This window comes from Natrix helvetica (genome assembly GCF_964273705.1).
Source record: "Natrix helvetica genome assembly, chromosome: 4".
Classification (NCBI taxonomy): Eukaryota; Metazoa; Chordata; class Lepidosauria; order Squamata; family Natricidae; genus Natrix; species Natrix helvetica.
Window position 1 is genome coordinate 117,852,586 of NC_138550.1, and position 288,358 is coordinate 118,140,943.

At 37.6% G+C, this 288,358-nt stretch overlaps 3 protein-coding genes across 4 annotated transcripts in view; 1 reads left to right on the forward strand and 2 right to left on the reverse strand.

Annotated features, from left to right (window-relative positions):
• LRRC30 (leucine rich repeat containing 30) overlaps positions 1–2,843 on the reverse strand; it is a 4,362-nt gene extending 1,519 nt beyond the window's left edge. The window contains exon 1 of the mRNA XM_081951614.1: positions 2,709–2,843. The gene's annotated coding sequence lies outside the window, so the exon portion shown is untranslated. The remainder of the gene's footprint in view (positions 1–2,708) is intronic.
• A 15,624-nt stretch (positions 2,844–18,467) lies between these two features.
• Positions 18,468–127,168, forward strand: LAMA1 (laminin subunit alpha 1). 2 transcript variants are annotated; one of them, XM_081950277.1, is made up of 63 exons: positions 18,468–18,695; positions 33,727–33,897; positions 34,448–34,560; positions 40,490–40,732; positions 44,288–44,467; positions 46,290–46,379; positions 47,752–47,869; positions 49,194–49,372; positions 49,977–50,082; positions 50,245–50,405; positions 51,954–52,094; positions 55,019–55,192; positions 55,932–56,033; positions 57,303–57,514; positions 58,255–58,366; positions 59,747–59,857; positions 60,584–60,711; positions 61,372–61,458; positions 64,068–64,279; positions 65,276–65,382; positions 66,761–66,941; positions 67,675–67,811; positions 69,731–69,961; positions 70,848–70,991; positions 71,920–72,099; positions 73,784–73,969; positions 75,918–76,045; positions 76,854–76,974; positions 77,086–77,223; positions 78,944–79,065; positions 80,514–80,600; positions 83,197–83,390; positions 84,264–84,406; positions 85,662–85,760; positions 87,710–87,821; positions 88,429–88,591; positions 89,870–90,080; positions 90,278–90,394; positions 90,477–90,640; positions 91,427–91,565; positions 92,737–92,830; positions 93,288–93,404; positions 94,644–94,826; positions 95,172–95,323; positions 98,126–98,269; positions 99,961–100,094; positions 101,430–101,580; positions 103,059–103,183; positions 104,297–104,447; positions 105,157–105,301; positions 106,484–106,625; positions 108,370–108,484; positions 108,678–108,848; positions 112,474–112,625; positions 113,493–113,678; positions 115,056–115,218; positions 116,568–116,680; positions 119,456–119,645; positions 119,909–120,067; positions 122,060–122,207; positions 124,568–124,701; positions 125,855–126,077; positions 126,806–127,168. In XM_081950277.1, exons 1-63 carry the CDS (start codon positions 18,617–18,619, stop codon positions 126,958–126,960), a joined length of 9,270 nt encoding a protein of 3,089 aa, XP_081806403.1. In that variant the 5' UTR covers positions 18,468–18,616; the 3' UTR covers positions 126,961–127,168. The 2 variants fall into 2 exon arrangements, with proteins under 2 accessions (XP_081806403.1, XP_081806402.1); XM_081950276.1 differs by having other exon boundaries at positions 95,169–95,323; positions 126,806–127,167.
• A 7,150-nt stretch (positions 127,169–134,318) lies between these two features.
• ARHGAP28 (Rho GTPase activating protein 28) lies at positions 134,319–209,229 on the reverse strand. The gene is made up of 15 exons (XM_081952540.1): positions 208,932–209,229; positions 164,134–164,336; positions 160,471–160,688; positions 159,099–159,186; positions 157,286–157,443; positions 155,627–155,792; positions 155,434–155,525; positions 154,374–154,451; positions 150,243–150,405; positions 143,512–143,594; positions 142,578–142,775; positions 141,731–141,874; positions 138,695–138,819; positions 137,256–137,320; positions 134,319–135,773 (listed from the first exon to the last, which is right to left on the reverse strand). Exons 1-15 carry the CDS (start codon positions 209,054–209,056, stop codon positions 135,673–135,675), a joined length of 2,007 nt encoding a protein of 668 aa, XP_081808666.1. The 5' UTR covers positions 209,057–209,229; the 3' UTR covers positions 134,319–135,672.
• Positions 209,230–288,358: the final 79,129 nt, after the last annotated feature.

The following is a 288,358-nucleotide window of genomic DNA, read 5'->3' on the forward strand; positions in this document are numbered from 1 at the left end:
GCAGCTGTCACTGTCATTTTGTCTAGGGCTTTATTGGATAGATAAGCATCCTCATTGCAAAGAGATCACTTCAACGCTGTATATAACTTTACCATGTCAGCTTTCTTGAATATTTGGTGTATGAGGTAGCAGCAAGACAATTAGGAAGAGTAACTATTTTTAAAAAACCATGGATAGGGGATAATCTCTGTTCCCACTCTTACCCCATCCCCCCCATCCCCAAATAATGTTTATTCAGCTGAGGAACAACTTTCCTAGTAACTTTGATGTGGAGTTAAAAATTGTAATGGCTTTGAATTCTTTCATGGTGTTCTTATTTTGGGGTTCCAAGGGAACACATACCTGCCACTCAGAATCTACTGAAGTTGAGCAGCCAATAAATGTAATTAAATAAGTAATAATAGTAATGTCCTTGGGGGAAACTTGATAGGTGAATAAAAATGGCAAGTCCAGTCTAAACATTATATTGACTATGTAACAAACTAATGCATGGACACACATACACAAAAGAATACATATTTTGCAATGTTTTTTTTAAATGCAGAGTTTACAATGAATCATTCTATTTTATACATCTAAAAATAGATCTGATTTAGGATTTGTTTCCTCACCTACAAAAGTGAGGAACAACATGTAGTAGCACTGTTGTTGTTACTATTGCTTTAAAGACATGCTTCTTTCTAGCTTATCTTATTTTTAACGTGGAATTGGTTAAAAAAAGAATTAAATCACCAAGAATGGGCCCAGTCTGTCTGAAAGGAAAAGAACTCTGATTCTTTGTCATTGCCTCCATTATACTGATATGTTGTGGAATGGCAGCCCAGACCGAATGGATGATGGAGAAGAGGTATTGTGCCTGATGGGCTCCTGCTGTTTACAGTCTATGCAAGCAGTTTAATAAGTTAAAGAAAATAGGTGCCTTGGGGGAATGATACCTGGTGGGTGAAAGATTTAATAATGAGAAGGCAGCTAAAGAGAGGGAAAAGAAAACAATAATTTTTCTCCAGTTCAAATTTTAAAAACTTGGCCTCCTCTGAGTTAAGTTTTTTTAAACCCTTAAGTCCTCTTTTCAGCCTGAGCTTGAAGAATTTTCTCACAGTAAAACTAAAACTCAGTTGGATGGCACAAGTAGAAATATTGGAAGAATCCCTAGAGATACCTAGGAAGCATAGGTATGGTACATGTAAATAAATGAAACTTCCTTGACTTCCAACTATTTATAACTTTCAATCTTGACAATAAATTATATGTAAAAATCAAGTTTTTATATGTAAAAATCAGCTAATGAAGATTTATCCATAAATATTAGTGATTATCTTCATCTCCTTCCACCTGTTCTCTTTAGAAGTTTACCTTCTAAGCTGGAAAAGTCAAGTCACATTGATCACAACAGGCACCATCAGACTGCTTTTGTCTTAATTGGGATTCCTAAGCACGGGTACCCAGATGTTATTCCATGGGGTTCAAGTCCTCTCCTAGGAATTGAATTCACAGCCCTTCTCATTTTAGTTGACTAGATAAAGTACAACAGCTCTTTGAGGGAGCTATATTTGCATAATATATATCTTATATGGTATTTCCAGTTACACCAGGAGTCATTGCATGACCAAATTTGCCCCTATTGGGACTCCTCAAACATTGATAGATGTAACTCTATATCACAGGTGTCAAAGTTGATTGTGTACAATATGATGTATCGTGACATATCATGATGTATCGTGATGGTTTTTGCCTTTGTGGAGCCGTGGTGGATGTGGCATGCATGTGATGGATCCCGCCCATGGGCCACCAATTTGACGCCCCTGCTCTAATCATGCCTAATTTCTTAGTGTCATGCCCAGAATTACATACAATATGCAAGGTAAAAACTAAGCCACTCAGAATATAATCTCTAACAACTATGTCCCGTGGTAGATTTCTGTTGATTGTATAATGGCAAAAAAGAATTGGGGGGAAGGAGTGCTCTTTTGTATGTTGGAATAAATATGGAAAATAGATTGAGTTCATGTGTTCCGATGACATGACCAACAGATGGAGTTAGTTTAAGTTTGTTTGGGTTTAATAGGTTAAAGTCTTTGGGTTAATGGGGGGGGGAGGTGTAGTTAACTAACGTGACTCCTTTTTGAGTCACATTAGATATACTAACAACATAATAGCTTCCTTATTGATCCAGTTAAGTATGATGGGAAAGTCCTGTGTTTCTTAAAATTGAGGCTTCTGCTGTTGAATGCAACTTTATCACAGCTAAACTAACTTGCACAGTTAGTGCCAGAGTGATTCTAGAAAAAACAGCTGAAAATTAGTCTAGTTAAACAGAAAAAGAAAAAAAGAAAATCAGCAGCAGCAGCAGCAGCAGCAGCAGCAGAAGGTATAGTGATATTTAGAGATATTTTCTAGACTATTCTATCAAATAAGATGTTGGATTAAAAATATATATGGTATAATTCTGCAAAACTTTACCTGTATGTTTATTCAAAATGAGCCATGCTTTAAATTTTGGTGAATCATATTTTACTCCTGATTCTAATAGTCAGATTTGATACTATCAAATATCTACTGTTAAGTAACTGTAGATCATATTTCTTTACTTCCCGATTGCTATTACATTCTTACAACAAAACAGAAACCATTGTAAGCTAAAGATCGCTATAATTTAAAGAGACAACAATGAAGGAAAATTCCATAGTCAGTAGTTTACCAAAGCCTACCTTTAATATATGGGGAAAACCATATACATTTCAGAAGAGAACTTTGGAAGCAGGTTCCACTGACTGGCAGATTCAAAAGCTTTGGCCTTGCCTGATCAGCTAGTGCACTTGGAACTGGCATGTAACAGGCTTGTGTGCCAACTACATGCCTTCTTGCTGAATAAGAACTTGATTTATACTCCTTGACCTCTTGACAGCTGCAGAATAAAAGGTGCACAAAGATTACATGGACTATTAATGTTAGTCTTTCACACAAAATGATAGACACATAACTCTATCACCGGAATCTATTTGTGCTGTTGTGTTTATAAATACCCCTTTCCAAGTACACAGAAACACCCAGAACTTGCTTTTGCTTGTATCATCCTTAGCTTAACTGGACGTAGAGTATTATAACTTGATCTATGTGTTCTGAATTACTTGAAATGTAAATAAAGTACTGATCTTCTTTTGTTAAACAGCAGCAAAGCAGTTTTCTATTTTTATTATTTTTACTCAACAGTCTGAAACGCCTTCGGCATTGCATGCTTTTTACCTTGAAAATGCCCAGGATGGTTTTTTGGGGGGATTTCACTGAATTATGGGAAGGAAAAGAATAGCAGACTACTCCGAGAATGATGGCATATGAAAGACAGGTCTCATGAATACTTTTATGAGCTCACAACTAGAATAAGTTCAAGAATTTGGCATCCCATCATGAGAATTGTCAAAAAAGGCAGAATAATGTTCTAGCAGAGTGCCGTAATATACTGTATTTCTAAACCAATTTATATTATCTTCATGCCCTCTAGATGTTTTGAGAATATAATTCAGAATTCTGAGCTAACGTAGTTATTTTGGTTTGGCAACCTGTAATCTGAGGATTAGTCTGGAAATGGAATGTTTTTTCCCCCTGCATTGAATTAAACCTGTAAGTAATGCATCAGTCTGATTTTCTGGGGTATTTCTATAATTGCTCAAATTATACTCACACCGTATTATCTGTATGTGAATGTATGTATGTATGTATAGTTCCATCCATCTCACAAAGCAACAAAACAAAATTGTGATATGCCATCAGCTTGATAATTGTGTTTTTCTGACTGGAAGGGAATGTACACATACAATTCATTCCAGTTATAGATCAATGTTTAATTTATAATTGCTTAAGAGAAAAATAGTACAAGATACAAACTTACAAGAGCTAGGATAAAAGCTCTTCACTTGGTCTGTTTTGGACACTTGCCTTACCAGATGGTTATCATGTCATACTGCAAATTGTGTTTGAAATGTATATTAGTTTGAAAGGCAATTTGCAATATGGCACGAAGACAACTATTTTTTTTAAAAAAAACATACATAGTTCCTCTTATTCGTGGAACTTAAAGTTGTTGGTTTTTTTATCAAAGTATAAATTATAGCCTTAAGACCCTCTGCTTGTTTATACAGGTGGTACTCACTTTACAACAACTTGCTTAGTGACTGTTCAAAGTCACAACGGCACTGAGAAAAGTGAGTTATGATTGTTTTTTACACTTGTGACCTTTGCAGCATCCCTATGGTCATATGATCAAAATTCAGATGAATTTTGCATGGCAACTAACCCACTTGCTGCATCTCAGGGTCATGTTATTACCTTTTGTCACCTTCTGACAATTAAAGCCAATAGGAAATCCAGATTCACTTAACAACCACATTACTAACTTAATAACTGCAGTGATTCCCTTAACTGTGGCAAGAAAGGTCATAAAATGGAACAAGACTCACTTCAGAAATGTCTTGCTTAACAATACAAATGTGAGGCTCAATTGTGGTCATAGGTTGAAAACTACCTGTATTACACTATTCATTTTTACTTTGATTTTGGGAGTGGAATTTTTTTTTTAAATATTGCCAATATCAGGTTAGGAAAATTGCTTACATTTTGCCTTTAAGAAGATTATCAGAATTAATTTCAGTTATAAGGAAGTCTGAGAAAAAAATACAAAACAAGAGCAGTCAGAACACAGTACAATATTTAATGAGATGTTGTTCATCAAGCTTCTTTATAAGTCAAAAACAGTTGCCAATCACTGAATCAGGGATGATACTTGGCAGCATCAGTTTTGCATCTCACTGTAATTTATATCTGGTAAAGATTAATATATCTTATATGACATGTAACTTACAAGGCCTTCCTTATCCTAGTGACCAGGGGTGGGCTCCTGGAGGTTTGCAGGGGTTCAGGAGAATCTCTAGCTAAGATTCTGTGCAGTTGGAGAACCCACAAATCCCACTCCTGGCTGGCCCCTCCCCTCCCACTCCGCCCCTCCCAGAAGTCCCCCGCGGCCCGTTTTGGATGCAGATAAGTGCAGGGCGTGCATAGAGGCTCAAGGAGGACAAAAATGGGCATATCGGAAGTTCGAGAAGGCCGGGAACAACTCTAGAGGGCCCCCAGAGCCTGGGAAGGCCGTTTTTGGCTACCCAGAGGCTAAAAAAAAGCCTACGGAGCCCGGGGAGGGCAAAAACACCTTCCCCCCACTGTGGTGCAGGATGTCACTAGGCCATGCCCACCGTGGCCAACCCACTCAGCAGACAGAGAACCCCTTGCTAAAAACTTTGAAGCCCACCCCTGTCCTAGTCCCTTCTAGATATGTTGACTCACATCTTCCAACTACCTAGCAATGTTGGCAGGTTTGATATAAGATGCATAAAAAATATTCAGGGGGCAATGGTTTAGCTAAAGCTGACCTAAAGAAATCGTGTTCCTGACATTCATTTTCTTTGTCTTCTGTTTTTCCACTAAGAATGTAGCTTTCTTTCTCCCTTCCCACCTCTTTTTCGATCACCAGCTAGATGGCACTCTCATTTCCCATTTTATCGATGCAAGAAAATCTTGTCAAATATTTGGATTCATAATGGGAAATAATGATTGGCTTGAAGTCAGTGCATTTCTACAGTATGGCTCAAATAGATTTGAAGAAGAAGAAAACACCAGGTGTATGGATGATGATAACAAGACCTGGCTGCCATCTAGTGACTATCTAAAGTTTTTCAGCCTTGATCTGGTATTTATCTTAAACCAACAGTGGGATCACTATTTCACACTGATTATTTTTTTTACTAACAATAACATATCTTCGTCTGAAATATCTCTATGGTTTATCTTTTAACAATACACTATATGAAGAGACAGATATTTCAATATTTGGAGATCGGGTTACAGTTCAGCAGCAACAATGATGTTTTTCAGTTCCAATGAAAGCAATTTTATGCAAAAGTGCAAGTCAATGCAATTAACAGACAGAAACATCTCAACCCACAAAAGGAGAAGCCTCCTCTTTATCAAAAATACATTAGCACAGGGGTGTCAATCATGTAGCATATTGCAACTCCCCCCCCCTTGCTAAACCGGGGGTGGGGGTGTCCAGCGCATGCTGCATCCGGCCTGCACGTTTGACACACCTGCACTAGCAGGTCTTCCAGTTTGAACAAACCATGGCATAGAAACTCACAAAGTCCATGCAAAGCATCCTAAGTGAATTCAAAGACCCAGTATCAAAGCAGTCATCTATTAAATAAAATGTAAATACCACTACATAGAACAGCTCTGTCAAACTGGCGGCATACTGGCCGGATACGCCATGCCTAACCCAGCTCCACAAAGGCAAAAAATGTTATGAAACATCATGATCCATGACATGATCAAGTTTGATACCTATGACATAGAATATAAGTTTTTTTAAAAAAACCTAGCAGAATGTAATCATCAACTAATGGTCAAAAGACGTAGCATAATTTCCAGAGAAATTATTTTCAAGATAACCTTCAGCATGATTTCAGCAGGGAAATTGGAAATAATAGAACAAACTAGATTGAAAAATGCAAGAGAATTCTTAGAGGTAAAGTACTCTAATCAAGTAATGCTCAGACATATCACTAACATATAGACTCCAACTCTCTCTATGGACCTATCAAAAGACATAAGCAAAGACTATCAGCTCATTGCAGAACTTTCTGTGACACAATAATCAACATTTATTTATCAACCTATTTTTTTTAAGTAGTTCACAATTACAAGAAAATAACATCCTCATGATAAGCCATACCATCACACTGGTATCAACACCATGAACCATACAGCAATTAACAGAAGATGATACTTAACCACCACCTTGTCAGGCAAATAAATAATCTATCAACAAGGCATCACTTACTTCAGTGGTGGGTTCCAGATCGTACTGTACAGGTTGCAACAGGGCCCGGCATCCTCCACATGAACGCGCGCGCATGCATCTTACCTGCCAGTGACACCTCTGCAAGACTCCACGATGCTCCAGCTGCTAGGTGGAGCATTGCCCAGGCGCTGTACACGCCATGCACATGCGCAGAAGCACCCAAGGCTTTAAACAACGGGTAAGGAGCGAGGGTGGGAGGGTTGGCCCTCCGGAGCACCGTACCGGAACGGTACCCCGTGCTCCGGGCAGGCTCTGGTACGCCCATACCGGGTCATACCACCTGCAACCCACCACTGACTTACTTGCAAACAAACATCTGCAATGGCATCCAAAAATATTAAAAAGATGACCATAGAGAATGTTACATAACTTTTGCCAGCAAACAAATTGCGCTGCTCCAAACCTCTGCAATGATGATGTTATCTAACAGAATTAAAAACTAAACACAAAAGCCAAGCTCGGAGAACTAGAATGAAACAGTCTGCAATTAGATTCAAGAACATCTTTCTATTGGCTTTTTAAAAACAAACTTACATAGAGTGTGGGTAATGTTTTGTGAAGATTAAGCTGTTCTTTTAAAGCCCTGACTTTTTTCACCAATCACCTGATCACTGCATTTTATGCCATCCCAATTGCTGAAATGAAAATTGAGTATGGAGATTTTGAGATAGATGTATCTCAGCCTTTCAGTGGATCATTTATAAGCACTACTGTTCGGCACTTGCTAGACTTTTTTCTCCTTTTGAATAGTAGCAGTGATTATGAATTATATTTGTTACTTGACCCGTTTTGTGGTATTATCAACCACTGCCATCTAGTGGGTATCAAAACAAGTTCAGGGGAAAAAAAAGATTTTGAAATTGTATCCACCTGTAATCAAGAGACAATAGAGGAAAGAATAAGCAAATCTTGTTTTTAAATGTTCCTGAGATACAATAAGCCACAAGTATTGATAATTACAGAAATAAGCTAATGAGTAGATTCATATAAAAGCAATGCCATAACGTCTCAGTTGACTAATTAAAAATATTTTCTATTAATGCTGGAGAATTGGGGTGTACTATTGGAGGCAATACTATTCAGTGAGGTCCATCACCTGCTGGAGGCAAGGTGTAGGGAAGGGCTTGCTGAGACACTTTGCTTGATTATTTGCTGGTGGTTTCTGTGCATATGATGAAACCCTTGTTGCAATCAAACAGAGCCTGAGCCTATGCTGTAAAGATAGCCCTTCCAAAATCTACTTAGCCCTATTGCTAACACTGATTTATGCAGCACACTAACAGTACATATTGCATGGGAATAAAATTATTCTAACCCTAACCTGCAGAGGTGGTATTTCAGTCGGTTCGGACCGTTTCTGACGAACTGGTAGCAGAAATTTTGAGTAGTTCGGAGAACTGGCAAATACCACCTCTGGCTGGCCCCACCCTCCCGCCCCCACCATTTCCTGTCTTATATTCTCTTGTTTCTTTAGCTCAGCTGATTCGTGCAGCAGAGCGTATTGCCGCGCCTCAGGTGAGCTAAACAACAGCTCAGCTCACCAGCACTGACACCGAGGGCAGCCTTTGAATACTTTTGCATGCGCAAAGCGTGAGAAAACAGGTGGGAAAAGTTTTGGAATCCCACCACTGCTAACCTGGTTTAGCTGAATTTTGAATAGACATACATGGAAGTATATACTAGCTTTCTATGATAAACTCATTAAAATCCCTGTCAAAAGGTTTTCTTGAGTACTAAAAGGAAAGCTTAAGTAAACATTCTCCTGCATATCTTTGCTTTTTTAAACTAGCCATCCTCCTGTCTATTTCCCTTATTTGTTTTTTTTTCTGTCCTTCTGAATAATGCTAAAAAATCTTTACTTGAAAAGCTGATTTCATTCATTCTGACTAGCTCTTCTGTAATTATGCATACATGCTGATTCTCTGCATGATTATTTGAAATTAAGCCTTAGATTCCATAAGACATGATCACCCACCAAAGTCATCAAAATAAATCTAGGGATGTGAGAATAAGATAACAAATCATCCTACTAATGTGTGACTATTTGCACAAGAAGAACTAGATGGGAATTCTCAAATTCCTAGACTGCATTTATTTATTTATACAACAAAGAGTGAAAAAAATATTTTTTGAAGCCCTGAAGACATTCTTAGCTGAATACTTTCCTTGAGAGTGTCATGGAACTGGTTTGATTGTACTAGGTGATTTATTTATTAAAGCAATGACTCTATCACCTTGTGATGAAAATGATTTACACTACAAGAATACCATACTTATATGAATACAATTCCTATCCAGAAAATTACAAAAAAATGAACACTTACAAAATGTCACCAATGAAGTAATTTAAAGTAACAGCAAGAAATTAACAACTTTTGCAAAATTCGTATTTTAGCTGAGGTAGGTGGTTAAGGTTCACATTTGACTTTTGGAGGAATGACTGGTATGAAAATTATACAGGTAGTTCTCAAGTTCCTAGTCACATTTTCGGCCTGGGCGGGCTCCTGCAGCACTCTGCTGGCCGAAATGGGATACAGAGGGGCTACACATGGCCATCAGGGTGCTGCAGGAGGTGGCCGTCTCATCTTCCCCCACCCGGAGAACTACAATGGTGATCCAGTCCTTGAAGAAATCCAGTTTGACACCCCTGCCTTATCCCATGTGACTGTGAGTAGGGCTAACAGGGAGGCTGGGTTTTGTGAAACTCTGTGTTCATCTATGATGGTTAGAAGGATTCTGTGGGCCACAAAAGGTTCAGCTAGGGTAACAGGTTTTCTACTAGTTTTAGCCGACAAAAAAGGACAAGTGAGCAATGTTTCCTCAGCTAAGTGTTATATGAAGCAGAAGGAGGTATTAACATTAATTTTAGAAATTAACTATATATTGGGCATTGTTGGGCTCCAGTGACTATGGATATTTCTCTGGAAACTGGCTGGCATCTTTCTTCAGAGGCAAAGTGACCCCTTGAACCACAGCCCAGCCTAACAGAGATTGGCTGTGAAAGCCAACACCAGTATATTAACTGTACTTTAATGAAAGCTGGAGCAAGATGTTGAATGGAGAACGAAGGGATCCTTGACATTCCCAGGAGATTAAAAGGTTAAAACCAGCATCTTGACCTGAGCCTGGGAACAAATTCCAGTGTTCATGTAATAAATAGTTGCAATACATTCTGAACACCTAGTTAGAATCAGCACCCTGGCAGTATTTTTATCTTTTAAATAGTTTCCAAAGTTACTTTAAAAAGAAAAAGAAAAGTGGCTCTCAATAGAATGCTTTAGATACTTAGAGATAGTCATGGAATGTCTGAAGCTCTTTGCAAATATATCTCCATTTAAAAGAAGTGCCGGGTCAGAGAGCAAACCTCAAATATGAAACTACTCAATGTTTTATGAGTAGCACATGCAATTTTATTCCAGCCAGCCCTAAACCATATGGTCCATTACTGTATTTACACATTTTCTAGATTGCGCATCTGTTACATGTTATTCTTTATAAATAATAATTTAACTAGATCTTTTTCATGTCTCCCAGCTCTTAATAACCTTTTTTTTCATTGAGCTTTCAGGGGGTTAAATACTAATAGAGATTTTAAATATAAATTATAGTTTTGGGATTTTATACAACTGGCTTAAATTGTTTTAATACATCACATTAATTTATGCTGTTGGACAAATAGACCTCTCACTGCTAATTATGCAGCATACATATTAACTAAAGTTCATTTTAAAGCATAAATGGTAAAACTGTAAAAAAATATATAAAATATTGTGAACTAAAAATAATGTTATAAAACTAATGTCCTTAAAAATAAAAGAGTAATACCATAAGGCACTCGCCTTAAATTACTTTCTAACTATACACTGACTATTACACAGTATATAGTCAGGATGCTGACTATATAGAAGAAGACCATGGATATCAACTAGCAGTCCATGAACACTAACTAACAGAAAACATGATGAAAACGCCTTAGTTTCAGAACATATGGACAGACATAACCATAGTTTTAACCAGTGGTGGGACTTGAATAACTTAAGAACTGGTTCTCTGGCTGGGTAGGCATGGCCAGTTGGTCCTGTGACTGGCTAGGTGGGTCACTCATCACACTCAGCCCCACCTCCTGGCCCCTTGCCTCAAAGGCAAAGGTAGGATTCTGCTGGTTGGAGTTAATCCCACCACTGGTTGGCCCCACCCCACCTGTTTTTTGGCCTTTTGGGAGACCATTTTCAGGCTGTTTTCAGACTTTTTCAGGCCAAAAACAACCTGAAAATGGCCTTGAAAATGGCCCCCAAACAGGCCGAAAAATGAGCAGGGGCAGTGTTAGATCGGGTAAAGGAAGACACAAAAGGCTAGCGATAACAGCTCTTTATTTAAGTACGTGCAAACATCCACTGAGGAGATAGTCGACCAGCTCCCCTTTTTAAATGGGAGCTGTCCAGCCTCTCAGCCAATCAGGTGCTCCTCTGTTCCCGCTGGCAACAGAGGACCTGAGTGGAGACTTCCATTGTTTAGCAGCAACAGAGGGGGAAGTATCTAACAGGCAGGGTCAACCAGTGGTGGAATTTGCCACTTCACCGAACTGTGCATAATCTTAACTACTGGTCCACCCGAACCAGTGCAAACCGGCAGCAACTCACCTCTGGTTTTAACTGGAAAACTGTGAGCATCCTGGACCAAACCAAGTCCAAAAATGCTAGAGAAGTCCCGGAAACTTGGCACTCAGACAAATTGGCCATCAATGGGCTGCTAGACATAGACAACATCTACATACTACTCAAAAGAGACAACAACAACAAAAACAAAAAGAGAACAAAAAGACCAAAACACCTCCTCATCAGCAATCAACACTCAGATGAGCAGAGATTAACACCAAGATTAACATATCACAATCAAAAAGCAAACAACGCCCCAATCAGGAAACTTCCAAACATGTTAACAGTAAACAGCCTAATCAAAGAACCGTCCAGGCCATTCCCACCAACACTGACAAGTCAAACCACTAGAATATAAAATGAGAGCAGAATTCCATTCCCTACTAACATTGATGATGTTACCTAGTTTGGTGATGAAATGTCTGCAAGTAAAACACCTAATAAAGGAAAATGTCCCAAAAGATGCTTTTAAAAGAGACAACTGGACTTTGTTTTTCTTTGAAGACATTTTACTTCTCATTCAAAAAGCTTCTTCCAATTTGACTGGATGTTGGGGAATGGAAGGATTTATATTCCTTGCATGCAGCTGGTCATTTGCATTCTTTTAGAGAGTTGCTGAGGTCCTTTGGATGTTTGTCTGTGATTTCAGTGCAAATGGGTGTGGAGCCTTCTTGGAATTGCTGAAAGGACTGTGTTGTGGAGCTGTGCTTTCTGCAGGATGTTTTCTGCCCTGTGTCCCTTCGCTGTTGAACACAGATGCAGGCTGTTGGGGGTGAATCCATGTTGTCTGCATCTCAAACTGAAGCACAAATGGCTCCTGTATTCTGCAATTTTTCTGGGAACCCATTTAAAGTCCTGGACAATTTGAAAGGTGTTTATCCTAAAATGCATAGCTAAATGTTTATGGAAATTTTCTGTCATCCTGGTCATAGTTATCCCAAAAGTGCTTTTTCAAGAGGACTTTCTTGTTCTTTATTTTTTACTTTTAACTCCCCCTCCCCCACTTTTTATCAGCTCTGAAGAAGTCCTTTCAGCAGTTCCAAGACAGCTCAATAACCATTTGCACTACTCAGGTGATCCTGAGATCACAGACAAACATCCAAGTGGCAAAACAACAACAAAAACAACACACACACACACACACACACACACACACACACACACACGAATAGCATTTTAATTGAAAGTTGATTTTCATTACTTCAATTCCCAGCAGAAGAATCCATTAATTCAGAAGGCTTTATCAGAGGAGCGGAGCAGCTATCCAGAAGATCAAGGATGGAAGAGTATTTTCCTGGTTACTGAACAACTAAAGTTGAGTCAGCAACAGCAACACAAATGAGCCTGAAAAGTTCTTCTCTTGTCTAAACACAGTCTTTGATGATAAAGGCTAGATAGAAAGCTTATCTCTTGAGATACCTAATTAGGTTATGATTCCACACATTTCTCATTCTCAGCATCATGCCTCTAATCAACAGCTCTTGTTTACACAGAAACACAATCTTCATAAATTAGTAAATGCCTCTTATCCAAATATCAGTTTATGCTGAAAACGTTTGCAAGTCTTTCCTTTTAATCAACACAGCAACATGCCAGGTTGCCAAATATTATCATAAGCTTCATAACTCAATTCATTTGGGGCTGGTCTCTTTATTGCCCTGCGCTGCATGATTTTCTCAGCGCAGGTCTATTTATAAACCTTATGAAGTGATTGCCAAAAATGATAGTCTTAAATTATATTCCTTTCCTTTCTCTAAAACATTTATCGTGGTTTGTTCTTTGTTCTAGTTCCTTAGTTTGTGTCATCTAATTATTTGAGTGGTGACAATGGAATATAGAGGAGTACAATGAAATGTCACAAGTAGGAGGGTTTTTTTCCATGTCTTTTTCTAGCATGACACGTTTTCTTGTCTTTTTCACTACAACAAATATTTATCTGAGAAAACTCAAAAAAGAAACCTGTTCATTGTAAAAAGAAAAGGCATTGTAGTTTGGATAAGTGACATACAGTATTTATAATTCCCATTAAGTAGCCCAAAGACATTGCTTCAGGCCATGCCATGTTAAAAGGATGGCGGAATATTCAGAACAGATAAGAGGTAACCATGAAGTTATCCTTGAGATGATGCTTTGATCTCCTTAATTTGGCAGCCACTGAAATGGAATTAAAATGTGTAAGGGGGCTTTGCAATTTTCTTAAATAAACTCTAGCTTGTTTGCATTAATATGGCTTTCAAAATTTCTTCAGGGATAACCCTTAAGTAAAGCATGTGGCAATGATCTAAGTAGAAAGTTATGAAAGTCATTGGTGACACAGTCCCCCCCTTCCTCAAATTCCACCATTAGCAATGAAAGACTTTCAACACTTATGCCCTGAATGTCAGGAAGCAGCAAAGTGGCTTCAAAACACAATGCAGCCCAATTGTAGCCCAGCTTGTTCAAGGAAACCATGCACACCAATATTTATGCCTAGTATGGATTAATATGCAGGTTTTAATCAACCACTAATGTTAGCTTTGTGTGTGCTGTGTCTTGTTCCTAAAATAATGCATGTAATTGCTTTGATCCTTTGGAATGCAAAATATAATCCTCCTGGGATAATTGTTGACATTATTATCACTTTTGACCTTAAGAGATGGAATCTAAAGACTTTGAAGAGTCTCTTACTTCTCTTCTCCATGGATGTCAGTGACTATCTTCACTATTTCCTCACCGTGACATTGCTCAATTTTTAGCGAAGGTTCAGTACAGTTGCTGCAAATGACATTATGGCATAACACCATGGTTGGCTCTAACTTGAGAGCTTCAGTGTCTGGTTGCTGATGGTGTCAAGGTTAAGACACTCCAGAAGAAAATATCTCCCTTCCTTATTTTTACATTATGGAATGGCCTTTAGTAATGTGGTAGTAAAAGAAGACAGGGAAAGCATGCAAAATGTATCATGCAAAACTCTTTCAAATCCCTTAATAACTACTCCACTATGAGTCACATGACCTGGAATTTACAGTTTTAGAGTGTAGAAGTAGCAACATTCTCAAACGCTAGAAATGCCCTGAAGCTGTATTGCTCAGCCTTAATGACTTTAAGATATGTGGACTTCAACTGCAGAATTCAGCAGGCCAGCTGGAGAATTCTGGGAGTTCAGGTCCACTCATCTTAAAGTTGCTAAGCTTGAGAAATGCTGCTTTAAATTGCTGCTTTACAAAATTTAACAATTTTCTGGAAATGTGTTTTCTCTGCTGACCCAGCCTGATCCAGTTAATTTTTAAACTCAATCTTTCTTTTGCCAACTTATCCCTTTTCATCAAAAGTGACCTCTCTTTACATGTTTTCATTCCCACGTTACTTTTGGTTGGATAAAAAGCAAAATAGAGAAAGCATGCAGAAAATGGCTTTTTCAATCCCTTTGCCAGCACTGGCCATAGGACATAACTTTTTTTTTTTGAGTAATAAAGTAACAGATTGCATCTCTTCCTTCTTGTACAATAGTTTCTCTGTGTATGTTCAAGCAATAAGGGAGGCAGAAGGAGATAATGGGCAGAGGAAGCTTATAAATGAACAAACAGCAAAATTTGAGCCACTGTTTTCCACCTGCCTTTCCCAGTGGGATCCATTTGGATCCATTTTTCTGTAATATTTTTCTCTCTGCTGCCCCTGCCCTAATCCAGCCCATTTTGTAACATGATCTTATTTATTTGCCTAATTCTTATTTATTTGCCTAAACCTGCACATCAAGTTTGGTTTGTTTCTGTTCTGTTTTCGGAAATAGTGGCTATCCTGCTTATGGGAAGTCAGACAGATAGAGATGGGCAGAGTAAGGAGACTCTTTTAATAATTTCTTTCCAACCTTTTATTGGCTTGGAAACAGTCAAAAAGCGAAAAATGCCCTTGACTTGAACTTGACTCCTGGGGTGTGCACATTCATATTCATGTCATTTTCTTGGCAACAGCATGGAAGCGCTTTGCATGGGTGTTTTCGGGGATGTTTCTTCTCCATCGAGCCTACACCCCAGGAATTTCCTGGAGGTTCTGCCCCATCTAGTTCCTAATCCCTTTATCTGTCTGAGTCCAAAGGGTTCATCAAGTCCTAACTATCTGCTACAGTAATGTAGCATTTAGAAAGAAATGCTTAAGATCGATGTGTGATTTAAAAAAAATAATTAAGTGTAAGATTTGACTGTGTTCCAAAGATACACAAATGGTCATATTTTCTATTCTAACTTTTTCGCCTTTTGTTCTTTGCTCCCCATCTGGCTTTGTGTCACTGCAGAGAAGATTCTTCCCACTGACATGCTGTTTCTGGAAATATGTTGACTTTTTCTGCTGCGGATGTTTTGCTTTCTTCTTTCGTGCCAGAACTGAAACATAAGCTGCTGGAATGAGCAGAGGAGCAGTTTCTGACATGCACTAACTCCAAATAATATACTTAATTAAATAGAATATTCTTATATTTCTTATACTGATTACTGACTACCTTGTCTATATCTTGTTAGACGTATTTTATATTTTGTGGAATGTACTTGTTCAAAAGTTATTAGTGATTCGTGGCTTTGGGGTGGGATATCATCTGTACGCTGATGATACTCAGCTGTACATTTCCACCCCGAACCACCCCAACGAGGCCGTCGAAATGATGTCCCGGTGTTTGGAAGCCGTACGGGTCTGGATGGGTGACAACCGACTCAAACTCAACCCCTCCAAGACGGAGTGGCTGTGGCTTCCGGCCCCCCGGTTCAACCAGTTGCTTCCATCTCTGGCCATTGGGGGCGAGCAACTGGCCCCCATGGAGCGGGCGCGCAATTTGGGCATCCTCCTGGATGCCCGGCTGTCCATGGATGACCATGTAACAGCCGTGGCAAGGGGGGCGTTCCACCAGGTCCGCCTGGTGCGCCAATTGCGCCCCTTATTGGACCGGGATGCCTTACGCACAGTCACCCATGCACTGGTGACGTCTCGCCTAGACTACTGCAATGCTCTCTACATGGGGCTTCCCTTGAGATGCACTCGGAGACTACAGTTGGTCCAGAATGCGGCTGCGCGGGTGATTATGGGGAGTACTAGGTACTCCCATGTAACACCTCTCCTGCGCGAGCTGCACTGGCTTCCTGTGGTCTATCGGGTGCGTTTCAAGGTTTTGATTACGATCTTCAAAGCGCTCCATGGCACAGGACCTAGTTACCTGCGGGATCGCATCCTGCCCCATACATCCCTACGACCAATTCGCTCGCACAGAAAGGGACTTCTCCGGGTGCCGTCCACTAAACAGTGTCGGGGGGCGACACCCAGGAGCAGGGCCTTCTCTGTGATGGGCCCAGCCCTTTGGAATGACCTCCCCCTTGACATCAGGATCATTTCCGATCTCCGCTCCTTCCGTGTAAAGCTCAAGATCCACCTTTTTCAATTATCTGGCCTGGCTCAACCGTAGTTTCATCCTATTCCTCCTGACAGTCTTTTTTAAATTTGTAATTTTTAATTTGGGGTATTTTAATTGTTAATTTTATTACTATTCCTCCTCCGTGTATGTGTATGCGTGTATGTGTATGTTTATATGTATATATGTATGTGCTCTTGTTGTATGCCACCCCAAGTCCCTTGTGGAGATGGAGCGGCTAACAAATTAAATTTATTATTATTATTATTATTATTATTATTATTATTATTATTATTATTATTATTATTATTATTTATTAAGTCGCCTTTTATGTAGCATAGGTTTCCTTCTATTGATTTATATGTATGTATTAGGAAATGTATAACCTTTCTTTAGTATGAGTATTTCCAAGACTGTATCCAAAAAACAATGACAACAACAATAGAAAAAATAGGTTAAAAATCTGCCTGTTATTACTAGGAACACAATAGTTAGGGCTTTAATATGAAGCACAGTACAATTTTCCAGTTGATTTACCAATTGTTTGCAGAATCCACTTTTCTAAATTCACCTAACACTCTCAATACACTTTTGCAGCACCACATGCTAAAATACTATAGGCTTATTTGTTATGGACAAAATTGTGATTTATAGCTGCATTTTCACAGTATTTTCCTTTTTAACAAATTATAATCACATGTCTGCTTCCCCAATGACAAAAAGCTATTTTTTTTCCTAAAAGAAAGTGAGCAAAAAGTTTCAAAAGAAAACGATTCATTGTAGATAATGAGATAATCCATCTTTTGAAACTCCAATGCATCCCTATATTTACAATAAATTATGTCCTTGGGCAATAAAAAAGATCACCTGAACAAGTTGTCATTGGTACCCATTTCATGTATGCAAAATCATGTTTACACTTATATATGTTATCTAATACATGCTTGACGAAATAAACAAACAAACAAAAAGTTAACACCGGACACTCCTCTGTATCACTGGATATCCCAAGCTGGGACGTTTTATATAGAAAGAAAGTCACGTTCTTCCTTTCTAAAGATGCACACTACGACCTTTGAAGCTGAGCGAAGTGCTTGCCTCGAAGCTGAATCAGCTGCCTTTACTCTAGAAACCCGTCCCCGTTTTCCGGGGAAGCGGCTTAAAATCGTTCTGAACGCCTCAGGAATGTTTCCCTCCCGCATCAGGGAACCCCCCTTCCCTCCCTCCTTTCATCCCCATTTCAGGGTCTTTCACTACCACAGCTACTGCCGGAACGAACCACCGGCAAGGGTGGCGATGTGACGCTTGGGAAATAGCATCGTCCCTGGGCGGGGGCCTCAGGTAGCCAACAGATTGTCCCCGACATCTCTGAATGCAGACAGAAATATTTCCACTTTGGGGGTTCCCGGGGGACCCCGGGATTACACCCCGGAGCACCCAAGCCCCAGGGAAGGACCCCATCCTTGTGGGAATGGTTTCCGCCGGACCTGCGGCTTGCCAAGGGCTGGAAGGCTCACGTACTGCAGAGGGCGGCAGAGATAAGGGCGGGTGACAAGAAGGGGCGGGCGCGGCGGAGCCGGACTGCTGCTTCGCGGCAGAGTAGAAAGCGGCAACAAAAGGCATCTCCGGAGCCTGAGACTTCCCGCCCTTCCACCTGTGGAGCCGCTCCAGCCGTATCGCAGGGAAATGGGCGGCCGCGCCTGCGGGTGGCAGCTGCTGCTCCCGGCTCTGCTGCTCCTCGGCGGCGCCCAGGGTCAGCTTCGAGGTGAGCGCTCCATTCCGACGAGGCTGCGGGGAATCCCGAAGGGTTGAACCCCGGGCCTCTGCCCAACCGCCGTGGCCCTTTGCCCGGGTCACCTAATCCGTGTCGGAAGCACGTGAGGATGGGTCCGCGTCTTGAGGGCTGCAGTCCTCGATCCCCCCATCCCGGCCCTTAAGTCGGAGACCCGCATGCCTGGTTCGTCCGGACGCCCAAGGCGAGGGCGCGGGGAGGTCAGCGCGCCCGAGTCAGCGGGGCGCGATGCTGCGGCGGCGGAGAAACACCTTCGATTTCTTCGCGTGGTTTTTTTTCCCCCCAGCTCAGGCGGGAGGGTGGAAAAGCTCCCCGGAGTTCGTGCTCCGCCGGTAGCACGTGCTAAAAGTTAAGTTTTCGGTCTCCACCGAAGGGGAGAAGAAACACAAAGGCCATCGTTAAGATGCCCAAAGAGGTTGGAGGCTTCATTGATTTATCACGCGATCCGGGAAAGATCCTTCTTCTGGCCTCGAGAGCAGCCCTGCTACCCCTCGCCTCGATTCGCTTTTCCCCACCGGCTTGGCGCTTCCAGTATCCCATCCGCCCCTCTGTTCTTGCCGGCCATCCTGTTTGCAATTTACAACTCCCTTCCACCCTACTCTTCTCCGCTGTTTCATCTTCTTGCGGGAAGGGGGTTTCGCCTTTTGCCGGTTGGGTTGAAGCCCCCCGCCCGTTTGCTTTAAAGAGTAGGGCTTTTGTATTCTTCGTTTTGTTTTCAATGGGGTAAAACAAGAAAAAGTATTACATTAAATATACTTCTTTAAAAGTTTAAATGTTTGTCTTCTTGCGGGCTCGGTGGAATTGCCCTCAAGGCTGGCATCTTAACCCACAACAAAAAAATATAGCCAGACTGAAAGTATTCCCCTGCCAGCCTACAGATGCTTTTTTCTTTGAACAGTGGCTTAGTCAGACATGAGAACTATTAAGGGTTCTAGAGCCACTGAAACTTTGAAGGCTGCTGGTTCTTCCCCTTCCCCCTTTTTTCCCATTCCCCCTGGGAGTTTGCCAAACTCCATTCCTAGCAAAATGGAATTTGGGATTTCATAGGCTATGAAGGGGAACTTGCGTCCTGGGGTAGCCAGATCCATGAACCACGCCAGGGGAGTGCTGGATTTCATGAAGTTGCTTTTGTGGGACTGAAAAAAGTGTGTAATCGGCTATTCAGAACAGATAACAGTGATAGCATACAATACTGTGGGTTCTGATGAATGGGAGAAACGAAGCTTTGGAATATACCTTGTACCTTGAGGACTAGAAATTAAAAAAAATCTTGCAGAGCTGCTGTAGGTGGAAAAATATATTCTAAGCACATTATAAATTGTCTGCAAAGATTACAGCTGGATCTCTATTCTGAATGGGGGGAAGGATGAGGAAGAGAATAAAACTATTAAGATTGAAAACACATGTTGTTTTATAAAGATACAATTATTAATGCCAAAAGTTGTTTTTAAAAATTCTTTGGTAGGAGAAATCATGTCTTAATTCTCTCTCTTTCTGTGTGTGTGGCAAACAACAGCATAATCATATACATTTCAATTTAAAAGTCAATCAACATAATTTTATAATCAGGAATTATTTTAAGATTCAGGGAGACTGAAACAGGTTAAGTGAACAGTAATAAAAGATGATCAAAGAATTAGAAACTAAGCCAGTGATTCCTAAACCGTTTCACCCCTTCCCTGATCTCAATGTCATTGCCCCTCCTCCCCAAATATTTTGTAGCTTTACATCATGGCAGTATGTCAGCCTCTTTTTACTTCATATTTTATTTGTTTTTCAACATATAACATACAAACAAAAATAATGGGAAAGTAGGGGAGAAAATAGAGAAAAGGAAAAAGTGAAGGGGAAAGAAGAAGAAAAGTATTGACTTCCAACTCTTGACGACAGTAGAATAAGATAACATACAACCTCAACTTTTTACTTTTACGTAGTAATATATACTAGCCATTTCTATAACAATAAGCCTACCTAATAAGTTTCTTTTTTTCCCAACTCAAACACAAAAATACAGAAGCAGTTTCCAAGTAAAAAGAAAGTTAATTATATTCTCTTTAATTGAAGCAGTCAATTTGGCCATCTATGCTTATTCCATCAGCTTTTTCAGCAAGTTATCTTTTGTGGGAATTAAAGTATCTTTCAGTTTTTGTGCATCAAGTATTCTTGCTGCTGTCAGCATACATTTGAAGTTCTTCTAGGCAGTGGAAGTCTGAAACTGGATCCTCAAGTCACAAACTCCATTACATCCAGGAGATGCCCAAATTAGTGCACCTCCCAATCCTGGTAATTAACCCAGGTTTTAAGAACACTGAATTAAGCTTTACGAAGAGACATGGAAGAACTGGATGAGTCTTAACAGTACATATAGTCCTTGACTAGCAACAGTTCGTTTGGTGGCCGTTCAAAGTTACATCACTGAAAAAAGTGACTTATGACCCTTTTTCACACTTATTACTGTTTCAGCATCCCCATGGTTATGTGATTTATATTTGGATGCTTTATAACTGGTTCATATTTATGACGGTTGCAGTGTCCCAGGATCATGTGACCATGTTTGCAACCTTCTTGCAGGCAAAATCAATGGGGAAGCCAGATTCACTTAATAACCATATAACTAATTTAATAACTTCAGTGATTCACTTGACAAAGGTCGCAAGAAAAGTTGTAAAATGGGGCAAAACTCAAACAAATTTCTTGCTTAACGTAGGTTTTGGGCTTTATTGTGGATGTAAGTTGAGGACTTCCTGTATTAGCAACTGTTAAATCAGGTGATTGACTCATTTCTGTGGATATGTTCAAATAGAGGGACAGCCACCTCTATGGATTGCTTTTATTTGGATTCCTAAATGATGAAAAAGATTAGACATGATGGCCTAAAGTTCTGCCTTCTGTTCGCATGATTCTGTGTCCCTTGATAATACTAAGGTTTCTCAACCTTAGCGACTTTTAAGATGTGTGGACTTCAATTCCCAGAATTACTTGGTTTCTGGGGAATTCTGGAAGTTGAAGTTTACACATCATGAAGTTGCTAAGATTGAGAAACTCTTGACAAAGACAATTATTTCCTTAAACGAGAATCACCATTTCCTGCAGATCACTGTGGATTTTTTTTTTGTTATGAGTAAACCATTTCTGTTATCTATTAAGTATGCAATAATGTTTTCTGAAGTAATCTATGGACCATTTTTGTCAAATGGTCCCAGATTATCCCAGGAGTAGGATAAAGTTTTGCTTGAATTTTAGATAATTGGACTGATTGCCACATATTGTTAGTTTATTGCAAAGGAAAGACTAGAAGGCTTCCTGATGCTTTCTAGATGTGCTAGATTACAATTCCTAGATTACAATTCCTAGCCACAGTGTTATAGAATGATAATTATAATCTGGTACAATTGGAGGGGTTGGAAAAGATTGGTACAGCCGAAGCATGAAATCCCAAGAATTCTTTAGTAGTTGTTTGTCTTGGACCAGAACACTGGTGTATAGATACAATCTTTTTCTCTCTAATCTCTCTTTTCTGGAAGTGCTGGAATTCCACATACCAGAATTTTTTATTTGAGAATTGTGTAACTTTTACTCATACCACATCTGGAGAGATCAGCTTATGGATATGTGTATGTGAAGTGTATCAGATAAATTGTACATTTTTTTTTGTTTTCTGCCTAAATCTCATTATGATTATATGCATGATCATTCAGATTTCACTACATATTTGCTGTTACAGAAACTTTCTACGTATTCCAAGAAATGCACTATTTGACAAAAACTCACTGCTAGAACTAGGTAAATTGATGTGATAAATTCAATTGTGAGGAATCAACATATTGATATTTCATGGTAGAAAAATAATTTTAAATATAATTTTGATGTAGCTGTAATAGTTGCTTACCTAATAGATAGTATCTAGATTCTACTTTATTACATTTAATACTGGATTTCTTATAACATGCAATGATGAAAAAAGCAAACTGTTAAAAAAGAACATGAGTTGCTTGGTGTGTTTTATTTATCTACGTCATTCCTTTCTCTCTGCTAGATGCTGCAAAACAAGACTTTTCTTTACTTGCAAATTTGTGACCTGCTTTTCATTACTCTGTTGGAAATGCTGTGCCCCATTCACCAATTTTTACAATATTTCCTTTCATTTTTAAGTGCTCTTTAATTTCCACTCGATTTTCTGTAATTCCTTTGTATAGAAAATGTGCAAAAAATGGAATAACTCTACAGTATCTTTTAGTTAATACTGTTTGAATTACTTGCTCAGCAGATTGCAAACAATTTATTTCTCTCCTGAACTCATTAAAAAAATGACTTGTTAATAGCTCAGTGGTATTATAAGCATTTTACAGTTGTATAAGGGTAACTCCATATCATTTAGTTCTGAGATAATAAGATTTTGGACAAAAGACTATGAAGCAGGGATTGTAGTATTATATAGACTTTTAAATTATCTTAAAGGGCAAAGTATTCATTTCTGCCAGTTTGGTATGAGCAGTTGGAATTGTCCTTGTATTAAAAATATATGTATCATCGTCTTCTATGACGAGAGATTTTTGTATTGCCATATAGACCAGGGGTGTCAAACTGGTGGCCCATGGGCCGGATGTGTCATGCGCAAGGACACACCCACCACGAAGGGAAAAAATGTCACAATACGTCATGTGATGGCAACGTGACACCTGTGATGGCAACGTGACACCTGTGATCTAGAGAGTACCAAGAAATAAAAAAGGGACATAAGTCATGTTTTAAGCTATGGTTTACTGAAAATCCATAATACCTAATACACACTAATAATACATGTAGAATGGTATTTACATACTAAACAAATCACATTATGGTAAGATAGGCTTTATAAGTTATTGTCAATATTTAAAGCACTTTGCAGTTACATTTTTTTCGTGCTATAGGCAGACCTGCTGGATGGGATACTCCAGGTGCCGTCCACCAGGCAGTGCCGGGGGGCGGCGCCTAGGAGTAGAGCCTTCTCTGTGGCGGGCCCAGCCCTGTGGAATGACCTCCCCCCGGATATTAGGAATACCTCTGACCTCCGCTCCTTTCGTGTAAAGCTCAAGACCCACCTATTTCAAGTAGCTGGCCTGGCTCAACTTTGATCCAACTATATCGCTCCTGACGGGTTTTTTATTTGGGGTATTTTGATTGTATTAAATTATTTAGGGGTTTTTAAACATTGTGTTTTTAATTGTTTTTTATTCATCAGCTCACCTCCTCCTTGTATATGTATATGTCTTGGTATATGTTTTTGTTATATGTATGTTTGTTTATATATTTATTTCCTATGTTTTATTGTACGCCGCCCCGAGTCCTTCGGGAGAGGGTGCGGCTAAGAAATAAATATTTTATTATTATTATTATTATTATTATTATTATTATTATTATTATTATTATTATTATTATTATTATTATTATTATTATTATTATTATTTCCTTTCATTCTAAGCAATAAATATTTTCAGTGGGCTTAATCAGTCAGTCTCTATTGTTGTTAGGACCAGAATTACAGTTTAAAAACTTTAAACTAAAAAAAAAATAAAGTAAAATTAAATATCACTGAATACTTTCAAAAAGGGACTGCACAACCATTTGTCTGAAATGGTATAAGGTTTTCTGCTCGAGCAGGGGATTGGACTAGAAGATCTCCAAGGTTCCTTCCAACTCTATGATTCTATATTCTACTCTTTAATCAATATGATTGGTTACAGTAGATTTTGCAACTAACTATATTGATTATTTAGTGATTGTTTACTGCTAAATTGTTTAGTGATAAATTATTTATGGTTACATTGTTTAGTGATAAAAGTCTTTGAAAGTTTTAATGTCTTTTTTTAAAAAGTGGAATTACACTTATAATAGTTATAAGTTATAAAGTTATAACTTTAGTTAGTTATAGTTATAAAGGATTGACTGTGCTCATGAACATATTTTTTTTTGCAGAAATGTCATGATCATTATGTAATTACATATCTGTCCATTTTCTTTGCCACAAATCTCTTGACTATTACGTGAATGTATTGGCAAGCATCTGATAGAAATGTGAATGAATGAATGAAAACTGCCCCCTGCAAAACCAGTTTCTAATGGTTTTGTATCTCACCTCTTTTCTACTGTACAACATAACATGGCATACAGGTAGTCCTCAACTTACTCTCACAATTGGGATTGAAATTTGCGAGTAGCTTTTTAAAAGCGTCATTAACTTTGAACACTTAAACAACCAGTCATAAATCAAGGATTAGCTATACATAGCATGTTGTGAGAAGCAGAGCCTCTATAAAGATAATGAACATATAACTAAATAGCTATTACTCCATGCCCTCAAAACATACCTTTGCCCCATTGTTTTATGAAGAGCTTTATAAAAATTTGCTGAGTCCTGGCAGTGCAGTGGTTAGAATGCAGTATCGTAGGCAAACTCTTCCCACAGCCTGGAATTCGATACTAACAGGCTCAAGGTTTACTCAGCCTTGCATTTTTCTAAGGTTGGTAAAATGAGGACTCAGATTGTTGGGGGTAATATGTTAACGTTGTAAACTGCCCAATGTCAGCATCTTATGCCCAACAATGGGACACTATGGGATGGTATATAAGTCTAAGTGCTTTTTCTCTTCCTATTATGTTGAATTCTTCAACTCCTTGATTTTTTTAAAAAAAATCTTTTGAGAATGCAGCTGTTAACATTTTGAAAAGAAATACATAATTCTCTTGTATTAATTTGAATATAATAAAAATAATGATTTATTGATGTAAAATGATCTAGGAATAACGTGCCTTCTGCCTTATCTAATCCGAATGATAAATTTCTTCAAAACTATTTTGATAGTAGTTTAACCAAAATTCTTCAGTAATGAGTATGGTACATAAAAACTGAAGATTCTTTTGTGTGCGAAAGAGTAGGATACACGAGAGAGAAATCTGATGCCAAGAGGAACATCTTTATATGCATATGCTAAAAGAAGTAGTAGTCTTGCACAGTTAACTGTGGCTTGGCTTACTGCTGATGTACTATACATGAGGAACCTAATTAGGCTGTGAAAGATTTACAATTACTCCTCTGCAGGATGTACCTATGGGTATTCAGTGACTTTAGGAACAAATTCATACAAAAACAGTTCAGCCTAATGTGTATAAGGTGTAGAGATGATTTGAAAGTTTCCTCACTATATTCAGATTCATCCTTCTTCAATATGATACATTTCAAGTTTATTTGGTAACAACTCTGTTAATTCCATCCAGAAGTTTATTCTGAGTTATAAATTAATAATGAAACCACCAGAATGTAATTTAGTTATGATTCCAGGATTAATCCAATACTTTTGGTGTTTTGCTAAAAGTTAAGATTTTCTTAATTATTTTTTTGCAATTTTTATACAGTAGATCTATACAATGGCAAATCTGATATGGGGGCCTAATTTGGGCTGACCCAGAGCTCTAGAAATGGACTAGTCTGATCTAGATCATACTGATTATGGCCCAGTCCCACTGATGCCTGGACCTGAAGCAAATAATGAAATTCTGTTCTTTCGGAGTCTTGAGTTTGAAAATCAAATTTTATTTTTCATCAGAGTATGATAAAATTATTTGAAAAGATGATTACTTTTCCTGAGTGCAGTGAAGATGACTGATGAGTCAGAACTATAATGAAGAATTTAATTGACTTTTCTACAAATAAATACATCACTAGGTCAGATCAGCAATAGCTGATAAAACAACATCACACAGCTGCCCAGGATAAAAGGCACAGGAAATCCTTCTCAGCCCCCAATTTTTATTAACGCTTCCTCCCCAACCCAAATATTGTGATTGGCATCTCCAAGGCAAACAAGAATTTCTTTTGAGAAAGGAACTGACCCAAATCCTCACCTTTCTCTCATCCTTCCATTTCCTCTTTGTGCTATTACTATGGCTTGCCATTCCCAGAATGGAATAGGTAAAGACCCCAAATTCAAACGTTTTGACTTGTATATTTTGCCCCAAATAGATGAAAAGCAGTTATGAATAATCGTACTTCTTTTTCTAATTAATTGCACATTAATCTGATGGTCACGCATTGTATGCAGAATAAGTCAGGTGTTACAGGTACAGTAGAACTTCGGGTCACGAATGTTTCGGACCACGACCAAATTGAGTGCCCACCAAAAATTTCACAAATTTTTTATATCTGGTCACGAACAAATACTTGGGTGGCAATCAAACACAGCCACGGCAAATTTTCCTTGCCATGGCAATTTCCCCTTCTGCACCATTTGTTTTGTTTGTGCGTGCACAGTCAGTCTTGCCTCCGGTTATGACCAAATCGGGTTGCGCTCGAAGTCCTGGAACGGATTGCGATCGTGACCGGAGGTCTCACTGTAATCCTCTACTTACAACAGTTCATTTAGTGACTGTTCAGAGTTACAATGGCACTGAAAAAAGTGACTTATGGCCGTTTTTCACATGACCGTTACTGCATCTCCACAGTCACGTGATCAAAATTCAGATGCTTGGCAACTGACTCTTATTTATGATGGTTCCAGTCTTTCAAGTTTGCGTGATCATCTTTTGCGACCTTTTGACAAAGTCAATGACGAAAACAGATTCCCTTAACAACCATACAACTATGGCAAGAAAGGTTGTAAAATGGGGAAAAAGGTCATTCAACAACTTTCTCACTTAGCAACAGAAATTTTGGGCTCAATTGTGGTTTTAAGTTGAGGACTACCTATATTTACAACTCCAGCTAGAATAATGTAGCATTTATTCTGCCCACAAAGTGATGACACATACACATCTTGTGAAGCTGTTCTGAATAGGATAAAGATTAAGTTTAGTTAAAAAATACTTTTGCCTATCTCAGAAAATGTTGTCCTTTGTGTACAAAAAAATTATCAGCATGTACTGATTAGTTGCAGGTATTTACAGGATGGAGGGATTCTTCTGAAAGTTCCCTTTTCTTTGTTCTTTGGTAAGGATTCAACAGCTGCTGTCCTTGGGATATTCCTTGCTGTTATCATTCTGACAGGATAACGAAATACTTGAAATACTATGTAAGTTAGAAAAACATGATATATTAAGAGGTTACTTAATTATGTTTTACAAATAAAATATCAAAAATTCTTAAAAATATTTAATGGTTATACTACAACCTCATAGTGCTTCTTGAAACAGCAGTTTGTTGTTAGTGACAATTATTTTGTAGATTAAATTTGTCCACGTTCTGTTTCTTTTTTTGGTTAGGGGGGGGGGTGTCGGAGGCAGAAGAATACAAAAAAAATCCAAGAAATTTTTGAGACCAAACTTTATTATGAAGAGTTTTTCTTTTATTTAATGTAGGTAGAACCAATTCATTTGAGCTTTTGTTGGTATTCTGTTTTAATAATTTAGTAGTAAAAATTTCTGATTACTATTTGCTACTAAATGACAGCTGTGTCTCTATACATAAGCTTAGTTTCTGAAGGTGAATTATTTTGATAGTTGTACTTTGCACTTTGTGAATCTCACAAAGGGGGACTCAGTAGATATTACCCTGTTATAAAAATCTTGTTTTTCTCCAATATATTTATCATATACTGTAGCTGCCCCAATCTTTTTAGGATTTCTATGTATACCTCACTTTTTATCTTCTGGAAGGAAGCTTTCTATTTCTATGTATACCTCACTTTTTATCTTCTGGAAGGAAGCTTTCTTTTTTCCTGTCAACAGGGTATGGTAGTGCCAAACTGATAAGAAATATTATCTGTGAAGTTTGTGTAGGCAATAACTTGAAGGAGTTTACAGGATTGTGAGCTTTAATGAGATCACGTACATTCTGAAATATTCAAGCAGCAAAGCAGATGGTTTTATTACTTCCTCTTGGAATTAATGGCTTCAAAATGTCCAAAGTATTGCAAAATGCTTTGCAAGACAAGGATGCAATCTTTGTTTGCATAGAGAACAAAAATAATGTAATTATGTCTCTTTAGTTGAAACATCTTAAAATTAATTTATTATCTACATACATACATACACACACACACACACACACAAATAAAGTTTTCCTAGAATATGTGACAGAAAAATCATCACATTGTCCTAGTGCTATATTTAAAAATGTAATTGACTAAAATAGAATATTGAAATTACAGTATAGTTTAATAAATTTAAAAACTATATATATATATATATATATATATATATATATATATATATATATATATATATATATGTATGTATGTATGTATGTATGTATGTATGTATGTATATATATATATATATGATCTCATGCAGCTATTATGCAATGACTATTGAATTTATTTATTTGGTATATAACTTCTTTGGGGGACTATTTTTTGTGCAAGTTATAATAAATATATGTTTTGACAGTTTTCCCAAAAACTATTAATCTGTATTCATTAAGTATATATCCTTTTTCAAAATTTAAAGCAGAAAAGTATATTTGTTGTCTCCTTGATGTAAAAAAAACTCTAAGGATTTAATTATTCAGAAGACATCTGTACTGAATATGTAGATGATATATTTGATACTAAGGAGGAAAGTATATTTATAATTTTTGAATAAGCTATACTTTAATTGGTTATAATTTTACCCCCTAGAGAAGTATTGTACGCAAAGTTGTAGCCTTAAATAAAGTAGAACAGCTATTCTGTTGCGGGACAATGTGTCATTTTAGTTTTTTTTATTACTAGCTTCAGGAGAATGAAAAAGTTTGCAGAAGTAGAACTCAACTCATTTGGAAGTGGGGCAGGTAACAAATGCTCAATTAACACACTCCCTCAAAGAAGGTCCAATAGAGTGATAAAATTGAAAGCATTTATTTATTTAGGGTATGACATTAACTAGGAGACTACAGTGTTAGTATAGAGTAATTATTTGGCTGTCACGCTCGTGCACTATCCATGGTCCCTCATAGAACGAACTAGCGCCACATTCAGAAGGGTTAACAGCAGAGGTGGGTTGCTGCCGGCTTGGGCCGGCTTGGGCAACCTGGTGGTGGTGGCGGCAGGAGGCTCCACCCACCCACCCAGACAATTCTGCGCAGAAGTGGCATGTGAGCGCACATGAGCAAAACCGTAGAAAAAAAAATGGAAACCCACTACTGATTAACAGCATTCTGCAGTGTCATCTGGAGCTTTTCCCTCCACAGATATTGCCTCGTGTTTTGGTATTTGGGCTGATCCGGCACCGTTTGGGATCGTGCTTCCTCATGAAGCGCTGTTATTTCTCTCACTGAAGTGATATCTATTTATCTGTATGTAGTTTATGTGTAACATGGTTTTGAACTGTAGCTTGGCAGAAGTTGAAGCAAGTGATTGGGATTAGTATATCACATGTTGGTAGGACTTTAATCCCCAGAACACAGACCTTCCCCAGAATTTATAAGACAATTCTTAAATGAGTAGACCGGATACAACAGCTTGCCATTTTTAAATAAGAGGACAGGGAAAGACTGTTAAATAATAAATTTTCCCACTGAAAAATTCATTACATTTTATTCAAATGTCATTCATACTTGGGAAATATTCAGCCTCTCTAACCTCCTAACTCATTGAAATGTCTGTATTAAGGTTGTTAGGATCTATTGTTAAATAAAAGATATCTAGAATATTAGTTCTGAAATAAAATATACACATACCGGTGTACTCTTGTGTTTGAATACCATGGTATTCAAAATCTATACTTCTTTCTCCCAGTTCAAGTAGGTAGACTTTTAAAAATTCAGTACTGTAACTATAAATATCATATGAACTTTCCCAGGTATAAAGGAGAAGTTTGCAAAATGAAATTTAGAAATGAAAAATGTATCTATGATTGCAGTCAGTTTTCTAACCAACAATCTATAAATTTAATTATTCCTCAATCATATTTAATATGGTCTATTCAAGCACAGTATATTATACACCAACTTCAGTGAGATTTGTTTTCATGCTATATTTAGAAGGGATTTTTATGTTCAAGGTGCAACTTTGTTCCAAAGTGAAATAATTTTGTATATCCTTCTATCATTTTTAAAAAAAAAACTGAGACAACATATCTGGCTCTTAAAAGAAAGAATGCACAATTGGGTAAAAAAGCACAAAATGAATGCCACATTGTTATGGTAGGTAAAAGTTTTGAAAGAACTCCAATTATTTAGAGTTTGTTTGTTTAAATTAGTACTGCCTCATTTGTTTATTTTCCTAAGCACAGATTAGCATTCTTATCCCATTAATGCTTTTTCAACTAACAAGATTTAAAGAAAAAAAGAACGCCAGGAAATTGGTAGTTCCAGTCATAAATATATTTGCAGTTTCCTGGAGAACAACTTTATTAATCTGTTGCAATAAAAATAACATACAGGTAGTACTCAATTTATTGCTGAAACTAAGCCTAAAATATACATTGCTGAGCAAGACAGTGGTTAAGTCTGTTTTTCTCCCATTTTATGACCCTTCTTATTAAGTGAATCACTGCAATTGTTAAGTTAGTAACACAACTGTTAAGTGAAGTTGGCTTTCCCATTGAGTTTGCTTTGGCTTCCCCATTTGAGTTTGATCTCGGGGTACTGCAATCCCTATATATATATGTACCAGTTGCAAGCATCTGAATTTTGGTCATGTGACCATGGGGATGCTGCAGTGTACATAAATATGAAAAATGGTTATAAATAACTTTTTCCAGTGCTATTGTAACTTTAGTCACTAAACAAATGGTTGTAAGTTGAGGATTAACTGTACTGTATTTTGCCAAATAATCACACTTATTGTGCTTTATGAGGAAGATTTTAGGGAGCAAAATGGAAGTGCATTTATGATTAAAGATACCCATTACACTTCTACAGCACTTTCCACACTCATAATTGGGCCATAGAAGTTGTATTTTTGAGATGCAAACTTCAGCATGCCATGCAAAGCTTTATACTGTCCTTGAGTTAGTAAGGTATTGTGTTAGTTGACTATTCTTTGTTAAACTTGTTTGGAAGATTTTTACTTTTTGTTTTGTTTTAAAGTATCCTCTAAGTAAGCTTAGAGGTTAAGGGTCCTTAAGTGTTACTGCTTCATTGAATAAATCTGGTACAAGTTTATATTTACCTATCCTGAATAGTGTGTTAAGAACTAATGTTTTGTAATGCATAACAATTTCTTTTTGCCATGTATTATTAAATTAGTTGTTGGCAGAAATATTCATTAAATTGGTCTATGATGGAGCGAAAACATCCTTTCTTGAATTTCAGGGAACTTTTCTTCATATAGTAATACAATACAATACAATACAATAGCAGAGTTAGAAGGGACTTTGGAGGGCTTCTAGTCCAACCCCCTGCCTAGGCAGGAAACCCTATACCGTTCCAGACAAATGGCTATCCAACATCTTCTTAAAGACTTCCAGTGTTGGGGCATTCACAACTTCTGGAGGCAAGCTGTTCCACTGCTTAATTGTTCTAACTGTCAGGAAATTTCTCTTCAGTTCTAAGTTGCTTCTCTCCTTGATTAGTTTCCACTCATTGCTTCTTGTTCTACCCTCAGGTGCCTTGAAGAATAGTTTGACTCCCTCTTCTTTGTGGCAACCCCTGAGATATTGGAACACTGCTATCATGTCTCCCCTAGTCCTTCTTTTCATTAAACTAGACATACCTAGTTCCTGCAACCGTTCTTCATATGTTTTAGTCTCCAGTTCCCTATTCATCTTTGTTGCTCTTCTCTGCACTCTTTCTAGAGTCTCCACATCTTTTCTACATCGTGGCGACCAAAACTGAATGCAGTATTCCAAGTGTGGCCTTACCAAGGCATTATAAAGTGGTATTAATACTTCACTTGATCTTGATTCTATCTCTCTGTTTGTGTAGCCTAGAACTGTGTTGGCTTTTTTGGCAGCTGCTGCACACTGCTGGCTCATATTTAAATGGTTGTCCACTAGGACTCCAAGATCCCTCTCACAGTTACTACTATTGAGGAAGATACCACTTATACCAGTGATGGCGAACCTATGGCATGTGTGCCACAGGTGGCACGCAGAGCCATTTGTCAGGGCACGTGAGGCGCTGCCCTGTCAGCTAGCCAGCGCACGTGCGTGCTGGCCAGCTGAGTTCACCCTTTTTAAAAGCCATTTTTCGCCCTCCCCAGGCTCCAGAGGCTTTATAGGAGCCTGGGGAGGGCGAAAAGAGCCTCCCCTGCACCCCCCTCCGGAGGCCCTTCAGAGGCTTCCTGAGCTTCCCTGAAGCCTCCGGAGTGCAAAAAACGGGCCCTACGGGCAAACCGGAAGTACACGAACAGACTTCCTGTTTGCTCGGAGGGTCGTTTTGACTGCTCCGGAGGCTTCAGTGAAGCCTCTTGAAGGTCCCTGAAGCCTTCGGAGCGTTTAAAACAACCCTCCGAGCAAACCGGAAGTGACTTTCGTTTTGCTAGGAGGGTCATTTTGAGCGCTCCAAACCCTCCAGGCAAACCGGAAGTGAGGGCGGAGCTCTTCCGGTTTGCTCAGAGGGTTGTTTTAAGTGCTCTGAAGGCTTCAGGGACCTTCAAGAGGCTTCCCTGAAGCCTCCGGAGCAGTCAAAACGACCCTCCGAGCAAACAGGAAGTCTCTTGACGGTCCCTGAAGCCTTGGAGCGCTTAAAACGACCCTCTGAGCAAACCGGAAGTGCTCAGAGGGTCGTTTTGACTGCTTCGGAGGCTTCATGGAAGCCTCCTGAAGGTCCCTGAAGCCTCCAGAGGGCTTCCGGGGGGGCAGGGGAGGCTGCGCACTGGGGTGTGTGTGTCACACATTGCATTATGGGTGCGGCACTCCTGCACACGATTCCCCTGCGCTCCCCCCACTTATGGCACGCGAGCCAAAAAAGGTTCGCCATCACTGACCTATACTGTACCTGTGCATTTCATTTTATTTAGTGATTCTCTCTGTGATATATTATAGTAAACCAATTATTTGTTAATGTAGTAAATTTATAGCATGTTGCTACTGACACATAAGACATTACTTGAGTATTTGATAAAGACTGCCATAAAATGTTAATAAAGATTCATTTCTAATCTTTCAGGTTTATTTCCTGCCATTCTAAACCTAGCTAGTAACGCTCATATCAGCACTAATGCTACTTGTGGTGAAAAAGGCCCCGAAATGTTTTGTAAACTTGTGGAACACGTTCCAGGACGACCCCTACGCAATGCACAGTGTCGAATTTGTGATTACAATAGTGCAAATTCCAAAGGCAAGTTTATTACATCATACCTTTTCTAGACATTTTGTGAATCATTGTCTACCAAGTAGATCAGATCAGGAAGGCAACTCTACAAGAAGGCTAAAATGACTTTTATTGAGATTGGCTATAATAATAGAATTTTGCAACTCTGATTATATTGAATGCTACATAGTATATTGTTCTTGTATTTGACTGAATTAAAGGTATTAATTAAGGTGCTTCTGAATGTTATCTCATTGTTCTGAATTTTCGGCTAAGTAACTACCTGCATATTTCCATCAAGGTCCTTATTCTTATTCACTAAACCCACAACTATTTGAGTAGAGCATACAGTAAAGTCCTGTCATGTGAAGGCTCCAATTTAGATTAAAACAGAATTCTGAGTTGTATTTAATATTAGATTTGTGAGCTGGTCTTTATGTAGCATAGTCTAGATTGATTGAATTGATTTATCTTCTTTTATAACATGTATACATTAATATATGTGAGTGGTTGTAGCATGGCAATAATACATTACAAGAAACTGGGAAAATTTGATTGTAATTTGTGTTTATTTTAGAACAACATCCTATCTCAAATGCTATAGATGGTACTAATCACTGGTGGCAAAGTCCTAGCATTCAGAATGGAAGAGAATACCATTGGGTAACAATAACTCTAGACCTAAGACAGGTAAGTAGAGGCAGTTTGTTTTCATTCCTAAAGGACTATTTGATTTCTTTTATTATTGCTATATAATGTACAGTGATGGCAATTGGAAAATTATCTCATGTTTATTAGAAAAAATAACCTATATTGAAGGTCACCCATATCGTTATCTCCATAACATTTCTGTGAAGTAGATTGGATTGAGATAAATAAATGCCCATAGCAACTCAATGCATGCAATGTCCAGTTGATTCTTACATTTTAATTTTTTTCTGTTCATGGTATATATCGACACACTGTACTAGCAAATTTCAGAATTGCTCTAAACGATTGCAGTGTAATTTAGCTGACACTCAGTTGATTGGCCGTATATATCAACAACATATATGACACATCACTTAAATTTTCATCCTTTTTGTAAGCCTTTGATTACTAGAATTCAGCAAGAAGTGCTGAGCTTTTTCTAGATTGAGTGCAATATTTGACCTTGAATAGTGTGCTAAGAAACATTCAAAAAGGCAATTCTGGGGTGAGAACAAAGATGAAACAAAAGTAATTTCATTTGTATTTAGCAACTTACAGAAAACATAGTAGTTGTTTTTGTTTACTGTTATATTAAAAATGCAGTTTGGTTAGTGCAGCTTAGCTATATATTCTGTACTAAATGAAGGAACTTAAAATAAGTGAGCAAAATTCATAGACACTCATATTTACATTCTTAATCTGTGCTAAAATTGAATGATTAATGATTTGAAAAAGGATTGAAGGATTATTTTGAAATTATATATCAAAACTCCATCATGAGATAAGAAAACTATTTCTTTGGACAGCTTTAAAGATGAAAGAATACTCAGAAGAGCAATTTATGTCTCAATACTAAGCCATTATTTGTAAAAAAGATCACTTTTCTATGAAAAGTTAAGTGATAACTTAAATATGTAACATCTGTTGACCTAGCTAGTTATATAAATATGGAAGTAGCTCTGATTGAGTAATTTGCAGTTGATATATATTTTATCAGCTTTGAACTAGCCTTTCATTATATGGCATTTGATTTAAAATTAAATTTGTAAGAGACAAAATTAACATTGGCCCATCTGCAGTTCACTGCTAAACGTATTATTCAGACTTTAATTAACTTTTTAAAAAGAAGCATTGTATCATTTATATATATATATATATAATGTCTTTCTAAATCGGCATTGCATCTTTCTTCTTGAGGCATTCCAACATTCATTAAATTGATTTTATACCTTTCACCATCAAGTGTCCCTTTTTCCTTATTTCTTTCTGCTTTACAGCATTTTATTTTTTTAAAAAAACATTTCATGTCAAAATACATTTGTTTTCAGTAAGAAAGCATTTGGCTTAATAAAGATTGCTTGGGATCTGTGAATGATTACTTCTCAGTTACTAATTTTAACATGGAGAAATTGATGAATGTGTTCCAAGTTCTTCAGCTGTTTGAATTACCTCAAGGGGAATACATATATATTCATTTCTAAAACTAATCTTGAATTATTAACCATTTTCCAAGTAGATATAAATTAAAACATACATTAATAGTATATTAGTTTTAGAGGGTTAATTTATAAACAGTAAGTGAAACATACTGTAGTTTGCTAGTAAATCTAATCTGCCCATTGTAAAACACAAGGTGATGAAAATCAGTCCACTTTTGTGGAAGATAATAAACTGCCAAGAGTGGGCAGAAAAGAGGAAGAGATGTGGAGTTATTTATACATTATCTTTTGAAACAAAATGACACATCAAAATTCTTTTGTTATGGCTTCTTTTTTTGCCCTGATAAAAGTGTACTTGGCAGAAGTTCTTGAATTTTTGTGATCTTACCTATTAATAGTAGTTCTGCCTGTTGGGTAAAGTCTGAAATTTATGAAATGATTTGTTAGGGTGATCCTTGGATTAGTATTATATTCTCACTGCAGTATCTTCTGGGACAAGTATCAAAGTAGGCAAGATGGTAGTCACAGATTGCAGTAGCCCTGGTTGATATCACACAAAATGTACAAAGGGTTGGAATTTGAATCACTATGACATGATTTTCAGTTAATTATGGTTAAGATAAACCATAGTCCTTAATCAATTGTGTGCAAACTGTTTGTTGTACCTGGTTATGAAACCAGGTTGATAGCTCTAAGACCAGGACAAAGAAAAGATTGCAGGTAAAATCTCTTTTGAGTCAGTCTTTATCTTTCATAACTTTATGTACTTGTTGTTTTCTGTTCTACTGTAATGGAATGATTTCTAATTGCCTTATTTGGGTATTTACCTTTTTATTTAGTTTCGAGTTCAGTCTACAACTCTGATATTTTCTGGTGGACTTTATTAAGAGTTTTTCTTTTCTTTTCTTTAGCTACACATAATGGCTTTAATAGCTATATCACACCTCCAAGAATTTCCATCATCCCCTTCCCATTTCATATTGCCAAGTAACATACATGAGAAAACAGAACAAATAAAAGAATAACAAAGTGAAAAGCGGAAAGACCTGGAGGGTAGCAAGAGCATATTAATGGATTTTTTGTGCCTTGGTAGTTGTGCAGTTGTTCACGTGGCTGTGAAGGGAGTATAATAGAGCAACTGTTGATGGGAAATGCAACAAAAGGTTTCTTTGCATTTGCTGCCTCCATTTATTTCCTACAGCCGAACTAGTCATGCATTATTTATCATTAGAACATTATGGTTTGAGGCAAATGCAATCTTTAGTAAGGGAATTGTTAGCTAACTTTATACAAATGACTGTAATGTTTCCCTAAAGGGGAAAACCCTTTTTTGTTGTTTTAATTACAATTAATTGATTCAAGGAGAATTAGGTGCTGAACAGAAGTTTCTTTATAGTAAGGAATAATCTGTCTAGAAAAGTGTTCGACCTGTACTTACTAGAGGTTTTCAAACAGGGGCTAACCTGTTGAATATGGTTTTGTGAATTCCTGTATCCAGCAGGAAATTGAATCAGATGATCTATTGGATCATTTCCATCTCATCTAACTTAGAAAGCCTGCAACAATTTCTATGCATGATGTAAGGGTATAGGACAATTCAGGCATAGATTTAAATCCAAAGCATTTGTGCTAGGTCTGTGTGTGGACTTGGAACGTGAGCATTCTGGAAAAGATCTTCTGGAGTTGGGGAGAGAGGGCTGACAAAAGGAAGGCTCATAGCATGTGAACATGGAGAAGTAGAATGAATGTGACAGGTGGGTGCTAAGCAATGAGAACAGGAAAGGAAGGTGTGCATTGGAGATGAAAAATAGGTGGTGTTGAATGAAAGCAGGAGGTGGGTGGAAAAGAAGCTTTGTGTTGCTAGAGAGGTAAGTTGCCTGGAGCCAGTGAATGCAACAGTAGGAATGAAGTGGCAGTGGGAAAGGAAAGAATGCAGTGGTAGAGAAAGGGCTCAGATGAGTATGGGATGACACTAGTGGCACAGGGAAGTTCAGGTAGGGATGGATAGATCCAGTGTATGGCACACTTAAGTTCCCTTCTGATGATGTTCAGAAAATTGCTGAAAATGTGCTTGTTTTCCATGTGTTTGAGTCAAAGTATTGGTTGAGCCATCATAGGATGTTTTGTTGTTATATGGAGTTTCTCTTTTGAAAGTTTATGATCTTTTTAATTTCCTTTTCTTTTTAATTGTTCTTAGCTTTTAATGTCTGTCACCCTGGGATATCTGCAGTTGAGTGATCTCTTAGCTGTACATGAATGAATGAATGAATGAATGAATGAATGAATGAATGAACGAACGAATGAACAAATAAACAAACATGGCAGTGATTAAGGAGAGTTAAAATAATGGTCTACCCAGAGTGGTCCTGCTGAACTTCTGCTCCAAAATATGTTTGTTCCATTCATTTTTCACTTCATGCGTATCATTAATACATTCTCTGATTCTATGAAGAATAGAGAAAAAAAAGTATGCCTATACTCTTGCTTGGAAACAGACCAACTGCACCTGTGAATTTTTTTGTGAGACAAAAGTTACTCAGAAACACTGTAAATTACAAACATGGGAATGGGAAAGAAAGATGCTATAACGTGAATTCATAACATGTTCTGATCCAGTGATGCACTTCACTTCCAACTGTTTCCTGATGATTGGCAAATAATTAAAATCAATAACTGTTTCAGCAAATTTATACACAGGCAACAGATGAGTTCAGAGTTACTGTACAAAAACCCAGTCCTGAAATATGTGGTGATTGCAGAGAACAAATAAAGGAGAATATTTGTAGCTGAGGGTTGAAATGAGGGCGGGGTCCTTGGTGCTTCCTGAGTTTGGTTGTTTTCTTGCAAACATTTCATTACCCAAATTAGCTAATATCATCAGTTGCTAGTGATAATGTTACCTACTCTGTGTAATGAATCGTCTGCAAGAAAACAACCAAGCTCAAAGAACTCCTGATTGCATAAAAATATTACTGCTTGAACTTCATGGAGCTTACATTCTTGCCTGTATCAAATATATTAAGATTAGGAATTTTTATTTTGAAGCAAACACTCAAATACAAGCTCCCCCCCCCCCATTCCATGCAATAATTACATTATGACAGGTTGTGATACCCAAGGGATCTCAGTTTCCTACAAATAATAGGAAGACATTAGATGTAAAATTTATTTTTAAATGCTACAGCTGCATTATGCACGTTTTTAAACTCAGATACTGCACCTGAGTAATGTAAGAATATTGTTGCTAGAAACTTTATGTATATTAACCGACGTATATATAAAATTAAAGTAGTACTTTTATGATATTGTATTATTTGCAATTTGTAAATTTGTCGGAGTATAAGACGGAACTTCCCCCCCAAAAGTGGGTGAAAATCTAGGTGCCTCTTATACACTGAATACAGCATTTTTGGCCTACCGAAATCCCTTCCCCTTTACTAAAATGGACGTGCAGAGGGTTTGGGAGGCTTGCAAAGTGCTCCTGGGGGCTGGGGAGGGCAAAAATGAGCATAAAATGGCCATCTTTGTTTGTTTTTGCCCCCACCTCACCCCCAGGAGCACTCTACAAGCCTCCCAAAGCCTCTGTATGCACCTTTTTTGTGGCAAAAAATGGTTCATTTTTGTGAAAAACGAGCCATTTCTTGCTCATTTTTGCTCCCCCAGCCGCCAGGAGCATTCTACAAGCCTCCCAAAGCTGTGCGTGCCCTTTTTTTTTTTTTTTTTGCAAAAAATGAGGCGTGTAGACAGTTTGGGAGGCCTGCAGAGTGCAAGCACTTTTTTCAAAAAAAAAATCTCTTCAAAATCATAATATATCTTATATTCCAGTGCATCTTATAGTCCGAAAAATACGGTATATTGTAGTACTTAAAAGAGAAAATTGTATGATTTAAGTATCAGTGCATGTAAATGTTGTGTTTTATTTTTGTATTGACTTATTTTACATTGTATTTTGATGGAGTCACTGAGAATTATTTTTTATTGTGGCAGTATACAAGTATATTTAATAAATAATTAAAATAAATCTTATAAATTAAATTACATTGTTAGGAATGTCAAGATTTATCTTTGTATATATTCAATCTGAACGAGACCCTTTAGCATGGATCTATAGGCTAGTACAAACCAGCAGTATTAAAATATTTTTTACATTCTAATTAAAAAGAAAATCAGCTTTACTTAGTATATACTAGTTTTATATTTATGATGCTACATTTTAATTCTGTCATCCCTCGATGCTTGATTTTAAAGGGTTTCTTATGTGTTGGGAAAAATATGTAACTTTTGAGTCTGAAAATTAGATCAAAATTAAATTGAACTCTGTACAAAGAACACTTGTGGAAGTATAATCAGCAATTGAAATGAATCCAAAGTATTGCTATAATAAGCTATATAATCAAAAGAAGTAACCTTGCATGTTGTTGAAGCCTGTAAACCTGACTTTGGGCATGTTTCTGGTAAAATATTGGTCCTTTCTGTTGCATTATTTTTAGATCTTTCAAGTTGCTTACATCATCATAAAAGCTGCTAATGCTCCAAGGCCTGGAAACTGGATTTTGGAACGTTCTATGAATGGTATTGAATTCAGCCCCTGGCAATACTATGCAATTAGTGATACCGAGTGTCTAACTAGATACAACGTGACACCAAGACTTGGTCCTCCTACATACAAGAAAGACAATGAAGTAATATGCACTTCCTATTATTCTAAACTTGTTCCACTTGAGCATGGAGAGGTACGTTTTCTTTTAGTTCATGTGCCTATTATTTGTGGTCATGGAGGGAATAAAATGATATAGTGATAGCAAAAATCTCTCCGCTGAAAAGTTAATCCTGTTTTTCTTCCATCCATCTTTTATCTGTCATTAGTAGCAACTGACGCAGGTTTAATTTCTGAGGATCAGAAGCTTTCCAATTTATGAATCACTTATGGCGGAGAGGGAGGGTACAACACTTTTAGTCTCCTTTCAGGTAGAATCAGAGGTGGAGTTCTGCTGGTTCTGACCAGTTCGCCCGAACTGGTAGCAGAAATTGCATGTGGCCCCGCTTACCTGCCCCAGCTCTACAGCATCCCGTTTAGGCCCCCTTTTTTAGGTAAAGCACATGCGCGGAAGAAAGAGTGCATGCACAGATGCGTGCACTCACATTTGTGAACCAGTAGGGAGGGTACATTAATATCACTCATGGGTAGAATCCCACAGGTCTGATAGTATCTGAACAAGGCAAGTATTCTTTGTTTTGATACTAAACTAGGGCAACACATTGTAAGTAGAACTCTATTTGAAAAGCGTTTAGAAGTTGAAATTAGTGCAAAGTACTACATTAGGCTGCTAACCCAGGAAAGGAAAGGCACAGGGATCACATATCTTTATAGAAAAATATAAAATGGGTGCTTGTTGCTTTCTAGGTGTAATTTAAGGTGTTTATGAGAGGTTAGAATACCCCTTCTTCTGTGAACCTGTTCAATATTTTAGAGAGACCTTTTGAAGATGTTGACCAGATGCCAGTATCTATTTCTAATAAATGGGAAGAAGGGCCTCATTCTGGTTGCCATTCTTTTGTATTTTGCTCCTATAAAAATAAGACAGTTGATAAGCTTCATAAATAATTAAATAGCACAATAGATAAAATGTGTATTCCCCTTTAGCTGTATCTCAATTGTTTTGTAGAGAAAGTTTCTAATAAAATTGTTTAATTGCCTTAGGAAAAAAATAACACACTGGAATAAAAATCTGAATGACTGAATGCAACTTGAATAATTGTTGGCATCATTTCAAGGAGAGCTTGATCAAAAGAGCTGGAATTGGCAGGTCAACAGTTGATTGTTATTCCTTTTAAGCAGCTCTATTCATACATGCTGCCTGGAATAGATCAGAGAAGCAACCCATGTTATAAGGAAATTGTGCATTGAAAACTAACCTACAATGAATGCCTTTCCTTATATACCAGCAGATAGAACTGTGACCTCAATACCAAGTTACTAGGAAACAAATCTAAAATTTCTTTTAAAAGAGTATGTGTTTGGAACTAAAACCACTATTTACATTAATTTAGTAAATGTTAAATTACTGCTTTAGACCCAGTTACAAGTATGGTCCAACATTAAATTGAGATATCAGATTGCTGGATATTTCTGATGTTTCCTGAGCTGAAACATTTGTTCTAACTCTCATAATTGAAAGAAATTTAGAATAAAACATATTAGGAAATTTTAGCGGACTTTAACTGAGTTTAATGCTTTCCTGACTTTGAACATTTTATAGTTAAATGGAATTAGCGTCTATACATTCCAGACAGATTTTAGATCATGGAGAATTCTTTGAAATAAAGTCAACATCTGGAGAGCGTCCAAGTAGGAGAAGGCAGGTTTAAGTTCTCAAATTATATAAACAAAAATCCAGCTGTCAACTTCACTGTCTTCATCCTGCTGTTGCTAGCCAAGGATTCAGGCAATGGATGAGGGGGCAGCTCTAAGATGTGAACACCAAGCCCTGCAGGGCAGTAGAATCTCATCTGTCAAAGGTAGACCGCTATGCCCAACAAGGGAGTGAGGGAGTTTGACAGGATGGTGAGGCATATGGCGCACTTTGTTGCAGGCAAGGCTGTAGTTTTTCCCTGGGTGAAAGTAGAGGCTCTGAAGAAGGCACTGTTCAGAGTGGTGGAAGAACTGGAGGAAGCAGAGGGACGAAGGCTTCTTGGAGGGCCAGCGCATGTTCTGCACCTCACATTGGAAGCGGTTCAGCAGGCTTCAATGAGGGGTGGAGGTTAGCCCCTAACAGCAGAGTCTACCTTCAGGCCCTTTACTTGCTCTTGGCCAGTCTTCATCCTACAAAGTTTTGCAGGGCCTGCAATTTCAGTGTGTTGAAATCCTCAGATTGGTTGTCCAGGGTGCTTCACATACACGCTCTGCAGTTCACAGCAGGTTGAGGGCATTGAATTGCTCCTGTGGTTGTAAGGGCAGGCGAGCTGTCAAGTCCCCAAATTCTGATCAGATGAACACAAGGGCACTGCAATAGACAGAACTTCGAAGATTAACAGTAACATTCATTCAATGTTGTTTTAACTCTCAATAGTTGCTGAATGAATTGTTGTTAAGTATAATTCTCCCTGAACTTCCCAGGGCACAAATACCGATGTAACAGAAACACACATGGAAACATATGCACAGATGGAATACATTCCATTATTTTGTTACAAAGAAGAAAATATAGATTATTCCAATGTCCAATTTTGTCTCATATATATCATTCATTTTCAAGTTTGCATTAGACTTTTTTTTAGCTGTTGGCTTCTATTGCCATTCCTCATATTTTTTTTTCCTCTTTGAAATTTTTATAGTTCTGCTTTTAGTACCTACTTTTCAGGAATTGCTACCTACCTTAAGCTCCTTTTCCCATTATATCCTTTTGTTGTGGGATCCTGCAATCCTGCAGATTGTTCTTGAGTTCCTTTTAATCTATATTTTTCAAGTTCAAAATGCCTCTTTAAGCACATTTGGTGTCCTGTAAAAATCCATACGTTCAGCATGATTGCATTTCCACACTGTTTATTTCTTTGATTTTCCTCTGTTAGTTAGTAACAGGTCAAGGACTGCTGATCTTCCTGTGCTTTTTTCAAACTTCTAAAGCAGAAATTTGTCAGGATTGTGAGTTAGAAATTTCCGGGGACGTCCACACTTGGCAGAGTTTATCTCCCCATAGAAAAAAAGAGTTTGTATGAGATGCAGACAGCTGATTCAACATCTTTAAGAAGGAATGTAAGGTCTGTGTGTGTGGTGTGGGGTGTTTGTGTGTGTAGAGGTATTTCGTGAACATAATAGAATTTGAATTTGGTAAATCTTGTGCAGATCAGTCCAGTTCTGTTATTGTATTCTTGAGTTGCTTTAAAAAAAAAGTTGACTCAGACAATACACTGCTTATTAAGCACTCATATATGTTAAAGAAAAATGTATAAATAAAAATAAAAAAACTTTGAAAAAGTAGTTTTAGATAAGTAAATATAGACACAAGAAGGAATTTTATGTATAACAAGCTGCAAATAAGAAAATAAAACACTGTTTGTCCTGAGTTTCACAAAATTTTGCTTGTTTGCCATTTTTCTTTTGACCTGTTTTGCTAGCATACAAAAGCTTGTTTTCTTTTCTTTTGTTTTTGTACTATAAGTTTCTGTACTCATTGGCTCCTGTAAATTATTCTAAATTCTCACAGAAGCCTATGAATGAGGAAACACCACAGTTATTTTTGCACACATGTGGACAATGTGTTTATAATCAAATTAGTCTTATTGTTTAGATACACACATCACTGATCAATGGGAGACCTAGTGCTGATGACCCCTCACCAACATTACTGGAGTTTACCTCTGCAAGATACATCCGTCTCCGATTGCAGCGGATAAGAACTCTTAATGCTGATCTCATGACACTTAGTCACCATGATCCTAAAGATGTTGATCCTATTGTTACAAGAAGGGTAAGCAGGTGTTGTTCATTTATCAGTGTGTTGGAAACCTGTTATCTCTGGTTGATAGAATTTTTCCTAAAATAGGCTAAGATCCATTTTAATTTTTCCTAAAATGGGCGAAGAAAAATGTTAATTTTTCAACATGGAAAAATTAAGGCACTTGCTTATCATTGTCTCATGGAGTGCTCTTAAAATAATATTCCTGGAAATTAGGAGAATGGAGAGTTACTAATATGCTAAAATAGTGTATCTGGTGATTTGATGAGAGATGGTCTGTTGTTCTGACCCAGCTGCCCAAACACGACAAACCCTCTGTAGTTAAATCAATGATTCCTCTATTAGGAGCACAGCAGCCCCAACAAAAAGTTTCTTTCTTACCGCAGGCTAGCAAGTCTGTCCGGCAGAGAGATGAATAGTTGTCTGCCACATCTATTCATCTCCACCCCCTGACTTTTATCCCCAGAGCTAGGGTGGGTGGCTCTTCCGTCCCAAGGATCGGCCCACAGATTTCCACTGCTCTCCTTTCCTCTGCCTTCTGCAATCCTTGCGTCAAGCACTGGACCCAGCTGTTCCTCCTCTTCCTTATCAGCCACCTCCAGACCTGGGCGCTGTTGACTCTCCATCTGAGGGCTGACAGATGGCCCAGGGTCCACCTCAATCTCACTCTTTGACAGCTCCATTCCCTCTTCCCCCTTGGAGCTCTCAGGGTTGCCTTGATGCTGACCCTGACTCCCACCTCTTCCTCATCTGATTCGGCTGCTGGAGGGTTAGGGTGGCTGAGAGCCTACAACAGCTACCTTTCACATTAGCCAGCTATCTGTTTGGTAACTATGCCAAGAAATTTAAGTATGGATTTAGAGCTCTTTCAGGGTCAATTTGTTTACCACCTAGTTAATTAAATGTTAGTAAACAAGAATTGCTCTTCAAATATAGAATTGATTGCTGAAGCCAACATGTGAGTCAAGGAGCATGATACCATGTTAGAAATGCACTACTTTAACACTGACTTCTAGCACATAAATCTTGTTCTGTAAAAATCAAGATTACATACTCAATTTATGCACCAAGTATACTTTTATATAAAATACGGGTAGTATCTTGATGTCGTGATATATTGTGAACAGTACTTTGTTGTAGAGCAGCAACAATAGTGCTGAAGTAGTATTATCTGAAGCAGGGGTGTCAAACCTGCGGAGTCACGTTGTCGTCACATGATGTATCATGACTTTTCCTTTTTGCTAAAACGAGAGTGGATATGGCCAGCATGTGACTCATGCGGCCCGCAGGCTGGACGTTTGGCAACCCTGATCTGAAGGCTCTAATACTATTCTACATTTAGCTTAACCTGACAGGTGCCATAACCATGCTAAAACTATTCTTGTTTCATTTCTGTGGGAAGGAAGACATATAATTAATTTTTAAACTTTCTTTAAAAACAAACTTATGAAACATATTTCTGTACATAAAAAGTAATTTTCATTTTGAACACAAGTAAATCTGAGCTCATAGAAATATAATGTGTTGTATTGTGTGTTGCATATGTATGTCCTTGAACAGTTTTATGTTATTTGTAGGGATCTTTACGTCCAGGATAAGAATGACTGATCAATGTAATTTGTGTGTGTGCGTGCGTGCGTGTGTATGAAGACTTTCTCATGTAAACCTCATATGTAAATTCTAACTGAAGTCAATTGCTATTTTAAAAAGGGTTTTTTTTTAAAAAAATGATAGTTAAATATTTATGCATCATTATTTTCTAATGAATATTGGATATTGTGTTTTCTAATATTAAATGCATTAAACTTAATGAATAAAACTTTGCTTTATTTAGTATTACTATTCAATAAAAGACATCTCTGTTGGAGGCATGTGCATTTGCTATGGCCATGCTCGAAGTTGTCCTTTGGATAAAGACACAAAGGTAGTATTTTTTAAAAAAATTTCCTACAAAGAAATATACATTTTTGCCTTTTTTGAAAAGCAAGATTATTTAGAAAGATAATATGATTGCCCGCTATTTATTGATATGATAGTATTTCTCACATTTGTCTTCACTTTCTATCACATTAACTTTAAATGAACTTGAGGACCTTTTAAATCATTGAACAAATACGTACAAATCACAAAAATCTTACAGGAATAGGAACAGACGTCCAGTGGATTGCTTTTAACATTAAGTAGGAATTAAGAAAATATGGTACATAAGAATGTATAGACCCAGTTCAAATGCATTATGTTTCCTTTTCTGGACATCTTTCCTTACCAAATAAAACTACTTTGTATACACAGTTACACATTCATATATAGATAACATCTGCATGCAAACAAACAGCTGTGCAGACAAGACAAGTGTTAGCAATGCCTAAGCGTTGCACAAGCACACTGCCTTGTGAAAACTTGTTTAAGACCTGAATCATTAAACGTCTTAGATTTTTTAAAAGTCTCTTCACATTTTTCTGTAATTATTTTCATAGCTAAGTGCTTGAAGCATCTGAGAAATTATTTTGTAAATGAAATATATACTACCGCTTATCTTTCTATATTATGCTTTAATGTATTATTATCTTTTAGCCTTCTAGCAAATTTACCTCTGGTAATTTGTTTATTTTGCAATATTTGCAATATTTGAATGTTTTGGTTTTTTGTTACGTGGAAAACAAATGGTAGAAAACAAACATTGTGTGGAATTTTGTTTTCAGCTCTAATGAACCAGATAAGCAAAAGACTGAAGCAGCAGTAAAGAACTTTTCAAATGACTACATTGGCATATCATCTTCTACTGGACTTTTCCCCCAGCTTTCAAGCGCTGGATGCCCATATAGTCTGTCTTTTAAATACTAACTTGGCTAACCTTTTCTCCACTTTTTTTAGAACAGCCTATATTGGTAGAAACAACTAACTTTCTCCAATTCTTTATTAAGTCATTCAGTTTCTCATATCTACATTTAAATAACATCCACATTTGCACCTGTAGAATCTGTCTGCGTCATCATTGTATCTGGATTTTAAAAGAAGCTTTTTCCTTTCCTATCTCTTTTGTTTTCTTTTGTTCATACTATTGAACTAATTGTATTTATCAGTTCCTTTAGCTATTGTTGTTTCTTTATTGGATTACTACAAGGCTTACAGATGAGATTTTGCACCATAGTTTTGTACAGACTTGTAGTATACACAAGAATCTATCCAGTCCTAAATATTTAGAGGATATTTCAGGTATTTCTTAAATCTGAGATAAATAGTTTTGTTTTAGGGTGATTGGTAATAGAAATGTATTATAATTTATTTTCATGTAGAAACTACAGTGCCAATGTGAACACAATACTTGTGGTGAAAGTTGTAATGAGTGTTGTCCTGGCTACCATCAGACACCATGGAGACCTGGAACTATTTCTGCTGGCAACAAATGTGAAAGTATGTGGTACTAAATGATAGTTCCTTTAAAGTTTACCACTTCACTGATTAGATAAGTAATCCATCCACCACTAAAGTCATGAGTTTGACAAAGGGAATTCTCTTTAATGATGCATAAATATTTCTAACACTCCAAAATTTACAAGTTGCAAAATTTAAACCAAGCTTGTAAAACCTATAAACTTTTCATTATTTATTTGGATCATAAATTATTAGTCTGTCACCCTATTTCATGCAAAATTTGGCTATTCCTAATTTTAATTTTCATTCTAATCTTTACATAAAAGATATAATCCAGTATCTATATGTTTTGAGGAGCAGAATGCATTTTTTAAACTGAATATTTCATGTTAGGTATAAATGTATTCTAGAAAATTAGATGTGAATTCATAAATAATCTTATTAGAATAAAATTGGGAATACTAAATAAACACTAGCAGCATAATACTCTTTTTTTCACTGTAAGGCAGAGATAGCTAACCTTTTTGCCATCCCATACCAAAAGCATGGGAAGCACACGGGGGGGGGTGTTTCTGCGTGGGCTTGCCCATATCCATAATTCTATGCGCATAACCCCTGCGTATGCATGCAAGTGTGACAACCCCCCTGCACATACGATCCCCATCCTCCCCCCGCTTTTGGTACGCGATGGACCCCTTTTTTGCCCCCCCCCAGGCTGCAGAGACTTTCTAGGAGCCTGGAGAGGGCAAAAACAGCCTCCCCCGCTCCTCCAGAGGCCCTCTGGAGACTTCAGGAAGCTTCCCTGAAGTCTCCGGAGGGCGAAAATGGTCCTAAGTGCAACTCAGAAGTCCATTCCCAAACTTCCGGTTTGTATATCGGGTTGTTTTTCGCCCTCCGGACACTTCGAGGAAGCCTCTGGAGGGCAAAAAATGGCGGCAAATGAACGTCAAAGTCATCTGGCCAGTGCGTGCATGTGCGCTGGAGCTGACAGGGCAATGCCTCGCGTGCCTTAACAAATGTTGCATGTGGGTGGCACAAGGGCCATAGGTTCGCCATCACAGCTATAAGATGTATGAATATAGCTATTTCGATTAGTGAATGATGGGAGACAATTTTTTTAAAAAATTGTTTGTTTGTTTGTTTGTGCTGCCCATCTCCCTGATAAGGCAACTCTGTGTGGCTATTAATGATTATGTATTTTAATAAAAGATTAAAATCTTCACCAGTGTTTAATATTGAGTGTTATGTAAAAGGATTATTTTGTGTGTAGAATGTAATGTGTTCTATTTAACTGATTGAATAACTTATTTTTACACACACACACACACACACACACACACACTAAAAGAGTATTTTTTTTTAGGATGCAACTGTCACAACAAAACAGAAGATTGTTATTATGACCAGAGTGTAGCAGATGAAAAAAAAAGTATAAACATATTTGGTCAATTCAAAGGAGGTGGAGTATGTATAAATTGTACACAACACACCACTGGAATAAACTGTGATATGTGTAGTGATGGCTATTACAGACCACAAAAAGTAAGAGGATTCTGAAATATTGTACATCATTACTTGTAAACAATGCTAAAAGTTGACATCTATTTTTTTGAGCCTTACTTCTTGTTCATTTAATATGATTAAAACCATGTGAATTCATACTGAAAGGAAAATGGAAAGGATTCTGTCTTTGAGAAAAGTCTAGGAAGTCTGTCCAGCCATGAGGTTATTTACAAATACATATTAGATCAAAAGAAAGGAATTTCTTTATAGAAGAAACAACCCCAACCCCATGAAAACTTTGGCTGTGTTATAGCCTCATCTATGCCAGTTTCCCTATATGGCGTCTTTTTCCCACAGAGTCATACTCAAGCATAGGACCAGGGTTGTACAGATGCTCATATTTTTAGAAATAAATCTGTGTTCATTTTTGTAACATACAGAGTGTTTCCCGGTGCCATAATGGCTGGTTTCAACATTACCTCATTTATGCTTGCATTTATCTAGTTTTTGCCTTACACTCATCCCATGAAATAATTAATCATCCTTGCCAGTTAAGATGTATGTCTTCATATATACTCCTAAACAGGAGCAAGAATTCATTTTCAGTAGCATCAAACAATTAATAAAAATTAAAATATTCCAGGTGTCTCCTTATGACAACCATCCTTGCCGTCCATGTGAATGTGATTTATTTGGGTCCTTTGGCTTTGACTGTGTTAAGGATAATAATCATGCTGACCCCCAAAGAGGTAAGAGACAATATTTACAAAATCAGACAATATTTACAAAATCAGGTTTTGGATGTTTAAGAAACAACCAAACATACAATTAAATTAAATTTCTTTGGATCTTATTAGTATTTATATGAACAATAAGCAACTTTCTTGTATTTGTTTTATTTTTTTTTCAAGGTATTCAGCCTGGTCAATGTCATTGCAAGGAAGGGTATGCTGGAAAAAAATGTGACTATTGTGCCTTTGGCTACAGAGGTTATCCAAATTGCATACGCTGTAATTGTAGCCTCATTGGCAGCATCAATGATGATCCATGTACTGAACCTTGCCTTTGCAAAGTAAGTACAGCTTTGATTTTTTATTTTGACTTGGATACAGTGATACTGTTGTAGCCCAGCAGGATCCGTTTGAGCTGCTGATGGACTCAGATAGCGAGGGATCATTTCAGTCTTCCCTGGATGATGTGGAAGACCCTGTGCAGGTTGCAGATTCAGAGCAGGGATCAGAGGGGCTGGTTGGCCACCAGGAGGCGCCTGAGGCATGGAGCACTGGGGAGGATCAAAGGCAGTCAGTCCCTGATGCTAGAGTGAGAAGGGCTGAGAAACGAAAGCAGCAGCTTCGTAGGCAGGCTCACAGACGATAATTAGCACAGGTGGTTGTAGATTGGCCCCTCCCAAGAGAGCTTATAGGTGAGGTGTTGGGAGGGGACATTTGCAGGAAACAACGGTTCAAAATTAGCAGTGAAGAAAGTCAATGTCTTAGAGCCGTGTTTGAATATCTGGTTTGTTTTTGTTGCATTTTGAATTATCTGGGCCTTCGGCCAAAGGGTTTGTTATCTTGCAATTAAACAGTGGCAAACAGCCAAGCCTGTGTTCTGGCTTATTCACAGGTGTGGAGAGAGGGGTCAGAACAGGTGCCTTGATACTCAACTGCTTTGAAACACATCAAATTTGGTACTAAATGTATTTTATGTGAAAAATTTGTCCTTGCACTCATTGTTTGTTTGGTACTCAATATATAAGCTTTGAACTTGTGGATATTGTATGGTAGTCATCATTTTTTGTACTCATCTGCCTCCTGGAACTAATTAATGATGGATACCAAGGTATCACTGTACTAAAATTTTAATAATAATACACTTTAAAGTGGAAACTTGTCCGTTTATTTATTTTGGGAAATTTCTCTCTTAATAGCAATCCTGTATCTAACAAGTGGAATTTAAGCAAAAATCTCTTAGATGGGGATTTAAACTAAGATTCATGATGCAGGTATATCATACATTTTACATTGGTAAAATTATGTATCAGAGACTGAGTAAATCTTGGTTTGGAAAGAGCAATTCCAAATTCAGATATTGGAGGGGGTATTTTTGTGAATACATTAGTTGATTTTTTTTAAACCACTCACATTTACCCACACATTATTTACTGACGAGCAAAAGTCTACTATGTATAATGAAGTTGATGTTCTAATATGATTTTATAAGCTTCAAAAAACTTCATTTACCTAGTATAGGCTCAATATTTAGCTTTTAAGTGCCAAAATAAAAACGGATTTAATGAAATTCAAACAAACAAACAAACAAAAACAATAATGGCAAAATTTGAAGGTTTTGCGACCATGAAGTAGACTGAATTTTTTGAACCAGACATTAATCAGTTATGTGGAGCCTGTGGCCTCAGTATTCATAGCCAGCATGATAATTGGTATCTTTGCTTGTCATGTGACATTCTTAGTATAAAATACAAGAACTTATTGACACATAATATATAAGCAGTGAAACTTTTCTGTTCAATACTTTATTTCAGAAGAAAAGTCCTAGAAAATGTTAAGGTAAAATTGCTAAGTATGTTTTTATCGTATGCTGGTTCCGATTATGTTTATAGGAAAATGTAGAAGGAGAAAATTGTGACCGTTGCAAATCTGGATTCTATAATCTCCAAGAAAGAAACCCACAGGGTTGCACGGAATGCTTCTGTTTTGGTGTTTCTGATGTGTGTGAAAGTCTTCCTTGGTCCGCTACTAAGGTATAATATGACTAATATTCTACAATTAGTATCTCATTTATTTTCCATAAACACCCTTCTTGTGTTAATTTTGCTTGGTAGGCATTCCTTCTCACATTAATTTCCATAAATGCTTTTACTCTGTTAACTGTTTCACTTAGATGTAAGAGGCTGCAATTTAGGGTCAAACTAAAAAGCCAAAGAATGTCTAAGAAATGGAATATGATAAACATAAAAGATTGGATCTCAAATGAGAAAAACATAATTCATACTTCTATTTTATATGTGTTTAAATTATAGAAAGCAGCAAATTATCTAAAGATATATTATAATATGTGAAAATACTGATCAGTTACAGGTTTGCAAGCAATTTCCCTATTGAAAACCAAGCACTAATAGTTAAAGTAAAAGAGATGCTAGAATTTTAAGTATTAGTAATTTAAGATGTTTAGTTTTGCAAGTGAGAATTGCAATAATGATGATCTCTGGAGGGCCAGAGATAGAGGTTGTTCCTCTATCCTGGTCCTATTAGACCTCTCAGCGGCTTTTGATACCATCGACCATGGTATCCTATTGCGCCGGCTGGAGGGGATGGGAGTCGGAGGCACCGTTTTACAGTGGTTCGGCTCCTACCTCTCCGACCGGTCGCAATGTGTGTTGACAGGGGGGCAGAGGTCGACCCTGAGGTCACTCACTTGTGGGGTGCCACAGGGGTCGGTCCTCTCGCCCCTCCTGTTCAACACATATGTGAAGCCGCTGGGGGAGATCATCCGTGGTTTTGGGGTTGAATACCATCTGTACGCTGATGATACTCAGCTGTACGTTTCAACCCCAAATCACCCCAGCGAGGCTGTCGAAGTGATGTCCCGGTGTTTGGAAGCCGTCGGGGTCTGGATGGGGAACAACAGACTCAAACTCAACCCCTCCAAGACTGAGTGGCTGTGGCTACCGGCACCTCGGTTCAGTCAGCTGACTCCAACGCTGGCCATAGGGGGCGAACAACTGCCCCCTGTGGAACGGGCGCGCAATTTGGGCATCCTCCTAGATGCCCGGCTGTCAATGGACGACCATGTGGCAGCCGTGGCAGGGGGGGCGTTCCACCAGGTTCGCCTGGTGCGCTAATTGCGCCCCCTTCTGGACCAGGATGCCCTACGCACGGTCACTCATGCACTGGTGACGTCTCGCCTGGACTACTGCAATGCTCTCTACATGGGGCTTCCCTTGGGACGCGCCCGAAGACTGCAGCTAGTCCAGAACGCAGCCGCGCGGGCTGTCCTGGGGAGTACTAGGTACTCCCACGTAACACCACTCCTGCGCGAGCTGCACTGCCTGCCTGTGGTTTTTCGGGTGTGTTTCAAGGTTTTGATCACCATCTTTAAAGTGCTCCATGGCACAGGACCTAGCTACCTGCGGGATCGCATCTCTCCACACACATCCCTGCGGCCAATTCACTCTCACAGGGAGGGACTTCTCCTAGTGCCGTCCACCAGGCAATGCCAACGGGCGGCGCCAAGGAGTAGGGCTTCTCTGTGATGGGCCCAACCCTTTGGAATGACCTCCCCCCCGACATTAGAACCACCACCGACTTCCGCTCCTTCCGCCAAAAATTGAAGACACACCTGTTCCGATTGGCTGGCCTGGCATAATCATAACTGCTACCTACTGGCAAACATATTTCTTAACTGGCATTTTAAGGGAATTGTTTTTTAAATTTAATTTTATGGGATATTTGTAGGGGTTTTAAACTATTTACTCAGCTGTACAGTTCTGTTAAACCTTTTTATCCTCCTTCGTATCTATTTCTATTTAATAATTTTAATTGCTTAATTTTATAGTTATTTATATGATGTATTTCTGATATGGACTGTACACCGCCCCGAGTCCCTTTCGGGAGAGGGGGCGGTCTATAAGCGCTCAGTAAATAAATAAAAATAAATAAATAAATAAATAAATAAATAAATAAATAATATTGTTCATGCTGCTATTCTAGTAAGATCTGTAAATTGTTCATTTTGTACAGGTATAATTGGTAACTTATATTTGCTAGGTAACACACACACACACACACACATATATATATATATATATATATATATATACATATATACACACACACACACACACACACACACACACACACATACATACATACAGTATATATTGGTAACTTATATATTTTGTACGAGTATAATTCCTAACTTACATATATGTTGCTACTTTCAAATATTACTATGAATTGATTGAAATGTATAAACCTGTAAAAGTATGAGGCATCTTCGGAAGATGTGTCCAAACCTTCCTAGGTTATCTCTAGTACAGGGGTGTCAAACTGGCAGCCCAGATGCCAGATGCATTACACGCAGGCCATGCTCACCCAGCTCTGCAAATGGGAAAAACGTTATGAAACATCACACAATGGCAATCTGATGGACAGCTTCTTCAAACCTTTAACCTTACACTGTCTGCTGTTGACCTCACCCCATTCCTAAGAGGTCTTTAAGGGGCATGCATAAGCGTCCCTGTCTTTGTATCCCTTGTATTTGTATTCATTTCATGTATTCATACTCATGTTTATACTTATATCTGTTAACTAATTCATGCTTGATGAAATAAAATAATTTTTTTTAAAAAAATAAGAAAAAATCTATGCATGGCATACTACACATGGCCTGGGAAAAGCCACACAGAGTATATTGTACCACCCTCATAAACAGCTATTCTGAAATCACATTCCTATCTAAAGCATTTTAATGCTTTCATTGGGAAAAACTATATCCTGTGGTTTCTATTTTGCTTGGATTACTCTGCCATAACACAATATCATATGGTGGACCAAATAAAAATAGAGCTTTGCTAAAGTAACACACACACACACACACAATCACACACTTTCTCTCTGTTTCTTGATTACTTAAATGCTTGATCATGTTTCCTGTTTTATTAAGGTGTCTTCTATGACTGGGTGGGAGATGACAATTCTACATTCTTCACAAACTATGCAACCTCAAGAAGATCAGTTTGATAAATCTCATCAAATAAGTATTAACGACACTGAGGTTGCAAAAGTACTAAACCCTCCTTATTACTGGTCTGCACCTAAATCATACCTTGGAAATAAGGTAAATAGTTTGGAGGAAATGTGTTTTTTAAAGTGTTCTGTGTATGTATAAAGTTTTCTGTGTTGCATATTCACTTTAATATGTATATAATGTAATGTTTAAAAATGCATATGGTATCTTTTCCTGGGAATTCTACCATATTAGAATCATTAAAGTTATATCTGGGATATGTCACCTCTGCCTCCCTCCCAGAAATATTGGTGTTGGAATTAAGATGCAAACATCTTAATGCAAAAAGGAATGTGCATTTAAATATAGTAGCTGTTTTTCCATGTCTATATTTATGATTTACTCATTGTACAGGAAAGATTTGATTTAAGAAATAATTAGAGAACTGTTGCAAGACACAATTTAGATGTTAAACAATCATTATATATATTATATATATAGGCACCGCAGTTGTTTCAAAAACTAAGAATCGGTTTTGAAAGTTTATGATTTTGTGTAATAGAAAGATAGTGAAACTAAAAAGAAGTTCAGAATTTTTTAAAAAAACATCAGTAAATGTAGAACTGTCAAGTTAGACATAGATGTTAGAATGTAAGGTTAATATGGAAAATAAGATTTTTCTTAGGATTTATTTCTTTTGTGTCTAATCTAGCATTTTAACAGATAATTTAATAAGAAATCTTAAAAAGGTGAAAACTGTCATTGGATGCAAAATTTATATTTCATCTTCATATTGATAAATGAAAAAGAAGATTAAAAAATAACACTTTCTTGCATTTTATGCTTTCAGCTCACTGCCTTTGGTGGCTATTTAAAGTATACCGTGTCATACGATATTCCCATGGACAGTACAGATAGTGACTTGGTATCTAGTGTCGATGTTATTATCCAGGTAATCGTATTAAATGGGCAAGGATACAAAGTATGAATGCATAAAGTATTCTGAATGCTTTTGAGGGAGAAAGTTCCTGACTTGGTACAGGTACTCCTTGACTTATGACCATAATTGAGCCCAAAATTTCTGTTGTTAAGTGAGACATCGGTTGTGAGTTTTGCATCATTTTACAACTTTGCTTGCCTAAGTGAAGCACTGCAGTAGATAAGTTAGTAACTCGGTTGTTAAGTGAATCTATTTCCCCACTGACTTTGCTTGTCAGAAGGTCAGGAAAAAGTGATCACATGACCTTAGGACACAGCAACGATCATAAATATGGACCGGTTTCCAAATATCCTTTGAATTTTGATCACATGATCATGATGGTGCTACAAAAGTCGTAAGCATGAAAAAAGTCATCAGTCACTTTTTTCGATGCTGTTATAACTTTGAACGGTCACTAAATGAACTGTTGTAAGTCAAGGACTACCTGTAGCTCCTTTTTCTGGTAGCAGTTCTTGTTCCTTTGGAAGTGCTTCCTAGAAAGTCTTCTGAATTTCTGCAGATGGTCCTTTAGTGGAGAGTTGAGAAAAGATACCCTTGTAACAATGAACTTGGAAACCTCCTCTAACATGCAGACTTTTGACTTTTGGTTTTTAAATTTTTCTTTAAAATTAAAAATATATATAAATGTGGTGATATTTATGTACTCTGTCAGTGCATCTGATTTAAAGTCAAGAATGTCTTCTCCATCATGGGGTCTTCCAGTTGTATTGAGACTTGGTTTGGATAGGGAAGTAAAGATGTTAAGTGGGTTTATTTCCATGAAAATGTGTTTAAATTTATGATCTGCGCATTTCTTAATATTACTTTACACCTGGAAAATAGTATAAGACGGTTTGAAAGAAATTAATGGCATGCAAAAGGTTTTGGATTTGGATTGTCCAGAATACTTTATTTTAAATCCCAAACACCCCATTTGAGCAGAGTTTAGAAAGTGGAAGGTTTTGCACTCGAAAAATAACTTTTTTCAAATCTGGATGTACTTCCAATATAATTGACTTATAGATAAATATGACATATGAAACTGATGTTTTCCATTAAATACAGTTCAGATTCAAAACATATTACACACTCTTAAAAGAAATGTAAAGTTTGGAAAAGATAGAGTGGGTTTTGGGAAAAGAGGAATCCTGGGAACCTTGTATGGTTTCCATTAAGTGTAATTTTAAACAATTTCCAATTTTACTTTAGAAATGTATAAAATAACAATATCTGTCATTTCAGGGCAATGGACATATTCTGTCTACAAGATCTGAAGGGCTGTCTTTACAACCATATGAGGAATATTCCAGTACAGTGCATCTGATCTCTGAAAACTTTGTTGATTTTAATACGAAGAAGTCAATAGATCGTGACACCCTGATGACTGTTTTAGTTAATGTGACCCGTATTCTACTTAGGGCCAGTTACAACACTGCAGAAAAATCTGTATATAGGTAATGTAAAGATCTGTTTAAATATATATATATACTTAAGCCATAACAAAAGAATAACAAAAGAATCTCAAGTGGATTTAATGTGCTCTTTTATTAAAATATTCAAAAGTTTGGGCAAAGACCTAATTTTCCATAGGATAATATCAGGTTCCAATTTTTTTGTAGTTAAATAGGATTAAGTGATAGGGAATTTAAAAGAATAACAGACAAATAATTTGACTTGAAATTGCAGTTTCCTGTATTGTCCATTACCTATATTTGCCAGGATCCTGGCTGTATTACAAATGTTGTAAAGCTCTTACCGATTACAATTGGATTTTATTTAGAACTACTGAATGTATAATAGATTGCGAAATGTATCTTATGTGGAAATATGCATTCAGAACAAGAAAGAATGCAAAGTTTTACCTGTACATTTGTTTATTTTGTGGATATGCATTATTTTACACAATGAAAAAAACCCAATATATTGTTTACACCAGGGATAGTCAACTTTTTTATACCTACCGCTCACTTTTGTATCTCTGTTAGTAGTAAAATTTTCTAACCGCCACCGGTTCCACAGTAATGGTGATTTATAAAGTAGGGAAGTAACTTTACTTTATAAAATTTATAAAGCAGAGTTACAGCAAACCCCTACCGCCCACCATGAAAGCTGGAACGCCCACTAGTGGGCGGTAGGGACCAGGTTGACTACCACTGGTTTACACCATTGATTTCCAGTTTTTATGTTATTACAGGTTGGACTCTGTGACTTTGGATACAGCAAATGCTAATCTCATAGATCTGTCTTCAGCTGTACATGTAGAATATTGTGAATGTCCACAGGGTTACTCCGGAATATCTTGTGAAGTAATTGCAATATTTTATTTATTTATTTGTTATGTAATAATATTGCCTCATTTTAAAAATGGGTTTTCCGAAGGGGTCGCATGATCAATATCAGTGAACCCATATATAGAAATACAACTGAAAAATATCAGCATGTAATCAAGTGGTAAGAAGTAAAATCATCAAGCCCAGTCACTGAGCAGCAAAACCAAAACAAACCCCCTCCCCAACAAATGTGTTTAAAGGCCATATTCAATAAATATGATCAGAATTAAATAGATTATAGAATAAAATGTTACTTGCCAGCATTGCCAAAATTGTACAATGATGTGCAGTCATTACTTCTTTCAGGAAATTCCAAAATTGTAGGGCATTTATCATAAAGAGGTCCTTTTTCTCAGCGAATAAGATTTCCAAAAATTGATTGATTGATTTACCCCCTTTATTATTTTTATATATGACTCAAAGCAGCAATGCTACTTCTTCCTATTTTCCTCAAAACAATAATCCTGTGAAGTGGGTTGGGCTGAGAAGAAATGGCTAACCCAAAGTCACCCACTCAGCTTTCATGCCTAAATTAGGATTAGAACTCACAGTTTTCTAGTTTCCAGGACACCACCTTAACTACTGCGCCAAACTGGCTTTTAAGATAATTCTAATAACTGACTCTAACATAGCCACTTAGCATGCATATTAGGGCAGTACAGTATGATCCAAAGGGAAAAATATGACTTTCAAAGCATTTCATGGGCACCAAAGTGCATACTGTCACCTTTTTTCCTTCAAATTTGGTTTTGTATCACATCCCTAATCTACATAAATTTATTAGAAGTTTATAACAATTAGTCCTCATACAAACTGCCTTTTGACCTGTAGTTTTGAAAAATGCAGTGCCAAAATACCATTTCCTATTCTGTCTGTCTAAAACAACTTCACATATTTTTCACTTTGTGAATAACATAACCTCTCTCTTACATTTTTAAGGAACCTGGTAAGAGTTTATTTTTATTTTTCCCATAGCTAGATCTAAAATTAAAATCACATAATTGTTATTATTTCTATTGTAAAAACTGTTATTATTAATTTATTATTTATTAATGAAACTCATAAGGATATTAATATCTTTAGAAAATATTTTCTTTTATATCCTATAAGAAAGAATTCAGAGAGTTTAGCTCACTTTTGAAATTGTTGTCAGACGTAGAGAGAGATCTGCAATCTGGCTTTTGTTAAATTTCCTGACAAAGCCCTATAGATCCCAAATTGTAAAGTCTTATTTGTAGGCAACATCATTTGATTTGGTTTAATGGCTTTTCAAAATATCACACTACTGAATCCATAAGGTCAGATTTATGATAATTAACATGCTTGTTGCAATTTCTTTTTTTATACTATTTTTAGTCCTGTGTTCCTGGGTACTATCGAGTGGATGCAATACTTTTTGGAGGGATTTGCCTGCCGTGTGATTGCAATGGTCATGCAACGGAGTGTGATAGTCACGGTGTTTGTATTGTAAGTTTGTGTCCTGTTTCTACCATTCCTGGTATATAAACTGTTGAATTTTTAAATATGCATCAAACAAGGAGGGATACACATTTTCCTAACCATTTCTGTTACCTTTAAAGCCTACTCTTTGTGCACATTAAAGTACCTTCGAGGTCTGTCTTTAGTTATAACTAATGTAAAACATATTTTATAAAGAAATCCATGCAAGCTACAGCTTTTTTCCATTCAAGTCAATGGCCAAATTCCTATAGGTCTGGATGGAAAAATACTGGAGTATTTTATTTTACTACATTATTTTATTTTTATGACCGACCATCTCATCAAAGTGGCTCTTCTGGATGGCTTCTAACTGGTAATTAAGTTAGTATTAAAAAAACACAACATTGTGCACATTATTTCCAGATAATATTTTGTTATGCATTATTTCTTTAAGGATGGAGTAAAAACATCTGCATGAATTGTATGATTCATGGGCAATACATTTAATTTGCTTTCATTCCCCATCAAAGTGACATGGCTAATTTATGAAATCAAATGTGCATATCAGTTCTGGTAAAGGGTGCATGCATAAGTCATTACTGTGAGTTTACAAAAGCTTTTTGCCACTGGCATCCCTGTTTCTTTGTGTTTGTTCTTTGATTACTAAATCCGCATGCTTTTTCATACTGAGCTCCCTCTGGGAATAAAATTCCATCCAAATTAAGTATCAAAAGGGTTCTTGTGTGTTTATAGGCTTGTGAGCATAATACCACAGGGCAATCTTGTGAGCAGTGTTTGCCAGGATTCTACGGAATGCCTTCCAGGGGAACCACAGAAGATTGCCAGCCATGTGCCTGTCCACTGAGAAGTGCTACTAACAAGTAAACCGCTTACTGGAAATGATATATGAAAACTCCAGCAATTTCAGACAAGCGGGGCCACTAAGGGACAAGGGAGTGGAGGAAGGAGAATCAGAATGGGGAGAAGAAAAGTCAAGGGAAAAATTCCACTTCATTCTTCTGAAATGATCGCTCTTGTTGGCCCTTATGGGGAAGTTTTGTTTTTCTCAGCTTTTTTTAAGTTAAAATTCAGTAGTGTTGTGTGCTGCTGCTCATATTTTTTAAAAAAACTGCTAGCATTTTGCTATTTATATAAAATAATAGTAATTTAAACTGAGTCTTGCCAACTGTTTGGTAGCAGTCCAGTAAATTGTTTCAGGCATTCTGGAGGAGTTTATCCTTTAAGGGATAGGATTTTAAAGGTTTTTCCTCTTAAGTACTGAAACTTTCAGATACTATAAAATTGTTTTAAGCAGATAGACATGCATATAGCTAAGAATGAAATTGTGTATATACTTACATAGGTATAACACAATTTGAAACAGTAATGAGTGTGGCTTGATTTTGAATAGGCACATACAGGATTGCACACTGCTTGTATTTTTCTGTGTCCACTAATTACTACATTGTGCAGTCATGAACTATGCATGTATTTGATGTATTAACTCTATATAATCTATATCATAAGTTGTTTATTTTTAGTTTCAGTCCTACTTGTCATTTGGATACCAGAGGTGAAGTTGTCTGTGATAAATGCGCTCCAGGTTATTCAGGAGCCAGATGTGAAAGGTATGGAGTAGCAGAAATTGTTTTTTAGTTAAATATAATTAAACATAACTACAACTTTATTTCTATCCTATTTTAAAAATCATTTTTGAAATGTGTTTTAATTGTAATAGCGATAGAGGTTCCATGACAGAAATGCATTTGGAATATGACAATATTTATCTTTATTATGGTCATATTAGTTCTTGTGAACTCTTCACTATTCATATTCAATACTTTTGGGAGTCCTGTTATCAAGTACATGTTGTCCTCAACTTACAATAGTTCATTTAGTGACTGTTTAGTGAAGTTACAATAGCCTGAAAAAATGACTTATGCACTCCGGAGGCCCCATTTTGGGCCTGGATGACTCCAGAGGCCCCGTTTTGGGCTGGGACAGCCTCCTGGAGCACTCCAGAGTCCAAAAGCTGTTATGGGGGGGTGCATGCACACCGCCCTCACTCCTTTTTTGCTAGAATAATAATAATAATAATAAATATTTATTTCTTAGCCGCACCCTCTCCCGAAGGACTGGGGGCGGCGTACAATGAAACATATGAAATAAATATGGACAAAACAAACATAACAGAGACATATACCGAGACATATACAAGACATACACAAGGAGACATACATAAGGAGGAGGTCGGCTGATAAATAAAACAATTAAAATACAGTATTTAAAAACCCCTAGATAATTGAATATAATTAAAATACCCAGTAAAAACCCGTCAGGAGCGATATGGTTAGATCAAAGTTGAGCCAGGCCAGCTGCTTGGAATAGGTGGGTCTTAAGCTTAATACGAAAGGAGTGGAGGTCAGAGGTATTCCTAATATCCGGAGGGAGGTCATTCCACAGGGCTGGGCCCGCCACAGAGAAGGCTTTACTCCTAGGCGCCGCCCCTCGACACTGTCTTGTGGACGGCACCTGGAGGAGGCCCTCTCTGTGCGAGCAGATTGGTCGCAGGGATGTATGGGGCAGAATACGATCCCGCAAGTAACTAGGTCCTGAGCCATGGAGCGCTTTAAAGATTATTATCAAAACCTTGAAACGCACCCGATAGACCACAGGAAGCCAGTGCAGCTCGCGCAGGAACGGTGTCACATGGGAGTACCTAGTACTCCCCATAATTACCCGCGCGGCTGCGTTCTGGACCAACTGTAGCCTCCGGGTGCATTTCAAGGGAAGCCCCATGTAGAGAGCGTTACAGTAGTCCAAGCGAGACGTCACCAGCGCATGAGTGACTGTGCGTAAGGCGTCCCGGTCCAGTAGGGGGCGCAATTGACGCACCAGGCGAACCTGGTGGAACGCCCCCCCTTGCCACGGCTGTCACATGGTCATCCATGGACAGCCGGGCATCCAGGAGGACGCCCAAATTGCGCGCCCGCTCCACGGGGGCAAGTTGAATGCCCCCAATGGCCAATGATGGAATTAATTGGCTGAACCGGGGAGCTGGTACCCACAGCCACTCCGTTTGGAGGGGTTGAGCTTGAGTCGGTTGTCATCCATCCAGATCCGTACGGCTTCCACACACTGGGACATCACTTCGATGGCCTCGTTGGGGTGGTTCGGGGTGGAAAAGTACAGCTGAGTATCATCAGCGTACAGATGGTATCCCACCCCGAAACCACGGATGATCTCACCCAGCGGCTTCATATATGTGTTGAAGAGGAGTGGCGAGAGGACCGACCCCTGTGGCACCCCACAAGTAAGGGGGCGTAGGGTCGACCTCTCTTCTCCTGCCAACACACGCTGCGTCTGGTCAGAAAGGTAGGAGCCGAACCACCGCAAAACGGTGCCCCGGACCCCCAACCCCTCCAGCCGGCGCAGCAGGATACCATGGTCGATGGTATCAAAAGCCGCCGAGTGGTCTAATAGGACCAGGATAGAGGAACAACCTCTGTCTCTGGCCCTCCAGAGATCATCCACCAACGCGACCAAGGCCGTCTCCGTGCTGTGACCGGGGCGGAAGCCGGACTGGCGCGGGTCTAGATAATCATTTTCCTCCAGATGTCGTGGAAGCTGGTAGGCCACCACACTCTCTACAACCTTCGCCAAAGAGGGAAGGTTGGAGACAGGACGATAATTGGCCAGCTCCAAAGGGTCCAGGGAAGGCTTCTTGAGCAAGGGTCTCACCACCGCCTCTTTCAAGGTGGCCGGGAGAGACCCCTCGCTCAGCGAAGCATTCACTAGGCCCAGGAGCCAGTCTCGTGTAACCTCCCAGGATGCCAGTACAAGCCAGGAGGGGCACGGGTCCAATAAACATGTGGTGGGTCGCAGTCGTCCATGCAATCTGTCCAAATCCTCGATGGCAACCAAGTCAAACTCCTCCCAGATCGATACCTCAAGACTCGCCATGGACGTCTCCATTGGATCACTGACAGGAACCCAATCTCTCCGGATTTGAGCGATTTTATCCTGCAGATATAGAAGACGCACAGTGGGCTAGTCCTTTGCCATTTCCAGACCGGCCCTATGGGCCAGATCTAAGCAGTAAGCACTCAACTAAGCCTTGAGTTCGGCACCCCTGATCTAAAAAGATTCACTGTAGCAGTAAGATGGATGGCATTATAAACCAACCAACCAACCAAGAAACTTCTCTTCTGATGCAATTGTCCTATCTTATGTGCAGATGTACAAATGGATATTATGGCAATCCTTTAGTGCCAGGAAAACCTTGTATTCCTTGTGACTGCAATGGCAATGTAAACCCATTGGAAGATGGCCACTGTCATTCAGTTACAGGGGAGTGTTTGAAATGCATTGGAAATACTGTGGGACGTCACTGTGAAAGGTGTGCTGACGGCTATTATGGGGATGCAGTGACCAACAAACATTGTTATGGTGAGTTCCTCGTGATCAATTTAATATAAAGTATTTTTTAGTTGAATACAGCCATGTTGACCAGATTGACCCCCTGATACTAAACACTTTCACTGGGGGTTTCATGCCTTGTTTTGAACTGATGAACTTTTCATAGACTTTGCCAAAGCATTTTGTTTTACAACAAGGAAATTGCTTACAATTGTTGAATTTAAGATTAGAGTAAAGAATATGTATTTCTAATTTTAAAATGTGTGGTGATTTTCAGTACAATACTTAGTTTCAGTTTCTTATCAATAATGACCAATCAACAATGTATGTCCTTTTTCTGCATTTGAGCTCTCCCCACCTCAAGATTGTGAAGCTATCATAAACACATTTTACCGTATTTTTGGGAGTATAAGATGCACCAAGATTTTGAAGAGACAAATTTAAAAAAAAGTTTTTGCACTCTGCAGAAGTCCCAAAAAAGCCCATTTTTCACAAAAATAGGCCCGTTTTTTGTCAAAAAAAGGGCATGCATAGCCTTTAGGAGGCTTATAGAGTGCTCCTGGGGGCTGGGGGGGGGAAGAGAAAAATATGGCCCGTTTCTCACTCATTTTTGCCCTCCCCAGTCCCCAGGAGCACTCTTGAAGCCTACTAAAGGTTATGCAGAGCCATTTTTGCAAAGGGGGCGGGGTTTCGGGAGGCCAAAAATGCTGTATTCAGCGTATAAGACGCACCCAGATTTTCATCCTCTTTTTTGAGGGAAAAAGGTTCGCCTTGTACTCCGAAAAATACGGTACCCATTAATAAAATCAGGGAACTCTCCTTCGAGTAGAAATACAGTTGGAGTTCCTTGGATTGCAACATTAATTTCTTTTTCTAAAGATATAAATTTAAAATAATCATGGCCAGACTATAGAAAAGTAAGAAATTGAATTCTGCATTTTATTTGGGGGAGGAAAGTATATTCTAGTTACTATTATGTATTTTGTCACAATAATAATCGTCTTTTCTCCTTGTTTGTTTTCTAAGCTTGTGAATGTGACATAAATGGCTCGGTGTCCAACATCTGTCATCATGAAACTGGCATCTGCCAATGCAAAGCCAATGTAGTCGGAAAGAGATGTGATAAATGCTTGGTAAAAAAAAAAGCCCAGCAATTACGTTACTAACACGTTATGTTTTTACAAATTGTTTGTACACAAGATCTAACAATGTACATATATACACATATATTCAAACTTCAGCGTAATGGTAAAAACAATCTAGATGTAATTCATAGTAACTGAAAGGTAAAAATCAAATTAAGATGATACACCAAAAAGGGATTTTATTCTTTTTTGCTTGAAGTCATACTGCTCACCGAGAGATCATAACAGACTGGCCTAATTTTAGTTCCAGATATCTTGGGGAATAGAGACTTCTCATCACCCTACATCAGGGGTGTCCAAACTTGGGAACTTTAAGACTTGTGGACTTCAACTCCCAGAATTCCCCAGCCAGCCATGCTGGCTGGGGAATTCTGAGAGTTGAAGTCCACAAGTCTTAAAGTTCCCAAGTTTGGACACCCCTGCCCTACATAATTTACATCCGTCTTCCTTTTCTTTATTCCAAATACAGCTGGCATCTGCAAGTCAGGAATGCTGGGAAGTGACAAAAACATATTTCCCAGCCTCCAAGGAATTCTGAGACCAGTTTTATAAATAAAATTGATTGGAAAAAAAAGTAACATTTAAAATGATAGTTATATTGTCTGTGTGAATGCAACAAAACTGTTACCTAGCGATAAAGCTTCATATAATCGAAATATCGCTTTATCTTTAAACTTTAGGGGTTTTTTGCATATTAATTTACAATTAGGAAATGAAAAAGAGCAAAATAGAAACAGATGTCCTTCTCAGCTCCAGAAAGGCTTACTTGAATTGGTGTAATCAAACACTTTATTATCATAGTGTCCTATCCTCTTGTCACATTTTAGAATTGACCATGCATTAAAAATATAAAGGCTAAAATTATACAGCCAGAGGATCTGGCATTAATTAGGAATTAAATACGTTTTTTATCTCACCAATGTTAAATACACCTTTGAAAGTAGTTTAATGTTTTCAACACTTCTAATTATCAAAATATTAAACACCTAACATGTTTAGGAGCTGTTTATATGCTAATAAAAGATTGTACTTTTTCCCTTGAAATATTAAATTTATGACATTAGTATTTAATTGATTTTGTCTAATCAACCTGATCTTAATGTATTTCTACACTTTGATATATATATTAGTAGATGGTTGACTGTTAAAATGTTTCATTATTCTTTTTTTAGAAGAATCCCAGAGCATTACTTTTAGAAGTATCCAAATGCTTTTTATTTTACATTTTTCTGTGCTGTAAAAAGTAGAGAGGGAAAAAACTCCTTTCTAATGTGCTTCCAAGCAAGAGTCTATAGAAAATGTGGTATTAGAAGAGGAGGAGGAGGATTTAAAATGTACCCAAATACTTTTCTTTTCTTTTTTACAGTTTGGTTATTATGGCCTCAGTACTATAGCTAGTTGCCTTCCCTGCCATTGCAGTAAAATTGGCTCAGCTGAAGAAGATTGTAATGAAGGAGGACAGTGTCACTGTGCACTAGGAGTGGCTGGAGACAAGTGTGATAATTGTGCTCCAGGGTTTTATGCATTTCAGGAGGGTGGCTGCAAACGTAAGTTTTAGTTCATTAGCAGAGCTTGCAATAACTGAAATTGTTCTAAAAGTGAAAATAGTTCATTGCCCAGGAGCTTCAAACAAGGATATCAAAGTAATATAAAATGCCTCTTTGAAGATATGCATGTTGTCACTTTAACATGAAGAATTGTGCTATCTAACCTGTTTTTAGATAGCTACAATATAGTTATTTTATATTTATTTATTAGATTTTTATCCTTCCTTTATTACTCTTCAAGTAACTCAAAGCAGTGAACATACTTAACACTCTTTCCTCCTCGTAGTTTCGCCATGACAATGACTTTGTGAGGTGGTTTGGCCTTAGAGAGAGTGACTGGCCCAAAGCCACCTAGCTGGTTTTCATGTCTTAAGGCGAGACTAGAACTCATAGTCTCCTGGTTTCTAGGCCAGCACCAAATTATACCAAACTGAGTTTCTCTACCTCTCTCTTTTTCTCTTTCATATGAGGAAGCCGGTCCATTTTAATGGTGAATACAGATGGAAAAGATTAGATAATAAAGAAAAAAAACACACATCACATTTACTTGCAAAACATTTATTTGATACAGGCACAATAGTGGATGGGAGAAATGTATTTTTAATAAAAATTGAAAAATAAATGTTAGGATTTCACAAGGCACTGATTTTCAGAATTCTTAAATCCTAGATTTTTTTAAAAAAGAACTAATAATTCTTCTAATTTACTTGTTTCTGTCCTGCCCTAATTGCAGCTTGTGATTGTGCTCATACTCACAATACATGTGATAAAGATTCGGGACAATGCATTTGTGCTCCTCATACAACTGGAGAAAAATGTGAACTCTGTGAAGAAAATTTCTGGGGTCATGATACAGAAAAGGGATGCAAGGTAATGTGCTTGTTGTAATATGTTAAAAAAGGAAATTAAGAATTTTTGAAAAGTTGAATGAAATTTAATAAATTATTTTATATAAAAATATACATATTGCGTTTCTTTCCACCATGTGTTATTTCAGAGAAGTTTCCTCTTTTTTCAAATGCATCTAAATGGATAGTTAGATGATAGATGGATGGAGGGATGGATTGATAACCAGGTTAAACTAAGATAAAATATATCATACATGCCACAAAATACTTGGGTATAAGTGAAATAATGCAGCACAAAGGCTACACCTTAAGAACTAATTCTTAAGGTTTAGAAAAAATATTAAAACTATAAATGAATTCTAAAAATATAAAATAAATCTACAGTGCATTAAGTTCAGGATACAGAAAAAATTGTTTTACAAAATCTTATCTAAAATAATACGTTGTAGGTGATCGTTTATACATGATGAAAGATTGTTGGAGCAAATACAAAGATATGACTCTTGTAGATCAATTGGGCACATTCATATCTGCTATACAAAATGTTGCTACATTATGTGTAATAAGGTTTTTCTTGCCTGATGAAAGAAAATTAATGTAAGATTTTTTCAGAAGGATTGGACCAGAGAATCCCTCTTCTACTGTAGTACAAATGGTCAATACACAATTTTATTTTTGCTAATCCAACTTTTATACAATGCAAATGTAAATATCTCAATTACTGAAGTTCTAAATTATTCTCTAATATGCTAGCTGAACTGTAAAAAATCTTGCTATCACAATCTTTTGCACTACATGTAAAAAAAGATTGTATAGAAAAAAATTGATTTCTAGTTCATTTTTTCACATTGTATTGTATATTATCTTTTTGTAATACACTATAGCTTCTCATTTAAAACCAGCATTGAAAATATTGTATAAACAAGCAATTTATCTAGCAATTTTAACCATATTACAATTACAATCATTTAATAGAGAATGTAGAGCAACAACAATGCTTTGATGTTTCCTGAAACTTTCTGAATTTGCCCAATTCCATCCTAGATTCACAATTTTAAAACCTAGGGAATTTTTCTAAATGGATCACCTCAAGAAACTGTATTTTTCCTCTTCCTATTTCAATTGACTGATTTCATTACAGTCAACTGTATTGCACCATAAAATCACTACTACAAAAGTATATTTGTAAATTAATTTGAACCAACTTTTAAAATGAGTTCTATATTTTTTAGAGCAGCGATGGCGAACCTTTTTTGGCTTGTGTGCCATAAGTGGTGGGAGCGCAGGGGGGTAGTGTGCAGATTTTCGGCACCTATAATGCAATGCGCGACCCCCCCAGTGCACATGCGCGCACTACAGGTGCGACCCCCCCCATTTTTGCATGCTTTTTTCGCCCTCCCCAGGCTCAAGAGGCTGGGGTTTCTGGTTTGCTCGGAGGGTCATTTTAAGCGCTCCAAAGGCTTCAGGGACCTTCAAGAGGCTTCCCTGAAGCCTTCGGAGCGCTCAAAACGAGCCTCCGAGCAAACCGGAAGTCCGTTCCCGAACTTCAGGTTTGCCCATAGGTTTTTTGCGCTCCAGACGCTTCAGGGAAGCTCATGAAGCTTCCGGAGGGCCTCCGGGGGTGGGCGGGGGAGGCTCTTTTCACCCTCCTCAGGCTCCTATAAAGCCTCTGGAGCCTGGGGAAAGCGAAAAATGGCTTTAAAAAAGGGTGAACTCAGCTGACAGGGCAGCGCCTCACATGCCCTGACAAATGGCTCCGTGTGCCACCTGTGGCACGCGTGCCATAGGTTCACCATCACTGTTTTAGAGAATGTTTCTCTTATAGCAAAACAAAGGGTCTTGTCAAAGAAAACAATACTGATGACTTTTTAATGACTGTCAAAAGTAATTTGTAAACATGGCTTTTTCAAATTACAGGATTCTATTCTTTTTTTTTTTCAGGCTTGCAATTGTAGTCATTTAGGTTCCCTCAGTTTCCAGTGTGACCAGTTGACTTCTCAGTGCCAATGTAAGCAAGGATACGGAGGGGACAGGTGTTCCCTGTGTGCTTTGGGTTACAGGGACTATCCTGATTGTATTCCTTGTGACTGTGATATGCGTGGGAGTAAAGCAGAGATGTGCAATCAAGGAATCTGCAGCTGTGAAGAGGAAACGGGTGTGTGTGTTTGCAAGGTATAGCATAATAAGATAAAGTATTGGCCTATTAGGTTTTTAGTAATAGCAATAGGAACTTAGACTTATGTACCGCTTTACAGCCCTCTCTAAGCTGTTTACAGAGTCAGCCTCTTGCCCCCACAATCTGGGTCCTCATATACCGACCTCGGAAAGATGGAAGGCTGAGTCAACCTTGAGCTGGTGAGAATTGAACTGCCGAACAGTAGGCAGTCAGCAGTCAGCAGACATAGCCTGCAGTCACTGCACCATCATGGGTCTTAATGTTTTTAATCATGGTTGTATACCGTACAAAAGAGAGAAAGATAAAGTCTAAAGAAACTTTCGGTAATCTTTTGAAGCAGGAGGAATTGGGAAGCATTGTAAAGGTACTTCTGCAAAAAAACCAAAATTCCCTATTCACTTTGCCATTACATGAAAAAGGGAATTAAAAAAATGAAAAACTTACCCCAAACAACCTCATGCCACAATTCTGGTGAAAGAGAAGAGGAAACCAATGGAACCGTTGTCAGTTTCACCCTAAAGTATTTCTCTTAAGAGACCTGCTAAAGAATTAAGAGAATATAAAATTGAAGACATGGACATTCTAAATTTCTTTCAAGCCTCAGCTTTGCAGGTTAAAAAGTTTTTTTCCAGTTTAGAGACACCTAAACTGAGCCATAAATATATTTAATATGATCACAGAAGTTTGGCATTCTTTTAAAGTGGGGCAGAGTCCTCATGGAAAAGTGAGTTGGCTAGAACTAATATATAGGGAATAATTGCAAGCTCCTATCAGTATCTTATAGAATTATACGTACTATATATCTATTGTCCACATACTATTAAGGCTACAAAAAATACTAAAAGTCATTATTGTCTGATGCTGATCATGATCTTGTTTCAGGAAAATGTGTTTGGATTGCACTGCAATGAATGCAAAAGCGGGACGTTTGCTCTACATGCTGTAAATCCTTTGGGATGCACCCCTTGCTTCTGTTCTGGGATGACAGAACTCTGTGCAGAAGTAGAAGGTTATGTGCGAGTTCCGGTTAGTAAAGTGTACTAGTTGTCCTTTCTTTCTATTCTAATTTCTTCCTCACATGATCTTCTTGTAAACCATTTGCATTGCAGCTAGGGTGGGAATACACCAGTCAGAGGTGGAATTTAGCAGGTTCTGACCAGTTCTGGAGAACCGGTAGTGGAAATTTTGATTAGTTTGGAGAAACAGTAAATACCACCTCTGACTGGCCCCGCACCCATCTGTTCTCTGCCTCCCGAGTTCCAGCTGATTGGGAGGGAATGGAGATTTTACAGTATCCTTTCCCTGCCATGCCCACAGAACCGGTAGATTTTGAATCCCACCACCCCAGAATGTTTGGAAGAGTCTTAATGTTTCTTAGTATTATGTTTAGAATTTTGCCGCCATCAAGAATTTAATTATTTTATTTTATTTCAGAATTTGATTTAGACATATCCAACTCCAAATTAGTTTACTTTGCTACTTTTAAGTTTCTTAACATTTGTTGCAAGCTGTTCTGGTTGATTGAAAGTTCAATACAAATCTTAAATAACTGCACTTATTTATATGCATTTCATTTTCAGGCAAGTTTACAGTGTTTTGAATTGTCTTTACTGTAGGATTCTCTATGCATCTTTAAACCCAACCAGTGCTTTTTGTGTAAGGAATGCAGTTTATCTAAGTTTTGTTTCTTTTTGCTTTCTTTTCCTGCATCCTTAGCTTCAGCTGGTTTATATAACTATAGCTAGAAGGAGAAAAATATAAAAGAAAATTGTGCCTTGAACAGAGAAGCAGCTTTATTCTAATACAAAATGTAAGATGCATTAATAAAATTGCTCCCAAATTTCAAAGGATGGGTGATTTGTTAGTTGTTTTCAGGAAGCATGTGAAACCTTTCTTAGTCTGACCCCATATGTAGTTCATTTTAAATGGATAACCGGTTGGCTTGGTATTGCAGGTAACACTGACTCCAGAACAGGAACTATTACACGTGGTTTCTCTTAGTAACTTTACTGGAACAAGTGAAGGTGTATTTTTTCAATTTCCGGACATAGTAATGGATGCGGCAACAGTCCGCCAACACTTGAATGCAGAACCCTTTTACTGGAAATTACCAGATCAGTTCCAGGGAAACCAGGTAAATATTTATTTTTCTGTCCCTCCTATGGATAAGTCCGCAACTGAATATCTAAAAATTCTGAAGAGAATTCACTGTGCATTTCTGACTACTTACATTCATTCATATATGTTCACTGTACGTTCACAGCAAAACTATTAAAATTTTATATGTCTTTGTTTTTTTGAAATCACATAATATATGTAAGACTGCTTGCAGAATTTTGAAAACTACTAGACTCAATAGAATCTGAAATCAGAGTGAAAATTCAGAGACAGAGACTATGACATATTTCTGGGGTTGTAGCTAGTACTATCGTTGAAGGCTTAACAAAATGCTTACGTTTTCTGAATTGATGCTGACCTAGCTGACCTGTCTGATGTGTTGGTAGTTGTTTAACATAATTGCTACTTGGATTTTAAAGCATGGTTTTAAAAAGTCCATGCTTTTTAAAGCATTTTAAAGCATGGATATGGTAGCTAAGACACTGATCTTGTCGATCAGAAGGTCAGAAAGTTCAGCGGTTCGAATCCCTAGTGCTGTGTAACGGAGTGAGATACCTTTACTTGTCCCAGCTTCTGCCAACCTAGCAGTTCGAAAGCATGTAAAAATGCAAGTAGAAAAAGAAGGACCACTTTTGGTGGGAAGGTAACAGCGTTCCGTGCGCCCTCAGTATTTAGTCATGTCAGACACATGACCACGGAGACATCTTCAGACAGTGCTGGCTCTTCGGCTTTGAAACGTAGATGAGCACTGCCCCCTAGAGTTGGGAACGACTAGCACATATGTGCAGGAGGAACCTTTGTATTTATTTTTTTATTTTTCTGCAAGGAAGATGAATATGGTGTGTTTTGGGGAAAAGGTTTCTCATAATGTGAGCTGTACTTCCCCTGGGGAATCTTTTAGTTGTACATTTTTACAATAATCTACATTTCCTAAGTTTCATTGTATTATTTGTTGTGTTTATTCTTGTATTTGGATTTTTAGAGAAGGTGTGTATATTAAGGTTACACTAAAGGGAGGTGTGATAGAAAATCTTTAAGGTCTTCTATTTGCTAAGAATACGGTAATAGAAAAGTTGTTCTTGAAAGCAATCAAATAATGAAAGGAAGTGATTAAAAGGTGACTAAAACTAAGAGGTAGAGAAAAAATGAAATGATCCAGGAAGTCGGGAAGCAAGGATATAAATTAGTAATTGGGTTCTGTTGAATTACATATCTTATTGTAACAGATGTTAAAAGATTTTAACCTGTGTTTACCAAATTACAGTATATTGCAACATAGTTCTTCACCTCATTTTTCCCCATATTCTCAGGTGGAAAAGCTTTTAAAGTCTTACTTTTACTTTTCTAGAAGGACATGCAATTGTTAACTTTAGATTGTTTTAAACATATTTGTTTGAAATCTTAGATTCCTGGAACTGGCTTTTTAAAACTGAATGTAGGTTAAGTTGATTATAGTTCTTGATGAAATGGAAAGCAAAAAACAAAACCCAATTATATTGACTCTATTGGAAAATAAGAAATTATTGCTTGATTTGTAAATGAAGTCAATACATGATAAGTATTAGGAAAAAAGAGATGATTCTGGAGATCAGATTTTGGAGCAGACCATGAGGAAAAAGATGATCTGCTACCAATCTAGATTTTAGTGAAAATACTTCAAAAATGTCTCAAATTAACAATATAATTATTTATCAAAACAGCTCATGGCATATGGTGGGAAACTGAAATATTCGGTAGCTTTTTATGCTCTGGATGGTCTTGGAACTGCAAATCTTGAACCACAACTTCTGATTAAGGGAGGTCACCCTAGGAAACAGGTCATCTACGTGGATGTTCCTGCTCCGGAAAATGGATTAAGGCAAAATGAAGAGATACTAATGATGGAGGTGAGACTAAATTTTTTTATTATATACCGTATATACTTGAGTATAAGCCGAATTTTTCAGCCCACTTTTTGGGCTGAAAAATCCACTTCGGCTTATACTCCAGTGAACAAAAAATCCATGCGACCACCGGCTGCCCCACTCCTCGGCTCCCCCGAACCGTCTCACTAAAGCTTCGCAAAACGAACCGGAAACCGACGGACGCACATGACCCCCCTAGAGTGAAACGCCGCCCACGCTTTCCCTTCCTAGCGTTTTCCCCCTCTCCCGTAGCTCTCGCAATCCGTGACGGAACTGATCGCCGAAACCAGGTTTTGCAAGCAGAGGAGGAGGAGGAGTGCCTCGGGAGCGGGTGTCCTGGTCAGCGGGGGAGGATCCGAGGGTGCTGGTAGGGGGTTTACAGCAAAGAAGCGGGATGGAGTGTCAGGGGAGCCGAGTCGGCAGAGGGGAGGGTGGCGCTGGAAGCGCGTTGTATATCGCGGTGATCGCGGTAAATATATATATAGATAGATGTATGTAAAAAAAGTACCGGTTTTCTATTCGTGTTTATGTGTATACAGTCCCATCGCACTCCTCTTTTCCACATGCCTCAATTAAAGCAATTTTATTGTTATCTAGCTGCTGCATTTCCCAGCCTCGGCTTATACTCGAGTCAATAACTTTTTCCAGTTTTTTGGGGTAAAATTAGGGGTCTCGGCTTATACTCGAGTCGGCTTATACTCAAGTATATACGGTATGTAGAAATGTATCTAGAGTTTTTGCTCACAGTTGAAAAGAGGCATTGTTTGCTCTTCACTTTTTTGTGTGAAAATCAAAAAATCACCAACCATGTTTCTTCAGGTTATTTATCTTTTATAATATAAGTTGTATGACATCATCATGTGACATACTAAAATATCATGTCCAAGAAAAATGTCCTTATTCTCTTTCAAATATTGATTGGCAACATATAAAACTGTGAATGAATCCCACTTTGAAGAGCTAATATTCTATCCAAGATTGTAAACTATATCACTCTAGAATTATTTTAATAATAAATGTGTATTCGAAGTTATATATATATACTGTACATACATGCATTCATAATGCATACATACATTCATACATAAACTGTCACAGAACCATAAGCGGGAATACAATGTCATAGTTGGTTTGCAAATTCTTGCACAACCATTACTGAAAGACTTGTTGCTGAGCAACATCGGAATAAAAAGTATAAGGTTTTCAGTGTGTAAATTTTATGACTTGAAGAGTGCAAAAATATTATCATAGTCATTGCATCAGCAATAGTATTGCTTTGAGTTTGAATCTATCAAATAATATTCTTCTGCTAGGTACTATCCACCGCTCTTGGAGGTATCTCTATACTTTGAGCTGAAGTGATTTTCTTGCATCAGCCTTGCTCCTTAGAGCCTTGTCAGGATGCATCTGTCTCTGAAAATAACTTTCAACATCTTTCAAATGTAGCATAGTAATTTAGAATATGCTTAATTGACTGTATGTTTGTTAACTCTAGGTTATTAATTTTACTCCACTGGGCTCATAAAGCCAGTGAAGACTTAATTAGGGAAGTGTCATGACTAGTTCTTATGATCAGCTTTATTAAATGCAAAAGCACTTTACATTTCACATACAATTAATTTTGCAGCTAAGGTGTTGAGGGCAATATTGATAATACTCATTCAGTGACCATTTACAATTACCACAGCGATAAAAACAGTAGTTTATAACCAATGCTTTTATTTATGACCTTTGCAGATTTGTAAAGCAAAGGAAAGCCGAAGTAAAATCATAAAGACAATCGCAGTGCTGACAAAGTTGCCGGTCCCAATTGTGGTCACTAAATGGGGAATACTGATACACAAAAAACTAAAAGCAATTTCATTAAACTAGTACATATTATTAACAGTTTGTAATTAATTTATGTTTATTTTTTTCTTGTCTTTAACAGAATACTTGGAAATACTTTAATGCTGTTTCAGATGAATCTGTCTCACATTTTGACTTTATGTCAGTGCTGAGCCATATTGAATATATTCTTATCAAGGCTTCATATGGTCAAGGATTGCAACAAAGCAGGTAAAGTGCTAAAATGTTTGTTTTTATTTATTTTATTTTGTTATCAAATTCATATAGTCATCCATGTCACTAAACAAGTGACTAGGTGGCACATAACAAAGTTAATAAACACGAGTTCACAAATAACTGTTATTATTAAAAACATTTTAAAAATGCAGCTTAAAAAATAATGGGTAATAATAATGGAGCAATCTTATTAATTTACTGCATATTACTGCTCAGTATACATAAATATAAATATGGTATCAATTATTTTGTGCTGTTTTTGATGGTTATGCTTCTAAAAATGTTTCTGAAAATCAACACATTTTTTTCTTAAGAAAATCGAATGCAGCATGATTAAAGTTTATAGTGCAGATTCGGACAGTCCCAAGTGAATCAATTCACCGTTTAGCAATTCTTCGTAACTTACATGAAAAATTATTAGTGCATATTCAGAGAAACTTTAATGGGCATACCTAAGGACTATCATATTCAGGAAAATTATTATCACAAGGTTTGCTATGCAGACCAGCCTTGCTCTTCTGGTCCTTCTAAATATTTTGGGATGAAAACCTCCAGAAATGTCTAACCAAGAGGCCTATTTCTTTAAGCCTTTATTAATTTTTATTACCTGCTAGTACCTCAGAATTTCAAATCTTGCGTTTTGGCGTTTATTTCTACCTTTTAGTTTTGTAACCTATAACTCTGACTAAAATATTTGCAGAAGCCATTTCAATTGGTAGGAAATAATAAGAAATTTTTAATCTCTTGTCTGATAAATGAAGAATGTCTCATTTTTACTTTGTTTTTATGGAACACTTTTTAGAATCTCAAACGTCTCAATGGAAATTGCAGTGAAAGCTGATCTCATGCCCTTAGCCAAGGAACCAGCTCATCACATTGAAAAATGCCTGTGCCCTGGAGGTTATGCAGGACTATCCTGTCAGGTATGGTATGACTTAGTGAAAAAAATATGTTAGGGTAACATCTTATCATAACGTTAAATAATGTTATTTAAAAAGAAGTCTGCCATGTTAATAAAGCTCTTTTCTGTATAGGACTGTGCAGCAGGATACTATAGGGAGAGGCATGAAAACACACACCTAAAAGTGTTGCCCTCGATAGTTTCACTATGTGTACCCTGCCAGTGCAACAATCACAGCAGTGCTTGTGATCCAGAAACAGGGAAATGTTCGGTATGTAAACTCCTACTAATAATTTTTTTTTGTATCAATATTTGGGAGCTGGCCAATTTGCTTTAAGAAGGGCAGTTATATAAATGTTTAAAATAAATGCAATAATTCAAGATAAAAAAGATCTGGAAAATGAGATGATCAAAACTAGAAATGCAAACCCTTACAATACAATACAATACAATACAATACAATACAATACAATACAATACAATACAATACAATACAATACAATACAATACAATAGTAGAGTTGGAAGGGACCTTGGAGGCCTTCTAGTCCAACCCCCTGCCTAGGCAGGAAACCCTATACCGCTTCAGACAGATGGCTATCCAACATCTTCTTAAAGACTTCCAGTGTTGGGGCATTCACAACTTCTGGAGGCAAGCTGTTCCACTGATTAATTGTTCTAACTGTCAGGAAATTTCTCCTCAGTTCTAAGTTACTTCTCTCCTTGATTAGTTTCCACTCATTGCTTCTTGTTCTACCCTCGGGTGCCTTGGAGAATAGTTTGACTCCTTCTTCTTTGTGGCAACCCCTGAGATATTGGAACACTGCTATCATGTCTCCCCTAGTCCTTCTTTTCATTAAACTAGACATACCCAGTTCCTGCAACCGTTCTTCATATGTTTTAGTCTCCAGTCCCCTAATCATCTTTGTTGCTTCAAGAACAACTTTTATACTCAGATAGTAAAAACGGTATATATCTAATAATATTCATGCTGCAAACTTTGCAATATTATCATGGACTAGAGATAATTCTCAACTTACAACAGTTTGTTTAGTGACCATTCGAAGTTACAATGGCACTGAAAAAAGTGAACTAAAACCGTTTTCACACGTATGATCACTGCAGTTATTTCCATGATCACACAATCAAAATTCGGATTCTTGGCAACTGCTTCATATTTATGATGCTTGCAGTGTCCCAGGGTCATGTGATCAACTTTTGCAGCCTTCTGACAAACAAAATGGGGAAGCCAGAATCAGTTAATAACTTTGTCACTAACTTAACAACTTCAGTGATTCACAACTGTGGCAGGAAAGATCACAAAATTCACATAACAAATGTCTCACTTAGCAACAGAAATTTTGAGTTCAATTGTAGATCGTAAGTCAAGGACTACCTGTAATTTTTTTTGCAAGATTACTTTTAGTCATCTTACCTTATTCACAAAAGTATTTAAAAAGCTAATACAAACAAACAATGCAGACTATGTCTAGGAGGTTATTCTCTGGAAGAAACCAGTACAAGGAGCAAGAGATTGAAAGAATAAATTAAACCGAGGCACACAATGGTTCAAGATGCTCTGAATTCAAAATAACTGTTTCTATGGCGTGTGCTGCAGTAGTTTAGGTTAGCATAATGGCCTTAACCCCTTAAATTTTACAATTTTAATTGAAACATCATCAAAAATGAATCACTGATGGAGATGACTCAGATGGCTTGAAGAAATTAGGGCAATATTAAAATAAGAAATAGAACTAATTACTTTCACTCCAAGGATTACCCATATTGAAATGGCAAGAATTTTCTACAGTTTTACTCCTTTGGTTTTCTACAAATATCAATCTATTTTTATAATTAAAGGAATAAATATATCATCTGTCATGTCTATCTCTTGATATTTTAGGTAGTTAGTAAGTGCACTGTATTTATGAAGTGGAAAGCTTTTTATTGTAATTATTTTAATTTTAAAATTCATGAATTATTGTTTCCTAGGACTGCAAAGATAATACAGTTGGTGATCATTGCAATATTTGTGCCCCTGGTTATTACGGCAAAGTTAAAGGATCCATCAATGATTGTTCACTATGTGCATGTCCAAGAATGAGTCCTGAAAGGTAGCTAAGTATTAACCTGGCTGTCTTAATAATTATTATACTTAATATAGTATTAGATCAACAATAGCTGGTGTTGGCAGCTATATTTCTAAGTGATTCTATTTTCTTTTAAAATCCTTGATTAAAATGGGATTTGTAATTCATCTTAGACAGATAATTCAATAAACTTTATCATAGTCTACTGGTTGATCTTGTGGTTACATCATATCAGCCACAATCACAATGACTAAACATAACAGTTCAACACTTTTGGAAAAGTATTATGCTACACTAAAACTTCAACAAGGAACAGAATTGTATTTATGTATTAATATAGCTAATTAATAGTCTTATTTACTTAGGAAAAAACCTTATTGAAATCAGTGAGACTTTTCTGAATCCATATGCATAATGTTGAATACTTAGTAGAATTGAATGGTACTGGAACTGTAGGTTTTTTTTAGGCATCAAAAGAAACATGACTTAATGTTCCTACATACCTAATTATGGCTGTACAAGATGTTGGGGTGATAATGGGGAGAGTCAGGTTCCAGTTCACTCACATCTGTTGGAGCTCATTGGGTTATTTTGGGTCAACCATTCACTGACAGCCCAATTTATTTCACAGGGTTGTGATCGGAAAAAAATGGGGAGAGCAAGGGCTGTTTATTTCCTTAAACCCTTGAATGAAACAACGTTGTTAATTGCGAAGTTGTGTCTGTCTCATCGCGATCCCATGGACAACATTCCCCCAGGCCTTTCTGTCCTCTACCATCCCCTGGAGTCTATTTAAGCTCACGCTGACTGCTTCAGTGACTCCATCCAGTCATCTCATTCTCTGTCGTCTCCTCCTTCTTTTGCCCTCAATTGTTCCAGGCATTAGGCTCTTCTCCAGTGAGTCCTTCCTTCTCATTAGGTGGTCAAAGTATTTGAGTTTCATCTTCAGGATCTGGCCTTCTAAAGAGCAGCCAGGGTTGATCTCCTCTAGTACTGACCGGTTTGATTGCCTTTCAGTCCAAGGGACTCACAGGAGTCTTCTCCAGCACTTCTCAAGGGCCCTCAGTTCTTCGGCGGTCAGCCTTTCTTATGGTGAATGAAACAATACAAATCTAATAAATAAAATTATATACCAGCTTGGATAAATATGTTTTCCTAAAAATTATTATTATTATTATTATTATTATTATTATTATTATTATTATTATTATTGTTGTTGTTGTTGTTGTTGTTGTTGTTGTTGTTGTTATTATGTTAATCTTTGGTGAGATTCACAGCCTTTGGGGCTGGTTGGTAGCCTAACAGCTCAAGTCCTAACCAAGGACCTAGGAACTGTTAAGGTAATGTCGGAGGATATAAGTTGTTCCAAGTAGGGTGTTGTTGTTCTTGTTGTTGTTGTTGTTGTTGTTGTTGTTGTTATCATCATCGTCACCATCACCATCATCATCATCATTATTATTTTGTTCTTCAAGCTTTAGTCCAACATGTGTTGCAAAAGATATAAAGGATTTCCATTGCAATGCTTGTGTCACTGGATATGAAGGGCAGTATTGTGAAAGGTAAGGTATTCAGCTCATTACAACTTTTGTAACAAATGTACCTACATTAAGAGTGCAGACAAGAGCAACAAAGATGATTAGGGGACTGGAGGCTAAAACATATGAAGAACGGTTGCAGGAACTGGGTATGTCTAGTTTAATGAGAAGAAGGGGTAGGGGAGACATGATAGCAGTGTTCCAATATCTCAGGGGTTGCCACAAAGAAGAGGGAGTCAAACTATTCTCCGAGGCACCTGAGTGTAGAACAAGAAGCAATGGGTGGAAACTAATTAAGGAGAGAAACAATCTAGAACTGAGGAGAAATTTCCTGACAGTTAGAACAATTAATCAATGGAACAGCTTGCCTCCAGCAGTTGTGAATGCCCTAACACTGGAAGTCTTTAAGAAGATGTTGGATAGCCATTTGTCTGAAATGGTATAGGGTTTCCTGCCTAGGCAGGGGGTTGGACTAGAAGACATCCAAGGTCCCTTCCAACTCTGCTATTGTATTATTGTAAGAAGAGTTGACATAGCTTAATTTTAGTTGATTCAGACAGCACTAGCAAAAGGAATGCAAAAACCCATGTGTTACCTTATTAGAAATATAGTACTGTAGATAAAAAGTTGCCGTTATTATTTCATGAATATTATTTCATTGTAGAATTAAAGTATTAACATAAACACCTAGTGACTATTAAACCTGATTTATTGGCTAGTCTACGTGTTGTAATGTGCCATCATTCAGTCCAAAAGTATGCCGTTACTTTTTTATGTTACACTGATCCAATCCTAGTATTACTGTGATGCTATTAAAAAAAATGAAGTATTACATGTGCAATTTCTCAGAATTCATTTGCAGGGTCTATAGAATGTAGTCTACCTTATCAAAAGCCTTACTGAAGTCCAAGTAAACTATATCAACGGCATTCCTCTGGTCCACTAATTTTGTCACATTATCAAAGAATGTAATAAGATTAGTCTGGCATGATCTGTTTTGACAAATCCATGTTGACTTTTGGCTATTACTTTGTTTGCTTCTAGGTGTTCGCAAATTCATTGCTTGATTATTTTTTCCAGAATCCTTCCAATACCAGGAAAGATTCTGGAAAAAATAATCAAGCAATGAATTTGCGAACACCTAGAAGCAAACAAAGTAATAGCCAAAAGTCAACATGGATTTGTCAAAAACAGATCATGCCAGACTAATCTTATTACATTCTTTGATAATGTGACAAAATTAGTGGACCAGAGGAATGCTGTTGATATAGTTTACTTGGACTTCAGTAAGGCTTTTGATAAGGTAGACCATAACCTACTACTAGATAAGTAGAAGAATGTGGGTTAGACAGCATCACCACCAGATGGATTCGTAACTGGCTGACCAACCGCACTCAACGTGTAGTCCTCAATGGAACTGCATCTACATGGAGGGAAGTATGCAATGGAATACCCCAAGGCTCTGTTTTAGGCCCAGTACTCTTCAACATCTTCATCAATGATTTGGATGAGGGAATAAATGGGGAACTCATCAAATTTGCAGATGACACCAAGCTGGCAGGAATAGCCAATACTCCAGAAGATAGGCTTAAGATACAGAAGGATCTTGACAAACTTTAACATTGGGCACTATCTAATAAAATGAAATTCAATGGTGAAAAGAGTAAGGTTCTACATTTAGGCAAGAAAAACGGAATGCACAGGTACAGTATAGGTGGTACCGTGCTCAATAGTAGTAACTGTGAGAGGGATCTTGGAGTTCTAGTGGACAACCATTTAAATATGAGCCAGCAGTGTGCAGCAGCTGCCAAAAAAGCCAACACAGTTCTAGGCTGCATCAACAGAGGGATAGAATCAAGATCACGTGAAGTGTTAATACCACTTTATAATGCCTTGTTAAGGCCACACTTGGAATACTGCATTCAGTTCTGGTCGCCACGATGTAAAAAAGATGTGGAGACTCTAGAAAGAGTGCAGAGAAGAGCAACAAAGATGATTAGGGGACTGGAGACCAAAACACATGAAGAACGGTTGCAGGAACTGGGTATGCCTAGCTTAAGAGAAAGAAGGACTAGGGGAGACATGATAGCAGTGTTCCAATATCTCAGGGGTTTCCACAAAGAAGAGGGAGTCAAACTATTCTCCAAGGCACCTGAGGGTAGAACAAGAAGCAATGGGTGGAAACTAATCAAGGAGAGAAGCAACTTAGAACTGAGGAGAAATTTCCTGACAGTTAGAACAATTAATCAGTGGAAAAGCTTGCCTCCAGAAGTTGTGAATGCCCCAACACTGGAAGTCTTTAAGAAGATGTTGGATAGCCATCTGTCTGAAACGGTATAGGGTTTCCTGCCTAGGCAGGGGGTTGGACTAGAAGACCTCCAAGGTCCCTTCCAACTCTACTATTGTATTATTGTATTGTATTATTATCAGGAATCTAGAATGCCCTTCAACATGGAAAATATTTTGTATGTTTAAGTCTCAGACTATTGTGAGATTTGTAGCGTGCGTTAATAAAAGACTGGAAATCACAAAGGGAAAAGAGACAATATAGTGGTTTTATGATAAAGTATTTTTTTTATTAGACATTTAAGAAAGGCTAACTTGTCTTGATTCTTTCTAGATGTTCTCCAGGTTACTATGGAGATCCTACAGTACCAGGTGGAAAATGTCATCAATGTCAGTGCAACCCAAATGGTTCCCTCCATCACCACTGTGATCACACTTCTGGGCAGTGTGTTTGTAAGCAAGGTGTAACAGGACAGTTGTGTGATCAGTGTGATTCAAGGCACATTCTTGTGGAGAATGAATGTGTTTGTAAGTGCTTTATTTTTATTTTTCCCTTTTGCTTTTTAAGTTGAAGTGTGCCTGGAACGGGAACTGATAAATGCAGCTTAATATTATTCAAACTGCAAGATACTGCAGCATGAAACATACTTGTTCAAAAAATATCATTCTTAAAAAATGCTGTCTATATTTTAGATAGGGCCAACTAAATAGATGAAGCGGTTGAATGTCAGTGTATGTATTCCTGTAGATAGTACAAAGGGAAATAGCTGCAGAAATAAATGCACATATAAAGAAGAGTAAAATGGCATACATTTAAACGTATCCATTCAATATATTTATTTGGATTTTGACAAAAGTTGTCCACCTAAAATAATTGGGAGATAAGAACTCTGTTTTCTGATCAATAAAGAAATATTGAGGGATAAAAAACAGAGTGGAAGAATTAATTTAAATTTGATCAGTGAATTGGTGACTTTCAACATATGCATAATTACATGGAGTTATTATTCAGTATAATTAGAAGAAAAGTGGCAATGAAGAACTCCAAAAATATATCCAAAACGAAAGGAATAAGTGCCTATGGTAAATTTTATATAGTGTACATAAATAAAAAGTATTGCAGAGAAAACATTGTAACCATGTATATGATGATAATATAACCATGAAAGAGTTTCTGAAGTTGTCAGGGTTTTTTCCCTTATTTTTTGGAGCCCAAACATTAGACTCTAAAGAGATATCACAGAGGTTGTCATTTGTGTGTTAATTTAAGGGGTACAAATGTGAGGGCTCTCCTTTTTTTGTTTTTAGATTTTTAGTTCATGAGTATACAAACCTTAATGTAAGCATCAATACAAATATGTGTATTAAACTGAAAATAATATCTAGAAATTCTTTCTTCAGCTTGTGATGATGACTGTACAGGGCGGTTGTTGAATGATCTGGATAATTTTGGCAAAGCTATGCTTTTGGTAAACTTTACTGGTGCTATCTTGGCACCTTATGGAGCACTTTCAGACTTGGAAAACGCCACCAAACATTTAAAGGTATGTAAGCTATTGCTTATCTTTTACATTGCAGTTTATATTATTTTGTAGGTAGCTGAAGATTAATATGTTTATTACCACTGGCCTACTTTAAGTATGGTTTGATTGATTCTTATGCCTTCTATGATAAAACACTTATTTCTAATTAGACATAATTCTATGGAATCAACTCTTCTGAACTTGCCATCCACTAAGCCATGGTTGGGAGCTGGGCTGATTCTGTCAGGTGTTATGGTTAAGGAACAGCTTTCTGTCTTACTGTAAATCCTATATTAAGTGCATCAAAATAAATCTATGTGTTATCTCCTGGAAACAGACCTATCACTTTGCATGTTAAATTCCTAATGTTCAGTGATGATGATACTACTACTAATTAATAACAATGTTCCATTTAGTTGTCATTTATATAATTACTTACATAATTGCTTTTATAAAATATCTTCAAATATTTTATAACAAAAGTGGGAGAAGGCAGTTTTGTAGTTAGATGTGAAGCTGTGCAATAGCAATAGCACTGAGATTTATATACCACTACATAGTTGTATATATATAGCCATAGAGACCTCTCTGAGTGGTTTACAGATGTCAGCATATTGCCTTCAACAATCTGGTCCTCATTTTACCGATTGTGGAAGAATGGAAGGCTGAATCAATCTTGAGCTGGTCAGGATCGAACTCCTGGCAGTGGGCAAAATTAGCCTGCAATATTGTATTCTAACCATTGTGCCACTACATATGCTTCCATTCACATGTTACACACTGCAATGTATGAATGGGAGCATACGTGGTATGCTCCCAGTGGCCTTTCCTTCATCAGTGATTCTTAAGAAATACTGATTTGTTTTAAGATCTTTAGAGTATGTGCTTATGCGAGTTCTGAATCACATTATGCCCTTCAAATCTGTACAGCACTGTAAACTTATATTGAAATGTTATTACAGATTCAGGTTTTCCAAGATTCATCAATTGAATCTGTAACTTAATATTTTTTTAGACTGTCTCACTAACATCTTGACTGAATTAAAATCTCACATGTTGATCAGTTTCAGTTACATACCAATTTAATATAGTTTTTTTATTTCATTTTCTATTATATTCCAACAAATTGCTTAGTTGTTTTGAAGTTTTTTAGGAACATTATTTGATAAAAAGGACTTTTAAAGCATCTAAGTGGGAATAATTGCATGCTAAAAGGTCTAAATTTAAATCCTTGTGTCCAGTCCTGAAGCTGTTTGCATATACATTTTATTTCCAGGAATCTTTGGGGATTGAAGAAAGTCCAAATTCTTTAATGAAAATTATGAATGGCAATCTTGATACAATATCAAATGTTTCAGATCAGTACTACAAAGAGGTAGGGATTTTGTGTCTTTATTTCAAGTTTAAGTTTACCTATTAGAAAAATAGGTAAAGTAAAAATTGGTAAAAGTAGACCCGCAAGTAGAAGATTTATCACAACATTGAATGGATCCAGGTAATTATAAATGTTTAACTGGGAAACCAGTATATTTACTGGTTGAAAATCTGTTTCATACTTAATAAAGCAGAAATTTTCCATATTTACTGTAAAGCTTAATAGAATAGAATAGAATAAAATAGAATAGAATAGAATAGAATAGAATAGAATAGAATAGAATAGAATAGAATAGAATTCTTTATTGGCCAAGTGTGATTGGACACATAAGGAATTTGACTTTGGTGCATAAGCTCTCAGTACATAAAGCTATAAGTAATAAATCATGATCAGTCATCATAAAAATATATGCATCATAAATCGTAAGATACAACACTTAGTGATAGTCATATGATACTAAATAAGCAATTAATATGAATCACACTACGAAACTAAATAAAATAATATAAATCGTAAAGATACATGCAACAAAGCTATAGCCATAAGTAGAAAAGGAGATGGGTAAAAGAAGGATGAGAAGAATAATAGTAATACAGTCTTAATGAATAGTTTGACAGAGTTGTGGGAATTAGTTGTTTAGCAGAGTGATGGCATGGGGGGAAAACTGTCCTTGTGTCTAGTTGTTCTGGTGTGCAGTGCCCTTTAGCGTAGTTTTGAGGATAGAAGTTGAAACAATTTATGCCCAGGATGTGAGGGTCTATAGATATTTTCACAGCCCTCTTTTTCACTCATGCAGTATACAGGTCCTCGATGGAAGGTATGTTGGTAGCAATTGTTTTTTCTGCAGTTCTAATTATCCATGATTATTATGTGCCCTCACAGGTATTTTATTTTATTTTATTTTATTTTAATTAATTTAATTTAATTTTAGCCACCTTGGGGATTTAACTCAGCTGAAACCTATCCATGATATTTTTGTGCCCTAGCAGTGTTCCTGTATGTAAGTGTGAGATATGTGGAACATTTGTGTCTGTGTGTAGACTGCACTCCAAAACAAGGAAAATAAAGAGAAAATAAATAAGCTGATATTAATACATTGATTAAAATTAATTGCTTGTAAAAAAAGACTTACAGAATTAATTATTTTCTCATATCTCTCAATTCACGTATAATATAATCACATTCACCCCCTGCAACAACAATTACAATTAGATTGAAATAGGCATGGGAAAGAACAAAAGAAAAAGAAAAGAAGTCTGAAAACCATGAGAAAGGGTTGAACTTAGGCCTAATCTAACCTTTTACTTTGTAGTAAATTGCAGAGAGTTTAGTAGTTCTTATTCCCAAATTGCTGCTTAGTCCAGTCTACTTAGCAGCTTGAAGAAATTTGGGAGTACTATCAAGAGAGTCTTATTTTTCTTGCTCTAAAAAGAATGAGGCTCAATTAGGCTGTAGAGATAATATTAAATTAATAAAATAACAAAAAGGACATCCTGGCATGCTTACTCTAGAATAAATGCTATTGAATTCAATGCCTTTGTCTACATTCATGGAATCCTGATCTCTACCTTACTTATGTGACTTACACATGTCCTGGAGCATGGTAGTTTCTCTCTCCTCCAGTCATTTCTTTTCATTATTTGCAGCCTCTACCTTTCACTGGCTCTGTTAAGCTTTTCTTAGGGAATGTAATATTATCTCCTCTATGCAAGTATTTTCCACTTAAACTTTTTTTTAGCATAGATGTTACGTATCTGAAACATTTTACTCTTTCTGCAGCATTTATTTGGTAAGAATAATATAAAATGCTATTTTACAAAATAAAAAGGGTTGCTTTGCATATAACTGAGTGACAATTGTAGATAAGTTCCTCATTCTTTGTTATAGTAATTAAGAACCACAATTTCAATAGCGTATTTCATAAAAATATATATTTGTTTTTGTACTAGTTAACAACAATACTAGAAAGAGGAGAACATCTCAACAATGCTACAGAAGGTACCTTGAAAAAGAGTAAAGAATTGGCTAAATTTATCAACAAATTTCAGGCAACTATTAAAGGTAATGTGGTGATTGGCTTAGGGCTGTTATAGTTTTGGAGTAGGAATATTACGCAGTAGGAATAAGATATTTATAAATACATAGAATAGAATTCTTTATTGGCCAAGTGTGATTGAACACACAAGGAATTTGTCTTTGGTACATATGCTCTCAGTGTACATAAAAAGAAAAGATACATTTGTCAAGAATCATAAGGTACAACGCTTAATGATAGTCATAGGGTACAAATAAGCAATCAGGAAACAATATCAACATAAATCGTAAGGATACAAGGAACAAAGTTACAGTCATGCAGTCATAAGTGGAAGGAGATTGGTGATAGGAACAATGAGAAGACTAATAGTAATAGTAATGCAGCCTTAGTGAATGGTTTGACAGTGGTGAGGGAATTATTTGTTTAGCAGAGTGATGGCGTTCGGGGAAAAACTGTACTTGTATCTAGTTGTCTTGGTGTATAATGTTCTATAGCGTTGTTTTGAGGGTAGGAGTTGAAACAATTTATGTCCAGGATGCGAGGGCTAAATAAAATCTATTGTTTCTACATTTGTATAAAATGATTTTTAAAATCTTCTTTTCATCCCAATTATTTTTTTCTTTCTCCACCAAGTGCTTGTGGAAATGGCAGCTATTCTTAACACGACAGGCACTAGTGATTTCCCACAATCAAATAAAACACTTCAGAAATTGCAAGATGATATTCCCAGGATGTTGGACATAATGCGTGGAAGATATTTCCAGCAACTGCATCAAGATAGTATACGTGAATTAAAGTAAGTGTTTTTGTGGCTTGCTGCAATTTTCATAATTAATATTTAAGACAAGTAAAGAAAAATGTATCTGACCTTTATAATAAGAATGAATTGCTAAATGTAATTTCTAAAATGCTTAATGTATTAAATCAAATTAAAAGCTTAATGTCATAAAACAACAGGGGATTTTCACTAAGATTAGACTACTTAATTTTTTAAAGGTGTAGAATGATTCATTGATTTTCATATATGCTTTAAATTTAGCACTAATTTCCAGTTCCAGGAATTATATGGTCTATTGTACATAACTCATACCTCATGCAAATAAATTGTTTCAAGCTGTCTTTAGGGTAAATTGATTTATAATTTAGATTTAGAATCTGTTAGAAGTAGAGGGTAAAATTTCTCTTATTGGGATATATATCAAAGATATTTAACTGAGAACCACAGCCAACATTTTGCTTGTAATAAAATCCAAAACTGTGTTGTAATGTAATTTTGTGTGGGTTTAGACAAAATGTCAAAATGAGAATTTGTAAAAAAAAAAAAAAACAGTCAGAAAATAATGAAATGTGATTTAATGTATAAAATTAATGTTTTAAATATAAATAAAAGAAGTCAGAAATATTCTTTAAGTTATAGTCAAGAAGATGCCATCCAATAAAAAGTGTCTTGATTTCTATCAAGAGTTCTGATATTTTCCCACTGATTTTTCTGCTCTTGAGACCATAGCAAGAATAAATGTTAAGTGCATTCACCGCTTTATGCCAAACAGATAAGTTAAATATTTGGGATATGAATGCACAGAATGTCTTATGAAGATTTCCAGTCATCCAGGTCATGGTTTCCCTAAAGGTGCTTCTTCATAAGTGAAGAAGCCTCTTGGGTAAGAAGCAAAACATCTTCAAGGAACAAACAAAGTCCAGCTACCTTTTGAAAAAGCACTTTTAGAATGCACAGAATGTTAGTGTTCATGGCCTCGTTACTAAATGGGAGATTGTTTCTTTATCTCCTTTCCTTTAAATATTTTGAGAATAACATCTTGTGATATTCAAACACAGGTCATACTTTAGTCCATCCAAACAAGCCAAGAGTAAATGCAACTTTGCACTTTATATCATAAGCACTTGCCTATAATCCTAGGACAATGGTTTTATGGTAGGTGGCTACAAACAATGTAAGTAAACAACAAAGCCAAATTTCTCATTAGCTATATGAGACAGATCTTAACTTCATCCAGAATGGCTTTTACTTTCAAAAGGATCACATAACTTTGTGTATGTCTTCTATATATATTAGAGGTGCAGAAAAATTGCTGACACAAATCCGGAGAGAATATTGGAGACCACAGCAAAAAATTAAGGACTTTCAAAAAACAGCAAAACTTGCCTTATCTGACCATAGCATCAAACATCAAGAAGCCCAAGATGTTGTGAATATAGCAAACAGTAACACTGAAGAGGCCAGACATCTGCTTGTTCCTATTAATAACAACCTCAATGAGTTCAATGTAAGAACATTTCATGTGATTTTATAGTAGATTTGTCTGAGTGTGTAAAATAGAAAAATAGGTTTCATATTCGCATTAGGCAAAGTATATTACACTTAACATTTGCATCCCTTTAAGCATAAAGGGATTTTATGTAAGATATACGTACTCCGTAATAGCTAATATAAAGTGTTAATTATATCCAATATTGTATTCAGAATAAAAAGCTGAATGTTAAAGAAGATGAGGAGCTCTCTGTTACACTGATAAAAGAAGGAAAAATCCAAACAACTGCTGCTGCCACCTTTGCGAGGGATATATTTAATTCCACGTCTGTAAGTCATTGAATACTCATAATCCTAATTTATACATAGTTAATTAGCCATAATATTATATTAACTGATTTTGAATGTTTAGGACCTAGAAATTCACCAGGATGAATTTATGATGTGGAGTAGTAAATTAAGACAACATGTGGATGACCTGGTTATGCAGATGTCTACTCGAGGCGCTCTTGAACTTGTCTATAAAACAGAAGATCATGCTGCTGAGTTAGAAAAAAATGTTCATGAATTAGACAGGTAAGAGTGTCATCATTAAATTATGCTTTACTTAAATAGATTGCAGACGGTCTGTAGAGCATAAAATGTCTATTAGAAATGGCTTTGTGCCTCAAAGATTATTATACCCAAAACTTTACATAGGCAATATAAAACTTCCAGTCTAGAGTGTGGAATTCAACCCTTACATTCAAACCAGAAATTGATTATTAATTCTGCACACATAGAATTTCAAGGACATAGATTCTATATGCATATGATTCATGAAATTATGACAAGTGCTTCAAACCGATGGTCAGAATTTCCTTCTTCAGCAATTGCAACCAATACTGTTGTACTGATACTACAGCTCTTCTGAGTTTATATGTTTCTTTTATACATATAAGCTCACATACACGATTGCTACATATAGATAGGCAAAGTATTACTGGAACTGAAATACATAAGATGTTTCATTTAGAATGTAATATAATTATTCAGGAAAATAAACTTTCAACTCTGACAGGACACTGGAATTAATGACTGCATTAGGAATGAAAGGCAATGTATTGTTCAATATGCAACTTATATTCTATGTTTTTAAAAGAATACAATGCTATTTTTTTCAACTGCATGTTGTTATAAACCACTGAGTCATTTAGGCTAGATGGCTATTGTAGCAATTTAATCAATAAAATAAATAAATAAACTGTTCCAAATGTGTAGGTTCTAGTAAAATCTGATTATTTTACTTTGATGATCGTATTTTAATAGGTTTAATAGGTTTAAATTCTATGCAAAAGATATAACTTTCACCTTCTATTGCAGTGGCCTTTTGAATGTTAGAAATGTGACTGTGAACGTGACAAATTCTGTTCATGTGTACTCTACTATCAGAAATCTAGTTGAAAGTGCAGAGAACCTGGCAAGTGATGTCACTAAGATTATCTATGAACCAATACATGTGGTGAGTGCATAATAAGTCTGAGTAAGATCAATACATGTATACATTCTTCAATATGGGTATTCATCATTCAAAACTTATATGGTAGACGTCTGGGAACATCTGGGAACATCTGGGAATGAAACCCTTCATCTCTTTAAAAGAGCTACATTTTTCTAGGTAAATCTGGAAAAAAATATATGGAGTTGCCTCATTAAAATATCTGTGTCACTAATGTGACTCTTTAAAACAGTTGTGTCTTGAGTATGTATAGCTTGTACCCCACAATATCAGATTTTTAAAAATCCTACACATGAATTTGTTTCCTTTCTCAAATAAATGAAAGACTTTGGAATGTTTTAATGGCTAACCACAATGGCCAGATTTTTGTTCTAATTATGAAATTATGTAAGCATAATTACAAAAAATAAGCACCACTACATACAATGAAAGTGGCTTCTGACTTGTTCAAAAGCTTGTTCATCAATCATATTTTTTATTTGTTGAAAGCTCTGTTCTGGAGTCTATAAAAACTGATCTTCTGAAAACATAATGAAAGCAAGGAATGATAAGTATCTCCTTATTTATACAAGGTTTTCCTTTTAAGAAATTCAACCTATTGAAAAGAATTGGAAAGCTTAATTGTTTTCAGTTTTAGGTAGACCTAATCTTTGTGATGTGACACCTGGAAAACCTTAGCATAATATTTTTTTCTTACTGTGCAAATGGGTAAAGGACGAGACCCTTTTTCTTCAGGTCAAAGTTCTCAGAAATCCAAATAATTATGCACAATGTAAGCATTTAGTGCAACCCCAGGATCTCTTTGAACAAGTCCAAGCCACAGCAGCAGCTATGGAATGTGTTGATGAAAGTCAACTACATCTGTACAAGGCCATTTTAGCAAAATATTTTTGTAAGTATTCATGAGCTCCACAACACCCTATTTCTAATGTAGTTGTGTATGTGAAGATATGTTTTTATGGTTTTCTGTTTCATATTAATAAATCTGATGTATTTAATCATAGGAGTGAGATTGGAAGCTTAAGCTAAAATGATATAAAATTATAGAAATGAGTTTTTTAATATCCACATAACATATAATAGGGTTTTTCAAAATTATCTTATGCTTGAATCATGTAATATTAATATTGCTTTTCCCCATAAATAATGTTTTCTTTTGTGTGATTATTTTAAGCAAAGAGGGCCCTTTAACACTACTGGGAAAAATGTTCTTCAGCTTAGCTCCACAATCTTAATGGATGCAAAACATCTTCACAAGAAGTATGATGGTAGGTTTAATTACATCTAGGTTGAGATATTAATTTTTGCTCAGTAATGAAGCTTACTGGGGGATGTTAAATCTTTTATCATCACAAGACACTTGTGCTAATAAAATTAAGATGTTTATTCCACCTGAGATCTTTGCTGGATGTAAATATTGGTTGCTGTATATTAGCAGGAGAAATTTTGTAACAAAGAACCTATAACCTTGGGTCACTTACAAATCATCTTCCTGGAAGCAATAAAACAGTAACCTATTTGGCACAGGCTGCAATTATGTTTTAGTGCATTTTTTTATGTCTGAACATTTGCCTTTGCTCATTAGTTAACCTCTATACAGCCCTCTGCTGAATAGGCATCTTTTTAGCATATAGAGTACAGATTATATAAGGCACAATTCATTGCTTTTAGTTCCTTACAAAAAGTAATCTACTGCTTTGGATTTACAACTATTTTTCTCTGTAGGACTCAGGTCAGGCTTAAATGAAATTAACATAAAAGTGGAAAGGCTTAAAGCGAAAGCCAGTGGAATTGCTAAAATGTTTAATGATTCCCTACTTCAGCTGACTGCATTGCCCAGAGGTAAGGGAAGTTCATCTTGATAACATTGTCTTCATTCCAGAAAGCAAATCTATTTAACTTTATCACCACAGGAAAATCTGATCTTTTTATGTCAGATTGATTGATTGATTGATTTTGAAGGCATGTGTGTAAGAGGACAATATATGATTCTGTTTTCAGCATGTTCTCATTCATTTAAAACGAAAAAGAAAAAAAGAAAAAGAAAATGAATAGAAATAATTTGACTTACATTCCTGTCCATTGTGCTAAGCAAAGATTCATTGCCTGGATTTCTGACAATTAAAGCTCTGAAACCTAGCCGTGCTGAAATAGGATTGTAGATTTGAATGGTATTTTATTGGTCTTTTCCATGACCAATAAACTATAATTTAACACTGCATGTATAAGTAATAGCCAATTGTATTAAGCTTTATAGTAGCAGCTTTTTGCATTAGCAATCAGATGAAATGTTATTCATTTCTTTTTCCAAGAAGGTACTACTTCTACTTCTTCACTGTAATAGACATCACCTAGTTAACATACCGGAGCTAAAAGAAAACCATAATGGGAAAAATCATATAATTTTTATATGAATAACATTTATATGTATAACTTTAGTTTTCACATTAACTCTGGTTTTGGTGGTCAATTCTTTAAGATTAAAAACAAAAACCAAACGAATTTAGGACACTATGAAATATGGATTAAAAAGAACCCTAAATTTAATTGTTAATTTGACAGGTATCACATTAGAATGGTTGCTGAGATAATTAGAATCATTTTGTACAAAAGCAAAAGAACTGCTTACAGATTCACAAATTTCCTAATTCCAGAACTTGATAGTTATATAGCAGGGTCAGATTATTCTTGTGTTCATTTAATTGTAAGCCAATAGGGAACAATCATGTGGAAAGCCTTAATTTCAATTTATATGAATTTTAATAGTCTCTCCATACAATAGGGAATCAGTGACTAAAGGAAGTGGGCAGGCATATGCTTAGATATTGTAATTCTGTACCCAGAGGGTTTTTAATGCTGTGATTACTTGTTCAGTTACAGACATAAGGTAGTACTGCATTTATCAGAGTAGAGTACACTTTAAGTTTAGGGAATTAAAATAAATATGAGATTCTGATCACAGATTCTACTGGGTTCATTTTGTTACTGAGGGAGATGGCAACCAAGTTTCAAAGATTGAGTCTTCTATTCTTTGCAAGTAGGATGATAGATAATAAAATGTATGTCGATCATTTGTTTCAGATACTAATGAAAATATTTTGGCAATAAAAAGACTAGCTCTTTCTGCTAATCTGACTGCCCTTGATGGTATGCGCCATACTGACAGTTTTAGTGAGAAGCTGTGGAATTCTTCATCTGCATTATCTAAAGTTAATGATACGTTGCAGAAAACAAATGAACTTATAATTGACTCAACAAATGCTGGTAGGTTTGCTGCTTGATTGCTTACTAGAAATGTTACTGCATGCAAGACAGGGATTAATTTTTAATCCAAAGAATTCTTTATCCTATTGATATTGAAAGCAGTTTGTACTAGTATACTTTGATATGGTGAGAACTTGTGATGAGATTTTCTATCTTTTTTGATTGAAAGTTGGCATTTCAGACTAGCCAGGCTGAATGAAAAATCAATAAAAAATTAAATGTAGTTACATAATTTTTTTGTATGTGTATTCATTATTCATTTGCAGTTTAAAACAGGAATGAATAGTTAGCAGAATTGCCACAAAACTCTTTTTCAGGATATCTTCACTTCTGTTTTGGCAGCAGCATCAGCTGAAAAAAAAGTGAATGAAGTTGAAATCCAGGCTGGTCTGTTATATGGAAGATTGAAACCTCTGAAAATACTGGAGGAGAATTTAAGCAGAAACATCTCTGAAATTAAAGAGCTCATAAGCCAGGCTCGCAAACAGGCGGCTTCTGTAAGCATCTAACCTTTTTGTGTATTCCAGAAAAGAAACTGCTATTTTGCAACTATCCTAAATAGTTACATCATTGTAATAAACTATAACTGACAAAGTACATATGTTCTTCAATGTAAAGTACATGTCCTAAATAGATGTATCTACTATTACTATGGTATATAGTGAGGGAGGAAAGGACTTGTATTTTTCTTTAAATAAAATTAAACTTCCATGGTACTTCCATGGATCTTTTATTTTCAAAAATGCAGATTCAAAGAGAACAGGTGCATGCAATATATGAGACTACTAACTAGTACAAACTACTGATTCTATTGTCAAAGCTCTCCATGGCCTTCCTGCATGTCATCCCAGGACATTCTTCGTTTCTTTCTAATAAAGCAGAATATTTATTATACAATACAATAGCAGAGTTGGAAGGGACCTTGGAGGTCTTCTAGTCCATCCCACTGCCTAGGCAGGAAACCCTATACCATTTCAGACAAATGGCTATCCAACATCTTCTTAAAGACTTCCAGTGTTGGGGCATTCACAACTTCTGGAGGCAAGCTGTTCCACTGATTAATTGTTCTAACTGTCAGGAAGTTTCTCCTCAGTTCTAAGTTGCTTCTTTCCTTGATTAGTTTCCACCCATTGCTTCTTGTTCTACACTCAGGTGCCTTGGAGAATAGTTTGACTCCCTCTTCTTTGTGGCAACCCCTGAGATATTGGAACACTGCTATCATGTCTCCCCTAGTCCTTCTTTTCATTAAACTAGACATACCTAGTTCCTTTATAGCGCAGGTTTGAAATGAGAGGTCCTTGGAACTCTCTAAATTTGTAGTTTTTTGCAGACATTTCATTGTCAGAACTAGGTAACATTGTCCATGCTAAATGATAACTAACAGTGATGATGTTTCCTAGTTTGGGTAATGAAACCTCTGCAAGAAAGCAACCAAATTCAGAAAGCACCAAGGATCCCTCATCACTCCATTCTGCATAGTGCTGTCTTCAACTATTCAAAAATCCCAGTTCCCTCCTAAAACTATCACCTTAGGCATTCCCTAATCCATCTGTTCCAGTCTTTTTTCAGAAGCCATACTTTGCATTTGGCTTTTGCTTCAATCATCTAATTTCCACATTTTAGGGAACATAAGTCCTAATCAAGTACAACTAACCAAGGTCCTGAAAAAATATGCACTGTTTTCCACGATCTACTATTTCCTCAATATGTTTTGCATTGTAGGATGTACAGAGCAGCCCCCACCAGCAACATATAGAAATACCATTCATGGTTTTGGTGAAATATAAAGACATCGAGAAAGATGCTCCCTCCCATTACCGTATTTATCAGCGTATAACACGCACAGGCGTATAACACGCACCTTCATTTTAAGAGGGAAATTTCAGGAAAAAAATTTAAATTTCAAATAAAGAACTTTGAAGCATCTTTTCCCTGAAGACTCGTGTTTAGTACATTCAGATGCTTTCTTTCCTCTTTCCCTCTTACTTGTCTATCCTTCCTTCCACCCTCCCTTCCTCCTTCCCTTCCTTCCTGCCTCCCTTCCAGTTCCCTCCTTCCTCTTTCCTCCTGCCTGCCTGCCTTCTTTCCCTCCTGCTTATCTATGCTTCCTTCCTTCCTTGCACCTCCCTCCCTTCTGCCTGCCTGCCTTCTTTCCTCTTTCCCTATCCTCCTATCCTTCCTTTCTCCCTCCCTCCTTCCCTGCCTCCCTTCCAGTTCCATCCTTCCCTCCTTCCTTCTGCCTCCTTCCTGCCTGCTTGCCTTCTTTCCTCTTTCCCTCTTGCTTGTCTATCCTTACTCCCTCCTCCCTTCCTTCCCTTCCTTCCTGCCTCCCTTCCAGTTCCATCCTTCCCTTCCTTCTGCCTTCCTGCCTTCTTTCTTCTCTCTCCTGCTTGTCTGCTTTTCCTGTGTGTGTGCACGCGCGCGAAAAGGAGGTGGGGGGAGAGAAAATTGAAAGGTCTTCTGCTTTTGGAAATCGGAAATACCCCCCCCACACACACACTCCCCTTTCCTCCAGCGAGCACGGAGCTTGAAGGAGGAAAAGGGAAAGGAAAAGCACAAAAAGGAGGTGGGGGGAGAGAAATTTGAAAGGTCTTCTGCTTTTGGAACTCGGAAATACCCCCCCCCCCACTCCCCTTTTCCTCCAGCGAGCACGGAGCTTGAAGGAGGAAAAGGGAAAGGAAAAGCACAAAAAGGAGGTGGGGGAGAGAGAAATTTGAAAGGTCTTCTGCTTTTGGAACTCGGAAATACCCCCCCACTCCCCTTTTCCTCCAGCGAGCACGGAGCTTGAAGGAGGAAAAGGGAAAGGAAAAGCGTGAAAAGGAGGTGGGGGGAGAGAAATTTGAAAGGTCTTCTGCTTGCCATGGGCGGGCCGCATTTACGTAGAGCAGGGAGGGCTGTTAAAGGGCCGTATTAAACTGTAAAAACATGGCTTCTTAACATTATATCGGCGTATAAAACGCATACATCATTTGCCCCCTATTTTTCGGGGGGGAAAGTGCGTGTTATACGCCGATAAATACGGTAGTTTATTTCATTTTTCGTTTAATAAATTTATATGCTGTCCATCTCACTGACTCCTACATCTGATTCGCAATAGCAACAACACTAAGACTTAAATACTGCTTCACAATGCTTTAGAAGCCCTCTCTAAGCAGTTTACAGAGTCAGCATATTGATTACGTCAAGTATTTTATTCATTAATGTAAATAATATTTCTATGATATCCACTGTGTCTCCCTACATGTATGGGTGTAAATTGTACATGCATTATATAAGTTTTTTGTTTTTCCTTTTGTCAGATTAAAGTTGCAGTATCTGTGGAAAAAGACTGTATTCGGGCCTACCAACCCCAGATATTATCTACTAACTACAATACATTAACATTAAATGTTAAAACAATGGAACCTGACAATCTTTTGTTCTATCTGGGTAGCAATGGTAAAGTAAGTACAGGACTTTATATCTCGATTCTTCTATAGGCTGGGTACTTTACCAGCTATTAGTCCTGAGTTACATTGGGTTTACTACTGAATTATATTATCTGACATCCATACAACAAAGAAGTTGCATTTCAGTGGTGAATTTTAGTGATTATAAAAAGGGGGGGTTGGTACATGTTTATGAGTATAGTGGCAACTTTAATATTTATTAGTATATGACAGTGATGGTGAACTTATGGCACACGTGCCACAGGTGGCACGCGGAGCCATTTGTCAGGGCACGCGAGGTTTGCTCGGAGGGTGGTTTTAAGCATTCCAAAGGCTTCAGGGAAGCCTCCGGACAGTCCCTGAAGCCTCCGGAGGGCCTCCGGGGGGCGGGGGAGGCTCTTTTCGCCCTCCCCAGGCTCCTATAAAGCATGTAAAAATGGGGGGGAGTGTGTTGTGCGCGCATGCGCATTTGGGGGGTCGTGCATTGCATTATGGGTGCGGCACGCCCGCACACGACCCCCTCTGCGCTCCTCCCACTTGTGGCACGCAAGGCAAAAAAGGCTCACCATCGCTGGTATATGAGATAATGAAATAATGTTGCATACTATTTGGGGTTATTATGAAATGCAGAGGTGAAATATCTTGCATATTTCAAGTATTTCAGACTTCAGTGGGTCAGTAATAAATATTCTCTTAAATTTAGTATCCTGAATATTCAAACATTAATGATCATTCTTAATGATACAATTCTTAAAACTGGATATTAAATATGGACTAATTCTCATGGGGCAGAAGCATGGCCAAATGACAAGATTTTATACAAACCGTAATTCGATACATCTAAATATTCATTGTTCATTGTTGCGTTTACATGAAGTAAACTATGATGGTCAGTAGAAACTATAAATAAGGTAATGAAACCTTATTTCCTTTAACCTTTATAGTTGACAGTAGGTAGCTGCCCAATTGGATAAAAGAAGTTCAATAGTAAATTACTTGGATTTCAAAAAACAATGCTACCTTTTCTTTTTGTATTTTTTACCATTACAATTCCTTCCAATCAGTTAATTGCAATCAATTGTATCTAAATTGGTACAGTTAATTTGGATTGATTTTTATAGTAGTTTATACTTCTGTAATACTAATTTGTTCTTTAAAAACATGGCTTGTACTTTATATAGAGTTAGAGGTACAGTATGTTCATTTAAAAGATTTTTGTGGTTAATTAAGCCTATATAATTTTATGTGGCCTTTATATTTTCAAAATGTTTTTTTTCTTGAATTCTTGATTTACAAGCAAAATGTCTTAACAGTCCCTCACTTTATTTTAAGTTCTTAAAATTGAGTTGGAAAAGTTTAGTACACCTTGTGTATACTAATGGCTTTTCAAATATGAGTGTAATCAGCATTAATATTACCTTATATTATTTTTCCCTGGGCTTTCCAATGTTTTTTTTTTTTGTGGTTGGCTAGTTTCAACTGTATAGTATATCTCATATTTAAGATGCTGTATTTGAGATGGCCCACTTCAGAGCAGTATGTCAAATAATAAATTTCCTTCACAGGATCAGAAAGGAAAGTAAAAATTAAAATGGTTGTGATTATAATTTCTCTTATGGAACCATAACAATTAAGGTTGTTTTAAAAGATTTGTAAATTTTTTAGAACACTTGAATGTTCTTTTATGTTCACAAACTTTTTCTTAGACTGATTTCATGGCAGTGGAGATGAGACGTGGCAAGGTGGCCTTCCTGTGGGATTTGGGGTCTGGATCAACAAGACTGGAATATCCTGATTTATCTATTAACAACAATAAGTGGCATAGAATACACGCTACAAGGTAAAATACTATGGATGTGATACTATTTATGTAGAACATCAGATATCTAGAAATGGTAAGCTGTGTTGGGAATAAACAGCTTTTAGCATTTTTAGAATAATAGTTTAATTTATCTGATAAAGCTATTTATCATAAGACGATGTAAGAGATAAACAGATACAAACAGGAGATACATAGATACTATTGGTTTTATAATTCCAACAGCTAGTTAATACCAAATTTTGCAGCACATTCAACAATTTTAAATGTTGAAAGTGGTGCCTTAAGCCTTTGTAAAATATAAAGTAATTGTTCTGCCTTTTAAAACCCATCTTTATTCTCCTAAATGTTAAAGGATATTGACTTGAGGTGCATGAAAGAATGCTGACAAGTCACACATAATCACAGAACCCGACACAGACATAGATATTTTGAGGGCTTTGTGGCACAATAGTTAAGGTGTTGGACCAGGAGACGGGGGAAACCAAGATTCTTTCCCACCCTCAGCCCAGGAGCCTTCATTAAAGAGTTACACTAGAAGCAGGGGGACTGACATTGTAATCCACCCTCAACCACAAAAAGTCACTCAAATGGCCTTTGAAACCTATGTAGCTTAATGCAAGTTGATTCCCAGGGACTTTATTAGCTGAAAAATATCACTATTATGTCAAGCTGTGTCAGTTCCATGCGATATACCAGACTAAGAAGCATTCATTGTGCAGCTTATATTAGAACTGCTGTATTAAAATGACTTGTATTAGAATAGCTACAGTATCCTCTTGGAATTAAGAGGCAGAGGGGGTGCTGTTTGAGGTGTTTTTGTAAATCATCTTCAAATCATTTTCTTGGCTAAAGCTGAAGCCTCATTTATACCAACAAATTTTCTTTCTGTCCTTCTCAACCATCCTGTAAATTCACTATAGCCTATTCACAGGTATACATATAACTCAAGCAAACTGTATAACCTGAAGTAGAAGCCTTGGTACAGTATCTGTAATTTTTTAGGAAAAGGGGAAGTCTGCGTAAATAAACTGAATTTAATGAATACACTAAATTTTATAGTGGGTTTAGAAGCTGTTGGACTAGTCCCACAATGCTGTCAGCCACAGAACAACCTTGGACCAGTTGCTCGCTGTCTCTCAGTCCAGTCTATTAACAGAGTTGTTGTAAGGAAGTAGGTACATTGCCTGGAGCTCCATTGTATAGGATGGGATATAAATAAAATAAATAAATAACAACTTCTAAATGCTAAGGCATTCAGAACAGTTGCCATCAACTATATAAATATTTGCATCTATGTGTAACACCAGTTAGCAGATTTAACTATTTTAGTTCCTTCATTATTCTTCTATTTAGGTTTGCGAAAACTGGCACTCTGAGTGTAGAGGAGACTAGTTCTCCTCAGAAGCCCATGAGAAGAAGTGCCACGTCCCCTGGAACAGCCACTGTGCTAGATGTAAATCCGTCAACTCTAATGTTCATTGGTGGACTTGGAGGACAAATCAAGGTGAAAGGTTTACTGTAATATATTGTGATAGTTCGGTTGCCGAATAAAGATGATTTCCTCTTCACTGTGATGAACCTGGAAGAGCTGTCAAGTATTCTGAAATGAAAAGGAAGACATCTATATGATTGGTTGCTTGTTCTTGTAAACCTGAGTGCTTTAAATAATTGCCAATGACTATAATTTTAATGGGACGCGGTGGCTCAGTGGCTAAGATGCTGAACATGTCGATCAGAAGGTCAGTAGTTCAGCGGTTTGAATCCCTAGCACCGCATAATGGGGTGAGCTCCCGTTATTTGCCCCAGATTCTGTCAACCTAGCAGTTCAAAAGCACATAAAAAAATGCAAGTAGAAAAATAGGGACCACTTTAGTGGCAAGGTAACAGCTCTGCATGCGCCCTTGGCATTTAGTCATGTCGGCCACATGATCACAGAGACGTCTTTAGACAGCGCTGGCTCTTTGGCTTAGAAACGGAGATGAGCACCGCCCCCCTGGAGTCGGGAACAGCTAGTACATACATGCGAGGGGAACCTTTACCTATAATTTTAAGGTGAGAAACTTCGCCATCTTTGTGGAACGGCGTGAGGTGGGGGACAAATTCATGAAATTAATTTCAAGACTCGAGTTGATCTCTTTTGGACATATGTCGTGTTGTTGCATTCACACACAAAGGAACAGAATTTGCAATGTTGTGCTGCAATATTGACAAAAGCAGCAAGCCCCTGAGAATACCACCAGAGATAGGTGAAATTTATTACATATATGGGGATTAATGATGTTAGCCAATATATATATATATATATGTATGTATGTATGTATGTATGTATGTATGTATGTATGTATGTATGTATGTTGTATGTGTGTGTGTGTGTGTGTGTGTTACAACCCCTGGTATGCCCAAATATGGGAGGGAGCTCACTATTCCCCCTTTCTGTCCTTCGGCTCATTACAGAAGACCATCCAGGCAGAAAACCATATTTTTATTTTTAATGTTGCCTTTGCTATGTTTGTGTTGTATTTGTGCTGATAAATAAATAAAGGGAGACTAGTATAGATCTATTTCAAGCTATTTAGCTCTCATCAGCTAGCCATACCCTTACTGGGATTCGAACCTGGGCTGTATTACATATAGATATATATATGTAATACAGATATATAGATATATATATGTAATACATATCGATATATAGATATAGATATAGATTAGATAGATGATAGATAGATAGATAGATAGATAGATAGATAGATGATAGATAGATAGATAGATAGATAGATAAATAGATAGATAAATAGATAGATAGATAGATAGATAGATAGATAGATAGATAGATAGATAGATGATAGATAGATGAGAGAGAGAGAGAGAGAGAGTGCAGGGAATAATAAATCAAATTATTTTTTCACTTATCTTTCTAACTGTGTACCTGAAGGAATTTCAAAGCTTATTTTATTTACGGTAATCTTGTTCTGTATTCTATAGAAATCACCATCAATTAAAGTAACACATTTCAAAGGGTGCATTGGTGAGACATTCCTGAATGGCAGACCAGTGGGACTTTGGAATTTTATGGAAAGAGAAGGCAAGTGCACAGGATGCTTTGGAAGGTGAGAACTGAAAAGTAACTGCTGATATCCATTTAATTTATTTATTTTGTGTATCATCATTTCAGTCAATAGATAAAGGAATTTAATTTGGGGGCTACAAGTATCTAGGGTTTGAAAAGTATGTCTATATATGAATTGCTTGCGGCTTTTGTAAATCTAATTAGGGTTTCCATGATCACTATGAAGCAAAAGTAAGTGATCTTTAAAATTGTTTGGATCATCTACCACAATCCGTAAGTGAAGACTGCCATTTGATGGGGAATTCACCTGTTCAGAAGACAAGCAAATTTGTAGATAGGTTGTAAAAGCATTGTACATTCAATTTTTTGGTGATTTTTTTTTTTACAAATACCTCTGTACCATGTTCCATTTTGGGTGCTCCTGGAATTTAGTATTGTTTTTATGTTTTTAAATTGTTGTAATGATATATGTTGAAAATTACCTTCTGGATTTTCTCCGATCTAAGAGATGATTCAGAGATAATTCTGTAAATGATCATTTTTATATCAAAATCAGTTTAAAAAATGCTCCTAGCTGTATAAGTATGTTTTAACCAGCAGAGGGAGATAGATGACTATTTTATAAATCTGTTTTGAAGAATCCTAACAGACATACTCCAAACAAATGGAGTAGTCTTTAAATTGCTGAAGACACTATAGAAGGATTTATTATGTTGCTTTTAAAATGTGACTATTTTATTGATGTGGTTGAAATATTTCAAATTCATATATTGCCTTCTTTCCTGAAAAAGGAAAGTAACATATTAGAAAGTTTCATGAATATCTTTAAACCAGTATTCAAAAAATAAATCATTTCTACTGGTATATACTTTTAAACTGCCTTTAATTTAATACAGCTTTACTAAAATTTAGATCTACATTAAATTACATCAAATTAATTTTGTACTGTTCCTTTGCACTATTTTTATTTCTAGGCTAAAAGAGCAGTTCAGCAATTTTATACATAGACTCAGTTGATGTCTATTTTAACTGTTGCTAAATAGGATTTTCATTGCAGAGCGTAGTAGGTAGAGTTCTGTGAGCAGAATGCATCTTGTTAAGAACTTAGTTATATCCTGCCAGTCTCAATCTTCCCTTTCTTTGTTCTCCCTAGCTCACAGTATGAAGATCCTTCATTTAATTTTGATGGCAGTGGATATTCAGTGGTGGAGAAAGCACTTCGCTCCACTGTGACCCAAATAATTGTATTTTTCAATACTTTTTCAACTAACGGACTCTTAGTATACCTGGCTTCCAATGGCACAGTAAGGACATCATCTCAATTTATCAAAAAAGATACAATCAGTTCCATAATCGACATTGGGTGTATTTTTTGATAGATAACTAAATAAAAATGAATATATTCATCACTATGCCTAACAATCAGCTATTTATTTATTTATTTATTAGATTTTTATCTTGCCTTTATTTCTTTATAAGATATTCAAGGCAATGAACTTACTCCTTCGTCCTCCCCTTTATTTTTTCTATAATAACCCTGTGAGTTGAGAGAGTCTAAGAGAGAGTGACTGGCCCAAAGTTACCCTAACTCTAACATTGCGTAATGCCTTCTTATAAGAATGAACTATCTGTGCAATGTGTTACATGCATAGCATTCTCATAAAAATGAGTGGGATTTGATTGTCCAATGATTTGGATGTTGTGACCCAATGTGGACATCAGTGAAGACTCAAGAATAAATTACATAAATTGCATTGTATGATAGATTTGATAAACCATTGTTGAATCTGTCATGACTTATAATAGAGTTAGTAGCTTTCACTAAGTCTCAGCTCCTCATTTTCAGAATAGAATTAATAATACAGAATTTGCATCAAGATAATGTATGTGACGCATTCTGAGTTTTCAAATAAAATACAACTGTTAGAAGTTTCCAAGGTTATTTTACTTGTTGTATAGTTGAATAGTTATAGCATTAAGTGTGGTGTATCTCCCTAACTTTTTTTTCTGCAGAAGGATTTTTTGTCTCTGGAGCTTGTCGATGGCAAAATTAAAGTAACCGTTGATCTTGGTTCAGGTCCACTTACACTTAAAACAGAAAACCGCTACAATAATGGAACATGGTATAAACTTTCATTCAGCCGAAACAAAAAGCAAGGTAAAATATGTAAGCTCAATCCAGATGTAGCTGAGTGTGTTTGTCCTTGACATTTATTTTAATTGTAAAATTTAAACCATAGGGCTATGAAAATTAGACACAATCCTTTTATTATTTTGAAGAATCAGGTACCACGTGGTCACTGAAATGGAAGAATTAGAAGTGGCACATTTTGCCTTACAAAGCACATAGCAGGATTGACTTGCTTCATCTAATTTTTCACTTCAAACAATGGTTTCTGCATATACAAGAAAGTTTTGAAAATTAAAATGAACAGGGTTTTTTTTGGTTGCTTTTTGGTAAAAGTTTGATTTGAGTGGTTTATTCAAATACCATAATAGCAGTATCTGATTACAAGTCTGATGCACACTAAAAAAAAAATCAACTGAAAATTCACAGAAGGTGAATTAGGATGATGCTCTTTAATGGATTCTGTATGAGCCTCTAGTATTTGGGAATTATCTTAATTGGATGAAAAAAACATCTTTATATCAGTTTAATAATGAATGAGATATGGCTGAAAAAAGCAAGGCCTTTATAAAGTAAAATTATTCTACTCTCAAGAGTTGGTTGGTTATCTTGAGGCAAAAAAAAAGATTGAAGTTGACACTGGGTTTGGGTTTTAATTGGGGATGTTTTTTAGGGTTTTAGAATATATTTATTTCTTGTACAGCCTATCTCCTCCATCCAAATGTATTTAATTGTTTTATGATTGTATTTTTTATCTGCATTGACTGTACACCGCCCCGAGTCCCTTTTCGGGAGAGGGGGCGGTCTAGAAATCCAATAAATAAATAAATAAATAAATAAATAAGATCCTAGGTAGGTATTAAATAATGTGCTTTTTTAGATCATATTACATTGCGTTAGCTGAAAACCATTTTCCCTAAAATAAACCTTCTTTGTACATATTTATAATACTTTCAATTGTCGAATAGCAAAGGGTAGATTGTTTTCTTGCTATTTTGTTTAAAGTGAAATTATGTGTTGAAAAAGTACTGTCTGAAATAACATGTATATTATGTGCTTCATATTTCTATTATATGAGAGTGGGGTTTAATCACTAACAAGACAATGTATTGGTACTGTTACATTTTCTGCAATGTTTGTTTAAATAGAAATTCCTGAATTCCTACAAACTATTCTTATTTGCTTACCTTAGATATTCCTTTTATCTTTCAGGGATTTTGGCAGTCATGGATGCTTATAGCCTCAATTCTAAAGAAATCAAGCAAGGAGAATCCCCTGGTGTAGCCTCTGACCTGAATCGTTCTGATAAAGATCCAATTTACATTGGAGGGTTACCACGATCAAGGACACTAAGGTACAATTAACCAAGCTCAAGGGAAATCCTTAAGAGTAGGTTTTCAACCATTCTGTGCATGGAAAAACTAACTTCTCGAACCCAAAGGTGCTTTTTCAAGAGGCAACTGGACTTTGACATTTCGGTTCTCATCCAAGAAGCTTCTTCAGCTCTTCTCATCCAAAAAGTGAAGAAGCTTCTTGGATGAGAAGCAATATGTCAAGTCCAGTTGCCTCTTGAAAAAGCATCTTTGGGACAGCTATGACCTGGATAACTGAGAAGCTCCATAACATCTAATTTCTCAAAAGAAATACAAGGACCAATTTCCACTGTTTGATACATGGGTGGGCAGTGTACAAGAAAAAAAATCCAAGATAACAGATAGAAAAGTTTTTGCCTTGAATCCAAGGACAGCATACCCAAACAGTCTTCCCTACTCCCTGCCAAACTTCTTTCAACTTTTCTCTTTTGTGTATGAAAGCAATTAAATCTCTGGCAGCACTAAATGGAGGTAGGGAAAGGAAGTCTCTAAAAAAGACTGATAGGTCATGCTGAGGAGGAGAATAGAAAGACCAAAGTATACTAGTCTTGCAACATTCATCCACAAAATTCCTCTAGGTTGTCATTTAACAAAAATCTGGAATTCTGAGCCAATCCAAATCTGTTAGGCATAATTCCAAGATAAATATTTCAGGTACATATTTTCAGTTTTGAGTGTACACATATTGAAATTGCATATGGCCCTAAATATAGTGGATGTGCTGCTGATAAAAACTGGTTACTCTCTTGCCCATTTCAGCAAGATATATAAAGTATATAAAGCCCATTATACTGTTCGGGTCCAAATGACTGTCTTTTTTCATAAAATCAATCTTAAGAGTTTTGGATATTTAGTAAGGCATTTCTTGCCTATCATAAATATGCTTAACGTTAACCATTATCTGTGGTTTTCTTCCATAGTGGTCTATAGAACAATTTTCTTTGGAGTCGTGGAGGGTACCTTTTTTCAGATTTTCTTGGAAATACGTACTTTCAAAGACAGGATTTAAGTGATGGCTCTGAACAAAGAGTACCCATCATAATGTGAGGGATTTTTTAAAAAATGCTTACAATCCTTCACTTTCATGTTTAATATGAAGCATACACTCACTGTTTTTCTTTTGATCAGAAATTTATTAAGGCATGAGGAAAAAGAATGTATAGAACAGAAATGAGATATCCATGCCATTTCATTTCTGTCTCTTTGTATTAAATTGAAAAGAGAGACTATAACGACGGTAATTGACTGAGCACCTGCCACCCTGATTACATAGATCAAGGTTCCTCATTGGTTGAAATACTAACTTTATTCAGCCACTCTCACTTCAGACCTTCCCTATAAACATGAGAAAATTGGAGATGGAGGAGGAGAGAAAGGGCCATACTTTGTGGTTCATTGCTTCCCTTCCCTGATACCTAAAGAGACTTCTCTTAGATTCCAATAACAACAAAAATTGCAAACACTTAATGACAATTTAAGTCATCAAATTTATCATAGGAATTTAGAACACAAGGATTGCCAATATCAAATGGAAAGAAAAGCTGTTTTCTTTCAAAGCCTATTGTGTTTTGTATTTTTTTGAATTATTGTTATATTTTGTAATTGATGTATTGTTGGAAAAGTGTTGATTTGTCAGAAGCTAATTATGCAGTGACTCCATCCTGACTTTTATGAAGAATTTAGTAATTTGTTCAATTTTAACAACTCAGTATTTTCCTTTATTAGGAAAGGGGTTCAAAGCAGAACTTTCGTGGGATGCATGAAGAACGTGGAAATATCCCGATCTACTTTTGACTTGCTTCAAAATTCATATGGTGTGAGAAAAGGCTGCATCCTAGAGGTAAGACATATTAAACATACTAACAGTTATGTTCACTAGATTTAAGCTGTTTGCTACTGAGAAATGAATTAATAATACATGATGACTTTATAATGACTAGCATGTTGAGTGTTAAATAATCAAAAGCTCTGCTTTTATTTTTTGGATTTAGAGCGATATATTTACTGGTTATTCCTTTCCTTTTGCAATCTAGCCTATACGCAGCTCTAATATCTTACATAATGGTTACATTGAGTTGCCACCCAAACCCCTTTTGGTGGAATCTGAACTTATGGCTACTTTTGCTACAAAGAACTCCAGTGGAATCATTCTTATTGGGCTTAGTAAAGGTGAAGCAAAACGAAGGCGCAGGCAAGTCCATCTTGTGAGTACCCAGTCACCTTTAAATTTATGCTTTTAGTTATTTCTGGAATGGATCTTGACTAATCTCCAAAAGCGAAGCAGGGGTAATATTTGGGCTGGAGACCACCAAAAATGCCAGGGCTGCTGTCTAGATTGGAAAAAAATCACAGACTATCTGGGAAGAAGGCAGTGGCAAGCCCATTTTTCATTATTGCCAAGAAATTACAAGCCTGTGAAGTCACTAGACCTTGAGTTCATTTCAGAGGAAATACAGATGTTTATTATCAGATGTTAAAGATTAAAGGTTAGGCTGGCATAATAGAAATAAGGATGCTCTCATACGTGAGTGTTTCTGTTTGAATTCTTCAAATAAAATGGGGTTGGTCAGCACAATAAACATAAAAAGTTTGAGAACATTTTCAGACAATGAAGAGAACTTTCCATTTTCTTGTTAAAAATGGATTGAGTAGAAGAGTGCACATCACTACTTCTAGCAGGTAGTCCTTGACTTACAGCCATTTGTTCAGTGACCTTTTGAAGTTAGAACTATCTCTACTGACTGGTTGCAACACCTTGCAATCATGTTACTGCCATTTGCAACCTTCCCTGCAAACTTCAAAAAAGTCCAATGGGGAAGCTAGTACGGAATGTTACAAATTGCTGGTTTAAGTCTTCCCCACCCATGCTTTCTCGCCAAGTCCCTCTGTGTCATACTGCACCACTCATTTGTGCACCCCTACACATCAATCCTATTCCCCACCATATCTTTGTACACCCTCCTTGTGCCTCCTGCATACCCTCCCTGACCTTGTACACCCTCTCTGACCTATGCCCGAGTGGTGCTGGTTTTGGGGTTCGTTGGCTCAGGGAGAATTGCCACCTCTGGTCTTGGATGGGGTGGCACTGCCCCAAACAGAACCTGTGCATAGTCCAGGGTTCTCCTGCACTCACAGCTCCTTTTCAAAGAGCAGGTGGCGTTTGTGGCGAGGAGGGTCTTTGTGCAACTGAAGTTGCACACCAGTTATGCCCTTTCCTGGACAAACAATCCCTATTCACAGTCACTCATGCCCTAGTCGCTTCCCATCTTGACTATTGCAACGTACTCTACATGAGGCTGCCCTTGACGACTATCTGGAAGTTCCAGTTGGTACAAAATGCAGCGGTCCGCATGGTTTTGTGCAGACCTGTTGTGCAAATGTATCACAACTCCTGTGGGAGCTGCATTGGCTGCTGATTTGCTTCTGGGCACAATTCAAGGTGGTAGTTGTCACCTTTAAAGCCCTTCATGGCTTGGGACTAGATTATCTGAGGGACCGTCTCTTGCCAATCACATCTACCCAACCCATCAGAATGTGGAGGCAGGGAATGTTGCCGGTCCCATCCCCTAGGGCAGTGGTCGGCAAGCCGCGGCTCGCGAGCCAAATGCGGCTCTTTGCACATTTTAATGCGGCTCTTCTGTGCGCCGGGTGCCCGCTTCCCTCCCTCCTCTCGGGCTTTGGAGGGAAGCTTCTGCAAAAGCCCGGGCATGACAAGTCTCCCAGGCTGTAATTTGCCGAGCTGTACGTGCACGCCTGTTTTCCATGGTGTGGAGCAGCGGCGAGATTCTGGGCGGCGAGCGATGATTCCGGGGGGCATCAGTGGGGGGTCAGGGTCCCCCTCGCATTCCTCATCTTCCCGGATGGCCCCTGGAATCATCGCTCGCCGCGCAGAATCTCGCCGCTGCTCCACGCCGTGGAAAACAGGCGCGTGCGCACAGCTCGGCAAATTAAAGCCTGGGAGACTTGTTGCCACTCGCCTTTGCAGAAGCTTCCCTCCGAAGCGTTCCGAGGGAGGGCTGTAAACTTCCCTCCGAAGTCTTGGGAAGTTCTGAGGAGCCCCCCAAGGCAAAACGCCGCTGCCAGGTAGCTAAAAGTACGTCTCTGATTCGTCTCTGTCAGTCTCTCTCTGATTCCCTCTCTCACTCCCTCTCTCTGTTCCTCTCTCTGTCTGTCTGTCTCACTCACACACACACACACTGTGGTGATCACAGTGTGTGTGTGTGTGAGTGAGACAGACAGACAGAGAGAGGAACAGAGAGAGGGAGTGAGGGAGGGAATCAGAGAGAGACTGACAGACACACACACACACATACACACACACACACACACAGAGACAGAGGGGGAGGGAGGGAGAGAAAGATAGACAGACAGAGAGAGAGAGACACACACAGAGTGAGTGATTAAGTGAATGAGTGAGAGACAGACACACCCACATACACAGAGTGACAGAGAGAGAGGAAGGGAGGGGAGAGAGACAGAGGGAGACACACACACACACACACACACAGAGTGAGTGAGAGACAGACAGACACACACACACACAGAGAGTGACAGAGATGGGGGAAGGAGGAGAGAGAGACAGAGATACACAGAGAGAGACAGATAGATAGACACCCAGAGAAAATGACAGAGGGAGACAGAGAGGGAGGGAGGGAGGGAGAGAGAGACAAAGAGCCAGAGAGAGAGAGAGAAAGAAAAAGAAAAAAAGAAAGTGGGAGAGAGAGATGAAAGAAAGAAAGAAAAACAACATATGACCACAATTGAGCCCAAAATTTTGGTTGCTAAGCAAGAGCGGCTCTCCAAATAAATTTCAATCGTGGTTTTGGCGAGATTTGGCTCAGTTGAAAAAAAAGGTTGCCCACCACTGCCCTAGGGAGATATACTTGGTGGGATCCAGAAGAAGGGCCTTCTCCGTGGTGGCTGCCTCTCTCTGGAACATCATCCCTTCAGAGATTAGAATGGCCCTCACTCCAGTACTCTTCCGTAAAACGCTGAATACCTGGTTCTGCCAGCGGGCCTGGGGAAGCCAGAGTGGGACGGAGCCCATTAAATGGCTCATGTGATGTTCTGTCACTGGGTGGGCTGTGATTTTATTATATTAATTTATTATATGATTCTTATTCATTTTATTATTTTTATATAAGGTTTTATATTCTGTAAGCTGCCTTGAGTTGCCATGTGCGAATAGGCAGCAATATAAATTCCCTAAATAAATTTTAAAAAATCCTCCCTGACCTACAACCTTATATAACCTCCCTGACCCTTGCCACATTTTCCTGACCCTTACTGTGTTGCATCCTCTACTTTGGTTGTGGGAAATGGGCAGGAAGTTTCATTTCCGAATGACAATGGAATTTGAAATAATAAAATAAAATTCCAAGGGACACAGAGGAAGAAAGAGAGACGCCCTTTCCCTCTCCCTGCCCACATTTTAATATGCCTAGCAATATTGGAGTAAGGGATGCAGTGGCTCAGTGGCTAAGACGCTGAGCTTGTCGATCAGAAAGGTTAACAGTTCAGTGGTTCGAATTCCTAGCGCCGCATAAGGGCTTCTGCTACTTGTCCCAGCTTCTGCCAACCTAGCAGTTCGAAAGCATGTAAAAATGCAAGTAGAAAAATAGGAACCACCTTTGGTGGGAAGGTAACAGCATTTCATGTGCCTTTGGTGTTTAGTCATGCCAGCAACATGACCATGGAGCGCTGGCTCTTCGGCTTTGAAACGATGAGCACCGCCCCCTAGAGTCAGGAACAACTAGCACATATATGCAAGGGGAACCTTTAGCTTTACCTAGCAATAATGGAACTTGTTTTTTTCCCTATTCCTTGTAGCCCTTTTTCTCCATCATGCTAGTGAATGGTCACTTGGCTGTGCAGGTCCTTGCTGGTGACCGAGCAAGTGCAAAAAGGGTCCTGGTCAAGTCTACCAATGGAACTTACAGTGATGGAAAAGAACATTCTGTTATCCTCACTCGGAATAAGAGGTACAAGCTGAAGTACTAATTTAATTACTACTTATGCTACCTACTATGTTGTCTAAGGGACCAACATTATTTCAGAAAAATAATCACAGTTAAGTTTTCCTGTTGTTCAGTTTCCTGTGTTAATTATATTTTGTGTCCAGCTACTGATTAAAATGTGTGTGATTACTCCCTTTATAATTTGTAGATGCTTTGACTTCCAAATGGAATGTTACCAAATATTTGTAGAACATAGAAATACATAATTAACTTTAAGATGTCTACACTAAGAAGCCTTCAGGTCTTATGTATTTTTTTAAAAGCCTACAAGAGAAATTAATTAGAAAGTCATTAGAAAGTCTGATTTCTCCCAGTAGCAAGCCTCCAACACATGTTGGGGAACAAAAATTATGCTCTAGTTATTCAGGGTGGATTATAAAATTTACTGTCAGAGTGTTGCAGAACTTCAAATCCAGAAGCACAGATAACTGATGCAGTAGGATTCATTAACTTCTTTATATACATAAGAATATATGAATAAATGTACAATACCAACAGGTGGCTCTTCCAAATAAACTCAAGGCAAGAGAGTTACAGGCAAACACAAGCAGTTAGTTTCATATTAGCAGACAAGCCCAGACAGACTGCTAGTTTACTTCTCAGAGCAGCAGACTGCCCAAGTTTCTGTTTCAATTCTTTGCACAGACTCAGATCTGTTTAAGTTCCCATTGGCTGGCTTAGTTGCTATGTCTATTCATTGGCTGATCTTGTTCCCATGTCTTTCCTAGTTATGAATATTTTAACATTTACTTGATTTCTCTTCCTTGAAATTATTCTCTTGAAAAAAAAAATGTTACTCTCTGTTTTCTCCCTGCTTCTTTTGCTGCCCAGAATAATAAGTGTACAAGTGGATGACAGTAAACCTGAAGAAATTAGACTTGGACTAATGGCAGAAAGCAGACCAATTAATATATCAAAGCTCTTCATTGGTGGAATTCCTGCTGGAGAAAGCATTTCTGGATTAATGATCATGGATTCTTTCTCTGGTTGTATAGCTAATGTGATATTTAACACAGAGTAAGTTAAAATTAGTTTCCATGCATGGGAAATTTCTTATTTAACCTTATACTGTATTATATATGTCTATGGAGATTCACAGTCATTTTGGTTTTCCCAAAGGTGCTTTTTCCAAAAGGCAATTGAATTTTCATGGCTTTTTTTTCTGTGAAAACTCTTCGCTTCTCATCCTAGAAGCTTCTTTAGTTCTAAAGAAGATATATTTAATATAAGTCATTTAATTAACTAATGGACAAAAAGTTACATTATTATTTTTTTAAAAAAAATAACCTTTACGTCAGTTTTACTATACAATTTTCATGATGGAGAAGGATTCCTTTATCGGAGGGCATCATTTATTGTTCTTACCATGATATGATAGTTCTGCATTTTTAAAATTGGAATGTCTCCTCTGCCAAATGTCAGAGAAGCTTAAACTAAAAACACTTCATAGACATGGAAGAATCCAGAAACTCTGATGCAATGTTTTATGTAGAAAAGCCAAGAACCCATTATTAAAGAATTCAAAACATTGCTGAGTATCAAGTGCCAGTCTATTTATAGTGAAAGAGTGTTCAAATTCTTGTTTGTTTTTTTCCTGTCTAAAATGCAATTGGCTGGCTGGCCCCTTCTTTTAGGCAGGAGGTCTGATTTCCATGTCTTTTGCTTTATTAATGGACAGATTTGGTTTTAAATTGTTCTCTTTTGTCCATATAAAAAACTGATTTTCCAAATATATATGATTTTATTAGTTGTTCAGTGGGATAGGAAAGAATGTCATGCTTAGCTGGATAATTTTTGGTCTACAGATATTGAGACTATTCTGTAACTATTGACTACAATAGGAGATTCACTTATATGGAACATAATAGCAAGTAGAATAGAATATATCTTTATTACGATCATAGACCAGAAATAGACATCACTTTTTACAATATATTAAAAAAGGTAGTACTGATATGAATAGTGGATAATAATATCTCTATTAAAATACATGTTCTCAAACTGTTAGGGTCACTGCCTAGTTTACGTGGGTGAAAAGCTGATAAGTATGTGAGCAAATATAATGTTCCAAAAATTGTTAGAGATATTTCCAAACAATTGGTGCAAGTTGACAGCTATAATTCTGTAACCAATTTTTCTCTTGTGGACATTGCAGCACCACCATGATAGCAAGTATTATCCATAGATATATAACATGGAAATCATGGAATTGCACAGTGTTGGTGTAAACATGATAATTCTTTAGAATTTCACATCAAAGATATGTGAGAAAAGTAGTTGGCACTTGATAAATATTTTTGCGTTCTTAGTTTTCAGCTTATGCCTGAAAAATAATTCATGTTTCTTGCGGTTTGTTTCTTCTTTCCTTCCTTTCCTTTAAAAAAAAAAATACAGATTTCTGGATTTCACCACTGCAGTAAGGTATGAAGGTGTTGATATGGAGAGCTGCTTTCTTTCAGAGAAATCTAAGCCTGCTATTCAACCAGTAGACTTTGAAATCCGATCTGAAATGCAGATGCTGCCAAGTTCTCTAAAGTCTTTTTCACAGACTAAGGAAGTATGTTATGATGGTTCTATCTGTGCTTATGATCACAATTAAGCAAAATTAAGCTGGGAAGGATTTTGTTTTTCTATTTTCCAATTTCAATTTCATAATTCACCTCTTCGCCATAGGTAAATCATACAGCCACCACTTTGTAATGGGTTCTTTTAACTATGCCCCAATTTGGTAAGCTTCAAGACACAAAAGAGTTAACAACAACTCAAGTGCCTAGACACACACGAGCACACATAGTACTCACATACTATTTCTCACTATTCTCCATTATTCATTCTTCTCCACTATTGCTCATGTACCTTGTGCTAGGAAAAAAAATAGGTTTCTCACTGCTTTCTGCTACATTAGGCTACTTTACTTCAAAGAAACAACGCAGGTACATCTCCCCCCACCCCTCATTGTTTCACAATAAACCTTTTATAGTAAGCTTTTACTGTACTGCTACTGGTGAGAGAGCTTAAAGAAAAGGAAAGAAAACAGCAGAGGTGCTGGCAATTTTCTGGGCAGCCTGCTCTCTCACAGGGCCATTTATTAAATACATGGGAAAGTAATCCTATTAACCATATTGAATTAACTCATTTACTTTTCATTAAATATACACATAAATAAAATCAATTTTACTTTATTTTTTATTTGGTGTTTAGTCATGTCTGATTTCTGGATATTAGTGTGTGTTTTTGCAATTGTAGTACTAGATCAATAAGTGTATAAATTTAGATATGTATAATTTCAATTATGTGTCATTGTAATGAAAGATGTAAAAATGATAGAAGCTGTATTCAGTTCTGCTGCAGATTGTCTTGAATGTAGTTCTGGTTTTACTTTTAAACTTGAGGCTATTTCACAAAATTAAGTTATTTTGATCATCAAAATGAGGAAGTACCACTGTGCTGCTCTCTAACCTAGTATCCTACAAAAACATTGGAGCATAATTTCCTGATTTCCAATTAGCATGGCTTATTACTGGAATTGAAGGAAGCAAGAGAACTATTTTGGTGTAGTGGTTAAGGCACCATGCTATATACTAGGAGACTGTGAGTTCTAGTCCCGCTTTAGGTATGAAAGCTGACTGGGCGATGTAGGGACAGTCCTTCTGTCTGTCTGTGAGTTCAACCCTCCTCACAGGAAAGACTATGAAAATGGCTCTTTTTTTCTTTTCTTAAAAGAATAAAAAATAAAACTACCACAGTTGCCTGAGCAGATGAGAATTAGGCTTTTGTTGTCTTGGATTCTGATAATTTGAACATGAAATTTGTATGTAGTTTGGGGTGACGTCAATATTTTAAAAAACAAGAGAATGAGTATTGGATGGAGAATTAGTTCATTTACCTCATTTATTCTGTTTACAGAAACTGTGTGCAAAAAGTGGAGAGCTGAAGTACATTTCCAATGCCCATCAGTTTGGCGTTACCAGAAACAGTCATTTAATGCTACTTTTCAATCAGTCTACAGTAAGAAAAAAGTAGGTATCTCTTAAATTATTGTACAGAATTGCTATATGTGAGATAGGATATTATTCCAATGTGCAGCTAGAAAACATGAAGTTAAGGGATAACAATTTAGAGAATTACTTAGATAATATGTGGCACTGTTAAATTCCCTTCGTTCCTGTATGGTTATCTATAGCCACATAACAAGTATCTATTTTTCATTCATTTATTAAAATTGGTTTTCCTACTCTTACATCTATATACACTAGTTTTCTGAATATTAAAGATTGGGGCTTGTCCAGACCCTGAAAATAACCGCAGTTGTTCCTTGTCAGTCATATGTAAAATAGATGTTATATAAACTAGGTAAAACTAGCATTAAATGCTTCATTTAAAAACAGCCAAAGAAGTTCATTGATCTTTCTCAGAGCTTTTTAAAAAATAATTTCCCATTTCAATAGACACATTTTTAAAGTGCAAATTGGAATATTGTGCAGTTTATTGTAACTCCTTTTCCTTACTTTCTGCCTATACTGTATTCTTTCCAATGGATTTCTTCATGGGTAATAGCTTCCTAGAATTTCTGTATTATTCTACAATAATTATTCGCGTACTATACTATTCTGTAACCCTCAGAAAATGAAAGCATGTTTCATTTATGACTACTCTAGTTAATGTTAGGGGAATTTCCCATTAGAGGGAACCAGTGGAGAGTTGCCAGTATTATCTGTGATGCCACTCCAGAGGATCTGCCAAGCTTCCAGAATAGCATGGGTGATATTATTTAGAGTCGGAGGAAGAAGGATCACAGAATATTTGAACCAAAGATCCTTGTAGGATCTACTTTCATTAAGATGGTGAAAGTGGTCTTCAATCATTATTCCATAAACTCTGCCCTCTTCATATTTGTTTGTAGTATAATAGGCCACACAATAAAATGAAGGGCAACAACACAGCACAGCTTTCATCAATTGGTTTATCTTGCTTCCCTGTGAATGCCTCTCTTTGAACATAGCAATAGCACTTAGATTTATATACCACTTTATAGTGCTTTAAAGCCCTCTCTAAGCAGTTTACAGAGTCAATCTGGGATCTCATTTTACCGACCTGGGAAGAATTGATGGAAGGCTGAGTCAACCTTGAGCTGGTGAGGATCGAACTGCTGGCAGTGAGATGAATTAGCCTGCAATACTGCATTCTAACCGCTGCACCACCACGGCTACTCAACATGCTTGAATGACAACAATTTATTGAACTTGCGTGCCACCTGACTCTCAACAACTCTGGGTAGTTCAGTACAGTTCAGCCTAGAATATTTATTGAACTTAACATTATTTTCCGTTTTAAAAAGAAAACTGAGCTCTTTCTTCTTTGTTAGAGAGTTTTTACTGGATCCACCATGCCAACTGCTGTCAGGACAGGATCTACAGGATTTCCACTTTTATCATTGCCTCTACAGGCCCTTAGGGGCCTCTGGCAGAAAGAAATCAGTTGGGGAATGCAGAGCCCTGCTTTCCTTCGGCTGTCTCGCCATGATATCAAACTTGGACTTCAGTAAGGCTTTTGATAAGGTAGACCATAACCTACTACTAGATAAAGTAGAAGAATGTGGGTTAGACAGCATCACCACCAGATGGATTCGTAACTGGCTGACCAACTGCACTCAACGTGTAGTTCTCAATGGAACTGCATCTACATGGAGGGAAGTATGCAGTGGAGTACCCCAAGGCTGTGTTTTAGGCCCAGTACTCTTCAACATCTTCATCAATGATTTGGATGAGGGAATAAATGGGGAACTCATCAAATTTGCAGATGACACCAAGCTGGCAGGAATAGCCAACACTCCAGAAGATAGGCTTAAGATTCAGAAGGATCTTGACAAACTTGAACATTGGGCACTATCTAATAAAATGAAATTCAATGGTGAAAAGAGTAAGGTTCTACATTTAGGCAACAAAAATGGAATGCACAGGTACAGTATAGGTGATACCTTGCTCAGTAGTAGTAACTGTGAAAGGGATCTTGGAGTCCTAGTGGACAACCATTTAAATATGAGCCAGCAGTGTGCAGCAGCTGCCAAAAAAGCCAACACAGTCCTAGGCTGCATCAACAGAGGTATAGAATCAAGATCACATAAGTGTTAATACCACTTTATAATGCCTTGGTAATAATGCCACACTTGGAATACTGCATTCAGTTCTGGTCGCCACGATGTAAAAAAGATGTAGAGACTCTAAAAGAGTGCAGAGAAGAGCAACAAAGATGATTAGGGGACTGGAGACTAAAACATATGAAGAACGGTTGCAGGAACTGGGTATGTTTAGCTTAAGAGAAAGAAGGACTAGGGGAGACATGATAGCATTGTTCCAATATCTCAGGGGTTGCCACAAAGAAGAGGGAGTCAAACTATTCTCCAAAGCACCTGAGGGTAGAACAAGAAGCAATGGGTGGAAACTAATCAAGGAGAAAAGCAACTTAGAACTGAGGAGAAACTTCCTGACAGTTAGAACAATTAATCAGTGGAACAGCTTGCCTCCAGAAGTTGTGAATGCCCCAACACTGGAAGTCTTTAAGAAGATGTTGGATAGCTATTTGTCTGAAATGGTACAGGGTTTTCTGCCTAGGCAGGGGGTTGGACTAGAAGACCTCCAAGGTCCCTTCCAACTCTACTATTGTATTGTATTGTATTGTATTGTATTGTATTGTATTGTATATTATTGTATGGAAGAAAGACAGTATTTTCAATGGTCTTCACAGGATGTATTGAAATGTCCAAACTTTGATAAGTTCCACATCTTATTTTTTAGGTTTTCTGTCCAATTAAGAATCAGGACCCTTGCTTCTAGTGGTCTAATATACTACACAGCTCATCAGAAGCAAGTTGATTATGCAGCCCTTCAACTACAAGAAGGAAAGCTTCGTTTTTCATTTGATCTTGGAAAGGGACAGTCAATAGTTTCTCATGGAGCAATAATCAGCGATGGAAAATGGCATACGGTACATTTCTTAAGTTCTCATATTCAACTGCCCAGAGACTTAAATGTTTTGGTACATTTAACGCCTAAGGGAGAAATTTTGTATTAGGTACACAATAGTTTTTGCGTTGGGCATATTTCGTTGATGTATTTATAACCCTAAACAATTGTGAAACAAGAATAAAAATGTCTGCTGGTCCCAGATAAATGCATGGAATACTATTCTTAGTTGCATGTTTTTTAACTATGAATAACTGCTCACAAATAATGTATCTTACCTTACAGGTAAAAACAGATTATGCTAAGAGGAAAGGTGTAATCATAGTTGATGGGCAGGCAACTGAAGCTGTCAATGTTTCAGGTGACGGAAGCACCTTGGATGTGGATGGGAAATTGTATTTGGGAGGTCTACCCTTAGGTTACCTCACAAAGAACGTTAGAAATGTAAGCACTTTACTTTCTTATTCATCATTTTGTGTGCCAGGTATGCAAACATATCATACTACATTCCATATCAATGTTCTGCTGATTTGAAGAAGTGCTGTGACTCCACCAGGATGTGAAGTTTTTTTAGGATGGTGTATTTTGTATATAGAACAGCTCACATCAGCTCTTGTGAAGATATAATTTTGCATCTCCTCTGGTGGGCAACTGGTTATTTCCATTGATAGGACTTGTGCCATATTTAGGCCCCTTTTCTTTCCCTCCTTAATGTTGTCTTGCTCAATCCAAGGGATTTCCCTATATACACTTTTTTGCAAACACAGCAAGTCACTGATGAGAAGGGGCAGTAGATTGCTATCCTCCAGATTCATTGCCCTCTGCCATTAGCCAAGTTGAGAGGATAGGAGTGAGTTCTGAACTATTCAGATGAGCCTCAATAGCTAAAATAGAGGGGCAATTGTGCCAGTTCAAAATTAATTGGAAGAGTTGTGAAGTGTAAATAGTGGTGGTGGTTAGTTGTGTAGAAGTTTCATAGGAAGGATAGGAACTGTTGTTTACCATGAGCTCTCAGGTGATAACATACAGAGTGATTTAAGAAATGAATTCCCTCTGTAATATATTTGAATTGACTCAGGATAATGCTGATAATAGGTTCATTTTCTTACATGCTATTTTGGTATTTTATACTTGCTTATCCACATGTGATTTGAAATATTCCAGTTCCTCTGTTTGCATTTTACATCAAATAACAAGACTGGTTTTTGGTTTTTTTTACTAAATTTGTTAAAAGATATCAAACATGTCTGTATCTGAAACAGCATGTTCAGCTCCTCCAGTAACCGTAATAAGCAGGCTCATGGTCATAGACATAACAATAGCAGTATTAAATTGCACTCTGCGGAAAGAAACTATTTTAAGCTGGAAAACAGATGGATTTCCCAACATTTTTTCAAAATAAAACAACTCTTGTAAGTCCGATTTTGATCTCTACAGCGGTAGTGGAAAAGAACAGAATCAACCTTTTGCTGCACTGTTTTTCTGTCCTAAATCCTCTCCTCCTTCAAAGTAGCTACTCAGATTTACGACAGAAAAAAGCATTGTTGTTTGGACAGCATATGTTTTCCTCACAAGGCGTTCCAGATAGATGACAGCAAGACTGACAGGGCAATAGAAAAATGGCTGGGTGGATGACCCCTGGTCATAGATTTTCTGTATCGTATCTTATTTCCATCATAAAATGCAAAGGTGTATCTGCTGTATTTGTTATAGTTCAGCTCTCTGCCCCATCCCCATCTAAGATTTCCCATTCTGCTTTTTTTTTAAATAAAATAGTCCTCTGAAGTTATTTTTAATCTATAGCAGCATAAACATAAGCAAAAAAGAATATAAGAGAATATCCAGTCTGCCTTGGATCTTTGTATAAGGGATAGACTTTAATCCTGTGCTTGTTACCTCAGGGGTCCTGTCTCTGGACTGTGGCCCACTACCAGCCCATGGCCTATTCAGAATTGGGCCACACGAGTGGCTGACTGGGATACGTACACATATGCAGCTCAATGTGCGTAAGCAGTGGGCTGGCAGGCAATCAATCAATTTGAGCTGCACTGGCCTGCCACTTGCACAGCCCAGTTCCCCTCTCCCCTCCCCCCAGCCAGGCCATGAAGCTGCAATGGGGACCTATGTGAAAACAAAATGCTATATAAAATGATATGTAAATTTACCGCAAAGTTTGAGTGACTTCCTCTAATAGATATCTGAATTTCTCAATGATTAATAATTATAAAGTAGCAAGGCTCTGAATGATATACCTCTGTGGGTAATAACAGATGTCTGTAGTATACAGATTTTCTATAGCAATGGTTTTTAATCTTGGAAACTTTTAAGACACACATGCTGGCTGGGGAATTCTAGGAGTTGAAGTACAGAAGTCTGGAGGTTGCTAAGATTCAGAAACACTGTTCTACAGGAGTAACTACCAAATTGTCTTTGCAGATTACTCACAGCATTCCTGCATGTATTAGTGAAGTAACCATTAATAGCAAGCAATTAGATAGTCTGGTTTCAATTTTTGCTGTGAATAAATGCTATGCTGCAATCCAGAAAGGAACTTACTTTGATGGAAGTGGTTTTGCTGTTCTTGGTAAGTAAAGTATTATTCTTTCCTCCACCCCCAATATAAGTATAAAATGAAATATAGAAAATATCCAATAACATTAAATGTTTTACTCTTGTTCTTTTATTTCCAATTCTGAGTTATTGTAGCTGCTGGTAGTGGGTAAGAATCATATAATTTCCCTTACTCGGAAATAGAATGGCTTCATTGAAGAACAAGGAAATCTCTGTATTGCAGACTTCTGTTTCCAATAAAGCCAACCCACTTGTCTAATTCAAGGAGACACTTAAAGTGAGCACACATTCCCACCTAGATAGCTGTGTTTTTTACAGTAACTTTCATGTATAAAAGATAAGTAGGAAATTCTTTAAAATGGAGGCCTATCACTTTCTGTAAATTGCTGGGATGTCATTTAGACAGAGCTTTAGTTTTGAAGTTGGTAGTGATGACTAGTGTAAGAGGTTCTTATTTTTAGTGGTTTTGCTAATTTTATTTTTTGTTATATTTATCTTTTATGTCTTTATTGTTGTTTTGGTCAAATGATCATTTGATTGGGTGCTTCCTGGTCTGCTCACTTGGTCAAGATTTAGAATTACTTTGTCATTGTACGTATATACACAGTTTATCCATACAACAAAATTCACATGACGCCCAGAGACCAGGCCCAACACATGACAGTCTCTAATTTTTTTTCCGTGTGTGCGTAAAAGTATAGTATTTGAGCGGCACATTTTCATGCCCGAGCACCTGATTTTTTTTTTAGCCATAATTGCCATCAGAGCAGATGTTGGGGAGGGGGGCAAGGAGGAAAAGGATCCCCTCCCTCTCCCTCAGACCCCTAGGAAGGAAGGAAGGGAAGGGAGGGGGAGGGAAAGGAAATGGGAAAGAAGAAAAGGAAGGGAAAAAGGAAAGAAAATGGAAAAGAAGGAAAGGAAAAAGGATAGGAAATGGGAAAAAAGGAAAGGATGAAGAAGGGAGGGAAAGAGAAAGGAAAGGGAAAGGAAAAGAAGGAAATGAAATGGAAAAGAAGGAAAGGAAAAAGGAAATGAAATGGGAAAAAAGAAAGGAAAGGATGAAGAAGGGAGGGAAAGGGAAGGGAAAAGGAAATAAGGAAAGGAAAAGAGAAAGGAAAGGAAATGGCAAAGAAGGAAAAGGAAAAGAGAAAGGAAAGGAAAAAGGAAAGGAAATGGGAAAGAAGAAAGGAAAAAAGGAAAGGAAAGGATAAAGGAAAGGAAATGGAAAAGAGAAAGGAAAGGAAATGGAAAAGAAGTAAAGGAAAAGGAAAGGAAATGGAAAATATGGAAAGGAAAGGAAAGGAGAAAGGAAGGAAATGGAAAAGAAGCAAAGGAAAAAGGAAAGGAGAAATGAAAGGAAAAGAGAAAGGAAAGGAAAAGGAAAGGAAGATAGAAGAAGGACAGAAAGGGAAAGGAAAGAGTGGAAAGGATTGGTACTGCTCAAAAATCAAGTCTCAAGATCTCGTGGACCCCTTTGGCTCAGACAGTCCAATTCCATGCTGGTTCCCTCTCGCCCCAAAGCGAAGGGATCACAGAAAGACTGCCCAGTCCAGAACGGGGCTTCAGACGACTCAATGCCTGAGAAACCCCGGATGTGCAGAGAAAAGCAGGCTACAACCAGCGAATCATGTTTTCCCAGGAACAAACGAAGCCCCATAGGACCAATTGGAATTCTCCCTTCTGCAGCGTCATCTGTCTCCAGGCAGAGTCTTTCTTGATTTCACCAATCACAGATGGAAGAGAGAGTTCGGTGCAGAGAGAGAGAGAGAGAAGGGAGGGAAGGGGGATATTTTCAGTCATATTTTAAGACATTAAAAAACACTGCGCTGCAGTTTGAAACTTCTGCGCGGTATTTTCTTGTTATGTGCGCGGCCACGCAGGCGCACAGCTTAGAGGGAACATTGACGACAATCCGCAAACACCCCCACCCACCAAAAATTGCCCGCCCTTAAACAACCCAAATATCCACATACAGACCAAGTAATGCTGTCCAACAGCTCACTGATGGTAGCCCTTCAGTTCATTGTTGAATGCAATTATAGCTCTGGAATAAAAACTATTCTGAAGACATGTGGTCCTTGTTTTAATTGTTCTGTATCTTCTGCCAGAAGGCAACAGACCAAAAAGATTGTAAGCAGGATGGGAAGAGTCTCTGAGAGTGTTGTGCGACTTCCTCAAACAGCGAGATGCAAAGATGTTGTCCAGGGCTGGTATCTAGGATCTGATCATATTCTGAGCAGTTGTAATGATTCTCTGTAGATAAATCTGTAGATCTTTTTCCAGCAGAGCTATTTGTGATATATCTACTGATAATGTCAGCTATAGACGACAATTCTCTAACTCTTAACAATTATTTCATTCTCTCTTTTGTAGTTAGGGAAGGCTATAAAGTCAGATCTGAAGTTAACATTACATTTGAATTCCGTACGAATGTTGTGAATGGAGTTCTTTTTGGAATCAGTAGTGCTAAAATAGATGCCATTGGGCTGGAAATTGTAAATGGAAAGGTAGGTTCTGAAATTGATATGCTGCAATACATTTATCCTAATAAATCTTAAGTGTTACCTAAACTGATGGATCTGAAAATATATATAAGAAAGTCACATATGCAATTTTTGAAAGAAAAAAGCTGTGGTAATTATTAATATATAATAATGATTATAGAAATTAATATGTTTTCATGATCTCTGTGGAACATATCTGATTATATTACATCAATAGATTTTTTTATTCTGAAAACTATCTTTAGATTATTAAGACAATTACAATTTGCTACTTATACATTTATCATACATAGGAAAACAGAAATGTTATACTAGTAGAAACAGTTCGATTGGTGATGTGAGAGAGCTCTGAAATAAAATTATGAAATGATTAAAAAAAACAATTTGAAGACAAATGTCTAGGGTTTTACAAATATATTTATGATCTTGGCTTGAATGAAAAGTTCAGTGGTTAAAAGGAAAGAAATCAGAGGGGGGAAAAATACCAAAGTGCTCCCAGACCAACATTAGTAATAGTTGTTTGAAAAAGAATTTGATGTTTATTTTTGCGTGGACCATACTTCAAAAATAATCATCCCTACGTACATCAAGACATCACTGTTCCCTACAGTATCAAAGAGAGTATACACATCCCCCCCCCCTTTCAGAATCCCTTAATTATAAAAGTTGGTCCAAACTACCCTGTTTTCCACAAAATAAGACCTCCCCAGATAATAAGCCCAATCGGGCTTTTGAGTGCATGTGCTAAAAATATTGAAAATATTGCAACAGAGCAGCAGCCATGAAGTGACCATGCTTGCCACCTCCTGCACCTCAAAAACAATAAGATGCCCCTGAAAATAAGGCCAGGTGCTTATTTCAGGGGTCAAAAGAAAATAAGTCCCTTTCTTATTTTCGGGGAAACACGGTATAATTAACCATTTTAATCAATTGCTGGACAGTAGAATCTAACATTAAAGTTTTCAGGGAAGATACCTAGTCAGTATATGTCTCTTAAACCTTGTCTGTACTTTATCAAGGGGTAGTGGAGGATGAGAAATGACTAATATAAAACAAATCTTTCAGTATTAAAATAGAAATAGGGTGCATTGAATTAGTTGTTCTTCAACCTTCACTCCATTTGGCTGTTCAGTTGTGATTTATTTTGTTTTTGTAGATTTTATTCAATGTCAACAATGGAGCTGGCAGAATAACGGCTTCCTATGAACCAAAAGGAATGTCTAATCTGTGTGATGGACAGTGGCATAAAGTGGAGGCTAAGAAAAATAAGCATCATATTGCTCTAACAGTCGATGGAAATGTGGTTCAGACTGATAATCCATATGTTCATTCAACCTCTGCAGATACAAATAACCCCATTTATGTTGGAGGGTATCCTGGTATGTAATTTTACTCACATTCAAAGCAAAGCAGGAAAAAATCTTGACTTAATCTTGACTTCTTGTATATTTTTCCAAGTAACTAATGTAAAAATAGTAAGCCACATAAAGTTAACATTCTGAAACATGAGGACTAGTAAAACACCAGTGTCCATTTACCTAAGTGTTCTGGTTGCGGTTTTGTTCCTTTTCATACAGCTTTATACCTCAGCCCCCCCGAGAATCTGTCTGAACACAATCCTGGGCTCAGACATCCATGTAGCCCAGTGGTTCTCAACCTTTCCAATGCCGCGACCCTTTAATACAGTTCTTCATGTGGTGACCCCCAACCATAAAATTGGTGTCTTGGTTCCTAACACCATCGAAAAAATGTGTTTTCCGGTGGTCTTAGGTGACTCCTGTGAAAGGGTCGTTCGACCCCCAAAGGGGTTCCGACTCACAGGTTGAGAACCACTGATCTAGCCCTTAAGAACTATTTATTCATTGATTTAATAATAATAATATAATAATTACTATTACGGTTACAGATTAGCATTTTCACTCATTGATTTTATGATCAACAGGGTTCCCATTATTGTATGAAACTACCATATGCAAATTAGATTGATTGAAGGAATTATTGCATGCTCTAACCTGACAATTTATCTTCAATTATTGCTTTCAAGATATACATTCAGTCTTATCCATGCAGTAAACATGTCTCCTGTGTTCTTTCATTTGTTTTCCAGCTGACATAAAACAAAATTGCTTGACCACTAAGAATTCTTTCCAAGGGTGTTTGAGAAACTTTATGCTGATTAAAGCCCAGCAAGCAGATTTCTTAGACTTCAGTGAAGCCTTTGACCTGCATGGAGTTTTTCCACATTCCTGCCCTGCAGCCTGACTACTAAATGGGATGAATAATGTTCCATTTTAAGAGGCTTTGTCTATCAACTCTTAATGAAAAAGAAATGCTTTTAATGATAATACTGATTTAAGTGATTTCCCTCTTACTTTCCAGCTCAAGAAAAATATGTTTTTAGCTAGAACATCTACACATTTTAAAAAAATAAAAAAATAATTAACTATATTTGCTGAATCTGTTTTTTATGGTTGGTGAAAGCTTTTTAAAATAAGTATTTACAATAAATATTTTGTTAATTATTTAACCTTTATTACTTGGGCATATATGGGTCCATTTCTAGTAAATATGTAATATAAGGCCCTCCTCACAAACATATTCTTTCATGTCATGGGTGGATTTTAAATATGAAAAGTAATTCAGCATACATTTAGAGATGAATTAGTAGAAATCTCATTTTCAACAAATTTTGCTCATAACTTTTTAAATCCCAAATTACTGCTAAAATTGCTGCAATTAAAATAGAAGCTGAAGGCTAAATCTCAGACACATTTTCTCTAACACATTTAGCAAAACACAGGTAACTACTGACAAAATCTTTATTGATGGTGTCACTGATATTTAGCATTGGGGAAGAAATTAATGAGGTATAAATTGTAACAGTTATGTAAAACTGTTGGCAAGTTTTCCTAATTTGGTTATCAATCCAGAATTACAAAAATGTAACAAAATTGTATACATAATAAACTACATATTTAATATATTAATGATTTTTCTAGGTACAGTATAGGTGGTACCTTGCTCAATAGTAGCAACTGTGAGAGGGATCTTGGAGTCCTAGTGGACAACCATTTAAATATGAGCCAGCAGTGTGCAGCAGCTGCCAAAAAAGCCAACACAGTTCTAGGCTGCATAAACAGAGGGATAGAATCAATATCACGTGAAGTGTTAATACCATTTTATAATTCCTTGGTAAGGCCACACTTGGAATTCTGCATCCAGTTTTGGTCGCCACGATTTTAAAAAGATGTGGAGACTCTAGAAAGAATGCAGAAAAGAGCAACAAAGATGATTAGGGGACTGGAGGCTAAAACATATGAAGAACGGTTGCAGGAACTGGGTATGTCTAGTTTAACAAAAAGAAGGACTAGGGGAGACATGATAGCAGTGTTCCAATATCTCAGGGGTTGCCACAAAGAAGAGGGAGTCAAACTATTATCCAAGGCACCTGAGGCAATGGGTGGAAACTAATCAAGGAGAGAAGCAACTTAGAACTGAGGAGAAATTTCCTGACAAAACAACTAATCAGTGGAACAGCTTGCCTCCAGAAGTTGTGAATGCTCCAACACTGGATGTTTTTAAGAAGATGTTGGATAACCATTTGTCTGAAATTGTATAGGGTTTCCTGTCTAGGGTTTCCTGGACTAGAAGACCTTCAAGGTCCCTTCCAATTCTGATATTCTATTCTATGACTGTTAAAAACCTGCAAAGAGATGCAGTCATTGAATAGAATTAACTAGGTTTAACAGGGAAAAACCTGAACCAAATCAAACATACCAGATTCATTTTTTAAGTCTTAATTTGCATACAAAATGATTCAGAAATTTGAAAGTTTAAAGACTGGATGCAGAACATATGTTTTGTGGGCTATTAAAGCTTATTTTCTAGGAAGATTGCAAAATGTTTCAAAATTGGGGATAAAAAGCTTGAGTTTTGTTCTCATTTGGGGGCCAGATGCAGACATTTTGTTTCATGTTCTTTTTTAATGCTTGGGCCTTAATGTTGTTTCTCCAGAGTTGTAGAATTGGAGAAGGCTTTAAGCAAAAAGGGATTCATATTTTTAGAACTGTTGTAGAACAAGAAAGGGAATGTTGACTGCACAATCAATCTATTTATTATGGTTTTAATTGTTTGCATACTTAACTCTGGTCTCGGACACTAAGGAACACCAGGCCTGGCTAATGTTTCAACCGGAGACCACCAGGATCCCAAGGCCATAAACTAGATTAAAAACATATCCAAGGCAAGAGAGACAGGCTATTTTGATATTGTTGCTAAGGAAACTGTATGTATGTGATTTAACTTTTGAGAACGTTTCTGTCTTGCATGTAGTATGCATGACCATGTATGTTCTCTGCACTGTGCCTTCCTTTTTTTAGACAGATGGCTACATGCAAAAGTGTGCTTGGGTTGTTTGTAAACTGCTGTTTTGCTTGCAGGCAGGATGATAAAAGCAAAATATGTGCGCTCCACATGTGCATTTGGAAAAAGCCTCAAGGTCATGTACAGAGGACTGCTTTTTTGCACTTAATTTATTTGTGGTCCGGGTTAATTTTTTAAAATCTTCTTTAAATCATCCTATTATACTCCCCAAAGATTGTCTTAATAGGCACACAGAACAAATTCTAACTGCACCTAATTTTGTGGTGGCTCATTGTTTAAATCCGCTGTTCTCTAATATACACAAAATGCTGAAGTTTTGTTTCGTTGGAACATACAATCCTTGAATCGTGCTAGTAACTGTTCTTTGACCAGATCTAACATGTTCCAAGTACAAAACATTTGTTTACTGTTTGTGTGACTGCTCTCTATATTTGTATGGTACACTGGGGTTCCACTATTTCTCTATTCTTCTAGATAAGATTTTGCAGATCACTTTGAAATACTTAATCTCATAAAATGGCCTGACCTACTGTATGGATAAGTGTGGGGCACAGCAGAAGTGGGTTGCTCCTGGTTTGCCCAGGATCAGGCGAACCAGTAGTAGCGGTGGTGGGAGGCTCCGCCCACCTACCTGGATGCTTCTGTGCATGCACAGAAGTGTTATGCTTGAGCGCACCTAAACTGGTAGTAAAAAAAATTAGCAACCACCCTGGGCACAGTAGATGTTTGAATGTTGCTCTGCAGTCATCTAAACAAAAAGGTATCACATAAGGGAGAAGACTAAACAATAATTACTCTTTTTCTATGCATGAGCAACTTATCAAATCAGAGTAGTCCACTGGTGGGTTCCTACAGTTCGGACTGGTTCGGCTGAATCGGTAATGATTTGGTGGTCTGGTTCATTGGAACCAGCAGCGACCCAGGCCTGTCACGCACCTGAACTGGTTTTCCTGGCGGCGCCTAGAACAATTTGATTGCACTACACATGCACACAGTATGCCCACGAGCAAACCGGCAGTAGTGCCTGCCAGAACCCTCCCCTCCAGTAGTCCTATTTCTGGCACAAATATAAGGAACAAATAGCATTACCTAAATGATTGACCCAGTTGCTTGAGAATAAGTGGGATTTATAAAAGTTTACTGAATGTTATGCAAAAATATATGTATATATCACTTTATTTTAATAGATTAATGGAGTGTATCATTAATAAATTCACTTTTAGAGTATATTTTAATGCAGGATGTAATCAAATATATTATTGGTTCAATTAATAGTGGTTCGTATTTAACAGGGATTAAATACATATAGATAATTATTTCTAAAACATTTGCATTTAGTGACAATGTCTGCATTTAAACTATGAAAAATAAGCAATGGAAAGAAGCATTAAATTACTTGACTCAGCAGAGTACTGTTACTAGAGAAGTATTTTAAAGAGTTTTCAAAGGGGATACATTTTTTAAACTGAACACATGTGTTTTTTTCACATAGTACATTTAGATTTTATTCCGCATATTCAACATAGGCTAACTTCCAGATTTAGCCTTGAAAAGGCACAAGAACCGAGGGTAGTTTCAGCAATTTAGAAGGCTGTCCTGGAAAAGAGCAAACATCCAGAACATTAAGGACAATATTGATTTGAGTGAAACTTTTGAAAGCAACTAGAAAATTTGGCCTATGTAATTCCTTCGGACTGGCATTCACTGTATGCCTGTTGTTGTTACTGCATTTTGTAGTCAAGCCAATGGCCAAGGATGACAATTTTCCATATGCTTCTCTTTGTACTGAGAACCAAAAGGCTATTGAATGAACATTTTCCTCAGGAATATTTTATCTGTAGGATATAAAAGATGGAGGCAGAATAGAGGAAAAAAGAAATAACTCTCTTTGTATAGAACCATGGTGGCACGCGTGCCAGAGGTGGCACACAGAGCCCTCTCTGCTCACATGCGCGCCATCACCCCAGGTCAGATCTCCGTGGTGTTTCTTTCATGAGCTTCTGTTTTCCCGCAAACGATGAAACAGAAACTCACGAAAAAAAGAACTTACCTCTTGCCGTGCTGCCAGTGTTGGGATGCCCAACTCCTGCCAGCCTGCTGGTCTTCGGGTCTCTGCTGTGCATGTGCACATTTGTGCATATCTGCAGATGCACGTTTGCACATGTCCATGCATGCCCGGGTTCGCGTACGTGCACCTTTCTGTTTGGGCATGCACACATGCAGTTCGGGTACGTGGTGTCTCAGAGTTTCACCATCACTGGCATATAATGTCTCCCTTATGTATTTGATAAAACATGGAATGCTGAAGCTGATTAGGAAATGATATTTTGTAGATGTATGTCTTTCAAAGAACAACGCAATAAAAAAATTTAAATTTCCAGATCATTTTTTAAAAAACATGTAGTCCTTGACATGACCATTTGTTCAGTTACCATTCAAAGTTACGACAGCACTGTTGGTAGTTAGTACTAGTCTTCAGACTTCTGGCCATCCCTGTGGTCACATCATTGCTAACTGGGTGCTAAGCAACCTGTTCATACAATTGGTTGCCAAACATCCTAAGATCATCTAATTGCCATTTGCAAGCTTCCATGCTAGCTTCTACAGAAAGTCAAAGTGGAAGCCAGCAGAGATGGTTGCAGGTTGGTGGGTAAGTCTCCCCACCCTCCCCTAGTCTTTACTCATGCCATGCTAACCACTTGTGTACCCTCATTCTCCCTGCCTGTGCTGCACCTCTTGCACAACTCCTGTACTCTCCCCCACCCATAGCTCTCATGCACCAACCTCCCAACTTGCATGGTGCCTTTCAAGCATCACCCACAACCTCATGCCTCATCTCCTGCCTGCATGGCACATCTGCGTTCCCCTTCCAACTTGTGCTATGCTTTTCCAATTCAGGCCTGGGACTTACAATTTCCTGTCTCTTTCCCACTGATTTTTGTTATGGGAAGCCAGCAGGAAGACTGAACCATCATGGGTTCAGTCAACAAGAACTGCAGGGACTGAGGTTGCTAAGTGATGTGGCCAGACTACAACCACATTACTTAGTGATGGAAATTCTGGTCCCAGCTGCCATTATAAGCAACTTGAGGGCTTCCTGTATTTCTCTATACACTACTCATATGAATATAACTACACATCTTTAAATAACATAAGATATTAATTGTGTAGTGTACAACCTAGAATATGCTATATTTGAATGATCTTACAGACCTACTGTAGCTCAAATATGTATCATTTCAAAGGAATTTATCTTCTTTTATAGCTCATAGACTCCTTTTAAAGATTCACAAAGTTCACTGAGCCACCCATGTAAATATTTTACATTATTTAGATATGCTTAGATAGTTTATGAGAATTATAACCACACAGTGTTATTAAAATATAACAAAAATATCAAAGTAAACCCATGCAATAGACTGTACCCCTTGAACTACATCAGCAATTTCTCCCTTTTACAGTGTATTTTTATTTGTTCAAGATTAGTTTCAGTTCACTGAGAAACGCAACATTATCCACTAAATATTAAGAAACTTTCATACAGTTTGCAAACATGCTTAATTCGATCATAGGAGTGGATAAAGCATAGGATGTAAACTCTAAGCTGGAGTCACTCGATTGACCCAATTAACCAAGAAATATTAAATCTGATCTGGTCTTGTTTGGGGTTAAACTAATTTTCCTGATCTATCAACTTCCACAACATTATGCGAACTACTTGCCAGAGGGTAAACTGTCTTACCATTGTCCTTCTTTGGGATGAAATCTTCCAGATGCCACAAAACAGGGTTCTTCGTATTTTAGCCGTGATCATTTTGCTATTCACAGTCAGAAGTAATTAAAACAGAAAAGAAATGGGTAGGATGATGCATAATTGCACCAGTCCTAAAGGTACCACCATGGAATGAAAGCTTGGAAAGTGAGATGCCGGTCTGTCTTGCCCTGATCAAGAATCATGGCTACTGAATGATTGACAAGATCATCTGAGTTCACATGATGCCACAAAGTGTGTCAATTGACTGGGAGGGGAGATGCGTGAGTCATACTGTGTCATGCAGACAAGTTTTTTAAGTTCCATTTGTTTTAAGGCAAACATGTTTTAAGCACCTTCTCAATTTTCAGTTGAAACCATTGGGCTTAAAAGCACTAAACATTTAATAGGAACATGCAAATGATATACAATTCCTTTGGTAAGAGTTGATATAATAAAGGAACAATGCAAGAATACATAATCTAGACCAGCGATGGCGAACCTTTTTCGCATGCCACAAGTGGGGGGAGCGCAAGGGGGTCGTGTGTGGATGTGCCGCACCCATAATGCAATGTGCTCCCCCCCCAGTGCGCATGCACACACTACAGGCGTTCCCCCCATTTTTACATGCTTTGTTCGCCCTCCCTAGGCTCCAGAGGCTTTATGGAGCCTGGGGAGGGCGAAAAGAGCCTCCCCTGCCCCGCCCGAGCCCCCCCGGAGGCTTCAGGGACCATCTGGAGGCTTCCCTAATGCCTTTGGAGCACTCAAAACGACCCTCCGAGCAAACAGGAAGTCACTTCCGGTTTGCTCGGAGGGTCGTTTTGAGCGCTCTGAAGGCGTCAGGGAAGCCTCCGGACGGTCCCTGAAGCCTTTGGAGCGCTCAAAACGATCCTCCGAGCAAACAGGAAGTCACTTCTGGTTTGTTCGGAGGGTCGTTTTAAGCATTCCGAAGGTTTCAGGGAAGCCTCTGGATGGTCCCTGAAGCCTCCGGAGGGCCTCCGGGGGGCCGGGGAGGCTCTTTTCGCCCTCCCCAGGCTCCTATAAAGCCTTTGGAGCCTGGGGAGGGCGAAAAATGGCTTTAAAAAAGGGTGAACTCAGCTGACAGGGCAGCGCCTCTCGTGCCCTGACAAATGGCTCCGCGTGCCACCTGGCCATAGGTTCGCCATCACTGATCTAGACCATAACGCCATTGACCTGTGCCTCATTTTGAAATAATTCAGATTTAATGGACAAAATAGACTAGCTCCACGTTTTATCTGAATTTCAAGCAGCAATGATCTTTGCCTAAAACAATGAAGTGAATCTGTTGTTTGGCAAAAAGGTTTCCTGCTTCCCTTCAAAAGGGGTATTTACAATTTTATCAGTAAAATGTTTTTACTGATAATTATTTTATTTTTATTTATTTATTCCTTTTCTTGCCACTCACCTTTCTGTCATGCTACTTTCATATGTTTTCTCATACGTGAACATGTACAACATTTAAAGGACACTCAGCTTTAATAGGCATTGATTTAATCAAGAGTTATATTTTATGTAAACTTCAAAAAGAAATCATTTTCCATAATATATTTCAAACATCAAGCAAAAGAAATAATAAGAAAATATATTTTGGACAAGGAAGACAAATAACTCTCTGAACTGGTACTTGCAAAACCGCTACAAGTAGTCTTCAGCTTACAGCCACAATTGAGGTCAAAATTTCTGTTTCCAAGTGAGATAGATGTTACGTAAATTTTGTCCCATTTCTGACTGTTCTTGTCACAGTTAAGTGACTCACTAAAGTTGTTAAATTAGTAACACAGTTGTTAAGTGAATCTGGCTTCCGCATTGACTTGCTTGTCAGGAGGTCGCAAAATGTAATCACATGACTCCCCCAAGACATTGCAGCTGTCATAAACATAAGTCAGTTGCCAAGAGTTCTGAATTTTGATCATGTGATCATGGGGATGGAGCAATGGTTGTAAGTGTGAAAAACGGACGTACGTCATTTTTTTCAGTGCCATTGTAACTTAAAATGGTCACTAAATGAACTTGCAACTCGAGGACATCCTGGATGAACATGGTGTGGATATTAAATTTTAAAAGAACACTTTGTGAAGTATCTAACTACATTTACATTTTTTTCTTTATATAAAAGGGGAGAGGAGTTTCAACGTATGTAGGTTTGTTATTGGTATACCATTCAAAATATTGATACTGTATATTAAAATTGTGTTAGCTTTACAATAATGGGCGAAGCCAGAAAAAATGATAATTTTCTTGCAATTCTATGTACTATTTATATTCATATACAATACACTAAATATACTTTACACAGTAGTTTTCCTTCTCAGTGGTAGCTAGCAATAGGAACTGAATCACAGATGTAATAATATTTCACAATTAAAAAATTGTTTTTGAACAGGAAAAAGTTATCATAGCATTCTGGCCATCTGCTCTTAATTTTTGCTTTAAAAAATTCTATCCCCTTTATATTGAGAACTTTACTATTAAAATGTGATTCTTGCGTCTTGGGATGCCACTCTACAGCTTCCTCCTCAGGGGCATTGGGGGACAAAAAAACAAGTTTCTTTTCTGTTAATGTACGTTTCAAATTGTATTCTTTAACCGTATCAACTGTACCAATAAAACCAGTAAAAATGTATTCACTAAAAATAAATTATTATTATAACAAACTATTAACCTGAATTTCTCTCAGGTTCTATAATACTTGAGGATAAAGGGCTTGTTTATGTTTAAAAGATACAGAGTACACCTTCTTTGGCTTTATTATGGCTCCTGATTGGAAGACTTTTGCGCTGTTCTTTTCAGATTAACCCAAACACGCTGCCAATATGTCTTTAAAATACGGAACTTCTTTTTTCTTTAATTACCCACTCTGCTTGAGGATTGGCACGGTACACATCCAGCATATACGCATCTGGATCCAAACAATGCTCCCCTGAAAGAAATATCAACTATTAAAAAAAAGTAACCTTTGAAAAAATTCCTTACATTTAGGATTAAGCAAAGCATTTAGGACCAGTGAAGTATCCCTTCTTGAAGTATTAAAGCAGCCACCACTTTTAGAATAGAATAACACAGTTGGAAGGGACCTTGGATGTCTTCTAGTCCAACCCTCTCCTCAGGCAGGAAACCCGACACCACTTCAGACAAATGGTTATCATTCACAACTTCTGGAGGCAAGTTGTTTCACTGATTACCTGTCAGGAAATTTCTCCTTAGTTCTAAGTTGTTTCACTCCTTGATTAGTTTCCACCCATTGCTTCTTGTCCTACCCTCAGGTGCCTTGGAGAATAATTTGACTCCCTCTTCTTTATGGCAACCCCTGAGATATTGGAACACTGCTATCATGTCTCCCCTAGTCCTTCTTTTCATTAAACAAGACATACCCAGTTCCTGCAACCGTTCTTCATATGTTTTAGCCTCCAGTCCCTAATCATCTTTGTTCTTCTCTGCACTCTTTCTAGAGTCTCAACATCTTTTGGAGAACTCATGTGATGCTTAACCTTGGTGTTCAATGTAGGATGTCTTGAGAATCTTAGGCTTTGAGAAATATATATATATTACAATTCTATACACTGACTGTGTAAAAGTTAGTGTGTAAACAGAAAATAATGCAGTTGCCAACAGAGAGGACAGATCTTAAGACTCAGCAGGTAGCTGGCACACTGCCTTTGATCTTGAAGAATAGTTTAATTATAAACTAAAAAAAGCAATTATGGTGAGTGTTTTTTTCAGATTACATCATGTCCTAAAATCACTTAGTAAGTCCATTTACGTCCTCCAAGATGCTCTAATTTACAGTATTGAAATAAGCACTTGGTACAGGGCACTTATGCAGGAAGCAATTAAGACTTTCAGAACATCTACCTTAGTGGGATCCCATATTCATATCTTGTTTTATAAAGATAAATAGATTAGGTACTAAAAGGACTTTGAGCAATAATACTGTGTAGCCCTATCATACTTGCTACACATTTTATTTAGCTGGACCTACAAAGGTAGCATCAAGGACATCATTGCTAGTAAAAGGTAAAAGGTAAAGGTTCCCCTCGCACATACATGCTAGTCGTTCCCAACTCTAGGGGGTGATGCTCATCTCCGTTTTAAAGCCGAAGAGCCAACATTGTACGAAGAAGTCTCTGTGGTCATGTGGCTGGCATGACTAAATGCCAAAGGTGCATGGAACGCTGTTACCTTCTCAGTGGGAATTACCGCCTCTATTTCTCTACTTGCATTTTTATGTGCTTTTGAACTGCTATGTTGGGAGAACCTGGGACAAGTAACGGGACCTCACTCCGTTATGCAGCGCTAGGGATTCAAACTGCCAAACTGCTGATCTTTTGAGCTCAGCATCTTAGCCACAGAGCCACCGCGTCCCATCCAAGTTGCTATTATTGAGATTTAAGTAAGGACTTACCTATATTTCCTCCAATTTCATATAAACTTTGGATTGGCATTTTCAATTCTTCTGATGATCCAGATCTAAGAATTGAAAAAGAAAGCATTGTAGTAGCAAAGAGATAGGTTTCTGATTAACTCTGGAATTAAACCTCTCACTATGTTGTCTGGGATCCTAAAAGCGCCTGGAAAGAATTACATCTGTTATTTTTGTACAGAACCATTTAATCAAATTAACTATTTTGCAATTGTAGTGCTTCTATATAAAATGGAATTGCTGCTACAAATTTAACTTGAAGTCTTCTGTGAAGAATCAACAGTATACTGTACCTAGCTTCATCCTATTTATTTCATAATCTGATTGATTTATAGACCTCCCAACTCCAACATGATTCTGGATAGCTACATTTTACAATTAGAATGAAATTCTGTGCTAATTTCTGTCAAGTGTTTCTGGTAAAGTGAATGTAACATTATGCAAATTCTAGCTGTACATTTTTCTTCAAGATTCACTACATTATATTAGATTCTTAGAAAAAAAAATTCAATTGTTTGGCATACGTATTGGAAACATGCATCTTTCTCTTTAATTACAAATTACAAAGAACCGTAGTACATACTTTAAGCCTTTCTACACTGGTAGAGAAGATACCCACCTTCATAGACTTTGCATCAAAAGAAAGCTCAACTTTCAGCACTCTTCTGCCTATGGAACACTAGTGGGTGTAGTGATCTATGGACCCAAATCCCTGCTAATATAGGCTTGAATGGAGGGAAATTATGCTAGCTTTGGAACTTGTAAACTTATCCAGCTCTCATGAAGGGTGGGAAGCAATGAACAGTGGGGAAAAAAACAATGAAGTTGTAAAGCCATAAAAAAGCCATATGAAAATTGTCTACCTGCTGTCTTGTCTATGAACATCTAATTGGACCTTGCAAGTGGCATTTAAGAACCATAGGTTTTCTCTTAATTGCTCTGCCTGTTGAGAGGAAATGCTGTTCAGAGGGCCAGCACAAAGCTAGTTTTCTTAGCTGAGCCAGAGAAACTATAATTAAAACCAGCTTGTTGTAATTTTTAGATTCATTCATTTTAATACTAGCAGTTTGTGGGGGGGGGGGAAACACTGGTGAATGGGTCTCATTTGTGTAACACTTGGCTTCAGCTGTACTAGAGCAATTCCCTTTTTGTTTCCCTTTTGTTTCTTGGCTAGGAGCTCAGTTCCTAAAGTTAGTAAACTTGGAAATTATGACATGAACAAGTGAATGAAGCTGTAGATTAATGCTCTGGCAGAGCAATCACATGGATGCTTTCCATTAATAATGACCCATCTTAGGCTCGCATATTAACTAGAGTCAAATACAAGTTCAAGCTTTCTTTACTTCTTAAACAAGATAAAGTCTACTTGAACAATGAAACTTGAATCTGGGTTAGTTGCCCATTGTTCTGCTTCTACTTGCCTGTTTTCACAATAAAATCGTGCCACAATATCTTTTGCTTTTGTTTGATTATTTGGTTGAATTGCCATAGAAACTTTTGAATGCAATGGAGCATGGACTCTTATCACACCTTCAGGTATATCAGACTACAAAAAAAAAAGAGAAACAAACAATTTATCAAAACCACTATGGTATTTAACATATATTATAGTATGATTATAAACCACTATGCTATATACTGAATTTTCATGCCTCCTTTTACTTATGGCAACTTTTTCTCCAGTACAAAGCCAATCCTGGTTTGAATACTTTCAGAAAAGACCAACTCAGAGAAAAATGCTGCAAAGCAAGAGGTAATACAGCAAAGGCAGAGCATTTTCACTTCAGAGCATTTTCGCACAGCATTTCACACTTCCAGGGTTTTACGGGAACAGCTACTATACATCTTAAAAACCTATATAAGATTTTATTGGGATGCAGAGGAGACAAGTCAGTAAAAAAAAAAATCCCGTCTGTCTCTGCCACTATTGCTAAATTTATTACCATTCAAAGATTACCTACAAGAATGGTTGACATACAAATTAAAACATAGTTTTTTTAAAAAAAGTCACAAAAAATGTAAAAATGCACTCTCAATAAACCCTAACCTGAAATCAACTTTACCAAATAATTATGTATCAGTCTTCAAAACCTTCCCCTCCCCCACCACTGCAGAGGTGGGTTCCTACAAGTTTGGACCGGTTGAGCCGAACCGGTCCGAACTGGTAGTGGTTTGCTGGCTTGGGTTGCCAGAACCGGCAGTGACCCAGGCCTCCCATGCCTCCGAACCATTTCCCGGTTGGCACGGCATGTTTTTTTTTATTTGTTAATATTCTGCGCATGTGCAGACCTATTTATGGGCAACTGCGCACGTACGCAAGCTTCGCTCATGCATGCGCGCAAAATTGCATGCGCACCAAACCAGCAGTAATGCTGGCAGCAACCCAGCCCTGCCCCACTGGCTGTATTTTTGTATGTCACATAAAAAAGGAAGATTAAAAGATTCTGAAACTAAGCTAAACAAAGGATTGAAATTAAATGTAAATGGAGGAAAGTGGTCCAAGTAGGAGGGGGATCTAAGACAACTCAGCACAGCCAGCTGGGACAGCCTGCTCACCATGGCCAAGGCCCATCTGCCAACTCACCGACACGAGGTCATTGCAGGACAACTCAACATGGGCAATTCGCTGTGGAGACAACTTGCTGCTGGTGCTCAGATGGAGAGCCAGAGGAGTGGCCAGGCTGGCAAGTGAGTAAGCAGGTGGACAGAATGAACAGCTGTGGCAGCAATGAGGGAGGGTGGGAACCTTCACTTCCAAAGAATTGTCCCCCCATGTCGAGTTGTCTTACAATGAACTGGTGGCAGAGAGTTTGCAGAGGGGACTTGGCAGTGGTAAGGAGACTGTCCCCAGCTGACCGAACTGAGTTGTCCCATTTTGCCTCAGAGGGCCATAGTAAGTTTACTTTTTGCTTGCATGTGGGCTTTTGAATAATCCTTTTGTGTTTGCAGCTGTAGGAAAAATCAAGATACCTAATCAAGAAAATTTCAGGATGTGTAGTACAGCTATTATATTACAGCATTATTGCAATCTCTTATACTGAAGCAAGGACATAACAACACAATAAATTACAATAAATGCAAGGGATAATTGGTTTATATAAGGTTTATATCATTCAGAGTTTAGGGACATTCTTTGAAATGCAACAGCTTTACATACAAGATGTCCAAGACTCTGCTATATATGTACAAACTTTAATTGAGGATCTCAATAGATGTGCATCTCAATAGATGCTTGAACTATCTTTGACCAACTATCTTTGTCATTATATATGTAACTTTGAGATTGTTTCTCTTGCTCATCTGGATGTAAGAGACTAGTGACCACAAGTTAACAATTAACTTTAGAAAATAATTGCTGGATCTTTTCCAATGGTATATTGACCAAATGGTATATTGACCATTTACACAGTGTGCTAAAACCATATGTAAACAGCACAGCACAGATCCACTGTGAACAGTTTGAGCATTCCTGAATAAGCTCGGAAGTCCCCTGTCCCCCGAAGCATTATCACTCTACTCACATAATGTGATGGCATATAAAATAAATTATCCACTTAATGAGAATTTCAATTGTAATTTGATGGCACAAAAAGGCAGTAATATTATTACTGAAGTTAATACTAAAGTAAATTGCTGGCTGAAAGGTAGTTGCAAATACAATTTGGCCTTACATTAGGTGCCTACAGATGTCCAATTCTTTTTTGAAAAGTATCAAATTAAAATAATTCAATTTGTAATGCTTGCTTCCAGTCCTTAACACAATTAGTGCCACTGAAAGAAAAGGACAACTACTTAACAGTTTATTTTCTCTTTCTGGGGATGCACAATTTAGAATTTCTGAAAACTAACATTTATGCTAAATTCACAAACGTTTAGCTTACTGAGCACTATCAGTTTCATCTATGATGGATGGAAGTATCTTCTGTCAATCAGCACAGGTTTATAGCCTTGCTGTAAATTTGGTCATAAATTCTAGATTTATCGTTTATGAAATGTTCATTCATAAACAGGAAAAATCCATCCACTGGAGGTGTCTAAATAGTGCATGGCAAACAGCTATTTCACTTATAGCAGAATATCATACCTGCCTCCGAAAAAGAAACTCCAATAACAAATGTAATTCTAAAGTACAGAGGCATTGCTTAAAAAAGGAAAAGGCAAACTTCTAAAAAGGTAACCACTAGACTAACTGCTCTTCATGGAGCTGTCTTTAGTTAAGTTTTATTCTTTAAGTAAAACTAATGTAGATAGTATTAGCACTTGTAAATAAATAACTATGTGCAAATATAAAACTTTGGCACTTAGGCAATTGTAATCCATAGCACTTAGATTCATTCTATAATGACTAGTTAATCTCCTCTGGATCCCATTATATTATTTCATTTATTTTATTGCAAATTATTTGGAATCTATGCTGGTTTGTTTAAGAAAAAATATTTTCTTAATAAAATAACAACCTCTGTTCTTTCTGGTCTCTCCCGGTCCATAGTTTTCCTTCTCAATAGTTTTCTTACACCCTTGTCAAACATGAGCTGCTTTTTCATATTGTTCATTTCAGCCTCATTCATCTTTCTCACTTGAGTAATCAGAAATGTTGGGACCTACATAAAAAATAAAATAAAAGGAAGATAAGTTTACATGACAAATAGTTTTCTGAGTGTCATCAGAATAATAAAGGCAAAGAGTTACCCTGAGGTAAGATGTACAGCCAATGAATGAATGAATGAATGAATGAATAGCAATAGGACCAGTCGCTTTCTTTCAGCCCTAGAAAGGAGACCCTTCTGAAAAATCTTGTTAAGAAAACTGCAAGGAGTTGTCCAGGCAGTCTCTAAGAATTGGACACAAGTGAACGAGGTTAAAAATAATTCTATAGCTCCAGAACCACCATTTTACAAGTACTTTCACAAGATGAAAACATATGTGGTTTTTCATCTTGGTGCCTGCTATTTTCATGGCTACACATATCAGATTTTATTTGCATCTATACCATTCACAAGTACTGCCATGGGCAGAAAAGTATGAAAATAACAATACAGGAATCTGTGATTTATAAATGTGGTATTATTGAATCAGGACTCCTTATAAATTCTCATAACTTCTAAATACATGGAAAAAGCTTATTACTATTGCGTGGGAAGGCATGACTTTATTGAATAAACACCTAATTTAAACATAACTATCAACTTTATCCTGCAAGGCAGCTACCTTTATATGGGTATAATTTCTAGATATTTTAAGGGAAAGTATGTGCAAGAAAAAATGGCAATACTATTTAATGGTAAAATTGAAATCATTGCTTACCATCCATAGGATATCTTGGTATTTAATCAAAAGCCTTACAACATGAGCAGTGGTGGCTGCTGCTAGCATCTCTTCTTGATTGGCATGTTTGCCTTTGTAGATGAAGAGGTTTGGGGCAACAATCATGGAGACATTCCATAAAGTCATTTTATTTTTATTTTCATTAGCAACTACCTTCTTCAAAAACTGTAGAAGGGCCTAAATAAAAATCAACAAAACCACTGATATTTATTGATAAACACTGCTGTTAATTGAATTATGTAAAAAAAAAAAATCTTCCATGGAATTAAATAATGCTGGACTATATTTCCCAAGAAACTGCTAATGACTGTATATAATAGTATAACACTATATATTTAAAATATTTTAATTCTGCCAATTTGAAATCAAATTGAAGAAATTATAAGGCAGATGTTTCTTTATCCATCAATGTGTCACTCATCTCATAAGATGATCGAAGCTATCATTACAATTGTACAAATTGAAGGTTTGTTGTACAAATTATTCCATTTGGTGTATATATGCCAGTACCAAGGGTTACCTACCAAGCAACCAAGTGTGAATCACCCAAATATCCTATATGATTGTCAATTCAATTTAATAAGTCCATTTGATTTGAAAAACTGAAGTTTCACTCAGTCTCATTAAGTACATTTATAAAGCATTTTTCCTGAGAATTCAGAGAAAAGGTTTGGTGCTCCATAAATCATAGATACAACTCTGCTAGTCTTTTCACTTCAAACAGAGCTTTATGCAGAAATGAGCTGGGAGTTGTGGAATCTGGCAGTTCCAGGCTGAGGAAATTGCCTAAGGACAAGAAAGTGGCAGATTTGTTGAGGGCTTTGGGGGATTTTATTTATTGCATTCATTATTGAATCATGGGAACATGATCCAATTTAGATTAATGTCAAACCCTATTGAAAAATATGCCTACCTTGGCTGCATCGCGACTAGTTTCGGGAAGAAGCATGATCAGCAAATGCAAAGCCTGAAGCTGCAGTTTGGTGTTGGAAATTTCTAAGAATAAAAGATCAGAAAGTCTGTAAAACAACTGAAGTGGGCTACCTGGTAGGAATCTAGCATATAAAGCTATGGTTTTCAATGAATGTCATAGGTAAGGATTAAAGGTACTTGTCCAATAGGAAGATAAATCAAATAAGAAGTAAACTTCAAGGAATAGGACATTAAGGGAAAAAGCTTTCCCTTTCTGTATGGTTTTAAGCTGTGGCAGAGATGTACGTCCAATAATATGTAGTTTTTCATTTTGTTAAAATCTTAGCTGACAAGCTGTTACCAAAATTATCCTCAGTGAATGGGTTTAGTTCTTTTTAGGCATGTTGACTGTAAAGATTCTATGAATTCATAATACACTGATAAGTTCCCAAATGTTTGAAATAGTATAAGGTCTCGTCCTTGAGCAGCAGATTGAACTAAAAGACCTCCAAGACTCCTTCCAAATCTGTTATTCTGTACATCAAAATCTTCACGGTTCATAATTTGCATCTAAAACCAAATCTGTACAATAATGTTTATATCAAGGACAACTCTACAGAAAAAAGTACCTATAGAAAGACATTGTTTGTGAAAATTGATTTCAAAAGGAAATAAATAATGGAGACAATCTATATAAATAAAAATATAATGTTTGTTCAAAATCTCAAATCTCTTCACTGTTTGCTTTGAAATTTTAACACAACGTTGCATTCGACTACGTGCATGTTTTTATATATGTATATTATATAGATGTCACAGCTGTGACAGGTAAAAACATGCTTTTTTGCAAAAACATGCTTTTTTGAAAACCAGCACCATCTGCTGGACGTAAAAGCAACACCCGCTATACCATAGCGTTCATTTCTTGAGTATAGTATATTCGGAACAGTTCGGCCTCTCTCCAGCTTCGTTCCAACGGTCCCTTTATATGTGTGGCTGGGCTGCGGCTGCACCCTTTCCCCTTTCCGCCCCTCCTCCGATGAGCTTCGCCATTTCCACCAAGGGGAGCCGAAGCCTTTCGGCCTCCCCTCCCCCTCTCTCTCCTTCCCTCCCGCCAGGTCTTTGTTGTCTGCGGCGGGGCAGCGCCTGCCCGATCCCTTGGCCGCCTCCTCCCACCCTTAAGCCAGCCTCCCCCCGCCCAGCCCAGTGGAGCTCCAGAGGTGGAGGCGGAGCATCTCCTCAGCCCGGCCAGCTGCGCACACTCTTCACCCCCATCACAGGGAGCCAGCTACGGACATGCCAAGGCGGCTCCAATGGACCGGCGGCAGTGTCAGCCTGAGAAGCAGTGGGGCTGGGGCGGCCGCTGGGTGCCCCGTGAGGCGCCGACTGCAGCAGTTACGGCGTCTCTGGGTGGGGCCGTGGCCAGCGGGGGCTGCCTCGTGTCCACATCACCAGGAGTGGCTCCTTCCTTCTCCTCCTCCTCCTGCTCCCCAGGGGATGCCGGCCGCCTCCTCTCGCCACCACCGCTGAGAGAAGCCGGGTCTGGGGCAGCAGCCACCTCCTCCTCCTCTCCTCCTCAGCTTGGCCAGGCCGGGGCCTGTGTGAGCATCTTCTGTGGCGGCTCTTGCAGGGGCCACCGTGGCTCACTTCCATGCGGGGGCCGCCTCTGCCGGGGGACTTGCACTTTCTCTTTTCTTTCTTTTCCATTTAACCAGACTGGGCCACAGCAACGCGTGGCCGGGTACAGCTAGTAAGTAATAAATATATTTATCATGGTGGAATAACAATATGTACAATGGCACAAGATTAGTTTACATTTGGGAGAATAAGAGCCTGAACAATCTGTCAGATTTGTTCTATTCCTGCGTTTTAAAGTCATGAGACCTACCATCTGAAGTGACATCTGATCATTCTTGTGTCTCTTCTTTAATGTTTGAGTCCCTAATCCATTTAACTTTTAAATGTTTAGGTTCAGATTATGTTAAATATAATTTTGTAATCAGTTAAGGGAAAATTTTGATAGTGCAAAGTGAAGTATCAGATATCAATAATTTATCAAATAAATCCCAGGAATGCCCTAAGGGCATGTGTAAAATTTTCTTAACAAATAAAATGGTGAAGATAGTTGAAAACAAAAAAGCCTCAGTAACATGGACGTGGCAAAGAGTAACCTAGGTGGTTAGAAAAAGTATTATGGAGCAATCTCATTACTTTACTTTTTCAGACATTGTGCCCATCGAAAAATATGGCATATGTAGGATGATTATTTTCTATGGGCATCCAATTAGATTCATTCTACATCCAAGTTTGCCTACTGGCTTCCTGCAGGAAATCTACAGCTCTTACAATTTGTTGGATCTACTGTGCAATCTCCCTTTAAAAATTGGCAATACACTGCATGCTTTTTAATGCCCCACTAAGAGAACTATTTTTAGTCTTAGCTAAACTCTGTTCTATTATTAACAATGTTAGAATTGAATGTGTTAATAGCTGTAGCTTGTCCACACGCTGGCACAAGTCTTAATTATTTTGCAGTCTTGCCTGGGAGGAAAATAAATAAAGAAAAACAGACAGGATTGTTTTGATGGCATCAGATGAATAGTCTATTCAGATTGGGACATTCTTCTGGGGCCAAAAAAAAAAAAATATATCAACATGATTGCATTTTGATATCTTTTAATCCTTCTGTCAGAATGGTCTAATATAAATTTCACTTTCTTGATGTGTTTACTAACCTCTGGATTATTGTAATGATAATAAAAATGTGACAACCCATAACAAAAGTATTTGATAAAGCAATAATTAAAAAAAATATTATTTTGTAGTTCCTCATATGCTGCAGATTCATATTCAAGACGAGAGGATTTTTTTCACACCTGAGACTGAATATGAATGTACTTAATTTCTATGCACTATTGGTAATCCCCCCCCCCCATTTATTTATTTAGTCAGTCTCAAGTGTGCAGCATTATATAGTGTGGAAAATGTCTGCTTGGGCTATTAAAATACTATATCCTTTACAAGGAAGCCTTGTCTTTTGAGATTCATTCTCTGCATAGCTGATATTATCCGGGTCACAAACAGGCCATTTTTCATTATTGCTTGCCAATCAGTTCTTTGATGTCTGAAAAACCATAATTTTTAGTTCAAAGGACCTCTGTATAACATAATACATCTCTGTCTTGATATCTGAAAATAGTTCATTTCAGTACTTTATCTTTCTAAAAGCGGAGTGGCTCTGCCATTTCTTATAGCAGATTTAAATCTTGTCTGAATAACTTCAAGCAGTTCTATTCATTAGCTATGCTTAGAAGTTATTCTTGAACAACATATGAAACAAAACTGGTTATCCAATTCTGTTACTGACCATGGAAAATATTGCCCTGACACTAAACTATTGCTATTGTTACTGAAGGCCTTGGAATACGCAGTAGGGTTGAATGTTATCAATTATTTTAATTTAATTAATGATTGGATTATTAAATGTACAGCGGTCCAGTCTGTAATTTTTTAATAACTCTATCATAAATACCAGTTCCATCTAGATATTATTTATATTTTGTTTGTTTGTTTTATTTACCGTTATTCTCTATTTTGAAGCTAGGGCAGTTTAAGTGGCTATTAAAAGCAACAAAAACAATAACCTTTTTAATGAATCCTGAGGTGCTTTACACTGAGGAGTGGTACATATATGCTCTCCTTATAGTCTCTTAAGAATAAAAGACCATGAATAATGCTTGCAGAGCTATTTCCAAGATCTCAAAATTAGATTAGGCACAAAGTACTCATGTAAAACACCACTACAATCTGGAAATGATTTTGGAGAATAGAGTAAAAACTCCAATTTTCACTGATGGGAAAACCATATTTCCTAGAGGGAAATGATAATCTAACCTGAACACAGTTTTGCAGTTGGTTGAAAAAATCTTAAGTGAAGCATTGTAAAATTCCTTTTGCTAAAATCCAGACAGAACCACAAAAATCTGTCTCTGTTAAATCTGGCTCCTTGCCCATTGAATGAATCTAAAGCAAGACATCTTTCATTCGGTGTCAATACATTTGATTTCTATGTCCTAAGACAATGCCTTTGCATCTGTCTCTATTAAAATTAATTGTGTTATTTACAGCCCATTTATTTAACCTGTCAAATTCATTTTGAATTCTACTTAATATTAATAAATCCTTGAGGAACCATTGTTAAAATGCTGTTTAAGAAGTATTTGTTGAAGCCTTTAATTGTTGTGACACCCATGGTATAACCTCCTTATGCCATGTATCATAAGTTACTTCATCATATGCTTTACTATAAATCACTCTGAGGTACTTGCATTGACTACCTTAGGAGGCAGAGATAACAATAATTGCGAAGCTTTCTAGTCCTGAAGCACTTCGAAGTCTATGAAGACTTTGAACCCTCCCAATTCAATCTGCTAGTTGGAAGCAGAATCCATGTCCCTTCATTGAATCTGTCTCAATGACTGATTTAATCAAAATGTCATCAGTTTGAAAAATAACAGGGATAATTTATCATTCGCCATCAGTTTATATGAAAGTACTGAATTATACTAGCAGAGGATTTGTAAATGGCATAGAAACAACATTGTCTTTCTAACCCAAAGTAAAGGGTATAAGGGAATTGGTTGGTATCAATTCCTGGCAGTTTATTTTAATCCTGTGATACAGACTATCCTGACTCAACCAATTATCTCACTGAAATCACTGGCAGTTTTGGCTTTGGCAGGGAATTTATATCCTGCATGGATGAAAGTATAAAAAGTAGATAAGGGACAATACAATACAATAATAAACAACATGGAACTGTCTCCCAGATGCTCTTATTTCAACAGTCCAAAAAGTGTGCTTTTTATTAAAGGAGACAAATGCCACATAAATGAAATAGCGTAACATTTTTGTCTGTAACAGATTCGCACCAGCAGAACTGGAGTCATGAAAAATTAACTGTTTTTAGATGATCAGTAAAAACGTTTTAAAAATTCAAAGAAATATCTTTAAACAAAGCTGGACTTTAGGTAATCAGATCTGTAATTCTCCCTAAAAACCACCTATTTGTGCCATACTGACAGTCTAAAAAAATTATAGACTAAGACTGTGCACATTTTAAAAGTACGATTTCTTTGAATAGTTTTAATTAAAAATAATTTGAGCTTACAACATTCTTCTGAGTTCAAAATGAGTTGCTCCCACTATATCAGAAGTGTTTTAAGGCTGAAGCAGCTCTGCTTTTATTATGAAACAGGGATTTTGAGCTGAAAATGTGGTTATTACAAGCTTGAAATGTTCTGAGGGTGATAGAGCCTGATATAAATGCAAAGTAATATTTCAAACAAAATAAAGGTTTTTTAAAAAAAATAATTTTTGTTTGGGCAAAATTCATTGACTTCCGTTAGCATTACACAATTTTTATTTCTTCATACCATACAAATTAAATTGTAACTGTAATTAAAGTAAAATTATATTTCATTAAAACAAAAAGGGGGGGAAAACCACATAGACTTTCATAGAATTATATCACAATTAGCTAAATATATGAATGGAAATAATTAGTATTTTTATTTAAAAAATAATTCAGACTGATTGAAATACAGCAGTTCAGTATGGCTTTTCCCATTCGCTTAGCTATGGTATTATTGAAGTGAAATGTATCATTTCAGCTCTGCTCATCATTAGCCCTTGGAATGTCATATAACTTACAATAGCACTGGAAATCACTGAATTATACAATGACAACTGTAAATAAAATAATCTATTATTAATGAGCAGGATGGAAAACAAAATATTGATAAAAGGGTGCATTTTTGTGTACTGATATTAGCATACTGAAGTTTTAATTTTGAAAGGTATTCTTTGTGAAGTACCATGCTCTCTTGCTTCTAAAGAATAAACTGGCACATTATTTCTCTGCAGGTTGCTCCAATAGCTTCTTCCAGTGCTTTCTATAGGGTGTTGGAAAATGCTGCCAGAGACTTCTACTCATGTGTGCTGCAGGTCTAGAAACCGGAGTGGTGTTGGAATGATGTAAAACACGCCAGTGAGATGAGTTCTTTCACTTTTGTCTTTTGACAACTGAAGAGCATTGCTTCACATCATTGTATCACTATTGTCATGTTGCTAGATCTAGCAGCATTGGGCCACTAAACTGCAAATCCGGCTCAAATTATGCCTTGGTTATACACTGAGGCAAGTCATTTTGTGGGTTGTTTACTTTTGGCTTATCATGATAAGAAAGAACTGCAGTCCTTTGCCCGTGACTGTGGAATAATGAGATGTTCGTAACTTAAATTATATAGATTATTTTACAATACTGTAGATTTGTCACTTTCTATTAATAAACTACTTATACATTTTTCAAGTTCTAAATATTATGAACATGGTCTACATTTTGAAAGAGTAACAATTAGACCTGAAAGATGGTACTTATAGATACAGCTAAAAAAATTCACTTTTCCCTCTCTTCATTTTTCCTTCTTATTATATGGCGTGCATGGCATATTCTATCCAACTATCCAGGCTTGTTACCTGAGCTGGAGGAGGCAATCACACAGATTTAATAAAAGTAAATCAGAAATGCCCCTAGGCAAAACAACAGGAGTTACGTATATTGACATAGATTTGCAGCTGACATGGAGTGAGGTAGACGTGGTTGCTGAAATTTAAAAAAATCTTTTAAATAAAAACAACTGATTTGTGAAACATTGAGTCCTCCCTACTTACTTTCTACTAATGTGATAAAAGCAGGCAAATATTCCACAGGGAAGAGAGGACTTGGTAGTTCTCGTACAAACATCTTCAGCAGTCCTGCGGCATCATTATTGCGTACTTGATCCCAGTCAAAAGTATCTTCATCAAATTTTGCTTCAATTTCTTGACGAAGAATCTACAGGATAAACAAATGTGACTAATGTTAAGCATGACCCCTGATAAAAGAAATTGTATTATATTTTATTGTTTCTAAACAACTCGATTAGATAGTATTTATCAATGAAGTTATTATTAAATTAATCTAATTACTTAATATAAAATTAATCAATTAAACTTATCAACTATCATACAATTTATAAAGTATATATAGTTTGCTCCTGGATTACATACAACACTTTAAAAACCATCTTATATAGTTTGAATATCAATATCAAACATATTTAAGTTTTTACAAATAATACTCAATTCAATTAGACTAAGTTGTACTTAAATTATATGTAGACTCAAGACTTTGCAATTTAACATTGAGCAGTGCAGCAGAATAATGAAATAGCCTCTTTTCTCACAGTATTTTCTAATGCTGAAGTAGTTATCACCGTAAATTACAAGTTAAGCAGAGCAATCCCACTGAGAAAGGAGAAGATGATATATAGCACAGAGAAAAATAAAACCAAAATCTGCCCTATGTCTGCATTATGGTGGATACCTCCCATGACAAATCCTTGTTGTTCTGGTAATGTTCATGAAGCAAGTAATATAAAAGATAATAAAGACATTTGAACTAATGGTACACTCTAAAATATATTATTTATCTTCTTAAGTTTGTGACCCCACACAATATCTAGATCAGTGATGGCGAACCTATGGCACGCGTGCCACAGGTGGCACGCAGAGCCATTTGTCAGGGCACGCGAGGCGCTGCCCTGCCAGCTGGCCAGCACGCATGTGCGCGCTGCCCTGCCAGCTAGCCAGCACGCATGTGCGCGCTGGCCAGCTGAGTTCACCATTTTTAAAAGCCATTTTTCGCCCTCCCCAGGCTCTAGAGGCTTTATAGGAACCTGGGGAGGGCGAAAAGAGCTTCCTCCGCTCCCCCGGAGGCTTCAGGGACCATCTGGAGGCTTCCCTGAAGCCTTCGGAACGCTTAAAACGACCCTCTGAGCAAACCGGAAATGAGGGCGAAAAAAGCATGTAAAAATGGGGGGCAAAGCGCCTTTTGTTTGCGCATGTGCACTGGGGGGTGTTGCGCATTGCATTATGGGTGCGGCACGCACACACACGACCCCACTGAACTCCCCCCACTTGTGGCACGCGAGCCAAAAAAGGTTTGCCATCGCTGATCTAGATAGTTTTGCACAGCTATTGCCTGTACTGAAACATGGCCCAGCTGGCACCAACCTTTTAGAGATACAAGTAGAAATTAAAGAACACAGAAGACTCTTTGAGTCTTTATTCAGCTGCTACATTCAAAGAACAATTTTAAACCAGAACCACATGTATTTCTTTAAGAAATGGGAATGCTTTAAGAAATGGAAATGTCAACATAATAAACAATGGCTTTGAATGGTTAAATCTGGATCAGCTTTAAAAATGTCCTTTTCTGTTTCCACTTTTTGGCTAACATTAAATGATTCAATAACTGAAATTAAAAGCATTACATTTTCATTTTTCCTTGTCATTTTTGGCTTTTCTTCTAATAGAGGGAAGTTTCACCTAATAAAAACATATCACGGTGGCTCAGAAGACAAATAAAGAAAACAAATAAGGCATCTTATAAACTGTACGAAATCTAATGCTGATAGTATTGTTCTTGATGCAACATATAATAGTTGGAACAGATAAAACATTGAATGTTTATGAAATGACAAGCTGGAAAAAAAAATCCAAGCTAAAGATACAGGATACTTCAGATTAATATGGAAAAGTGCTTGTAATGGATTTATTTTTTAGTTGTAGTCAAATTTCTTAGATCTGTATCCAGCCTCTCTTCAATGCAGAATGCGTAGCATTCACCTCACCTCTTTCTCGTCACAACAGCCCTGCGAGAGAGGCAAGAGTGACCAATCCAAAGTCACCCATTGAGTTTCCATGGCTAGAGGCCAATTTGAATTTGGTTTTCCTTCTCCTAGCTGAACACCACATTGCTTCTTACTGGTAATCTCAGCAAAATTAGCTCTTTATCCATAGGAAATCTGATACATGCATCAAAGAACAGGTAAGATAGAATTATGTATCTGAGACTATGGTAATGTAATAGGGCTATTAACTCTTGGGTTTTACGGATGCTTCTAAAAGAAAAAAATAGATAAGGTGACTTCCTTACACGTAGCATCAACTTATATTTTATTTTGAATAACCTCTCCCATAGTAATGGAATTTTGTGTTCTTTGAATTATACATTTGTTCTCTTGCATAAATTGAATATAATTGGCAAGGTTGACAGAAGTGCTTCCAAACTAAAGGCCTTGGTAAGATCTCTTTGGGGGACATTTTGTTTAGGTGGAAGAACTGTTCTGCCTAGTCTCTTTCTGCCTCTGTCTTTGCCTCTCTCTTCCTCTCCTTCACACCTACTCTTTTGCTGTATCACTTCAGCATGTTTATTTAATATTTAAAAGAGATGATATCACCCATCTTCAGGAAAGCTTGATGGGAGGGATAATGCATTATGCAGCAAAACAGTACACCAGATCTAGGTCAAAAATGCAAACATACATACTTAATCTTAAGTATTTTAAACAGTGAGCTTAAAGCAAGCAGATAACTGCCAGAGTGAATGATCATTGATAACACTATAGCAGCAAATACTGTAATGATTTAAGATAATTATTCACTTTATAAAAGATATTGAAATGCTATAATGTCTCTCTATCTACAAACTTCATAATCATGCAAGCCACTGTATTATCTGTGACAATCGATGGAAATAAAATTTGAATTTGGAAAAGTAGGATAGGAAGATTATTGACATTGGAACTTTGATATGGGGAAAGTTTTCTGAGAATGCCATGAACAGTCAAGAAAAAACAAATAAAAAATTTAGATCCAGAATTCTCATTAGAGATACAAATGAACAAGCTCAAGTTGTTCTCCTTTGGATACCTTATACAAAGACCCAGTTCTCTGGGGAAAAACATAATTCTGGGAAAGCAGAAGGAAAGAGAAAAGGGAATGACCAACAGCGAGGTGAATGGACTCAGTTATAGTGACAATAGAATTGAAAGATCTGAAAGACCAGGTTAGGGACATATCATCATGATAAAAGTTATGTGGTTACTAAGAGTCAATAATTACTTGATCTGCAGAAACAGGATGCTGGATAGAATATACCTATTTGCTATACTTCATTAACTTTCCTGTTGTTTTTACTCCATATTTAATACTCAATATGTTGTTTATAATCCATATTTAATACTCAATATGGATATGGGATGAGAGCCAATTTGATATAGTGGCTAAAACATAAGGCTAGAAACCAGAAGGCCTTCTTGGGCACAGAGTCAGAGATGTGAACTTGGTCCAATTACTTTCTCTCAGCCATAGGAAGGAGGCAATTGAAAAACCATTTCTCAAAAACCTTGCCAAGAAAACTGCAGGGACTTGTCTAGACAGTCTCTGAGAATTGAACATTACTGAAGAAAAGAAAAGAAAAGAAAAGAAAAGAAAAAGAAGGGGGCGGGGCTCTAAGGAATTGTTTTGAATCAATGCGGAAAGGTTACTTTGAGATGTACAAAGGCAGTTGCATGAGACAACCACAGAACCAGTTTACCACTGCTTTATAAAATTACAGTTGCAAATGAATTTTGTCTTGCATGCTTTGATGCATCTCTTTGAAACTGAATCCAAAGCTCTGCATTGATCTAGCATTCAACATTGTTTTTTTCCAACAATGTTTTGTTCACCAAACTGTGACATTTTGAGAACACTATTTATATATATATGGGTGGTATTCACTTACTTTCACTACCGGTTCGCAAATGTCAGTGCGCATGCACAGAGCGTCAAAAACGGGATGTGATGACATCTGGGCAGATGGGTGGAGCCTCCTGTATATGTATATGTATGTTCACAGAGAACTTGCACATAAATTATTTTCTCCCTACATCAATATCAAAGGTCTTTAATTCTGAAAGAAAAACAACTGATTACCTTCACCCTGCAAGCAGATCCAGGCACTCGAAGAATACCTTCTGTTTCCAGGCCAGTTTCCTCAAGTTTGAGCAATAGCTATGTCATAATAAACAAAGTAGTTTAATGCAATTTTTTAGTGCAGATATTTTTTTTAAAAATATAGAAAGAGACATTTTTACAACAATTGGTTCCTGTGAACATAAAACATTATGCCTAACCAAAATAATCTGTGTGATTAAGTAAACAGAACTAGTCCAAATCCCAAAGTGGTTTTTTAATTAGTTTTTAAATTCTGTCCACGGAGTGAGAAGCTTAAAGATAACAGATACCCTGAACTTTTGCCAGAACAAAAGTTTTACAAGAAATTAAAACTTTGTTGAAGGCTCTTTAGGCCTTCGTTAGGGCTCTTTAGGAAATAAAATAGTATTATATTCTTCTTGATAATAATAACAATAATCACACATCATTAAATTCTAATGTTATTCTTAGTAAGAAAATACAAGCAAAATAAAATCAAGAGGTAAAACTATTTTATTTGATTTTTATTTGATTTTTTCCTATTTTTATCATTTAATGAAGAGTCAGAAATATGAACTTTTGTACTCAGTGGTGACTATGTTATCTTTTCTAGAGCAGGGCCTCCCATTGGAATCTTCTAGAAGAGGGCTGTCAAGCTCCGGGCCCATGGGCTGGATGCCTCACATGCTGGCCACGCCCACACCTGGTTTAGCGAAGAAGGAAAGAAATCCCGATATGTCATGTGACACTGCCGTGACAATATGAGTTGACACCACTGATTTAAAAGACCTAGGATGTAGGTCCCAGAATTCCTAGCTATTCTGTGACCAAACTATGGGAATGCTTGGGATTATGATCCAAAATACATCGGTGGCTTCAGGATGAGGAAGCACAATATACACAGTGAACTATGACAGGTAATGATTTTACCTGAAGTTACAGCTTTCTGACTCGAAACATAAACAGAAATAAGCTTATCAACTGCCCTAAAACTATAAGATTAATGACTATTATTCTCTATGTATGCAGTGGTGATTAAGCTCTTTAAAATAGTACTCACTTTTTGAAAAATAAGGGGGACTTTAATTCCAGGAAACTTCTTTTGATCATTTTCCAAGAGTACTGCTAGTGGAACACCAAAAAGGCCATTTTCTTAAAGAAAAATTATTTAAAATATGAGATTTTAGCTAAGTAATGTTTTTCTGGTTACGAAAAACTTAAATATCTAATGTCATAACATTGTTTGTAACTACCTCGCCTTTTCATCCTTTCTGTCCGGTTCCTTTTCAATTCTATTCCTAAAGCGTCATAGACAGCAGTTAATTCAATCAGAGAGAGATAACGAATTTTCTTCATGTCCTCAGGAGACAAATCTCCAACTTCAGTTAATCCAAGACGACTTTTCCTAATTGTATATTTCTGTAATAGATTTTAAATAATTATTTAACATTGAAAACATTATTAAGTTTGCATGCATGCATATAGTATTTCATTCTTAAGTATATTTTTACAAAAATGCAAGTGAATCAAGTTATAAATCATTCTCTTAAGAAGAGTACAGATTACAATCCTCAGTCTATAGATGGCATAGTAAGTTTCCCCTAATGTTCTAGGAATTTAGGGGTGGGAGCAATATTAAACAAACTGTATCTGAATCCTTGCCTTGTTAAATGCATATGTATAGAAGACTTACAAGTAGCAAGGAACCCTTTCACTCTCCAAATTCCAAATTCCCAAATTCATTTAGAATTACTTTTTATTTATGAATAATTACTGTATGTAATTATTGTTATAAGATTAAATTTATTTTAGGTTTAGGGAAATTATTATATATTTAACTGCATCACTATAGCAATTATCAGCAAATCTTCCTGTGAAGGATAAGCCTAATAGAGAAGGGCAAATAAATTATAAACAGTGTTTTCAAACAAAGATCATGTATCTGTACAAATTCAAGCATTTATAGACAGTACACCTATACAGCAGGCCAATGCTGTATAGGTCTAATATAAAAATATTATTTCAGAATTATTCGTACAATAGAAGAAGGGAGACCAATGTCACCCTTCTTCTATTGTACGGGTAATTCTGAAATAATATTTTTATCCAACATGAAATATTAAGAGTCAATATTTATTGTTTTTTAATATTTATGAATTTATTCAAAACATCTTGATAATATAGCTCTCAACACTTTCTGTGGTAAATTATGTAATTATAGAGGGGGAAAAAACCTGATATAATTATTTTATTTATTCACTTATACAAAATGCAGTTTTATAATAATTAGTTTTTTTAACACTGAGATTTTTCCCTTTCTATATTTTTGCTAATTATTATATTGTTATGGAACTCTTGAAGCAGCACTTCTTCAATTTCTGGCAGGGGGAGAACCCTCTAAACCTTGGGATCTTAAAACCTTGTGTGTTCTTCTGAACTTTCCCAACAGATTCTGGAACTCGTGAAAAATTTGCTTGAGTTCAGGAGGAGAGTTAAAGAAATTTTATTGAGTTCTGTGCTCCTTTTAAAACTTTTGATGGACAGAACAAATAGGCTTTGTATACCAAATTTGTAGCACTTTTGACTAATTTGAATATAGCATGTGGCTGTTTATTGGGCATTTTTAATAAAATTTTGTTATGGCAGTGAAATTTCTCTTGACTTTCATTACGATTAAAGCCTGTCAAAGACTTTTTCTTTCAATATGGGTATTCTGTGAATAATTTCAGCAAGATACCTTATTTCTTAGTTATTCATTTCAGAGTAATAGCACTTGTTTAGAAAACAAACTAGTTTTCCTCCCCCACACCCAAATCTCCAACGTCAAGGTAACATATTTTAAGATAGCCATTATACTTGAAAGAAATGCAGGCATGATATAAAGTACATAAATTTGAGGACCTTAAACTTACAGGTAATGCAGAATCGTCCTTTTTTAACCTTTGACTTTTTTGACATTCTCTGTGTTTTGGAGGCACCGTGATTGATTCTGAGAAGGAAATTTCAAGGGAAAGCTCCTCTTTCTCCAACTGGCTGCCTTTATTCAGTTCATATTCCATACAGTCACTAGCTGAAATCAAGGGACAATTTTCACGAATGCTGTATTGTCCATGGAAAAATAACATACTCAAAGGCTGGAGAAACTAATTCCAGAGCATTAACCATATATTTCTGTTTGTTTATAGTAATAACTACATGGCAATTCATGAAAGAATTATGAAGATATTTGTTATCCATTTATTCCACCTCAGTTCCTGAACTGAGGTTCAGGGCTCAGAAATGAGGAACCTAAAGTAGATTTGTATATGGAATGAATATATATATAATGTTTTTTTCCCCTTCCCATTTTGATCTAAAGGGGGTTTAATCAGGTGCAGACAATATGATGCTCAAGCCCTGGTTTAGTTTCTGCCAAAAAGGGTTTAAAAATTGAAACAATATATGAAATTCTTTTAATATACATTATGACAGTTTTTATACAGATTAATGAGTAAACAGAAGCATTCCCCACAGATTTCATCCATGCAAAAAACCTTTGATTTTGATTTTGCTGATTAGATAGGTTTGTAGCTATAGAAATGGCTAGTACCGTATATACTGTGGTGTAAATCTAAAAAATTCAGGTTGCAATGTTATTATCTTCTATTGTGCTAAATAAAGTTGAGAGTCAATGCCTTTTTTCTCCCCTCCTCCAGTTTTCTATTACACAGCGCGGGCTGTGATGGGGAGTACGAGGTACTCCCACGTAACACCTCTCCTGCGCGAGCTGCACTGGCTGCCTGTGGTTTTCCGGGTGCGTTTCAAGGTGCTGATTACCATCTTTAAAGCGCTCCATGGCACGGGACCTAGTTACTTGCGGGATCGCATCCTCCCACATACATCCCTGCGGCCAATACGCTCACACAGGGAGGGACTTCTCCTGGTGCCGTCCACTAGGCAATGCCAGCGGGCAACACCGAGGAGTAGGGCCTTCTCTGTGATGGGCCCAACCCTCTGGAATGACCTCCCCCCCCGGCATTAGAACCACTTCTGACCTCCGCTCCTTCCGGCAAAAACTGAAGACCCACCTGTTCCGATTAGCAGGCCTGGCATAATTCAACTGTCCCTCCTGGCAAATGTATTATATCTGGTTATTTTAGGGGCTTTTTAATTTACTGTATTTGTTTTTAGGGGTTTGAATTTATTTTATATCTGCTTTGTACAGTTCTTTTAACTACATTTTAACCTCCTCCATGTCAATTGTCAACTGTACATATTTAATTTAATTTTATTGTATCCTGTTATATTTTGTATGAACTGTACACCGCCCCGAGTCCCTTGCGGGAGAGGGGGCGGTCTAGAAGCATTAAATATTATTATTATTATTATTATTATTATTATTATTATTATTATTATTATTATTTTAAATGTCTCTTTGTATTTTATATGTTGATAAACTAATAAAAATGTATTATAAAAAAATTCTGGGGTCAGAAAGAATAGCATACAATTAAGTAGACTAGTAAATCTAGGACAAAATCAGATACATAATTAGTCATAAGTCCTATGGGGATAAAAGAGATTTATTCTGAAGTAATAATAGGAGTTCTGCATTAAAATTACAATACAATACAATACAATAGTTTAATACAAATTAAACAGGGTATTGCCATCAACGATCAAATTATTTCCCAGATTTTAAAAAAGCCCCCCCCCCCCAAATGTTATCTATTAGTAGATACTCACAGCTAACCATTTTCCAATCTGGATTCTGCACAGAAAAATCAATACCATTGGTTGTGACAGGTAACACTGATATAGTCTCAAATGTAGGCTGGAAAACAAGAAAACATTAGAATAATTTATCTCTGATACAAATCTGTAATTTCAAAGATACAATTTATTGACTTTAATTAGCATTACTCAATTATTATTTCTTCATAGTGTACAAATTAAATTGTAATTAAAATAAAATTATAGTTCATTTAAAACAAAAAGGGGAAAAGAAAACCACATAGAATTCCACAGAATTATACCACAATTACCTAAAAGTATGAATAGAAATAATTAGTTTTTTTATTATATTTTTATTAAATTTTAATTTAATATTAAAATAAAACATCTTATTAAATTATGAAATTAATTTGTATTTTTATTAAAAAAATAATTCACACTGATTGAAATAAAGTAGTTCAGTATGTCTCCTCCCATTTGCTTGGCTACAGTATTATCAAGGTGAAATGTATGATTTCAAGCTGCGCGTATCATATAACTAAAATTATACAATGACAATTGGAAATAAAATGATCTATTAATGAACAGGATAGAAAACAAAATATTGATAACAGGGTGAGTTCCTGTGTACTGATATCACTGATGGTAAAACTGCCTTAAATATCACAAGTTTTTAACTGACAGAGCTGTGGGCAAAGGAAGTTTTGATATTGTATTTCATAGAAAGGCATTTTATTTTCAATAATAACACATTTTCAAATGTGATTTTTTTTCAAACAATCATTAAGTTCTATACATAAAATACTTCAGTGAAGATATATTGAAAGAATAAGTACACTTCTATTGCAAAACATCTACCTTATATATAAACAAATGTTATAGTCATAATATTTTTTGGGTAACACTAACCAATAATTTTAGGGAAAAAAAATGAGGTGGCCAAAGTAATTTTATACACATTTGTACTTGAAAATACTGTATTCCTTTTTACAAACTTTAAATGAGGTTTAATGTCACATAATTTCTGCATGGAAACACATAAAAGTTAATTAGATAAATCATAGAATTTTTTAATCCTTATTTTGCAAGTTTGGAGCTCTTATAGGAACAAAAATTGACTTGAACTTATGAACAATATCTGGTGGAAGTTTTAAAGAAGAGCACAGTTCCTATGTATCATGATCCCATTCAAGAGCAGAATGTATAAAACAAAAAGGCAAGCAGAAACTACTTTTTGATAGGCCTACCTAAACATTTTCTCAGCATTTGGGTACAGAGTATTATAGCAATTTACAGTGAAACTCCAGAGAGTAATCAACCAGTAACCAAAATAATAAAAAAATACATTTCAAAAATGTCTAAAGCATTAAAATAGTTCACTTACAGAGGAACTATGAATACCAAAGATATCACGCACATCTCTGATTGTGTGTTTATTTTTCTTTCTCATGGTCTGAGAATATGTGGTATATCTCTTTTGCACTGCAGCTGCTTGAGTTCGGGTCAATGTTGATAGCAATGCTTCTCCATTGCCTTCTTCAGATTCTGATATTAATGTAGACAGGCCAACATCTTGCAACCATTCAGCTTCTAGTTCACCTTCTATAGAGGAGCAGATATTATAGAAAGCAAGCTGGATTAGTCAATGGTAGCAAAATATAACGGAATGCGGTCACACCGTTTTTGACTAACAAATTTTGTTAAAAGGCATATTTTTTAATTAATTGATAAAATACTTCTAATCTGTTTTACGTGTAAACTGTATCTGCACGACCAACTTGTTTATACTCCTTACCCCTCATATCACCGTAGTTTAAATCTTCTATCAGTCTAGCGATTCTAAGAATTTGATGAAGTGAAGTCCGGCTTCACTGGACCTCACTTCATCATATCTTTTAATCTATTAGTCCAAAAAGATAAGTCCAGAGTCAGATTAGCATTAGGAATATGATGAAAGGACAAGAAGATTGTCACCACAAAATTCCTTCCTCGTCTGATCATCTGATTCTAAAATGTTGATAGGGAGATAACCAGCAAGATCTACAACAAAATACTGTGATGTAAACCGATGTTATTCAAGTCCAACAAATATGACCCTTTCAACACTATTTTAGTATTTTTTTTCATTCTTCTTTCCTCACCTGATCTAATTGCTAAGCAGTGTGACATAACCACCAATCATGCTCACCTCTGTAGGGCTAGGTTCTATGTGATTACAATTTCTTTTAATAAGGATCTTTGTTAAAATATACTTCTGAAAACAGCTTTGTATGAGCAGGCAGACACAGAATCTGTAGAACAATGCAATTTTAGTAGAAATATTTTGGAAAACTTGAAAGAACAAATTTGGAAAAGAGAGTGGGGAAGGGAGGACATATTTTTGAGATGTCTAAATACAAAATGCTTTGCTATTGGGAATAAATCAGGGAAACCTTTCTGCGCAATCATACTGACCTAAGCAAAATATATCTGTCTATATCCTTGAAACAGGCTTATATGTCATCTTGCAGACAAGTTATTTCATCTTTTAAAAATAATTGGCTGAAAATACTGGTATTTGACATTTTAGGGTCAAGAGTTGCACAGTGATCTAATTTTGAAGAGGAAAATATGATTTGGAGTATGAAGGGGCACACACACAGCTTCTGTTTGTAACTCCTTAAACCAAAGTGTCTGAGGCCCCAACTTCTTGATCTTTGGAAGGCTGTCAACGCCTGGTCCCCAAGTGTTAGGAGTAAGATGTTAGGAGACTACAATATATGTGACTCTATCTTGTGAATTTGTTTCTTTTTATTATTTTTAACTATGTTTGGTTGTAGAGCTCTTTTTACATATTGGATTATTGCAATGTGCTTTACATGAGGCTGCTCTTTAAGAGACCATCCAAAAGTCTAGAATGTAGTGGCATTTGCACTTGGCATGCTAATGTTACACCATTATTGAATGAGCTGAAATGGCATCAACTTTCATGAGCTGAAAATCACTCCATCAAATGAAATGAAATTTAATATTTTATGGATAATTTTATATCTTCTGAGACAGGGTTTCCAGAAAGAGAATGAGTATGTAGGTAATAGAGAAATTGTATTAGTGAAGAGCTACTGTACTGGCGCAATGCCACAATTACAGCTTCCAGGTAGATGCCAAGGCAGCCCACATAGAGCATGCTGTAGTTATTACTACAAAAAATGACAAGGGCTGAGTTGGGAGTATATGTTGTATTCAGGTGGGGAAGAAAACAAAACAATGAGCGATCCAAGGCATGGACATTTATTTTATTTATGCATTGAATTTATTTGATGCCTATCTTGTAGTGAAGGACTTTGGGTAGCTTCCAGCCTTAAAATCCTAACAAATAAGTATCTTTAAAAGAATAAAAGTAGAAATAATGGGAACGTAAGGAAAACTTCAGAAATTATTTTGATGTTTAGATCCAATCTTGAGGAAAAAAGAGGCAGAAATTTGATGCTGCAGTATAAATATGGTTTTACTTTCGATTAGCTCTGGAAGAATGCTGCCTCATGATTTTATCAACACAATTTTAATAAAGCTGCATAACTGATTCATTACCTTTGTCCCCCAAGACTCAAGAAACTTTATGCTTGGAAGACACAACTGGGGCTATAATTCATTTCCACGATTCCATGGCAATATTTAACCTCTAGGTCTTCATACAGATCTTTTCTCTCCCCCACACTTTCCCCACTTATTAAATAAATGAAGAAGCTCTGGGGTTTTTTCTTTAATAAATGCTAGATGCAATCCATTCAGAGCAAAGGGCTTCATAGCTGTGGCGTTATCCTACTTGTCAAGAAATAAGCATTTTGAGAACTGTTTAGAGACTGCAGGGAAAAAAAATCTTTGTAGAAGAATTAAAAACGTGCTCGTCTTCAGAGTATTTCTCCTATTTAAAATCAATGAGACCTAGAGTGTTAACTAAATTATGAATAAAATTTTGAATATATAAGCCTTTAGCACAAAGGAAAAATAATGGATCTCTGTTTATTTGCTGTTTTTATCACTCCAGCTGAGCCCCAGCTACTTGAAATGTGCACAACAGGGCACATTTTTGAAAGTATTTATCTTGTGTGGCTATAGGGAAGACATTTCGGTGCTCACCGAAATGCCCTTCATGGAAACAAACTTTATATCAATCTCTTGCTATGAAAAAGCAAATATCTTTGAATAATATTGTCCTAAATAGGGGGTGTAATGGGTCAGCGGTTAAAGATACTAAGTTTGTCAAAGATGACAATCCAGGTTTAAGACCCAAGCACTGCACAACAGTTGGCTGTCCCATATTAATTCTGATTATTCTATGATGTACTCACACATTCAAACCTAAATCCCCAACCTTTTGGGCACCTGGGACCGATTCTGTGGAGAGAGATTTTTCTTTGGACCAGACGGGGCGTGGTTTCGTGTGCTGCCTGCATCCCACGGATGGAGCTTCACTTGTTTGCACAGCCCAGTTTCTGGTATGCTGTGGACTGGTGCCAGTCCACGGACCCGAGGTTGGGGACCCCTGACTTAAATGAATTAATTAAATCAGGGACCAATGTTTCACACTGATCCACTGTATGGTGAATGATTATTTAATGCAATAAAATGAAAAAAGGAACAAACTTTGAGTAGATGTTTATCCAAACTTTCCATATATTCAAAAGGAGACAAATACCATTTCCAAAAATTGTGGCTGGTAAAAATCATACCACGAACTTCTGAATTTGACTCTCTTTTTGTATAATTTTACAGGGAACTATTAGTCAATTAATCATGGAATTCATCCTGCAGTTATACTTATTTTTATCCTTTAATGTTATCCAGGAATTCATTTTCCCCCTCAGTTTTCTGATACACTTCAATGTTTTTCATGCAAAACTTCATTCTAAAATTAATAGAATTTAAAACCTTGGAAATATTATTATCCAATATAGCTATGCAGTGTTTCTGATTCAGTTCTCAAACATAAATGAGCATTTATTACCCCAGCACCTTTTTGGAATAAAAAGAAGGATCAAGGAAGATCAGAAATGTTTATTCATACCATCAGGAGGTTTGACCTCTAACAGATTTTGCTCATCTTGCCTGTCTTCTGTGCTCTCCTTGATGTTTTCTACCTCACACCAGAAATCTTCCATGGAAGTGCTATCAACAGACGCTTGTGAATTGGAACGGCTGTACACAGGAGAGCGCAATGATTCATTGGAGAGCATTCTGCTAATTCGTTGGCAACGAGGGAGAGATTTCCTGAAACAAAACAAAAATAAAGATCAGGAGAATAATGAAGAAATGATCTTATACTATTCACCTAAGGGGAAGATTTTTGAATATTTACACTCAATTAGCCAAGCTGTTAATTTTTGTTCTCTGCACATGTAAAAGTGAGTTTTCAATAAAACTCAGGATCTCTATCATTCATTCAAACTTCCCCACTGTTTGTGCTCACTGAACTGTTTGTGGTCATATCCTTCTGACTCTTTAAAGCAAAGAAAACCTGAAGTAAAATCGTAAACAAAGTTATGCGGTTTTCAGTTAGCAACTGCTTCACTTAATGACCGACTTATAGGAATCAAATGTGATTGCCACATGAGGACTACCTGAACTGTGTTTTATGTCAAGTCAAAATATAGTAGAAAATCATGTTTATGTTATATGATAATGTGCCATAAGTTTTGACAGCACGATCTGGGAAATATTAATGGTTGCAAAAATGGAACTCATGATTAAGTTTGTAGTAGTTTGTCCCCCAGTGCTTTAAATAATGATATTCCCGATAATAAAGAAAAGAAGACAGTAAAGCACATGTTCTGTTTACACACACACACACACACACACACACGGAGGAGAGAGGGAGGAGGGGAGAGAGAAAGTCATATTTTTCCAGTACTACATTATAAAGAGTTATAATTATTTTAATAATCAAGAGAAAAACTGTCTCCATATTGCAAGTATGATTTTGTTAACAATGCATTACAATAAATTGTCTTTTTTCCAAGTAACTTGTGTCCAACAATGCTTTATTGTCAAGATTGAAAGTTTAAGGATATAGAGAGAAATCAAATTGTATGAAAGGAAAAATCAAAATGGCAAGTTTTTGTAAGAGAAAGTTTTATACAAGGCAGTGGAAAAGAATGTTCCACATAACTCTGTGATGTGCAAATAAACAATAGTGAAATGATTCTAACCAAATGTACCTTTTAAGCATCTGTCAATGATAAGATATAATTCAGAATTTTAAAGCATATGGTATAGTTTGCAAAAGACAGTAACATTTTTTGGTTTTATGGAGTAATATTTTTATAGACGAAAAAATAGTAGTTGTAGGCAAATGCAAATATTTCATATACATTAGGACAGTTACTGCTTTGAAATAGATAAGATATAAAACAAATATGATTAAGAATATTTAAATGACTTGCCATTCTAAGGGCAAGTCATTTAAATGACTTGAAATTAAATGGGTTCCATCTTTGGTTATTGGTTTGGTTATTGGTACTGCATGAAAAGCAAGGGACTAAAGTAATTATAAAGTCTGTACTATGATTTTTAAAAGAGACTAAATCTATGTACATTTATCTCTAGAGTTGTCATTCCTGTCCTACTACATGAACAGATGCAGTCTACTTTTTAAAAACATCACATAAGACTTAATTTCAGAAAGTACACATAATTGCTGCTGTATAAAGTTGGACGGCTGTTGCATGAAATCTGCATATTTGAATGCTATTAGACTGAAGTAAGCATTGGTCTTAATCACAAAGCAACCATGATTATATCAATTAAGTGCTTTATTTCATGATGGCACTGCTTGCCTACTAAGATGAAGAAGCAATGCAATTTGTCCTAATTTATTTAATTTATTTTTTATATCCTATCACAATCCCAAAGAATTACAAAATTCCACGTAGGACTCTTCAGATTTTAGTTACACCTTGGGTACAATTGCCTGCAAGTGGGAGAATAAGCAAAATCTTTACATAAACCATATAAAGAAATTAAGAAGTTAAAGCTGAATAATAGCATAAACCTGGAAAGTAGGAAGTAGTAACAGGGCCAAGTCAGTGCCATGGCCCTGTAGAAATAGGAAGCCTAATGCCATGGTAAGTGCCACAGTAGAAATTAGAAATGGGAAGCAGTAGGAGAGGACTTAGAATGACAAATTATTTTGAGGCACATGCATCTCCAACCTACACTTTGCTTACATGCAAGAGTAAGCAAAATATAGGTAAATTATCCTACCACAGCTTCTAGCTTCTATTTGTATATACGGTATATATTTGTTGACTTACAAAACCTTGCAGTCATTAAAATGTAAAATTATTTTTTTGCATGCATTATTGGGGATATGAGGAAACAAGCGGATACCATGATATTGTCTTCTTCTGCCAACAAGTCAAAAACTTTATAGAAAATTTAGAAATAATTATTAACTACTAGTTATAAAAAATAGCTACGTGTTAGTTAACGAATTTCCCTACATAATTTCTTACGGAGACTAAAAAACTATAAAATATAAATCTAAAATAGTGTTGTGTGAACAATTTCTTCTGTACATATGAAGCACTTCAGAAAGGATTGGATAATAACAATGACAGAGACAACATAGCTGTTCGTTTCATATTATCTTAAGTACAAACATTTTTAGATTTTTAAGTTTGGGCAAGATGTATTTATTACATGTAACAGTTAAGAAAATAAAGTCATTATAAATTATGAAAAGTTGCACAAGACAGCAGCTTTCCAAGCTGTATTATTTTTGGAGCACTCTTTCATGTAATCGGTTTCATGTTGTAGAGGCATCTGAGGACTGAAGAGAAGATAGAGGAACAAAATGGTTTGCTTGGATTAGATGGACTGTTCATCACTGTCAGGAAATTAAAACATTCCTGTCTCTCAGAGAAAGGGCCACTAACCATGATCTTTGCCCTCATCTAGTCCCATTACTTTGTTAGCATAACCACCATATAAGGAAAAAAAGAGTTTGTGATTTCAACAGCAGGCTTTTCGTTTTATTATGATACCATGTAAGAAACAAATACAAAACCGATTGTGTCACACTTATAGCATTTAACTCATTTGTGTTGTTTAAAAGGACATTCACAGCTGTTCAGACCAAATAAGCAAGAAACATCTAAGACATGAATGGAGTATATGTAGTGTTTAATTTTGTGATTATATTGCTTTCTAGTATTTGCATCTTATAGGAACATAAATGTATGAAACACACTGAGGTCTTCAAGACTTCCTTGTACAAAATGCATATTTAGTATGCATCAGAAGTGGGCTGCAAATCCAGGCGCTACCGATTCGCATATGCATATGTGGAACGCTTCTGCGCATGCACAGAAGCATCCGGGTAGCTGGGTGGAGCCTCCCACCACCGCCACTATTGGTTTGCTGGATCTGGGCCAAACCAGGAGTAACCCACCTCTGTTGTGCATGTTATATTGCAGTATGGACTGAAGTTTATATTATATTCATGGGGAAATAACCTACTAGCCAACTTGGAAATTGGTATTCTGTGATTGGTTGCACCCATTGCGACAATCATTATGTGAAAATGTTTGGGTTGTCTTTTTGTCTATGCATTCCCAGGGTCCATGCAGCAGAAGCAATATGCAGATAAATTCCAATCAATCAATCAATCAAAATCAAAAAATCATGAGCTTTAAGTGGCATTCCATTTCAATTAGTGACGGAATACTGGAGACAGCAAAGAAAACAAACAAATGGTTCATCAAACAATCCAGATTTCTCACTCAAGGCACAAATGGCAGGTCCATCCTACTTCCAACACATTATACAAAGCCCTAGCAGAATAATTCAATTACAGTGGCAATGATTGTTGGAAGACCTGAAAGGCCAGGTTAAGGACAGAAAATCTATGTGGTTCCTAAGAGTCAACAATGACTTGATGGTACATAACATTTCAAATTAGCTGGATGAGAAAATATTGCATGCAATACAGTACACAATTTAAAAAGCAGTGTTATCCATCAGTGTTATCCTGTGTGCTCAGTTGAAAGGTTTTATTAGTCAATTCTTCTTTCCGAAAGGGCTCACATATTGAATTTTGAAATATTAAGCATTCTGGATGCAATTTGCTATTACCCAGAGGAGCATTTTTTTTCCGGCTTTAACAAGAATCATGAAATAGAAACATATTCTAAATGTAATTCTTCCAAATTCTAATGCTTTTGTATAGCTCTATTAGCATATAGACCATGTAATATCAAAGTATCAGGAAGGAAAGGTGACCCAAGGAGGTATTTTCAAGTATGAAGAATACATTTTCTTGTGGTGTCATGATTGGTTTTCTGTCTCTTTTTTGATAGGTCTTTAGTTTGCTAGGATACATTTACAGATAGGGAACTACTTGGGATTGTTCATTTAGCAAACATTCAACAGTAGGACAAGCCCTGAACAAAGAGATTCAACAATTCATACCCAAAATTCCAACTATTGCAGGCCTCCCACAGTTGTGATCAAAATTCAAGCACTAGGCAACCCTGCCATACTTGGGAGCATTTCAACTCCACTTAGCTCCCCATCTATGCCTTTTGGCTCCTTACTGTCCTGCACTCTGCCACCCTAGATGACCTTCACCGTCTTCTTGCTCCCGCCAGGCATGCCTAGCAACATTGATGGGCTGGCCTGGGGCTGGATTTTGCTGCAGTGCAGGAGCTGCTTTTGTAGCCCTAGAGGCACAGTGCATCAAAATAACCCTTTGCTCCTCACTTCTGGTCCAGGCTTGGGCTATCTTCATGTTGCGGGAAAAAACCCCAAAACATCCCTTTGCAAGGAGCTCCTGGCAGGATGAGGTTTTGGTTCCATAAAGGGTAGGCGGGGCAAAGCACTCCCATATCTGAGAGTTATATGGCTTTTTGATGCACTGTATGGTCGCAACCTTTTTCGAAAGGGCATTTTGGTGCATTACAGCTCTGAGTTGCTTTTGGCTTTTGTTTACACAGCTAAAGCTCTGTTCCTTTTATCCGCACCGCTATTTTGAAAGAAACAGCCTATCTGTTCTAATGTTCTATGACAACAATGCTAACATAATAGTTACCTAGTATGTTATACGGCCACAATTTCTGGTTTGCAAAAATTCAAACAAATAGTAGATGGCGGTGAAGACTTACATCTTGTAGTCAGCCCAGATATAGCAGTCTTCATAAAATCTTCATTGGTTGACTAATTTTTATCTGATCAAAACAATCTGAACAAAAATACATTCTGTTCTTGTTATGATATATACACACATTAAAAAAACATTTTAAAAACACATTTGGTTTTGAAAAGGATGCCTTGAATGCATTGGAAAATTCTTATCATACACACAGCTATCAAGCTATTTCATTTTGCAATAAGCACTGTTAGGCAATTCACAGAAAAAAGAAAAAACTAGAAAGCCAAACAAAATTAAAAGCAGGAAAAAATAAAAATGAAATGAAAGTTTGTTCACACCCAAACAATTTGTCAGATTACTCCATAATTTCCTGTCATAGTAATCAAGTGTTGTTCCATCACATCAATGCACCATTTCATATATTCCCTTTTGTTCTTTAAACTTCTCAACTTCCTCCTTTTGAGGCTCTCATCAACTCCATTAACCACAACTTTCCATTCTTCTTAACCCTATTCAGTCTTCATTCAGGAATTTATTTCAATTGTTACTGAATCACCTTATATCATCAGACTATCTTAACATCCATCCATCCATCATCCATTTATTCTGCTTAAAACATTTATATAGCTGCCCATCTTTTATCCAACTTTCTTGGGCTCCCAATCAAAGATTAAAAAACATAAAATCATTTTTTTAAAAAACTATAAAATGCAATCAGTTAAAACATAAAACATTCAAAACAACAAAAACCTGGCGCTAATGCATGCTAAAATACCGTTATCTAATCTTCTAATGCTTGGGGAGAAAGTCAGGTCTTTAAGGCCTTACAGAAGGCTAAAAAGGTAGAGGTCTGCTGAACTTCAGAGGGCAAAGATGATTCCATAGGGCAGTTGCTGCCACGGAAAAGGCATGGTTCCTAGTTCCTATTAGATGATACCAGTGGTGGGATTCAAAATTTTTACTACTGGTTCTGTAGCAGTGACGTGCGGTCATTGGAGGCAGGGGAGGCAGAGCCTCACCTCTCTTCATGGAATAATAGTATATAATATTATAATATATATATATATATATATATATATATATATATATATATATATATATATATATATATATATATATATATATATATATATATATATATATAATATTATAATATATATATATATATATATATATATATATATATATATATATATATATATATATATATATATATATATATATATATATATATATATATATATATATATATATATAATATTATATACATCCGTCCGGCCGTGCCCGGGAGCTGCGGAGGCAGAAATGTTGTCGGCGCTTCCGGATGACGAACCCACTCGCTTGCTTTCATCATCGGGAGGCCGACAACATTTCTGCCTCCGCAGCTCCTGGGCGCGGCCGGACGGAGGTAGCCAGAATGGCGCCGAGGCAGTCCGGTGGACGAGTGACCAAAGATCTCGCTGCCTCGCTCGCTCGCTCGTTCGCCCGCCGGACTGCTTCGGCGCCATTCTGGTTACCTCCGTCCATCCGCGCCCGGGAGCTGTGGAGGCAGAAATGTTGTCGGCGCCTCCAGATGACGAACCAGTCGCTTGCTTTCGTCATCGGGAGGCCGATAACATTTCTGCCTCCGCAGCTCCCGGGCGCGGATGGACGAGGGAGCCAGAATGGCGCCGAAGCAGTCCGGCGAGCGAGCGACGCAGCCTGATCTCCGGTCGCTTCCAGAGCCGGAGCGGGATGGAGCAGCCACCGCCTTGGAAGTGAGTCGCATGGACGGAGCTTTGGGGCTGAGGAGAGAGGCAGGGACGAAGGGAGTGGGGGGAGAGGAGCCGCCCCCCTCACCCCCCAGGCAATGGGGAAAGCTTTCCCGAAATGGGGGGGGTGTCACGGGAAATAAAAAGGGCACGCGCTGGGGGGGACGAAGGAGGCTTTGGCGCGCTTTAGAGGCGGGTGTGAAAGCAACGAAAGGGAGGGCGGGTGGGAAAGCAACGAAAGAGGCAGCGAGAGCGGGTGGGAAAGCAACGAAAGAGGCAGCGAGAGCGGGCACGGGAAAGCAACGAAAGGCAGCGAGGGTGGGTGGGAAAGCAACGAAAGAGGCAGCGAGAGGCAGCGAGAGCGGGCACGGGAAAGCAACGAAAGGCAGCGAGGGTGGGTGGGAAAGCAACAAAAGAGGCAGCGAGAGCGGGTGGGAAAGCAACGAAAGAGGCAGCGAGAGCGGGCACGGGAAAGCAACGAAAGGCAGCGAGGGTGGGTGGGAAAGCAACGAAAGAGGCAGCGAGAGGCAGCGAGAGCGGGCACGGGAAAGCAACGAAAGGCAGCGAGAGCAGGTGGGAAAGCAACGAAAGAGGCAGCGAGAGCGGGCGCGGGAAAGCAGGCAGCAAGGCTTGAGCGGGGTGAAAGCGCAGCCGCTTTCGTTGCTTTCCCATTCACCCCGCTCAAGACTTGCCCAAGAGAGCTGGGGATCGGGCTTTGGGTTGGTAGGAGACCTTGAAGGAGGGGGGGAGGGACTGGGGCCGGTGGAGGAAGCAATGCTACAGTGCACTCCGCGGTCCCCTTAATGTTCACTCAGGAAGGCGGGGAATGGGACCACGTGAGCAGGAGGCTGAGGCTCCGCCTTCCTGATGACGTCACCAGCCTCACCAGCCATAACCCTCACCGCACGTCACTGTTCTGTAGGTGGCTTGGTGGACATGGTGTGGCTTGATGGGCATGGCTTGGTTGGTCCTTTCCCACCACCATCCAGGGGAAGGATACTGTAAAATCTCCATTCCCTACTCACTCCAGGGGAAGGTTACTGCAAAATCCCCATGTCCTCCTGATCAGCTGGGACTTGGGAGGCAGAGAATAGATGGAGGCAGGGGCAGTCAGAGGTGGTAACTATCGATTCTCTGAACTACTCAAAATTTCCGCTACCGGTTCTCCAGAACTTGTCAGAACCTGCTGAATATCCCCTTTGGATGATACAGATATTCTTCTTTCATTTATTGTTGTACTGAGTTTGTATTTATTCAGGCTTTTCATTCTTGGTTTTATATTTTATTATTTTGACATAAATAGTTCTTAAGTACTCAATTCCTATAACATTGAACTTTCTATTATTATTCTCCCTGAGTGCCCATCAACTCCTATATACCTAACTGAGCAAAAGACACAGACATTTGAGCTTTTTTTTTTTTAGTAAGCATGAATTTCTCAAAACAAACTACATATGACCGATAACCATTCTACTCATATTGTATGTCTCAAAATTTCTGCATTTGTCAATATCCCATGTTAAACAAATTCATTTACATGTTCTACGTTTTTTAGAAAATCATTTATGGTGAATTGTTGTGTTCTCTCAAATTTCCTTGTCAAACACAAGTACTGTGGTCTTTCATGTATTAATTTTCAGATCCATGCTGTATTCCTGATTGCATCATACAATCTATTTTATATCTACTAAAAATTATCTTTCAGTCAACAATAAATTTCATGTGCAAATATAAATACACATATATTCACATCCTTAAACAGGATACTTCTGCTGCTACCATGAATATTCATATATATTAAACAATCAATGTGATATCCTACATTCTTGTATTATTCTCTTAGTGTAGAGTAATTATCTACGACATTTACTTTCACTAGAGTTTACTTCCACCATATCCTACCATCTCACCTAAGTAATTATGAGGGTGGGTGTTAGATTGGGTAATGGATAGGCACACACAGGCTTAATGGTAACAACAGCTCTTTATTAACAATGAGAACAATCCAGCGAAGGTTGAGTCTGACAGCAGTGCTTTTATAGGAAGCTGTCAGACCCTTCGACCAATAGGATTAAACCTCTGTTCCCGCCGGAACAGAGGACCTTGATGGAAACCACTGTAGTTGGTATAAATATCTAACACCCCTCCCCTCTTAGATAGAACAATCCTACTGGTAACGTAGTCATGCAGGTAGGTGGGCCTTTGGGTAGCTCTGCCTGACCTGCGCAGTTCAGTAGGAGGGCTTTCTTGGACAGGTCGGACAGACCTGTTTGCTCCACAGCTTCTGGAGCCAGTTCGCTCGGAGCTCGCTGCAGGCCTGCAACAAAACCAGGTATGTTTCCCGGTACTCTCAGGCTTGAGCTGACTGTGGAAGGAGTGAACGTTTGTTCCGTTTGGGTAGGGCTTTGGCTAACTCGTGCAGGAGTTACCTCTGATTGTCTAAGACTGGAGTTGGAGAGGTGACCACAGAATTGGTCAATATGCCTTCTCCAATTCCTACTGTCCTCGAGCTCTAGGAGGTAAGAGCAAGGGCCGGTGATGCCTATTACTGTGGCAGGAATCCACAGAGTTCCCCTAGCGTAGTTGTGGACGTATACCAAATCCCCTATGCTAAGAGTCTGAATCTTGCTTGTGGAGTCTGGGGTCAATGTGGCAGAATAATTGGGGTGTAGCCGGTCTGAGTGGGACCTTAGCTGGCGACCCATGAGAAGCTCGGAGGGGCTTCTTCCAGTAGTGGCACTGGGCGTGATGTTCTGAATTAGTAAGTAATGGTCAACCCATGTTTGCCAATCTCCCGGGCCCATCCTAGAGATTATTATTATTATTATTATTATTATTATTATTATTATTATTATTATTATTATTATTATTATTATTATTATTATTATTGGATCAAATAAAAATGTAATGTCTCCTTGAACAGAAACTTACAGACTTCATCTTTTTAAAGAAAATGAATAATAAGATTCTAAATAATTATGTTGGGAAAGCTTGGAGAAATTAAAAGAAAAGGTAGTAGTAGAGATGATGGGATCACATTGATTGTTAAATAACAAGTTATTATTAAAGAAAGGTAAAGATTTTTCTGCACAATCACCTCTTGACTAGATTAAATAGCACCTGAAAATCAATCAAAAAGCGCAAATTAACAGCTAGTGCAGAATATGAGAAGTTATTTAAGATGATGTAATTTACTAAGAGTTTCATTTTATATTAAAACTTTAATTTTGGGAACATCTCTAATTAAAATCATCACAATCCTCAATCAGTTGATTTGAAGAGAACTTCAAATTATATGCAAGGAGAGATAATATATATTGCTATAGCTGTTATTTTCCCATATAAATCATTACATGTCCTAAATTTAAGTTAATTATAAGTATATTGATATCTTCTGAATATGAGCATGAATTGGCAATCCTAATTCAACCTATTTGTCTTCCACAAATAGGAATCATAAATACATCTGCAAGCTACTATCTGCATCGCTAACAGATAAGTGTGTGAATAGACTGAAGAATTCAATATATTTAAGACATTGACGTAAAATAAATCAAAGAGGATAAAACCCTACTGAGAGAATTTTCATGCAGTCTTCATAAAATTTTTGGCAAATTAGCATCACACCATGTTTTGCCTATAAGTTTATTAAATAGAATGATATTCAAGTCTTGAATAGCATAGAATCAGCTTCTACCATGTTGTACTTATATCTCCCATTTTTGAAATAATGACTTACTAATGATTAAAAATCATAACATTTGCTGCAATTATACATACACGAATATCATATTCTTTAAACTGGAAATTAAATTATCAAAATATTTCTATTATTAAAGTTTTGGTTCTATATTTACTGATAATAATGAACACTCATAAAATAATACAGATAAATAGTACTATGACATTATAGTTTCAACCTTATGAACATTTAGTTAGAAATAAATCCGCAACATACATTTACTATAATTTTCCTCAAACTTTATTCCTGTAAAAATTTGTCAAACAATTTTGTTAATATCTATCTTTTTGAAATTTTAAAAGCATATTTATACAGTATATCTACACAATAGATAATGTGCATAGACAGTTTGGATTGCAAATGTTAGTTAATCTTACTAGCATATAGAAAGTTTGGGTCCGATTCACAATACTATCAAATCTTTAAAAAATGCATATGATCTCACTTTTTAGTATCTATCCTTTTTTTAAAGCTATATGTTGCTCAGTATTGTAGTCATATAGATTGTAACTGCATGCTCATTTTTTCCCCTGCAACCTCATATTTTTTTTAAAATGAGAGGAAAATATTGATGAGCTATGTCTATAGAACAACTTACCTTAGTGAGTTAGAATTTTATTGAGAATATAGAGCAAAAATAATCCCTTTTGTCATAAATCCCTGGTAACTGATCCTTTTCTAAGAAACATACATATTCTGAAACTCTTCTGCCTCTGATAAAATTGATTAAAGCTTTTTGTTTCTGGAAGAAGAAGAAAAGGCTCGCTTTTTGCAGAAAAAAAAAGGAGGGAGAGAGACTGTTGGTCTTTGAAAGAAATAGAACCTCTCTTCACAGTAACTAATTAAATGCTTGATGCCTTCAGGACAAATGCTTGGACTACATTTTTCTGACTGTATCAGGACTTAAACCTTTCATTCACTTGCCTAGTAAAGAAATTGAAGCTCAATTGGCTGTGAGTAATCCTGATGATTCATAAGACCTCCAGTTGTAAGAATGGGGGAAACAAACCAAAAATTATTTATTTTTCACTACAAGACTATAATGTCTCTTTTAGTTTAGAAACTAGAATCTACTGCCATCATCCTGCCCAGAATTTATAATGTACAATAAAATACACTGAAAATATAAGCTCATAAACATGTAAAGAATCTTTATTAAAAATAGACTTTTGGGATCATTCTTTGGAAAAGTTTATTGCAAAGTGGTCCTTTTAAAAGTTGCAAAACAATGAGAGTTACATTTCTGCTGTAAAAATTACTTCAAAGAGCCCTTTCTTAGCTATCCCAATTGGGACCAGCAAAACTCTATCACTAAGTCCCTTAGTTGCTAAGTGGAAAATTATGTGACAACATACTTATTTCCCATTTGTCCATTAAGAAAGTCACTGTGGTCATTAAGCAAAACACTACATGACTGTGACTTATGATTTTATTTCTACATTTTCCACTAATACTGTTTGTTGCAAGCTGATTTGGAAGCATGCAAATAGCAACCACGTAACTTTGGCTGTTTCAATGTTCAAAAAATGTGAGGATTGGTTCCAAATTGTTTTTTTATATACTGTTGTAACCTTAAATGATTGATAAACAGAAGTGGTCATTAAGCAAGGATTACCTGTAAAATATATATGCAACGAAATGATCAGACAATCTATCAACAATATCAAAAATATTAGGGAATCAAATTTAGGGAATCAAATTCAACCCCAATACAGAAATCATAAAATATTAGGGGATCAAATTTAGGGATTCATATTTAACTCCAATACAGATATCATAATAAATGGTAGGTGGCCATTAAACTTCATTGAAAGGAGCCCTTCTCTTCTCTGAACAGTTATTCCATTTCTACATTATGACTGTGAGCATACACCAGGGGAGGGTTCCTGCCAGTTCTAACCTCTTCTATAGAAGAGATTCCACAAATCTACAGTGCCGTTTAGAACCGGTTCCAGCTCCCTTCCCCCCGCCAATCCACACATCATCAAGATGAAGAGCGAGAAGAGGAATTCTGGGAGTTGAAGTCCACAAGTCTTAAAGCAGTCGAGTTTAAACACCCCTGAGGTTTTTTTTCTTAAGGGTTAGGGGTGCAAGGGTCTTGTAACTTGACAGCTTTAAGACTTGCATGCTTCAAATGCCAGTGTTTGTGAGCCACCATTTTGGTTGCTAAGCAAGAGTGTTGCAAAGTGAATTTCACCACATTTTACAAGTTGGCCATGCCCACCCAGTCACATGGCTGGCAAGCTACTCCCACTGTCACATGGCTGGCAAGCCACTCCCACCTGGTCACATGGCCAACAAGTCACTCCCACAAAGCAGGCCACACCTACAGAAGAGGTTCTAAAAAAATTTGAAACCCACCACTGGCACACACTCACTATTTTCAAGGCAAACATCAGGGATCACTTGGATGTCCTGAACCTAATTGATAAGAATCTGAGGAATTCAAGTAAAGCCAGATGCCAAGTGCCAGAACTTGGTTGTAAGTACCATTTGAGCAGGTCTGCTGTAACTTTGACCAGTCAGTGTTGTTAAGCGAGGACTACCTGTACATGGGAAAATTTCAATTTTAGGAACATTCCAGTTTGAAAGTAAACATATTTTCTTATTTGAAATAGATTTTAAAAGATTTTCAGAACATAGTGATCAAGAGAAGACGTCATGTTATAGTAACTCCAAGAGTAAACATGTACAAAGGAATATTTTTTTGGAACAAAAAGTTTATGTTCAGAGATACTGTAATAACTGGAAATAATATTTCTCTCTCATACAGCAAAATATCTCATCCATTATTTCATACTGTGAGAATGTGGTACAAAGTCTGTAGAATACAGAAAAACGATAAATCATGAATATCACTAGTATCAAGACTTGTTGGAAAAGTATACCGTATTGTTCCAGTTATTTAAGCGCTATCAGGAAACAAGATTGGTCAAGGTTTTAAGAATGTATGATCTTTATCCTGAGGCTGGAAAATTTGTTCAGAAGAGATGACCTAGCTGTCTTGAGGGGGGGGAAATCAGTAAAATTGCAGCAAGAAACAGATGATGATTTCAAGGCATAATTTATAATCAGGATTCTCAAAATCCTGAAAGGATATCCACTGAAAATATTTTTGAATTCACTCTCAGACTATAGGTGTATTAAAGAATCATGAATCATTCATAGTCTCAAAATATTTTTCAACTTGCACATTCTGTAGTCTTTCTTAGCAACTTCATCTGTACTGAAATCAGCAATTATGTCTGCCTACAGACAAATCAAGCAGAAGCTGATTACAGAGACATTTGCTTCACCCTGTTGAGCTTATCCAGTCTGGGCCATTGCTGTTCATAAAGTTAGAAAGTGAAGTGTAATGGCATAAGATATAAATGGTGTAAATGTAATAACAACTATATACAAATACCATAGTATATGGTTCTAGACCCTTATTAAGAAAATAATATAACTACAGACAAAAAGACAAGGAGGCCTTTATTTATTTATTTATTTATTTATTTATTTATTTATTTATTATTTATTTATTTATTTTTTGATTTGATTTGATTTGATTTCTAGACCGCACCCTCTCCCCGAAGGGACTCTGGGCGGTGTACAGGTACCAAATTAAAAACCTTACAAATAATCATAAATATAAATATAGTTAAAATCAAATTAAACTTTAAACCCCTGTACAAATTTATAAAAATTAAAAACTTAGCCTAAGACCAAAATTTAAAAATACAGTCTAGTTTGAGATGACAAGCAATGCTATCAACATGACTTTTCATCACATATAAGCATTCTTGTTTATATATTCAATCCATTAAAAGGGATCAATTTTCTTCTTAGGTGTCCCAAAAGTGCTTTTTCAAGAGGCAACTGAGCTTTCTGTTTTTTCTTCGAAGATGTTTCACTTCTCATCCAAGAAGTTTCCTCCTTGAGTGATTTGAATTTAAGCGGCGACATCAGTAAATGCAGATAGCATTTTATTTCAGAGAGCAACTAAAAAGTACCTATCTATCATTTATGAGGACACATTTAAAGATTGATTACTAATTATTCTTACATATCTTTAAAAGAATTTACTTCAGAACAGAGTTTATCTGGGTATTATGGACTTTTTACTGTACTCTAATATAGGTCTCCAATCCCGGGGCCACAGACCACTACCATGATCCCAGGGCCACGGACCAGGAATTGAGCTGCTGAATCAGCAGCAAGTGCACAAAACCTAAATTGCATATGTGTGGGACATGCATAGGTTGTGCACATGAAACCATTCTCCCCTTCTGCTGCCAACACTACCAAAGCCACAGCTACTGGTGCTGGTCCATGGATCCAAAAAAGTTGGACATCCCAGCTCTAATAGAAATGAGGACAAGTGATGTTTATTTTCAGGGGCACAATGGCCAGAACAAAATGGAAAGTGTTAATGATCCACAATTTGCTTCAGAGGAGATTAAATGTTTTACACTTCACAATAGTTTTTGAGACATTGCTTTTGCCTCATAGCAATCGGTTGTTAATTATGTGCCATCGGTCACGGTCAACTCTTAGCACCATATAGATCAGTGGTTCTCAACCTGTGGGTGGGGAGTCCTTTGGGGTCGAACAACCCTTTCACGGGGGTCGCCTAAGACCATCGGAAAACACATATTTTCGATGGTCTTAGGAACCGAAACACCAATTTTATGGTTGGGGGTCACCACAACATAAGGAACTCTATTAAGGGGTCGTGGCACTGGGAAGGTTGAGAACCACTGACATAGATAGTCTTAAAGAATGGTTGACATTTTGTAAACACTGTTAAAGTAAGTTACTGGTATGTTTCTTATGGCATGTTACAACAATGCACACAGTGTATCTTGCAGCTTTAAGTATAACCAGAAAATTATGATCAATATCAAGGCATCTTATTGTTGTGAATAACCAAGCATAATCTTTATCATAAACAATCCAGGTATCTACTTTATAATTTGATGCTGTATATTAATCAAGTGCAGTATTCGGAGACATCAAAATAGGCAGGCAAAACAATACATTCAAAATCCAGGTGGTACTCTGCCATATTAGAATACTATCTAAAGTACTAGAGTACTTCCTCTAGTACTTGAAGCCAAAGTCAATATAAAAAGGGCCAGAGAGGATTATCCAGAACAAAAATACATGCTACTTGAAAAAAAATATGATTTATAATTATTTAATCCTATGAACTCTATTTTATAAAGATACTTTATATAATTCTATTGTCAGTACAGTCAATCTCACATTAATGGAGGATAATTATTATATTTGATTCTGTGGAAATGGGTAAACGTATCAGTGATTTTTTTTATTTTTTGGATTATAAGACACACCTTTTTCCCCTCAAAAAAGAGGGTGAAAATCTGGGTGTGTTTTATACACTGAATGCAGCATTTCTGGCCTCCCGAAGCCCTGCCCCCTTTGCAAAAATGGCCGTGCAGAGCCTTTAGGAGGTTTCCAGAGTGCTCCTGGGGGCCGGGGAGGGAAATGAGCGAAAAGCAGGTCATTTTGGGGAGATCTTTTTTAAAATTTGCCTCTTCAAAATCTTGGTGCGTTTTATACTCCTGTGTGTCTTATACTCCGAAAAATACAGTAATTTTGAATCTACTATATTGTTGAATTTACTATTTTGTAGTATGTATATTTTTGATTGTTGTATAATGAAAATGTTTATCTATAAATCCAGTCTTACATGGGCAGGTATGGGTATATTTGTGTATTTATTTCTGAATGTATGTGTTTGTGTGTGGGGTTGTTGTATGCAGCAACAGTTGTTTCAATGAATATTTTCAAATCTCTTTTATTAACTCTAGCTATGTTGATCCAGCCCAGCTGTTTAACTCTCCCCAGAAATATATTGGTGAACATTTTAAATTCTTCTAGGATATATTAAGAGTTTATACTACTATCTTAGTTGAATGACATCATTTTGAACAACTGCAGAGAAATAGTGATATAGTGAATATAACTTTAAAGAACGTTTTAGAATTCTTTATTTATCTAAATGTCTGTTATTCCACTTAACACAACACTATTTTAATTAATAATATATTTTGTAATGAATAATGAAGTTGTAGGAAGTTAAAATCCACCCCTCTACTAGGAAGTGAAATATTTTAGAAAATATTAAAAGGGCAGAATATTTCCCACTAAAAGGGAGGTAGGAACTAATCTCCCCCAACTTTGTCAATGGGCCATTAAGCCTGAGTCAGTCTATTCTACATAACAAAGGTAGCATTAACCCTCTGCCCATTTCACCACATAGCACCTGGGAAGAAGCAACTTGGACTCAAAACACAGCCTATGCTGTTGCCCCTGCATGGCCCCATGGGAGTCTGACAATCAATCGGAATACAAGCTCAAGTTCAAAGCCCAGAGAGGGCATAAAACTCAGGCATTTACAACATCTCGGGCTTTTTTTCTTCTTCTTCACCCAACATCTTGAAGCATGTGATCCACCTTTTCTGTTCAGGAGCTCCAAGCCATATGATCCTGTCCACCATTAAACCATCTTTCCAAGCAACCTCCATGTTTCCAGTGTCTTTTGCCACACTTGGAACTGAACATCCAGAAGGACATTTCTTCCAACAATGCTATTTGTCTTCTTTCTAAAATCTCATCTAGAAACTGATCAACAAACCAATCAAAACTGCATTAATGTTTCCATGTAGTGATAAATTTATTCATGTAAATGTAATAGCATATATTACAAATGTATATGTAGACAGCAATTAACAAAACCAATTATGCAAAGAAAGCATTTTAAAAAATATGTAAAAATCAACAATCCTCCATAACATGTGCTAGTGTAAACTTTAAAAATATAAAAAGATACTGATTTTGAAAAATTTCTCAATTTATCTTTGACAGTGTTGTTGTGTACTGCCTACAAAGCTGTCCTAGGTAAAACAGTTATGAGAAAAAGAAGTCTCAGAAGTGCAACTCCAACTTTGATTCTAAGATACCATTTAAAGAGCTGTTTAAACGGGAAACACTGCATGTGATAAGAAACAAAGATATAATGCAGATTAAGTTGCCCAGAACAACTATCCTTTATTCCAATGCTTTAAATTTAAAACACTGATTGACCCCCAAACTTTCCAGCATGCCAGTTTTGATCTCTTGCCATTCTCAGCCATATCGATGAACTGACGAAACAAATAAAGCAAAAAACAATGAAAAATGAATCTATTTTACTATTGCTTACCGTATTTCCCATTATAACAGTGAAGACTGAAAACTGTCCTTGGTCCTATATATTTTAGCTTGATTGTGTGTCAATGATGCATCTTGTATGAATTGTCAGTTGGAGCAGAGGTGCTATAATATTCACTATGTAACTAGGCAACAGGATTATGCTCTGCTTTTATCTCCCCCACACACACACATCAAAAACAAAACAACAACAACAACAAAAACCCTGTCATGTCTGCTGAGGCAATTCTCTTGCTATTTGCCTGCCAGAAAGATATAGGTCTGTGAAAACCAGCTTTGATTTGGCTTGATGAAGCTCTTCATCAGACACATTGCTATTCCATTGACTGCAGTGAAGAGGCAATCTGATTTGCCTCAATGAGACACTTTGCATGTCCTAAAAGCCTTGACTTGAAGCTCCATTAGTCAAAAGTGACATTCAGCAGCTGATGAGAAGCAGCAGCAGCAGCTTCTGCATATATACAGAATCTGCAAGAGCTTCTTTTGACTATTAGAATTACAGCAGGAAGCTAAAGGAAATAAGGTCACTTTTTAGAATCTCTAAGCAAAGTGACAAGGAGGCAAAGAACGGTGACAGAGCCACGTTTTCATTAGACCAAAGCATCCTCCTCAAAGATTTGCATGGTTCTTATCACTTTATAGTAATACAACTTTACATGCACAGATTATATGTCTTCACTGAATAACAGTATTCCCCTGAAATGGAATATTCCTTCAAGCAATGCAGATCATTTTGAGCAAACAGACAGTTACACACCCACACGCAACACCCACAAGCCCTGACAGGACTCCACTGGGAAAGTACCTTTAAAATATAAGATTATTTTCTAACTATGAATTTTTACATGATAACATATAAGCAAAATTAAGGCTGTGCTGGGCTTGCTATGAGCGATGGGAGATGCTGCAATTATTTCCATTGCAAACCTACATATAGTACCTTTCTCTTTTAAGAAAATAGTAATTTGATTTCAAAATGATTACAAGAATTATGAATTATTAGATGGGGTTTATTATGATCACAGAGTACAACTGAAAATAAAGCATGTTAGAAATAAAAATAAGAAAACCACAAAATTAGACAAGACAATGTTACAAGTGGTGTGTTTATTCAAGGTGTGTCTGGTTTTAGCAGTATAACAAGACTCTGCTATGCTTAAGGAAATTAAATCATATAGTTATTTAATATTAAATTGTTAGCAACTATATAAATTAATTATAATGCTGGAAAAATATTTTTAAAATGATTAGCAATTAAAAAATGAATTAAATTCTCATAATTATAGGACAATGAGCTTTCTATTAGGAACAAATTATTTCTGTATATTTTTAAGTAATATTTTTGTTTAGATGTGTCAGGGGAAGATATTTCACCCTGAACTAGATGAGGTCTTAGATCGCGGCTTTTCCAAACAGCATTATCTTTAAGGTGCGAAAAAAGAAATAAAAATCCCGGAAAACATATTCTAATTAAAAAACAAGCTTTAATACAAAAATAAGAAATAAAGAAATAAAACAAATCTATCTAATTGTTACATTTTGACAGAAGCAATTCTGTCTCCCAGTTTTCCTGGCAGACGGACAAAGATCAAAAGGAAAGAGAAGTCTCTGGAATGTGTGATGAGCAGGCGCAGTACATCATTGTCAGATAAGACCTTATGACCTGCGCAGTAACTCTTTCAGTAATTATTCAGTTCAGGCTAGCAAACATTTAACGCAGTGACAAGATGCACATTAAAAATATTATCTAAACAACATAATTCTGCACTATCTCTATACTTGCGTACCCAAGATTCCATTAGACGTTCCAGTTACCAGCCTCTTTTCAAAGCTCAGAAATTTTATTATAAGAATTATAATTCTTATAATAAATTCTTATTATTCTTCCTGAATTGTCAAGTATTTTTAGAAGTTACTGTATATTTGATAATGAAACTCTCTCTTAGACATTATGCAAGTACAGGTGGTACCAGACTACATATTTTTTTCCCTTAGAGATATGTGAGTAGCGTCATCAAAACTATCTTTCAATCAGGAAACTCAAATTAATCCTGTTTGCCCAAGAGCGAATATGTCTGTTATTAGGATAATTAACTTCTTTTTCAATTTCTGTACCATTGACTGATAAACTGGTAAATTGTATTACATATTTAATACATAATATTTGAACTATATTATTATTTTATATTAAAACTTAATTTAGATTTAAACATAAGTATTTTATTTGTCATGTTTAAATATTTTGTATTAATTTCCATATTTCATATTTTAATTTTTTTAGTGCAATCAACTCTGGTGGCATACATGAAGAGCTCATGACCAAGCAAACCCATTATAAACCAAAATGAAGAAGAGACCTAGATTCAACTGTAACAAGCTTTGGAAGACTACCGTGTCGGGGACATCCAGCAATGGAAGATTTAATTCTAATTTTTGCTATTTTCATAGAAAGACGATACAAGTATAAATTCACATTTTATTTCAGTTCAAGGGGAAGAGTTCAAAAGAAAATTAAGAGACATGCAAAAAGGTTCAAAGCTAGGATCAATGACTGTGGCTGCCATATTTACAGATATACAGTAGCTATATAAGATCAACTGGGTCTCGGGAGGCAGAGAATAGATGAGGGCGGGGTCAGTCAGAGGTGGTATTTACCAGTTCTCCAAATTACTCAAAATTTCCACTACCAGTTCTCCAGAAGAACCTGCTAAATACCACCTCTGATCTCATCCTTGATCAATAGACAAATTGGTTGCTTGTCCTTTCTGTAGTTGACAAATCTACTTATGCACAGCTGTCTTAAATACTTATTTCAGAATTTTTCATACTTGAGAAAAAAAGCCCTCATCTGGTCTTTCTCTCTCTTATTATATCTTAAGGATTGAAAACTACTTGATCCTCCATCGTCCTCCGATATTCCCATCTGTTCGCAACTACTTCCTACACATTTTCATTGTTTAATTTACTGTTACTAAGAAGCTGAATTTACTAACTTAACTGATAATCTTTCAAACTTTCTTCACTGATAATTTCAACAATCTGTAAACAGAATTTCTTCAAGAAGCCCTATAGCACAGACTGGAGAAACTGTACAAATTTGAATGAAAGAAAAAATGAGAATTAACAAATGATTATGAATTATTTAACATATTTTCTTTACTCACACTGTTCACATTTCATCTTGTGGGAATTCTACAGTTTATTATGATATCTGAAATATGGCTGCTTATGGAATTGGATAGTAAATCACCTTTCCTATATACAAAGATTCCTTCACAATTTTCATCTTTGAAATCTTTCAATGTCATTATTAATTCATATTTATTCTTGTACAAATATTGTTTCTGTATAAAAATATTTTTTGTTTGTTATACTTTATTTCAAGGCATCTTAATTGCTAATAATCCGGAAATCTATTTATGATGCCTGATACCAAGATGCTAAGATACATTTTTTCCCCAATTTACTCAGATTTAACATATTCTGTTCTATAACCTTTAGGTAATTATCCAGTTAAAAGTTAATTACATTTTCATGTTATAATATCAACAATTTTAAGCTCTAGTCACATAATTAAGTTTCTTACATTTCTGGCATAATACTGTGATACAAGTGGACTCTCTCTCTCTCTCTCTCTCTCTCTCTCTCTCTCTCTCTCTCTCTCTCTCTCTCTGTATGTATGTCTCTGTGTGTGTGTGTGTGTATGCGTGTGTATGTATATATAAAGTATGTGTGCGTGTGCATGTGTGTGTGTGCAGTTCTTGCCGTATTCGGATCTTTTCCCGTGTAAGATTGAGAGTATCTTGGCGACGTTTCGATGAGGTCCCATTCGCCATCTTCAGGCTGGTGTCTTCGGCTTCGTGCTTGTGCGAGCAAAGCATGATTGGAGCTGCTGTCTTTCTATAAATATTGATGTGTGTGTGTGTGTGTGGAGTGCTGGCTTTGTTGCTGTAAGCGGGTTGGTTGGCTGTGTTGTTACATTTTGATTAGTTGATGGAGTTGATGTATGCAGATTAGTCGGCTGTTTCGTAACTTCCTGTGTGACTGAGGTACTAGCTGTGTGCCCATTAGTCTTTTGTGTTGTAACGACCTGGGTAATGGGCTTTGTGATGACATCCTGAGCTCTAGTGTAGTGGTATCCTGAGTCCTGTGCTGCAACATCCTAGGAGGTTGGCTACATTGTAACATCCTGAGCCTTTGCGTTGTAACCTCCTGAGTTCTGTGATGTAATGTCCTAAGCAGATGGCTGTGATGTAACATCCTGGGCTTTGATTTGGCTCCCAGTTTGCGGTCTGGCCATGTGTTCATGGCGTGTGTCAGTTTGCTTTGTGTGGGGGTCGGAGGGGGGTGCAGCAGTTGGTGATGCCAGTTTGGCTTCTGGATCGTGGTTGCATTTTCCTCTATGGGATGGGTTTGGGTTTGAGTCTGGTGAGGGGTGGCGTCCTGTGTTTTGGATCCAGTGTCGGGTTTCGTGGGGACTCATTTGTTGATTAGGGCTAGTTTCCAGATGTCCGGTAGGTGGGAGGTATCGTCACATTTATTCATTTTGTGGGGGTGTTTCTCTAATTCGATGGCTTCCATAATTATTCTCTTGTTGAAGTGTTCAGTTTTGGAGATTAATTTGGTTCCTTCGAAATCAATTTCATGTCCTGTTGCTTTTAAGTGCTGGAAAAGGGAGGAAGTTTTTTCTTTTTTTCTGACTGCGTTCTTGTGTTCTGCAATGCAAGCACTCATTCTCCTATTAGTTTGGCCAATGTATGTGGCTGGGCAGATTTTGCATGGTATTTCATAGACTCCTTGGTTTTCTAGCTGGATCTTGTCTTTGGGGTTTCTTAAGATGTTGGCTATTTTTGGTCAGTGTCAAGGCTGTCTTGATATTGTGTTTGTGTTTGTGGAGAATTTTGCTGATTTTATCTGTGGTGCCTTTGATGTAAGGGAGGAGAGTGATGCCGTTGTCCTGTTCTGTGTTTCGGTTCTTGGGGGGTGTCTCCTTTTGGATTAGGTTAGTGATTGTGTTTCTTTGGAATCCGTTGAAAATTAATACGTTTGTGAGAGTGTGTAATTCAGTTTTCAGGTGGTCTTTGTCAGCTAGGTGTTTGGTTCTGGAGATGAGGGTCTTGGCTATAGAGTTGATCTGTGCAGGGTGGTGATGGGGTTGTGTGTTTAAGTAGCGGTTGGTGTGTTTTTTTTCCAGTAGATGGTGTGTCCTAGGGACCCATTGGGGTTTTTGTAGATTAGGACGTCCAGAAAGGGAAGTTGGTTGTTAGCTTCTATTTCCATAGTGAATTGTATTTTGGGGTAGGCTGTTGAGATGTGTGAGGAAGTTGTCCAGTTTTCCCTTCCCGTGTGGCCAAATTACGAAAGTGTCATCTACATATCTAAGCCAGAGTTTGGGTTTGTGGTCAGATTTATCTAAGGAGTTGGTTTCAAAATGTTCTATGTATAGGTTTGCGATGACAGGTGAGAGGGCTGATCCTATAGGTGCTCCTTCTATCTGTTTGTATCTTTGTCCATTGTGGATGAAGTATGTGTTGGTTAGGCAGTGATTGGTCAGATCTAGGATGTGCTTAGGGAGGTTGTATTTGTTTTGGATAGCTGTCAAGGCTTCTTTAATAGGCACTTGGGTGAAGAAGGATATGACATCGAAGCTCACGAGTAGGTTGCTGGGTTGTAGGTTCTATTTCTTTATTGTTTCTATGAAGTGGAGTGAGTTTGGCTTGGTAGTCAGATGTGTTCATCACCACAGTGGCGTTACCTTTGTCCGCTGGGAGAATAATTATGTTGTCTTTCCTCAAGTTGGTGAGTGGTTTTTGTTCTTCTATATGTAAGTTGCTTCTGGGTGGATTGCTGGAGCAGAAGACATTGGTGACTTCATGTCTGATTTTATTGGCTTCATCTGGGCTGATTTTGGTTAGGGTAGCTTCAACTCCGCATATGATGTTTTCAGTGAGGATGCGTTTGGGGGCGACTGCAAAGGTGAATCCTTTGGAAAGGATATTGGTTTCTGCTATGGTGAGGGTCATGACTGATATGTTATGTACTGTTTGTTTCATGAGTTACTGTGGAAGGGGGTTGGGCTTCCGGTGTTTTTCTAGTCTGTGGATGTTACAACGCAGCCAACTTCCCAGGATGTTGCAGCACAGGACTCAGGATATCACTACACTAGAGCTCAGGATGTCATCACACAGCCCATTACCCAGGCTGTTACAACACAAAGGACTAATGGGCACACAGCTAGTACCTCAGCCACACAGGATGTTACGAAACAGCCAACTAATCTGCATACATCAACTCCATCAACTAATCAAAATGTAACAACACAGCCAACCAACCTGCTTACAGCAACAAAGCCAGCACTCCACACACACACACCAATATTTATAGAAAGACGGCAGCTCCGATCACGCTTTGCTCGCACAAGCACGAAGCCGAAGACACTAGCCTGAAGATGGCGAGTGGGACCTCATTGAAACATCGCCAAGATACTCTCAATCTTACATGGGAAAAGACCCGAGTACGCCAAGACCTGCATACCTGTATGCGTGAAAATCTACGAAAACATATATATATATATATATATATATATATATATATATATATATATGTATGTATGTATGTATGTATGTATGTATGTATGTATGTACGTACCTACCTACCTACCTACCTACCTACCTACCTACCTACCTACATACATACATACATACATACATACATATATATATATATATATATTGAATTACCTTTCCATAATTTTAGCATGCAGTTAGTTGTTTATATGCCCAGTTGTCACTGATTTAAATATAAGCACTGAACATTGCTAATCCAGACAACAGTGTTATCATTTTCCACCATCTGGTTACATTTTTCTAATTTCCAATCAAAGTAGATGGCCAAGTTGGTTTAAATTCACATTGTCACTTATCAAATAAAAAATGGAGTTAAAAGTAATGTAGAACCGATCAATGTATTTGCCACGAAACAGTTAAGAGTTCCTTTTCTTTGATACTTCTCTTTCAAAACTGTATTATAATGTAAGCTTTCTGAAATGTGTAGTTAGGCCTTTCAAGAATACAAAACCTACTATTTCAGCTCAGTCTAGCCGAGACCATTTCAATATCTGCTTTAAAATAACCAATGATTACTGGGAATAACTTTTACAGATTCAGCTAATTATCTGAAAGTGCATTCCTTTCTCCAACTTGTTGAAACAATTTTTTTAAAACATCACAATACTTTTGTTTGCTCATTTAAAATTTAAAACAATTTTAAATGAGGTAAGCATTTTATCTATACGTAGGAAAGTTAGAAAATGATAACTCAAATGCTTTTGTCAGCTTCTGCAAGAAAAAGTTGCTGACCAGAGTTTGGAAAGAGGAGGATCAAAAAAGAAAACTTTTCAAAGTGATAAGCTATCATGGTTCAAGTGGAGCTGCCAGCAACTCATTTTTTCTAATTGCAGTGATCACATTTAATCAAACTACGTAATTATACACTTTCCAAAAATTCTTCAGCACTGGTTGCCAAAATGTGAAACATGCCTTGCTAAAGACTTGTTGCTTGAGAGGGAAAGGCTCAATTTCCAAACCATTAATATGGACTTTCCTTTCCATTACAGCTTAGCAGGAGGAAAAGATAAAAAACAGACGGGGAGCCATATAAATTTAAGCAATAGATAAATTTGCTAAATAAAATACTGCAATAGTTTTGATTCTCAAAACTAGCCTTTTGAGGTTGTATCAGAGGTGGTGTTCAGCGGGCTCTGACCAGTTCTGGAGAACTAGTAGTAGAAATTTTGAGTAGTTCGGAGAACCGGTAAATACCACCTCTGACTGGTCTCACCCTCATTTATTCTCTGCCTCCCGAGTCCCAGCTGATCAGGAGGAAATGGAGATTTTGCACGGAGTGCGGGAAGGTATGGCGATTTTACAATATCCTTCCCCTGCCACGCCCAGCAAGCCACGCCCACAAAGCCATGCCATGCCCACCAAGTGCACAGAACCGGTAGTAAAAACAATTGAATTCCACCGCTGGGTTGTATCTATTGGTTTCCTGCTTCTATAGGAGACAGGTGCAATTGCTATATATTGAGAGATCTTTGGGTTGAAGAACTGGGAGTTTAGGCATCATACTGTTGGTTTCTGTAGAGTATCTGGCTTTTTTCTAGGGAGTTCGAGAACATAAAATATGGTTTTAGTCTATTCTAAACTAGTAAATGCCATTCATGAGGGTTCAGCTGACACTGGTCCCCATACATTTTAGAACTGGAAATATAAATGATGCTTCAGGTCGCTTGAAATTATTTAGTTTTCCTGCCTTCTGTTATGGCTGAACCAGACATAGTACCTGACAGTCTAGAAATATAAATCAATACAATTGTGAAAATGTTGCAGCAGAGTTAGCTATTTGTGTTTGGATAATTATTTACAATTATAAAATTAATAATAATTACACATAATTCCTAGTGTAATATACTTTGTATATCATTTAAAGATATAAAAGGATTATTGAAATCTATTTAAAATGTGACTTTGGTTAATTTTGTTTTGCTTTTTGGGATTTTTGATTCTACAAACATTTGATACAAAATACTATTTTCCAGAAAATTTATAACAATATAAATCTATTATACTGTTTCCTCCAATATATTCTACACTCCCACAATTGTATCTGTTTCTCTTAAATGTCTTACAGTCATAACATGAATTACTGTTCTTCTCATAAATGTCATCCAAGCAAGGATAGTTCATGGGATACAGCAAAAATGATCTCCTTCCCATTTCAAATATAGACTTGAAATCAGTGGGTAATAATGCATGCAAAATGAAGAATAATAATATATGCTTAAAGGTTAAAAAAAACTGTACAAACATACTCACAATGTAGCTTAACCGATTCATTCCAAATGTTCAGGCATTGGTATATTTGAAGCAGAAGCATTGTTCATATCCACAAGAAACAGGACTTCTGAACCTGCTTATATCTCAGGTTCAGTGACCATAATAGTTGTATTTCCACAAAGCCAGCTTGTCAAGAAACTGCACCTGTATTTTTCCTTCTTTAAAAAGTAGTACAGTAATAATGAGGCTATTTATATGCTATTATCACTGCATTGTATTTAACTTCATTAAGTTTAATTCATGTAATGAAACCCACAGATGCAGACCAATTCAGATGCTAAAGCATTAAGAGAAATGCAAGCTAAAGAGGTTTTCCCCCTTCAATCCCTTTCTTAGCTACTGATTCCAGTGATGCAATCAGGAAAAGGAAGGAAGACCTGTGTTGCTACATTGTTTTATTTTGAGTTTTATGTCCAAGGTTAACATGTGATAAAATTTCCATTTGTAACATAAGGAAACAGTTTTGTGCTACTTCCAAAACAAAGGGTGAACATTTTGTTATGTAAATAAAAGATGAATAGGAGTTCTAATACATTCTCCTAAGCAGCACCATGCTCTCAGATTATTTTAGTAGTTAGAATTTATAATTTATAATTAAAATGCAACAACTTGTCTCTGCTGATTGTAATTTATACTAATAATGAACATATTACACACTTTCTGGGGTGGATGGAGAAGGTGTCTATTAAGACGGTTGCAGGAACTAGGTATTAGAACTAGCTATTAGAATGGTTGCAGGAACTAGGTATGTCTAGCTTAAGAGAAAGAAGGACTAGGGGAGACATGATAGCAGTGTTCCAATATCTCAGGGGTTGCCACAAAGAAGAGGGAGTCAAGCTATTCTCCAAGGCACCTGAGGACAGAACAGGAAGCAATGGGTGGAAACTAATCAAGGAGAGAAGCAACTTAGAACTGAGTAGAAACTTCCTGACAGTTAGAACAATTAATCAGTGGAACAGCTTGCCTCCAGAAGTTGTGAATGCCCCAACACTGGAAGTCTTTAAGAAGATGTTGGATAGCCACTTGTCTGGAATGGCATAGGGTTTCCTGCCTAGGCAGGGGGTTGGACTAGAAGACCTCCAAGGTCCCTTCCAACTCTACTATTGTATTGCATTGTATTGTAAGACACTTCAGCTGGCTTGGCAACATTTTTGGAAGTGGCTGGCCACTGCCATCTTCCCTGGGCTGGGACAATTAGTGGCCTGAAGCCATCCAACTAACTTCTTTACCTAAAACATAGTTAGAATGCATGATCTCCCAGTTCTAGTCAGTGTTTACAATTACTACACCAAATTGGCTCTCGTTTCTACTTTAATACATTTAACTTATTTGAACCGGATTAATAATACGCTAAAACATTTTATGGGAAGGACACACCAGTAGACCTTTTCTATCTAAACTGCAGTTATGAAGAGACTTTTGATTTTCTCTTTCTTCAGTTTTATAATGGGGTATATATTCATCACCGAAGAAGAGCCTAATGCTGGGAAAGATTGAGGGTAAAAGAAGGGGACAACAGAAAATGAGGTGGCTGGATGGAGACACCGAAGCAGTAGGCATGAGTTTAAATGGACTTCGGGGGATGGTAGAGGACAGGAAGGCCTGAAGGAGTGTTGTCCATGGGGTTGTGATGGGTCGGACATGACTTCGCAACTAACCTCAACAACAGCAGCAGCAGCAGCAACATATTTCTCAGTAACCCAAAGGTGCCTTTTCAAAAGGCAACTGTTTCACTTCTCATCCACGATCTGACTGAATGGACATCAGGACAAGATTCAGAAGTCCATCTGCATTTTAAAAACAAAAGTCATTCTTTTGAAGACAACCAAATCCACACTCTGGACAGAAAGAACTACTGGTTTGAAAGAGGAGTCAAAGAGGCCATCTACAGGAAGACTAAACAGCCCTCTCCCACAGAGGGGAAGGGATATGACACCATCTATCTCTTGTTTACAACACAGTCCTTTCAGCAGTTCCAAGAAGATTCCACACCCATTCCACACCCATTCAGGTGATCCCCAGGGCACAGATAAACCTCCAAGTGGCTTCAACAACTCTCAGAATGAATGTTAGTGGCCAGATGATTGCAATGAAAATAAATCCTTCCATTGTCCACCATTTAGTCAGAACTGAAAAAGCTTCTTGGATCAGAAAAAATAAAGAAAAAGTCCAGTTGTCTCTTGAAAAAGCATCTTTGGGAAAACCATGACTTGGATGACTGAGAATCTCCATAGACATTTTTCAGTGACCTACTAAAAATCAGTTATCTTGTCAGTATATCATTTGTGGATCATAAAATTATACTGCATTTCTCAATTGTAACCAGTAATCTGCTTTCAGTCAACATGCTGACAAAATCCTTCCCAGGAACAGTCAAACCAATCTCGTCTTTGCATTTTGTTAGTTTTCTCTAAATAACAGCATACTTCATCAAGTGCACGCAAAAGCCACAGACACCCCATTAGTAAAATATATTTATAATTTATCAATTTTTTGCAATTATACTTGCAGTTTTGTAATTGCTTAATATTCTTATTGCATTTATATCTTAATTTTCATTTTGGTATATTACTATTTTTCTCATAGACATCTCTAAAATACTCTTTCCAGCATTCCCTCTCTCATTACTTAACTTTTTTCTTGTTTTTCACATGTTGAAAGAAGCTTTTTTTTATTTTTGATTTTTGTCACAAGGTTTAATTCATTTTGAGTCTTAGCTTTTCTGATTTTATCTTTATACGTTCTGGCTATTTGCTGATATTCTTCCTTAGTTATGTGCCCCACTTCCCACTTTTTATACTTGTTCTTTTTGTTTTCAGTTTATCAGAGAATTCTTTGTGCAGACATGCTGGTTTACTTTTAGAACTCTGATTTTTCTTCTTCATTGGAATTGTGCTAGACTAGGCTTTTATAATCTTGCTTTTCAAAGCTTCCCAAGTTTTTGGGTTGTTTTCCCCTTGAGGATTCTCATCTATGGAATCTTTCTCAAGCTATAAATGTATTGAAATCAGGTCTCTGGAAGTCAAACAATAATTTATTTTCAATTTATTTCAATTTATTTTTCATTTAGGATACCTATTTTCTTGTCCTGCTCTTATTTTATTTTTACTCTTGTTTTACTTCAATCCTTCTCTTCTACATTAATTTCTCTTTAAATCCACTTTTGAAACAGTCAAATTATGCTTTAGGTGTATAGTCAATTTTTGATTTTATCTTTCATATATTCAATTTAAAAACTCCCTTTTTACAACTGTAATCTCTTAATTCTGGGTAGAGTCAGGGCAACTGGAGTTGAGCATTTACTAGCTGGATACCCTTCCTGATGCCTATGTGGAGTTTGTAGCAGATATGTTCTTTGCACCCTAGGAGAGAAACATCTGCAGCTACCTAGGATTGAACTTTCAAGTGGGAGGCATGGTTCACCACTAGGCAACCATACCACTCATCTTTCATATATTCAAGATGACTATGTTATGCTTCCTATAATTATATGAAACAGACCATTTAAATTTCTTCTTGCTCTCCAAATGGCCCAAACATTTTTCAGTTTTTTTTTGTTCTCCCTTATTTCATGTCACCTAGCAGAATAATTTTTATCCCTACAAAATAAATGTAGGGATAAAATGTGCACAAATTTCCCGTATGGTTCTTCTATTATCAACATTCATTAGAACAGAATAAGTAATTATCAATTAACTTATGAATTCTGTCTTTATACGTGCTTACAACAGCTTAGATGACACTGATTTATATTTTCTTAGCCTTTTCATTCATAATTATATCTACATCTTCACTGCCTTACATGTATTCATCAATTCCTTTTCACAAAAATAAGCCATCTTCATTCAACTCTATTAATCCTTCTCCCTTCTTTTTTCACAGAAAAACAAAATCCTTCCTTCTTTCCTTCCTTCTCCTCATTCAGCCATACTCTTTACTACTTACTCTTTTATTCCTTATAATAATATTTTATACACTACAGGCATCATCAGTTGGGTTCTTAAATATATAGATCTAGGCCTCTGCCACCCATTATGGCTCTGGTCTGTTTAAGCTTTCTTATAATAACATAGAGAAGATGTAGACCAGGTAAACAGCCTTACCAGTGCCACATCAGCATTTTCTGCTAGTAGTAAGAAATAATATCAGTCAAATTAAGGAAATTTTGGCCAATGTATTACAGGTGGAACCAAAGTCCAATTTGATCCCAAGCATATTCATGCTATTTATAAAAGTAAGAGATCTAATCTAGAGACTACATGTCAAAACCACACGGTTTTCCTTTCATAGACCAACCAGTAATCTATATAGATCACTGAGACACGCATAGAATGTAGATGTGAAAGAGAACATTCAGAGATTCTTACAGTCTTTTCAGTCCTAAAGCAGTCTTTTGAAATTTAGACAGAATATAAGCTCAATAAATAAAAAATAAATGCACACTTTAAGATAGAATAAAATATTAAAATCTATCCTGATTTTTTATGTTTGTTTGTTTATTGGATTTTTTAAAAAAAATCATCTAAAACAACCACCAAGAATGCAATGCAGTCTAACTCTCTATATTCTGATACAGCCAGGAATGTACTTTGTCAGCCTACACAGGCTTAGTTGCAGTTGGCAGGCTTAGTCTAAAAGGAAGCTGTTATTAGCAACACAAAATTCCTGGAATAATTTAAGTGGGCATTGCCCACGCCAACCAATAACTACCTAATGACTTTTCATTTGAATTTACAATAAATACTATAAAATTTCTATTTTTTCATAATAGTGTATTTTTCAGTGTTTATGCAAAAATAGAGAATTAGAACAATGTATTACTGTTTTTAATGTATACAAACTTTAACATCTCAAGAAGAGATCCATTTTGAAGTAGTAGCATGAGGCTAGTAGGAAAGTAAATTGTGAATTTGTAATAAATCAGTTGTTTAATTATGTACTCCAGTTTGCAGTCAATTCATTGTTGCATATCCTGTTAAATGTAACCTTTCCTTAACTTTTTCATTTTATAGTAATTTCTACAATACAAATTGTATATGGAAATTGTCCAGTCATTGTTAAGGCCAATGCAGAACATCTCAACATAATTTCAATATTTCTCATGCTTAAACTGCTATCACATTTTGTAATATTTCTTCAGCAAAAATATATTTATAAGCTTTGACTTTACATTTCTGATATGACTGATGAATCCTGACACTCACACTAAGTAATAGAAAATATAATTTACTGAAAGCTTACAAAACAGAGAAACAATTGAGCAACTACATGTACATATATAAAGTGGAGTTCAAAACACATTTTCTCTATGGCTAATGACTGATGATGGACCAAATATATGTATGCATATACATATGAAATTGGCACATGTGAAAACTAGACATACATAGAAACAAGTATGAGTAAAAGTTTTGCATCTCCTCCCATGTCTTGATTGTAGAAGACTGTTAAGCATGACTTCTCAATGGCTATCATTGTTACCATGCTTTTAGGTAACACATATCTCTAACATATGCTGTATTTTAACACATTTTTATTTCATGGAGTAAATTCTACAGGAAGTATTTTAACTTCAAAGTTAAAATAAATATAATACCTTCTAGCTCTGTTGTAGTTGGAAAGGCAATTGCCTATCCAATACAACACGCACAATAACTAGAATAAATAAATTAAGGAATATATCAGATAGTAAGACTAATAATACTTAAATAAGAGAGAATGGAGACAAGTCTCTGGGATTAAACAAGAACTAAAGAAAGTGTACGTGTCGTCTGTATGCAGAATCTACTTTGCTTGTCTACGGTAATATGTCTTAGCAATTCTTCTAGATCACTTAAAAACAAGAGCTATCTTAGTTTCACTGTAAAACACCTGTAAAAGTGCCATATATTCCTAGAAACTAGTATGTAAATGAGCTCTTGAGTGAGTATTCTGGAATGGTTCAGTTATATTCTGAAAGTCATGTTCTAATGAAAGCAATGACTAGTTAGAATTGCCTTGAGTGCCAGGTTAAGGCACTAGGCTAGAAAGTGGAGGATAGTGAGTTCAAATGCTGCCTTATGCCATGAAAGCCAGCTGGGTGACCTGTACTAGTCTCTCTCAACCCAGGTTGGAGACAAATTATTCTGGAGAAGATCCATTTATGTAGTTACAATTAATCCACATTGATTTGATGGCACACAATCAGTAAGTTGGTGTTCATACAGTATGTTTCCCTTATTAAATGTATCCTAAATGCCATGTTAAATTATAGAAGGTTTAAAACAGGCTAAAAGGCAAAACTAGGTATTCTTTAACTTGTCAAAAAAGTTATATCTTATTAAATATTTTTAAATTATTAAAATCTCATTCCCTAGCAAAAAAAATGAAGCTTCTTGTCTAAGAAATTTATAATATTTTTTTCAGAACAAATGTATGAAATTATTAAATTTAAGAAAACCATGATTTACAAATGTTGGTGGTAGGATTCACACATAAGCTTCATGGGTATAGCACCATATAACCCAGGGCTGTCAAACTCCCAGCCCACTGGCCAGATGCATCATGCGCTGGCCCAACCGATGTCTGGTTTGGCAAAGGGGAGAGAAAGTTCCAATATGTCATGTGATGCAGCCGTGACGACATGAGCTTATAACTCTTTGAACAATGAGTGGCTTTTACAAGGCTCTGAATGAGTTTCCATTCAATCTATCTACTAAGAAAAGAAACAAGAAGATGGCTTAATGGAGCAGAGCTGTTTATAACTAACGTATTTTTCAGAGTATATGACGCACTTTTTTTCCTCAAAAAAGAGGCTGAAATCTGGGTCTTATACATCGAATACAGCATTTTTTGCTCCCGAAACCCCGCCCCTTCACCAAAATGGCCATGCATAGCCTTATGAAGGCTTTCAGAGAGCTCCTAGGGGCTGGGGAGGGCAGAAATGAGCAAAAAATTGGCTGTTTCCCCCCCCCCCAGAGCACTCTGCAAGCCCCCCAAGGCTATTCATGTCTTTTATTTGAAAAAAAAATGGGCTGTTTTTCGGAGGTTTGCAGAGTGCAAAAACTTTTTTTTCCTTTTGGAAAGCTCTTTAACTGATGAGAATTACATTGATCAAGTGCTGTGCCAGCAGAAACAAAGTCTTAAGGTTTGTCAGCGATTTCCTTCTCCAGCACATGGATAAATACACCCAGAAACATCTACCTACTTACCTACTCTCTCTCTCTCCCTACCCACCTACTGTATTACTCTCTCTTTCTCTCTATCCCTCTACCTACCTACCTACCTACCTACCTACCTACCTACCTACCTACCTACCTACCTACCTACTCTATCTCTCTCCCCACCTATCTACTGTATTTCTCTCTCTATCATTTTACCTACCTACCTACCTACCTATTCTCTCTCTACCTATCTATTGTATTTCTGTTTCTCTCTCTATCCCTCTACCTACCTACCTACCTACACACACTCTCTCCCTACGTACCTACTGTATTTCTCTCTCTCTCTCTCTCTCTCTCTCTCATCTATCTATCTATCATCTATCTATCTATCTATCTATCTATCTATCTATCTATCTATCTATCTATCTATCTATCTATCTCCCTTTATCTACCTACCTACCTACTGTATTTCTCTTTCTTTCTCTCCCTCTCTTTCCCTCTACCTACCTACTTTTTTTAATTTTGCCTCTTCAAAACCTTGGTGCGGCTTATACTCCGAAAAATACGATATTTCCAAAGTTCTGATGGACACACAGTCTAGTAATTGCTTTTTGGAAACTGGCTTGCATTTACGGCCATTAGTAGCATTTCTCAGTCACCTAAATCTGATTTTCAACATATTTTATGGGTTTTCAGGGTTTATTTCTGGTTTTCAGGGGGGGAAATGCCTTTGGAGAAAACAGACTTCTTTAATTAATATGGTATTTATTTAATGATTATGTAAAAAATGTCATAAAATCAGACACAGTCACATGGTGATCCACTTAAAAACCACTGCATCTTAGTGCCACAACTCTGATATGTTTTTACAGCTTTTTAATTCTTTTAAATTTGTAAATTTAATTTTTTTATAACTTTTTGCAATACATAGCAAAGGAGTGACTTAAGATTTGTTTTCAAAGAGTTTAATTGCTAAAGCTTTGTGGGAATGACTTCAAGACTTTGAACTAATCAGAAAACTCATCTTGTGAGGAAAAAAAATCTGCTTTGTTTTATTGTAGGATTAAGGATGGCTGGGAGGAGGAAGAAGAAAAAAAATACAATTGGCTTGACTGTGAATTGCTACCTTTAGTAATATGTAATAGTTATCTAGATTGGATAGTTTCTCTTCTGGAAATGTTCAATGTTGTAATGGATTAGTTTCTAATATTTACATCATTATATTTGGATACTTAAATAAGGGGTAGTATTTGTGGTCATGTTTAATAGCTCTGCACGCATGCACACACATACACACACAAATGTATGTATGTACGTATGTATGTATGTATGTATGTATGTATGTATGTATGTATGTATGTATTACCTTTGTTGTTTTTTATGTTTAATAGCATTCTTAATAAAATTATTGGAATATAATGATATACACACTTGAATCCATTTTTGGAAATAAACTTTTTCTTCTTTCTGCAAGTAATTCAAGCACATTTAATCAATGTATAGAACTGACATTGTTAAAATAAATGGAAGGCAGCTGCTCAAATGTTTAACCAAACAAGCTGATCAAAAAGACATTGCCAGATGTTTCCCATAAGTTCTGCATATGAAGGCACCAGGGAAATCAGCAGGGCACTAATGCTAAAGAAGCCAGAGAAGTTCAATAATAACATGAAATTCTATCAAGACTATAAATACTGCATTTACTTAGTCAGTGTCTCCAAGAATGTAGACTGTATAGGAAAAATTGAATCTACCATTGTCTGGTTTAATTAGAAGTGTTAGTTCCTATATAATTTAACAATAGTTTGCAGTTGAAATAAACTAATGGCTTGCAAAATTCTAGTTAAAAAGTGACTTTTACATCCCATTCTTTTTTTAAAAAAAGCCATTTACTATTTCCCCAAGCCAACGGAAATACAGACATTTCATATTTCTCAACTTCTGTTTTATTTCATCTATTTTTCCAAATTACATAGCTTTTTAAACCAATGCATAATTAAGAAAACCACATGTTTATATTTAGCTTTGATACGCTTTTAAAAAGTGACACTTGAAATAATTCCAGTTTATGGTATATAATGAACTCAACATCAAGATAGTCTAAGACTGTTTGCAGGGCACCTCAACAGAAGGGTCTTAACATCATTTGTATAACAATGGGAACTGTAGAACTAAGCTGCTGAAAATCAGCCAAAGAACCTTTCATTTTCTTGGTGGATTTTCTCCATATCAATGTTTGTCAAAGAAATATATAGGAATGGTTATTCATGAAACAATATACCATGAACTGTTTGCAGGATAAAGTAGCCTTGCAATGTGCTTACAACCACAATTGGGCCCAGAATTTCCACTGCTAAGCAAGGCAGTTGTTAAGGAGACATGCCTTAGTTTACTATGTTTTTTGCCATGGTTGTTCAGTGAATCACTGCAGTTAAATGAATCATGTGGTCATTACACCAATGCAGTTTCTCCCACTGACTGCTTGTCAGAAGCCATCTGGGAAGGTCACAAAAAATGATCATATGACTTTGGGATGCTACCATCATTGCTAAGTGCCTGAATTCTGATCACATGACCTCTGGAATGCTGCAATTATCGTGCCAGTGCCAGTTTCAGTGCCATTGTGACTTTGAGTAATTGCTAATGAATGGCTGTAAGTCAAGGACCACATTTGGCCATTACTATTCCTTAACTGGGTGGTTCATTTCTTCGCAGGTTTCGGTGAGTTATTGCAGATGAGAATAAACAACAACAACAACAACAACACCTTCCTGAATTCTTATATACACCAAAGGTTTCCTATGACACTCAAATCAGGAAGCTGCAATTTAAGCACTGCTTAATTTATCATCTTGGTTTATGACAATACCTGGACCACACTTTTAGAAAAGTTGCAGTTTAAACTAACAAATTTCTTCTGCAGCTTGTCAATCAAATGGTAGATGGAAGATAATTTGAAGAATGTTTTGTGTTATAGGTATGTTTAGGTGTGTTTGTGTGCATACACACACATACAAATCCTCCAAATAATTCACTTTTGGAATGAGCAACATTATACAGACTGCAGAAGGAAGCATGAAATAGTAACCCAAAATAAAGGCTTGAGGTAAGAAAAATAAAACGTCTAAAACTAGTTTACGTCAACAATATTCTTCTCAATGGCCTTTCATTCCTCAAAGTGACCCTTGTTCCACCTCTTCCATACACTGTTTCATATATTACCTTTTAGTCTTTAAATTCCTTGCCCCTCTCTTCATTTAAGGCTTTTTCATTTTATAAAACATTTTATAAATCAGCTAACACACATTAAACTGACCTTCTTACTGACTTCCATATATACACACATACATTTCTCCATGATCCAATTATAAAGAGTGAGCATTAAATGTCATTTCTTATTTTCATCCAATGTACTGATACTGTAACCCCATGACTGTTCTCTCTCAACTGGGACATTATGAGCTAATTTTTATCACTGTGTAAGAGTTTATGAAATATGTAAAGAAAGGCCAGGAACACATATTTCATGATATAAAGCACTGTGTATAATTAATGATTAATATTGGTAGATATATTGATTTTATTTCTGTAAAGAGCTACCTGATAAAGCTAAATATGTATTTGGAAATAACCACCTTCAAGAAACACAGATGAATCATTTTAAGGTAGATTAATATCCTCAATTACAGTAACAAAAGAAGTTTGCCAAAATCTTGTGTTTATGAAAAACAATTTAAAATAAAGAAGACGACAATGAATTATGAAGTCAGTTCTGTTTATAATTTATGGAACCATTACATTGTGAATTCAAGAACATATTTCAATAAGAATTACTGTTTTCAAATTCATATTGATTTTTCTGTATTTCTAATATTTAAGAACTTCTTTCCATTGAAATTTTCAGCTTTGTGAATTGTTCATCACTTAATTTTATTTCCACAAAGGTACTGATGTATTAGCAATTCATAATTCCTACTTGACTTATGAGTTTTTCCAGACCATTATGCACTTACGATTTACTACTTATGAATGCATGCTTTATTTCCATATAATTAAAAACCAAATACATACAAGCACAAATGAAATAGAAGGTAATATTTCCTTCTTCCAGATAACCTACCGTATAATATGGCAACATAATTACACTTCAGGATTTTTTTCTATCCTCATTTTTCATGATAGTATTCCTGTACTTGTCATGTGATGACTATGATTCTATAACTTTATGTGTTTTATTTAGTCACATTTTATGTTGCATTTTCACTGTTGCTTAACACTTAAAAAAGATTTGCATGGCAAGCTATATATGTATGAAAATAAATGCATTGATTCTGAAAGCAGAGGGAAAAAGCTGTATTATTCCCAAAGCCATATAGCACTAGTTCTCAACAGTATTCTTCACCATGGAGCCTCTTTAAATACCTTTTGTGGTCATGAACCATGGCCATGAACCACCAAGACTTAACTCAAAATTTAAATCATAACATTTCTTCAATCTTTTGTGGACCTCCTGTGACATCACATCTCCTCATTGGACCTCTGGTTGAGAATCACTCCTGTAGAGGTAAAAAGGTTAGACTTCTGTTTTAGCCACATCAAGTTAATATATTATTTTAGGATCATTATTGCTACTTTTCCTCTGAAACCTGCTAGCTTCACAGTTTATTCATGGAGCTAAAATAGTGTCCAGGACTGCCAAATTCTAAAACAAAAGTATTTTCAAAGAATGTGTAAAGCAATATAAATAGTAATATAAAGCAGTATAAATATCCTATATTTATTTACAACCAATTTTATGAAGCATATTTTCTACTATTCTATTATTATAAATGTAACACAAAGAACATGAAATCTAACACTGTCTATATTAAGATCTGCTTAGGTTCTACGATTTAGAATAGAATAGAATAGAATAGAATAATAGAATTGGAAGGGACCTTGGCGGTCTTCAAATCAACCCTGTTTAGGCAGGAAACCCTACACCATTTGTTGGAGCAGAGAGTTTTTCAGTTTTTATTAGAACTGTTATTAATACATTATGTGGAATGCAAGAAACAGCCTTATTCCTGATGGCTACCAATTCACAAAATCTCTTCCCAGATGGGTCAATATTGGCTGGACCAAATATTGGTTTAATCTCATCACAAATGAACACAGCTCATTCTTAATCTACCCCTAATTTATACTCGTTTGCAGTTTATTCTTTATCATCATTCGTGTTCTGCTTTTCCCATCTACTAAAAGTTTGTGGACTGTACTTTCAAAATGATTTGGAGGAAGTGTTTAGGACCTCACACATCCGATTTCATCCCAGCCTGTAAAAAGAAACACCTGCTTGAAGAGGATGTGCTGCTTGTATGAAAGCCTGGGGGGAGGGGTGTATACTTAATGAATAGCAGATAGGTGTTGTATCTCTGTGAGCTCAAGTAAACTTCTTTACGAACAATTTTCAAAGATTGTATAGACATATTACTTACATCTTGTCTTAAATAAGATAGATTATTAATATTTTCAGACTTATGAACATAAATATACTGTATATTATAAATATTGGAATAAGGAATTTTATACTGATTGTGTTAATTGTAAAGACACTGGATATTCTAGCTACAGCTATGAAATTGGTTTCTCTTACTATAGTGAAGACAGAAGGATCTGTGCAGAAGTCTTTGCATTTGTTAACTAAAGCATAGCTGATGTCATGTGTGCTTACTCTTCAAAAACCATGGTTTTGACACTTTCTTGTTTCAATGAGTCATTGTTAAAATTAAGAGTTAATACTAAATTTCGGCAGCTGAAATCTGGAAAGCTGTCTTCTTTACAGCTTTCAAGATGATGGAATAGAAAAAAACACATGGTGCAATTTCAAAGAAGTATTTTGCTTCAACAGCATTTTTGAGTTTCGTGTTTCAAAACATTCTGATAAAGTGCCTCCTGCCTCTAAAAGACAGAACAGCATTGTTATTTTGTTAAAATAAATGGAGAGATTACTGCAATTTCTAGAAATCAGCCAGTTGAGACAGTTAAGGTCCTTCCTCTACTTCTGGTCAGGGCAAATCACTCCCAAGGTGCAAATCTCCTTGGTACAACACAGTGTGATGCTTTAGCTGTAGAAAACAGTCTATTTCACACAGGCTATTCTTTATGACATATCATCGGTTCATCATTAATTTCAGGCATAGCTATTCTGTTGAAATGAAACTTTGGCTGTACAGGTAAAAGTCATCTCAATTCTGGAAAACCTATTGTCTGAATTTAAAAAGCTTTGTTTCTGTATGTAACGTTGTACACTAACACAATGTGACACATACTTAATTCAGTAATTTTGGACATTGATGTAAAAATTTTCCAATAATTCCACATTAAAGTTTTTACATATGTAGCAAACACAAGCAAAAGGACTCCAAGATTCTGTTCTCAGATGATTATTTTAAGCACAACAATATAAAATCACAGATGCCAGTAATTTAACTGGTCTTCATATGCATCAAGTTTTTTCCACAAACTAAGATGTTATAATGTATCCGCGTAATATATGTATGGATCCCACCAGTGTGGCATTTTGTAACTAACAGATGAAAACGTTGTCAATACGCAGATTTTCTAAGTTCTGTCCAAGATAGTTTCATTTGGTACAAAGAGTGCCAATAACCACTGGGATCACCCATACCAGTTTATGCCACAATCTTTTAACTTCAAATTTCAAATCTGATATTTTCGGATGTTCTCTAATGCTTTGTTAGATAATTATTAATACTACTATAGAAAATGTGATCCAAATTACTGTCTGCAAATGAACCAATAGGAACCGTAAATAAGGAAGAGAGTAAGAGAATATGACAGTGTTTATTAAAAAAAAGATTTGAAAAACATTCATGCATCTAGTCTTTTGAAGTCTGACACCACCAGTTCATTTGTTTCATGCATTCTGCATTCCGCCAATGCTGAGGTAATATAACCTTGCACAGCATGTTTTGGAAACACAGATGGAGTTTCTGACTGCCCATATGGCAATAACTAGCTATTGCAACCAGACAGCTGCAGGAAGTGGGCAACCTCACTAGGACAGCCATTCCAAAGCCCTGTTGGTGTTCTGAATTTTTCAGGAACTCATGAAACGTGTTACTCGTATTATCTCACATAGAGCCCCCTGTTATAACATTTCACTTACACATATATTTGTTACAGATTGTATATCATATTGTAACTCTTTGGGCATATTTCAGAAAGTTTACAATTCTAGCCAATTTTGAATCTGTTTTGGAAAGCATGTAAACTGATTCTCCTTAACTGGTACTTTAGGAACAAAATCATACTTTTAAATTGGATCCAGATTGTTCTTTACATAAATAGGAAGGGGTCTCTTTTAGTAGGGTAGGGGGAAATCATAGAGAGAACTTTCAGATTTAATTTCCTTTCCCTCTTTTGCCTGGCTAATAATAATAAGAAGTTTCAACAAGAAGTGAATGAATATGTTTTGATCATTTGGAAGGTGAATCAAATAACAATAAGCACCATGAGTGAAAATCAGAATGCAAAACAATAAATGTGGCACAGTACATTTAAATTGAAACAAAAGGCTGAGTGAATGTCTTAAAACCGGCACGAAAATCTCATAAGGCTCTGTGCCAATCATAACTGAACAAAGAGGAAATTCCACAACTGGAGTGCTTTTACTGAGAATACCCTCTCTAGGGTTGCCTGAGGAATGAGATCATTGGATCTTAATTGATTGGCAGGATAAAAAGAAAGTGTTCTAATGGAGTTTTAAAAGTTATAGTCCCAAATAGTGCGGACACAAGTTTGGAGAAGCTTTGTATATAGCTTCTTTTTGTATAGTGTTTCTGTTCCTAAACAGAATCAACAATAGTAACAAAAGATGCATAGGAATACTAGCAGTCCTCATTTAAAAGACACAGTTGGGAATCAATAACTCCATTAATAAGTGAAGTAGCTGCTAAATAGTAACTCCTAACAATTCCCCCAGCCTTTGGAATGTTCACCCTGAGGGTGAGGGTGGGATAGTTGTTAGGAAGCAAAAAAAAAAAGTGTAAAACTGATTAGTCTTGTCAGTTTCAAACTGGAAAGCACAGTCACAATCACATGAATTCCCACTTACTGACTTATGGATAATTAACATTAGTGAACTGAAGTTTGTTTTACAAAAGAATAAGCTGGCATATAATGGGGCATATGCATCAATACTAGTGAGCTGGCACCTGCAGCCATAAGTACATTCTATAAATAGCCTGGTGTAGTACCCATTGTATGCCTGCTTACTCTTTTGTACTCCCTTTCTCTACAATCTCTTCGCTTTGTGGAGGGGAGAGTAACAAGATCAGGCACAGGAAATATTGCCTATAGATTTTTTTTCCCTACCACCTCCATAGACCACAGGTATTGGAGAGGAAGGGATTACAAGAGAGTAAGCAGACACACAATGGGGAATACAACAGGCTGTTTACATAGTGTGTTGGAGCTGTCACTGGCAGCACATTGCTTTTGATGGGCATTCCCAATTGCACCTCCTTCTCATCCCTTGTTTTTCATTTTTGCCATTCTGCATTGGGGGACAACGTCAATAAGTTAAGCACAGGCCATGTATTAATAAACTGTTATGGCAATCATGTGACTGAGGGATACTATAAAGGTTGTAAATGCAGTCATAAATTATAAAGCTATTTTTTTTTCAGCACCATGATAACTTTGAACAGTTGCTGAAAAAGGCAGTCAGTAAGTGAGGACTATCTATACTACCTTCTATCAGTTCTAGGTAACACTTATTTTTCTCTCTCTTGAGATCCAATCTTGAACTGGACCAGGAAGATACAATTTGAAGCCATTATTTAATCAGAAAATTCTCTAGCCTGACTTTTAGCTAGTCCTTTTCTCTTCCTCCAGCCTATCTCACAGGAACAGAATGAAGATAAATGAGAGGCTGACCTTACATTACATCATCTTGTGCTCCTCAAAGAACAGGCAGAGATATACAAAACAAACAGTAATAGTTAAAATAGTTTACCTTTGGTCTGAGGTGGTGCATTCCTTATATGTAAGTGCACTACAAGAATTATGTCAATTTATAATTCCAGATATTCAATACTTCCCTTCCCAATTTTTTACACACATACATGCGTGACACACACACACACACTCCTCCATGGTCCAGGATGGTACTGTAAGATAAACAACAGCTATCTATTTTATTAACAAACTCTCTTTTGTTTGGCCAAAATTAGGGTCTTAGATGCTTAAATGCATTAAAGTTCTCCTTCTTATGCCAAAAATGAAGAGAAAAAACGAAACCTCAGCAATACAACATACTAGCATATGAAAACACCTGGAAGATCCAGGTTATTGTACCTGGAATATACTATTTCTTTCCTCTGCAACCAATTCTAGATTATACAAGCAGCTAACAGATATTATACAAATACACATACATAATACAGCTATTATAATAATGCCAATTCTTAGACTGAAACTTCTATTGCAGGCAGTGTTTTTAACTATAAAGTAAACAAATATAGAATTATGGTATAGTATAAAAGTGTCTTTTTATGAACATCATTAAAGTATAAAGGATAGAAAAATCAGAACGAGAGAGAGAGAAGCTTTAAAAAGCTATTTAAAAAGTTCAATTGGAAACTACCCCATGCAAATGTTGAACCTATTTGATAGGTTAGTTTGGCCATGGCATGCTTATACTGGTCATTGTTAAAGTGCTGAGTAAGCAGCATGAGTGAATAAATTGCATCCAGTTAATAAACTAATTTATCGCTAATACCGGTACTTGATCTGGAACATTGGAATATTGTGATTCTGTTACCTTTGATTCTTGAAGCAACCAATATTCACACTTCAAGGACAAAGTGCAATAACTTTAATCTTACCATCTCTGCTTTATAATTGTTTCAATTTGCAGAGGGGAAATTGCAGAGGGGAATCTTGCAAACTCAAGATTCCCAAGGGGGAAAAAAGGTGAGCTTCACTGAGTGTTAAAGGTGTTGCTGGTGAAGATATTATCCAAACTATTTCCTTTATCAGCAATTTTATCTGGGACAAATGCTAGGAATGTCCCCAAGTTACACACAAATATTGTGAAATTCTTTTACCTTGCAGGGGAAAGAAGAAACGTGTGTGTGTGTGTGTGTGTGTGTGTGTGTGTGTGTGTGTGTGTGAGAGAGAGAGAGAGAGAGAGAGAGAGAGAGAGAGAGAGAGAGAGAGAGAGAGAGAGAGAGAGAGAGAGAGAGAAATCCTGTATCCCGTTTTAAGTCAATTGAGGAACTGGTTACCTCCCGTCGGAATGAGCACAACTGAGCATTATAAATTAGATCCAGACAGATGCATTTATAAAATCAGCAGGTGCGCAAATAATAAGACCCAGGCCACTACTCTCATTAGCCTAGTTCTGAAATGATGGGGAAAGAGAATCGCTGGGGTTGTTTGAAGGCGTCTGCCAGCCGTTTCCCTAACTCGGAACGGAGCTTCTTCTTAATAAGTGACCATTTCCGCGTCCCTTCCGCTCTCTGTCCCCTGTTGCTTTTTGTAAGGTTATCTCGAGGCTAATCTCGGCTAGCAAACAAACTTGATCTGCAAGATCTGTCCGGTGCCTTGAAACGGAGCCGGTGGGTCATTTGCGACGTACGCACGCACGCACACACACCGCTTCCCCTCGCCAGGGGCACCACCAGAAGAACCGCGCATTTTTTCAGCTGGACGGGCTCTCTCGGGTTAGAGCGGAAGGGCGATAAAAGCCGACGCAACAAACTGCAGCTCCTGACATAAAGACAGGTGGGGGTGTGTGGGGGGGGTGCGGATTCCTCCCGAAGGGCGACTCCACACTCCCCCGCAATGGCAGCGTCCGCCAGGCAGCCGGCGGAGGGAAGAGGCGACCGCCAAAGCAAAAAAAAAAAAAAACCACGCCTGGCCGGACCAAGCGCTTCCCCCCCTTCCGCTTTACCTGAGAGAAGAGCGGCTTGGGGGACTCTCTGCAACGAAGCTCTGCTCCACCCTGCTCGGCAGCCGGGATGGAGTGTAAGAATGGTAGGCTGTCAGCACCACGCTGCCCGAATCCTTTATCTCCATTATGGGACGCGCATGTCTTCCTCAACGCCTGGCGACCGACAAGTTGTCTGTCTCCTACGGGAAGCCTTTGGCTTCTTTGGATCAAAGGACTCTTGTCAAGCCAGCCAAGGCATGGCCTTGCCCTTTAAGAGCCCGTTCCCTTGTTACGGATTGCCGGGCAGGCGAGACGAGGCTCTTCCTCCTGCCAGAACATATGAATTAATGTAGATTTCCAAAACGCCGCCCCCTCCCCCGCCTCCCTCGAAGAAAACCCCGAGTTTCTAAGTAACTAGAAACCAGAAGGAGCCCTGCCCTGCGTGGCACTGAGGTCCAGAAGCCCATACTCATCCGTCTACTCCCACCTCCTCCCCCCCCCGCCCGCATTTTGCTGTACTTTTCTAAAGTTTTCCAAGAAAATGCAAACTCAGGGTTCTTCCTCTTTTTACACGAGTACCGTTTGTTATGGCTTGAGAAAGGATAAAAAGGAAATGAAAGGGGGAAAAAAACCCCATACATTATATTTATTTTTCGAAAGGTCGGGTTTCTAAAGCAAGTGTGAATCACATGGAACAATGTTAATCAGTTCCTTTCATTGCAAAGATGAAGAGACGGCTCATATATTAATCCCAGTCTAAAATCCAGAGTGGCACTGCTTTTCCACTGTAAAACTACTGTTTTTTGTTACAACTCATTGTGCTAATTCCATAGTTTTTTCTGTACAGAAAATCCCAAACATAGTCTATTTGATCGAAAAATCACACACACTTAAAAAACCTACATTACGCTTTCCAAAACCAAAGTATTATAAACACATTAGGAAACAGAACAGCAGTCATGCTACCTAATATCATAAATGTAGATCAGTGGTGAAATGCAATTTTTTTACTACTACTTCTTTGGGCGTGGCTTGGTGGGCCTGGCAGGGGAAGGATACTGCAAAATCTCCATTCCCATGCCACTCTGGGGCCAGCCAGAGTGGTATTTGCCAGTTCTCCGAACTACCCAAAATTTCCGCTACCGGTTCTCCAGAACCTATCAGAACTTGCTGTATTTCACCCCTTGTGTAGATGTGTCTTACATCAATTTACACCTCCAATGAAATCACTGTTTCAGTGAAAAACTGTTAATTTCATTTAGAAACATTGGAAACACACTTTATCCACTGATTCATTAATATGGGATATTATAATTCTACCAAACTTTTTGCGAATAATCATTATCCACTTTAGCAATACTTTAATTTTCTATGGAAAAAGTACTGTAGATTTGGAATCACTCCAAAACACATTTCAATGCCAACTGTAATTACAAATGTTTAGATATCACTAATACAATTTAGTCCAAATTGTAAAATGAGCAGGTGTTATAATTAAATGCTGTGCTACTTTTGCCATTTTTGCAGTGTGACATGACAATTCAAGTGGTTTAAAAACTTGACTAGGAAGTTGATCTAAAATATCAATACATCAACTAATCCATTAATTAGAAAGAAAAGAAATGTCTGATAATTTCAAATTAGAATCATCGAAAAGTATAAATGTTACATATGAATATAGGCCAAATTTGTGCCTCCATCCAGCAACATATAAATACACCTTAGAGCCTTTTATGCTGGAAATATTTTAAAATTCCAAGCAGTTGACCCAGGCTCGATTCCAACCCAACACAGATATCCTTTGCAAGACAATTTGTTCTAGTGATTAAGATGCTGACCTAGAAACTGGGTCCCAGTGAGTTCTAGGTCTTTCAGCCCAACCCAACTCATAACTAGATAGGAATAATAACAATATTGTCATTGACAAAATTTCCATTTGTCAGTTACAAAGGGCCATGTTGCTTGGATCCACACATCTACTATGTGAACATTATGATATCTTAGATTTTGAGAAATTTTTGATGCACATTTGAGACCAATAGCTCGCAGCTATGATTTCCTCTTTTTTGTGAATACAAAAATAGCAACAAACTACTTTGTTAGCTGCTGCAAGAAGTTCATACAGTTTGACTACAAACAATGGCCTGACAAAGTAGCAACAATGGTGCATTGGAATACCTGCAAAAAATTTTTTGCTGCAAGTAATAGAAAATGAAGAAGCTTAAATGTTCTGATACTTTACAATTCAGTCAGACAGGCACTTGCTCAGACTTCACAAAGAAATACAAAAAAATCTGGATAGCTGATATGGCAGTACCTAGAGATGGCAGAATGGAAAAGAAAGAAGTGGAGAAAATCACAAAATACATAAATAGAAATAGAATGACTTTGGCAAAAGAAAGGAAAAATAATACCAACAGTGTCATAGTTTCTTGGGTGCATTCCTAAAATATCTGAAGCACCACTTGAACATTATGGGCATCAAAATGACCAGCATTCAATTGCAAAATCCAGGTTTACTGAGAAGATCTAACATCTTGTGATGAGACCTTTTAACACCATCAAACAACAGAATATTCTCTTCTCAGGTCCTTGAAAAGGACTCACTAAATAGATAAAAATGCCAAAACCAATCTAAACATCTCACTAACTTTGTAACCAACCATAACAAAGGCTTGGCCATGATATTGGGGGAAGGGGGGGTATCACATTAGAACTTTCTAATTGGACCCACAGTAGTTTTTTGACTTGATCATTTATATCCCTTGAAGAAATAAAATTAAAAAATACATGCTCAGTTATAAAGCTGAAAATTACGTAAATTAAAACTTGCATAGTAACTGTAATTTAAAAAATCAAGATTTTTTCTAATACTTTATTAATAATTTGGCAACATAGTTAAAGTTCCTTCAAGGTGTTAACATAGGAATATCTGCAAATACAAATATTATATACTTTATAATATATTTTCCTATAGTTTCAGTAGGATTTTAACCATTCATAATAACATAAAGGAAATAAACTGATATATTTACAAAATGAAAAAGTATCTTTGGTTAATTATTCTGAGATATATAAGTTGTCAAATTCTAAATAAAATTTTATTTGTTAAACATTTTATAGATACCTTAGAACATATGGATAAGAGATGAAACATCAATGAACTGAATACTCTGATAATTTGCCAAATGATTGTGCTACATCAACCCATTTTATAATGATATTTTAAAGTAAATTATCAGCATGTAATAATTCGATCTGCTGTTATGCTAAAAAGGTCTTCCAGTTACCTGATAAGAGAGGCCATTGGTTTTTATCAGTCTTCAATGGTTCTTATCAGTCTTCAATGGTTCTTATCAGTCTTAATTTAAGAATAGCTAAAATGCATCAATCCATGATGCATTCAATAGAACATCTTGACAGATCAAGAAATAATTTCATTTGTTATAATCTTTCATGAAAGATGCAAAACCACATTTAATTTAATTAATACAAAGAAAAGGAAATCCGTATTTGAGCAAAATGGGCTTCAAAACCTTCCATTGTGCCATATCAATAGCTTTTTCTGCACCGTGATTGATGCAGAAATCTGTTGCTAATTTATATCTATTAATCAGTTAATGTTAATATTATCAAAAGCTTTTTGCCTTTTGATAAATCCTAATAGCACAAAATGGTGAATTAGAAGTAATGTGTACTCTACATGTCAAAAATTTGGCATCAACATTAAACAAAGAAATCAGCTAACAACTTAGCCAATTAGCAGACTTTTGACCAGTCTTCACTGTTTTGTAAAGCTTGAAAAAAATATAAACATTCAGTGTTTTTGTTGTTGTTGTTAGTTGCAAAGTCATGGCCGACCCATCACGACCTCATGGACAACATTCCTCCAGGCCATTCTGTCCTCTACCATCTACCATCCCCCATTTAAGCTCTCGCCAATTGCTTCTGTGATTCCATCCAGCCACCTCATTCTCTGCCATCCCCTTCTTTTGCCCTCAATTGTTCCCCTTCTTTTGCCCACAATCATTCTCATTCCTTCTCATGAGGTGTACCAAAGTATTTTGGTACAAAGTATAATGAGTAAATTCAGTGTTAAGAGAGACAAAAAATAATGTATATCTTGTACTATTCTACTAGATAACTGTCAAGGCTAGGAAGTTTTCTTGTGTTCATAGATTTAATACGGTAGTATTTTTATTTCTGGAAAGTGTAACTTTATAAACAACTTTATTAGAAAAATATATATAACCAACTTTCAGTAGGATAAAACATATAGTAATTTTTTAAAAAAAATATTGATTTGTTAAATCAGAACTTCCTTGATTATTATATTTTGGTGTTTTTCTGTTTTAGTTGAAAGGCTAACAATTTATCAGGTCTTTCTCTTCATTTTCAATATTTTCATTTCTTATTATTCCATTAACATTCTGTACCCAAGTACACAGAAGGAATGAAATTTCAAATCTTCCGGGAGTTAGTTACAGTGTTACGGAAATAATTAATGTTAATTTTCTAAGGCTGCTTCTTTTTGTTGCTTGCATTCATATAGTTCTTAGTCATAGTTTGTGCATTTACAATCCTCTATAAACTTAATCTGAAAGGGGTTTCAGATTAATTAATTTATTTATCTAATAAAGTTCTCTTTCTTATATGCAGCGTTTGATCTGTTCAAGCTGGAGTGCTGACATCATCCCTGTGATCTGGTTTGCTAAAGTAGGAAATAAACATTAACCAATGAATGCTGGAAGCTGAGAAAAAACTCTAAACAGATTATTCGTTTCTGTACAGTGATGTGTGACTCTAGAAAAAAAGAGATGAAGGTGGTGCATATTCAGCAAATGCTGCAGAAATAAAATAACAGTAGAGGCGGAATTTGCAAACAGTAGCAAAAGCAAAATGACACATTGTTAATGTGGGTTCCACTCTTCATTTCATTCTTTAGTAATGTATTTTATTGCAATTACTTATACTGCTGCACGCTTGTAACCATTAACATTCCGGGGCAACTATTTCCTGGTTTTTCCACACTGCTAAATATTTGGCTTCTACAGGATCTAAATCATAGGGAGAAGGAAAAAAAACACCCCATCATATTGTACTTTGGAGTTCTAAACAAAAAGAAATTATGGGAAACATGTTAAAGTGCAAAGTGTAACCCAAATGTAGAATGCAGGACATATTAAAAAAACAACAACACCTAAATCTACCCTCACAAGCACACCATCTAAATATTTAATGAATTTAGAGTCAAGCTATAATCTGTAGTTGATATAGGATTTTTTTTTAATTTCTGCCTTTAAATTAACTTTTCAAGAATAGACAACCAAGTGGAAGTTGCATTGGTTGAAATGTTAACTGTTTGCATTTAAAAAAAAATAATCAGTATTAAACTAGACCAGGGCATCAAAGTCAATTTCACTGAGGACCACATCAGGGTTGTGTTTGACCTCAGGGGGAGTGGGGGGACATGGCTGGGGTCGGTGTAGTCAGCTTGATGTCACTTTTTTGGGGGGGGCGCCTGTAGTGGCCTGCAGTACCTCTGCCAGTGAAAATGGGCTCCCGAGGCCGTCATAGCCAACAATGGAGCTCGGGAGCCCATTTTCACTGACAGAGGCATCGCGGGCTGCTCCTTCACTGTTTCCAGGGCAGCCCTGTGGGCAAGATCTAAGCACCCCGCATGCTGGATTCTGCTCCTGAGCCTAGAGTTTGACACCCCTGAACTAGACCTAGAATGCACAACTTCATTGGCTCATGCGCCATCTCAAGTTTAAGTGGTATGGAAAAGTCCACATTTCAAAAATGGAGTGGGCAAACCTTAGGACTGTTTTGAAAGGATAGGTTCAGGAATTTAAAAAGAATCTGCAATGACAGCATTAATTTTGTCCTTCAACAGCACCCGCCTACCCGTCCCCCCGTCCCGCAATGAAAGAAAGAGTCCAGATTTTTGGGCAGGGCATATTTTTATGATATATGAGCTCTTCCATAAATTCACCATATGTAAAAGCTTGCATAAGGGAATGCCATGCCATTTTGTCTCAACAAAAACAGCTTGAGCTTTATGACATTCAACTTTTGTCAGAAATCTTTAATGAAGTGAAAAGATAAAGAACTTTCCATTCAGACACACACTACAGGTAGTCCTTGACTTACAACAGTTTATTCAGTGGCCACTCAAAGTTATAACGGCACTGAAAAAGTGATTTATCACCATTTTTCACACTTAACAACCGTTGCAGCATCTCCATGGTCCTGTGATCACAATTCAGATGCGTGGCCACTAATTCATCTTTATGATGGTTGCAATGTCCCAGGGTCATGTGATCACCTTTTGCAACCTTCGATGTCAATGGGGAATCCAGATTCACTTAACTATGTTACTAAATTAACATCTGCAGTGACTCACTTAACAACTGGCAAGCAGGGTAGTAGAATGAGGCAAAATTCACTTAACAAATGTCTCACTTAGCAACAGAAAGTTTGGGCTCAATTTTCATAAGTCAAGAACTACCTGTCTTTTGTCAAATAAGGATATCATGAGAGCTACCCTCAGTTGGTTCCAATCACTTACAGTATATCAGAACAGTAATGTAGTGTAACAAACAGATAGCAAATGAGAAATCCACACATTATCATGAAATAAAATGCATATTAATATTTTGGACTGTTAATATTGTTCAACATTACCTTCAAGTGCAAACAGATTATACCTTTGTATCCTGTATTGTATAGGCGCTAATAACATGAAGGAGTAGCATGTGGAATTCTGATTTTGTTCCATGTATTCACTCTTATACAATTGGAAGATATGTGAAAAGTGTTCTATTAATAATGTTGCTGTTGGTGCAGAATCTATAAATAAAAGCTGTTCTTGCATCTGAAGAATTTCATGTTTTTATATTATGAAAATAGACATTATGATCATATTGCTTTCAACTGACATAATTCTTTTTTAAAAAAAAACCAGAAATAGTTACAGACATTGAATGTCTTCGTGAAGCTATATTTTGAGTGGGAACAAATGTGATACTACTGTTAATTTAAACTGGCCCCAATAGATGTTAATGCACTAATAATTCCATTCCGTTGCTTGAGGGACTGAATATGAATATATTGGCTCATACCCAACATACTGGTAAATTTTGTACATATAATATAACTTTCCCTGAATATTCTATGTAAATTATAAAACTAACGATGCTATTGGTCTGAAGTAATATGATATATAAAAATAAAAATAGGATCTGTTGTGGCCCAGCAGGAGCCGTTGGAGTTGCCACCAGACTCCGACAGCGAGGGTCCCTCTGAGTAGGCTCAGGAGGATGTGGAGGACCCTGGACAGGGTTCCGACTCTGAGCAGGGCGCAGAGAGGCTGGTTGGCCACTAGGAGGCGCCTGAGGCATGGAGCAGTGGTGAAAGCCAAAGGAACGGGGCTCCTGATGTCATGCCTTGGAGCAGTGGGGAAGAGTCACGGGACAGTGAGTCAGACATTAGCAGTGAGCTATTAGATGCTCGTTACCTGCATGCTACCAGGCGTAAGGAGCAATTGAGCAATTACAGGAGGTAATGGCTCTCAGCTGCTGATAATTAGACTCCTCTCCAGACTATAAAGGGACTGCTTGTGGACACACCCTTTGCAGGAATCAACTGATCATTGGAGTTGGAGAAGCTCTCAGATCTGTGTCGTACTTTGGCAGGCTGGATTGCTGCCAAAGGGTTTACCTGGATTGCTGCCAATCTGTTCCCTGGACCTTGGCAGGCAGGAGTGCTGTTAAGGTGGTTATCTGGAGCTTGGTAGCTGGATTACTGCCAAGGGGTGTCGCTGTAGCTGGATTGCTTCCCAGAGTGCTATCTGGATCTTAGCAGGCTGGATTGCTGCCAAGGTGGAACTTGTATGAAAATAAACATCTTGAAGAGTCTTTGTGTTGGAGTGACTTGGTGACGAGAGGGGGGGGGGGTGTCAGAACAAGATCCTACATTGTTTTATAATTAGTAATGTGGTTTGTTTAATTTTTTTAAGCATCATTTTCTAGCCCAGCCATTTTGTATTTTTAATCTATATTTTATAGTTTTAATGTATAAATCTAGCCAATTATAGATTTTTAAAGAAACTATACAAGTAATCCTCGACTTACGACCACAATTGAGCCCAGAATTTATGTTGTTAAGTAAGAAACTTGTTAAGTGAGTTTTGTCCCATTTTACCACTTTTCTGGCCACATTTGTTAAGTGAATCACTGAAGTTCTTAAATCAGTAACACAGCAGTTAAGTGAATCAGGCTACCTCTGTAACTTTGCTGGTCAGAAGGTCACGAGATAGTCACATCACCCCAGAACACTGCAACTGTCATAAATATGAACCAGTTTCCAAGCATCTGGATTTTGATCATGTGACCATAGGGATGCTGTAATGGTTGTAAGTGTGAAAAGTGGCCACAGGTCACTTTTTTTCAGCTCCGTTGTAACTTCAAACAGTCACTAAATGAACTGTTGTAAGATGAGGACTACCTGTATCTTCAAACTACTGCCTTGCTTTAGTGTAATGTGTGAACACAGTCTTCAAGTCAACTTAATATACAATTTATTTTAAATTATATTGACTAAACCCTATAAGAAATAAAACTAGGTCTGAGTATGGTTTGATACACAGTAGAACCTGATCTGAGAGCTAGTTCGGCGTAGTGATTAAAGTACCAAGCTAGAAATTAGGAGATTCCAGTTCTGCCTTAGACTGGCTGACCTTGGGCCAGGCACTCTCTCTCAGTCTAGGAAGGAGTCCATTGCAAACCACTCCTGAAAATCCTTGCCAAGAAAACTGCAGGGACTAATTCGGCCAGTCACCAAGAATATGATGGCTGCCATCAAATTACCACTTACAGGCAGTGCTCTACTTACAAAAGGGTTACAAAGAGAACTGCTTATAAGTCAATTTTGCTTATACCGGTAAGTCCAAACAAGCATTAAAAAAAGAAGCAAGTAGTTGTCTGAAGAAGGCAGGAAAGGATTAGCTTTCCCCCAATTGAGTATTTACGCTCAATAAATACTCCTAGCATATAACCTTGTAGGTTGGAGTTGCAGGCAGGGTTTTTTGTTTTTTTTTAGAATCAATGAAAGTTCGTAACTCAAACATTCATAAGTTGAATAATATCCATATTAATAAGTCACTCATGAAATAGTATTTGGCCGGCAGAGTCAATTATGCTTAATTTCACTACAAATATTGAAAAACAATACCATTTTCTGGTTTTGTCTTCGTTAAAGATTTAGTTTGCAAATAGAAATCATAAATTGTTATAGAATTTTACTAGCATTACTTCTCCGGATTTGACAGTCGAAGTATAACAAAGACAAACTAAAACATAGGTTTTAATTTAATATCAGGATGTTAGCTTTTGAAATTATGGCTCAGTTTTGTGCTGCGGAACTTAATATCCATAACATTCAGGTTTGGAGAAGTAAAATATGCATGTTTCTTTTGTTTCAAAAATTGTGGACTTTTTAGGTCACTTTCAAACTGGTTATCATACTCATGGAAATAAAAACAGAACTAAGTATGGTCTTTTGAACTGCATGATTAGGGAACAGACAGAAATGTTTAAGATCAGAGACAGGAAGAGATTTCAGTCAATATGTCTCTTGAGATTGGCATTTTTTAAAAAATAAAATCATCCTAAATCTAATTTACTTTGTCATTATTTTGGGTTTTGCTTCACTTTTACTAGTTGGACTTACTAAGACATGCACAGGATTTCACCATTTAATGCTGTCTGAGAACTTTAAAACAAGTCAGTGATGGTAGAATTGTATTAAGGCATTAAACTATCTCAGAACTAGACTTGGGATGTCTGCAAGAAATAAGAACCTGGCCATATACCCAGAACTTTACCAAAACCAAGAAGATTGAGTAAATTGTATTGGAAAAGTTACAGCAGGGATAACTTGGCCTCTCCCAGAAAAGAAATTTAATTTAAGTCCTTCTTTTTTCCCCTTTATCTCAGATGAACGATTTAGGGATTGCCAAAGCTAAAGAAAGCCATGGTCCAATTATACTCCAACAGATGCATCATATGTCTTTTCTTGTCATATAGGTACAGTATGCCTTTGATATATTTGACTGATTCCCCAAATCTCCTTATTTATAGAATGTTGATTTTAATGTAGCAAAGAGTTCAAGAAATACTGCCCATATTTATGGCTGGAACTTCTGAAAATAATCCACGATACCTTTCCCTGGATGACAAGGAATTTATATGCTAGGAGTATTTATCACCAATACAGTCAGGATCACTTTATTAATCTGTAACATAAAATTATTATTCTATATATCCGTAGGTATGATAATATGCTGGTATGATTATCCATGTATGACATTAATGGTGGAAACAAAGGTAAAAAGTCAGAAGTTATATAAATTTAAGCTTCTGTACTTAGATAAGTATACTTTTAATATTTTATTTTAAAGAACTATATATTATATTTATTTTGAATATGCTATTTATTTTGGCTTTTTGTCAAAGGCATGAAGGCATATATTGTTGGAGATATTGTTCAGATGTTCTGAAGTCACATTAGTTAAATAAATAAATAAATAAATAAATAGTTCACCAAATGATAAAGGTTCATTGAGTAATCAATTACAAAGTATTAAATCAATAATTACTGACAGTTTTTTAAAAAAACCTAAACAATGAGTTGCTTCATTTCAATTTCACGCTTTTTCTTCTTTTTATTTTGTTTATGATTTTTACATGAATAATGTATTCCAATCTGTATTTAGGTTTAAAAGAAAATACTGTCTTCTTTATTTACTCTAGACTAGATCAAAAGCCACTTCAATTCTATTTCTAATCTTTTAATTTATTTATTAGAAGTGTATACTACCTGAGTTTTACCTCAATAAAGATTATCGCCACTCAAATTTCTGAATTCACTTTCTTCAAAAGTCTTCATTTTCAGTTTCTTTGCACTGCCTATAAATCAATGAGTTTCTCAAATTCATCACTGGTTATTCCTTTTCAAAATCTACCTGCTTAATAACTTCTTCATTCATACATCTGTCCCAAAGTAAAATAGGACATGAACATAGGCTTATATCTGAGATATACGGGCCTGGACATGTATTCCCTCGTATTGCTTTTATGTCTGCTATTTAACTATATAAACTTTTTATGAAACATTTATGAGCAGGGACCTACCAAGTAGCTGCTAGCTTTTAAATTCTGAATTACTTTATACAGTTTGTCATTCTCACAGTATGTTTCCACAACAGTTATAATCTACTTTACAAATTGTATAAAAATGGAACAGCGGAATTTCTTTAATTTAGGAATAGCTAATAGGGTAGCTTGATACCTACCTCATACCTTGCCCTCAGCAATGCTGGTGCCATATTACTAACAGTGTCCCTAGATATGATCCACCCCAAAGGGACTGGTGCTTCAAAATTAAAGAAGTGCTCTGATGTGGCTATTTCTTAAGAATTTGAGCTTGAAAATGCCTATAATGAGGATCACCTTCCTACACTGACACTTAGCTAGTTTCAACTGTCCTAACCACTTCCCTTTGAGAGAAAAAAAAGTCAAGAAAAGTACCAGCTAGGCAATACTAAGAGGTCCACCATCTAGGGATGTTTGCTGTAAACAAGCAAAAGTGGTATTGTGCATATATTTTTGTATTAGAGAAAAGCACACATGGTATGAAAACTGATGGTATGGATAAAGAATCTGAAAATTTATCAGGCTTATATTCCTCAGACTATTGTATAGTTAACTGTAGCAAACTCAGTTATAATTTAGTAAGTTTCTCAGCCTGAGATCCTGTCAGTTCTTCAACATATCATAGTTTTAAAATCTTGATTAAATGTGTTAGATACTAGCTTCAGCTATAATGGTTTCCACCAAGGTCCTCTGTTCCGGCGGAAACAGAGGTTTAATCTCATTGGTCGAAGGGTCTGACAGCTCCCTATAAAAGGGCTGCTGTCAGACTCAACCTTCACTGGATTGTATATAGTTGCTACTGAGTTAATAAAGAGCTGTTATTACCGTTAGCCTGTGTGTGCCTTTCCATTACCCGATCTAACACTGGCTACGAAGGTGGGATTGGAAGGCAACTAGGCGAACCAAAAAAGAGCGTAGCAATCCAGCAAATAAATCCAGCCCAGAGCTCAGTGTGGCTTCGAGCAGCCATTTTTGAGCAGCAAACTCAAAATGCCCTCTGAACACAAAATGGCCATGCACGCCCCACCGACTCCATATGACCCAGTCACCGAGCACTGGGACTCTTATATGCTGAGGTTCAACTGCTTCCTCGAAGCCAATGATCTCATGGGCCTTTCTGAAGGCCGCAAGAAGAACATGTTCCTTGGTTAATGTGGACGGGAAGTGTTCGAAACTGCCAAAGACCTGTCAGAACCAACACTGCTACAATCGGTCGCTTGGTCTGTGCTCCAGCAGACGCTGAGGACTCACTACACTCCCAAGCCATCTAAGCACATCCGCTGGCACGAATTTAATATTCGCAACCAGAAGGAAGGCGAATCAATCAACGAGTATGTTGCGGTGCTACGAAAGGCCACAGCATACTGCGAGTTCCGAGACCTTGACGAACTTATTCTTGACTGCATCAAATGCGGTGTGCGGGACATTAATTTGCAGAAGAGGTTACTCGCCAAATCTAACCTCACTCTACAAATTGCCTTGGACGAAGCCAGGGCATCAGAATCGGCCGTCAAGTCAACAGAAATCCTGCAGCACCAAAACATTCCACAAGACACATGAAAGAACACACACGTTCATCGCGAGGCTGGAGAGGCTGAGAGCGAAGAAGGCGAAGAAAATGACAGCTGCCGCATGTGCAGTAGCCGCACCAAGCTGGCGCGCAAATTCTAACAGTGTATCCTGCCCTGCGCTAGCTGCAGAGGAGACCATGCCCGATCGGCTTGCTGTTTCCACCACGCTATCTGCCAGCGCTGTGAGCAAAAGGTGCACATCGCCAAAATTTGCAGAAATGAGCATCCCACGATGACCTGGCAGCCAAGAAGCCAATCCAACCACCAGCAGAGGCCCAACCAAGTGGCATGGCAGAAGCCCCCATGGTGTTCAGAGGGTGACACCAGAGTTACCTACCACACCTCAGTCGGCCAAGTCCGCACTAGGCGGCCAAAAAAGCTCAAGGTCACAGTCCTCATCGAGGACACTCCATGCGAGATGGAGATGGACACGGGGTCATCACTGACCATCATGCCGTGGTCTACACTCAAGCGGGCTATCCCTAGCCTGAAGAAGCAGCATCTACGCACCCCTGACATCTGCCATCGCGATTACCAGGGGAACCAAGTCCCTATCGTGGGCCAGGGCACCTTCCAGGTGCAATTCAAGAAATACATCGGCCAGCTCCCAGTGACGGTGGTCAGCGGTGACCTGCAGAGCCTCCTGGGGCTTGATTGGTTCAAAGCCCTTGGCCTAGACATGACCGGTATCAACGCTGTGAAAGACAAGAGTGCTGAAGCGATTTTTAAGGAGTTTGAGGACGTCTTCAGCACCGGTCTGGGTAAGCATGTGGGGACTCCAATCTCTTTTAATTTGGACCCCACCGTAACCTCCATAAGGCTAAAACCCAGGAGAGTACCTTTCACTCTCTGCCCAAAAATTGATCTGGAACTTGACAAGCTTGTAGGCCAAGGAATCCTAGGACCGGTTGATCACGCACCCTGGGAGACCCCTATAGTGACATCTGTCAAATCTGACGGGTCTGTCCGCATCTGTGCAGACTATAGATGCACAATCAATAAAGCGTTACAACAAAGCACTTACCCTGTACCCATTGTACAGCATCTACTACATTCTTTAGGCCCCGGCAAAGTATTCGCTAAATTGGACATGGCACAGGCATACCAACAATTTCCTGTAGATGGTGCTACGGCAGAGGCCCAAACCATTGTGACGCACCGCCTGCAGTTTGGAGTTAGTATCGCCCCTGGAGTGTTCCAAAGTGTCATGGAATGGCTTTTGCAGGGGATTCCAGGAGTTGTCTGCCATTTTGACGACATCTTGGTATTGTCTGCAAATGAGGTGCAACTTTTCAAACATTTATGAACTGTTTTGGCTAGAATTAGAGACAAAGGCCTCCGTCTCAAAAAAGAAAAATGCCAAATTAACGTGCCAAGGGTTGAATTCTTAGGGTACCTAATTGATGGCTCTGGGATTCACCCAACCATGAGAAAAATTAAAGCAATTCAGGATGCCCCTACACCTCGCAATCAAACCGAGCTACAGGTGTTCCTTGGGCTCCTTAATTTCTACAGTGTCTAATAACAGGTGTTAAAATAGAATGGAAACCTGAAGGTTTTTTTATTAGGAATAATGACTGTGAAATATAAAAAAGAAATTCAGTATTTAATATTATATATAATTATGGCGGCAAGGATTGCCTTTGCCTAGAAATGGAAAAACATTAATTCCAAGCGAAGATGAAATAATAAGAAAGGTTATGGACTGTGCTGAAATGGACAAATTAACAAAAGAAATCCAGGGGAAAAAAGAAAGAGAATACTACCAGATATGGGATAAATGGTATAGGTGGATGGAGGAAAGAAACACGGATCAATGAAGTAAGACAACAACTAGATTATTAGAGGTAATCAGCCAATATAGTAGACAGAGGAGTAAGATAAGAGGGTTAAGAATGGTGAAATACAAATAAAATATAATAAAAGGGGAAACAATATAAGGTGAGCAATATCGATTGGCAATTGCTATTAGAAAGAACAAAAAGCTCCTGTTCATATTGTATTGTGTAAATGTGGTGTACGTCTAAATTTTGTGTGTGTGTATTGTACATGTTTGTAAATAAAATTTAAAACTAAAAAAAAATCTTTAAAAGCACAAGTTCATATAGAAGTAAAGAATCATTTCTAGCATCTCTTATTTATGTTAAGTTCATCCATTAATGAGGTAAACATTTTGTCCTAGATAAAAAATACAAGACTCAGATTACGTACAATGTAAAAGCAAAATGGATGCAATTATATGTTATCCTTGATACATTGTTTAGAACAATGGAGTGGAATAAGGATTGATATTTGACTAATATAGTTCAGTATTTTTGTCTAAAACAATCTATACTACTTAATACAGTCAGCACAATTAGAACATAGACTGTATGTTAGTTTCAAATTAGTCCTTTTTCATCCAGAATTACTGTCTCCTTGTACTTTTTAGGGTTTGCAAAGGGTTAAGGCAAATGATTTTATTTCAATATTTTCTGTGTTCTTCTAATGCTATCAGACTTGTGAAGACAGCATTAGAACTGAGGAGAAACTTCCTGACAGTTAGAACAATTAATCAGTGGAACAGCTTGCCTCCAGAAGTTGTGAACGCCCCAACACTGGAAGTCTTTAAGAAGATGTTGGATAGCCATTTGTCTGAAACAGTATAGGATTTCCTACAGGGGGTTGGACTAGAAGACCTCCAAGGTCCCTTCCAACTCTGCTATTGTATTGTATAGAAGGAACACTTCTGCTTTCAGAAGCAATTAGCTATATGCTGTTGTCCTGCTTTCCCCAAATGCAGTGGCATATTTAAATTTTAGCTAGGTATCTAATTTAGCCAGAATAGATTGTCTAGATGTTGGGGAAAGTGTCACTGAAAGATAAAGCAAATATTTTTTTAAACATAAGAAAATGTGAATAATTACTGTGCAGCACATAATTATCAGTTGATAGAAAGCTTCAGAAGGATTCATCTCTGATAACAGAAAGTGCAAACCACATATTATACATTTTTAATATTTATACCACCCACACTTTCCAAATTTTTATCCTTTTTTCTTTTTCTGTCCCTTCCTAAATAAAACCAATATTAACCGAAATATAGGTAGAATACTATTTCGGAGAACATCCCAGAGAAATTCTTAATCTTAGAAATAATATGACCTAGTGATAGCACAATAAGATAGACTCCCCTGTCTCGGAACATGTTAGAGAAGAGTTGTTTTTTCATATAATGGAAGTGATGTACTTAGAAACATAGGGAACAGGGAAGAATAGAGAAAGGAGGCATGCCTAGATTAGTCTTGTCAAAGTTGACAGTGCGCAGTATCTGTTTGGCATCATCCATGACTGCCACCACATTGTCAGGCAGCATCAAGTAATATATACTGTATATTAAAATTTAGTATTGTAAATTTCATGCCTAAGAATCCTGTCAATGACTGCTTTCCACTCCTAGTTCTAGACACACAGAGGATAGAAATTGTTGTTATAGTCAGAGCTAGGTGTACAGGTGAAACTCGAAAAATTAGAATATCGTGCAAAAGTTCATTTATTTCAGGTGAAACTAATATATGAGATAGACTCATTACATGCAAAGCAAGATAGTTCAAACCATGATTTGTCATAATTGTGATGATTATGGCTTACAGCTCATGAAAACCCCAAATCCACAATCTCAGAAAATTAGAATATTGTGAAAAGGTGTAATATTCTAGGCTCAAAGTGTTCCACTCTAATCAGCTAATTAAGCCTTAAGGAGGGAAAGCCTCAAAAAGTAATTGCAAAAGAAGTTAGATGTTCCCAAAGTGCTGTATCAAAGCACATTAATAGAAAGTTATGTGGAAGGGAAAAAGGTGAAAGAAAAAGGTGCACAAGCAGCAGAGATGACCGCTGTCTGGAGAGGATTGTCAGGCCATTCAAAAGTGTTGGGGACTTTCAAAAGAAGTGGACTGAGACTGGAGTCAGTGCATCAAGAGCCACCACACACAGATAGATCCTGTACACGGGCTTCAAATGTCGTACTCCACTTGTCAAGGTGCTCCTGAACAACAAACAACGTCAGAAGCGTCTTACCTGGTCTAAAGAAAAGCAGACCTGGTCTGTTGCTCGGTGGTCCAAAGTCCTCTTTTCTGATGAGAGCAACTTTTGCATCTCATTTGGAAACCAAGGACCCAGAGTATGGAGGAAGAATGGAAAGGCACACACTGCAAGATGCTTGAAGTCCAGTGTGAAGTTTCCACAGTCTGTGTTGCTTTGGGGAGCCATGTCATCTGCTGGTGTTGGTCCACTGTGCTTCATTAAGACTATCTCATATATTAGTTTCACCTTTTAAGTTGCATTACTGAAATAAATGAACTTTTGCACGATATTCTAATTTTTCGAATTTCACCTGTAGTTAGTACAGTGGAGATATGTCAGATTGTTCTGCATTTATATTTTTAAAAAATAGAAGGAGGGAAAGGAGACAGATAAGCCTGGAATTTGCATTTGGCCCATTTCATAATAGATGATCTAATTACTAGCTGTGTATTTAAGAAATAACATTAGTGGCCTGGCTCCAGTTCCTCTTCTTCCCTACAGAACAAATTGTTAAAGGCAGAGATTTCTGATGAAGCTAAAAGACTGAATTGAGATGGCACAAATTCCATTTTCAGGAATCTAATTCTTACTTTAGGAAAATATACTGCAACTTTAGAACTGGAGGATAACATATCAGGAATAACTCAGACCCAAGATTTGCCAATCATTTTATTATCAATAGACACTTGCCTGAGTCAACAAAACAGATGTCGAGCATTCACTGCCTTCTCTATCATACCACAGTAGTCTTAAGTCTATGAGTTGGAATATTTATTATAAGAGGCATCTGTTCTATGAGCAGCTGCTGACACATATCACATAGAATAAGGAAAAACTGTAGTCCTGCACTGTTTGCTAAGGGAAAAAAAACCTAATTAGAACTATTGGTATTTGGAGCATATTTCATATTTACAAAGCAAAAGTGTCTACTCTGATTATTTTAATAGATAATATGTAATTTCTTTCACTGATCCTGAATGCTTTTAAAAAAAAACTTGACATCATGAGATGTACTTTACAGGAACTTTTGCTGGATCAGACACAGCTTATCTACTTCAGTGCTCATTACAAAACTAGGTTGTACTGGATGATCCACTGTTGGGCAATGAAAGTTGTTGTTTAACATTTATTAAATGTACATGTTGATGATAAAGAGCATTCAGAATAGATAATGATCTCCATTAAAATATATTGAGTTCAAAATAAAGAAAGCAGCACATATCAATTAAAACCTATTTAGCATACATCAGCTTTACCTATAAAAATATGTTAACTACTTGTGTCTACTTCTAGAAAGTGCTCCAATGTATCTTTACAGATATATTGCCAGGTACATACCTGTCCCATGTGATAAATATCAGTTGAAAATAAGCAACCTCATGTGGCACCTTGAAGATATAGGCATTTGTTATGGTATTTATGATGTCCCCTCTTCCAGAGACTAAGGTTTACTCCATCAAATTCCTGAGTTGCTGGGTATGTATGCATTGACGTATGCAAAGAAAGAGAAAAAGGAAAAAAATTGTATTAGATTTCCCCCATAATTTTCCATTAGAAAAGTGGAACTAGAAGTTTAAAAGAATAAAATACTCTTTGACAATTATGTCAAAACATGAAAAATAACCATATGCAAAATAAATAAGGTAAAGGTTCCCCTTGTACATATGTGCTAGTTGTTCCTGACTCTAGGGGTTGGTGCTCATCTCTGTTTCAAAGCCGAAGAGCCAGGACTGTCCGAAGATGTCTCCGTGGTCATGTGGCCAGCATGACTAAACGGCGAAGGTGCATGGAATGCTGTTACCTTCCCACTATAGGTAGTTCCTATTTTTCTACTTGCATTTTTACATGCTTTTGAACTGCTAGGTTAGCAGAAGCTTGGACAAGTAACAGGAGCTCACTCTATTACGCGGTGCTAGGGATTCAAACCGCTGAACTGCAAAATGGATATACTAATGTAAATAAGTTCACATGATAAATTTCTTTTATAAATCAAAATAATTGGAAACATAAAATTATGTTATCACTTTCTCATTTCATTTTGTCCAAAAATGGAGTATGAGCAGTTAGACTGCATTATTTTTTTGATGTTTTTATTTTAAGAGAGGATCATTCTATGAAAATGGGTAAACATAATTGAAAGGGTAAGCAATGCAAAATATGTCCGGAAATTAAAACTAAAAGTAATGTCTTTACTTTTCTCCTGTTCCCTGTATCTATCCCTATAATATATAACAAAAATCTGGTATTTGTGAGGTAGGGAAGAATACTTGAGAAGACATTAACAGATACTAAGGAAAGAAACTAGGTTGGCAGCCAGAGGAACTGGAGTAATACAACTTACTTATTAACTTGTCTCAAAAACTGAAATGTCTTCATTCTTTAGGTAATCTTGAAATGTCTTTTATTTCCCCTAGTTCCACTTATTATTGCTCATTTGCTATGCAACTGTTATCTTTTTGTGTTTGTTGGTTCACAGCCATTCAGTTTTAAGAAAGAGAGATCTAACTATTGATTATAGGGAAAATAGAGCTAAATCCCAAGGGTTTATGAAATCATCTGCATGGCAAAGCATTTGCCGGAAACATATTTTTATGGAGTAGATTAAATATTAATTGCCACTATACTGGAATGTTCATTTGAAAGTCTTTGGTTTAAATTACTTTATATAGCTTTCTCCAATCAGGTATTTTTTGGATGTGATGGATAACAATTTCCATCATTTACAGTGTAGAAAGTTAGCACCCACCCTATCCTAGAAGAATGAAATATTTTTTAAAATGCAGGATAAAATACACTAAAAGGGAAAGGGGAAACAGAAACTTAGTCCCAGCTCCCTCTCCCCAGCAGATATTTTGTGCCCATTAAGAAAGACTGGGCCATCCTATCTACAAAACAAAAGACCTTCAGATTCAGGATGATGGGATTAAGACATGACCCTCCAGGACGTAATAGAATTAACCTACTAGCAGCAGAACTCACCATAGTGCACAATCTCCACAGCCTCCGTGTTTCCAGTGTCTTTCTCCCAGCTTGGAACTGAACCAGATGGATATTTCTTGCAACAGTTGGGGTGCCCAATCTTGGGGTAATTGTGGATTTCAACTTTTGACTGGCTGGGAATTCTGGGGAATTGAAGTCTACAATTGTTAAAGCTGCCAAAGTTGGGCACCCATGAACTAGGCCTACAGTGGGATTCTGATGAGAGATGGTAACTGGTAGAATCCTAAGAAAGTCTTAGATGGTATTAAAAATCACCCCCCTCTCCTGCCAAGAAGCCCTCAAGCAAAAAAAAGTGAGAGATATTTCATGGAGTCACCATAGAGGGAAAAGCTACAGTGATAAAAGCTTTAACAGTTTTTCTTCTTTCTCAGCTAAATTTTGTTCTTTCACACCATTTTTCTGTGATGAGTCCCTAAAGCTTATTTCACTTTCTTAAAAATCATGTGATTCTTCTTCAATAAGAGGTAGATTATGTAAACTATAGCATAATCTCAATTTGAAAATGTAATCAGTGTTTTGTGAAGTTCCTCTTGATTTCTGTTAAATATCGAGAGGTTTATAGAGGAAAGGAAATGAAGAAAATAAATACATTTCTTCACTTCCTGTTTTTGAATGATGCTTATTAAAAAAAATAATTCCCCTCATTTTTTTTAAAAAAAGAACCCTAATACTATATGTAATTTTCTTCTTTTGGTAATGCCCTTAGCATTTCTTTTCCATAAAATTGCAGATGTACCAAAGTTTTCTATTACTGTTATTGTACAAGTTATTGAAAATCAGAAAACCTTTTTGCTCTGCTGTTAGTTGTCAAACTAGGATGGTATGTGACAGATTTTTCTGTATACTACTTGAAGATGTTGCTGTTTTATAAAAATGGCTGCCAGTCTAAATGAATGCCTCCTAGAAATGTTGCTGACAGTCTGCAGAATTTCCTGCACATTTTTACCAATTAACATTTCTATTTTCTAATACTGTTGCAACAGTTTCAGAATATTCCTATGGCCATCTGGAGGAGCCATCTTCCTTAAACTGCATCTCATCCTTCCACAGTTCAGGGAAATGGGAACTACAAATCTGTTAATTGCTAGCCATCATGGCTAATGGTTAGGAATTCTGGGAGCTATACTAATGCACCAAGCACAAATGTAGAAAGCAGCTTTGTTGACCTACTATGGAGGGCCTACTATGGATCCTGTTGGTCAAAGAACTTCGACTATAGGGATCCAGAAGAAGAGCCTTCTCTGAGGAAGTGCCGACCCTTTGGAATATCTTATCCTCTAGGGCAGGCGTGAAGAATCTTTTTATGATTCTTTTATGATTTATGGCCTTTGTATGACTTGTGGACTTCAACTCCCAGAATTCCTCAGCCGGCATGGGAGTTGAAGTCCACAAGTCATAAAAAGGCCAAGGTTCCCCAGCCCCGCTCTAGGGTAAGATCTGCCCCTGCCCTTCTATCCTTCACCAAGAGCTTGACAACTTGGCTCTGCCAATTGGCCGGAGACCAAATGGAAGAGTTCCACATTGGAGGTTGCTGTTGGATTGATGGCAGACTCCACTCCCTTCCCCTTGTTCTCTGCTCTCCACCCATCTATCTTTTTCTTATTATATTGATGTATTCTCATTGTTTTCTGTTTCATTGTTTATTTTTTTCTTCTATTATTTTACCTCTGTTTTGTTTATACTATTTTGTCCTTTTTATTCTTGTATGATACCTAGAGTAGCCCCATAGCAAGATAGGTGGCAAATAAATTTAGCAAATAAAAAATCAATTAAAACTTGTTCTGATTTCGTTATGCATGAAATTATGACTGGAATAAGATACAATGGAATAAACCCTTTCATTGTGGTCCCTGGAAAGTTGCTGGGAAGAAACCTCAAAGTTTTCCCATTTTCATTTTAATTCAGGGATAGCTGCAAGGAAAGAGGGATTAAAAAACAGTCAATATGATGGTTGAAATGGTAGCGTCACAACTGAATCTTTATTTTTTTAAATCTTCCTCTTGTGCACATATATTCCCATTACTCTTCTAGTATTTCTCTATCAAGGCCTAATTCCAGTATCTTCAAAGATATTGTATTTACAATTTTTGACATTTCCTCTGGATTTCTGCTAAATTTTGAACAACTTCAATTTGAACAATTTCTACCTCTGTTCAAAGTTAGTTTATAGACAAGATGGGCAGAAAAACCTGTTGTAAACCTCTCAGGATCCACATTATTTTAATCATTAGCAGATCAAATTGTTTTGCATGCATACCAGGGTAGAGAGGACCCCTTTAAGCTGGGTCCAGTTTTAATATAGGTTTTGCATTTTTATTTCAGTAAATCCAGATAATATGATAAAATGCCTCATTAGCAAAGCCCCATTGATACATTTGAAGGCGTATCCACCTGTTCTTTAATCAGCCCAATCCTATACCTATACCATACCTATGTGGTGTAGTGGTTAAAGCATCAAACTAAAAACCAAGAGATGGTTAAGTTCTAAACCTGCCTTTGGTAAGAAAACCAGCTGGATCATATTGGGCCAATCATTTTCTCTCAGTCTTCAGAAGCAAACCACTTCTGAAAAACCTTGCCAAGAAAATGGTAGTCACCAGGAGTTGAAAACTGAAGGTAGAATAAAAATAATTTTTAAAACTCCTATTCTTAACTCTAGTGGTGCCATCCCTGTTGATAATTGTAACCTACATCAAGTGCCCCATTTCAAATCTTTTCCAATTATTTGGCCCTCCTCCAATGAAACAGGGGACAAGACCTCACATATTCCACGTAGTTTGAGGTCACCTTGGAAAATGTTAGAATAAGGGAGTGAGAGAGATACTACTTATAATCCATCTAAGGACAACTTAAGCAGTTTTACTGGTGACCTGGGACTTGGAAGAAAAAATGTTTCTGAGATGTTATTATGGTTAGATTTGGAAGTATAATTTCACTTGCACTGACCTTTAACTCTTCAATTTTGTAACCACAAGGGGCAGTAGAGTGCATAAAGATAGTTAGAAATTTCCTCTATGTTCCCTATTTATATATTGCTCTCTCTGCTCTTTGTCTGTAAGATTGTTAATCTCAGGATGCTTCCTTCCGGCCTTTGTCATTGCAAGGGCGCTTGATCTCTAGCTTTTTGCCTGATAGATGTGGCTAGCCCAGAGCTAGGATTTGTATTTCCTGTAATAAATCATTCTTCTATTAAAGTTGTGCTGAGCTGCTTTGCTATTCCTTATTCATATTAGGTTCTCTGGGAACACTGCAATTAACCCAGCCTCAAACCACAGTTAGTGCAAGAGCAGAAAGGTCTCAAGTGTAATGAATGCTGAGCTGTTCTGGAGACTCAAGAACATCATCTCTAAAGCAAAAAATGAGACAACACAAAGGGATGACTAAGATAAATGCATCAGTTAACTGTAATCCAAGCCATGCCTTCCTTAACCCTTCCAAGGTTAATAGATAATCTGTTTCTCTCACAGATATTTGTACATTCTGGAGAAGGGAAAATGAGGCATACATTCATATTACCTAATTGGACTGACCTCTTTGTTGTCACAGAACATACATAAATATTCAACACTCTTAAAGAAACTTTCAGATGTAATGCAAAAAAAAATCATGATAATATAATAACCTAAAATTCTAATAGACTGGGGGTCAAAAACATATATCTGATAGTATTAAAAATAAAGGAAAGAAAACACGTTTTGGTAATGGTAAAAGTATCAGGATGGAAACTGAAATTGTGAACTCTAGTCCTATTTTAGGTATAGAAGTCAGCTGAGTGACTTTGGCTCTCTCAATCTCAGCCTTAGGAACTAAGGCAAACCACTTCTAAAAATGTTGCTAAGAAAATTCCATGGACTTGTCTAGGCAGTTGCCAAGAGGCAAGATTGACTAGAGCAGCGGTTCTCAAATAGTGGGGCGCGCCCCCCTGGGGGGGCGCAAGGCTCCGTAAAGGGGGGTGCGAAGGCTCCCTTTCCATCTGGGTGCAACGGCGGCGGCGGCGTGGGCGAGGCATAATATATCCCGCCTGGAAGTGGCAGCACTTCGCACTGTGGATTTTCATTGGAACCGCGGGCTGGAGCTGTGCAAGAAGCCTGCTCGGGCGGGGGTGGGAGGGAGGGAAGCATGGCTGTCCCAGGCTTCCCTCCCTTCCCCCCCCCCAGCCCAAGCAGACTTTTTGCACAGCTCCAGCCCGCGGCTCTGATGAGTCTCTGAGCAGTCTCCAGCGCTGCCACTTCAAGCCGGGATATATTCTGCCATGCCCTCGGCGGCGTCTTTATGCAGGTAGCTCGCCTCCCCCCCAGGAGCTCCACCGCCAGCATTCCGTCTGGAAGCGGAAGCGCAACAGCCGCTGTTGGGGAAGGGACAAAGGGGCGGCGGTCGCCCGATCTTGCCACCGCCACCCCTTCGCCTCTGGTAACGGCGACTGTTGTGCTGCTGCTTCCAGCTGGGATGCTGGAGGAGCTGCTGGCAGGGAGGGAGGGAAGAAGGGGAGGAGGGAGTAAGGATAGACAAGCAAGAGGGAAAGAGGAAAGAAGGCAAGCAGGCAGGAAGGAGGCAGAAGGAAGGAGGGAAGAATGGAACTGGAAGGGAGGCAGGGAAGGAGGGAGGGAGAAAGGAAGGATAGGAGGATAGGGAAAGAGGAAAGAAGGCAGGCAGGCAGGGGGAAAGAGGAAGGAGGGAACTGGAAGGGAGGCAGGAAGGAAGGGAAGGAGGAAGGGAGGGTGGAAGGAAGGATAGACAAGTAAGAGGGAAAGAGGAAAGAAGGCAAGCAGGCAGGAAGGAGGCAGAAGGAAGGAGGGAAGAATGGAACTGGAAGGGAGGCAGGGAAGGAGGGAGGGAGAAAGAAAGGATAGGAGGATAGGGAAAGAGGAAAGAAGGCAGGCAGGCAGAAGGGAGGGAGGTGCAAGGAAGGAAGGAAGCATAGATAAGCAGGAGGGAAAGAAGGCAGGCAGGCAGGGGGAAAGAGGAAGGAGGGAACTGGAAGGGAGGCAGGAAGGAAGGGAAGGAGGAAGGGAGGGTGGAAGGAAGGATAGACAAGTAAGAGGGAAAGAGGAAAGAAAGCATGTGACTACGGTGGGAGAGGAGGAAAGACCGGTGTGCTATGTTATGCAGAGGTGTACTTATAACAATTTTATAGACAAATTATACTATTTACAGTCGCGCGGGGGGGGGCGAAATGTTTTCTTCTTCCTAGGGGGGGCATGACAGAAAATAATTGAGAAGCACTGGACTAGAGGGAGAGAGAGAGATGGGAGGAGGGAGGGAGGGAGAAGGAGAGAGACAGAGAGAACCGAAGAAAATTAAAAAGAACTGAGAAGTCACCATATGAGACAAGAATGAAGAACTAATTTTAGCTCAAGAGAAGAATTGGCTCCAGGCAAGCACCAAGTCATTTGAATATCAGCAAGTAGTATGGTTACAGGAGGTGAAATCACTACCCACCGCATGAGATCCATTCAGCTTCATAAGTATTTGTCCAGAACTATATCCACTAATTCACACACACAAAATAACTATTTGGGCATCCAGTACATTGTTCATCCAGTAGCAAAAGCACTTAATAATAATAATAATAATAAATAAATTTGGATTTATTAGCCGCTCCCTTTCCAGGCAGGACTCGGGGCGGCGTACACTAGGACATATATAAACATACATATATACAAAGACATACATGCATACATGCATGGAGGAGGTAATAGATTACAACATTTAGACAATTAAAACCAGTAACATACCCCAATAATAAAAACCCAATATACAATAAAAATTTAAAATTTAAAAAGACAGTCAGGAGGAATATGAAAAATTACGGTTGAGCCAGGCCAAATAATTGAAAGACTTATATATCACTCATTAGTACTTTATATCATTCTATAAGCGGTTTACAGTCAATGTATTGCCCCCAACAATCTGGATCCTCATTTTACCAACCTCGGAAGGATGGAAGGCTGAGTCAACCTTGAACCAGTCAGGATCAAACTCCTGGCAGTGGGCATACTTTACATATCCATATTTACAGATGCAGTTTTCCAAATGACACGAAAGTGGTAGTAATTACTTATGAATTGAGACTTTTAAAGAGCATCTTCCATGGAGTTGATTTGCTATCCTTTATCAGAAGGTCAGAAAAGAGTAGAATTCCTGAAAGTTGTCACTTCAAGATGCCTTAATGTCCTTTTGAAGTATTGTAGTGATTGGACAAAAAGATAAATTGAGGTCAAATAGTGAGAGCAAATGAGCTGGTTTAGACTAGCCACTGGCTTTGCCTCCTCCTGTTTCTCAAAAAATCTATTTTTATCCCTAGTTGATTAAATATATTTATATGACTCCAATATACACTGAGCATGAAATTTGCTCAGTAGAATCCATTATAGAATTAAATAAACAAGCCAGATGAAAAAGCACAGCAAATATGCTGTGAAAGTGGAAGCAGGTTTAGTGTTTAGTTTCAACGTTGCTAGATTAAAACTGAGGTAAAATTTCATAATGCAATATATATTACACAGGTATAGAGCATCAGAGATTCTAGCCGGTCAGCATTTGTCAAGTCTTAATAATATACATATGAAATAGGCACATATAAGAAGGACATGTTTTCAAGATGGGTTTATTTCAGTTTCTTATGTTAATTTATATTGTAGTCCATGTATGATATGCCATTTGCTAAATAAATGACCAGCATCTTGCATCGCCTTCTACTCTCAGTAGGGCTGCCATTAGTAAGCAATTCAGAAACAGGTACAACTATGCACAAAATGACTCTTCTTGGTACATCTGTAATGATTCCCCCTGAGATTAGATTAGTTTTGTCCTTATTAGCCTTTCATAAGACCTTGAAAACATGGCTTTGTGCTTAAATCTGGGGGCTGATCATGAGTTATAGCCCATTTCTGGTTGTATAGATGATAGCAGAGGTGGGCTGCTCCTGGTTTGGCTGAAACAGTAGTGGAATTCAGGCCTGGGTCACAGAACTGGCAGCGACCCAGGCCTGCCGTTGGGCCGCTGCCATTTTGGGTTTTAGTGACTGCGCATGCACAGTTCACTGTAAATTGTTCTGCACATGCGTGAAGAATAATTTACATTGAACAGTGCACGCGTGTGGGTCAGACATGCATGCACATGAAGCAAGCGCACACGCCTGATGCATGCTGATTGTGAACTGGTAGTAAAAACTCCTGGATGATAGGTAGGACCATGCCCAGCTGCTGTGTATTTTACGTTTGTTTTGTTAGGCATTTTTATGTTTTTAATTGTTTTTTTGTAAGCTTCCTAGAGTCAAGCAATAGTCAAATTGGCAGGTATATAAATGAAATAAAATAAATCAATCTCTTTGAACAGAAGTTAAAAGTACAGGAAGACTTCCAAATTACACACTACTTCAATCTGGCAGACTGCAACCTCATTCAGAACTAGACATGGAAAGTCTCTGGATTTTGAAGGTCCATGCACCCACAGTCACCCAATCTTGCTAGTGTTAAACTTAAGTATGTTTATGCCCACACAGACCTTCAATTACCTGATTAGAGCCATGATTATCATGGTCATCATAAACTCATGACTTTCTTCAGATTCTTTGAGGGCAGGCTAAAGTCTGCTCTTGAAAACTTCACTGCCCAACCAGAAATGGAGTCAAACAGCACAGTCATGGATGTCACTGTGTAGTAAGGAGGTCAGGGCAACAACCAACTCAGTGATAGCTGAAGGTATCATATCAGGCTAGCTTCAGTACTCAGCCTTTGAAATCCAGATAATATCAATTTAATACTGAGCTCCTATAAAACTGAGTCCCTTATAACTGCCGAGGTCTCCAGTGCACTATAGGTAAATGTTGTGGCCCAGCAGGATCTGGTTGAGATGCTGATGGACTCGGATAGCGAGGAACCATATAAGTCTGCCCTGGACGGTGTGGAGGACTCTGGGCAGGGTTCAGACTCAGAGCAGGGACCAGAGAGGCTGGTTGGCCATCAGGAGGTGCCTGAGGCATGGAGCAGTGGGGAAGATCAAAGGCAGTTTGTCCCTGATGCTAGATTGAGAAGGGCTGACAAACAGAAGTAGCAACTCCGTAGGCAGACTCACAGAAGATGATTAAGCACAGGGGGTTGTGGACTGGAGAGATTATAGGTGAGGGGTTGGGAGAGGACTTTTGCAGGAAACAACCATTCGAATTAGTAGTTAAGAAAAACTGTCTGTGTATTCTAGCCGTGTCTGTTCATTTGGACTATCTGCGTTGCTTCATTTAAATTATCTGGGTTGTTGCAGAACTACTCTATTGAACGTGAGTTGCCTGGGCCCTCAGCCAAAGGATATGTAATCTCAGTAATTAAACAGTGGCAAACAGCCAAGCTTGTGTTCTGGTTTATTCACAGGCCTGGAATGGGGGTCAGAACAGGTAAATAACCACCATTATTCTGTATTTAAGGATGAAACATTCTCCCAGATCTAACTGGACATATCTCGTTTTTCCCTCTTTGTCCAGCCAGGTCGTTGTTATTTATAAAGTATATCCTGGCAATATTGTTTTAAACACAGGACCATGTTATGTCCGCCAATGATTCGCATCTTCCTTGCAGTCCTTATCTTCCCACTAAACACCCCCGCCCCAAAACCAGGTACCCATAAGTCCTACCCATAAAGGCAGCTGCTTGAATGAGGCTTAAATAGAAACACAAATTTAAACATAACCCCTTTTGCAAAATAAGGAAAATTGCATGTAAAAGACTTTAAGAAGCTCTAACTGTCTGGAACAACTGCTCTGGTCTTCTTTTCTTTTATTGCTCTCCACTTATTTTTTATTTACTTTGGGAGACCTTCAACAGCCTTATGATTTCCCCTGATGGCATTCAAGATAATTATTTACTTTGCCTCCCCAAAAGCATTTTTACCAAGACCTGAATAGACTAACTATAAACATGCCCTCCTCTGCCCTAATTCACTTTTACTGAATAAATTTTGTTGATGAGAATAAGCCTAGGGTTTTTTTCCCCTCGTCACTCTCATTTCCCTTTTCCTCTTTTATTTCTTTATCCAGAAAATTCCCATTATCTGGCCATGGAGGGTAACATTCTTCCCATCTTTCTTGAGAATGTTTTTCTCTCTTCCAAGCTATTTCTCCAAAATTTCAATAGACTACAAAACAAACTGGGATCTTAATTATGTCACAAGCAATCTGCTGAGATATATTAGCAAATCACTCAAGGTAGCAAAGGGAAATATGAACATGTGAGCGAGTGTGAATCTCGTGAGAGAAATCTAAAATATTTATACCATATTTATCCAATAAAAAAGTTGCCAGTAATAAGCAATCCAAAAAGTATTTGACCCAAGAGAACAGTGGTGGGTTTCCATTTTTTTAAACTACGGGTTCGCTCGTGCGCATATGCAGAAGTGTCCTGGTGGGTGGGCAGGTGGAGCCTCCCACTGCCACCACTACTGGTTCGCCCGATCTGGGCCGAACCCGGAACAATCTACCTCTGCAAGAGTGGGAAAAATTTAGAGTAGGTAGAATATTTCCACCCAAATACTCTATTTATACTGCCAGAGGGCGAAAAATAATTCAATAGTACTTGTTATCTTCCAGGACATTACTGAAGCTGGGAGACCATTCATGAGATATGGAAAAGAACAGCCTCATCGCCTTGTCACAAAAATGCCTCACTCAATAAGGCATAATTTGCATGATTCTATCAGCCCAATTCTGAAGCAACCATTGCCTTGGAGGCTGATATTCTATTCAGAAGGGATAAAAAGAGAAAATTAAGAAGCCAAATGAGAAGTTTTACTTGCATAAAAAGATAAAATGGTAATAGTCATAATTCTCTATAGCAAACTTACTCAACCATTAGGAACTGAACAGATTGGTGCTTCTGATGGTGTCAGCATCAAGGTACTCTCAGTTATCCATATAGCAAATGAGATATTGGGAGAAAAGCATCAATTCACCAGATCAAGCAAAACAACCCTTCTGTGCTGCCACAGCAGGCTGAAAATGAGACAGGACCAACAATATGAGGAAATAGTCCTTTAAATCAGTAAGCTAGCTGTCCTTGTTCTGTGGTAAACAGGACATTATGATGAAATTTGTATATAGAACTGAGCTCTATGATCAAAATGGGAATCTGTCTGTAAATATGATATAGTTTTAGCAAGTTGTTGCGTTAGTAACAATAATAATTTAATAATTTATATGTCACTGGATTTTTATCAACTCGGAATCATTCATTCCTTTGCGGGAATGGAATTTTATATATATATTAGTTTTGCATATTCTGATCTTTGTGCATGCATTTATGGTTGCAAAATTCAGTATAGAAATTTGAATATCTATATTATAAATTAATGTCTCTAACATACAATATTAGATATATAACATAATATGATAGGTATTAATGGCATGTTAGGGCAAAAAAATGTCTTCATTAGGGAAGGGATAAAAAGAACCAAAATTCCCAAATATTTAATATCTTTTCAGAAGTAAATGACATATTTTTCCACTTAAGGGAGGGTGTCTACTAGCTTATTCTACTAAAACATTCATTGCGCATTGACGTCACCATCTGGAAGTCAAGATTTAAAATTGTTTACCAATAGGATCTACTGAAGTTTTTTTTAACCTTCTGACATGTGAATGAAATCAACTGACATTCAAATTGTTTACCAATAGGATCTACTGAAGTTTTTTTTAACCTTCTGACATGTGAATGAAATCAACTGACATTCAAATTGTTTACCAATAGGATCTACTGAAGGTTTTTTTTTTAACCTTTAAGCTTAGGATACCGCTATATTTGCTATCACTTTACAAGAGGACTGGTTCAAACAACATTGCTAGTTGTTTTGGCTAATACAATACGGCTAATATTTTGTGTGTGTATGTGTGCATGTGTGTGTGCGTGTGTGTGCATGTTGTAATCTGTATGTATTATCCATGTATGCATAATGTACCTTTTATCTTTCACTGTTGTTAGTTATTTTGGTGAATACTTTGTTCAGTATGTATCCCATCATTTTTCTAATATTGGGCTTGTGCTCTAGAAAATAATTTAAAGCTATATTAAATTCCAGTATAATTGGACTTTATTCATTGATAATAAAGTTTCATAATCCAAGGTCTCAGTGTTGCTAGACTGATCTTTGATGTTAGGCCCAACTAAATTCTGGACAGTAGCCAGCGTATTCTGCCTAGTGTATTAGCTTGGGAAGTATAAAAAAAATATATCTTGGAAATTTGTGACGTAATAGGATTTTTTGGAAGCTTTTGTTCTCTGATTCCACATAAATAACTAAATCAATAGGCTCAAATAATTTTATGGAGCATTCTGGGATGTTTTCAGATGAGATTTTTACTGAGTAATCTCCCTGTCACAAAAATTTTATGAGAACTTCAGATCTTATCTCCTTTTTTATAATTCTCACATTATTTTGTCTTCTTTTTTATCATGTAGAATATCTGGAATGTGGGGTGGAATTCCTTCACAAATGTCTTGTTGAATGATATGGCTAGAAGCTATTGACCTCAAACAGTGCCCTTTTAAGAACAGGAGAAGCACAGGGGCAAAATGTTAATTTAAATTCTTCATCACTCATAGTTTTTCACTATATCATGTCTCAATGTATCTTTTTCTTTGTATTTGATTATATTTGTTGTCCATTCAGAACAATGGTTGATAAATTGTATGTGTGGGTGTATTTAAAAATTCAAAATAAGTCTTGGAATTTTATTTATCTTACATGTTTTATTGTTTTGACTAAAAAGGATTGCTCCATATGATCTTTACAAATATTGAAGCATACGTTGCCTGGATGGAGTTCCTTCCATGTAGGAGACCTGGATAAAATCAAGATCTCGAAACATCCCAGGAAAATTGTTTCTTTTCTTCCCTTTGGTCATTACTATTTAATTGCAAAACACATCCATTTTAAAAAAAGGATACTTGAAGTTTGATATCTTCAGAATTCTCCTCCTTTTTTCTTATATACTCTTCTATCATAAAAGTTGTTTCAAAATAACCCTGAATCTAGTGTTTAAAGACTTGAGAAAAGAATATCTTCATTCAATTGTAATCAATTAACTATAATCAGTCATGTGGTTTATTATTGTTAGCAGTATATGAATAAATTGCAGTCATTTTTCTGGCAGAATGTAATGAAAATAGCACAGAAATATATTCTTTAAAAGATATTAACTTTGCCAAGTTTCATCGAGATAGCCCAAAGGATTTCACCAAAATATTGTAGACATTTAAAATATTCCCTTGCAGATAGCAAGGATGAGCAAAGACAGTAAAGAAATATCCAAATTATCCAAGAAAGAACATATAGCCATACTAAACCAATGCAGGAAATGTCTTAGTCCAACCTAAAAGTAAGAACATTCAAAGCAAAACTTGTTTACAGAGAAAGCTCCTACACAAAGTATGACACCTCCTGTTCAGTCTTGTTTGCATGGATCATTGGTGAGCTTATCCTTTTCTGTGCATATTATCACTGTTGTGTATTTTGTACCATGTCCTATAATCTTTATTATATGGTCTAGTCTAAGAGTAGACTAGATCATGTAACCATAGTTTTACTCAGTTTGATTTTTCAGAATGGTTCTCAGACTTCTAAGCTGCCCTCCAACAGTGTGAGGATCACAATTCTCAGGAGTTGCTGCATGAGCATTCTAAATGTTGTAGTTCTAAAACATCTGGATCATGTGTTCAGATATCTGAATTATGGCTTAATATAGATGCATTTTAGAGGTGATGAAAATGAAAGGACAAATTCACAAAAATACCAAAAATAACTAAAAACAGAAAGCCTCTGCTTGCCATTCATTCATTCATTCATTCATTCATTCATTCATTCATTCATTCATTCATTCATTCTGCTTCCCATTTAACTATCCAAAGTGATTCATGGTGGCTTCCAATGCTATAAAATGATAAATATAAAGGCATTAACATTAATGATTAAAAAAACTAAACTAAAATCAGAGAGCTTGTACAGAATTTAGGGAAGGGCGGGCTCTTGTCTATCACTCCACCAACCACCTCCAGCATATCATGCCATCTGGGAATGCAAGCCAATCACAGAGCCAGGTGTTAAGGCCCTTCTGGAAGGCCCAGTGGGTAATGGCGGATCTCACTTTAGCAGCAAGATGTTCAGAGAATGGGGACCAGGCAGAAAAGGCTCTTTTCCAAGAACCCACCAGCCAAAATTCCTTGATTGACAGTTCAATTAATTACATTTAATTGTGTGATTAATGTCCTATTACTCAGTATTGAGAAAAATGTTTCTCTTCTAATGAATGAAATTAGCATTTAATGAAGAGAACAGTGACTCTCTTATGAACCATGAATTGTTTTGATGGTCTGTAATTTAAGGCTGGTGCTTGTTTTCTATAATGATTGAAGCAGGATCTCTGGTCTCCAAAGGCTGGATTAGTTTTAAATCAGATTCTTTGTTTGTGATTGAAGGGAATTTATAATACATAGGATGATCGGGAAAATTCAGAATCCCTGTTTACCATTGTTTCAAATTAAAAAGTTATGTGTTATCATTGTAAAGCATTTCTTTCATATGGAGATTGGATTTAATATGCTAGCTACCTTCAATTCTAGCCTATTTTGAAACTTGTTAGCATATATGTAGGATTGCCTCTAAACCATATTTTTCAATTTTTAATAGGGAAATACCATATGAGTAGTTCATGTAAGAGACTCAGGCTTGCCAGCACTATTAGTTTTCATTCAATAGTATGAAGAGAAAATAGCTTTTGAAATTTTCTTCTAATATTTCTGCCTCCAACTCCCAGTTCAAGATTTTCTTCATCTGCTTCTCTTCACTTGACATAGACTCTAACACCATTCATCATCCCTCTATATTAGCAGCAGACAGAGAAGCTTCCACTATGTAACGAAGGGTGAATCCATTCACTCTTGTGGTGTTTATTTTATCGCTGCATCAAGATTCTTGCTTGAATTATTCATTTGTTGATACATAACAATCTGATGACTCTTGTTACAGCTGACAAAATCAGGAACGAAAATGTGAAAACAGTCATAGAGTGTAATGAAATGATGCAGTAAAATAAAATGATGAAAAGAATTGTATAAATAATGTAATTTGTACCTTTTTTCAAATAAGAATAATTAAATATATTTTCCAAAGAGTCAGTAGAGATGAACTGTTGGCAGTACATTTTATCAAAATAAATGCTTTATGTTTTTATGTCATTACTCTGCATCCATGAGAAACATGTGGTAGATAAGATACACAATCTTCTTCTGCAGATTATGTTTCACAGACTTACTTGTATCCTTTCAGGAAATTATGGAAATTCCTAACATGGGGAACAGAAAGTGGGAGGGGGAGAGAATCTCTCTCTCTCTCTCTCTTTCTCTCCCCCCCCATCACACACACACCATCTTGGTGTAGCCAAACCAGATGTAGCATTAAGTATTTAATTCACTGTGATCATCTTTTCTTTAAAGAAATGGAAGGATGAATCTCCCCATGATCCAAACAAAATTTCCACCTTCAGGAACTATTATTTGGCACTGGAAATAAGTTTTCTTTGGCACCAATAGAAATTTTCCTTTCCTTCTCATAGAAGAAACATTATGGAAATATATCATGTATTAAAAATGGCATGTTCCTGTTCTTGCCACTACTTTTGGCTACTACTGTTAAGAGGGGGAAAACAATTATAATAAATATATTGCTACATTTAATATCATGCCTGTTTTAGATTTCAGACCACCAATTCATGCCTGTTTTGGATTTCAGACAAGAACTGAAATGATGAATCACATATATAGAATTTTATGCAGGCAATTAAACATGTGGCTGAGAACAGATGTTCTAGGTGCTATCTTGTTTTTCGTTTCTGTGCATGTGCAGGACAATTTTCGTTGTACTTCACACCCATGAGCAAACTGGCAGTAGCGACTGCTGAAACGCACCCCTGGTTCTGAAGAAATATTTGGAATCTACAAGTACAACTTTGTAAGATGCAGCAACCATGAAATTTTCAACTTTTAGAGAATGTTGCGTACGGAATGAGTATATAAATGTAGGTGTTTGTCAGGCTTCAGAATAGAAGGACTTCACTGTTCATTTACATAAGTGCTTAAGAGATTTTCATAGAAAAATACAGTGAAGTTAACTGTGTTCTTATTAATATTTCATTTGTTCTACAGAGTTCATTGTTCCATTTAGTAAAACATGAAACAATATAGGTGAAGGCAAGCAATACTATTCAATTAAATATGCAATTTTCAGGCAGTTAACAATGCTGGTACTTTCTCTTAATACTTTTAAATTATTCATATTTTAAAAGTGCAGATATTGTTCATTAAATATTAAAGAATAATTTAAAACAATGTAACTGCATTAAGTGAAGATGATGTATTAGAGATGAACCTTCCTTATGATCAATCATATAGAAGTTCTTTTAAAAAGGACATGGTATCTATGTCTTCCTATAGGATGACGTGGGATACCCATCAGTTCCATATAATGTGGCTAATGGGTAGCGATTATGGAAAAATATAGATGTTTGGAGCATTTGATTACACATCCTGCCTGAAACACTTAGAAGAACGGAAGATGGAAATACAGTATGTTTTATTTTCCACCTCTCCATTATTTCAATGGATTGCATTTCTAACAGGCCTCCATTTTGCTTCCTCTGCAACAGATCCCTGCCTTTCACTTGAAGGGATAATCTGTGCTCTGATTCAGTTCAATCACAGTGGTATGCAGCTGCCATGCTTTAAGGAGAGAACCCAAATGCAAAATGGACTGCATGCCACAGGAATGCAAGTTTGTCAATATGGTGCTGTTTGCAAAATGGAAAAATACTAGCGCCTTATTTCTGTTCTGATGATGAGATGAAAATCATATGTGTCTAGGCATAGGTTTGTAGTGTAATGCATTCAGTTCCTGGCAACCAAAGGAATTACAGGCCAGAAAGGGTCGATGCTATCAGGTAGCATCTCTCAAGTAAATAGTCATATTAGCCTATGTTCTTAGCATCCTGATGTCCATGTAGATCTAAAAATATAGAACAATTGAAAACGCATTTTGGATTGGTAAGGATATAGGAACTTTGGTTGTCTGAAAACATAAATTCTGTCCCTAGCTGCTACCTTCAAATGTGTCACTTTTCTTCTTTTTTGATACAACTCTAAGCATACATATCTAAAGTTCCACTAAAATCAGCATGTAATATTTTCACTCAAAGTTGTATCATTTGTTCTCTCTTTCACTAAATTGTAATTTGGGCTGTAAGTTAAATATAAACTAAAAACAATATACTTTTTCCCCAGCAAATATCCCAAACATTGCCTGGCTGCTGTTTCTGAGCTATGGACACAACAATTTTTTTTCTCATGCAATATATAAGGGTGAAACTGCAGGTTTCCTTCCTGACTTAACTTCGGAAATGGGTCTGGATAGCATTGACCCCGTGGAATTAAAACGCAATCTCAAAATCCACAGCCAGAAATTTACAAGAACATGAGATTGTTTTACATTGGTTACATCCAACTCTTAGTGTATTATAAAGGCAGAAAAGTACACACACACCTACACACACAGAATCTTTAGTCCTTGCCAGCTGACTCTTTTGAATATCTAGCTAGTGAAATTGCTTCATCAAGAAAATTATGGCAGAAAACCACTTGCAATTACTCAGCTTCATATTAAAATGCAATGTTTCATCATTGTCAACATACCTTTCTTCATAGAAAATGGAATCTTCACAATTCATGTCCATCATATAAGGATAACAGTTGCTAGAAGGTCTATTTTAGAATAGAAATTGTTCTCCCACACATCAGTTGTTTGGGTTAACTGAAAATAGCCCTTTCTGTGCTAAAAACACTGCAATTTTTCCCTATTCATATACAAGGGGAAGGCGGTGTCTGCAGTCAAATAATTAATATAGACTTTTCTCACAAAATTTTGGAAGATATTCATAATTGTTTTCCCTTTAATGACCTATTCTAAAATGACTCTCATGGTTATACTGTATATGGTGGTGCTGAGCAGAAGATACGATGATAAAAGCTGGAGTTGTCTCCCAGCTCCCTTGCTACAGTAATTCTCTCCATCTATTTCACACACACATATCAACATCCCAAAGGTTTTCCTCTGAAGAAATACTTCCAGTTTCTGGATAAACCTGCTGGTATCCAACATTCTACACCTTTAGTCTTTGCTCAGCACCACCTGGCTGGCTAAGAAATCATCTGTGGTGATGGAGCACAGAGCAGCAAACTTACCACTTTCTCCTCTCCAGAGTGCTACCTGCTCACATATGTCCCCTCAGCCATCTGGTGCAGATGTCATTGTTATACCTCAGCTGATGTCTTGGCCACCCTGCGACTTAGGGCATTTGCTTAGCAGCTTGATCCCCAATGTTGAACTACTTTCTGTTCTTTGCTGCAAAGCTTGAGCAGGAGGATGGGTAAATATAAAGCAAACTGGAGCTCCTAAGCCTCACTGAGAAGGGTGATTGGGGACATGCTGTGCATATTCTTCCAGCAGGACCCTAGAGGTATTGACTGCATTAGCATGTAGTTTAAAAATCTCCCCCACCCAAATTAAAGAGGCTTCTATGGGATTTTTTTCTTCCTTGACTTCTCTGTAGCATGACCCTGAGTGGAATCACTGGCTTTCCACTAGTATATTGTTAGATATTAACATATATCGGAGGAAGTCTCCTCTCTGGTCCGCTGCTACAGCGGGAAACAGGTATTACTCTGATTGGTCGAGAGGCGTACCCGAGTACTATAAAAGGGGAACCCTCCGACCACAGAGCAAGCTGGATCACTATTATTACTAATAAAGAGCTGTTAAGTCACTTCGTGTCCGCAGTCTGTTCTCTCGTTGCCCAGATCTAACATTGGCGACGAAGGTGGGATCGAGAGACAGATAGGACGAAGAATGCTACCTCCAGAATCTCCGGATTTGATCCAGCCCAGGAATTCGGCAGAAATTCCGGCAGCCATCTCAAGCCACCGCAGCGCGGCAAATTCAAACGAGAGAAGATGGCGATGCATGCTCCCCCCGCTCCATTCGACCCAGAGAATGACGAATGGGAAGCCTTCATGATTCATTTCAAGTGTTTTCTCGAAGCGAATGAATATACGGGAATCACCGACGCCCGGAAGAAAAACATTTTCCTCGGCTACTGCGGAAAAGAAGTATTCAACATGGCCAGAGACCTCACCGCGCCTACTCCAATACAGGCAGTATCATGGGCGGCGTTGCAACAGGCTCTACAGACTCATTACGCGCCAAAACCTTCCCGCCACGTTTGCTGCCAAGCGTTCAACACGAGGAACCAGAAGGCGGGAGAATCTATCAACCAGTACGTTGCAGCACTACGAAAAGCAGCCACACATTGTGGATTCAGAGACCTGGATGAGCAGATTATGGATCGACTTGTTAGCGGGCTGAGAGACATTTCCCTACAAAAGCGGCTGTTAGCCAAAACCAATTTAAGCCTACAGATTGTACTCGAGGAGGCAAGAGCTTCAGAAGCAGCAGACAGATCAGCGGAGACAATTCATCGCGGGTTTAACACTGGCCAGCCAGCGCCAAGACACACCAAAGTTCACTACGAGGACACAAGCCCCGACTACGAGGATCCCGAGTTCGAGGACAGTCACCTGATGCGGAGCAGTCACGTGAGGCCTGGGGGGAGACCCGGATTCCGTTTGCCGCCCTGCGCAAGCTGCGGAGGGAATCACCCCAGGTCTACTTGTAGGTTCAGGAACGTTGTTTGTTCGCACTGCAACAAACTTGGGCACATCACACGAGTGTGCCGGAGTGAAGTCCCTGCCTCACGGCAGCCACCCATGTACCGCCAACAGAAGCCCAACCCAGGGGCTTGGCGAAACCAAAAAGGGCGCCCAGAGAGAAATCCACAAGTGTTTACCCAGAGAGAAAATTCCCAAAGAGCTGAGCGAGCGTATCCCCAGAGAGATTACACACAAGGAGCTGAGCGAGCATATCCCCAGAGAGATTACTCACAAAGAGCTGAAAGAGCGTTCTATCAAGACGCTCAACGAGAGTATTTTCAGGATACAGATACTGAGATAGAGTTGACCCAGAGAGAGGAGTTGCGAACGTATCTCACCACGATAAGTCAGGTCCGCCCCAAGCGGCCAAAAAGGCTGAGAGTCACAGTCCTCTTGGAGGGCTCACCTTGCGAGCTAGAAGTTGACACAGGATCGACCCTGACGATCATTTCATGGGCATCCATGAAACAGGCTATCCCTAGCCTCAGAAAGAGCCAACTACGCGTTCCAGACGTCCTGCTACGAGACTACCAGGGGAACCAAGTCCCCATCGTGGGCCAAGGAACATTCCAAATCCGTTTCAAGGACACCGTAGCCCAGCTGCCCGTGACCATCGCCAGCGCGCCATTACAGAACCTTCTGGGGCTTGATTGGTTTGAAGCCCTGGGGTTAGAAGTCACCGGAATCAACGCCGTAGAAAACAGCAGCGCTGAACAGATTTTTAAGGAGTTCGAGGATGTGTTCAGCCCCGGTCTTGGTAAGTATGTGGGCAAACCAATATCATTTAATTTGGACCCCAAAGTGGCGCCAATCCGACTTAAGCCGAGACGAGTGCCTTTTGCACTCCGCCCAAAAATAGACAAGGAAATAGATAAATTAGTAGAGCAAGGAGTCCTTGAGCCGGTGGATCACGCGCGTTGGGAAACTCCCATTGTGACCCCAGTCAAACCAGACGGATCAGTCCGCATCTGCGCGGACTATAAATGCACAATTAATGTCGCGCTACAACAAAGCGCGTATCCTGTGCCTGTAGTACAGCACTTATTGCACTCGTTGGGGCCAGGAAAGGTATTTGCTAAATTAGACATGGCACAAGCTTACCAGCAGCTGCCCGTAGATAGCGCCACAGCGGAGGCCCAAACTATATTGACGCATAGAGGGGCATTCAAATGCAACCGGCTGCAATTCGGTGTGAGCGTTGCTCCAGGTTTGTTCCAGAGCGTCATGGAACGGCTTTTGCAAGGGATACCAGGAGTCGTCCCCTATTTCGACGACATCTTGGTGTCCGCTGCAAACAAGGAGCAATTAAATAAAGAGTCAGAACTGTTTTGGCCAGAATCAGAGAGAAGGGTCTCCGCCTTAAAAAGGAAAAATGCCAAATTAACGTGCCTAGCGTAGAATTCCTGGGATATAGAATCGATGGTCAGTGAATACACCCCACTTCAAAGAAAATTAAGGCGATCCAGGACGCCCCCACACCACGTAACCAGACCGAGCTGCAGGCCTTCCTCGGACTACTTAAATTCTACAGCATTTTTCTGAGACAGAAGGCGACCGTTGCTGAGCCGCTACATCGACTACTCCAGCGAAACGCGCCATGGAGATGGGGACGATCCGAAGCAGCAGCTTTTGCCGGGGTAAAGCGCCTGCTCACCACTGACTCGCTGTTAGTCCAATACAGCCAGACACTACCGCTAGTATTGACCTGCGACGCATCACCCTTTGGAGTCGGCGCAGTCCTTAGCCACAGGATGCCAGACGGAAAAGAAGCACCCATCGCGTTCTACTCTAGAACTCTTTCATCGGCTGAGAGGAACTACAGCCAGATGGACAGGGAAGCGTTAGCTGCGGTAGCTGGAGTAAAACGTTTCCATGAATACCTCTACGGCCGCGATTTTGAACTAATTACTGATCACAAACCGCTGTTGGGACTTTTGGCGGGAAACCGCCCCACCCCGGTCTCCCTTTCTCCACGCATGACCAGGTGGACTGTTTTCCTGGCTGCGTACTCCTACAAGTTAATTCATCGACCGGGCTCCACTCTAGGACACGCAGATGCACTCAGCCGTTGCCCACTACCGGACCTGTTGCCAGACCCCACTCCCGAAGTACCGGTGTTGCTCATTGACTGTTTGGACTCAGGACCGGTTTCTTCCTGCGACGTTGCAAGGTTCTCCTCTAAAGACAGTTTAATAAAACAAGTTCAAACTTGGGTTTGGAGGGGGTGGCCGAAGGGAAACGTGGGCCCAGAATTCAAAGTGTTTTGGTCAAAACGGGACGAACTCTCAGTGTTACAAGGTTGTTTATTGTGGGGGGATCGAGTTGTTATTCCTTATGCTTTACGAAAAAATGTGTTAGATGCATTACATGTCGGGCATCCGGGGATCGTTAGAATGAAGGCTTTGGCGAGAAGTTACGTTTGGTGGCCAAACATGGACAAAGAGATAGAGGAGTGGGTGGCCACTTGCGATCCATGCCAAGAATCGAGACCAGCACCCCCGGAAGCACCCGCCACGGAATGGGAAAAGCTGAAAGCACCCTGGTCGAGAATACACATCGACTTCGCAGGGCCAGTTCAAGGTCAGACTTTCCTTATAGTTGTGGATGCATATTCCAAATGGCTAGAGGTAGTCCTAATTACTTCAACCGCGGCAGAGGCAGTCATCAAGGTTCTACGGCGACTTTTCGCCACTCATGGCCTGCCCGACCTCCTAGTCTCCGACAACGGGCCCCAATTCACGGCCATGCATTTCGAAACGTTTTTAGCAGGTCAGGGAGTTCGGCATGCCCTCGTCGCGCCATTCCATCCGGCATCAAACGGACAGGCGGAGAGAATGGTGCAATTCGCAAAAGAGGCCCTCGCTAGGATGGGTCCAGGTGATTGGCAAACACGCATTGACCATTACCTCTTAATTCAGCATATTACCCCATGCGCAACGACGGGTAGGAGCCCCGCTGAACTACTAATGGGCCGCCGCCTACGGTCTCACCTGGACCGTCTTCACCCAAATTACTCTGCCACAGCTCCCCCAGACTCCACAAGCAAAATTCGGTCTTTCAGCATAGGGGATTCAGTATACGCCCACAACTATGCAGGGGGAACATTGTGGATGCCGGTCAAGGTCATTGGCATCACGGGTCCACGATCGTATCTGCTGGAGCTGGAAGATGGGCGGAATTGGAAAAGGCACATCGATCAACTTCGGGGTCGCCTAGCACATTCAGACCTTCGAACCGAAGACGAGAGTTTCCAGCCAGCGGAAAGTCAGCCACTCGAGAGCCCCATCATAGAGAACTACGACACTTGCGAACCCAGGTCGGAACAAGAGATCGAGCACGAAGCAGAGCAAACCCCAGACAACGCAACCGAGCAGACTCCAGAACGCCCTAGCAACGAGGGCACAAAACCTCCCGAACGTGAAACAGGAAAAGCACCCGATCCTGCAACCACTTCTAACCAACCCGAACTGCGACGCTCCTCCCGAGCAAGACAAACACCAACGTATCTAAAGGACTATGTTACTAACCGCAACGTTCCGTCTAGGAGGGGAGGGGTGTTAGATATTAACATATATCGGAGGAAGTCTCCTCTCTGGTCCGCTGCTACAGCGGGAAACAGGTATTACTCTGATTGGTCGAGAGGCGTACCCGAGTACTATAAAAGGGGAACCCTCCGACCACAGAGCAAGCTGGATCACTATTATTACTAATAAAGAGCTGTTAAGTCACTTCGTGTCTGCAGTCTGTTCTCTCGTTGCCCAGATCTAACATATATGTTCTCTGTCTGCATGAGGAAAGTATGTGGGCAATATGTATATGCATATAGGATACATCCAGAAGAAAGATTTGAACAATGTCAGTAGAACCATAGTGGCCTATGTCAACATGCAGGGCTTGCATAAAAGACATTTCACTCCTGATGTTCATGAAGAGTGCAATGAACACTGCAGTTTCTTGGCTTTCTTAGGAAACTGCATTGCTCATGGCAGATCATTGGTCCAATTAGCTAAGTATTGTCTACATCAGCCTGTAGCCTAGATGCGTCAAATGCAGGGCACGCCCACCCAGCTCTGCAAAGGGAAAAAGCATAGCAAAAAAATCACGTGATGTCAACATAATGCCACCAGTTTGACACCCATGGTCTACACAGAGTTGCAAGTAGGTCTAAGAACATCAGGTAAGATCCTATTTTAACCTAACATAAACATGGAATATTCTGTATATAAAGCGATTGCTCCAATTTGAGCAGTGGCTTATCTCTTATATACACCTGGACCAATTTAAGAACATCCTCTGTCTCATGAACAATTTCAAGACTTCAGATAAATTTTAAATATCTTAATAATGTGTTGACCTAGGATAACTGTAACTCTAATTCTGCCTGTAATCCCAAGCATAACCTTCAAAGTAAAAAATGAGAACAAAATAATAGTAATTTTTAAAATGCTACAAATATACTGTATGGACTTCCAGAAGGAGCATCTCAAAACACAAGGCAGAAAATTCCCAATGGCTAAGGGCTAAACTATTACAATAAGAATAATTTAAATTATATAAGAAAACTTATATTTATTTTCTTTTTCCAAACCATGTGCTAGTTAGCATCCAGTCCACAAATGTTTTTTCTAGAATATCGATAAACAAAAAATGCCAGGCTCTTAAAAGGTTTTTTTCATCTTGCATCTTGATGCAAGATGAATCTCACAAAACTATCTGTGTTTGTGGTTTTAACTGAGGAAATGAATCAGGGGGAAAAATCATCTTTGTTCCATTTTCAGTTATTTCAAAGAGCTCAGTTGCCTAGAAAGCTACAAAATATTATCTGATCAGATTGATTTAAACTAGTGCTTTTCAATCTTGGCAGTTTTTGGATGGGTGGTCTTCAACCTCCAGAATTCCCCAGTCATAATTGCAAGCTGGGGAATTCTGGGAGTTGATGTCCACCCATCTGAAAGTTGTCAAGGTTGAGAAACAATTTAGTTTCAGTTGGACTAGGCCCTAAATTTTAATGAGAATAGTACTTAAAACCATATGCAGATTCAATATCTAAATTTGCTTGGTCTCAACGGTGCAGGGAAAAAATGAGAATATTGTTGAGAACGTGGCACAGAAGCATTTATAGTTGATCCTAGGTGAAGAAGTTTATCTGGAGCCTTTCCAGTTTGAGTTCAGGCCCAGGCATAGAATGGAGATTTAATTGATCACTGTTATAGACTTATTAATATATGTTTCTCATTACAATTTAATCTACCTTCTCTGCCCAAAAAGACAACTTAGAAGCTACAAAATGCAGCCCGGTCAGTTTGCTAACCGTACAAGAGATTAACATCTTGTAAAAGCTGCCCTGGTTGTCATCAGGTTACTAGAGCCACTTTAAGGTGCTGGTTATTATTTATAAAGCCTTGTGTGGATTGGATCCTCACTATATTTACAACCTGACCTAGGTAGATTTTGACCAGAGGTCAAGAGGACAAGCTGAGAATTCCTCCTTTACAAGAGGTTAAGGAGAGGGAGCCAGGAAACAACTTATCTGTTCCCTAATTTCTTATTAGAAAGCCACAATTTATTTGGAATTAACTCCAACTCAGGGAGAATGTATTAAATAATTTAGGGACAATTGTGATCCATTGTATGCACTTTAATTCTTTCTTTTTTCAATATGGTATTGTAAGTCCTAGAAGTAGGTGTAAATAAATTCTAGACAATCAACCTTGGAAACAGTATTTTATCTTTGTGAATCCTAATATCTTTGCCTATTTCTTATCAGTATTTTTCAAGTTGCCTGATTCTTATCTTATAGGACTTTGTAATTATCTTTGTAACTCTTTCTTTTCTTTACAGAAGTCATCCATATTCTGGTTAATTATCTCACCTTTAGCTGAATATGTTTGTAGCTGCTGAATAAGAGATTTCAAAAGCACCAAGATTCTGAATTAGAAACTTCTAAAGCTCCTGGAATGCTGACAGGATCAGAATTAAAATAGCTTGCTGTCATGCAACAGAAATGTATCAGCTTCACTAGGTTTATCAGCAATTTCAGCCATGTCAGCCCTTCAGGTTTTATTTTCCAGCTTTTCAATAAAAACCATCCTCCTCCATGAATGAAGGAATGACGGGAGCTCTTTCTTTTCTTGCATTGAGCTTTTTTCTGCTTACCAATTCAATAAGACAAAGGTCTCAGAAAAAAATAAAGTTTTTAACAAGAAGAATGTAAGACCTGCATTATGTCTTAATGTTAAATCCATCTCAGTAACTATCACTATTGTGGTTACCTGAGCTCATGAAATACTGGACTTCTCTGGATGATTTATCACTGATCACTTGACATATATTTCTTTCTCAAACAGATTCTGCTGCTCAAACTGTAATTAGTTTAAAATGTTGTGTGTAGGCTTTGCTATTATCCTTGTTGGCTATTGATTGTTATCTGGGGGTTATAGCAAAATATTCTATATGATGTAATGTGTATCAGTGCACAGAGCCGTCTTAACAGCATTATGGTCTCCAGGGGAAAGCAGTGTACTGGGGCCCCTACGACAACTACTCACAGGAATAAAAATGTAAATGCTCAACAAAATCAAACATATGTTTGCATGTTAGTATTAATAAAAATGCAGTAAAATGTAATAAATATGTTGCTGTATTTATATGATACAAGGTGCATTGAAGGGTTAACATACACAGATTAGTATGTATGTTAGGGGCTCCTATGCTCGTGGGGCCCACAGGCACGTGCTCACCAGGCCCATGCGTTGAGACAGCCCTGTCAGTGCACACACGGGCTGTCAGAACAAAACATAAAAAAGAACTTTGTGGAAATGAATTTAAAGCCTTGGATTTGATCTTATTTCATGTTCCCCGCCGTTTCTTTAGATGTACCGGTTAATGTATTTTGTATGATTATAGATTATACAGTAAGTCAACACTTCATTAGTGAAAAAAATATGAGCAAATAAATAGAACTTCCTGTCAGGCAGTGGTGACCTTCCTGTGTTGAATGTACTACTGTACTTCCTGAACATGTCCTAATTGCAGAGCTGATTGTCTTACTGAAGGCCCATGTTTACTTACATGATGGCATTCTTTAAGAGGTTGGATTAGTGAATAATCAAAACAAAGCCTTGAGCTATTCGTACAACCAATGTAAAATGGAGCATTTCTATTATTTCTGGCTCAGGCATCAGTCCATCTGGTCTCAGCCTTTCCTGGTTGGCATAACACAAAAGCAGAGGCTCTCAGTGAGCTGGAGACTCTTTCATTTACTATATGTCAATTTATCCTCTTTTATTCAAAAGGTTCTGTTAGATCAGGTGAATGGATGAGGCAGTCTAAGGCTTAGCAGCAAACAACAGTTCTTTATTGGTATGAACTATGTACAATCCAGCGCCGCTCTGTTTGACGGCAGCCCTTTTAAAGGGAGCTGTCAAATGGCTCGGCCAATCATCTTTTAGTATTTTCCCGCCGGATCGGAGTACCTTGGTGGAACCTACTATACTGGCTGTCAGTATGTAACACCCCTACCCTCTTAGATGGGCTGATCGTTTGGCTAACTTGTGCAGGACTAAGGTTGCCTAAGGTTAGAATGGTGTAGGCGGCCTCAGAGTTGGTCAATGTGCTGCCTCTAAATTCTCCCATCCTCAAGCTCCAATTTGTAAGAGTGAGGTCCGGTGATCTCTGCAATCGTGGCAGGAATCTAGAGGGGCCTCCCAGGGTAGTTGTGGGCATAAACCCGATCCCCTACACTAAATGTCCTTATTCTGCTGGTCGAATCAGTAGGAGGTTCAGCAGAAGCGCAGCAACATATTGGTTTATGCTCTCACCTTCTTTTTGATTTCAGAGGTTGAATTGATGCCTCTGCACTAATTTGGCATTTGGGAGCATAGTGTGTTCTCAGCATGTGTTATAGTACTGACCAGGTGACAGTCTGAACCAGCGTTGGCTAGGGTAGAGCTTTGGTGGTGTCAAAGACCTCTGGCCCACAGTAGCTCAGAAACATAGCTCTTTTGCAGTTGTCGGAGAGCCCAAGAAGGTCGTTCACTTCCATGAAGCACTCACACCTCATCATATAGGAATCTCAGTGCTTGGTTGCTGGGTCAAAAAGAGCTGGTGGGGCATGCATTGTCATTTGCTCAGTCAAGGCAGATTTGAATTTGCCACTTAAAGGTGGCTGCTCGATGCCGTGATTGCTCTGGCTGGATTTTGCTGGATTGTCTTGTAAGCTCTTTTTGTGCCTAGTTGCCTTCTGATCCTACCTTTGTCGCCAGTGTTAGATCGGGTGAATGGATGAGGCAGACCCAGGCTTAGCAGCAAACAACAACTCTTTATTGGTATGCACTATGTACAATCCAATGCCGCTCTGTTTGACAGCAGCCCTTTTATAGGGAGCTGTCAAATGGCCCATCACCTTTTAGTTTTTTTCTGCCGGATCGGAGGTCCTTGGTGGAACCTACCTTACTGGCTATCAGTATATAACAGGTTCTTTAAGATCCCATGTTCATATGGCTATTGGTCACTCTGAATCTGAAGGTCTACTTTCTGCTCTGGCAATCACCCCTTCAAGATACTATAGAGTTCATGATGTACATTGGCTCACACATGATGTAAAGTGTATATATTTTTCTACAAACAGGTCACTAATGGCCATCCAGCTGGATCCCGAGATTTTTCCCCTGTGCTTTGTGAGTTAGACACATTTCTGGTTCCCATGTCTCCTATAATGTAAAATAGTTAGTTTGCATTATACACAAGTGGCCTCTGTTATCTGAACTCCTTTTAGCTGTGGCTTTGCAGATCCCCAGCAGGTAAGGAGAGAGTTGTTGTTGTTAATGTTAGTTGCAAAGTCATGTCCAACCCATTGTGATCCCAAGGACAGCATTCCTCCAGGCCTTCTTGTCCTCTACCATCCCCCTAAATCCATCTAAGCTCACACCAACTGCTTCAGTGATTCCATCCAGCCACCTTATTCTCTGTCGTCCCCATCCTCTATTGCCCCCCATCTTTCCCAGCATTAGGCTCTTCTCCAGTGTGTCCTTCCTTCTCATTAAGTGGCCAAAGTATTTGAGTTTCATTTTCAGGATCTGGCCTTCTAAAGAACAGCCAGGGTTGATCTCCTCTAGGACTGACCGGTTTGATGGCCTTGTAGTCCAAGGGACTCGCAGGAGTCTTTTCCAGCAGCATAGTTCAAAGGCCTCAATTTTTTGGCTCTCAGCCTTCCTTATGGTCCAACTTTCACAGCCATACATTGCAATTGCAAAAACCATAGCCTCGATTATATGCACTTAGACCTTATTCTTCTTATTAAAGCTTTTCATGGGTTTTGACAATTGGTTCAGTTTGAAGGGAGACTTCTGGATGGTGTTTGTGCATTTTATACATCTACAAAATGGAGATGATCCTTTTGAACATGAATAAATTATGCTTTTGCTAGACCTCATCCTCAGTGGTTTTGATACCCACATTGCTATGTTGGAACAGAACATCTGTGTATGACTATGGATAATCTAATGGCCCATCTCAGTTCCATACATGCTGGAAAGATATATGACAATATAGAGAAGCAGCTGAAAGAAAACAGGATTAAAAAATAATTTTATAGGAGAATGGGGTGAATCAATCAAAAATTAAAAAGGGACTGAAAGAAAACTGACTAACATCATGAAACTATTACTGCATATGCTTCACCACAAGTCAGACAAAATAAGAAAAAGAAGCATGGATTTGGTGAAAGGAGAGAATTTATCACAAGGGAAGAGGAGGGGAGGAAGAGGAGGAAGGTAGTTTCTCTTTTCTTCTGTCTTCAAATGAACCTGCCAGAAAAAAAATGGTTAGAGAATGGAGTGAGACAAACAACAGAGCAGAGATGGAACAAATGCATCACATCCCTCCAGCAAGCACTCTGGCAGCAGGAGTTGTAAAACTGATAAAACATACTGACAGCTATTTATGCCAATATTAGAGATGAGCTAAATGAGGAGGCCTCAGCTGAAGGAGAAGCCAATGAGTTTCATCTCCAGCTATCTCCATATGAAGGAAAGTTGTGACTTTATTGTTAAACTCCTAAGTATCTGAAACTCTATCAAACAATTAAAGCAATTCAAAAAATATTGGACTAAAATACATACATGGTTGGAAAAGAAGATACGATAACATATTGACTTAAAACCTGAAATATTCCTGTTGGGGATTTTACCAGAAATGTATAGTTAAAAAATGATTTTTTGATTATCCATGTTATAACAGCAGCTAGGATTGTATTTGCACAAAACTGGAAAAGTGAAGAGATTCCTACAGAGGAGAATGTGATTAGGAAAATATTAGAATCTACAGAAATGAATAGATTAACAGTGTCAATTAAAGAGAAAAAACAAACTGATTATTATACTATTTGGGAATAATTTTATTGATGGTTAGAGAATATAAGAATTAGCAGTAAAAGGGGTTGTGTAAAAACAGAAAATGTACCAATAATTAATATAATTAATAGAGTTAAACAAATCATGAAGAAGACTGTTATAGTATTAGACATTTAGGGAATTGGTATTAAGCTAAGAATATATTAAATAATGAATATGATTGTAAATTTTAATTGTCATATGACACACTGTTTAATCAAAGCTGGATTATTTATATTAAAACAAAATAAAAATTAAAAAACCAATTTAAGTAATTTCAATCAACTATTTAATTTAATTAATGAGGTGATGACTCAAATGAATCTCCTTTGAAGTGAATGTTCATGCTGAATTTTCTCATAATAATTGTTCTTTGCAGCAGTGACAGATCTCCAACATTTAAGGGGGTTGTTGTCCATTGTATCAGAAGATTGAAATACTATTATGTTTAATCTTTGGCATATGTGTGAGATCCTTTCCACCGGAGATATTTAAATGTCCCTACTTCAGGTGCTTTGTTCCTAACATTGGCATGTTTTAATCTCAACTTATTTTCCTTTTATTTGGGGGAAAAAAATCACAAAATACCTGTTACTGTTTTCAAAAACTGAATTAGACAAGAGTCATACTTAATTACTTTGGCCAAATTCAGTAGATGCAGTTGCTCTTATTTTGCATCAGCCTGCCTTGTAGCCTTTTGCTTTGCATTCACTCAAATGAAAATATGAGAAGGAGAACACAACTGTCAATTTTATAGCTCATGAACTGACTTAGTGATTTTTCCTCCTTTTATGACCTTCCTAGCTACAGCTGTTAAGTGAATCATTGCAATTGTTAAATTAGTAACACGATTGTTAAGTGAATCTGGCTTCCCCTTTGACTTTGCTTGTCAGAAGGTTGCAAAAGCTGTTCACGTGACCCCAGGGCACTGCAATCATCACAAATATGATCCAGTTGCAACCATGGTAATGATGGAAAATGGTCATAAGTCACTTTTTTCAGTTTCATTGTAACTTCGAACAGTGACTAAATAAACTGTTGAAAGTCAAGCACTACTTGTATACAAACAATAGAAAGTTGACCTGGAAAAACAGATCAAATAAATATTTTAGCTCATTGAATTATATTTACTTTATCTTTCTAACACTTTGAATTTTGAGTATGGATGCTGAATTGATGCCATCTAGTGGCTGTAGTGCTTTGAGTACAATAGTTGGTATTTCAGTAGTTGGCCCTTCGGCATCATTGTTCCTAGTAAACACGCAGGGTAATTCATCAAATCCACTCCTTAAAAGAAAGTTTCTTGTTACACAATTGGAAGTGAATACATTATTGTTTTGATTCATTGCACACCCAGATGTTTACAGTAGACTGGATTTGGCATTTTTATCACCAATCATGCCTTTCCAAAGGTTCTTGTTTAGGAAGATGTTTGATGGTGTTAAACGATGAAAGCTGTTCCAAGTAAAGTTGCCTTTTGTAGTTGACTGGTTGTTGTTGTTGTTGTTGTTGTTGTTATGGTTGGCCACATAATCAGCCAGATGTTTAGATTGGATTTGACATTTTTTTTTACCTATCAAGTCCTTCCCAAGCACCTATGATAGGTGGATGACTTTGTTTGATGATACTAAAGATATTACTACAGGTGTGCCAAAGAAACCTATGACATAATATTAAAATTCTTCAATAGCTATTAAAATGGATCCCGAGCTCCAATTTTGGCTGCAACAGAGTCCTGCTGCCCTCTACCATTGAAAATGGAGCTCAAGGGGGGGGGGCGTACCCAGCCCTCTCAGCCTCCATTTTTGGCTGCAATGGCCTCCTGCTACCCCCTGTCTGCAAAAATGGAGCTTGAGGGAGCTGCGCACAGCTCCCCAAGCTCCGTTTTCATGGGCAGAGGATGGCAGGAGGCTGTTTTGACCTAAAACGGAGCCTGGAAGGGCTGTAGGTGGCCCTCCCAAGCTCCATTTTATCTGGTAGAGACACTGCAGGCTGGTCCTTGCTTTTCCCAGGGCGACCCTGCAGGCCAGATCTGAGCCTCGCCCCCCATGGGCTGGATCCAGTCTGCGGGCCTTAAGTTTGACACCCCTGAACCACAGATTTTGATTATGTTTAATACTGAATTGTAATGATGTACTCATCTTGACAGTGTTTATCACGAGTTTCCCAACCGTTTACAAAGCTGAAGCTGAAAGTTATTACAAAAAAAGCTGCTAGGAGATTGTACACAGGCAGAATTTAGTTAACCGATTTGGCACTTGGCCACTGTGCTAAATTTAACAGTCCTTTTTCAATGATGAGGGTAATTTTCTAGTCACATAAAAAATATCTTTGCAGTTGCAGCTTTCTTGGAAAAAAATACCCTAATGTGAAAAAAGTATCCACCTACTAATCTAGAATTCTTCTGTACTTTATTTAGATAACTCATTGAGAATGACTCATTGGCTGAAACAGGCAGGAAATTCTCTCTTGTATCTTTGCCTTCCTGGCTCCCTTTGGTGTTAATGACCTGCCTCCTCACAATAAGATATTTCTCTCCCCCCCCCCCTTAAATTATAATTATGTACATTTTTTTTCTCCCCAGTTTTATTTTTTCTCCCATTAAGAATTCTGTGGCGTCTTATATTTATTGAGTAGAGTTTATTGGATAGACACATTGGCTTAGGGGTATTCCTGAACAAACTGTGAGGATACACACACACATGTGTAACAAGACAGCAAATCAAAACAAAAGGGAATTCTACTTTGTAAGTAGAGACCTGTTCTATCTAATAGTGATGATGTTCTAATCTATTATTTTAACATTGTTAGAGGAATATTGTTGTTGTGTCTGTACCATAAATGATAATTCCAGGTTCAAATGACACTACTTACTCATGCTTCAAATTTCAAGCCTTGCCTAAATAATACTAACCATGACATATATATAAAAATACTTATGCAATACAATCAGAAGGTTATTACAATTGCCAAAATGTCAAAAATCTGCAGACAGAGGGCACTCTTTCCTTTTTACTAGGAAATACTGAATCAAATGAAGCAATGAAACAGGAGGTTGTAACCCTTTTCTTAGAACTGGGTCATTTACTGAAATGAATTAGAAAATGGGAATAGGGCCATCTTTAATCAGACCACAAATCCATCTGACCCAATCTTCCGTTTCTACCGTGGTCTATCACTGTGTCTGTTGGCATTCCACAGCAGTACATGAGAATGACAGCACACCCAGAAATTGTTATTGAAATGATCAGCAGCTCAACAGCTGGAAGCAGGCAGTCTGTATCATCAGTGGTCATTGAGAAGCTTAACTTTTATGAATTTGTGTAAAGTCAGATGGGCAGCCCCTACTATAAGTGATTCTGGCAGCAGGTTGTGCAGTTGTATGATGGAGTTCATATCTTTCATTTCACTCCCTCCTTTATTCTAATAATGTAAATGGATGCAGAAACAGCAGTTGTGTAAAGATGATTTTGAGAATGAACCATAATGACTACATTATCCATGATGATCTGTTTCCAACCTAGCCATTCAGGTTGCAGGCACACACTATTGCTGTAATTGACCCAGTCCTTGTTTCTTTTCACCTTTCCTAGCATGACAGACTTCTTAGCCAATCTTAGTCTTTGTGTAAAAATATGATCAATTGTCTGTTCCTTAAGTGAAAATTTTGGATTGATTTGTTTCATATGTATGTATGTATGTATGTATGTATGTATGTATGTATTCTGTTGGCTATTCATATCAATATTCATTTGACAATTCATGTCAAATATCAATACACTTTCTTTCTTTATTCTTCAAAATCTAACTTCTGCTTCCAGAAGTTGTCACAAGAAAAAAAAACATTACTTGCAGGACTCCGATCTTTGTGCATACAGACACATCTCAGCAACTGAGTAATTTTTACAATGCCTTCAATGCTATTGTACCAAGCGTTAGTGTATAGCATATTTATTGATGGCAGGTTCCCTTTAGTAGATCCTAAAAGACAGAAGCTATCCATCACTTCTATATCTTCATTGTCAGTTCTAAGATAGTTGCTGTAATTTCTGTAAAATTAGTTTGGTTTTGTGTATATATAATCTTAATCCCATTTTATTCACTCTGTGCAGAGTGAATATACTTACCTGAATTTTCAGATCAATCATTTCCATGTTTTATTATTAGAAGAGTGTCCTGAGCATTATGCAGGCTTCTTAGTCCAATTTTAAAACTATACTCATTTTCTTCCAATCCAGCTTCTCTCAATATATATTCAGCATATAATTTGTACAAATAAGGACATAGTTTTGTCTCACTCCTTTATAGACTTGGAATCAATCTATTTTGCTACATTCCGTCTGTTTTGTGGCTTTCTATCCTGCTTCACATGATGACAATACGTTATTCAGGGTTTCCCATTTTATTAAGGACATTCCACAGCTTGACATAATTTCACAGGGTAAAAAAATAGTGCTTAGCATCATCCAGTGTAGATTAGAGCTCTACGTGGAAAGACAGATGGCAAGCTGGTTTTAGTAAAGACAGAGCAACAAGAAACATTATTGCTGATGCAAACTGGAGAATTGAGAAAGCCAAAGAACATCAAAAAGAAATTAATATGTGCTTCATTAATTATAGATTATAGTAGTCTGGACAGAAATTTGCTCTGTTGCCTTTGAACTCCACTAAATGGCAGTTGTGAAATTGAGGTGGTACTATATAAGAGTTGTTTTAATCACTTTATATATTCATCCTTTAGATTTCAAATTTAAGTGCATTCATACCATGAATATGTTTCCATGTTTATAGGCTTCTTTTTCCCATTTCCCAATGGTGAATCTACCATTTTCACAGCATACTGAGTCAGTGTTATCAAACTCTAATATCAAAATCCTTTTCCTGGTCAGTCTCTAGTAATTAAGCAGATATATAAAATTAGGATTTTTTAAAAAAAATGTTTTGCTGCAATATACATCAGTTTACACATACAACAAATACATTTGCTATCTTCATTCAAACTGTAATTTGGTGGTACCCACAAATTTAAGTACCTTAGTGCTCATTTCTAATTCCAGATTAATTTGGTTTCTATAATTTCTGCTCTGATTATAAGGATCAATTTCTTTAATGAATATTCTGCCTACTTCATTAACCAAATGCACATATAATGCCACCTTATTCATTATCTTTTATAGTGCATACATACAGCCTTGAAGAGTAATGCTTGTATAATTAACTATCTCCTAATGCTTAATTTAAAAGCTAAGCTAAAGGAAAAGGGGTAGAATCATATAAATATTATATTCCTATCAGGGATACATGGAACTTCATATGACATATGATCTAGCGGATAAGGCACCAGGTAGAAATGAGGACACTGTGAGTTCTATGTCCCACCTTAGGCTTACTGGGTATTAAGCCACTCTGTTGCAGTCCAACTCACCTCACAGCAGTGGTGGGTTTCAATTTTTTTTGGAACCTCTTATGTAGGTGTGGCTTGTTTTGTGGGAGTGGCTTGGAAGTCATGTGACCAGGTGGGAGTGGATTGGCAGTCATGTGACTGGGTGGGCGTGGCCAACTTGTGAAATGTGGTGAAACTCACTTAACAATGCTCTTGCTTAGCAACCAAAATGTTGGCTCGGAAACAGTGGTGGGATGCTGCTGGTTTAACAACTGGTTCGATGAGCGCATGCTTCATGCGCATGCATGTCTAAAGCTCTTGTGCGCAGCCCTGAAAATGGAGCATTTAGAAGCTCAGCTGCTTATCTTCCAAATCAGCAACGGTAAATAGAACTGCGAGGGGGGGGGAAATCAGCTATGCCACACGATTGAAATGAGCTAAAAAGCAGGAAATAAAGGACAGGATAGGGCAGGGGTGGGCGGGCAGGACTAGCTGATTGTCAGAGCTACTGGTTCGCCTGAACCGGTCCAAACTGGCTGAATACAACTTCTGTCTCTACTCCAGTGGAAGCTTTTCTGAACCATTTTGATGCATTTTACGTATATTCTTCAATCTACAGTAGACTTTAACATATGTTTAATACACTTCATGTTATTTTATATTATGGAATTAGTTTTAGTCAAATGCCACAACTTACGATTTCCAGAAAATTAACCTTGTTATGCTATTGCATAACAGACTAACAGTGTTTTAGGCATAAATCTTGACAGATGAATTTGATGAAAGATTTTAGTCCTTTATGACAACTTACCCTCTGATGAAGGTCTCATTCTTGAAGGTGCCACAGGCTTATAAATTGTTGTAAATTCTGATGTAGCACTTCAGGTTCTTGCTGATTGGATGTCTCTTCCAAAGAGAGAAATAATTCATGTAAAAGAACTGACAAAAGCTTCCATTTTGTCTGTCAAATTACAGGGTAATCAATTATCCGATGGCCCGGAGATACTCTGAAATGGGAAGCTGTTAACTCATTTTCATGCAAACAGATGATTAAAAGGACCCCAGTGGGAAGAAGGGGAATTAGAGAATGGATAAGTTGATGTTGTAGTTACTCAGCAGCAAAGCAGAGCTACCGGCCACTCCAGTTATGGGGCAGGACTACAGACCAGAAATACAGCAACTGCAGCCCAGAAAAAAAAATCTCTTGGGTAACAATTTAAACTGATGTTTCATCTCAAAACTTGAAAAACTTTAGAGTACTTAATAGAGTCTGAGATGCCTGCAGTTCTTAATAAGCTACTAAAATGGTTATTTTATGTAGCAGGAGTGGATAATTTTGTAGGAGTCAAGGGTTGGATTTGGCGGCTAGGAGTCCCACTGCTCTACTCTAGAGAGTGATGGGTGGGGCCAAACAAAATTAAAATGAAGGGTTTTTTTTTTACATCTTGTTAAACATATTTAACAGAGTTGCTCTCATCAGTTACATATTTTTTCTTTTTCTTTTTCCCTCTAAAAATTGGGTCTTTTAGGGGCCTGGAGTTCCTTGTGCTTTCTAAAGGCATTTCTGTCAAGAAGCATAGGCATTTATCTTCATGTACATTTCTGGTATATGCATAGTACTCCATTCATTTTTATGGGTGTGACTTATACACTCAAGAAAAAAATATATGCATGAGAATATAGTAAAATGTTTGGAAGTGTGGATAAGTGGCGGGTTCCTACCGGCGTTAATACAATGCAATGCAATGCAATGCAATAGCAGAGTTGGAAGGGACCTTGGAGGTCTTCTAGTCCAACCCCCTGCCTAGGCAGGAAACCCTATACCGTTTCAGACAAATGGCTATCCAACATCTTCTTAAAGACTTCCAGTGTTGGGGTATTCACAACCTCTGGAGGCAAGCTGTTCCACTGATTAATTGTTCTAACTGTCAGGAAATTTCTCCTCAGTTCTAAGTTGCTTCTCTCCTTGATTAGTTTCCACCCATTGCTTCTTGTTCTACCCTCAGGTGCCCTGGAGAATAGTTTGACTCCCTCTTCTTTGTGGCAACCCCTGAGATATTGGAACACTGCTATCATGTCTCCCCTAGTCCTTCTTTTCATTAAACTAGACATACCCAGTTCCTGCAACCGTTCTTCATATGTTTTAGTCTCCAGTCTCCTAATCATCTTTGTTGCTCTTCTCTGCACTCTTTCTGGAGTCTCCACATCTTTTCTACATCGTGGTGACCAAAACTGAATGCAGTATTCCAAGTGTGGCCTTACCAAGGCATTATAAAGTGGTATTAACACTTCACGTGATCTTCTGAGTGCGCACTTCGCTCACACGCTCTTGCTTCAATCATGCATGTGCGCCAGACATGGACTATGCGCATATGAGCCACATCCGTGCTGTGCGCGCATGCACAATGGAACAAAACTTACTCAGAAAAAAAGGAAAGCAGTTGAGGAACGACAATTCAAGTTGCTGCCCAGATCAGCTGGGCTTCAGAAGCTGGAATGAAGGTAAGTATAAACCAGGGATGGGCAGGTGGGCCCACTTTTAAAACAAAACCCGGTTCGATCTCTATTTGAAGGCAGCATTACCTGTTCGGGAGAACTGGTCCGAACTGGTAGGAACCCACCACTGGTGTGGATAGATAGTTATAATACATCTTCCTTCATTGGTTATATGGGAACTGAAATCATTTGACTTTCGTATGCAGGCAAGTTTCCTTTTTTTTTTCCTAACTGCACCTTCTTTTTGCCCGGAGTTAACTCCAAACTCACTTTTCCTTATCCAACACACTGTGCTCACTGAGCTTAGGCCAGGGGTGTCCAAACTTGGGAACTTTAAGACTTGTGGACTTCAACTCCCAGAATTCCCCAGCCAGCCATGCTGGCTGGGGAATTCTGGGAGTTGAAGTCCACAAGTCTTAAAGTTCCCAAGTTTGGACACCCCTGGCTTAGGCGATGCTGACTGGTGTTCTGTCCTAACCAATAATAATGCTAGTGCAAACTGGCCATTCCCAAAGTGTAGATTCTGTCAGGACTGTAGCGTTGTAGATTATTATTTTTTAAGTGAAATATGTGCTGCAAAACTAACATTAATCAAAAATGCATTTTATAATTCCTTCAGCAAACATAGCCTAAAGGCAGCCATAAAGTCATGGGGTTTATGCACACTCCTAGATCTATATCTGTCACATGCAATCAGGCATGTGGAAGTAATAGAGAAACTGCACTGAAGTATATTCCTGCAAATAAGCGACTCTAGAATTTTTAATGAAAATACCACAAAAATGTGCCACTCATAGGTAAGCCAATCCACATTTTCCATAGTACTTTGCTTAAAAATTCAAAATTCTGTTTCTCTCTGGATAAGCTCGTATGCAAGGATATACTCATTTATACTCATTGGTAAGCCCAGACACAGTTCAATCAAATCCAATTTTGGGTTTATTTTGGCATCTAAAATTTTTAGTTTATCTGTAGATAATATTTTGTCACTGAAAGGAAAAAGAGAGAAGATAGAGAAAATAATACAACTATCTCTAGCACACACAAAAATGGATCTCTTGCAACACTATGTCTAATTTCTTCAACAAAAGGCAATTCCCATCTGGTAATTTCTCTAGAGTCGGCAATGCAAGAGCAGAAGGTAACAGAAGAAGACCTTTCAAAAATCCACTAGTGCTAGAATGCTGGATTTTATGCTTCCTTGCTAAGAGCTACAGCAGTCACAATGAAAGTCCCTAGGCTGGTAGTTTGTGAAGCATTGGAGACCTTAAAACAAAAATACACCCCAGGATTGCTCCAGGTTGCCTTGTATTCATCAACGTGTTACAACCAAAGTTATGAATGCACACATTTTCAGCAGCAAATGATCCATTGCAAAGTTGTATAAAATCATTGGCCTGGAATCTTTTTTTATGACACATGAATTTTCATGGTTCTGACATTTTAATTTCTCCAGGCTGCTGAATAAACTAGAGAAAATACAGTCATTCTATATTATTTGCCTGATGTTAGACTTTTCTAATGAATTTAGTCTCTGTTTAATACATCCATCCATACATCTATATTGGTACCTTGGCACTCAACTGCTGTGAAATTCATTGAATTTGGTACTCAATGCATTGTGAAACAAATATTTTGTCCTTGTACTCATAGTTTGTTTGTATTCAATGCACAAGCTACAACGTATTGGTGTCAGCTGCCTTATATCTCACTACATTATTCTTTATGGGAAAAATTGTTTGGTAATCACTGTTTTTGGTAATCATTGTGCCTCCTGGAACCAATTAATGATGACTACTGAGGTATCACTGTATACATGTATATGTATATATGTATGTGTGTGTATGTATGTATGTATGTATGTATGTATGTATGCATGCATGCATGTATGCATGCATGTTCTGTTTTACTTGTGATTCCTTTTCATGTCAGGTTGGGATATAGATGTTTTCTTACCCTGTCTCTTGCTTCAATGAGCCACTGTTGTCTCTCTCAGTGGAGCTCTTTTTCAAATGGATAGCCACAAATGGTGTAGGACTATGACTACAAGGTAGGTATTTGAAAAAGCTAAATGTATACATTAAACGCAGTTAGTATAATGAATTCCCATATGTTAGTGTGTCCCTTTTTGTCCCACTAAAATATTAATATTCATTTTTAACTAGCAAAGAAAGAGAATTAAAATTACCAGAATTTCTTCCTTGATGAACATTTTTAGAATTGCGCAGCTAGTCGTAATAAATTAAGATTGGGATACATGCAGCCTGTGAGTATTGGGACCCTACAGATCCTGTCCTGGTTGTCTGCCAACCTCTTGACCCATAAAAACAATTAAACAGGTCTCTGCAATTTGTAAGACATTTATTCACAAGAATCCCTCTGAATCCTCATGGGTGTTTACAATTCTTTATGAAGGGTTCCAACCCAATAGTTGTTTGAAGGAATAAATACTTTTCTAGGAAGAAAGACAAAGGTATGCTGGCATTGGTGAGGCGACAGACAATACGTTCACTAATTTGCCTTCTGTTCAATGAATAGCTGTTGGGATCATGTCCAACCTGGCAGTCATTTTGTGAATGGTTTCATTTCTTCATCAGAAGACATTTTTCATGCCATTCATGACATGCTCTCAAAATTCAAACACTGCTCATTTGGGCCCAAACTTTATTTCTCGCTATCTGAAGCTCAGATCAGATATCACAAATGCATCTAAAACCCCATTTTCAAAATGTAAAATGGGAACACACATTGAATATCCCAACTTCTCATAAATGTATATAGATTGCAAAACTATGGGTAGACTATAGGTAGACTGAGAAATAAATAAAATACTAAATTATGAAGTATGAGAAGAAGATAAAGTAGTTTTAAAATCAGTTTCTTCACTGACATTGTAACTTGTTGGTTTGCAGATGATTGCTTCTTTTCAAAGTAATACTGTTTCCAATCAACATCCTTACACATTTGTTACAAATATTGCAAGGCATCAGCTCAGTTACCTGACTCGATATTATACCAGTTGAATTGCTGGGATGATTTTCCTTTAGAAGTCATTTGGAGTTGGAAGAGCATGTATGATTCCTAAGCACCTTCTTTTTATTACATAACATCTGCTTCCCAGATGAAATCTATTTGCAATCAGATCCTGCTTGATGTTTAAAGAAAAAAAATCCGTCCGCAAAACATTTCTACCATAGTTAGATGTGAGTTGCAACAATTTTAACATCTGCACAAATATTATAGCTTGTCTAGCAAACTTTCCTTTTTGTTAATAACACATAGACATTTGTATATCGTTTAAGTCAGAGGTGGTATTTATTAAATATCAGGTAATAACGGACAGACAACCAGCAACAGTTAACTGCTTTTATTTAACTTAGTAACTGAACTGAACTGAAAGCCGGTTGACAGCTATTTATATTCCCCAGCTGTCAAGCCGGTAGCCAATAGGGGCTCGACGCTCGTGCCGCCCTGGAACCTGCTTGAAACGACCAATCCTGGGCGCGCGTGGACAGGCCTCCTCTAGCGCCACCTGCTGGTGGACACTCCGAGAATACAACACTCCTTCCCCCTTGTCCGCGCATGCGTAATCCTGGAACCGGGTTGGCCTTCTGCGCGCGCGCTGCGATCTTAGCTGTGGAGTGACCGTCGCCGTAGAGGGAGGATCGCTTCGGGGGAGTGTCCATGAAGGCCCAAACCGTGGAACTCCTCTCAACTCACCAGGTAGATAGCTTGCCGGTATCGGATCATTGATGTGGCCGCCGGAGCTAGTTGTTCGCTCAGAGCTGGGCCGATGGGCGTCGTCGTTAGGTTTTGGTGAACTTGGAATGGCGTTTGGAACATTTGAGCTGTTTGATGCGGCACCAGTGTCTCTTCGCCTCAGCTGATCTATGTGCCTCCTCCACACTCTTCCATCTCCAAGGAGGACCCTGTAGGAACAGGGCCCTGTTAGCTCCGATACAACACCAGGCACCCATTTAGGATCCCCTGCAAAGTTTTTAGCGAACACTCTTTCCCCTACAATGAAAACCCTAGGGGGGGGGAGAGGAGGGGTAGGAAGGGGTAGCGTAAAAGGGATGCAATCTGTCTAACGTCGTACGGAGTTTCCTTCCCATTAACAACTCGGAAGGGGCTTTGCCAGTTATTGGGCAGGGGGTGGTGTGCTGGCATCTTAAGAATGTGGCTACTCGTTGCTGCATCGGCAAATGAGCCATGCGTGCCAGTGATTCCTTGGCAGTGCGCACCGCGCGCTCTGCCATTCCATTAGCCGCCGGGTGGAATGGAGCCACGGGAGCGTGGCGAATGCCCTGGCGTTGGAGAAATGTTTGAAATTCTTGTGAAGTAAATTGGGGCCCGTTATCTGACACTATGATGTCAGGTAACCCATGTGTTGTGAATAAGTTGTCTAGGATTCTTATAGTGGCTGCAGACGTAGTGGAATGCATAGGGAACATTTCTACCCATTTTGACCACGCGTCAATTACCAAGAAGAAGGTGGTTCCCTCTATTGGTCCTAAAAAATCCATGTGGAGTCTGCTCCACGGCGATCTGGGTTGTTCCCATTCTCTGGATGGGGCTGCTGGTGGTGCCGGGCGGACCTGTTGGCATTGGGGGCATTTCTGTACCCACGCTGCAATGTCCGCATCCATGGAGGGCCACCAGACGTAACTGCGCCCCAGGCATTTCATACGGACAATGCCTGGGTGGCCCTCATGGAGACGAGATAGCAGTGCCTGGCGCAATTTGCTTGGGATTACTATTCTGTGTCCCCAGAGCAGGCAGCCTTGGAGAGATGACAGTTCCGTTCGGCGGCGATAGAATGGCAGTACTGGCTGATCTATATCTGAATTAGGCCATCCACTGCGGACGAAATAAATTATTTTTGATATGATGGGGTCTGCTTTGGAATGTATTGCTATGTCTGATGCAGACAGTGGAAGTTGCAATTCATCTAACAGGCAGATTGTTTCTGTAGGAGCTGGGTCCAATACCGGAATCGGTAAGGGGCAGCGGCTTAAAGCATCTGCATTTCCCATTGTAATGCCTGGCTTATGGATCAGCGTGTAATTATAGGCTGATAAAAATTCCGCCCAACGGGACATGTGGGGAGATAAAATTTCTGGAGTGGGGCGGTCGCCAGCTAAAATGCCTAGGAGTGGTTTGTGGTCCATTAGGAGGGTAAATGGCCGCCCATACAGGTAATGGTGGAAACGTTTTACTCCCGCAACGGCGGCCAGCGCCTCCTTGTCCAGCTGGCTATAATTACGCTCAGGCTTGGACAAGGTGCGAGAGTAGAACGCTATGGGGGCCTCTGAGCCGTCAGGATATACGTGGCTCCGCACTGCGCCAACTCCCAATGGAGAGGCGTCGCAAGCTAGCTGCAGGGGCCATTTCTCGTCGTATTGTGCTAGCACTGGTGGAGCTGTCAAAGCCTCTTTGACAGCCGCGAGCGCCTGCGCCTCGCGGCTGGTCCAGAGCCATGGTGCTGAAGAGTCTAAAAGTCGGTGGAGGGGCTCTGCTAACGACGCTTTGTGGGGAATGAAGGACGAATAAAAATTGAGGAGGCCTAGGAAAGCCTGCAACTCGACCTTATTGGTTGGGGTTGGTGCGGAAAGAATTGCCTCCACTTTTTTTGGTGATGGGTGGATTCCATCTTTATTAATTAGGAATCCTAGGAATTCGACGGCAGGAACTCCCAATTTACACTTTGATGCCTTAAGATGGAGGCCTGCAGCCCGGAATTTTTGGAGAACCGCACGTAGGGATTTTATTAGCGTTGGGGCATCTTTGGCTGCGATGAGCACATCATCGAAATAGGGTGTGACCCCAGGAATGCCATGGAGCAACCGCTCCATCAATCCTTGGAATATTCCTGGGGCCACACTGACGCCGAATTGCAGCCTTCGACATTTAAAAGCCCCGCGGTGGGTCACTATTGTCTGTGCCAGTGCTGTGGCTTCATCAACAGGCAGCTGTTGATATGCCTGGGCTAGATCTAATTTCGCGAATATCTTGCCTCGTCCCAATGTGTGTAGTACGTGCTGGACTACCGGTACTGGGTGGGGATGTGCTTGGAGCGCTTTATTAATTGTTGTTTTAAAATCTGCGCATATTCTTATAGAACCGTCAGATTTTAGGGGAACAACAATTGGAGTTTCCCAAGGGGAAAAATCGACTGGTTGTAGAACTCCTTGTGCCAGGAGTTTGTCAATTTCCGCGTCTACTTTCACCTTTAAGGCAAATGGTAGACGTCTGGCCTTAAGCCTGATGGGAGCTATTGAGGGGTCCAGGTTTAAAGATATTGGGGAGCCCTTGTAGCAGCCTAATGATGGTGAAAAAACATCTTTGAATTCCGAAATTAGTGAGGTGAAATTGTTAGTAGGTAAGGAAGAGTATTGCGTTGCGTGGATGCCAGTTATCGACAAACCCAGAGCACTGAACCAATCGAGCCCCAATAAAGAGGCCAGGGGATCCTGTACCACTAATAATGGTAGGTTGCCTGTGAAGGAGCCATAAGTAACTAGTAGCTTAGCGCAGCCTAGGAGCTTGATGGAGTTTCCCTGGTAGTCTTTCAGGCGGCAGTTTGCAGGGCTGAGTTGCTGTAATTTGTAGTGGGGTAGAATAGATGACAATGTTTGCCAGGAAATAATTGAGCGAGCTGAGCCTGTATCTAGCTCCATAGAGCAAGGGCGGCCTTCGAGGGCGATAGTCAGGTGCATCTTACCGCGACCTCCTGCAGATGCGGATGCTGAGTCGACAACCCATTCGGGGTTATACTCTTGGATGTCTCCCAGAGATAGAGAATTTAGGCGGCGATTTGGTAGAGCAGGTGCAGAAAAACGGTAGGCAGCATTTTGATTTTGAGGCCGGTTGTCAGGAGTGGCTGAGCGGCATATTGCTGCTAAGTGTCCTTTTTTACCGCATTTCCGGCAAATAGCTGCCCTAAATCGGCAGGTTGAGCGTGCGTGCTTGCCGCCGCAGCTCATGCAGGTACGACTGTCTCTAAAATTTAGTGATTGCAGACGATCTATTGCTAAGTCAATTTCTGATTGTATAGAGGAGGCTAGTTGTTGACGGTTGACTTGAGGCGATGGGACCGGTAGACCCGTTGGCAACGGCTGTGGCAACCGTCTACAGTCAGGGGTTGACTGTTCGGCCATCTCCGCTGCGCGAGCCTCATCAACAGCAATTTTCAAGGTGAGGTCTGACCGTGATAGAATTCGGCGATGCAATTTAACGTCTTTTAGACCGTAAATAAATTGCTCCAACAGGGCTTCGTCCAAATCAGCAAATTCACAAGGAATAGCAGCCGCACGGAGCGCAGCCACGTAGTGGCTTATGGATTGCCCCTCTCCTTGAATGCAGTGGCGAAAATCTTGTCGCCTAGCAAAACGTGAAGGTGCTGGTTCATAATGGGTTTTTAGTTTTGCCATTAGCGTTTCCCAAGGCACCGTGTGTACAGGGGTGGGAGCTGAGAGAGCTCTTGCGGTTGCGAACATCTCTGGTCCACAGTAGTTTAAAAAGATGCCTCTTTTCCTCTCCAGCGAAAGGCTTGTTAAGTCGTGTGCCAGGAGGAAACATTCAAATCTTTCGACGAACGCCTCCCAGGTTTCTGCCTCCACACGAAATGGGGCGAACATCGATGAAGTCGTCATTGTAACTTGTTTTGCTGGGTCGGATCCGCCCGTCCTCGTCGCCAGTATTAAATATCAGGTAATAACGGACAGACAACCAGCAACAGTTAACTGCTTTTATTTAACTTAGTAACTGAACTGAACTGAAAGCCGGTTGACAGCTATTTATATTCCCCAGCTGTCAAGCCGGTAGCCAATAGGGGCTCGACGCTCGTGCCGCCCTGGAACCTGCTTGAAACGACCAATCCTGGGCGCGCGTGGACAGGCCTCCTCTAGCGCCACCTGCTGGTGGACACTCCGAGAATACAACAGTATTCAGCCAGTTTTCTCCAGTTCGGGCAAATCGGTAGCGGCAGTTGCGGGAAGCTCCGCCCACCCACCCCGACATAATGCACAAGCACTGTGCATGTGCAGAAGGTGGTGTGCATGCGTGCTCACTTACATTTGCGAACCAGTAGGGAAGGTAAGTGAATCTCACCACTGGTTTGAGTATATTTTAAGTTCCATATTCAACTTTATATTTATAAACCTGTCTTAATCAAACCAAAGCATATTACTGATGGTATCAAACATTGCTACCTCAAATTTGAATTGCAAGAGCATACAGATCAACTATTGAAAATGATATATGTGCAAAATACTTTATTTTAAAATTTATTCCTCCCTTTCAACTAAGAGTCAAAATATCATTCTTCAGTATGCTCTAAAATTTGAGTAACTAGGGAATTACTATAACCTATGTTTGCTAATCCACACATCTGTGGCTTCAACAAAATTGTGCAATAATAAAACCTACTCAACTCACTCGTTGTGTGTGTGTGAGAAAAGATAAATGCTTCCTTGGTGAAATCAATTCGAGGATCAAAGAACTCCGTACATTACATTTTACAAAAGTGCTCACCAAATGTATTCTTTCATCTCCTGAGACATACTTGAAAAAGGAAAGCTCCTTCCAGTAGAACTTTACCCTGAAACAATTTTCAAGATAAATGAGGTAGTCTAATAGTTAATAAAACTAATGTGACATTTTTAGATTGGTCAATTCTCATTCATTTGTCCATTGCAGTTTATAATATGGATGAGACTGAGATTTCCCAATGTAAGAAAACCCAATTGTGATAAAATGTCAGTCAGGAGCTACCTTGACAGCCCAGCGGGAGATGATGTGAATTGCCTTCTAAGACTCTGGAAGAAGCTGGATTGAAGGAAGTTTACTTTTATTCAGATACTTAAAGGGAAGGGATTGCTATCTGTAGTTCTTTTTTCAGTATCACTCATTATCTCGCTAAGTGGAAACAATTTAAATGGTTTTCCAGCATCATCCATTATGTTCTGTTTCATTAACATAATGGCATCTTTTTTTTAGCTAAGTATCAAAGCACAAGACCTCTGTTTGACTGAAGATAATTTACCATCTCAGAATTAAAATAAGTTTGCTTCTGCAACTTGTTTTTCTTAGCTTTAATGGAGTTGGCCCTTTCCTCCCCTCCCCCAAATCAACGGAACAACATATTTTATCCATTTGCTAACACAACTTTACACTTGTTTTGCAATATAGCTGGCTGGATAATTACATGCAGTCTACATTTATAGTGTTGCAGTAACTTATGAGTCATAACAACTAAAGTGATACATTATCTACCAGGGAACTTTTGCTGCTTTGCAGTAATTTCATTATGGTTGGCTTTTATTTAGTCTTGGTAAATAGAAACTTCATTGTAAACCATAAGGGATAATGATAGAACAAATTAAGAGTCATAAAAGTTCACTAATGGATATAGTATAGTTGTGATCATAAAACAATACCAGTTACCCTATGTTATATGAAGACAGAATGGTTTGGAAGTATTTCTCAGGAAAAAATATATCAATTAATTAACAAACTTTTGTTTGCTGCTTATTCATAAAGATAAAGTATGAAAACAAAATAATTGAATGAAATTAAAATAAAACATCCATGAATTCAGCAGGCATCTCTACCAACTGCTATTCCATCTTGTCTGAATTCAGTCTGCATTTCACCCAACTGTCCCTCACATTCTCAAAGCACCAGGTCAAATTTTACGATCACATTGTTTCTACACAAGAATGTCTGGGCAAGATAATTCAAACTTTGACAAAAAATGCCTCCACTTTTGAGCTCATAGAACCTAATACTAAAAGGTATTTTGGGATCACTTCAGTGAATATATTATTAAGAAGCAGAATTCTGTCATTTGGACAAGCCAAGCTACTAGAAAATAAGCATAATTCATACTTCTTCCAAGAAAACAGGAAGTCTCTAAGCTCAATTGCCTGTAATAGTAAGGTGACCAACTTTTTTACAATGAAAAGGAGGACAAAACACGTTCTATTGTCCAAAGTAGAATCCTTATTTCATTGTCTTAAGAAAGAATACACAACTGTGAAATGCACACAAAAAATAGAATAGCAATGACTCTGATATGAAGATAGTAATAATATGTTCATTTATAGCTATTACATATGAAATGAAAATTCATTTTCTGGTTAGATTCAAAATGTATTTGGGGTTGTGGCCACTGATGAAAACCAAAGGTAAATTCCTGGTACTTTTTGTTATAAAGAGCTCATGACGAATGACTGTAGAAAAATTAAAGGTTATTCAAAGTGTAAAATTTTGATTTTGACAATTTGAGGTTGTTTTCTCACTCATTGTGTCTGTACATATACAGTATGTGTATGGATTTTGTATGTGTCCCACTTTTGAAAATAATTACTAAATTTTAGAATGAATTGTTGGAGTAGAAAACAAATGCACACAGGATTATCCATCCTGTGGTCAGAAAAATACTGGGAATTGTAGTCCAGTAACGTCTGCAAAGTTGTAGTTTCCACATCCTTGCTGTAAATAAAGCCTTTGGCACTATGTAGAAAATTAGTTTCCTAGCTAGCGAAGCCCTATTAGGCAATAATAGTTTTTGCAGTTTGTAATTGACTGATTCTCTCTTTTCTTGGTACAGAAATGAAACAATTGTTGGATTACTGAAGTGATAAGTTCTTGTTTTTTACAATAAGGCCCAAAGGAACTATCGCATGGTAGATATTAATGTTCTTTGAAAGATCATCAATCAAGATTCTGTGGTTTTTTTTTAAATATCCAGCCTGAGGCTGATGTGGATTTATTTCCTTCTTTAAATGGAATCTTGTACAGCTTCCAAAAACATTTAAACATGTCCTCAGCAAATGGGTAGAATTGCAAGGAAAAACATTACAACGTGAACAAAAACTGAAGACAAAAGATTTAGCTCAATGAACTGGAAGACTGTTCTAAGGATGAAATGCAAGATTGGCATCAAGATAAATGTTTGTGATGGAAAACAAAAGCTAGACTCCAAGGCATGTTGTCAAAAAGCTCAAAGGCAAACTTTTCATTTCTTTACTCCTAAGCATTATATGCTAGGATGTGAATGATTAACGTCTTTCTGTTGCATTTATTTAGATATTTTTTATGAAATTGCAGTTCTTGCTTTGTAGATTATAATCACTAAGTGAATAGAGAACAACATTATCAATTTTCCATCATGTTATTTCTTAATGTATAGATTATTTATTCAGAAGCCCATTAATCAGTGAAAATTGATTTGGTAATTAAAGTATTTCTGAGGGAATTGTGAAAAGGACAACTTTATTAATAACATTAAATACACATAAGGAAAGCACATTGTATAAGAAGTTCACAACAATTCTCTGGGCTAGTTTGGACTGAGAATGACTGGCTTGTAATTGGTCATTAAGCTTCTGTGAGTGACAGTTGAATAGAAACTGTTTATGCTCACAGGCTATCACAGGTAACAGACATTGGAATTATTGGCCCAGATTTGTTAAAATTTGCTCTTGTCCACTTCTGGAGGACTCACATTTTGTCTGCTTTTTTTTTTGTATAATCTGCTTCTGTCTTCTCTTCCATAGGTTTACTAAATCTGGATTGCAAAAAGCCTAGAGGAGCATCTATTTTCTTCTTTCCTAGTTTTTTGGCAGCCCACATCTGGTAGTCCAAGGTATTTCCTAGTGTCATGTAGGATAAGGCAGCAAGAATATACCTAAAAGAGAGAGAGAGATTGGTTGGCTGCCTCCCCAAGCAAGCTTCCATCCCTTTCTTCTTCTGAAGCAAGCCTCTTGCCTTTCTTCTTCTCTATGTCTTGGTAGAGTACAAGTACCAAATTAAAAATCTTAAATTTCACTGCTATTATTACCGGCTACTAAGAAAGCTAAACATCCCATATACTGTTGCCCATTCCTAATCACAATGATGAGAAAATGCAATGTCACAAACAAATATAAAAGGGAGAACATTTGCATTGTGATGTTATGGCATGTGTTAACCATTAGCGTCCTTGGTCTCTTCCTGAAGACACTTGACATTCTCTATTGTTATATATGGGGATGGTGGTAAAAAAATTGAACATTGTATGAGAAAATATATATCTTGGCGTAAATATATAAGAAAAAGAATCTAAAACCATAGGTTTGATGAGTACATATCTTAATACTGCTCTTCATTGGTTTCCCAATCCTTGCAAAGACAAAGAAGGAGAAAAAGCTGGTCTTCTAACAATTAAATTGTTCAATGGGACCTAATCTAACTTGTGATTGATGCTGTACAGTATTTGCATTTACATTTTGCATGTGATATATAGTCAAAATGACAGGTTTTGTGATGAACCTTTTCTAACATTTCAATGGATGAAGATATAAGGACTCTACGCAATGAGCTATCAATGACCTTGTAATCTTCAATGTTATTAGTACAGAACATTGACTTCTCCTTCCTCTTTTTGCAAGCACTGAAAACCACATTTTGTTTCTTCACTACCATGCTTTCCACTATCCTCCACCCACATTCAATGGGTTTCAAGTGGCCAGAAGGTCATTCAGCCTCTGCTTAAACATCTCCAGTGAAAGATAATCTGTCTATTCTGCAACAACCTGTTTAAACAGGTTATTGTTATTAAATTTCACATAACAAGTCATTGAAATCTACTTTCCTGAAATATCCACCCATTTGTGTAATGGGAAGTAGAAATAACCTTGAGGAACAATAAGGAGAACTGCAACCAATACAAAGTCAGAAAAAAGAAATGAGAGTTCAAGACAAAAATGTAATTTAGTCATGGATGACTATAGAAGTGTTGAGGAGAGGCAAACAATGGCAAACAATGATGATGTCATCATGCAAATGATATCATTAATGTTAGGTGTCATGACACAAATCTATACCTGTGGCATTTGCATGATGATGTAATCTTCACATGTTATTATTTTCACATTATTGCAAGTTACTGTGAAAGCCATTGTTTTGAGTGTTAAAAGAGCATCCTTCCTAATGCATATAACTTTGTTGTTCCTAGCTGTGCCTTATTATAGGAATCACTGAACTGTAATTCAAGCCTGTGGGCTTGACTTAAAATATGAGCTAGCTAACTAAACTATTGTGCAGAAAATAATAATAATTCTGTTTCATAGCTCCATAGTTCCATTTAGACCTTGATTCACTACCTAGGTTTTTTTCATTGTGAATGCAGCCTGAATGTTTCTCCTACACACTTCATGAGACCCAATCCCACGCTGCTGTTGCTTTTCTGTTTTCAAATGTTGGTGAGGATGGGAATATCATCCGTAGTCCTAAAAGGCCTGGGGGAGATATCCAGGTGAGAGATGACCTTCTTTTTCTCTATGAAGTATGGCAATGAATACTGTATGTTGTTATAGTAGCAATACCAGCAAAGGAATAGTGGGGTTACAAAGCTGTTTGAGACAGTTACTGAATTCTTAATACCAGGGAGGAAAGTAAATATAAATAAATGTTACTCCATTGTTAGAACCATCAAGGACAGAACTAGCTTCAAATGCAGCATCAGGGGGTGGGTGGGTCATAGGAGTGGTGGGATTCAATTTTTTTTACTACCGGTTCTGTGGGCATGGCTTGATGGGTGTGGTGTAGCTTGGTGGACATGGCTTGGTGGGTATGACAGGGAAAGGATTCTGTAAAATTTCCTTTCCTTCCTACTCCAGGGGAAGGTTATTGCAAAATCCCCATTTCCTCTAGATCAGCTTGGACTCGGGAGGCAGAGAATAGATGGAAGTGGGCCATGCAGAGATAGTTTACAGATTCTCCAAACTACTCAAAATTTCCACTACTGGTTCTCCAGAACTGGTCAGAACCTGCTGAATGCCACCTCTGGTCAAGGGTGATATTTTTCAGAAGTGAAAGTTTATTATTCTGTATATAAACAAGCACTTATTAAAGACTAAGTTTAATTTTATGAGGCATCTTGATAAGTTCATACATAAATTGACAAGGAGGCAGTTTGACTGAAAGATCCATTTGCATGTCCTTTTGATCACATTATGGAGTCCTTAGGAAGCTTCGGTCAAACACAGTAAAAAGTCACACTGAATGATAGCTCTATATACTCCTGCAGCAGTTAAATCAGTTCCTAATTGTCTCCAGATGAGTATAAATCCTTTGAAAAACTATTTGGTAATTATGAGTAAAATATGTTCAGCATACATTTAAAGAAGATCGAAGGTGAATAGCCATTGGAATAAATGCAATTGCATCATTGCATATTCTTGTCTTCCAGAGAGGGGGAAAAATAAAAAATAAAATAAAAGCTCATGATTTATTAAGACAAATGAGTAATAGCATGTGTGTTCTGTTGTTAATCAAGAATTATAATACTAATAATAACACAGTAATGATGCAAATATGATGCAAATTTATGATATTCTACAGAAGTCCTTCAAGAGCTCTGAATTTCAGAACTAAAGGATACCTGGGGAATAATGTCCAGTAATTTATAATTTTCCTGACTGGCTCATTTCTTTTGCTATGAAGTTCAGGGGGGGGAAATTAAATGGAGCATTAAAAGGATTCTCAAATTCTTTTGATTAGAAAACATGTTTTTCATGCTATGTTAAATTTCAAGGTTCCGTTTCTGTTATGAAACTTGTCGATATCAAATGCTGCAAACATTTTAAAATTCCACAACTTACCTCTTTTCACTCATTTCCCCCCCCCCCAATTATTCCTAAAGGATTAGTACTCAAAAGAAAAGCTGACAATTGCTCATTCTGCTGAAGCAACTAGGAAAAAACTACCAAGTGATCTAATCCATCACCTTTGACTTTGTAATGCTTACGTGCAACAAGACAAAAAAAAAACACAAAGTAAATTTTACAAATAAAATACAGGTGTCTTCGACTTACAATAGTTCGTTTAGTGAACGTTCAAAGTTACAAATCAGCAGCCTCATGGTCATGTGATCAAAATTCGGACACTTGGCAACTGACTCATATTTATGACAGTTGCAGTGTCCTGGGTGATCACCTTTTGCAACCTTCTGACAAGCAAAGTCAATGGGAAAGCCAAACTCACTTAACAACTGTGTTACTAACTTACCACTGCAGTGATTCACTTAACAACTATGGCCAGAAATGTCATAAAATGGGGCAAAATGCACTTATCAAATGTTTCACTTAGCAACAGAAATGTTGGGGCTCGATTGTGTTTGTAAGTTGAAGTTGTAAGTTGTGCCTGTACTTTAAATTACAGGCAATCAGTTTTAACTAATTACTATTAATTCAACTATTAGTTTCGGAATGTAATTTTTGGTACCCATGTATATATGGTACATATATGCATAAAGTATACATATGTATTTAAGGGTGGGGAAATCTCCAGCATTTATTTATTTTAGACAGTTTATCATTTTTTTCTCCTCTATTTTTCCATGGGGGGAAAAATCATCTAGATTTGGAGTCATCTTCATTTGAAGTAACAATAGTAATGATGATAATAAATATCCCTGGGTTTTTGTTTTTCTGGAACATCCCCATCTCTCCCCCCCCCCCCCCCAAAAAAGCATGTCTCCTAGCTTGTAAGCAGTGGATACTTCCGGGTTTTTTATTGTTCCTATAGAAATATAGGCATAATATTGAAGGTTATAGGATGACATGTTGTTATAGAAATCACAGGAAATGAAAGGAATAGACAGAAACCTGCCTCCCCTCTCCTCTATCACTGGCAGTTTTGTTGTTTAGAAGCAAGAGGAGAGCATCTGTTCATTCTCTTTGGACCCTCTGCTGTGGCATTTGATATTCCCTGAGCCAAGTAACAGGAAATGCAAATGGATGTCAGTTTAGCCCTCCCTTTCCCAGTATGGATCTTATTTCAGATGCCATCTCACTGTACTGCTTTATTTCATTTGGATGCACATCCTGGAGTGAAGAATTGTCAGTCCTGTTATTTTGGCAAGGGGAAAATATTCCCTCTGTCCCGGTATTCATTCCTTTGTGAACAGTTCTGAATCATTTCATTAGAAAGAGGTTAAAAAAATATTACAAATATGACACTTCTTTTTGAAGCTTCTAAAATAATCTGTGAAGTTTGCCTTGTGCTACACCTTAGCATAATATTTTACCCAGTGAATGATAACATGGGGACATAATGCAATCAGTCCTTTGATGTTGAGCAAATTCTGTGTACGTAGATACATGCTAAAACTCCCATTGCTTCTATCTTCTAACAAACATTTTGCCACACAACAGAGGTCTGTATCTCCACCTATTCTTGACAAAGCCTACTTATCACTGAGAAACCATAGAAAATAGCCTTTCTGTTTGAGTGCCTACTTCACAAAGCAATTGCAGATTTTATTTGGGTCACAACAAGGGTGGGGAAATAATGTTTGAGAAGAATATATACAGGAGAGGAAACTATACAAAAATAGTGTACTATAATCATTCAATTGCATATAATAATATTAATTTACTTTGTGAATACACTTTTAAAACTCATTCAAAAGGGGATAGATGAGGGCCATTTGATGTAAATACAGTGACATTATTGAAGGAGGCAAGTCCAGAATGTTTAACTTTTGAGGTCCTTTTTTTAAACCAAACAGGTAATTTCATCCTATTTGAATTTTAGTGTTCTTATTTTACCCTTGCCGCTCAGTTGAAGAAAAACGGTACCATTGCTAACTGGGTTGCCTCAAATTTTTGGCAGCATGATGTTTGCAGAATTTAGTAGCTGCAAATAAAAAATTGCTAAAAGTCTCAGCATTCCCAATTTTGTTTCTAAAAACAATCCCAATCCTTTTCCTTTCCTGCTGAACATGTTGGCTATGCAAACTTTGGTGATAGCCTAATATTACTGGTATTGTATCCCAAAAGATCTTGAAATCTTCCCCTACAATTAAATTGTTGCAACCAAAACAGGAAAGTTGGCCATGGTGTATTTGAGGTCAGATTATTTACTGGTTTTCATTTGCATTGGAAGAGAAAGGAGAAATTGATTGCTTAATATTGTTGCGGTGTTGTCTTTTTAACAAAAATAAATATGCACACGTTCATACATAAACTGAGGTTCATTAATCTGCAGTTAAGAAAAGATATAAATCCTTTCAAGGCTGTCCCCAAACAAAAAATGCAAATAACAATGAGTTTTAATTAAAAGAAAAGTACTGAGACTTTTGATTAAAATCCAATGCCAAAACAAAGAATGAAAAGAAAACCTTTTAAAAGCAGAGTATAATTAAAGACATGTACTAAAAGTTTAGTCACATCTCTTTATTCATTGACTGTGACCAGCCTGGATAATTGCCTTTTTTTTTTTTTTGCATTGATGCTATCCATATTTTTCTGATTAGTTGTCATATCCTTTACTTATCATTGAGAAATGAGTGTCTGTTGCTTGCAGCTAATAAAAAGCAAATGCTGTCCAATAAAATCTCTTTTACAAATTAGTTCCAGAAAAATAAAGTGGTCTCTAAATTTTAAACCTCCAGCATTTTACAGAAAGCACTTATGTTAAGACCACTAAGAATATAGGATCGTCTTGGACCTTCTGATGTGCAGAATTCTAGAAACAGAGAATACAGTCTTGCATATTTATTCATGGAAACACATTGCTTTGTGAGCATTATTTTAAAGAAGAAGAAAAAGCCTTTTCAAAGACAAAACCAACATTCTAGAAATTGGAGGGCAAATATTGGCACAGATGTCATTTTTTAAAATCTAAGATACACAGAGGGGGTACACAGAGTAAGCCAACAAAATTGCTCAGTATTTCCTCTGAAGCAATATATATGATGTTTCATGAGATAGTTTCACAATCTTTTATTTTAATTTTCCCATTAACAAAAACATATACTTTCAGCTAAAAAGTAAATGTATTTGTTGTACACAGAATCCTCATGCTGGAATCACACTGTCACAAAATAAATATCAATTAATCATGAACAAAACTAACAAAAGCTCTATAATTTGAATAAGTTCAAAATGTATAGATCTTTGTAAGGCTGTGCCTTTATAATACTCATTTTTTTCATAACCGAAACAATAGAAAAAGGATCAATCACCTTCATTTTACATGATTTAGGGAAAATAATTGTCAGTAGGTTATTTACTTTGATTGCATAATGGCTGAAGAATATAGCAGAGCAGAGATGAGCAAAATAAAGAATCATGTTATTTAAAATTTTAATTCATGAAAATTAATATGCTTTTCTTTCCATTCTTCATCCTTGGTGGCAAAATATACGATAGGTACAATTTGTTAACAGTCACTATTCAAATATTCTTTTCCAAGCAAAGAAGCTTATTTCACATGCTGGAATTTCATGCTTTTAAAATGCTTTTACCAAAAATATTTATTTATATTCCTATAAACTGAGGATTCGCTGTCATTTGTAACAAGTTTGCAAAAAAGAAGTTAAATTTAGTATCCATTCATAATGCAATGCTTTGCATTTGTAGCTAGAAGTAAGTTCCTTCGAGTTCTGTAGGCTTTTACTCAATGGATATTAATTTGATGAAATGAATAGTAGCTCATGAAACGTATGCCTTTTTATAAAATTTATTTGAAAAAGGTACTACTAGACTCCTGGCAATTTTTTTCCACCATAGACTAACATAACTCTCTTACTGCAGTGTCAATAGAATTTTTGTATATAACCTAATACCATCCCACTCAATAAATCTTATTAAAGAGAACTGCGTGAGAAGCATGCTTAGAAATGAATCACCTCCAGTTTAAGAAGCTGTCATAAAGCCTGAAGCACCTTCTGCCATAATGCCTGATCTGTACTTTTAACACATAATTGACATGTGAGACATTATTGTCCTAACACTTGAAAAAGAAAAAAAAGCTTCATCCAGTTAATCAGAAGAGAAATATTGGCTAAAATGATGTCTAATCAGTAATCCATATCTATCACTTGCTGTGATTGTCAACTAACCTCTTTAAGAAGTAACACTTAATTAATCTCTGAGAGCCCCTCTTTTTATACTTATAGTATAAAACTCTAAGTTTATCAGAGCCATGATGGTGCAGTAGTTAGAATTGACAGCTGACTTTGCCACAGACAGCAGTTTGATCCCAACTGGCTCAAGGTTGACTCAGCCTTCTATCCTTCTAAGGTTGGTAAAATGAGGACCCAGATTGTTGGGGGCAAGATGCTGACTCTGTACAGACCACTTTGAGAGGGTTGTAAAGCATGATGGGGCAGTATATAAGTCTAAATGCAAGTGCTATTCTTGGAATTGTTTATCCTCAAAATAAACTTGGAAGAAATTGTCCTACTATCTCCATTATAGGCTCAGTTGCACTTCATTGTCTTCCTTTTGCACCAAATGTGCAGCATGTTTAATTCAACAATAAAAATAGGCTCGGGACCATATTTTCATTCTCAATTATTTTAAAATATGGAATTAATAAGGGAAAGACTATTTTTGTCTGCCCTGGCTGCTGGATTCATTGCCTCTGCAGGGATTAGATTAGCTGACCTTTGAGACAAATTTGCAAAGCCTAACTATGATCTTATCATTCTGTGCAATAAACTAAGGAAGGAGGTGTCCTCTACATGCAGTATTACACCAAAAACTCAATTAAAAAACAAACAGGCATAAATCATGTTACAGATGCTTAATGATAAAGTCATTTTTCTTCTAAAAGAAAACTACTCTATTCTTAATTATTCCAACCCTTGATTGATACAAATTTACATAGGAAGCAGCAGTGGCTACGATGTCTATTTTTCCTGATGGCTGTTCTACATTAAGCAAGAACAGAAATTAGCAAGCTGTGGCTTGAAAACATGTCAAAGGTAACACAACAATTTGCACATATTTTCTGCAATTTGTATTTATTTTGCTCTAGGCAGACACCTAAGATTTTAACATTGTTTCTGTATGATTCAATTATGTCTGTGTCGATGCCTACTTTTAATTTGCCTTCAAATGTAACTGATGGTGATTATATTACTATTCAACTGAGCAATGATTGCTTATTTGGCGAAAGGCGCAGCTTTTCATTTACTCTCCACAGAGCAACTGAAATTTACTGAAAAGCTTTTAATAATCTTTGACTATATTGACAAGGATGGAAATCAGCTCTTTGTCTGTAGAGATTCTTCCTCTTCCCTTTGCAAATGCTCCACACATCATGGAGAAGCAGCTATTTTGTTTGCTTGTTTTGAACCACGGGGCACTTCTTTTATGAAATCACGCCAAGAACTAGGCAAGTTGAAAACCTCATCCAGGCAACCAATTTGAGATACAATTAAGGGCAAACATTTGCTCTCAAAGTTGCTGCCAAGGTTCTCTCATAATTGTGAATTATGAATATGCTTCCAAAATAGTTACAACTTTATATTTCACATTGTGCAGCTGATTTGGAGGTCCTCACGCTCCGAATCTGACCGAACACAGGTAAGAGCCTATTCACGGACTTACCTTGTGGCATTAAGAGTGGCCAAACGCAGACATTGCGCCACTCTTATTGCGTCCGCCGATAACCGCCCTGCCGCCCTGTTTCGGGTGACCCGCTCTCTCTTATCACAGAGGACGCGGGAAGCCCCTTTACAGGGCAGAGCAGAGGAGTTTGGGGAATATCTGCAGGACAAAATCACTCAGATCCGGAGCGGATGGGCCCCCTTCAGTGGACCAGAGGAGCCGCCAACAGTGAGTCTTGTGAGACCATTCTGGGAGGAGTTTGATTCTGTTGCCCCCGAGGATTTGGATAGGTTGCGTGGATGGCTGCGACTGACCACATGTTTAATGGACCCGTGTCCCTCCTGGTTGGTACTGGCATCCTGGGAAGTGACACGAGGCTGGCTACTGGGCTTGGTGAACGCCTCTTTGAGCGAGGGGTCCTTGCCTGCCGCCTTGAAAGAGGCGGTGGTGAGGCTGTTACTCAAGAGGCCTTCCCTTGACCTGATGGAGCTAGCTAATTATCGTCCAGTCTCCAACCTTCCCTTTTTGGCGAAGGTTGTAGAGAATGTGGTGGCACAGCAGTTTCCACGACACCTTGAGGAATCCGAATATCTAGACCCACGCCAGTCTGGCTTCCGGCCTGGACACAGCACGGAGACGGCCTTGGTCGCGTTGGTCGATGATCTCTGGAGGGCCAGAGATAGGGGTTGTTCCTCTATCCTGCTCCTATTAGATCTCTCGGCGGCTTTTGATACCATCGACCATGGTATCCTATTGCGCCGGCTGGGGGGGATGGGAGTTGGAGGCACCGTTGCGGTGGTTCGGCTCCTACCTCTCTGACCGGACGCAATGTGTGTTGGCAGGGGGGCAGAGGTCGACCCTGAGGTCACTCACTTGTGGTGTGCCTCAGGGGTCGGTCCTCTCGCCCCTCCTGTTCAATGCATATGTGAAGCTGCTGGGGGAGATCATCCGTGGTTTTGGGGTGGAGTATCATCTGTACGCTGATGATACGCAGCTGTACATTTCCACCCCAGACCACCCCAACGAGGCTGTCGAGGTGATGACCCGGTGTTTGGAAGCCGTCGGGGTCTGGATGGGGGACAACAGACTCAAGCTCAACCCCTCCAAGACCGAGTGGCTGTGGCTACCGGCACCCCGGTTCAGTCAGTTGATTCCATCACTGACCATAGGGGGCGAGCAATTGCCCCCTGTGGAGCGGGCGCGCAATTTGGGCGTCCTCCTAGATGCCCGGCTGTCAATGGATGACCATGTGGCAGCCGTGGCAAGGGGGGCGTTCCACCAGGTTCGCCTGGTGCGCCAATTGCGCCCCCTACTGGACCGGGATGCCCTACGCACGGTCACTCATGCACTGGTGACGTCTCGGCTGGACTACTGCAATGCCCTCTACATGGGGCTTCCCTTGGGACGTGCTCGAAGACTGCAGCTAGTCCAGAACGCAGCCGCACGGGCTATTATGGGGAGTACTAGGTACTCCCATGTAACACCGCTCCTGCGCGAGCTGCACTGGCTGCCTGTGGTCTTTCGAGTGCGTTTCAAGGTGTTAATTACCATCTTTAAAGCGCTCCATGGCTCAGGACCTAGGTACTTGCGGGATCGCATCCTACCACACACTTCTCTGCGACCGATTCGCTCTCACAGGGAAGGACTCCTCCGGGTGCCGTCCACTAAGCAATGCCAACGGGCGGCGCCTAGGAGTAGAGCCTTCTCTGTGATGGGCCCAACCCTCTGGAATGACCTCCCCCCCGATATCAGAACCACCACCGACTTCCGCTCCTTTCGACAAAAACTGAAGACTCACCTGTTCCGTTTAGCCGGCCTGGCCCATTTATAGTTTTATTCTACCTCCTGGCAGATATTTTAATTGGGTATTTTCAGGGTATTTAAATATTGCTTTTAACTACTTTACTTCAGATATGTACAGTTTCTTATTGCCTCCTCTTTGTGTTTGTATTTTCTATTTATTGATGTGTTTTTATTTGACTGTACACCGCCCCGAGTCCCTTTGGGGAGAGGGGGCGGTATAAAAATCTAAATAAAAGTAAAAAAGTAAAGTAATTTCCAAGGACTTAATAGCAATAGAACTTAGAGTTATATACCACTTCGTGGTGCTTTACAGCCCTCTCTAAATGATTTACAGAGTTA

Excerpts from the sequence above, each read along its gene's own strand:
- LAMA1 (XM_081950276.1), top strand. The coding sequence starts at position 18,617 with ATGGGCGGCCGCGCCTGCGGGTGGCAGCTGCTGCTCCCGGCTCTGCTG. Across the intron at positions 64,280-65,275 it reads GACCAACAAACATTGTTATG|CTTGTGAATGTGACATAAAT; the intron begins GTGAGTTCCTCG and ends TTGTTTTCTAAG. Across the intron at positions 126,078-126,805 it reads TTATGTTGGAGGGTATCCTG|CTGACATAAAACAAAATTGC; the intron begins GTATGTAATTTT and ends TTTGTTTTCCAG.
- ARHGAP28 (XM_081952540.1), bottom strand. The coding sequence starts at position 209,056 with ATGGAGATAAAGGATTCGGGCAGCGTGGTGCTGACAGCCTACCATTCT. Across the intron at positions 160,689-164,133 it reads AGAGGTCAAACCTCCTGATG|AAGGTGAACTAGAAGCTGAA; the intron begins GTATGAATAAAC and ends GCTCCTCTATAG. Across the intron at positions 150,406-154,373 it reads GATCTGCTTGCAGGGTGAAG|ATTCTTCGTCAAGAAATTGA; the intron begins GTAATCAGTTGT and ends TTTATCCTGTAG.